Source organism: Callithrix jacchus, chromosome 2, assembly GCF_049354715.1.
Source record: "Callithrix jacchus isolate 240 chromosome 2, calJac240_pri, whole genome shotgun sequence".
NCBI classification, from domain to species: domain Eukaryota; kingdom Metazoa; phylum Chordata; class Mammalia; order Primates; family Cebidae; genus Callithrix; species Callithrix jacchus.
Window position 1 is genome coordinate 15549423 of NC_133503.1, and position 243793 is coordinate 15793215.

General features: G+C 45.4%; 7 protein-coding genes, 1 non-coding gene and 2 pseudogenes across 40 annotated transcripts; 6 read left to right on the forward strand and 4 right to left on the reverse strand.

Annotated features, from left to right (window-relative positions):
* The first annotated feature begins 48525 nt into the window (after positions 1 to 48525).
* OCM2 (oncomodulin 2) lies at positions 48526 to 55962 on the forward strand. The gene is made up of 5 exons (XM_002744060.5): positions 48526 to 48711; positions 49640 to 49707; positions 51527 to 51659; positions 52899 to 53008; positions 55664 to 55962. The coding sequence occupies exons 2-5, from the start codon at positions 49647 to 49649 to the stop codon at positions 55687 to 55689; spliced, it is 330 nt and encodes a 109-aa protein (XP_002744106.1). The 5' UTR covers positions 48526 to 48711; positions 49640 to 49646; the 3' UTR covers positions 55690 to 55962.
* Positions 55963 to 68321: 12359 nt separating this feature from the next.
* Positions 68322 to 96700, forward strand: CCZ1 (CCZ1 vacuolar protein trafficking and biogenesis associated). Its single transcript, XM_002744061.5, has 15 exons — positions 68322 to 68527; positions 70194 to 70291; positions 70385 to 70478; positions 70817 to 70894; positions 71923 to 71970; positions 73186 to 73269; positions 75376 to 75551; positions 80998 to 81079; positions 83056 to 83117; positions 84420 to 84531; positions 89744 to 89777; positions 90704 to 90821; positions 94244 to 94402; positions 94701 to 94828; positions 96362 to 96700. Exons 1-15 carry the CDS (start codon positions 68408 to 68410, stop codon positions 96415 to 96417), a joined length of 1449 nt encoding a protein of 482 aa, XP_002744107.1. The 5' UTR covers positions 68322 to 68407; the 3' UTR covers positions 96418 to 96700.
* On the reverse strand, positions 94839 to 133714 carry RSPH10B (radial spoke head 10 homolog B). Of its 15 annotated transcripts, XM_035282782.2 has the most exons (21): positions 133658 to 133714; positions 131487 to 131822; positions 129776 to 129851; positions 128643 to 128711; positions 124601 to 124774; positions 123678 to 123763; positions 122502 to 122622; positions 120310 to 120486; positions 117015 to 117159; positions 115911 to 116032; positions 114942 to 115131; positions 111810 to 111924; positions 111229 to 111308; positions 110646 to 110794; positions 106129 to 106236; positions 105059 to 105202; positions 102061 to 102189; positions 99916 to 100009; positions 98826 to 99021; positions 97045 to 97263; positions 94839 to 95057 (listed from the first exon to the last, which is right to left on the reverse strand). In XM_035282782.2, exons 2-20 carry the CDS (start codon positions 131738 to 131740, stop codon positions 97083 to 97085), a joined length of 2610 nt encoding a protein of 869 aa, XP_035138673.1. In that variant the 5' UTR covers positions 131741 to 131822; positions 133658 to 133714; the 3' UTR covers positions 94839 to 95057; positions 97045 to 97082. The 15 variants fall into 15 exon arrangements, 14 of the variants coding, with proteins under 14 accessions (XP_035138673.1, XP_078213538.1, XP_078213550.1 ...); XR_013530088.1 differs by lacking the exon at positions 98826 to 99021; XM_078357412.1 differs by lacking the exon at positions 102061 to 102189.
* A 240-nt stretch (positions 133715 to 133954) lies between these two features.
* Positions 133955 to 179646, reverse strand: PMS2 (PMS1 homolog 2, mismatch repair system component). 2 transcript variants are annotated; one of them, XM_078357387.1, is made up of 15 exons: positions 179591 to 179646; positions 176431 to 176565; positions 173671 to 173757; positions 173387 to 173489; positions 171560 to 171743; positions 167718 to 167885; positions 166562 to 166659; positions 164772 to 164871; positions 161845 to 161929; positions 159409 to 159564; positions 149396 to 150257; positions 145378 to 145545; positions 140896 to 140996; positions 140191 to 140360; positions 133955 to 136534 (listed from the first exon to the last, which is right to left on the reverse strand). In XM_078357387.1, the coding sequence occupies exons 6-15, from the start codon at positions 167871 to 167873 to the stop codon at positions 136391 to 136393; spliced, it is 2040 nt and encodes a 679-aa protein (XP_078213513.1). In that variant the 5' UTR covers positions 167874 to 167885; positions 171560 to 171743; positions 173387 to 173489; positions 173671 to 173757; positions 176431 to 176565; positions 179591 to 179646; the 3' UTR covers positions 133955 to 136390. The 2 variants fall into 2 exon arrangements, with proteins under 2 accessions (XP_078213513.1, XP_035138710.1); XM_035282819.3 differs by having other exon boundaries at positions 176431 to 176570.
* Positions 175337 to 176126, reverse strand: LOC118149870 (cofilin-1 pseudogene; annotated as a pseudogene).
* A 202-nt stretch (positions 179647 to 179848) lies between the features above and the next one.
* AIMP2 (aminoacyl tRNA synthetase complex interacting multifunctional protein 2) lies at positions 179849 to 193168 on the forward strand. 3 transcript variants are annotated; one of them, XM_017966788.4, is made up of 5 exons: positions 179849 to 179973; positions 181557 to 181692; positions 184696 to 184902; positions 187304 to 187535; positions 192641 to 193168. In XM_017966788.4, exons 2-5 carry the CDS (start codon positions 181645 to 181647, stop codon positions 193027 to 193029), a joined length of 876 nt encoding a protein of 291 aa, XP_017822277.1. In that variant the 5' UTR covers positions 179849 to 179973; positions 181557 to 181644; the 3' UTR covers positions 193030 to 193168. The 3 variants fall into 3 exon arrangements, with proteins under 3 accessions (XP_017822277.1, XP_008981747.1, XP_008981751.1); XM_008983499.5 differs by lacking the exon at positions 181557 to 181692 and having other exon boundaries at positions 179849 to 180093; XM_008983503.5 differs by lacking the exon at positions 181557 to 181692.
* Positions 186075 to 186210, forward strand: LOC118151944 (small nucleolar RNA SNORA42/SNORA80 family). The gene has a single exon (XR_004740336.1). It is a non-coding gene; the product is annotated as a small nucleolar RNA SNORA42/SNORA80 family (small nucleolar RNA).
* Positions 193169 to 233840, reverse strand: EIF2AK1 (eukaryotic translation initiation factor 2 alpha kinase 1). 16 transcript variants are annotated; one of them, XM_078357506.1, is made up of 16 exons: positions 233554 to 233759; positions 228555 to 228713; positions 226607 to 226686; positions 223611 to 223744; positions 222527 to 222564; positions 220078 to 220177; positions 219148 to 219228; positions 216125 to 216224; positions 215103 to 215160; positions 212976 to 213303; positions 209984 to 210095; positions 208502 to 208602; positions 200340 to 200454; positions 200047 to 200129; positions 197855 to 198088; positions 193169 to 194162 (listed from the first exon to the last, which is right to left on the reverse strand). In XM_078357506.1, the coding sequence occupies exons 4-16, from the start codon at positions 223719 to 223721 to the stop codon at positions 194031 to 194033; spliced, it is 1593 nt and encodes a 530-aa protein (XP_078213632.1). In that variant the 5' UTR covers positions 223722 to 223744; positions 226607 to 226686; positions 228555 to 228713; positions 233554 to 233759; the 3' UTR covers positions 193169 to 194030. The 16 variants fall into 16 exon arrangements, with proteins under 16 accessions (XP_078213632.1, XP_078213620.1, XP_078213584.1 ...); XM_078357494.1 differs by having other exon boundaries at positions 215103 to 215163; XM_078357458.1 differs by lacking the exon at positions 226607 to 226686 and adding an exon at positions 229508 to 229622.
* On the forward strand, positions 201706 to 208015 carry ANKRD61 (ankyrin repeat domain 61). The gene is made up of 3 exons (XM_008983463.5): positions 201706 to 201957; positions 203187 to 203284; positions 206179 to 208015. Exons 1-3 carry the CDS (start codon positions 201742 to 201744, stop codon positions 207122 to 207124), a joined length of 1260 nt encoding a protein of 419 aa, XP_008981711.1. The 5' UTR covers positions 201706 to 201741; the 3' UTR covers positions 207125 to 208015.
* Positions 233841 to 239317: 5477 nt separating the features above from the next.
* LOC118149871 (arrestin domain-containing protein 2 pseudogene) lies at positions 239318 to 241666 on the forward strand (annotated as a pseudogene).
* Positions 241667 to 243793: the final 2127 nt, after the last annotated feature.

The window sequence follows — 243793 nt, forward strand, 5'->3', positions numbered from 1 at the left end:
GCCACCTGTTTCCTGTCCACCCTCAGGGACCCACCTGGCTCCCGAAGCTAAGCCTGGGGCTCCAACTACCTATCTCAAGGGGGAGCCTGGGTCGGGTGTGATGGCTCATCCCTGTAATGCCAGCACTTTGGGAAGCTGAGGTGGAACGATCACTTGAGTGCAAGAGTTCAAGACCGGCCTGGGCAACATACTAAGAGCCCAGCTCTACAAAAAATTTTTGAAAATTAGCCAAGCATGGTGGTCCTAGCTACTCAGGAGGCTGAAGTGGGAGGATCGCTTGAGCCCAGGAGTTTGAGGCTGCAGTGAGCCATGATCACACCACTGGACTCCAGCCTGGGTGACAGAGCAAGACCCTGTCTCTCTCCAAAAAAAAAAAAAAAAAAAAAAATTAGAGGGAAGCCTGAAGTTAAAGTGTTCCAGAAACATGGAGAGGGAACAATGATTCCTTTGAGTGACATGGGTACAAAAATATAGTTCGGTAGAATGAATAAGATCTAGTATTCGGTAACACAACAGGGTAACTACAGTCAACATTAATTAGCATATATTTAAAAATAACTAAAAAAATTAAATTAATATTACCATAAATTTAAAAATAACTGAAAAGAAGCTGGGTGGGATAGGTCATTCCTGTAATCCCAGCACTTTGGGAGGCCAAGGTGGGTGAATCCCCTGAGGTCAGGAGTTCAAGACCAGCCTGGCCAACATGGCGAAACCCTGTCTCTGCTAAAAATACAAAAACTATCCAGGCGTGATGGCCAGCACCTGTAATCCCAGCTCTTAGGCAGGCTGAGTCAGGAGAATCGCTTGAACACGGGAGATGGAGGTTGCAGTGAGCCAACACTATACCACTGCACTCCAGGCTGGGCGACAGAATGAGACTCTGTCAAAAAAAATACAAATAATTAAAAGAGTGTAACTGGAATGTTTGTAACATGAAGAAATGATACATGTGACCAGACACACTGGCTCACACCTATAATCCCAGCACTTTGAGAGGCTGAGAAGAGAGAACCACTTGAGTCCAGGAGTTTAAGGCCAGACTGGGCAACATGGCAAGATCCCATCTCAAAAAAAATAAAATTGATTAAAAAAATTTTAACAGAATGTGAAACATCACAGATGAGGGTTCTCTGAAGCAGTTTTTGAGAGGGACCCCACCCATTCTCCAGTGCTGCCTGAATCCCAGAGAAATGTGCTAGTTCATAGCAGAAAAAAGGAATTGACCCACCCAAATGCAAAGAGATTTGTAAGTTCTCTGACCTGAAGCATTCTTTTTTCGAGACAGAGTCTCACTCTGTCACCCAGACTACAGTGCATGGCATGATCTCAACTCACTGCAACATCTACCTCCTGGGTTCAAACAATCCTCATGCCTTGGCCTCCCAAGAAGCCAGGATTACAGGTGCCCACCACCACACCCAGCTAATTTTCGTATTTTTAGTAGAGATGGGGTTTCACCATGTTACCCAAACTGTTCTCGAACTCGTGGCCTCAAGTGATCTACCTGCCTCGGCCTCACAAAGTGCTGAGATTACAGGCATGAGCCACTGCGCCCGGCCAGATGCATTCTTTCTGATTTCCACAGAAGGATCCCCTGTTGACCCTGAGACCTGCTCTCTGGGGCACCCCTCCTATTTCCAGGCTAGACTCCTTCCCTGCGTGAATATCCCAAGCTTCATTTGAAAAGAGCCGTAATGATGAGGCAAGAAGCCTTTGCCTGACCCTCCCCAACGACTGGCTGTGAACCTCATCACTATTTTCAAAAGCTTTAGCTCAATGAGGTGGCACCGAGTCCAGATATTCACTTTTCTTGATTAAACTGAGAATGCCCTTGCCTTCCGGAAGGTACAATTCCAGGCTTGGTGTTGGACTGGATTCAGGCTGGAGGGCCCCCTGAGCAGGGCAGCAGTGCAAGTCAGCACCTGGTGTGGCGGCCAAGAACGCGTTTCCTGTCCCCAGATCTAATTCGTGGATGCACAGTGAGGATGGAGTGAGCTGAGAATTGGCCCAAACTGTGGGGCTTCCTTCCTTCCTTCCCTGGCCTGTTTCTAAGGATGCCTTCCTCATTCTCAGACCCCAGGATGCCCCTCCAGCTTGCTTTGGGTTTTTGTTGTATGTGTGTGCATGTGTTTTGTTTTGGTTTTTGGTTTTTTGGGGGTTTTTTTTTTTTAGATGAAATCTGCTCTGTTGCCCAGGCTGGAGTGCAGTGGTGCGATCTCAGCTCACTGCAGCCTCTACCTCCCAGGTTCAAACGATTCTTCTGCCTCAGCCTCCTGAGTAGCTGGGATTACAGGTGTGTACCACCACGCCCAGCTAATTTTTGTATTTTTAGTAGAGACGGGGTTTCACTATGTTGGCCAGGCTGGTCTCGAACTCTTGACCTCAGGTGATCTGCCCACCTCGGCCTCCCAAAGTGCTGGGATTACAGGCGTGAGCCACTGCACCCAGCCTGGTTTGAGTTTTAAGTGTCACCAGAGGCACACTGGGGACTCCAGGGCAGAGACTCACTCTTCCTTAGTTACATTTCAGCCCAGCCATGGCGGTGACCCATATGGTCTTCCCAAAGGCCATCAAAGCTATTCTGGTCAGCTGCAAAGTGAGGGGTCAGCTCTTGCTCCAAAATTTGGAGGGTTGGCTGAATGCAGTGGCTCATTCCTATAATCCCAGCACTTTGGGAGGCCGAGGTAGGAGGATCACTTAAGCACAAGAGTTCAAGGCCAGCCTGGACAATATAGCCAGACCCTGTCTCTAAAAATGAAAAAATTGGGGGGTCCCGGGGTATCTCGGCCGATATGCTCTAAGGTCACTCAGACCCACCCTCTTCCTTTCAGATGAGGAGACAGGCTGAGAAGTGAGGTGGACTTATCTGAGGCCACAGCGGGGTTTCCAGACTCCCAGACCCTCTTCCCTGGTGCAGAGACCACAGGATATCAGGGAATGGGTCACCTCAATAGGCAGCTCAGGCACATAGTTAAAAGCACAGGTCCTAGGCTCACACTGCCCAGGCTCAGCCGCTTACCAACCCCAGGACACTGAACAGCCATTTAGCTTCCGTTTAGTAGCTACTGGGCTGCAGAGAGTCCATTCATACAATAGATAAAAACAGAAGCTGTTTCACACACTGGAGGCCCAGTATCTGATACGCAGTGAAGCGCTCAATAAATTCTAGATATTATTGTTATTAATGTTGACATCTTTTATTGGGGTCTCTTTGTGAATTACAGCAAGTTTACAGGTTGGGGAAGAAATTGAGAGCACTTCTTTGCTATTTGTGGCCAGGCTTGTAAATCCAAAGGGTTGCCTTGGCTTGCTATTAGCATTCAATTGTGCCTAGAGATACTGTACAGATTTATTTAAAAACTTGTTTGTGCCAGGTACTGTGGCTCATGCCTGTAATCTCAGCATTTTGGGATGTCGAGGTGGGAAGACAGCTTGAGTCCAGGAGTCTGAGACCAGCCTGGACAACATAGCGAGATCCTGTTTCTTTAAAAAAAAAAAAAAAAAAAAAAAGCCTGTTTGTGATGACTATGCTAGACATAGATACTTTGACTTCAATGGAAGAGGATATTTGATATTATCTCCTCCTGAATATATATAAACCTTCCTATAAAAAAAAAATCCCAGCCAGGTGCTATAGCTCACACCTGTAATCCCAAAACTTTGGGAGGCTGAGGGGAGCAGATCACCTGAGGTCAGGAGTTCAAGACCAGCCTGATCAACATGGTGAAACCCTGTCTCTACTAAAACTACAAAAATTAGCCAGGCATGTTGGTGGGCGCCTGTAATCCTAGCTACCTGGGAGGCTGAGGCAGAAGAATTGCTTGAACCTGGGAGGTGGACGTTGCAGAGAGCTGAGATCACACTACTGTACTTCAGCCTGGGCAACAGAATGAGACTCTGTCTTAAAAAAAAAAATCCCTTGACATTCACTTAGGATGGAGATATATATATAATTTTTTTTTTTTTAGAAAGCGTCTTGCAGAGGCTGGGTGCAGTGGCTCCCACCTATAATCCCAGCACTTTGGGAGGCTGAGGTGGGCAGATCATGAGGTAAAGAGATTGAGACCATCCTGGCCAACATAGTGAAACCCCATCTCTACTAAAATACAAAAATTAGCTGGGCGTGGTGGCGTATGCCTGTAGTCCCAGCTATTCAGGAGGCTGAGGCAGGAGAATTGCTTGAAGCCAGAAGGCGGAGGTTACAGTGAGCCAAGATCGTGCCCCTGCACGCCAGCTGCCTGGCACCTGATAAAAGAGCGAGACTCCGTCTCAAAAAAAAAAGAAGGAGTATTGCAGAAAGGGTCTCGCTCTGTCACCCAGGCTGGAATGCAGTGGTGCAGTCATGGCTCACTGCAGCCTCAATCTCCCAGGCTCAAACAATCCTCCTGCCTCAGCCTCCCAAGTAGCTGGGACCACGGGCACATGCCATGGTGCCCACTCAATTTTTTTAGAATGTAAACTCTTATTCTGTGAAAATCCACCAATTGCAAAATATTATTAGAAGAAAAGTTGGTTATTGAAACTGCTGAAATAAGGAGAACTTTCTAGGGTAATGAAAATGTTTGATATCCTGATATATGTAATCTATTGATGAAAAATTTCATCAAAATGTACATTTTAATATATGTTAATACATATATTAAAACATACATTTCATATATATATATATATATATATATATATATATCCATTCTAAGTGAATGTGAAGGGATTTTTTTTTTAAGACAGAGTCTCGCTCTGTCACCCAGGCTGTAGTGCAATTAAAACCAAGCGAGCAACTGGGGAAATCATGGCAGCAGGATGGGATGTAAATGGAAGAAACTTTATCAAGTAAAAAATCCTGGGGAAGGGAGGGAGGCGAGAAGATGTGAAGGAGTTGGTCTCACCTTTCCTACTTTGGCATCAGTGGTTGGTTCCAAAATTAAAACATGATATTTTATATAGGCCAGGCGTGTTGCCACATGCCTATAATCTTAGCGCTTTGGGAGGATGAGGCTGGAGGATTGCTTGAGCCCAGGAGTTTGAGAGCATCCTGGGCAACATAGGAAGACCCCATCTCTACAAACAAACAAAACTAGCTGGGTGTGGTGGTGTACACCTGTACACCTGTAGTCCCAGCTACTAGGGACTCTAGGCAGGAGGACTGCCTGAGCCCAGGAGTTCAAGGCTGCAGTGAGCCATGGTCACACCACTGCCACTGCACTTCCTCCTGGGTGACAGAGCAAGACTCTGTCTCTAAAACAACTCCCGCCCCCCACCCCCGCACCACAAAAAAAATACATTCTTTTATATAAGCAAAAAGAAGGGTTACAAAATTAAAACACATAATTTTTATTTATGATTATTATTTTTTTAGACAGGGCCTCGTTCTGTCGTCCAGGCTGGAGTGCCGTGCTGTGTTCATGGCTCACTGCAGCCTCAAAATCCCAGGTTCAGTCAATCCTCCTGCCTCGGCCTCCTGTGTGGCTGGGATGACAGACACATGTCACCACTTCCAACTAATTTTTGTATTTTTTAAAAATAGAGATAGCATGGCTGGGCGCAGTGGCTCACGCCTGTAATCCCAGCACTTTGGGAGGCTGAGGCGGGTGGATCACAAGGTCAAGAGATCAAGACAATCCTGGTCAACATAGTGAAACCCCGTCTCTACTAAAAATACAAAAATTAGTTGGGCATGGTGGCACACGCCTGTAATCCCAGCTACTCAGGAGGCTGAGGCAGCAGAATTGCCTGAACCCAGGAGGCGGAGGTTGCAGTGAGCCTAGATTGCGCCATTGAACTCCAGCCTGGGTAACAGGAGCGAAACTCCGTCTCAATTAAAAAAAAAAAAAATAGAGATTGCATTTTGCCATGCTGCTCTCAAACTCCTGGGCTCAAGCCTGTGTGACAGAGGTCTGAAGCCCAAGTGAGCTTTGCATAAAAACACCATAGATCCCAGTGTGATAGATCAAAACATGTTGATCCATCACAGGTATAGAATCATTACAGAACAGAGTTGGGACTTGAGATCTGAAACCTTGGGTTCCCATGCTCAATCTGCCTTTGTGACTGTCGTAACTTTGCACAGGGCATCTACTGTCTGAGGCTGATCGAGTGTACCTGTCTACAAAATGGGATAACAGTAGCACCTCTCCCAAAAGGTTTTGAGGGTACCATGATGCAGTCCACGTCGTTTGGTTTTTGTTTTGCTTTGGAGACAGGGTCTCACTCTGTCACCCAGGCTGGAGCGTAGTGGTGCAATCACAGCTCACTGCAGCCTCAACTTCCTGGGCTCAAGCCATCCTCTTGCCTCAGCCTCCCAAGTAGGTGGGACCACAGGCGTGCAACACCATGCCCAGCTAATTTTTCTATTTTTGGTAGAGACAGGGTCTTACTCTGTTGCCCAAACTCGTCTTGAACTCTCAGGCTTAAGCAATCTTCCCGCCTTGGCCTCCCAAAGGGCTCGAATTACAGGCCTGTGATCCACCATGCCCAGCCCCAAGTTTTTATTAGAAAGTTTTCACATGCAGCTCAGGGTGAGATTCAGGGCTCTCAGCCTCACACTGTGACAGATGAGCCCTGACACTCTAACAGAGAGGTCTGTGACACTTTTCTCTCTCCAGGGACCCAAACATTAACTTTTTTTTTTTTTTTTTTTTTTGAGGCAGCATCTCACTTTTCACTCAAGCTGGAGTGCAGTAGCATGATCTCAGCTCACTGCAACCTCTGCCTCCCGAGTTCAAGCAATTCTCCTGCCTCCTGAGTAGCTGGGATTACAGGTGCCCACCACCACACCAGACTAATGTTTCTTTTTTTAGTAGAGATGGGGTTTTGCCATGTTGTCCAGGCTGGTCTCAAACTCCTGACCCCAAGTGATACACGTGCCTCGGCCTCCCAAAGTACTAGGATTACAGGCGTGAGCCACCATGCCCAACTCCAAAACATTAACTTATTGTACCAGATTGCAACTAGCCACAAACTGGACCTTGGCTGGGAAGAATAATGATCATTTGTTTCTTAGCTTGTGGCCTAGCTCCCTGGAGAAGTGAATACTTAGATTTTCTTCTTTTGAGATGGAGTTTCACTCTTGTTGCCCAGGCTGGTGTGCAATAGCACAATCTCGGCTTCCTGCAGCCTCCACCTCCCAGGTCCAAGCAATTCTCTTGCCTCAGCCTCCCGAGTAGCTGGGATTACAGGATGCGCCACCATGCCCAGTTAATTTTGTATTTTTAGTAGAGATGGGGTTTCTCCATGTTGGTGAGGCTGGTCTCAAACTCCCGACCTTAGGTGATCGGCCTGCCTCGGCCTCTCAAAGTGCTGGGATTACAGACATGACCGAGCCCAGCCAAATACTTAGATTTTTAAAGCCCCTTTTTTTCCCTCTAGAACTTTAACATCATGGCCTCATAAAACAGACTTCGGGGTTTGAGGGGGCAGGTGGAGAAGTGTGGAGACGTGGAGAGGTAGGAGTTCTACAGCTGGTCCACAGTGAACCTTGTTTTATGTTTTTTTCTTTTTTGAAACAGGGTCTCACTCTGTCACCCAGACTCAAGTGCAGCTGTGCAATCATAGCTCAGTGCAGCCTCGATCTCCTGGACTCAAGTGATCCTCCTGCCTCAGCCTCATGAGTAGCTGGGACTACAAGTGCGGCCACCATGCTGGACTGAGTTTTGAATTTTTTGTTAGAGATGGCGGTCTCACTATGTTGTCCAGGCTGGTCTCAAACTCCTGGCCTCAAGAGATCCTCCTGCCTTGGCCTCCCAAAGTGCTGGAATTACAGGTGTGAGCTACCACAGCTGGCTTCAACCCTGTCTTTTGCCTCTCAATCCTTACTTCATCCTGGGATGGGGAAGATTCAGAGCCACATGGAGGTTAGTTGTGGTGTGGTGGGAAAGTTTCCCTGCTCTTCTGGGGGAAGTCCCCATGCATGCCTAGAGGACAGACTGTGAGCCCGGGGCTGGCCCTACCTGGCCAGGCAGGCATTCTAGGGGCTAATGAATACACTTGTCTTAGCAGGAGTTGTTTTTGTTTTGTTTTGTTTTGTTTTGTTTTTTGAGACAGTCTCTCTCTGTCCCAGGCTGGAGTTTAGTGGCACAATCTCAGCTCACTGTAACCTCTGCCTCCTTGGTTCAAGGGATTCTTCTGCCTCAGCCTCCCAAGTAGCTGGGATTACAGTCATACACCACCATGCCCAGCTAATTTTTGTATTTTTAGTAGAGATGGGTTTTCACTAAGTTGGCCAGGTTTTTCTCAAACTCCTAACCTCAAGTGATTCACCTGTCTTGGCCTCCCAAATTGTTGGGATTACAGGTATGAGCCACTGTGGCTGGCCGGTAGGAGTTTTTATGGACAGGGGCAGGTGGCCAGGGGACAGTTGTAAAGCGGCAGCTCTAAGCCTCTAATCCAGGGACACAAATAAGACATCAAATTCTGTAGGATGTCAGTTTCCCCATCCTTCTCCTTCATGCCTCTTGCTGTAGTCACAGGCACAGCAGGAGACCACTGAGGGCCCAAAGGCAAAACACACAAGGTCTTGTGACCACCGCCATGGCCTCAGTTACGCAAGAGAGCCTTCTGGAATTAAACCGTATCTCACTCTATTTTAAGGCTCCATGATGTTTATGCCACGAAAAGACACTCTAGCTGCCTATGTAGAAGTTCTCAACAGAGACAGGACATGGTGGCTCACACCTGTAATCCCAGCACTTTGGAAGGCCGAGGCAGGCAGATCACTTGAGGCCAGGAGTTTGAGGCCAGCCTGGCCAACATGGTGAAACCCCATCTCTGCTAAAAATACAAAAATTAGCCATGCGTGGTGGCAGGAACCTGTAATCCCAGCTACTTGAAAGGCTGAGGCAGGAGAATCGCTTGAACCTGGGAGGCAGAGGTTGCAGTGAGCCGAGATCACGTCACTGCACTCTAGCCTGGGTGACAGAGTGAAACTCCACCTCAAAAAAAAAAAAAATTCCAGCTCTATCCAAAAGACAGGCAGTAACGAATGCTGGCACGGATGTGGAGAAGGGGGAACCCTCAAAACTCTTGGTAGGAATGTAAATTAGTGTATATACTATAGGGAACAGTTTGGAGGTTCCTCAAAAAACTTAAAATAGAGCTATGATACGATCCAGCAATCCCGCTGCTAAATTTATCCCAAAAGAAAGGAAATCAGTCTATCAAAGAGATCTCTGCACTCGCATGCTTACTGCAGCCCTGTTCACAATAGCCAAGATTCAGAAGCAACTTTGGTGTCCATCAGCAGATGAATGGATAAAGAAAATGTGGTGGCTGGGCACGGTGGCTCACGCCTGTAATCCCAGCACTTTGGGAGGCTGAGGTGGGCAGATCATGAGGTCAGGAGATTGAGATCATCCTGGTAACACAGTAAAACCCCATCTCTACTAAAGATACAAAAAAAATAGCCAGGCATGGTGACATGCACCTGTAGTCCCAGCTACTGGGAAGACTGAGGCAGGAGAATTGTTTGAACCCGGGAGGCAGAGGTTGCAGTGAGCCGAGATTGCACCCATTGCACTCCAGCCTGGGTAACTCTGTTGCAGAAAAAAAAAAAAAAAAAGGAAACATGGTACTTATAGAAAATAGAGTACTATTCAGCCACCAAAAATAATGAGATTCTGTCATTTGCAACAACAGGGATGGAACTGAAGGTCATTCTGTTAAGTGAAATTAGCCAGGCACAGGAAGACAACCTTTGCATGTTCTTCCTTATTCCAGGGAGCTAAATATTAAACTAATTGAACTCAGGCCAGGCGTGGTGGCTCAGGCCTGTATTCCCAGCACTTTGGGAGGCTGAGGCAGGTGGATCACTTGAGGTCAGGAGCTCAAGACCAGCCTGGCCAACATGATGAAATCCTGTCTCTCCCGAAAATACAAAAATTAGCAGAGCATGGTAGCTTGCGCCTGTTGTAAGACTGTTTGCCTCGCCGGGCGCTTGGACACGCCCATCCCTCTCCTTGCCTGAAAATTAGGTCACCGGAATATGCCCATCATCTAGCTCCACCTTGGAAATTCCCTCTGCACTCGGCACTCAACCCCGCCCTGGGAAATCCCCTCTGCACTCAGCACTCAACACTGCCCTTGGAAATCCCCTCTGCACTCGGCACCTAGCCCACCCTTGGAAAGCCCCGCCAAAACCTGCCCAACAGCACATTGCCCTGTCTGGAAATCCTGCCTACCTACCTATATAGCAGCTTGCCATGTCCACGTCCTGTTTCTCCACAGCCAATCGGAATGCCTTCCCTCCCTATAAAACCCCACGCCTGAGAAGAGTCAGGCATGACTTCCCTGGCCCCTTTCCCCGGGACCACGGAAACTCGCCTGGAAGCTGAATAAATTGGCATCTAATTGTTCTCATGCAGGCCTCAGTTTCCTCATTTTAAACTCAGCAATAAACCTCACAAGACAATAACCCTTACACCTGTAATCCCAGCTACTTGAGAGGCTGCAGCAGGAGAATCGCTTGTGCCTGAAAGGTAGAGGATGCAGTGAGTTGAGATCGTGCTTCTGCTCTCCAGCCTGGGTGAGAGAGCAAGATTCCATCTAAAAAAATTAAGTAAGTAAAACAAAATAAAATAATTGAACTCATAGAGGTAGAGAATAGAAGGATGATTACCAGAGGCTGGGAAGGGTAGGTGGTGGGGATGGGGAGGCAGGAGAAAGAGGAGACAATTAATGGGTACAAAAAATAGTTAAAAAGAATGAATAAGACCTTGTATTTGATGGCAACAGGGTGACTAGTCAATAGGAATTTAATTGTACATATCAAAATAACTTAAGAGTATAACTGAGCCAGGCACAGTGGCTCATGCCTGTAATCCCAACACTGGGAGGCCGATGTGGGTGGATCACCTGAGGTTGGGAGTTCAAGACCAGCCTGGCCAATGTGGTGAAACCCTGTCTCTACTAAAAATACAGAAATTAGCCGGGTGTGGTCGAGGGCACCTGTAATCCCATCTAATCAGGAGGCTGAGGCAGGAGAATTGCTTGAACCTGGGAGGTGAAGGTTGCAGTAAGCCACGACTGCACCATTGCACTCCAGCCTGGGCAACAGAGTGAGACTCTGTCTCAAAAAAATGAAAGAGTTTGGGGAGCTACAAAGAGGGGACATCAGAGTTATTTTGCTCTGGACTGTAGCCATCCTTGCTGAAATCTGACTTCGTTCATTCCATGAAATTTGGGGAAGAGGGTGTATGTGGTATAAATGTGTCTGGGATAGCTGCATTCAGCATTGCACACCCCCAATTAGGGAAATGGATCACCTTCTCAGGACAGCTTGATCCAGCTGCCGACTTGGGGTTGGAAGCAAAGACAAACCGGGACCTCCACAAGAAGTCCTGTCCCCTGGATACAAACCGGGAGGATGGTGGCAGCATCTGGCTTCCTACTGCATGCAGATATCAGCTGGGCACCTGAAGTCCCGTTTCAACACCTTCAGAGGCCATCTGCCAAGCGCATCTATTTTAGATCCTACAGCCGTGATCACATGCACTGAGTAGGTGTGAAGAGCTGGGCGTCCTGGACTTTCCAACCCAACCCCATAGGGTCTTCTCAGCCCCAGTCTCTGGCTTCTATCAATGTAGCTGTGAGGACAAGCTCGCTCTCCCTGCATTCAGGACTGTCAAGCCATCTGTGTGCAGGGTGAGGTCAGCCTTTCCTGGGATGGTTGAAGAATCAGTGTGCAATTTGCAGTTGACATACATTATTACATTATATTATATTAATTTAAATAGAAACTATGTTGCTCAGGCTGGAGTGCAGTGGCTATTCACAGGTATAATCGCGCTACTGATCAGCACGGGATTTTTTTTTTGTTGTTGTTTTTGAGACAGAGTCTTGCTCTGTTGCCAGGCTGGAGTGCAGTGGCACAATCTCTGCTCACTGCAACCTCCGCCTCCCAGGTTCAAGTGATTCTCCTTCCTCAGCCTCCCAAGTAGCTGAGATTACAGGCGTGCACCACCATGCCTAGCTGATTTTTGTATTTTTAGTAGAGACAGGGTCTCACCATGTTGGCCAGGATGGTCTCGATCTCTTGACCTCCTGATCTGCCCGCCTCAGCCTTCCAAAGTGTTGGGATTACAGGTGTGAGCCACTGCACCTGGCCAACACGGGAGTATTGACCTGCTCCATTTCTGACCTGGGTCGATTCACCTCTCCTTAGGCACCCTGGAGGTCACCAATTGATGCTGAGCTCCTGGGATCAAGCGATCCTCTCACTGCCCCCTCCCAAGGCATGAGCCACCATACCCAGTGCAGTTGATATTTCTTATGTGCACCCAGAAATGCCCCCCGGTGACCAAGGAGAGAATATGATGTCCCCCTGTCTGTAAGAGCCCAGAGTCCATGCTGTAATGGGGTTAAGTGTCTATCAATGCTCAGACAAAAAATCTTCCATAAGAAGGAGTGAAATTCAGCCAGGCATAGTGGCTCACGTCTGTAATCTCAGCACTTTGGGAGGCAGAGATGGGAGGATTGCTTGAGGCCAGGAGTTCAAGACTAGCCTGGGCAACACAGCAAGACCTACACCTCACTCTCTACAAAAAATTTAAAAAATTAGCATAGATGGTTGCAAGTGCCTGTGGTTCCAGCTACTCAGGAGGCTGAGGCAGGAGGATTGCTTGAGCCCAGCAGGTCGAGGCTGCAGTGAGCTATGATAATATCACTGCACCGCAGCCTGGGTGACAGAGCAAGACCCTGCCCCTAAAAAAATAATTAACTGGGGGGAGGACTCAAGATGGCGCTGTGAGAACAACCCAGGATTGGAGCTCTCGTTGAATCCGCAAACGGGACATGGATGAATCTGGAGAACGTCATCCTCAGCAAACTGACACAAGAACAGAAAATGAAACACCGCATATTCTCACTCATAGGTGGGTGATGAAAAATGAGAACACATGGACACAGAAAGGGGAGAACTAAACACTGGGGTCTATTGGGGGGAAAAGGGGAGGGCCAGTGGGAGGGGGAGATGGGGAGGGATAGCCTGGGGAGAAATGCCAAATGTGGGTGAAGGGGAGAAGGAAAGAAAAGCACACTGCCATGTGTGTTCCTACGCAACTGTCTTACATGCTCTGCTCATGTACCCCAAAACCTAAAATCCAATAAAAAATTTAAAAAATAATAATAATTAATTAATTAATTAATTAAGGCCAGGCACAGTGGCTCATGCCTGTAATCCCAGCACTTTGGGAGGCAGAGGCAGGTGGATCATGAGGTCCAGCGATCGAGACCATCCTGGCCAACATAGTGAAACCCCGTATCTACTAAAATACAAAAATTAGCTGGGTGTGGTAGCACATGCCTGTAGTCCCAGCTACTGAGGAGGCTGAGGCAGAATTACTTTAACCCGGGAGGCGAAGGTTGCAGTGAGCCGAGATCACACCACTGTGCTCCAGCCCAGCGCCTGGTGACAGAGCAAGACTCTCTCAATAAATTAATTGATTAATTAAATGAATAAAACATTAATAATAAAAATAAAATAAAGATCACCTGGGCTGCTTCAAACTCAGGTTATCCCTGTGGTCAGTGCTACAAGGCAGTGACCATCAACATTGACCAGTGGTTTTGTTTTTGAGATGAAGTTTCGCTCTTGTTACCCAGGCTGGAGTGCAATGGCACGATCTCGGCTCACCGCAACCTCCACCTCCTGGATTCAGGCAATTCTCTTGCCTCAGCCTCCCGAGTAGCTGGGACTACAGGTGCAAGCCACCATGCCCAGCTAATTTTTGTATTTTTAGTAGAGACGGGGTTTCACCTTGTTGACCAGGATGGTCTCGATCTCTTGACCTCGTGATCCACCCGCCTCGGCCTCCCAAAGTGCTGGGATTATAGACCAGTGTCTTTAAGAAGCTTCCATCAGAGGCTGCAGAATGGTACGCATAGGCCAAGACCAGCTGTAGCTTATCTTGATTGGCCCACGAAGAGTTTGAAAAGAATTTTAACTAACTGCCAATGTTCAAACATTTGGAGATTTCCCATGAAAAAAATCTGTGTTTTCCGTTTCTCTTGCAAAATAAGAACATCTGGTCACCTGGAGCCCACTTTCTGGCTAAGTGCCCAGGAGCTGGCCTACAAATGCAGCTACACCCTTAAAGTTGGCCTCAGTGACCACAGGCCCCTCTGCCAGGGTCCGGGTCTGCTCAGGCCTGTGGACACCCAAATGCGCCAGCCCTACTGGAAAAGTGCAATTCCCAAAGTGTGTTCTGAGCAGGAAGGACTCCTCAGAGCTCCCGAGGAAGGCGTGGGGCCCCGGCCTGAGGCTCGTATCGGCTGTCCCAACGCTGTCACCACCGCCAGCATGTGGTTTAGGTTTGGTTTGGTTTTAGAGACACAGTTTTGCTGTGTGATCCAGGCTGACGTGCAGTGGTGCCAACATAGCTCCCTGCAGCCCTCAACTCCTGGGCTCAGGTGATCCTCCTGCCTCAGCCTCCTGCGTAGGTGGGACCATAGGTGCCCAACACCACATCTGGTTCATTTTTAAATTATTTTTGAAGCAATGTTGCCCGGTCTTATCTTGAACTCCTGGTCTCAAGCAATCCTCCTGCCTCAGTGTCCCAAAGTGCTGGGATTATAGACTTGTGTCATCCCACCTGGCTAATTTTTATTTATCTTTTTATTATTTGTTTATTTTTGAGACAGGTTCTCATTCTGTCACGCAAGCTGGAGTGCAATGGCACAATCATAGCTCACTGCAGCCTCAAACTCCTGGCCTTGAACGACCTTCTCACTTCAGCCTCTTGAGTAGCTGGGATTACAAGTTCTTTTTTTTTTTTTTAATTCTTTCTTTTCTTTCTTTCTTTCTTCTTCTTCTTCTTCTTCTTCTTTTTTTTTTTTTTTTTAGACAGAGTTTCGCTCTTCTTGCCCAGGCTGGAGTGCAATGGCACGACGATGTCGGCTCACTGCATCTTCCACCTCCCGGGTGCAAGCGATTCTCCTGCCTCAGCCTCCCAAGTAGCTGGGATTACAGGAGCCTGCCCCTATGCCTGGCTAATTTTTTTTTGTATTTTCAGCAGACATGGGTTTTCACTATGTTGGCCAGGCTGGTCTTGAACACCTGACCTCAGATGATCCGCCCACCTTTGCCTCCCAAAGTGCTGGGATTACAGGCATGAACCACTGTGCCCGGCCTGGGATTACAAGTTCATGCCTCAACACCTGGCTCATTTTTAAGTTATTTGTAGAGATGGGATCTTGTCATTTTTCCCAGGGTGGTCTTGAACTCCTGGCCTCCAGAGATCCTTCTGCCTTGATCTCCTAAAGTGTTGGGATTACAGGTGTGAGCCATTGCACCAGACCCTGGTATGTGTCTATGAGGGACTTCCCCACACGTGACCTCACCTGACCATCAGAGGGAAAAGGGGCAAAGGTCATTACCTGCAGCAGGACAGCCCTTGGGCCAGGTAAATGGCCCATGGTACGTGCTGGGGCTTCCCTTGGGAAGGAAGGGAGGCAGGTCACAGGACAAGGTGATGTGGCCTTGACACTGTGGGACACTTACTGATCCTGGGTGAAAGTAAGAACATAGGAGGATGTGAGCGTGGGGTAATAGCAGAGTGGGTGAGGGGAAAAAGTGGAGGCCAGGCCTGAAGACAGAGGGGGAAAATGGTGGGAGGTGATGGGAGGTAGAGATGCCAGTCTGGCCCAGCCACGACTCAGAGCTGTGGCAGTGGCACCCCCTGGTGGCCATGCAGGAGCCTGCTCCTCCTTCACCGGGATTTGATGGCAACATCCTGGCAGAAATGATTCAAAGCAGGTGCCAGGCACCATTCAATGCACACAATACATGGTGTTTCCTTTTTAAATTTTTTATTTTAAAGATTATTTAAAACGTTTTTTAACAGGCAATTTTCCTTGGGTCTTGAAGTCCTAATTTCTTTTTCTTTCTTCTTTTTTTTTTTTTTTTGAGACAGTGGCACAATCACAGCTCACTGCAGCCTCCACTTCCCACCTCCCAGACTCAAGCAATCCTCCCACCTCAGCCTCCCGAGTAGCTGGGACTACAGGTACACACCACCATGCCCACCCAATTTATATATTTTTTGTAGTGACAAGATCTCCCGCTGCGCTCAGCCTGTGTGGGTGTTTCTACGAAATCTTGAGTATCTCTCAACAAACCAGTGATTGCCACTATTATCACTATCGCTTTTCACAGCTGAGGAAACCCATGTTCTGAGAACTGAGGATATATATATGATATATAAAGTATATATATATAAAATATATTATATATATATATATATATATATATATATATATATCCTATGGCAGTGCTGTACCGGGATTTGAGCAAGCCAGGACCACCCCAACCCACTTCAAAAACAAAAGTAGGCCTGGTGCAGTGGCTCATGCTTGTAATCCCAGCACTTTGGGAGGCCGAGGCGGAAGGACTCACTTGAGGTGAGGCATTCAAGACTAGCCTGTCCAACGTGGTGAAACCCCGTCTCTACTAAAAAATACAAAAATTTGCTGGGCACAGTAGCTCATGCCTGTAATCCCAGCTACTTGGGAAGCTGAGGTAGGAGAATTGCTTGAACCAGAACCCAGGAGGCAGAGGTTGCAGTGAGCCAAGACCATGCCACTGCACTCCAGCCTGGGCTGCAGAGTGAGACTCCATCTCAAAAAAAAAAAAAAAAAAAAGTCCCCCAAGGGCAGCAGGAAATCAGGCTCTGGCCCCAGATGCATTTGTGATGAAAGGGATTAGACTCTTTGCAGCTCCTGTTAAAATCAGCCAGCACGTCCAGGGGTTGATCCAAGAATTCTCTGCAAAGTCTGTAAAATGATGTCGTCGGTCTTGCTTCCTTTAACAACAGACTTTCACATTTTTGTCTTGACATGTTCCTTCTCAGCATGATTTTTGAACAAACTGGCAACTTTGAAATGTAAAACAGTGAAATGTGGAATTTTCTCCCAGAGAAAACTTTTCCAGAGAGAACTTCTCGCTCGCTCTCTCTCTCTCTCTCTCTCTCTCTCTCTCTCTCTCTCTCTCTCACACACACACACACACATATCAATTGAGAATCATATGCTAAGAGCAACTAGGTTTACTTCACAAAAGAATAATGTCTTGGCTGGGCATGATGGTTCATGCCTGTAATCCCAGCCCTTTGGAAGGCCTAGACGGGCAGATCACTTGAGCTCAGGAGTTCGAGACCAGCCTGGACAATATGGTGAAACCCCATCTCTACAAAAAAATACAAAAATTAGCCAGGCATGGTGGCACGTGCCTGCAGTCTCAGCTACTCGGGAGGCTGAGGTGGGAGGATCGCTTGAGCCCAGTAGGGGGAGGGTGCAATGAGTCACCACGATGGCATTCCAGCCTGGGTGACAGTGAGACCCTGACTCAATAATTACAACAACAACATCTTGAAATATCTATTTCTGTCTTGTCCCTGCCACTGGAGACAAGAGTGAGCCAGGTTGCAATTTTTTTCCCCATTCCTCACTCCTGGAGGCAGCCAGGCCATTGGGTTCTGAGCTCCTTGTCCCCAGGGAGTTAAGATGAACATATTAGAGTCAGATTGCTTCAAGTCTGAGCTCTACCATTTGCTAACTTTGGGTAAATCATTCAAGCCTCAGTTTCCCCATCTGTAAAACAATGAAGATTATAGATGTAACTACATCCTACATGAAGTAGACAGCAGATTACAAGGGCGTGTGTCACACACAGGGAGCCCAGCCCATTAATAGTTATTATTGGCTGAGAACAGTGGCTCAGGCCTATAGTCCAAACTTCCTGGGAGGCTGAGGAGGGAGGATCACTTGATGCCAAGAATTTGAGCCTGCAGGGAACTATGATCACATCACTGTAGTCCAGCCTGGTCAACAGAGCAAGACCCCATCTCTGAAAAAATAGTTGTTATTATTATACTTAAAAACATTTTTTTGAAGTAAGGTCTTTCTCTGTTACCCAAGCTGGAGTGCACTGGCATAATCACAGCTCACTGTAGCCTCAACCTCCCCAGCTCAAGCAGCCCTCCCACCTAAGCTTCCCAAGTAGCTAGAACTTCAGGTGTGCACCACCATGCCTATCTGGCTAATTACAAAAATTTTTTTTGGCAGGTTGGGGGGTGTCTCACTATGTTGCCTAGGCTGGTCTTGAATTCCTGAGCTCAAGTGATCCTTCTGCCTCAGCCATTGCACCTGCATTGCCCAGCACTTCGGAAAGCTGAGGCGGGAGGAGCTCTTGAGTCTAGGAGTCCAAGACCCTCTTGGGTACCATAGTGAGACCTCAATTTTTCCATCATGCTTGACTAGCTGGGCATTCACAACACCACTGTTGATGTCATCTATGATGTCATGAGGGTGGCAGCCATCAGCATTGCAGCCCACAGACTGGGCAGTCCTCAGAATCTCTTTAATGGTTCCACAGAGTTCTCTGGCTAAAGATCGGTGCCACATTTGTCAAGCTAATGCTGACAGTCTCATCAAAAGTGATTATTTTTGGCCAGGCACAGTGGCTCACGACTGTAATCCCAGCACTTTGCAAGGCCAAGGTGGACAGATAGCTTGTAGTCAAGAGCTTCACGCCAGCCTAGTCAACACGGGGAAATCCTGTCTCTACCAAAACATACAAAAATTAGCCAGGTATGATGGTGCACACCTGTAATCCCAGCTACTCCAGAGGCTGAGGCGGGAGAATCACTTGAACTCAGGATGCAGAGGTTGCAGTGAGACGAGATTGCACCACTACACTCCAGCCTGGGTGACAGAGACCCTGTCTCCAAAAAAAAAAATAAAACAGTGATATTTTCACTGTGTTAAATGTTTTCCTGTTTCTTTCTGTCTCTTGGGAGTTCCTTGAGGTTTTTGATGATCAGGGCAGAGGCAGAGGCACCAGCGCAATCTGGGCCTGTCTGTTCTGAATGGTCAATTTCACTGTGATCCTCAGACCCTTCCAGTCACCAGTGGTCTTGGCAATGTCATCACCAGCCTTTTTTGAAGACAGAACCAGGGGTCTGATCTTGGGGGCCAGCACAGACGTGACACCAACTTCACCCCTGCTGCACCTCAGGTATATGACTTTGATCTCACTGGGGTCAAATTTCGGCAGCACGGTGGAGGCGGCTGGTGTCAGATGAACCGAAATTTGGGACAACCAAAGGAAGTTGCACCTTGGCCTCCTCTGAGCTGAAAGCTGAAGGGAAAAAACATTTTTACATTAGCCAAGCATACACTTGTGCTCCCAGCTACTTGGAAGGCTGAGGCCAGAGGATCACTTGAGCCTCAGAGGTCAAGGTTACAGTGAGCTATATTGTACCACTGCCCAGCCTGAGAGACAGGGTGGGACCCTGTCTCTAAAAAATAAATGAATAATTGTTTAAATTAAAGAAATATAAAAAGCTTAAGAGTTGGGCCCCGGGGGAGACTGCTTTGACCCCAATCCCAGCTCAACTGCTGTCTGCTAATATATTTGCCTGAGTTTTCTCATCTGAAAAATAGGAATAAAGCCAGCACCTGTGTAGATGGAGGATCACTCCTTATGAGTGAACGTGAAGTGCTAGGAACAATATCTGATGGCATCAAAAGCCACAGCTTAAAGTGAGCAGTTGTGGCCAGGCACAGTGGCTCATGCCTGTAATCCTCATACTTTGGGAGCCCAAAGCAGGCAATTGCTTGAGGCCAGGAGTTCAAGACCAGCCTGACCAACATGGTGAAACCCTGTCTCTACTAAAGATAGAAAAATTCGCCAGGCATGGCGGTGCACACCTGTAGTCTCAGCTACTTGGGAGGCTGAGGCAGGAGAATCGCTTGAACCCTAGAGGCAGAGGTGCAGTGAGCTGAGATCTCACCACTGCACTCCAGCCTGGGCAACACAGCAAGACTCTGTCTCAAATAATAATAATAATATAGGCCGGGCGCGGTGGCTCATGCCTGTAATCCCAGCACTTTGGGAGGCTGAGGCAGGTGGATCACGAGGTCAGGAGATTGAGACCATCCTGGCCCACATGGTGAAACCTGTCTCTACTAAAATACAAAAACTTAGCTGGGCATGGTGGTGCGCACCTGTAGTTCCAGCTACTTGGGAGGCTGAGGCAGGAGAATCGTTTGAACCCGGGAGGTGGAGGTTGCAGTGAGCTGAGATTGTGCCATTGCACTCCAGCCTGGCAACAGAGCAAGACTCTGTCTCATAATAATAATAGTAATAACAATAAAATAAAAAATAAAGTAAGCAGTTGTTCTTGTCATTTAAGACATTGACCTGCTACTCTAGGCCTTGTTATCATTAGTAAAATGGGAATCGTCAGCGGCCTGGCATAGTGGAGAGAATCAGTATCACAGCCCTAGTGCCAGCTTGACCTCCAAGTCGTTATTATGAACCTGCTTTCTTCTTTTTGGGAGGAGGATGGGGGATGAAGCTTCACTGTGTTGCCCAGGCTAGAGTGCCATGGTGCCATCTCAGCTCACTGCAACCACTGCCTCCTGGGTTCTAGCGATTCTCCTGCCTCAGCTGCCTGAGTAGCTGGGATTACAAGTACATACCACCATACCTGGCTAATTTTTGTATTTTTAGTAGAGATAGGGTTTTACCATGCTGGCCAGACTGGTCTTGAACCCCTGACCTCAGGTGATCTGCCCACCTACACCTCCCAAAGTGCTAGGATTACAGGTGTGAGCCACTGCGCCCAGCCGCTTTTCTTTCTTTTTTTTTTTTTTTACATATTACCTATTTATTTGCATATGGCACAACTGTGCTCTGCAATAAGTTGACACTGTTCTGGAGCTGACAGCAACACAGCATGAACTGGAAGCGGGAACGCAAACAGCATGAGCCAAGGTTAGGATGTAAAATGGGGCTGAGAGTGAGGATAAATGAGGACAGGCTGTAACTGAACCTCTTACCCCCCAGAGTTCAGCTCCAGGAAGAATTTCCCATGGATTTACTGACTTCATCATCCAAATCGCCTGGCTCTACGTATACTCAAGCGTGCTGAGAAATCTCTCAATTAAATTAAATCACCTGTCTCTATGAATGGGTCCTGGAGAGAAGTCATGCTCCCATTCCTCAGCTTTTCCAGACCTTTTCTTTGTCACACTTTCTCAGCCTTTGAGAGTCACCCCCTCAAAAATTAGTTCCCCCCAAAAATTAGTGCCTTTGGCCAGTTGCATTGGCTCAGGCCTGTCATCCTAACACTTTGGGAGGCTGAGGCAGGAGGATCACTTGATGTCAGAAGCTCAAGACCAGCAGAGGCAGCATAGTCTTGCTCTGTCACCCAAGCTGGAGTCTAGTGGTGCTATTAGAGCTCACTGCAGCCTCGAACTTCTGGGCTCCAGCGATCCTCCTGCCTTAGCCTCCCAAGTGTAGACACATGCTACCACGCCCCACTAATTTTTTCAGAGAGATGGGTCTCTCTGACCTATGTTATCCAGGCTAGTCTCAAACTCCTTGCCTCAAGTAGTCCTCCTGCCTCTACCTCCCAAAGCAGTGGGATTACAGGCATGAGCCACTGTGCCTGGCTAATTTTTAAATTTTTGGCAGAGACAGGGGTCGCACTATATTGCCCAGGCTGAATCTGTTGTTTTGTTTTTTTGTTTTTTTGTTTGAGACAGAGTCTTCCTCTGTCGCCCAGGCACACTGCAGTGTGAGCTGATCTCAGCTCACTGCAACCTCCGCCTCCCAGGTTCAGGCAATTCTCCTGCCTCAGCCTCCCAAGTAGTTGGGATAATAGGCACCAGCCACCATGCCTGGCTAACTTTTGTATTTCTAGTAGAGACAGGGTTTTACCATCTTGGCCAGTTTTACCAAACTCCTGACCTCGTGATCCACCCACCTCAGCCTCCCAAAGTGCTGGGATTACAGGCGTGAGCACCACGCCAGGCCCTGAGTCTATATTTTCATATGGTCCTCGTTATTCCCCATGCTGAATTTAGAGGCAGGGTCGTCTTATGGTCGTAGCTGAGAAAACCTGGGCTCAGCAAGATAACACTGAGGTCAGCCAGTTTCTAGCACACCTGAGTTGGGACTGGACCCCTGCAAATCTCCTGTCGGGTACAAGGTGCTGCATATGTAATGCAGAATATCCACAGTAAATTACAGGAGGCGAGGCTGGAGCTGCAGTCTGCATGACAAAGCAGTCTTTAACACAAACACATGCACTGCAGTAATCACCACATATTCCCCTGAGAAGTCAGTTGGCTTTTAGGTTGAAAATAAGCTGATTCACTGAAACAAGAAACATGTCAGATTGCTTTGCCAAAAAAAAAGATTCAGACACTTTTAATTTCTTTTGAGACAAGATCTTCCTCCGTTGCCCAGGCTGAGTACAGTGGTGCAATCTTGGCTCACTGCAGCATCGACCTACTGGGCTCAAGTGATCCTCCTGCCTCAGCCTCCCAAGTAGCTGGGACCACAGACATGCACCACCCACACCTGGCTAATTTTTTTATTTTTTGAAGAGTTAGAGCCTCACTATGTTGCCCAGGCTGGTCTCAAACTCTTGGGCCAAGCAATTCTCCTGTCTCAGCCTCCCAAAGTGCTGGGATTACTGGGATTATAGGCATGAGCAACAGCACCTGGCCTCAGACACAGATGACAAAATCTCCAAACTGCTTCTCTATAGACACAGTGACTCAAGAACTTGAGCTCGGTTGGGTGTGGTGGCTCACACCTGTAATCCCAGCACTTTGGGAGGCCGAGGTGGGCGGATCACCTGAGGTCAGGAGTTCAAGACCAATCCGGCCAACATGGCGAAACCCCGTCTCTACTAAAAATACGAAAATCAGTCAGGCGTGGTGGCAGGTGCCAGTAATCCCAGCTACTCACGGGGCTGAGGCAGGAGAATTGCTTGAACCTGGGAGGCAGAGGTTGCAGTGCGCCGAGATCGCGCCGTTGTACTCCAGCCCGGATGACAGAGCGAAACTCCTATCAGAAAAAAGAAAAAGACAGAAAGAATGTGAGTTCAAGGAACCTGACCCTCCCGCCATCTTGTTTTCACCTCAGGCGTTTATTTCCTTGTTTATTTGTGTTTCTTATCTCCTTCACCAAAAAGCCGACTTCATGAGACGGAGGATCTGGTTTGCTGAACAATGCTGCGTATTCAGCATCTTGGATGATGAGGTTTGTGAGATTAATGAGATCCCACCCACCAGGGCAGACCCACAAAGAGCTCTTTATGAAGAACATGCGCCTTCATAAGGAGCTCCACTGAAGAACCAGCTTTTGAAGAGAAAAATCTGAAAAAGTTTGACCTCAATTAAACTGGTCCAAATCCCTGGGCATAACAAAATCTGTTCTGTCACTCTTCATTTGGACAATGTCTAATTTGGTTGCTGAAGATAATATTTGTTTTAGTAAGGGTGTCATTCTATCCTGGCTGAAGATTTGGGTTCTGTGCACGGGATGTTATTTTATTATTTCATTTTATTTATCTTATTTCATTTTATTTCATTTCATTTATTTTGTTTTTGGTTTTGGCGGGTTTTTTTTGAGACAGAGTCTCACTCTGTCACTCAGGCTGGAGTGCAGTGGTGTGATCTTGGCTCACCGCAACCTCTGCCTCCCAAGTTCAAGCTATTCTCTGCCCCAGCCTCCTGAGTAGCTGGGATTACAGGTGCCCACCAGCACACCTGGCTAATTTTTCTATTTTTAGTAGAGACAGGGTTTCACCATCTTTGCCAGGCTGGTCTTGAACTCCTGACCTCGTAATCCACCCACCTTGGCCTCCCAAAGAGCCGGGATTACAGGCGTGAGCCACCGCGCCCAGCCTATATTTTATGTTTTACTTGAGATAGGGTCTCACTCTGTTACCCAGGCTGGAGTGCAGTGGTGTGATCACAGCTCACTGCAGCCTCAAACTCCTGGGATCCAGCAATCCTCCTGCCTCAGCCTCTGAGTAGCTGGAACCACAGATGCATGGCACGATGCCCAAGGGTCTCGCTATATTGCCCAGGCTGATCTCTAACTCCTGGGCTCAAGCCGTCTTCGCACCTCAGCCTCCCAAAATGCTAGGATTACAGATGTGAGTCATTAGGCCTGGCCACAGTGTCTTGATTTAAAACAAAACTCTTCTATGTTTGACAAGGGGCCTGTCCATTCATGCTCTGGCCCTCTGCCACAGTGCTGTAATTCTCACTCTAGGGTTTTTATTCCCTCTGACACACCTTCCTCTGCTGACATCTATAGGCAGCTGCACAATTCATGCCCAAAAAGAAGGACAAATCTCGTGACCTCCCAGGAGTGAGGGACAACCAGTTTGCCTAAAGAGGGATGAAACAGCCCAGGTCAGAAATGGAGCGGGTCAAAACTCCCGTGCTGATCAGTAGTGGGATCGAGCCTGTGAATAGCCACTGCACTCCAGCCTGGGCAACATATCGAGATCCTGTCTCTAAATACATATATATATATATATAATAAAAGAAGGACAAACCAAGGAGACTGGAGAAGTCAGGGTTCCTTTGGAAATAAATATTCTGTATTCTGTTGCACACACACATATATGCACTTTTCTTTTTTTTTGAGATGGAGTTTTGCTCTTGTTGCCCAGGTAGAGGACAGTGGTGCAGTCTCAACTCACTGCAACCTCTTCCTCCTGGTTTCAAGAGATTCTCCTGCCTCAGCCTCCAAAGTAGCTGGGATTATAGGCACCCGCCAACATGCCTGGCTTTTTTTTTTTTTTTTTTGTATTTTTGGTAGAGATGGGTTTTTACCATGTTGCTCAGGCTGGTCTCAAACTCCTGACCTCAAATGCTCCACCTGCCTCAGCCTCCCAAAGTGCTGGGATTACAGCCACCATGCTCAGCCCGTATTTTCTTATCAAAAGCCCTAATACTTTCTGTAGCCTCTAATACACAATTCCCCTTCCAGGAATTTAAAATGTTTTAAGAAATTGTGAGGCCGGGCGCAGTGGCTCATGCCTGTAATCCCAGTACTTTCGGAGGCTGAGGCAGGTGGAACAAGGTCAGGAGTTTGAGACCAGCCTGGCCAACATGATGAAACCCCATCTCTACTAAAATATACAAAAATTAGCTTGGTGTGGTGGCACACACCTGTAGTCCCAGTTACTCGGGAGGCTAATGCAGGAGAATCATTTGAACCCAGGAGATGGAGATTCAGTGAGCTGAGATCACGCCACTGCACTCTAGCCTGGCAACAGAGCGAGACTCACTCTCTCAAAAAAAAAAAAAAAAGAAAAGAAATTGTGGTGATCTCCCCGTCTTATGATCACGGCCAAAATGGATAACTCTGCTTGCCTTAAAGTCCCGCAACTGTAAAACACATATGAAACAGGAACTTGTTTTCATCTTTGAGACAGGGTCTTGCTCTGTTGTACAGGCTGGAGTACAGCAACACAGTCATGACTCGTTGCAGCCTCAACCTTCCAGGCTCAAGTGATCCTCCCACCTCAGCCTCCTAAGAAGCTGGGATTACAGGTGTGAGCCACCATGACTGGCTAATTTTTACATTTTTTGTAGAGATGGGGTTTTGCCACATTGTCCAGGCTGGTCTTGAACTCCTGAGCTCGAGCTGTCTGCTTACCTCAGCCTCCCAAAGTGCAGGGATTACGGGCATGAGCCACCAAAAGCTATAATTCTTTTTTTTTTTTTTTTTTTTTTCAGATGGAGTCTTATTCTGTCACCCAGTCTGGAGTGCAGTGGTGCCATCTCAGCTCACTGTAACATCTGCCTCCCCAGTTCAGGCAATTCTCTTGCTTCAGCCTCCCAAGTAGCTGGGATTAAAGGCATGCACCACCATGCCTGGCTAATTTTTGGGGTTTTGCCATGTTGGTCAGGCTGGTCTCAAACTCCAGACCTCAAGTGATCTGCCCACCTCAGCCTCCTAAATTGCTAAGATTATAGGCATGAGCTACGACACCTGGCCCACGCTCCGTTTTGATCAATAATTTGGGAATGTGATTTTTAAAAAGCTTTAATTCTTTATATAGCCTTTAACTCACAATTCCCCTTCCAGGAACTTAAAATGTTTTATTTTATTTTATTTTTTTCTTGAGACAAGGTGTCACTCTGTCACCCAGGCTGGAGGGCAGTGGTGTGAACATGACTCACTGCAGCCTTGATTTCCTGGGTTCAAGCAGCCCTCCCACCTCAGCCTCCCAAGTAGCTGAGACTATAGGCACACATTGTCACACCTGGCTAATTTTGGTGTTTTTATTTTCTTGTAGAGACAAGGGTCTTGCTGTGTTGGCCAGGCTGGTTTCAAACTCCTGGTCTCAAGCAATCTTCCCACCTCAGCCTCTCAAAGTGTTTTAAAAATTGTGGAGACTTCCCCAACTTATGGCCAAGATGGATTAACCCTCTTGTCTTAAATACCTATAAAACTGTGCAAAGGCCAGGCGCAGTGGCTCACGCCTGTAATCCCAGCACTTTGGGAGGCTGAGGTGGGCGGATGACCTGAGGTCGGGAGTTCAAGACCAGCCTGACCTACATGGAGAAATCCCATCTCCACCAAAAACACAAAATTAGGCCGGGCGCGGTGGCTCAGCCTGTAATCTCAGCACTTTGGGAGGCTGAGGGGGCGGATCACCTGAGGTCAGGAGTTCAAGACCAGCTTGGCCAACTGGTGAAACCCTGTCTTAAAAATAAAAAATTTTTTAAAACCCACAATATTAGCCAGGCATGGTGGTGCTTGCCTGTAATCTCAGCTACTCAGGAGGCTGAGGCAGGAGAATCACTTGAACCCGGGAGGCAGATGTTGCAGCGAGCCAAGATCGCAACATTGCACTCCAGCCTGGGTAACGAGTGAAACTCTGTCTCAAAAAAAAAAAAAAAAAGTCAAAGCAGCTGGAATTTGCAGGATAGAATCCCACAGAGAAGATGTGCAAAAAAAAAGCAAACTCTGGAACTTTGCTAAGGATGCCTCTTGATGTTGAAGCTGAGATGGATCAGCTCACGCATGAGAGGAAACTACCCAAGCAAGAACAGGGGAAAGAATCACAGAATAGAAACAGGCACAAAAACTCCAAAGTCCACAAGGAGCTGGGAATCGTTTGTGTTCCCAACAGGCAAAGTGAAAAACCTCATCATACACAGGGCATTGAGTCAAGAGTTCAGAGAGGTATTACCTTCATGGTGAGGCAAAATTGGCCCTAGACTAAGGATGGCTCTAGTTCTGTAAGGATCACACATCTGGGCACAGTGGCTCACGCCTGTAATCCCAACACTGCGGGAGGTCGAGGTGAATGGATCACCCGAGTTCACCAGTTCGAGACCAGCCTGGTCAACGTGGCGAAACCCCATCTCTGCTAAAAATACAAAAATTAGCCAGGAGTAGTGGTGCATATTTGTAGTCCCAGCTACTCGAGAGGCTGAGCCAGGAGAATCACTTGAACCCGGGAGGCGGAGGTTGCAGTGAGCTGAGATTGTACCACTGCACTCTAGCCTGGGCTACAGAACTTGAGACTGCATCTGAAAAAAAAAAAAAAGGAACAGGATCACACTATTTCCAAGTCACTTAACCATGTCCCAGCACAAAGCACAAGAATGTATTTTTTAAACAGAAGGATATTCAGTGCCCAACCAGGTAAAATTCACTATATCTGGTGTCTAGTAAAAAATTACTAGGCATGGCAGGAAGTGTTGGCTCACACCTGTAATCCCAGCACTTTGGGAGGCTAAGGCAGGAGGGCCAGGAGTTCAAGACCAGACTGGGCAATATTGAGAGACCCTATCTCTACAAAAGTAAAACTAAAAAATTAGCCAGGTGTGGTGATGCATACCTATAGGCCCAGCCAGTTGAGAGGTTGAGGTGGGAGGATCACTGAAGCCCAGGAGGTAGAGGCTGCAGAGAGCTATGATGGCGCCACTGCACTCCAGCCTGGGCAACAGAGCAAGATCCTGTCTCTAAAAACTAAAAATTACCAGATATGCCAAGAAGCAAGGCTTATACCCCAGAAAGAAGAGAAAAACCAATGACATTAAATGGCAGAATTAATAAAGACATTAACAGCTGAGCATGGTGGCTCACGCCTGTAATCCCAAAACTTTGGGAGGCTGAGGCAGATGGATCACCTGAGGTCAGGAGTTGGAAATCAGTCTGGCCAACATGGTGAAACCCTGTCTCTACTAAAAATACAAAAAAAAAAAAAAAAAAAATTAGCCGGGTGTGGTGGCACATGCCTGTAATCTCAGCTACTCGGGAGATTGAGGCAGGAGAATTGCTTGAACCTGGGAAGCAGAGGTTGCAGTGAGCTGAGATTGTGTCATTACACTCCAGCCTGGACAACAAGAGTGAAACTCCATCTCAAAAAAAAAAAAAAGACATTAAAACATCTACTACAACTATTTGATATGTTCGAGAAGGTAAATGAAATATAAGCATGTTAAGAGTAAGCATGAAACATATATCAAAAAAACTAAATTGGTCCAGGCACTGTGCCTCACGCCTGTAATCCCAACACTTTGGGAGGCCAAGGCAGGAGGATCACTGGAGGCCGGAGTTCGAGATCAGCCTGAGCAACATGATGAGACCCCCTCTCTCTACAAAACAATAAAAAAATTAGCCAAGCATGGTGAGGAGTACCTATAGTCCCAGCTACTTGGGAGGCTGAGGTAGGAGGATCACTTGAACCCAGGAGGTTGAGGCTGCAGTGAGCTATGATCATACCACCAAACTCCAGCCTGGGTGACAGAGCAAGACCCTGTCTCAAAAAAAAACCCTGAAATTGAACTTTTCAGCACCCTCTGAATTCATGGGGCCACACTTTCTTCCTGTTTAACACGGTCCTCTACGCAGTGGAATCCTGGGGCGATGTGAGGCACATTTGTTTCACTTATATGTATTATTTCTTACACCAGTAATATTTGTCTGGTGAATTGGTTAGTCAATTTATTAATAACGTTTATTCCTAGTGCCAGGTACATCATAGGCACTTCATAAAAATGTAATGATAAATGAATAAGAAAACTGGGCCAGGTGCAGTGGCGGGATCTCAGCTTACTGCAACCCCCAGGTTCAAGCAATTCTCCAGCCTTAGCCTCCTGAGTAGCTGGGATTACAGGTGCCCGCCACTACGCCCAGCTAATTTTTTTGTATTTTTAGTAAAGATGGGGTTTCACCATGTTGGCCAGGCTGGTCTTGATCTCCTGACCTTAGGTGATCCACCTGCCTTGGCCTTCCAAAGTGGCTGATGTTTGTTTTTCCTAGGTGTCTGGATCTCATGGGGATGTCTGCCCAATACAAGGAGACCCCCAGAGAACCCCCAACATGGACAAGTGCAGACAGATAAAAAGATGGGACCCTGGAGCAAGAGTTGATGGCTCTCCCCTTATGTGGAGTTTGGTTGCAATTTCTCCTTAATTAACTCACTTCAGTCTTCATTAAATGTTGCCTCCAGCTCATCTGTAAGTTGAGACTGAGCTGCTCACATTTCTTGTTCATGAAAAAATCAGCATCCTGAAGCATTTTGTTTCTTTTCTGCTATAGCATTTCACACGTGCCTAAGCAGTTTTGGGCCCTCTCAATATTTTTTTTGCCTCTACTAAAAAATTGAAACATTGATTTAGTGACCACAGAGCTGGCCAGATAGCAAAAACAGCAAGAACAGGTTTTGGGTGAAAACTGCTGGAGAACTTGGCGAAAAGTCCCCCAATGTGGTAGCTTGGAGGTGGCTCGCTAATGCTGATACCAAGTGTGTGGTGCCACAGGTGGTGGCGGTTATAGTTGTTGCTGGTTTTTTAGCAGGATGGGAGGGAGGTGTGATTTAAGAATCCCAGTTCTGGCCGGGAGCGGTGGCTCACGCCTATAATCCCAGCACTTTGGGAGGCCAACACAGGCGGATTACAAGGTCAGGAATTCAAGACCAGCCTGGCCAACATGGTGAAACCCCATCTCTACTAAAAATACAAAAATTAGCCAGGTGTGGTGGCGTGTGCCTGTAATCCCAGCTACCTGGGAGGCTGAGGCAGAAGAATCACTCGAACCCAGGAGGCGGAGGTTTCAGTGAGCCGAGATCACACCACTGCACTCCAGCTTGGGCAATGGAGTGAGACTGTCTCAAAAAGAAAAAACAAAGAAAAAGAAGAAGAATCCCAGTTCTGGCCAAGCACAGTGGCTCACACCTGTAATCCCAGCACTTTGAGAGGCTGAGGTAAGTTGGATCACCTGAGGTCGGGAGTTGGAGACCAGCCTGGCCAACGTGGAGAAAACTTGTCTCTACTAAAAATACAAAATTAGCTGGGCTTGGTAGTGGATGCCTGTAATCCCAGTTACTTGGGAGGCTGAGACAGGAGAATTGCTTGAATCCAGGAGGCGGAGGTTGCAGAGCTGAGATCACATGTTGCACTCCAGCCTGGGTAACAAGATCAAAACTCCATGTCAAAAAAAAAAAAAAAAAAAATCTCAGTTTTTGGGGAGGAAGTTGGAATAGAACCGGCTGGATCATGTGACAGTTGTATCTGCAACATGTTGAGACACTTCTACTGTGTTTTCCAAAGGAAATTTACGTTCAGGAAGGAAAACATTGAAGAGTGAAGGGAGAACCAAGAGAATTGCTCGTTACTTGGATAACACGTTTCTTATTCAGAGGAAAGTGAGTTTAGCAGGAAAGGAGAGTTCCAGTTCCCACCACGCTCTCACCAACACGGGGCGTGGGTCAGCCTTCCTCATTTTGGACATTTTCATTCATGTGTATTGGCACCTCATCGTGGTTTTATTTAGTTATTTATATTTGTTGTTGTTGTCAGAGACAGGGTCTCACTATGTTGCCCAGGCTGGTCTCAAACTCCTAGGCTCAAGTGATCCTCCCACCTCGGCCTCCTAAAACATTGAAATTCTAAGCAGCAGCCACCACACTCGGCCTATTTTTTAAATTTTTTTTTTTTTTTTTTTTTTGAGACGGAGTTTTGCTCTTGTTACCCAGGCTGGAGCACAATGGCGCGATGTTGGCTCACCGCAACCTCCGCCTCCTGGGTTCAGGCAATTCTGCCTCAGCCTCCTGAGTAGCTGGGATTACAGGCACGTGCCACAATGCCCAGCTAATTTTTTGTATTTTTAGTAGAGACGGGGTTTCACCATGTTGACCAGGATGGTCTTGATCTCTTGACCTCGTGATCCACCTGCCTCAGCCTCCCAAAGTGCTGGGATTACAGGCGTGACCCACCACGCCCGGCATTTTCGGCCTGTCTTTTTAATGAAAAAAAAATTTTCTTGCTATGTTGCCCAGGCCAGAGTACAGTGGCTATTCACAGGCATAAACATTGCACACTACAGCCTCAAACTCCTGAGCTCAAGCGATGCTCCTGCCTCAGCCTCCTGAGTGGGTGGAACTACAGGTGTGCGCCACTGGGCCCTCACAGTGCTTTTAATCTGCATTCTTGGCCAGACGTCGTGGCTCACAGCTGTAATCCCAGCACTTTGGGAGGCCGAGGTGGGTGGATCACAAGGTCAAGAGATTAAGACCATCCCCGCTAACATAGTGAAACCCCGTCTCTACTAAAAATTCAAAAATTAGCTGGGTGTGGTGGCAGGTGCCTGTAGTCCCAGCTAGTTTGGAGGCTGAGGCAGGAGAATTGCTTGAACCTGGGAGGCAGAGGTTGCAGTGAGCCGAGATCCTGCCACTACACTCCAGCCTGGCGACAGCGCAAGACTACATCTCAAAACAAACAAACAAACAAAACCACAACAAAACAAAAAACTGCGTTCTCTAATGATGAATAACGTTAAGCATCTTTTCATGTGCTTGTTTGCCATCCATATTAAAAATTCCTTTCATAGGATCCACATACCAGCATGTTGGTATCATGAAGGAAGATGAAGTCTCAGGACCCCAAACTTACTATGCTAAAGAGAAAGTCAAGCTTGGAAACTGAGTCACGCAATACTGCCTTCCCTTTTGTTCCCAGAGAGCTACACTTTCATAACCCCGTGTTCCAGCCTCTTGCATAAGCCAGGTGCTCACCATGACAGAAGGCTCCATATCTTCCCAGATGGCCTCCCTCACAAAGTGAGCCCCTAAATCTTTCAGGATACATCTCCCCCTAAACTGGCCCTAAAACCAAGTTCTGTTACATCTCACACTGACAATGTTGATTACCAGCTTATTTTCACATGTATAGGTCAAGGACAGGACCACAAACCATGCTTCCACCTACCCTGAGATAAATGCAGCATTGCCCCTTCCCCTGCTCCCTCTTTGCTCACATTTACTTTATCTGATGTAAAATGCAGATTTACTGAGTTCAAGATCAATCCATCATAAACCCTTTACTCCCTCTTCATATGTTTGTCTTATGTAAAATACAGACTGGTCCGGCTCAAGATGAATGCATCATGGACTCTTTCCTTGACTTCTTTTCACATGTTTACCTTACATAAAATGTAGATTCAAAAAAAAAACACAAAAAACTGCCGGGCGCGGTGGCTCAGGCCTGTAATCCCAGCACTTTGGGAGGCCGAGGCGGGTGGATCAGGAGGTCAAGAGATGGAGACCATCCTGGCCAACATGGTGAAACCCCATCTCTACCAAAATTACAAAAATTAGCTGGGCATGGTAGCATGTGCCTGTAGTCCCCGCTACTCGGGAGGCTGAGGCAGGAGAATTGCTTGAACCGGGGAGGCGGAGGTTGCAGTGAGCCAAGATCACGCCACTGCACTTCTGCCTGGCACCTGGCAACAGAGCAAGACTCTGTCTAAAAAAAAATAAAAATAAAAACCATATAATGTAGGCTGGGCACAGTGGCTCACTCCTGTAATCCCAGCACTTTGGGAGGCCAAGGTGGGTGGATCGCCTGAAGTCAGAAGTTTGAGACCAGCCTGACCAACATGGTGAAACCCCCTCTTAAAAAAAAAAAAAAAAAAAAAAAAATATATATATATATATATATATATATATATATATATATATATTTAATGTAGATTCCCTGGGTTTGAGATGAATGCATCACGGACTCTTTTTCACGTTTACTTTGTCTTATGTAAAATGCAGATTCACTGGGCTTCAGATAAATGCATCATGGACTCCTCTACTCCTGTTTTCACACATTTATCCCATGTAAAATGTAGATTTACTGAACACAAGATGAATGCATCATGGACTCTTTCCTATACTCCCTCTTTTCATGTTTACTTTGTCTTATGTAAAATGTGGATTTACTGAGCTTGAGATGAAGGCATCATGGACTCCTCTACTCCCTCTTTTCACATGTTTATCTTATCAGATTTCCTGAGCTGGAGACAAATGCCTCCTTGACATGTAAAAATGTAATTTTCTTTTTTTTTTTTTAATAAAGACAGGGTTTCACCATGTTGGTCAGGCTGGTCTTGAACTCCTGACCTCAGGCGATCCGCCCACCTTGGCCTCGAAAGTGCTTGGATTACAGGCGTGAGCCACTACGCCCGGCCAAAATGTAGATTTCTTGATAGCTAATCAGAGCCTTGAGAGAATGTGACTATTTGCCTCTCTGCCTACCTTCCCTCCCTTTTTCCCTCCTGCTTGCTCTTACCCCTTTAAATAGTGACGTTCCCAAACCCTCTTGGGAAATGCACAGGTCACAGATGCTCCTGTGGCTGATGTTCCTCCCTGGCATGTCTTCAACTGCTGCATCAACCTCAGTCAATGGAGCTTGATCAACCCAGTCCCTTTTTAGGTTAATATTATGTCAATGGGAAAGATCTATTAGGGAGAAAGAAATTGGTGGCCTCGGAGAGGGAGGAGAGAATACTTGGAGTGATGTGCTTGAGAAGGTGGTAGGGATGGAATCTAGTTCAGACGGAGGAGGGGCTGGCTTTAGCTAGGATGTGGATGGTTCATTTTATAGCTAAGGCAGGAAGGCAGAGTGAGTGGATGCAGAGGCTGGGAGAGGGCAGATGGGGACACTCCTCCGGGTGTTACAATTTTCTCAGTTAAGGAGAACAGGTTATCTGCTGAGAATGAAGACGTGTGGGGTTTGAGAAGGAAATAAGGGATGCAAGAATGATCTGGGGCACAAGGGGGAAATGGGGGAGCCAGGTGCTGTGGCTCACGCTTGAAATCCCGGCACTTTGGGAGGCTGAGGCAGGAGGGTCCCTTGAGCCCATGAGTTCAAGACCAGCCGGGGCAACATGATGAGACCTGTCTCTACAAAAAATAAAGCATTAGCGGAGCATGGTGATGTGCATGTGTGGTCCCATCTACTGGTGGGGGATGAGTGCTGGCGGGGGGCATCACTTGAACCCAGGAGGTTGAAGCTGCAGTGAGCCATGATCACACCACTGCACTCCAGCCTGGGTAACAGTGGGAGACCTTGTCTCAAAAAAAAAAAGAAAAAAAGGCAGAATGGAAGAACTAGGGAAATAGAGTCTGATTTCCTGGCAGGAATTTTGACTGGCGTGAGACATCTGACTTAAAAGGCCTGCAAAAGGCGGCAGGTAGCGGCTGTCGTTTGACACCATTGAATGTGACCTGGGATTCCCTTTAGCCAAATTTGGTGTCATCATGACCCAGTCACCCGATCTAGTCACCATGAGCCTCTCCGAAAGCGCTTCAGGTGTTTTCTGGCCAGTGTCGGCACTGGTGAGTAGTGTGATTCTCAAATGCCTGTATTATTCATGTTTTTGATCTATTCTAATGAGAACTTTGCCCAAAAGGCTAAATTATTAAGTGCCCAGGTGTGATCTTTGAGGATGCTGAATTTTCTTGCTGGTTTTACTTCTTAAGAGTCAAGGCCAGGTGCAGTGGCTCACGCCTATAATCCCAGCACTTTGGGAGGCCAAGGTGGGGGGATCACAAGGTCAGGAGTTCGAGACCAGCCTGGTCAATAGAGTGAAATCCCCGTCTCTACTAAAAATACAAAAAAAATTAGCCGGGCGTGGTGGGCGGGCGCCTGTAATCCCAGCTACTCAGGAGGCTCAGGCAGGAGGATTGCTTGAACCAGGGAGGTGGAGGTTGCAGTGAGCCGAGATTGCACCACTGTACTCCAGCCTGGGCTACAGAGTGAGACTCTGTCTCAAAAACAAAAGAGTTGAGCTTTTACTAACAATTCACAATTGGTCCCCAAATGAGAGATGGTGATGCCAAGAAGCATCAAAACCCTAGGATGTGAAGGAGAAAAGAAAACCCCAACTCATTCGACAGAGGGCAGCAAACCCCTCCTAAACTGGAAGTCACTGCTTTTTAGAACACCGTGAAGGTCACTTGTGGTGGCCATACCATTCCCACAGCTTGTCAGCCAATATGGGTTTGTATTAGCTTGGTGCAAAAGCTATTGCGGGTTTCGCCGCAATGACTTTTGCACCAGCGTAATTAATAACCATGAATCACCTCTAGCAATGGAAGAACACTAAATTCAGGAAATAAAACATGCTCTGCTGTGACCTAGGAGTCCAGGAGAACTGTTCTGCACTCAGGCAACACACGCCCTGTGCATTTAGAGAAAGTGAGTTTAACTGTGTATTTAATAGATCACAACAATTCTGAAATCTTCTTTTATTCATTTTCGGAAAACAGAATGCATGTACACATCTAGGTGTATGCCAGATACGCCACACTCGTGGTAATATAGTTGTCTATTTTTTGTTCTCCATTTGGATATAATCACTTCAATCCCATAATTTCAGGGCAGTTTAAAGGCTATTCATGAATAGTGTAGGTATTTGTACAAAATTCCAGTATTTTTCTGCCGGATGCAGTGACTCATGCCTGCAATCCTAGTGCTTTGAGAGGCTGAAGCAGGAGGATCACTTGAGGCTAGGAGTTCGACACCAGCCTGGGCAACATAGCAAGACCCCCATCTCTACAAAAAAACCTTTTTGATTAGTTGGGTGTGGTGCTGTGTGCACCTGTAGTCCCAGCTACTTGAGAGGCTGAGGTGAGAAGAAGCCACTGAGCCCAGAAGTTCAAGATGACCATGAGCTATGATTGTGCCATTGCAATCCAGCCTGGGCAGAAGAGGAACAGAGCAAGATGAAGGACAGAAGGAAGGGAGGGAGCAAGGAAGGAAGAAGGGAGGGAGGAAAAAAGGAATGAAGGAAGGGATGGAGGGAGGGAGGAATGGAGGGAGGAGGGAGGGAGGAAGGAAAGGAAGAAGGCAGGGAGGGAAGGAGGGAGGAAGGAAGGGAAGGAAAGGAGGGAGGGAAGGAGGTGAGGAAGGAAGGAAGGAAAAGAGGAAGGGAGGGAGAGAAGATGGAAGGGGGGAAGGAGGGAGGGAAGGAAGGAGAATTTCCTACCTCCTTGATAGGATGGGAAGGATTGGAGTGAAAATTAGATTGACTTGTTATATTTAAAAAAACAAATGTGTTGTGTGATTTTCTCACATCTGAGCTGTGTACTGAGAATTTAAACCACTAAACTCCCAGTAATAACTGCTAAAACCATTTAGGTGAATTTCTCTATAGCTTTTTGCTGATAGGTGGTGGATTTGTATTATGTCAATTTAGCAAAACTGGGACTACATTTCCTAAAATTCCCCTCCCTGCCTAGGTCCAGTTTATTGTGGGCAAGAAGACATATCTGTGGAGGGTGGAGGTTGGCACTGGTTATCATGTAACCTGCTCCCACGATTTCATAAAGTCCTGTGTCTATAAATATATATTTTCCAATTTACAAAATACATTTTGCACGGTGCCTGTTAAACTTGACAAAATGTGGCAGATATTTTTCCATATCATTAAATAGACTTGTAGCCTGTTTTTAAATTTTTCACGGCCCATCAATTGACAGATCCCTGCACTTTGGACAGTGAGGTGATTTCCATTTTCGGAGAGAAACAAAATCTTTGTGTCCATCTATAATTGTTGGTTTGTTTTTCTTGCAGTTCTTTTAAAAAAAATTCCTCCTCTTCTTTCTGGCCTGTATTGTTTCTGATCAGAAGTCTGATGTCACTGGGCAAAGTGGCATGCACCTGTAATCCCAGCTACTCAGGATTGCTTGAGCCCAGGACAAGCCTAGGCAACAGAGCAAGATCCCATCTCAAAAAAAAGAGAGAGAGAGAGAGAGAAGTCTGATGTCAATTTTATCTTTGTTCCTCTGAACATATTGTGTCTGTTTTTTTCTGGCTGCCTTTATGATACTCATCTTCCCTTTAGTACTGGTTTTAAACAATTTTATAATAATGTGCCCTTTATAAGTGTTGGCTCCTCCTTTTTCTTCCTCATTTTTTTCTGGAGGTTCATTGAGCTTCTTGAGCATACTTTCATCAAATGTGGAACATTTTCTGCCATTATTTCTTCAAATATTTTTTCTGTTCCCTCCTCTCTCTCCTTTCTTCTGAGACTCCAGTTATACATATATTAAGCCACTTGAAGTTGTCCCAGAGCTCACTGATGTCTGGTTTTATTTCTTCTATGATTGTTTCTCTCTGTGTTTCAGCTTGTATCTTTTCTATTGTGATGTGGGGGTGTTTAGGAGGAGCTTGGTTGTTTTTTGTTTTTTTTGTTTGTTTGTTTGTTTTAAGATAGGGCCTTGCTCTGTTGCTCAGGCTGGAGTGCCGTGGCACAATCTTGGCTCACTGCAGCCTTGACCTCCTGGGCTCAGGCGATCCTCCCTGGTAGCTGGGACCACAGGCATGCACCACCACACCTGGCTACTTTTTAAATTTGTTTGTAGAGATGGGGTTTCACCATGTTGTCCAGGCTGGTCTCAAATTCCTGAGCTCAAGTGATCCACCTGCATTAGCCTCTCCTAGTGCTGGGATTACAGGGGTGAGCCACTGCACATGGCCTCTTTTCCACTGCTATGTTTTCCAATTCATTACATGTTTTTTCTTCAGTGTCTAATCTGCTAATCCCATCCAGGTATTTTTCATCTCTAGCTTTTTTTTTTTTTTTTTTTTTTGGAGATAGGGCCTTGCTCTTTCACCCAGCTAGAATGCAGTGGCATGATCACAGCTCACTGCAGCCTCAACTACCTGGGCTCAAGGCATCCTCCTGCCTCAGCCTCCTGAGTCACTGGAGTCACCGGCATGCATCACCACACCCAGGCTAATTTTTAAATTTTTTTAGGTTATTAATTTTAAAATTATTTTTACATTTTAAATCATTAATTTTTAAATAATTTTAGCCTGTGTTGCTCAGACTGGTCTTGAACTCCTGGCTTCAAATAGTCTCCCACCTCAGCCTCCCAAATTGCTGGGATTACAGGTGTGAGCCATGGTGACCGGCCACTCTCATCTTTATTTCAGCCTTTTCTTCCCCCAACACTGCTCTAGTAAGCCCATGAAGACACAGCCAGCAAAAGTTCTGTTCATTAATGAACTAAGGGCTTTTGCCATCAATTCCACTGAGTAATTTAGAGCCAGTGTCTAAGTGTGAGGGGAAAAAAAGACATAATATATCCAATAGTCTCTCCAAAAATTTTAAGGAATTGTCCTCTCCTGCAGCATTTACATAAGAAACGATGTAGCTTCTGTCTTCTTTTGAGGGTCAGTGAGAAGGCACTGGGAATGTAGAGTCTTACCTCTGGACTACCCAGAAAATCAGCTAGACCAATAGTCATACCAAGAGCTACCAAGTCCAGGCCAGGCATGGTGGTTGATGGCTATCATCCCAGCACTTTGGGAGGCCAAGGCGAGAGAATCACCTGAGGTCAGGAGTTCCAGACCAGCCTGGCTAACATGGTGAAACCCTATCTCTACTAAAAATACAAAAATTAGCCAGGCGTAGTGGCATGCTCCTATAATCCCAGCTACTTGGGAGGCTGAGACAGGATAATTGCTTGTACCCAGGAGGTGGAGGTTGCAGTGAGCTGAGATCCCACCACTGCGCTCCAGCCTTGGTGACAGAGGGATAATCTGTCTCCAAAAAATAAAAGCTACTGAGTCCAAAGTTGCAGTACGGACAGAAAGCTGCAGGAAGAACAAAGAGAAGAGAGAAACTCAGGAAGCATTAATGCTCCCCAGGAGGTAGGTGCTAGGCCCTCCTAGAGGCACCTGTGAACCTACCCATTCCAAGGCCACTGGCAGCTGGAGTCTTAAAATATTTCCTACAGCTCTGGCTGGGCACGGTAGCTCATGCCTATAATCCCAACACTTTGGGAGGCTGAGGTGGGAGGATCACTGGAGGTCAGGAGTTCAAGACCAGCCCGGCCAACATGGCGAAATCCTGTCTCTGTTAAAAATAGAAAAAGTATCCGGATGGTGGTGTGTGCCTGTAGTCCCAGTTACTTAGGAGGCTGAGGCAGAAGAATCACTTGAATCCAGGAGGCAGAGGCTGCAGTGAGCTGAGATCCTGCCACTGCTATCCAGCCTGGGAGACAGAGACTCCATCTAAAAAATAATAATACAATTTTAAGAGTATATTTTCTGCAGCACTGTATCCTCTCCTCTGATCTCATTTCCACCTGCACCTTTCTCCTCTCTGCTCCCACCTGCATTACCCCCAAAATGCAGCTTCTTCTGCACTATCCAGCAACAATTCACCCTCCCACCCACCCATCATCTGCATGTGCTCACCCTGGTGGCCTCATTCTAACTTCTCAGAAACACTCAACTTGCCAGGTCCATCCTTCCTTCTTGAAGTACTGGAGCCCTCATTCCTGCCCCTGATGTTGGCTGACCCAGGATGAGAGCACATAGGCCCATGCGCCATATGTGTGAATTGCAAAAGCAGTTAAATACAGTATGTCTGCACCATCCTCCAGCCTTGACCAGGGTATTCTCATGGCAACAAAACCATAGCTATGACATTTTTGCTTTGTTTTCTTTGTTATTATATATTTTGAGCAGAAGAGTGGGCTGACATTTGTAGAATCTTTTATTTATTTTTTTGAGATGGAGTCTCCCTCTGTCACCAGGATGGAGTGCAGTGGTACGATCTTGGCTCACTACAGCCTCTGCCTCCTGGGTTCAAGTAATTCTCCTGCCTCAGCCTCCCCAAGTAGCAGGGATTACAGGCACACACCACCACAGCTAGCTATGTTGTTGTTGTTGTTGTTGTTGTTGTATTTTTAGTAGATGAGGTTTCACCATGTTAGCCAGGCTAGTCTTGAACTCTTGACCTCAGGCGATCTGCCTGCCTCGGCCTCCCAAAGTGCTGGGATTATAGGTGTGAGCCACCACACCTGACCTATTTTTAAATTTATTTTTATTTTTATTTTGAAGACAGGGTCTCACTCTGTCACCCAAGCAGAAGTGCAGTGATGGGATCATGACTCACTGCAGCCTTGATCTCCCAGGCTTAAGCATCCTCAGGTTCCTTAATAGCTGGGACACCAGGTTTATGCCATCCTGCTTGGTTAATTTTTAAATTTTCTGTAGAAACAGTCCCACCATGTTGCCCAAGCTGGTCTCGAACTCCTGGGCTCAAGCGATCCTCCCCGCCTCAGCCTCCCAACGTCCTGGGATTACAGGCATGAGCCACTGCGCTCAGCCTTGGCAGAATTCTTTATGGGTTCTCATAGCAGACTGTCCATTGGCTGGGGCCAGGACAAGCCCTTATAAACAATAATTTCATCTCACTGGGGTTCTGTGCTCTCTGTCTTACAAAATAAGCCATTAGTCCAGGCCAAGTAGGAAAAGCAGAAAACCAGAGATTTCAGCACGTGTCTGAGGGCTGGTACATTTCGCCATCTAATCTCTGGAATTTAGTTTATCTTCTGTAAAATGGGAGCATCAATTCCTGCCTTCATGTTCTGAACAGTGAGGTATTTTATGGAAAATGTTTGCTGCTTTGCTGAATACATAAGTACTTAACATATCAGTACAGAGGCTTAACATGTTAATTTTAAGTATGGAAACTTAACATGTATAACACAAGTATGCAGGCTTAGCCATGTTTAATCTGGGCACCTCATGGCCCACTCATATTGATATATAATATTACCCATCATGGCCGAGCCTGGTGGCTCATGCCTGTAATCCCAGCACTTTGGGAGGCCAAGGCGGGCAGATCACCTGAGGTCAGGAATTTGAGACCAACCTGACCAACATGGAGAAACCCCATCTCTACTAACAATACAAAATTAGCCAGGCATGTTGGCGCATGCCTGTAATCTCAGCTACTCAGGAGGCTGAGGCAGGAGAATTGCTTGAATCTGGGAGGCGGAGGAGGTTGTAATGAGCCAAGATCACACCATTGCACTCCAGCCTGGGCAACAAGAGCAAAACTCTGTCTCAAAAAAAAAAAAAAAATTAACCATCACAACTACCACATTAGATTCTTATAAATATCATGCTAATTGGTGAGTATCTTAAATCCACAAATTAAAATACCCAGAAAGCTGGGTGCAGAGGCTCACATCTGTAATCCCAGCTCTTTGGGAGGCCAAAGCGGGAGAATGGCTTGAGCCCAGGAGTTCGAGACCAGCCTGGGCAACATAGTGAAAGCCTGTCTCTACAAAAAATAAAATAAATTAGCTGGGTGTGGTGGTATGTGCCTATAGTCCCAGCTACTCAGGAGGTTAAAGTGGGAGGATCACTTGAGCCCAGGAAGCAGAGGCTGCGGTGAGCCATGGTCAAACTACAGCAGTCAAGCCTAGGTGACAGAGCAAGACCCTTGTCTTCTTCGGCAACCTGATGGTCCCCTGCCCCCAGGAGGTCACCATATTGATGCCAAACTTAGTGAAGACACCCAATAGGCAGAGTGCACTACAGCCCAGAACTTCTGGGCTGAAGCAATCCTCCTGCCTCAGCCTGCCCAGTAGCTGGAACTACAGACACCAGTCACAATGCCCGGCAGGACTTGCATTTTCAGTGTTAGGAACCCACAGATTATGGGCCAATGATAATTAGGAGACTTGTGCCATTTCCACACTCATAGTAGGTCACGAGGGATGCATTCTGCCCCATGGGTGATAAACACTGTAAACCCAGGCGAGGTCAGCTCTAATAGACAGGGGCTGTGTGCTCCTGGGGATCCCCATCCCTTTTTCTTCATTCATTCCACTGAGAAACACATAAGCTGTCCTTTTCATGAGACCCTAACACATTTTACAGTCTTCATTTGTAAACAGCAGTCACTTCATCTCATGAAGGAGCGTGTCCTAAGCCCCCGTGTGTAAACTTATTTAACAAGTTATATATTTCCTTTCTGAGTGGGAAAGGAAATTGACTCCTAGAGAAGTATCTCATTTATAAATAAACACTCCAGTAACTCTAGATCACACCCCATCCCCCATGTCACCATACAGAGACAGCTGGATGCAGAAATTCAGATTCAGACAGCCAGTTCATTCATTCCACAAATGTTCATTGAATATTTACAAGGTGACAAGGATGGTGCCAATGAAAGGCCAAAGATAAAAATGGACAATGGGGCTGGGCACGGTGACTCACACCTGTAATGCCAGCACTTTGGGAGGCCAAGGTGGGAAGATGGCTTGAGCCCAGGAGGCTGAGGCTGCAGTGAACCACAATTACATCATTGCACTCCAGCCTACATGACAGAGCCAGACCCTTTTTCTACAAAAATTAAAATTAAAAAATTAAGGCCGGGTGCAGTGGCTCACGCCTGTAATCCCAGCACTTTGGGAGGCTGAGGTGGGTGGATCACCTGACCTCCGGAGTTTGAGGCCAGCTTGGCCAACATGGTGAAACCCCATCTCTACTAAAAATACAAAAAATTTGTAGGGCGTGATGGCACACACCTGTAAGCCCAGCTACTTGGGAGGCTAAGGCAGGAGAATCTCTTCAATCTGGAAGGCAGAGGTTGTAGTGAGCTGAGATCTTGTCATTGCACTCCAGACTGGACAACAAGAGCAAAACTCCATCTCAAAAAAAAATAATAATTTAATCTCTCAGGATATTGAAGCAGGAGAACTGCTCAAGCCCAGGAGCCTGGATAATTATTCAGTTATTTTAATTTTTTTTTCAGAGATAGGGTCTTGCTATGTGACCAGGCTGGTCTCAAACTTCTGGGCTTAAGCAATGCCCCTGCCTCGCCTCCCAAAATGTTGGGATTACAGGCAGGAGCCACCATGTACAGCCACACATGGGCTTCTTTAAAATCCACCTGGCTAGGTTGGAGGTGAGCCTGAGTGGATAAAGGTTGGGAGTCCACCATAGTTGTTCCCCAAAGAGATGCTGGTGGCTTGGAATAGGGTAGTGACAGTGGGCTGTGAAGGGAGGAAATTGAGAGATATTTAAGAAGTGAAATCTGTTGAGAGAACATGGAAGTTAATCCACTGTGCTCTCTTTTCTTTTTTTTCCTTTTTGAGACAGAGTCTAGCTCTGTTGCCCAGGCTGGAATGCAGTGGCAAGATCTCAGCTCACTACAAGCTCCGCCTCCCAGATTCAAGCGATTCTCCTGCCTCAGTCTCCCAAGTAGCTGGGATTACAGGTGCCTACCACCATACCCGGCTAATTTTTGTACTTCTAGCAGAGACAGGGTTTCACTGTGTTGGCCAGCCTGGCCTTGAACTCCTGACCTTGTGATCCGCCCACCTCAGCCTCCCAAAGTGCTGGGATTATAAGCATGGGCCGCTGTTCCTGCCTCTCAACTAACCCATCATACACAATGGAAGTGGGGTCTCTGACGCATTCAAGAGTTTCATCCCCAAAATGGCAGCTAGGCTGGGTGCAATGGCTCATACCTGTAATCCCAGCACTTTGGGAGGCTGAGGCAGGAGAATCACTTGAATTGAGGAGATTGAGGTTGCTGTAAGCTGAGATCGTGCCACTGCACTCCAGCCTGGGCAGCAGAATGAGACTCTGTCTCAAAAAAAAAAAACAATCTATTTCCACATCTTCTTTCTGTTCTTTCCTGGCAGCAGCTAGGAATTGGTGGCCAAAATAATGAAGACTACTGATTCAGTGTTTAAAATTTGTTAATATATACATAACATATACATGATATACATATATACTACATAACATAAATATGCAAATATAAGCAACATACCATTATGCATATGCAACATGTGTCATATGCATAACATGATATGCAACATAAAATACACAATATGAAATTTACCATTGTAATCATTTTCTTTTTCTTTTTTTGGAGAGACATGGTCTCTGTTAACCAGGCTAGAGTGTAGTGGTGTGATCACAGCTCACTGTAGCCTCAAACTCCTGGGCTGAAGCCATCCTCCCTCCTCAGCCTCCAGAGTAGCTGGGGCTATAGGAGCATGCAACCATACTTGACTAATATTTTTTTATCTTTTGTAGAGATGGGGTCTTGCTTGTAGCCCAGGCTGATCTCAAACTCTTGGCTTCAAGCAGTTCTCCTACCTTGGCCTTCCAAAGCACTGGGATTGCAGATGTAACTCACCTCAACTGACCCATCTTAACCCTTTTGAAGTTCAGTGGCATTGAGTATATTCACATTGTGCCATCGTCACACCATCCATCTCCAGAACTTTCTCATCTTCCCAATCTGAAACTGTGTCCCCATTAAACACTCACTCCCATTACCCATCCCCCCAGCCCTGCTAACCACCATTCTACTGTCTGTCAATTTGAATATTCTAGATACCTCATATTAGTGGAATTATACAGCATTGTCTCTTTGTATGAATCAATATTTTTTGTTGTTGTTTTTCGAGATGAAGTCTCACTCTGTCACCCAGGCTGGAGTATAGTGGTCCCATCTCAGCTCACTGCACCCTCCTCCTCCTCCTGGGTTCAAGTGATTCTCTTGCCTCAGCCTCCTGAGTAGCTGGGATTACAGATGCAAACCACCATGCCTAGCTAATTTTTTTCTTTTTTCGACTAAACATCTCAAGGTTTCTTTTCTTTTTTTTATTTTTTGTATTTTTAGTAGAAGCAGGATTTCGCCATGTTGGCCAGGCTGGTCTCGAACTCCTGACCTCAGGTGATCCACCTGCCTCAGCCTCCTGGGATTACAGTGTGAGCCACCACACCCAGCCTGAAAATATCTAATGTTCAGATTGCACATAATGGGATTCAAGTCATAATCCCAAGTGCCTCATTGATTCAGAAAACATGTTCACTGAATATTTATCTTTTTAAATTTTACATAAGCATAATATTTTTCTATAGAGATGGGAATCTCCCTACATCGCCCTGACTGGTCTTGAATTCCTGGGCTCAAGCAATCTTCCCATCTTGGCCTCCCGAAGTGTTGGAATTACAGGCATGAGCCAACACTCCTGGCCAGGCCTCTGTTACCTTTATTTTCTTGTTCTTTTTCCAATTCTCCTGCCTCAGCCTCCCAAGCAGCTCGGATTACAGGCATGCACCACCACGCCAGGCTAATTTTTGTATTTTTAGTAGAGACGGAGTTTCACCATTTTGTCCAGGCTAGACTCGAACTCTTGATCTCAGATAATCTGCCTGCCTCAATCTCCCAAAGTACTGGGATTACAGGCGTGAGCCACTGTGACCAGCCTCTGTTATCTTTATTTTCTATCAGAAAAATAGCATGGACATAAAAAGTATCTTGGTTTAACCCATATGCTACTTTGATTTAAATGAGCAGACTTTTTTTTTAAATGTTTTATCTCTATGGACAATTGTAAACACTCCCAAGAAAAGAAAAGGCTCAGCTAGTTTCTATGGCAACTTAATGTCAGAAACCTAATTCAAAACTCTTAAGACTTATTTTCAGAAATTTTCTTTTTCTCTTTTTTGTTTTTTTGAGACAAGTTCTCACTGTGTCACGCAGCCTGGAGTGCAGTGGTGCGATTGTAACTTACAGCAGACTTTACTTCCCAGGTTCAATCAATCTTCCCACTTCACCCTCCTGAGTAGCTGGGACCACAGGCGTGTGCCACCACACCCAGCTGATTTTTTTTTCTCAAGACAGAGTCCTGCTCTGTCACCCAGACTGGAATGCAGTGGCAGGTTCTCAGCTCACTGCAACCTTCGCCCCCCAGGTTCTAAGCGATCCTCCTGCCTCAGCTTCCAGAGTAGCTGGGATTACGTGCAGCACCATGACCGGCTAATTTTTGTGTTTTTAGTAGACATGGGGTTTCACCATGTTGGCCAGGCTGTTCTTGAACTCCTGACCTTAGGCGATCCACCCACCTCAGCCTGCCAAAGTTCTGAGATTACAGGCCTGAGCCACCATACCTGGCCAGGGCTGATTTAGGATTATTATTTTTTTGTAGAGACAGGGTCTTGTCATATTGCCCAGGCTTGTCTTGAACTCCTGGGTTCAAGCCATCTTCCTACCTCGGACTTCCAAAGTGCTGAGATTACAGGCCACCGTGCCCGATCTTTAGAAACTTCTTTAAGGGGCTGGGCAACGTGATGCTGGTTGGGAATTATATTTTCAACTTCTGTTTGCTATTTTTATTTATTCATTCATCAAATAACTGTTAAGTGTCTAAACCTAGGTTAGTCCTGTGCTAGGCACCTGGGGAATAAAATGTGGACAAGAGAGATAGGGTGCTGGCTGAAGGTTTGGTCATTTAAGAGAGGCTGCAGGTATCCCTGAAACTGTTCACCGCCACACCTGGCCTAAGATCTCCTTTTCAAAAGCTAGATTCAAGTTTTTTGGTTGCTTTTTATTTGTGTTTGTTTTTGAGATGGAGTTTTGCTCTTGTTGCCCAGGCTGGAGTGCAGTGGCATGATCTTGGCTCACTGCAGCCTTGACCTCGTAGGCTCAGGCAGTCCTCCCAGCTCAGCCTCCTGGGATGCTGGGACTACAGGCACACACCACCACACCCAGCTAATGGATATTTTGAGTTTTTTTTTAATAGAAATGGGGGCCTCATGATGTTGCCCAGGCTGGTCTCAAACTCCTGGACTCAAGCGATCGCCCCCGTCGGCTTCCCAAAGTGCTAGGATTACAGACTCGAGCCTCCCTGCCTGGGCTCGAGTTTTTAAAAAGTGCAAAAATAAATCCCATGTTGCAATCAGAAATATACAGCGGCTTAGAAGTAGACAATTCAGGATATCTAGACCTCAGACTCTTCCCTGTGTAAAACAGTGGGCATCTTCTTTATTATTTTGAGGCAGAGTCTTGCTCTGTCACCCAGGCTGGAGTGCAGTGGCACCATCTCGGCTCACTGCAACCTCTACCTCCTGGGTTCAAGCAATTCTCCTGCCTCAGCCTCTTAAGTAGCTGCGATTACCCGGCTAATTTTTGTATTTTTAGTAGAGATGAGGTTTCACCACGTTGGTCTGGCTGGTCTCGAACTCCTGACCTCATGATCTGCCCGCCTTGGCCTCCCAAAGTGCTGGGATTATAGGCGTGAGCCACCACACCTGACCACAGTGGGAATCTTTACTTCACCCCAAATACATTCTTCTACCAGGATGGTATGCACCCTAGTGTGCATTCAAGGAGAATCGCTTGAACCTGTGAGGTGGAGGTTGCAGTGAGCCAAGATCAAGCCACCGCACTCCAGCCTGGGTGACAGAGTAAGACTTCATCTCAAGAAAAAAAAAAGAAGGAGATCCTGACACATGCTACAACAGGGCTGAAACTTGAAGACATTATACTCAGTGAAATAAGCCAGTCTGAAAAAGACAAATACTATATGATTCTGCTTATGTGATGCCCCTAGATAAAGTAGTCAAACTCTCTTTTTTGACACTGAGTCTTGCTCTGTCACCCAGGCTGGAGTGCAATGGCACAATCTTGGCATGGCGTAATCTTGGCTTACTGCAACCTCTGCCTCCTGGGTACAAGCAATTCTCTGCTTCAGCCTCCCGAGTAGCTGGGATTACAGGTGCCCACCACCACACCAAGTTAATTTTTAAATTTTTAGTAGAGGTGGGGTTTCACCATCTTGACCAGGCTGGTCTTGAACTCCTAACCCCATGATCAACCCTCCTGGGCCTCCCAAAGGCTGAGGCAGAAGAATCACTTGAACCTGGGAGGCCCAGGTTGCAGTGAGCAGAGATCGTGCCATTGCACTCCAGCCTGGGTGAGAGAGTGAGACTCCATTTCAAAAAAAAAAGGCCAGGAGAGGTGGTTCACACCTGTAATCCCAGCAACTGGGAGACTGAGGTGGGAGAATTCCTTGAGCACAGGAGTTTGAGACCAGCCTCGGCAACTAGACAAAACCCTGTCTCTCAAAAAAAATTGTATATTTAAAAAATTAGCCGGGCATGGTGGTGTATGCCTGTAGAACCAGCTACCTGGGAGACTGAGGTGGGAGCATCACTTGAGCTTGGGAGGTCAAGCCTGCGGTGAGCCAAGATCATGCCACTGTACTCCAGCCTGGGCAACAGAGCAAGACCCTGTCTCAAAAACAAAAACTTGAGGTCTCTACTCCTGGCCTCAGCCTCATATTTTTTTCTGAAAATGTTAGTTTTAGGGGTTGGGAATGGTGGTTTGATTTCCTCCTTTTTGCCTTTTGAGTGTGTGCAATTTATAGTGTAGCTGGGAAATATCAAAGTCAAAACTTTTGTAGGAAAAATCACATAACTTAGCCCTATCTCATGTGCTGGATAGTCCTATGTGTGCACTTAGTGATAATGGCGTTGAGTCTGTCAACTCCGGATTGAGGTCAGCTTTACATATCCACAGTTTCCAAAACTGAAAACAGGCCCGCCTCAAACGGTAGCTGCTAACATCTGGGGGGCCTTTTCAGCTTGCAGAGCACCCCTGTATGTGTTTGTCTTAGTTCAGGCCACCATCTCCACCTTACCAGGCTTCTAGAACCTTCTCCACACTTTACCAACAGGGTTCGTTTGCAGAATTGAAACCTTAGTTAAGGTTTGTGGAGGTTTTTTTTTTTTCTTTTTTTTTTTTACCATTGGCTGTTCCCACCCACATTCCCTTGAGATATAAATAGAAGAAGAAGAAAAAAAAGAGGTTTCATGAGTAAGACAAGACATTTGAGCTACATCCACTTGATCCTTTAAAAGGAAATCTAAGAGGTTTTAACTATCACTTTTTCTAGCCTATATAAGGTAGGTCAGTAAGGTAGCAAAAGCACATCTGTTGTTTTGCTCCTTCAACTCTTTTTCCCGATTCTTCTTGGGGGAAAACCTAAAACGGTGAGTAACTGGTGGGCCCACCAGACCCCAGACTTTTCTTCATTGCATGTATTCCTATTAGGCTCCTGCATGCTTAGGTGCTTAGACTCCTCTTTTCCCATGGCTTTGACACCGGGAAGGATTTTAACCTCTGGGAGATGGCTTTTCATTCATCGGGTTCCCACCTTTCAGGACAGATAGCGTGCCTTCTTCCGAAAATGTCTGCATGCTGTCCAGACTGTATCCTTTGGTGGAATGTGCAACATTGCATCTCTCAGGCTGGTGCAGGAAAATGCCAGTGCATTTGTAACATGGTTTATAGCTGCCTATGTAAATGACTGATTATGTAAATATAATTTTTATAAGAAAACAATTAAATCATTCTTTGGGTCATGTTTTAGGGGTTTTTTTTTTTCATTTTTGGCATATATTTATGGGAAGACTCTGAGACAAAAGGGGCTGGGGTCTTTTAGGTATCTGGTTTTAATTTGGATACTCTGTCTGGTCACATAATACAAAACAATGCTTATCACATTTTAAAAAGCCTATACAGGCCGGGTACAGTGGCTTATGCCTGTAATCCCAGCACTTCGGGAGGCTGAGGTGGGCAGATTACCTGAGGTGAGGAGTTCAAGACCAGCATGACCAACATGGTGAAACCCTGTATGTACTAAAAATACAAAAATTAGCCAGGCGTGGTGGCATGCACCTGTAATCCCAGCTACTTGGAAGACTGAGGCAGGAGATTGAGCCCAGGAGGCAGAGGTTGCAGTGAGCCAAGATCGCGCCACTGCACTCAAACCTGGGCAACAGAGTGAGACTCCATTTCAATTTTTTAAAAAAAATCTAGAGAAGCATACAGTTTCAGTGGGCCTGGGAAGGTGTGTTTCCCCTGGTGTGCACGTTCCTGTTTGTGGCTTATTGTACCTTGTTTATTCTGTGTGACCAGGTGGAAAATGAGCATCACGGACATGCTCAGTGCTGACGACATCGCAGCAGCCCTGCAGGAATGCCAAGGTAGAGGGAAGTGGGCAGGGCTGGGTTTCCTCACACCTTTGCACCTCCAACAAAGCAACAAAAAATCAAAATGTAGGTAGGCAGTGGGGCATGGTGGCTCACACCTGTAATCCCAGCACTTTGAGAGGCCAGTGCAGGTGGATCATGAGGTCAGAAGTTCAAGACCAGCCTAGCCAAGATGGTGAAACCTCATCTCTACTAAAAATATAAAAATTAGATGGGCATGGTGGCGGGCACCTGTAATCCCAGCTACTCGGGAGGCTGATGCAGGAGCATTGCTTGAACCAGGGAGGTGAAGGTTGTAGTGAGCCAAGATTGTGCCACTGCACTCCAGCCTGGGCAACAGAGCAAGACTGTCTCAAAAAAAAAATTTTAGGTTGGTCATGGTGGCTTACATCTGTAATCCCAACACTTTTTGGAGGCCAATGTGAGAGGATTGTTTGAGCCCAGGAGTTTGAGACTAGCCTGGGCAACATAGCAAGACTCCGTCTCTACAAAATAAAAATAAATTAGCAGGGCATGGTGGCATGCACCTGTGGTCCCAGCGACTCAGGAGGCTGAGGGAGGAGGATCATTCAGGCCCAGGAGGTTGAGGCTGTGGGGAGCTATGCTCGCTACACTGCACTCCAGCCTGGATGACAGAGTGAGACTCTATCTCTAAATAAATAAATAAGAGTAAAAATGTGAGCTTGGCTGGAAAATTCATGGAATTAAAGAAGAAAACTGCTATTTATTAGATAAATAAAATTATAGAGATCTGGAATCTGAGCACATGATTACACTTCCGTAAGACAAAACCTTACTAAAAGTGAAAGCAAGAAATCACTGAAGGGCCAGGTGTGGTGGCTCATGCCTATAATCCCAGCACTTTGGAAGCCTGAAGCTGCTGGATCACTTGAGGTCAGGAGTTCAAGACCAACCTGGCCAACACAGCAAAACTTTGTCTCTATTAAAAATACAAAAATGAGCCAGGCATGGTGATGCAGCCTGCCTGTAATCCCAGCTACTTGGGAGGCTGAGGCAGGAGAATCACTTGAACCTGGGAGGTGGAGGTTGCAGTAAACCAAGATCTCGCCACTGCACTCCAGCCTGGGTGACACAGTGAGACTCCGTCTCAAAGAAAAAAAGAAATTGGCCGGGCGTAGTGGCTCACACCTGTAATCCCAGCACTTTGGGAGGCCAAGGCAGGTGGATCACCAAGTCAAAAGATTGAGACCATCCGGGCCAACGTGGTGAAACCCCATCTCTACTAAAAATAGAAAAATTAGCTGGGCATGGTGGCGCCTGCCTGTAGTCCCAGCTACTCTCCGGAAGCTGAGGCAGGAGAATCGCTTGAATGCTGGAGGCGGAGGTTGTAGTGAGCTGAGATTGCGCCACTGCACTCCAGCCTGGCGAAAGAGCCAGACTCCATCTCAAAAAAAAAAAAAAAAAAGAAAGAAAGAAGAAATTGCTGATGGCCATTTAGCCTGTTGGAATCCAGTGATTGCATTTTCTCCTACCAATTAGACCAGGGATGTTGGGGACTCGGATACACAGCCTGTGAAATGGTCTGGGGGAGGGAGAGGTGCAGAGGAGAGGAGGAAGGAAAAGGGAAATGGACAAAACCAAGCAGAGGAGGGGAGGTTGGGGTAGCGGGGACAGGGGATGCTGTCACAGAGCCTTCAAGTCTTGGCTGTCCCAAAATCTTGGAGCAGTTGAGTATCCCTGCAGCTCAGGGATATTGTGGAAGTATTTTTAATCATCCATGTTTTCAGTACTTTGACCCCAATATGGAATGTGATCCATTGAGTGTCAGAATAACCCTTTCTCTGTTCTTCAGACCCAGACACTTTTGAACCCCAAAAATTCTTCCAGACATCAGGCCTCTCCAAGATGTCAGCCAGTCAGGTGAAGGATGTTTTCCGGTTCATAGACAATGACCAGAGCGGGTACCTGGATGAAGAAGAGCTTAAGTAAGCTTTGTCCTGAGTCTGCCTGGTGCCTGGCACTGCTGGGTGGGTCTGGGGTACAGTGGGGGCCAGGTTGTTTGGTATTTCTTCAATGGCCAGCCTTGGTGTTGGTTATTCGGTCAAGCATCATTAAAGCAAAGGACATGAGTCAGTTGACCGCACATCTACCCATGCAAAGCACTCAACATGGGCAGTGAAGACTGCAGGTGCAAAGATTCTTCTTTTACTTATTTATTTATTTATTTTTGAGACAGGGTCTTGCTCTATTGCCCAGACTGGAGTGCAATGGTGCGATCTTGGCTCACTGTAGCCTCCGTCTCCCAAGTTCAAGCAATTCTCACGCCTTAGTCTCCTGAGTACCTGGGATTACAGATGCATCCCATCACGTCCAGCTAATTTTCATATTTTGAGTAGAGACGGGTTCATCATATTGCCCAGGCTGGTCTCAAACTCCTGGCTTCCAGTGATCCACCTGCCTTGGCCTCCCAAAGTGCTGGGATTACAAGTGTGAGGCATGGCACCTAGCCACAAAGATTCTTTAGTGTAAAGGATTTCCTTTGGCAATTGGACTTTAAAAAACTAAAAACGTGGACAAATGTGGTGGCTCACACCTGTAATTCCAGCTACTCGAAGACTGAGACATGAGAATCGCTTGAAATCAGGAGGCAGAGGTTGCAGTGAGTTGAGATTGTGCAGCTGCGCTCCAGCCCGGGTGACAGAAAAAGACTCTATCTCAAATAAATGAATGACACTAAAAATTTAAAAATGGGCCAGGTACAGTGGCTCACACCTACAATCCCAGCCCTTTGGGATGCTGAGGTGGGCGGATTGCTTGAGCCAGTCCAGGAGTTTAAGACCAGTCTGGGCAACATGACAAAACCTCATCTCTACAGAAAATACAATTGTTAGCGGGGCAGGGTGGGGTGCGCCTGTAGTTCCTGCTACTCTGGAGGCTGAGACAGGAAGATTGATTGAGCCCAGGAAGTTGAGGCTGCAGTGAGCCATGATGGCGTCACTGCATTTCAGCCTGGGTGACAGAGCAAGATCCTGTCAAAATAAATAAATAAATAACCTTAAAGATGAAATGCCCACCATTGGTTTCTACAGCTTAAGGAAACCTTTGCTTGCTAAGACATTAGCTAATTATTGCAAGTGCTGGAAACAGATGATTTGATTAAAGGGGAAAAAAATGTAAACACAGGGATGCATCATCTTTCCCCATCGACCTTTATCATCCTGTAGGTTTTTCCTCCAGAAGTTTGAGAGTGGTGCCAGAGAACTGACCGAGTCAGAAACCAAGTCCTTGATGGCAGCTGCGGATAATGACGGAGATGGAAAGATTGGGGCAGAGGGTATGTCCACACCTGTATGTAGCATAACACACTTTAGGCCAGGCAAAGTGGCTCACGCCTGTAATCCCAGCACTTTGGGAGGCCACAGCAGGTGGATCACAAGGTCAAGAGATTGAGACCATCCTGGCCAATAGGGTGAAACCTCTTCTCTATTAAAAATACAAAAATTAGCTGAACGTGGTGGTGCGCACCTGCAGTCCCAGCTACTCAAGAGGCTGAGGCAGGAGAATAGCATGAACCCGGGAGGTGGAGGTTGCAGTGAGCCGAGACCATGCCACTGCACTCCAGCCTGGGTGACAGAGTGAGACTCTGTCTCAGAAAAAATAAAATAAAAAAACACTCTAGCTCAGAGAGCGTCCATGGGGGCTTGGGCTGTGAGATTAAACCGAGGTAGCTTAAAATCTCCCTTTCTTAACCTTATCAAGTCTCAGTGTTCCCATCTGTAAAATGGGACTGAAGTAAGGATGCAAATGATGTGTGCAAAAACCCTGGCATAATGCTCAGTAGGTGCTATAGAAGCTGGTCGCACTGTCATCGTCTACGAGCTCCAAAATACCCTACACCTGACCAGAGGACTAGCTAGCCACCTGGTCAATTATTTCCAAGGTACCGTAATGCACCTTGCACGTAACACAAGGAATTTCCACCAATGGGGTTTGAAACCCTCTAGATAAGGGACAGATTAACATCCTCAGACCAGAGTCCATTGGCTTGCGTAGGGAGGTCTCTTAGTTTTCAAGGGTTTAGACAAACATATTTTACCGGACCTTAGCCTGCCAACTGGATAATATTAAACAGAGAACAAATAAGCCAACCTCATTTATTGAGTCTTCCATAGGCAGAATCCTAGGTTTGAGCTTTAGAAGGCAGTAACACAGCTGCGGGACTATTTTCACTTGATTTTGTCATGTTGCTACCGTGCTTTTTAGCTACTTTGTGCCTGCCAACTCAGGAGAACGTATGGTGATCCTTCTGGTGGTGCTAATTTGAAATTTAAAACTGCTACATTAGATGCTTATTTAAAAAAAAAGCTGTTCAAAATTATACCACTATCACTTACTACATGGGAGTTAATGCAGAGTATATAGATAGCTCATAAAAACAGATTAGGTAAGGGGAAATTGACTTATTTAAACATAACCATGGGCTGGGTGTGGTGGCTCATGCCTGTAATCCCAGCACTTTGGGAGGACGAGGCTGGAGTTCAAGACCAGCCTGACCAACATGGTGAAACCTCATCTCTATTAAAAATACAAAAAATTAGCAAGGGCATGGTGGTGGGAGCCTGTAATCCCAGCTACTCGGGAGGTTGGGGCAGGTGAATCACTTGAACCTGGGAAGTGGAGGTTGCAACGAGCCAAGATTGCACCATTGCACTCCAGCCTGGGTAACAAGAGCAAAACTCTGTCTCAAAAAAAAAAAAAAAGATAAACATACCACAAAAGATTTTCAAATAGACAAAGCTTACCGTAAAATATAAAGCAAATCCCCAGATTTTTATTTAATCTGTAACATCCATATCTTACTATTATTATCCTTTTAGTAACAGAAACTTTTGTAGGTAGGTTCAATCGAGGAAAGTCAGTTTAAAGTCCCACCCTATCAAATGTGTCCTAAAAATGCAATACCCAGCTACAGAATAGAGGGAGAAAATCTCCCTTTTCTGTCTGAAACTGATCAGACAAAAAGTTAAATGTTCACAGATGGTCACAGGTAATTAATTACACTGAATTCATTCATTGTCAGGGAGATATGACAAGCTTGACAAATTCTAATTCAAAGGCTTCTATTGCAAAGCTGAAGACGTTTATTACATAAGATTATGCAGGCCAGCTGTGGTGGCTTACACCTGTAATCCAAGCACTTTGGGAGGTCAAGGCAGGCAGATCACCTGAGGTCGGGAGTTTGAGACCAGTCTAACCAACATGGAGAAACTCCGTCTCCACTAAAAATACAAGATTAGCCAGGTATGATGGTGCATGCCTGTAATCTCAGCTACTCGGGAGGCTGAGGCAGGAGAATCACTTGAACCTGAGAGGTGGAGGTTGCAGTGAGCTGAGATCACTCCTCTGCACTCCAGCTTGGACAACAAGAGCAAAACTCCATCTCAAAAAAAAAAAAAAAAAGATTGTGCAGAGAAATGGAACACTTTGGAATCCCTCAAGATGTAGTCATTGATACCCACATTTTTCTTTCTTTTGTGCCCTCCAAGGGGTGCCATGCCCATCATCTGACAATTTTCTTCCCTTCCCTTCCTCTTTGGAATTCCCCCCTTCCTCTTTTTTTTTGAGACAGAGTCTTGCCCTGGTCGCCCAGGCTGGAGTGAAATGGCCTAATCTCAGCTCACTGCAACCTCTGCCTCCTGAATTCAAGCAATTCTCCTGCCTCAGTCTCCCAAGTAGCTAGGATTACGGGAATGCGCCACCACATCCAGCTAATTTTGTGTTTTTAGTAGAGACGGAGTTTCTCCACATTGGCCAGGCTGGTGGTCTCCAGCTCCCGACTTCAGGTGATCCACCCACCTCGGCCTCCCAAAGTGCTGGGATTACAGGCGTGAGCCACTGCGCCAGGCCTCTGGAATTCTCATTGACCACGGCATGTCTGTAAAAAACCAAGCCACCTCTACTGACCCTATTCTCACCTCTTCTGTTCTAGAATTCCAGGAAATGGTGCATTCTTAAAAGCCCCAGTCTATGGAGAAAAGAGAGAAAGGGATAATCACCTGGAAGGATTCCAATACCCTGGGAATGGGGAACCCCGCATCCTACCCCTAATTTATTAATTTTCCCTGAAAACCTTCTGCGGTTCGCTCATTGTTTTAGCGAGGTAATGAGAGAGTCATTCATGACTTTTTTGGTGGTGAATATGCCCTGATGACTTCTGTAAGCACCCCCACCCCAGTCCCCAAAAGCAATGCCTCTAAAAATCATCCAATAAAGACAGGCTTCTCATCATCTGCTGATGTGTGGGCGTGTTTTCTTCTCAGCAAGACAAGCAAGCCGGGGACCAAGATTTCTGTCCCATCAAGCTCGAAGTGGGCCACACTGGTGTTATGCTTGAGCGAACAAGGAAATCAGGTTTTAGAGAGGGTTTTTTTTGTTGTTTCTTGAAAGTCACAAATAAATGCCATTGTCAGGCTAGGATTTTTCTCAGCAAATCTTCTGACTCTGAAATTAACAGAAAAAAAAATTTTTTTTTGAGTTGGAGTCTCACTTTGTTGCCCAAGCTGGAGTGCTCACCTGAGGTTGGGAGTTCAAGACCAGCCTGACCAACATGGTGAAACTCTGTCTTTAAAAAAAAAAAGAAAAGGAAAAAGCAATTTTAGAGATGGGGTCTTGCTATGTTGCCCAGGCTGGAGTATAGTGATGCAGTCATAGCTTGCTGCAGTCTCCAACTCCTGAACTCAAGTGATTATCCTGCCTTAGCCTCTTAAGTAGCTGGGACTACAAGTGGTCACCACTGCACCCAGCTAATTTTTGTATGTTTTCGTAGAGACAGGGTCTTGCTATGTTGCCAGGGCTGGTCTGGAACTCCTAGCCTCGAGTGATCCTCCCACCTCAGCCTCCCAAAGTGCAGAGATCAAATGCATGAACCACAGTGTCCCGCCTCTTTGTACATTTGAACATATTCATTAATTGGCACTTTTTGATTTAGTTGTTATTTTTCTAAGTTTGCTTTTTGTTTAAAAAAAAAAAAAAAGAAAACCTAGCATTTCCAAATCTTTGATGGGAAGTATAATATGAAAACAAAAAATTATTTTTAATTACCTGAGTTTAGTTATTACAGAAATTTCCTATTTAACATGTATCTCACAATAAAAAGAATGAAAGGAGAAACATTAAAATTTTAATAGTAGTTATCTCCAGCTGGGAGGATTACAGAATAGTGAGATAAGACTGGAGCTTTTATAAAAGTGCAGCATGGGCTGGGCGCAGTGGCTCACGCCTGAAATCCCAGCATATTGGGAGGCCGAGGTGGACGGACCACCTGAGGTCTGGAGTTTGAGACCAATCTGGCCAACAGGGTGAAACCTGTTTCTACTAAAAATACAAAAATTAGCCAGGCATGGTGGCGCATGCCTGTAATCCCAGCTACTCAGTAGGTTAAAGCAGCAGAATCGCTTGAATGCAGGAGGCTGTGGTTACAGAGAACTGAGACCATGCCATTGCACTGTGGCCCGGGTGACAGAGCGAGACTCTGTCTCAAAAAAAAAAAAGTGCAGCATGGTAGCTAGAGAAAATGAAGGAAAAAAGACTAAAATTTTAAAAAGGCCAGCCTGGGCAACATAGGGAGACCCTGTCTCTACAAAAAAAAAAAACTTAAAAATTAGCTGGGTGTGGTGGCACACCACACATCTCCCAGCTACTTGGGAGACTGAGGTGGGAGGATCCCTTGAACCTGAAAGTTGAGGCCACAGTGAGCGATGATCACGCCACTGCTCTGCAACCTGGGTGACAGAACAAGGCCCTGTCTCAAAAATAAATAAATTAATTAAATTAAATAAATAAATAAAAGAAAATGAAAAGAGATGGAGAGTTTACCCTATTATTATCACTAAACCAAAGTAGTAACACATTCTTTTTTTTGAGACAGTCTTGCTCTGTTGTCCCCAGGCTGGTGTGCAGTGGCATGATCTCAGCCCACCGCAACCTCCGCCTCCCAGGTTAAAGTGCTCTTCCAACCTCAGTTTCCCAAGTAGCTGGGATTATAGGCACCCACCACCATGCCCAGTTAATTTTTGTGTTGTTACTTGAGATGGGGTTTGGCTAGGCTGGTCTCGAACTCCCAACCTCAGGTGATCCTCTCACCTCAGCCTCCCAAAGTGCTGGGATTATAGGTGTGAGCCACCACACCCAGCCCAAAGTAGTAATAAATTCTGATTTCAGAAATCTTTCATGCCAAGAGTGTGTCCTACACTCAAATTAATGAAAGCCTGGCCTGGTATTCTAGTCCCCAAATTTTTATTCATTGTTTGACTCATTTCTATGTATTTTTATGTACTGAGGGAAAACGTTAAAAATAGCATACCCAAAATAAAGTCAAAACTCTAGAGAAAATTATAACAATCCAGAAAAGGGACTGACAAATATATAAACAACTTCATCTTCATGCTTGCCTTCTCTATTTTTATCTAATTTGTAGATGACCACAGGCCTACCTCAAAAGAGCTTGTTCTCAGCACCAAAATGATATATAATGACTTTGAAACGAAAGCCTATGGCCAGGTGTGATGGCTCACACCTGTAATCCCAACACTTTGGAAGGCCAATATTTGAGGATTATTTGAGCTCAGGAGTTTGAGAGTAGCTTGGGCAACATAGCAAGACCTTGTCTCTACAAAAAATTTAAAAGCTGGGTGTGGTGGTGCAGCTACAGTCCCAGCTATTTAGGAGGATGCCTTGAGCCACAGAGTTGGAGGCTGCAGTGAGCTGTGATCGCACCACTGCACTCCAGTCTGAACCACAGACCAAGACCCTATCTCAAAAAAAAAAAAAGGCCTAGATTGCAACAAGTCACAAAACTGAAAACACAGTCCTCCTGTTATTTTCCCTAATTGCTTATAAAATAGGGCTGCCACTCTGGTTTTCAGTTTGACTATTTTTAATTATAATTTTGGCTTACAGTTTGGGAGAGTAGTTCATACTTTGGTAGAACGTGATCTTAAAACCAGTTTTGCGCATTTGCTTCGGCAGCACGTGTACTAAAATTGGAACAATGCAATTAGCATAAAAAAATAAAACTTTAAAACCAGTTTTGTCAATATGTTTAGTTGTTGAGCCTAATAAGAATTACTAAAATACTTCAAACATTATCTAGCATTTTGCTTCAGCATCTGTACATTATGAAGTATTTATATGCTTTTGTATTTACAAAATACTATGAAAGGACTTTGTAATACTTTTTTGTAAATACTATTTTGTAAGTACTACTAATTAGCAAATACTTTAGTATTTTGTAAATATAAATACTATTTTGTATTAAGTATTATTTTGTATTTACTAAGCAGTACTTAGTATATACAAAATAGTGCTTAATACAAAATAGTATTTTAATATTTAGTACTACTGCATGATTACACAAAATCTGTAATTAATAGTTTGTCATAGTTATTTGCTAAGTACTGCTACTCAGTAAATACTTCAGCATTTTGTAAGTAATCATTTGCTAAGTACTGATAGTAAATAGTATTTTGTAAGTAGTTATTTACTAAGTAGTAGTACTTAGTAAAGACTTAGTAGCAGTATTTACAAAGTAGTTCTTTCTAGCTCATAAGCAAAGGATAGCAAAACAGTGAAGATAGGAAGTACTTGTCTATCTGTACAGGTTTACAAGCTACATAGTTAATTCTGTGTCATGACTGCAGTTTAATATTATGTAATGAGCACTCAGGAATCCAATTGCAAGCAAAAACCTATCTTATGTCTCTTCTGCTAATGTTAAGGTATGGGATTACTTTGCAAACACTTAAGAAGGCAGATGAAATTGGAATCCCCAGGATAGTTTCCACCTGGCCTGTTAATTTATTCACTGGCAAGACTACTTACATTCATTTTCACGGGTTTCAAAAAGTCAACTTTTTTGTGCTGGGGGGATAGAATTTTGACATTGTTTTCCTAGAGGCTCTACAATGAATGAAAATAGATTCAACGAATGTAAATCTATTCACCTTAAATTATTAGGTTTTTGGAGACAGGGTCTTGCTCTGTTGCCCAGACTGGCATATAAGGGCACGATCATGGCTTACTGCAGCCTTGACCTCCTCCAGCTCAGGTGATCCTCCCATCTCAGCCTCCTGAGTAGCTTGGACTACAGGTGCATGCCGCCATGCCTAGTTAGGTTTTTTCTTTTCTTCTCTTCTCTTTTTTTTTTTTTTTTTTTTGAAGAGATAGGGGTCTCACTTTGTTGGCCAGGCTGGTTTCCAACTCCTGGGCTCAAGTGATTTGCCTGCCTCAGCCTCCCATTTTTTTTTTTTTTTTTTCTTTGAGACGGAGTTTCACTCTTGTTACCCAGGCTGGAGTGCAATGGCGCGATCTCGGCTCACCGCAACCTCCACCTCCTGGGTTCAAGCAATTCTCCTGCCTCAGTCTCCCGAGTAGCTGGGACTACAGGTGTGTGCCACCATGCCCAGCTAATTTTTTGTATTTTTAGTAGAGACGGGGTTTCACCATGTTGACCAGGATGGTCTCAATTTTTTGACCTCGTGATCCACCCACCTCAGCCTCCCAAAGTGCTGGGATTACAGGCTTGAGCCACGGCGCCCGGCCCAAAGTTTTAAGATTACAGGTGTGAGTCACCGTGTCTGGCCCTTAAATTATTTTTAAATCATAAAGCATTTCAAAGTAAGGAGAATACTAAGCAACGTAACAACCCCTGTGTACCTGCCGCCTCACTTTATCAAATTGTGGCATTACTTGTGTGATGGCTTTTTCATATGTCAGCTTGCTTTGGTTTTAGTTAAGTAGCTAGGGTGGGCCATGAGACATTTCGCCTGGGACTTGAAGGGTGGCACAAAGCAGTAGCCATAGTATTTTACTCTTTCGAGTCAGTGCTGGGTGGCCATTCATCTCCTGGTTCACCTCCTTGGTAGGGGATCCTCCTTCAGCTCTCAAACCCCAGGAATAGGTTTTGTTTTTGTTTTTTTCAGATAAGTTCTCACTCCTATTTCCCAGGCGGGAGTGCAATAGCGTGATCATGGATTACTGCAGCCTCGACCTCCCAGGCTCAAGCGATCCACTCACCTCATTTTTTATTTTTATTTTTGTAGAGATGAAGTCTCACTATGTTGCCCAGGCTGGTCTGGAATGTCCAGGCTCAAGCAGTCCTCCCTCCCCGGCCTCCCAAAGCGCTGGGATTATAGGTGTGAACTCCCTTGCCTGTCCACCAGGTATATGTTTTTCTCTGTGACAAAGGACACCAGCTTTTCGTGGAGGACCCCCTTCTTATCAGAATCGGAGGTAGTGGGAGACCAATGTGGGTTCCAGTCTGTCCTCATTGGGCCCAGTCTGTCCTGACTGTACATGCACTGCCCCTTCCTGACTTACTGCTCTGTAGTCACCAACTTCAGGATCAGATATGAAGGCAGCAGTCTCCTGACGCTGCTTCTCCAGCTCTCACAAGTTCATAAGACCTGTAATTCTTTCTCTTTTTTTTTTTTTTCTGAGACAGGGTCTTGTTCTGTCACTTAGGCTGGAGTGCAATGGCACCATCTCGGCTCACTGCAACCTCTGTCTCCCAAGTTCAAGTGATTTTCCTGCCTCAATTTCCCAAGTAGCTGGGATTACAGGTGTGTGCCACCACACCCAGCTAATTTTTGTATTTTTAGTAGAGACAGAGTTTTGCCATGCTGGCTGGCCAGGCTGGTCTCAAACTCTTGACCACAGGTGATCCACCTGCCTCATCCTCCCAAAGTGCAGGATTACAAGCATGAGCCCCCATGCCCGGCCAAGACCTGCAATTCTTGACATGTATTACATAATTATATAATTGCACAATATCTGAAATTAACATCTAGAATTACATTCTTATATGTAATATACATATATAAATACATATTTTCTGGTGGTTCTGCTTCTCCAGTTGAACCATGACTGATAAAAATTGTGCCCATTTGGCCGGGCGTGGTGGCTCACGCCTGTAATCCAAGCACTCTGGAGGCCAAGGTGGGCAGATCACTTGAGGCTGGGAGTTCAAGACCAGCCTGACCAACATGGTGAAACCCCGTCTTAAAAAAAAAAAATTGTGCCCATTTGAAATTTTTGAATAAAAAGGGTCACAACCAGGAGGCCAAGGCGGGCAGATCACAAGGTCAAGAGATTGAGACCGTCCTGGCCAACATGGTGAAACTCCATCTCTACTAAAAATACAAAAATTATCTGGGCATAGTGGCGGACACCTGTAGTCCCAGCTACTAGGGAGGCTGAGGCAGGAGAATCGCTTGAACCCAGGAGGTGGAGGTTGCAGTGAGCTGAGATCATGGTACTGCACTCCAGCATGGCAATAGAGCAAGATTTCGTCTCAAAAAAAATGTCGGCGGTGGGGGAGGTCACAAGGCTGGGCATGGTGGCTCACACCTGTGATCCCAGCATTTTAGGAGGCCAAGGAAGGAGCATCACTTGAGCCCAGGAGTTTGAGACCAGCCTGGGCAACATGGAGATATCCCATCTCTACCAAAAATGCAGAAAATGAGCCAGGTGTGGTGACACACACCTGTGGTCTCATCTACTCAGGAGGCTGAGGCAGAAGGTTCACTTGAGCCTGGGAGGCAGAGGTTGCAGTGAACCGAGATCGTGCCACTGCACTCCAGCCTGGGCGATAGAGCGAGAACCTGTCTCAAAAAAAAAAAAAAAAGAATAGCAGGTTTTTTGAAGCTCCTTCACAATGGATGTCAGGAGGAGATGGAAGTCAAGGGCAATGTTCACTGCAGGAGAAAGACATTCTCACAGGGAAGGTCACCTCTGAATGACACAGTGTCTCTGGGCTCTAAATCAACAGAGAAAAGATTGGTTACTTAACTCACTGGTCTGATATTTCTGCCAACAGAACAGGATGAAGAGACCCTTTGTATAGACGGTCTTAGAGATATACACTGCACCCAAATCTTTACCCTGCCGCTTCTTCTTAGAGCTTAATGCTGAGTGCAGTAGAGAACTCACCTGAATGTCAGATCAGCCTGTGGACTAAGCTCCATTCACAGGATATGCAGTAGCTGAACGCTGAAGGATGAAAGCCCATCTCCAATGTCCATTGCCCCATCCTCCCCATCCCCCCCATCCCCTGCCTCCTTCCTTCATTCATTCATTCAACACACATTTATTGTGTCCTGTGACATAGGCACAACGGGAACCATAAGATGACTCCAACAGAGTCCTGGCCTCAAGAAGGTCACTTTCCTTGATAGGGAGGAGTGACCTTGATATGGCTGCCCGCACCTGTAGTCCCAACTATATAGGAGGCAAAGGCAGGAGGATCGCATAATCGCTTGAGCCCAGGAGTTAGGGGCTGCAGTAAGCTATGATCATACCACTGCGCTATAACCTGGCCAACAAAGCAAGACCCTGTCTCAGTACCCTTAATAGGGAGGAGACAGACGGGTGACAACCTATGTCCAGAACCACCTAGTCTGGAACTGTGAATTCCGGTTTTTTTTCTTTTTTTGTAGACAGTCTCACTTTGTAGCCCAGGCCAGAGTGCAGTGGCATGATCTTGGCTCACTGCAAATTACACCTCCCAGGTTCAAGTGATTCTTGTGCCTACACCTCCAGAGAAGCTGGAATTACAGGCACTAGCCACCACGCTCAGCTAATTTTTGAATTTTTCTTAATAGAGATGGGGTTTCACCATGTTGGCCAGGCTGGTTTCAAACTCCTGACCTCAAGTGATCCACCTGCCTCAGCCTCCTAAAGTGCTGGGATTACAGGCATGAGCCACTGTGCCTGGCCAGAACTGTGACTTTCTACTTGGAACTGAGCTTCCTTTCCAACACCAAAATGTGTCTTTCCCACAGCTCATTCTCTTGGATTCTGAGTTTGCAAATTCTTTGTGCAAAACGTCTAACTTCTATTTCTATAACTGAACTTGATTTGAATTCCCATTGTGCTGGGTGTCAGAATCTTAATTATGTCAGGCAATTAAGCAACCTCTTCTCCTTTCTTACCGTAGGTTGGGGTAGAGAGTTGAGGCCCCAGATGGGACTGGAGTATTCTCAGTCCAAACAGCAAACACAGTCATCCTCAATCCTCTCTAGTCTCGAGGTCTTGAGGGGCCATGGCTACCTTCTCCTGGTCCCGACCTTGAGGCTTCTCAGCACTGACTTTCTCTGAATTCCTTCTGTGCACAAGTAAATCATTCAGCTTCTTCCTGAACCAATAAGGGTTTCTCACCGAGATACTCCTAGTTATTCTACTGTTAAGGCACCGTGCTTGACCCAGAGGGGAACTCTGCAAAGCTCGCCACCTACCCCAGCTTCCCAAGGGAGAAAGACACACCTACCCTCTCCTCTGCGACCTCCAAACCTATGTGGATGTCTGTCATTATTACCACTCCCACCTTATACCCATGCACAGCCAAGGCCTGTGCTAGGAGAGGCGGATGCATTGATGTCAAGTGTTCTTGCATCCTTGACTTTGAAACCATAAAAGCATGCTCTTTTCTCTGATCTCTGGATGTTTCATTTTGTTTTTGTGTCATCTCCCACTTTCGATGCATCCTGCAATGAATTTTATGTGGGAGGAAGGGAGCAGCAAACATGTACAAGGACAAAGAGGTATCCTAGAAGAAACTGTGACTCATACTATAAATTGTTAATCTCACTTATATAGCACCTTGGACTTTATTTTTATTTTTGAGACAGAGTCTCACTCTGTCACCCACACTGGACTGCAGTGGTGTGATCTCAGCTCACTACAACCTCTGCCTCCCGGGTCCCAGCAATTATCCTGCCTCAGCCTCCCGAGTCGCTGGGACAACAGGCACCTGCCACCACACACGGCTAGTTTTTGTATTCCTTTTAGTAGAGACGGGGTTTCACCATGTTGGCCAGGCTGGTCTCAAACTCCTGACCTCCTCAAGTGATTCGCCCACCTTGGCCTCCCAAAGTGCTGGGATTACAGGTGTGAGCCACCACACCCAGCCAAAACATGTATTTCTAATGGAATAATTTCATGCACTAGAGCAAGCTAATTGGGCAAGTCAATAGCAAGGAACAGTAGCAATCATTTATTAAATGATGATTAGGTGCTGGCACTTGATACACATTCATAGTCCCATTTAATTCTTCAAGTGAAAGTCCCACTTGGCAGGAATTTACTATTAGACATTTCCCATATAAGAGGCAGAGACTAGTCTCTCTTTCTTTTTTTGAGATGAATTCTTGCTCTATCGCCAGGCTGGAGTGCAGTGATGTGATCTCAGTTCACTGCAACCTCTGCCTCCTGGGTTCAAGCAATTCTCCTGCCTCAGCCTCCCGAGTAGCTGGGACTACAGGCACGTACCACCACACCCAGCTAATTTTTGTATTTTTTGTAGAGACGGGGTTTCACCATGTTGGTCAGGACTGTCTCAATCTCTTGACCTCCTGATTTGCCTGCTTCAACCTCCCAAAGTGCTGGGATTACTGGCATGAACCACTGCAGCTGACAAGTCTCTATCTCTTATTTGGTGCACGGAGATTGGTGCAGTTGGTGAATGGAAGAAGTGGGTATGTCACCCAGATCTGTTTGAAGTCCAAATTCCAACTCATCGCTTCCCCAAACGTGGTCTATGCTGCCAGGCTGGATCAGGAAGTGGTTCTGCTTCCAAACTGAGTATGTGACAGATGAGGCAACATAAACCAAGGTCTTCTTGAGTTTGGCCAAGCCATATGCTGCAAAGGCTTGACTCCAAATAACTGTAACAAGCAGTCCCAACTATGCCACCACCCACACAACTCAAAGGCAAGGGAATCCAGGAGACAAGGTCCATGAACAGGCACTCTGGGGAGTCTGCCACCTCTGGTCCTGCCTCTGTGGCACACGCAGTGCCCCATCTGCCTCCAGATGTGCCAAAGGAATGGAGGGGAGGGGCAAACTTCATAGGTGTGGGTGATCCATTTGTCACCTAAGGACTCTCAAACAGGGACTCTGTCAGTAATGTTAATGGGCAGAAAGGAATGCAGATCTGCCCCTGTGGGGATTTAGTCAGGCTGGTGGGAAAAATTTTAGTTACAGTAGCCACAAACCCTCCTGGAAGGCCTAGGGGTGTTGCATAAACTCCAGTAATACAGCTGGCTGAAGGCAGCCAGAGTCTCTTGGCTGAAGCCAGAGAGATTAGGGCCCAAATACAAAGGAATGTAGAGTAGTTTATCTAGCTAGCTTGTTTACACATGTGATCCTAAGACTGACCTTTGATTTACCTCTGGTGCTTAATTGCTTTCTACTCAGGGGATGGGGAGAAGTTAATTATCCTCTAATGGTATTTATCCAAAGACCCTTGTCCTTTGATATACTAAATGAAAGCCTGGAGTAGGGGCTGCTCAGCAGGTGGCTGCTATCTCTTAACAGCACTCTTCTCTAGTATCTGCTAGTGCCCCAAACACCCCAGCCCACTCATTCACTATATTCAGTGTGTGAGTGAATTTATTCACCCATCGTTGAGTCAGGTTCTGCAGGACAGACCTCTGTAGGTGGTAACCCCAACATGCCCCTAAATGTATTTCTTTTTATGAGACAGGGTCTTGCTCTGTCACCCAGTCTGGAGTGCAGTGGTGCAATCTTGACTCACTGCAACCTCTGCCTCCTGGGTTCAAGTAATTCTCCTGCTTCGAGCCTCCCCAAGTAGCTGGGACCACAGGCATGCACCACCATGCCTGGCTAATTTTTGTATTTTTAGTAGAGATGGGGTTTCACTAGGTTGACCAGGCTGGTCTCAAATTCCTGGCCTGAAGTGATTTGCCCACCTTTGCCTCCCAAAGCGCTGGGATTACAGGCATGAGCCACCAGTCCCAGCCTTGTTTCTTTCCAAGTAAGGCCTCCTTTGTGTCTTTACATTTCCTTCTACAAAAATACTATGCCACAGTGGGCACAGGGGCTTATGCCTATCATCCTAGCACTTGGAGAGACCAAGACCAGTGGATCACTTGAGCCCAGGAGTTTGAGACCAGTCTGGGTTAACATAGTGAGACCCCAGCTCTTGAGAAAATTTAAAAATTAGCTAGGCATGTTGGCACACACCTGTAGTCCCAGCTACTTGGGAGGCTGAAGTGGGAGGATCACTTGAGCCCAAGAGTTCCAGGCTGTAGTGAGCTATGATCTGGTCCCCACACGCCAGCATGGGCAACAAAGCAAAGTGCTGTCTCAAAATAAAATCATTCTTAAAGAAATTAAAAACAAAACAATCAGCCAGGTGCAGGTGGCTCACGCCTGTAATCCCAGCACTTTGGGAGGCCGAGGCGGGTGGATCACAAGGTCAAGATAGCGAGACCATCCTGGTCAACATGGTGAAACCCCTAAAAATACAAAAAATTAGCTGGGCATGGTGGCGAGTGCCTGTAATCCCAGCTACTCGGGAGGCTGAGGCAGGAGAATCGCCTGAACCCAGGAGGCGGAGGTTGCGGTGAGCCGAGATCGCGCCATTGCACTCCAGCCTGGGTAACAAGAGCGAAACTCCCTCTCAAAAACAAAAACAAACAAACAAAAAAAAACAATCAACCAGGTGCAGGTGGCTCACGCCTGTAATCCCAACACTTTTGAGAGGCCAGGTGAGGCAGGAGAATAGAGAATGAGGGTAATCAAGGATTAAGGCATAAGCAAAAAAACAGCTGGTGCAGTCAGTTATAGGCAAGATTAGGCAGCATGGAGGCCTCGTGTTCATTCCCGCAATAACAAGACAGAAGTTTCCACTTCAGCCTCTGATTGCCCCGGCAAGTCTCCACTTCAGCCTCCAATTGGTCACAGGCCAATCGTTCAGAGGGTATAACCAATCGCAGGCCTCTAAAGGGCACTTGGGTGTTACCAAATTCTTTCAGCTTAACAAAAATTCTAATGGGGACTATTGAGCTGCCCCAGCCAACTTGCTCCCACTCTCTGAATTGTACTTTCGCTTCAATCAATTTTTGTTGCTCCTGTTTTGTTCTTTCCTTGCTTTGTTTTGTTGCTTTTTTTGTGTGTGCATTTTGTTCACGCCAAGAACCTGGACAATAGTGAAGACCTTCCATTCAGTAACAGGAAGCTCCCTTTATGCCGAGAGTCCAAGCCCCTGTCTCTACGAGTTGGAGGCTACAGTAAGCTATGGTGGCACCACAGCTCTCCAACAAGCAAGATCCTGTTTCTAAATTAAAAACAATACAACCAAAACAACAACAGGTTGGGCATGGTGTCTCACGCCTGTAATCACAGCATTTTGGGAGGACGAAGTGGGAGACCATTTGAGGTCAGGAGTTTGAGAGCAGCCTGGGCAACATGAGACCCCCCCACAACCTCTACAAAAAAATACAACTGGCCTTGGTGGCCCCCGCCTGTAATCCCAGCTACTGGGGAGGCTGAGGCAGGAGGATTGCTTGAGCCCCGGAGGTTGAGGCTGCAGTGAGCTGAGATCGCTCCACTGTACTCCAGCCTGATGACAAACTGAGAACCTATGTCAAAATAAAAAGTGCCCCACTCAGTTTTTCCTGAAACTCGCAGCCCTCGCCTGTGGTCAGGACAGAACTCCACGAGCCAGCAAAACAAACTCGGCGGGCCAGGAAACAGAAGACAACAAGCCCACCCCGGGGTGCCAGAAGAGGACGCTGCTCGGCGGGTTATTCTTCCGGGCTGTAGGCAAGCGCTTCCGGGCGGTAGCTAGAGAGGCGGAAGTGCGGTCTCCCGGCCGGTATCTGCTGTCTCTGGGCGGGCCGAGGGAGGCTCCAGAGGTGGGGGCCGGGCCGGGATGGCTGCAGCGGCGGCCGGCGCTGGGAGCGGGGCCTGGGCGGCCCAGGAGAAGCAGTTCCCGCCGGCGCTGCTGAGTTTCTTCATCTACAACCCGCGCTTCGGACCGCGCGAAGGAGAGGTACGCGGAGGGGGCGGTGCGCGGGGTCGACGGGCCCGAGGGGCGGGCGGGCGGGCGGCTGGCCGGCGTCGGTGCCCCCCGGGGAGGCGGCCATGTGGTTCTGCCCACCTGGAGCTGCACTGACCGAGCCTGCGTTGTGCCAGGTGCGAGCCCGGGCCGGGGGCTGCGGCAGGGACGTGACAGCAGGCAGCAACCGCTTTAGGTCCTGGGGCGGAATAAAGCCGGGTCGGGTGGATCCCTCCACACCCCAGGCTGGGGCTCTGCACTTTGTGTCAATTCTGGGAAATTAAAATTGAACTTGGCTTTGTGATGTGGGAAGTCCCGGACTAGAGGCGTGGAACCAGAGTGGCAGATGCGAGCCCCCAAATGATGCAAGGCTGAAGACCCTGTAAAAGTTTTCTGCCGAATGAGGAAATAAATTCCAGGAGGTTTTGTGTGGGTGTGGGTGTTGTTTTTCTGAGGTGGGAACGGTGACTTTCTCAAAGGATGTCCGCAGCTGTGTTTTGCCAGCAAGTCACAGTTCTTTTAAAGACTTTCCAGGCTGGGCGCCGTTGCTCACACCTGTAATCCTAGCTCTTTGGGAGGCCTAGATGGGAGGATTGCTTGAGGCCAGGAGTTCTAGACCAGCCGGGGCAACATAGCAAGACCCCTATAGCTACCAAAAAAAAAAAAAAAATCGAAAAATGAGCCAGGCGTGATGGCATGCACCTGTAGTTCCAGCTACTCAGGAGGCTGAGGCGAGAGGATCACTTGAGCCCAGTGGCCCAATTACAGCTGCAGGTGAGTTGTAATTACACCACTGCACTCTAGCTTGTGCAAGAGACCATGTCTCCAGAAAACAACAACAACAAAAAACTTGTCCGTTCAAATGCCTGTGAAGGACTGGATTTATTTTTCAGGCAGCTGTGTGTCTGCAGATGTGCACACTTTTTTTTTTTTTGAGACAGAGTTTTACTCTTGTTGCTCATGTTGGAGTGCAATGGTGCGATCTGGCTTATGGCAACCTCCACCTTCCAGGTTCAAGCGATTCCCCTGCCTCGGCCTCCCAAGCTACCAAGTAGCTGGGATTGCCAGTGCCCGCCACCACACCTGGCTAATTTTTTGTATTTTTAGTAGAGATGGGGTTTCACCATGTTGGCCAGGCTGGTCTCGAACTCCTGACCTCAGGTGATCCACCCACCTCGGCCTCCCAAAGTTCTGGGATTACAGGAGTGAGCCACTACGCCTGGCCGCACACTTTCATTTCTTACAGGCATTGGTGTATTACAAATTAGTACTAGGAAAGAAATCTAGAGACCGAATTTTCATAAAAATTACCTGGTGCTACCTCAGATGTAATGTGACTTATGGAATATCTAAATTGCCTTTCTGGCTGATGGGCGGTATTTGCACAATGATGTAATTCCTGTTTTTCTTATTATTATTTTAAATAATAGAGACGAGGTCTCACTGTGTTGTCCAGGCTTGTCTTGAACTCCTTAACTCATGTGATCCTCCTGCGTTGGCCTCTCAAAGTGCTAGGATTACAATTCCTGTTTTTCTAAAACCGGTTTTTGTTTTGTCATTAGCATGGGTGACACAAGAGGTCAACCTTGAACATTGCATTTTCAACAGCTAAGATGAAATGTTTATATTAATGTTGTTCTTCTGTTTCTTCACGTTTCAGGAGGAAAATAAGATTTTATTTTATCATCCAAATGAAGTAGAAAAGAATGAAAAGATTAGAAATGTTGGATTGTGTGAAGCTATTGTGCAGTTTACAAGGTAATACCTCTAAGTGTGCCTTTTAGAGTTCGGTGAATTCTTAAAACTTCTGCTTGGAGAATTGTCCCAAACGTATTTTTTTAACCTTTGTAGGACCTTTAGCCCATCGAAACCTGCAAAATCTTTACATACACAGAAGAATAGACAGTTCTTCAATGAACCGGAAGAAAATTTCTGGATGGTCATGGTATTTACATATAGAGTGTATCTTTCTGAAATTGTATGGTGAAGTTATGGGTGATTTTTTTTTTTTTTTTCCACAACGTAATGGAAGCACTGTGGTTTGTATATGGGTGATCTTTACTGTTGAGAATTTAGGAAAGTTCTCTGGCTATTGCATCAAAGTCAAATTACAATAAAATTGGTTGCAATTTTAAAACCAAGTTCCTATTTGCTTTATTCTTGGAGCTGTCTTAAGAAGTTGTGTTTCTGATTCTGTAACGTTAAAATTTGTTAAATTAAGGCAAAATCAAAAACATGGTATAATGAATTCGTTGTATAATTTCAGTTTATCAAACGTTGTAGGTTGTTCGGAATCCTATAATTGAAAAACAGAGTAAAGATGGAAAACCGATTATTGAATATCAAGAGGAGGAGTTGTTGGTAATGTGTCGCTTTTTATTTATTTTTTAAACATATTCCTGAGTATACTGAGTGCCTTACTTGGTCGGATTTAAATCAGGTGGCTTTTGCAGAAGTTTCTCAGGGTATATGGCAAAGATTCCTGTTCGTTGTTTACATTAGCACACTCTTTTTAAAATGTATATGCATCTTATCTCACTAATGCCTTCTACTCTGCATCTGTATTTAAAACCCTCCTAAAGTTAGGCATACTGATTCACCAATTCGAATTTAAACACTTCTGGCGGAAAGGTGGCTCATGCCTACAATCCCAGCATTTTAGGAGGCTAAGACGGGCAGATCATGAGGTCCGGAGATCAAGACCATCCTGGCTAATATGGTGAAACCCGCATCTCTACTAAAAATTCAAAAAACATAGCCGGGCATGGTGGCATTTGCCTATAGTCTCAGCTGTTGAGGAGGCTGAGGCAGGAGGATCACTTAAACCTGGAAGGTGGAGGTTGCAGTGAGCAGAGATTGTACCACTGCACTCCAGCCTGGGTGACAGAGTGAGACTCTGTCTCAAAAAAAAAAAAAAAAAAGAATTTAAAAACTTCTGGCCAGGAACGTGGCTCACACCTATAATCCCAGTATTTTGGGAGGCCCAGGCAGGCAAATCACTTGAGGTCAGGAATTTGAGACCAGCCTGACCAATAATATAGCAGAACCCCGTCTCTATTAAAACTACAAAATTTGGCGAGGCGTGGTAGCACACACCTGTCATCCTGGCTACTCGGGAGGCTGAGGCAGGAGAATCGCTTAAACAGGGAGGTGAAGGTTGCCATGAGCCAAGATTGCACCACTGCACTCCAGCCTGGGCAACAGAGCGAGATTCCATCTCAAAAAAAAAAAAGAATGTAAACACTTCGTTTCAGCACACAAATATTGTGGGACAAAGTTTATAAGTATTAATAGTTTTGCCAAGACTCATTGTGCCTTTGCCATCTGTCTGATAGATATCGCTTTTCCCTTGAATTGAGATCTGTGCTATGTTTTTGTGTTGTTTGCAGGACAAGGTTTATAGTTCAGTGCTGCAGCAGTGCTACAGCATGTACAAGGTAAGCGTGGCATTCTTTTCGAACTGAGAGTCCAACCAATTACCCCTGTTTTTAGGCTCCAGGGTTATTGAAAGATAAATCTTTAAATGACTACAAAGTGGCTATGTATTTGTCTTAGAGAAGAAAATCATGAGGCCTTTGAAACAGGTAATGAGGTTTATGCATACATTTATTCGAAAGTATTGAATTCTCTTTTCTCAGCCTTATGCTAGGAATGTGTCCTCATTGATGAAAAAGTGTGTCTGTGTCCTCAAGGAAGGTACAGAATGCAGTTAATTTTATGATTTAAAAATTTCAGTGAGGGAGGGCACAGTGGATCACATTTGTAATCACAGCATTCTGGAAGGCTGAGGAGGGCGGATTGCTTGAGCCCAGGAGTTTAAGACCAATCTGGGCAATATAGCAAGACCCCATCTCTACAAAAAATTGTTATAAAATTTAGCCAGGCATCATGGTGCATGTCGGTAGTTCCAGCTACTCAAGAGGCTGAGGTGGGAGGATGGCTTGAGTGTGGGATGTTGATGCTGCAGTGAACTGTGATTGCGCCACTGCACTCCATCCTGGACACAGAGTGAGACCCTGTGTCAAATAAAAGGAGGCTGGGCACAGTGGCTCGTACCTGTAATCCCGACACTTCAGGAGGCCAAAGCAAGCAAATCACCTGAGATCAGGAGTTCAAGACCAGCCTGGCCAACATGGCAAAACCGCATCTACACTATAAAAAATCCAAAATTTAGCCCAAAGTGATGGTGCATATCTGTAGTCCCAGCTACTCAGGTGGCTGAGACAGGAGAATCACTTGAACCCGGGAAGCAGAGGTTGCAGTGAGCCAAGATCATGCCACTCACGACAGAGTGAGATTCCACCTCAAAAAAAAAAAAAAGGATAAAAATTTAGGTGATTCCATCATTGAGAGAAAACTAAAAAATAAAATTTGAGAGATATTATTTATGTAAATTGAAACCTAGGTGTGAGTTGAAATTTTTGAAAGAAGTCTAGAGCAATTAGGTGGTTGCATAAATATTACAGCATCACTTAACAGTATTTTTGGTAACATCTTTAACTCCAGTTTTATGATGTAAATATTTTCTCTATTGAAAAGAACTGGGATATTTAACGAGCTAAATTAATAATCTAAAGGAAAAAGAACTTGTTATACCGAAAAAGTGACCATCGGAAATTGATTTTCTTTTCTGCAATCTTTTACCTCATTAGCTTTTTAATGGTACATTTCTGAAAGCCATGGAAGATGGAGGTGTCAAGCTTCTGAAAGAAAGATTAGAGAAATTCTTCCATCGTGTAAGTGTTTTGAATTGTATTTATAAATTTAGTAAGCATTCAGCAGATTTTTAAAGAACTGTGGACAAAATTCATCAGGTAAGTATTTTGAATTGTATTTACAAATTTAGTAAGCGTTCAGCAGATTTTTAGAGAAACAAGGACAGACAAGTTTGTTCCTTATTTACAAAAAAACCCAGAGCTTGAAAGAGACAGAGAGCCTGAGACGGCCGGTAGCAGAACTGGAGCAGTGAGGAAACGAATAAGGCATGCACTCTGGAACCCTCCTTCCAGCTTTGGTCTAAGGCAGAGCTTCCTGCTTTTGCCCAGGGCTCATAAAGAGCCCTGGAAACACCATTTGGCTTCATCTGGGTTTTACCTCTGTCCCTCTGGGCTTACTCAAAAGCCATCTTTTGTATGATTGATGAATTGATTAAGAAAACTTAATTACTGGAGTTGCACATTTTTAGGGATTGGTTCTGTTCACTAAACAGGCATAAACTGTGTTGATGCAGATAAAAGTTATAGGCTTTGTTAGATTAGCGATGATTAGGGTGATTTGTCCCAAGTGAATAGCCACTGTTGTCTTTGATGGTACCTGAATTTTGCATATCTCACCCTATCTTGTCAAGCTCAGTTTATCTTTTTTTTAAAAGAGAGACAGTGTCTTGTCTTGCTGTTTTGCCCAGGCTGGTCTTGAACTCCTAGCCTCAAGCTGTCCTCCCTCCTCAGCCTCCCAAAGTGTTGGGGTTAAAGGCATGAGCCAACTCGCCCAGCCCATTTTATCTTGAAGAAATAATTCTCAATTTATTTTCTTCTTAAAATACCTTCCGTATCTATTTTTGAATTCAACTTTTCTCTCTAAAACACCTTTCGTAGTTATTTTTGAATTTTTTTGTTTCTCTGAATTACATTGTCATTTTAATGACCAGTTATCCACTCACATATTATCTTCTGGTTTCTATCTTGTCCTCATTTCTCTCTTACCCATCAACATACGGATACAACTGTTGTCCTGACTACATACCCTTTAGACATGATTTTAGTATAAGATGGCACTCTCAGCTGGGCACAGTGGCTCACACCTATAATACCAGCACTTTGGGAGGTGGAGGTGGGCAGATCACGAGGTCAGGAGTTTGAGACCAGCCTGGCCAACATGGTGAAACTTCATCTCTACTAAAAATAGAAAAAAATTAGCCGGGCCTGGTGACAAATGCCTGTAATCCCAGCTATTCAAGAGGCTAAGGCAGGAGAATCGCTTGAACCCAGGAGACAGAGTTTGCACTGAGCCGAGATTGCACCACTGCACTCCAGCCTGGGTGACACAGCAAGACTCCGTCTCAGGGTGGGTGGGGGGAGATGGCTCTCTCTGTAGTATTAATGGATATATCCTTTATTAGGTTAATCTAATTTGAAGGGCACTATATAAGGAATTAAATACTTTTTTTTTCTCAGACAGAGTCTCGCTCTAAAACCCAAGCTGGAATGCAGTGCCACGATCTTGGCTCGCTGCAACCTCCGTCTCCCGGGTTCAAGCGAGTCTCCTGTCTTAGCCTCCCAAGTAGCTGGGATTACAGGCCACCATGCCCGGCTAATTTTGTATTTTAAGTAGAGATGAGGTTTCACCAAGTTGGCCAGGCTGGTCTCAAACTCCTGACCTCAAGTGATCTGCTCGCCTTGGCCTCCCAAAGTGCTGGGATTACAGACATGAGCCACCGTGCCTGGCCAAAGTCCTAGCTGGGCATGGTGGCTCACACTTGTATTCCCAGTGCTTTGGGATGCCTAGACACAAGAATCATGGAGGCCGAAAGTTCGAGACCAGCCTGGGCAGAAAGCAAGACTATCTGTACCCCAGAAAAAAAAAAAAATTTTTTTTTTCCACTTTAAAGAGGTAAAACACAATACTGAATAAACATTAACTAGATATGTTTGAACTTTGTATCTTGAATTGGTAGAGTTCACATTCAGTTACCCATGTCTTCACCATGGCCTTATGTTGCGCTATTTACCAGTATGTAATTGTACCATAAATGTGAATCTGACATAAGATTATTTTCAGTTATCAAGGAGCATTTGATTCAGTGTACTATGAGTAAATTTTATGCCCTATTTTTTTTCCTACAGTATTTGCAAACGCTGCATTTGCAGTCATGTGACCTGCTTGACATTTTTGGTGGAATCAGCTTTTTCCCGTTGGATAAAATGACTTATTTGAAAATCCAGTCCTTTATTAATAGAATGGAGGAAAGCCTGAATATAGTCAAATACACTGCATTTCTCTATAATGATCAGCTCATCTGGTAGGTACGCCCTAAGGCGTGGTAATAAAAGAAGAAATTCTTCAGGTAATGAAAACAGCAGTGACTGGATTGATGGCAGGTTGTCAAACAGGAACCCGCAGCAGGGAGGATGGGTAGGAAGCATCTTCATATTGTCAAAATAAAGCAGTGATTATTTAAAGCAGAACTAGGGTGATTTGGGTTAAAATTTCCAAGCAGGGGAGTTTAAAACTGGATATATGAAAGATGGAGAAAAATGTTCCTATGAGATAAGTTTTTATTTTGGAGTTTTTTTCCAAAAACATCTTTAAAGAAATGATAAATGTGAAAAGCATAATTTTTGTACCTTTTTTTTTCTCGCATTATGTTGCCCAGGCTGGTCTCAAACTCCTGGCCTCAAGCGGTTCTCCTGCCTCAGCCTCCCAAGGTGCTGGAATTACAGGCATACGCCATTGCACCTACTTTCTTTAAAAGAGGCTAGATTTCTTTTTTTAAATTCAAGAAGTCCAAAGTGTTATGTAGACCAGGAAATTACCTGCTATCATCAAACTATGTTTGTGTCCTGTAGGAGGAACAAGGCAGGCATGAGACTGCCTAGCATATGTGACTCCCGAGAGCTGGGTGCCACCTGAGGTTGCACTTTGGCCTTGAGTGGGTGGAGAGAAGCCATCGAGGCACAACACAGAGTGGCCTGCCCTCCTGTAGCTGCTCCAGCACCCTCAAGTCTTACATTCCCATTGACAATAGCCCACTTTCTTTCTTTTCTTTTCTTTTTTTTTTTGAGACAGAGTCTTGTTCAGTTGCCCAAGCTGGAGTGCAGTGGCGTCATGTCGGCTCACTGCAACCTCCGCCTCCCAGGTTCAAGAGATTCTCCTGCCTCAACCTCCCACATAGCTGGGATTACAGGCCTCTGCCACCATTCCTGCCTAATTTTTGTATTTTTAGTAGAGGCAGGGTTTCACCATGTTGGCTAGTGTTGGAAACATGCTCAGTGCCACAAAGAAAAATTAGCACTATGACAAAGGATCTTTCAGCAAGGCAATTTTTACTTTATGCAGGAAGGGTACTCTCACCAGCAGTCTTGCCAGGAGAGTACAACAAACAAAGGAAAAGCAGACGTATTTATCCTTTATGCATTTGGGATTGTCCTTATTACTGTATCTGATCTCCATTGGTTGGAGTCACAACTCACAGTCTAAACTGAAACCTGATTGGCTAACAACTTAAAACTTGTCTAAACCGGTAAAAGCAATGAAGAACAAAAATGTCCAAATAAGGAAGGGGCATAGGCTTCAAGCTGGGACATGCCTCTGTGCACATCTAGCCCAGATATCTTGGTTAAAGTACAAGGACATAGGATACTATGTGCCTGTAAAATATCTAACAGCTATATAGGATAGGGCTTAACAAAGAGTTATTAGCAAAAAGCAAGAAGGATTTATTCTTTAACAAGAAAGAAAGAAAACTTTGAAGAGGAACTTTTCTACGTTCCACAGCCAGGCTGGTCTCAAACTCCTGACCTCAAGTCATCTGCCCGCCTCAGCCTCCCAAAGTGCTGGGATTACAGGTGTGAGCCACCGTGCCTGGCCTCCATCTACGTTTTAATTTGACAAATTGTATCAGGTGTCCTTACGCTGCACTAACTGACCCTGCTGTAGTTGTTTTCTGTGATACTCACACGATGTTAGCAAAGTGAAATATTGCCGTGAAATGCAAGAGATGGGAAGATAGTTGTGCTTCTGTAGCAGCAGGTCTGTAGAGGGAGTGGCTCCCCCACAGATGAAAATGACAGGAGGTGCTTGCAGGTTACATGCATCCACAGTAATAGGGAGATGTAGCGTGAGAAGCCAGAATCTAGCAGCAGTGGCCCATGGCCTTGTCTCCACTGGAAAGAGAAGGAAGGGTAGCTGAGATTCTGATCTCTGGGACAGAACACAAGCCCTGTCATGGGTGCAAACTCCTGAGACGAAGAGTGAAGGCTTAGAGCAGAGGCTCCTCCAGGACCTCATTCTGGGAAACCGTGGAGCCAGAGTGACCAGCAGTGTTGGTCCTTGGAAGCCTGGAGTCACAGGACTGTCTGTTGCCCGGGTCCGGGGATCCTGTTGACATCGTCATCCCGGGGGATGGCATCTGCTGGAGTTGAACAGGACACAGCTCTGCTGGCTGCACTGAACTGTTTTGTTGTCCCATCCGGTGTGCTCATGGGGAAAGGTCAGTCCCAGGAAGTAGCAACCAAAGGAAGCTCCAAGAAAAACAGCATGTTACTTCAGGCACGGTAGCTCACACCTGTAATCCCAGCACTTTGGGAGGCTGAGGCAGGAGGATCACCTGAGACCAGGAGTTCAAGACCAGCCTGGGCAACATAGTGAGACTCTATCTCTACAAAAAATGGGAAAAAAAAATTTGGTGGGCATTGTGGTGCACACTGTAGTCCCAACTACAGAGACTACAGAGGTTGCAGTGGCTCATGCCTGTAATCCCAGCACTTTGGGAGGCCAAGGCGAGTAGATCACAGGGTCAAGAGTTCAAGACCAGCCTGACCAACTTGGTGAAACCCCATCTGTACTAAAAATACAAAAATTAGCCGTGCGTGGTAGCGGCCACTTGTAATCCCAGCTACTTGGGAGGCTGAAGCAGAGAATTGCTTAAACCCAGGAGGCGGAGGTGGAGGCAGAGGTTGCATTGAGCTGAGATCACGCCACTGCATTCCAGCCTGGGCAACAGAGTGAAACTCCATCTCAAAAAAAAAAAAAAAGTGGCAGGTTTTGACAGAATTGCTAATTCCAAAGCTTTTACATTTAAGTACCAAGAAAGATTTTTAAGCTAGGCATGGTGGCACATATCTATAGTCCCATCTACTGGGGAGGAGGAGCCAGGAGTTACTTGGAGGCCAGCCTGGATTATATCATGAGGCTCTATCTCTACCAAAAATTGTCACGAGCAGAGTGTATACTACTCTTATGTATTTACTTAGTATATTATTTTTCTTTTTTGGTTTTTTGAGACAGAGTCACTTCCTCTGTTGCCCAAGGCTGGAGTGCAGTGGTGCGATCTCAGCTCACTTCAACCTCCACCTCCCAGGTTCAAGTAATTCTCCTGCATCAGTCTCTCAAGGAGCTGGAATTAGAGGCACACTGTCACACCTGGCAAATTTTTGTATTTTTTTTTTTTTTTTAGTAGAGATGCTGTTTTGCATTATTGGCCAGGCTTATCTTGAACTCCTGACCTCAGGTGATTTACCCACCTTGGTCTCCCAAAGTGCTGGGATTATAGGCGTGAGCCACTGCCCTAGGCCAGTATAATGTTTTGAAATTACCCAATGAGAGTGGAGACATCTACTAGAATGTGACTGGGACCTGGCACTTGGTTGGTAAAAGACTTTTTGTTTGGCAATCATTGATGACTCACATAACATCTTGCATAACTATAATTTAATATTTCAGTATTGCTTCATTGTCTTTTGGAAGGGAGAAGGCCTAGGAATGCTAGGAATGGAGGTGACAGATAAGAGAGAGGTTGCCTATGCAGAGTTAAAATACCTTTTTTTTTTTTTTTTAGATGGAGTCTCACGAGCTCTGTCATTTGGGCTGAAGTGCAGTGGCACGATTTCAGCTCACTGCAACCTCCGCCTGCTGGATTCAAGAAATTCTCCTGCCTTAGCCTCCCAAGTAGCTGGGATTATAAGCACACTACCATGCCCAGCTACATTTTTATATTTTTAGTAGAGACAGGGTTTTCCCATGTTGACCAAGCTGGTCTCAAACTCCTGACCATAAGTGATCTGCCTGCCTCAGCCTCCCAAAGTGCTAGGATTACAGGTGTGAGCCACTGTGCCTGGCCGTATTAATGGTTTTGAATCACTTCTTTGCTGGCTTTACCTTGGGTCCTGGAACTTTCTATTTGGCAAAAAACAACCTGCTGTAGGAGGTTCCGTGTGTGTGTGTGTGTGTGTGTGTGTGTGTAAAACAGAGGAAGTAAGACTGTCTCAAAAAAAAAAAAAAAAATCCTGTATATGGGGCTCCCATACAGGTTTAGTCGTGGATGAGATTCATGGAAGTCACCTGGGCACAGTGGTTCATACCTGTAATCCCAGCACTTTTGGAGGCTGAGGCAGGTCACTTCAAGATAAGCCTGGTAAACATGGTGAAACCCCATCTCTACTAAAAATACAAAAATAAAAAGACTCATGGAAATCAAACCTTCAAAGAAGAGAGGTAGATGTGGAAAAGGAGAAAGTAAGACATAAAGTGGCAGGGCCTAGGGCAGGGGCAGCATTTATAACTTTCCCTAACATGTGACCTTGCTGGGAAAAGAGGGCACCTCTGGGATGTGGTGGAAAGGCCTGGTTCCCGGAAAGAGAGATTTCCTTCAGGATAGTTCAATGATTTTGAATAGAAAACCCCCAGATTCAGCCTCATTGTCTGTCTGTTCTGTTAAAAAAACAATTCCGGAGTCTGTTGTCTGCTAGTTCTTCAGTGCTTTTTCTACATGCTGTTCCTTCCTGCCTCATTTCAGATTAGATGGTTTTCCTGAAAGCTTCTTTCTTTCTCCCCCTTTTTTCTATACCACGATCCAGAGAATTAAAATCCATGTACATTTCTGAGACCCAGGACCATGTTCCATGTCTACAGCAGACGTATTTTTTCCCAGGGAACTAGGGGGAGAATGTGGCATTACCGTATAACCTAGGAAGCTAGGCGACATCTGCTCCTAAAATGAACCAGGATGGCTTTTAAGGTTTCCTAAATAATGCTATACAGAATTCAACCAGAGAGCTAGATCCCTTGTGGCTTTTTATCTCAAATGGCATGTAAAATACAAGACTACATATGAGTAGTCTTCTGTAGGTCAGGGTAAAGTTCTAGTGCCTGGACTGAAGTTTAACTCTTTGCCTTCCTGAGCTTCCCAGTCATGTGGTGAACTTCTTGACATAATGTTAAAGAAAAAAGCACTGGTAGTCGCAGCTACTCAGGAGGCTGAGGCGGGAGGTTTGCTTGAGCCTAGGAATCGGAGGCTGCAGTGAGCTGTGATCACACCACTGTACTCCAGCCTGAGTGAGAGACCAGACTTGTCTCTTAAAAAAAGATGAGGCTGGGCACATGACTCACATATGTAATCCCAGCTTGTTAGGAGGCTGAGGCAGGAGCACTGCTTGAGTCCAGTTCAAAATCAACCTGGCAACATAGTGAGACCCCCAATCTCTAAAGAAAACACAAAAATTAGCTGGGTGTGGTGGTGCATGCCTGTAGTCCTAGCTAGTCCAGAGGCTGAGATGGGAGGACTACTTGAGCCCTGGAGGTTGAGGCTGCAGCGAGCCATGATCATGCCACTGCACTTGGCCTGGGTGATAGAGTAAGACACTGTCTCAAAAAAAATTTTTTTAATAAAAAATGAGCTTGATCACAGAGCAGTGAAAAGACAGAAGACAATTCCAAACGTTTAACACAATGTCTTTCTGATGTTTCAGGAGTGGATTAGAACAAGATGACATGAGAATTTTATACAAATACCTTACCACCTCTCTTTTTCCAAGGCACATCGAACCTGAGGTATGATGGGTACTACAGCCGTACACACTCACATCTAGGGGCACAGAGAGGGTGGGTGGAGTAAGATGATGGTGCATGGGGGCATTTCTTATGTATATTTTGTGTTAGTGTGATATTTATGTCATTGTGTATCAATTAGTAGCACAGAAAACCATATGCAGCTCTCCTCCAGTGTATTACATTCAGATACAACACAGAAAGCATGTTTTTAAGAGGAGTGAGTCATTAAGTAGAGGAAAAATTAGACTTTATTTTATTTATTTTATTGAGACAGTCTCATTCTGTCACCCAGGCTAGAGTGCAGTGGTGTGATCTTGGCTCACTGCAACCTCCACCTCCTGGGTTCAAGCGATTCTCCTGCCTCAGCTTCCCAAGTACCTGGGACTACAGGCATGCATCAGCACATCCAGCTAATTTTTGTATTTTTTAGTAGAGATGGAGTTTCACTATATGTTGGCCAGGATTGTCTCGAACTCCTGACCTCAAGTGATCTGCCCACCTCAGCCTCCCAAAGTGCTGGGATTACAGGCATGAGCCACCGCACCCGACCCTATTTTTTTTTTTTTTCTTGAGACAGAGTTTCCTCCTTGTTGCTCAGGTTGGAGTACAGTGGTGTGATCTCAGCTCACTGTAACCTCCATCTCCAGGATTCAAGCGATTCTCCTGCCTCAGCCTCCCAAGTAGCTGGGATTACAGGTGCCTGACACCACGCCCAGCTAATTTTTGTGTTTTTAGTAGAGAGGGGTTTCACCATGTTGGCCGGGCTGATCTCTAACTCCTGACCTCACATAATCTGCCTGCCTGGGCCTCCCAAAGTGCTGGGATTACAGGTGTGAGCTACCACTCCTGGCCGAAAAATTGGATTTTAGATAGGGTTCTAGTAACTTTTAAAATGCCAGTGGTCTGGCTGGGCCTGGTGGCTCATGGCTGTAATTTCAACACTTTTGGATGCCAAGTGGGGGCGGAGCATGAGGTCAGGATCTCGAGACCAGTCTGACCAACATGGTGAGACCCCATCTCTACTAAAAATACAAAAATTAGCCGGGCCTGGTGGTGTGCTCCTGTAATCCCAGCTACTCGGGAAGCTGAGGCAGGAGAATCATTTGAACCCGGGAGGCGGAGGTTTCAGTGAGCCAGGATCACACCATTGTACTCCAGTCTAGGCGACAGAGTAAAACTCTGTCTTAAAAAGAATGCCAGTGGTCTTTAAAACAATGGACCTGCGTAGTCTTTTCCTCTGTTAACATGAGATGTAATTTTGAATAGATGTTTTATTGCATGCCTGGCTTTCCACTCTAGTACTTAATTTCCCCGTTTCTTGCAGAGAACTGTTAAATGGTATCAGTGTTCTCCCCAAGTGTCTTCGTAGCTTAACACACATACATCATCATTTTGGCCAGTTGAATTCACTCTCTTTGCTTGTGTGTTCCCTCCCTCTTGTCCTTCTTTCCAATTTTTTTTTTTTTTAAGAGACGAGGTCTCACTATGTTCACCTGGCTGGTCTCAAACTCCTGGGCTCATGTGGTCCTCCCATTTCAGCCTCCCAAGTAGCTGACTACAGGTGCACACCGCCATACCTGGGTAATTTTTTGTAGAGATGGGATCTCACCATGTTGCCCAGGCTGGTCTCAAACTTCTGGGCTCAAGCAGTCTGCCTGACTTGGCCTCCCAAAGTACTGGGATTATAGGCATGAGCTGCCTCGCCTGGCCAAAAATGTAAAAAGTAGCCAGGTGTGATCACATGTGCCTGTATTGGGAGGCTGAGGTGGGAGGATCGCTTGAGCCTAGGAGCTTGAGGCTATAGTGAGCCATGATCATGCCACACTGCATTCCAGCCTGGGCAACAGGACAAGATCCTGTCTCTAAAAGAAAAAGACAAATGACATGGAACCAATTAGTAGATAATGAATGCTGTTTTTCAAAGCTTGGAAAATAAAAGTCTAATACATCATTCTCAACATTAAATTTATTTGCAGTTGGCAGGAAGGGATTCTCCAATAAGAGCAGAAATGCCAGGAAATCTTCAACACTATGGAAGGTAGGACTTTAGTTCTTTGATTTAAGATAATGGGTTTTATTATCTTTTTTTTTTCCCCACTCAGTCTGGCTCATTACCCAGGCTGGAGTGCAATGGCATGATCTCGTCTCACTGCAACCTCTGCCTCCCAGGCTGAGGTGATTCTCATGCCTCAGCCTCCCAAGTAGCTGGGATTACAGGCACAAGCCACTATGCCTACCTAATTTTTTTTGTATTTTCAGTAGAGACAGTTTCGTCATATTGGCCAGGCTGCTCTTGAACTCCTGACTTCAAGTGATCCACCTGCCTCGGCCTCAAAGTGCTAGGATTACAGGCTTGAGCCACCCCGCCTAGCCCCTGTTATCTTTTTGGTAAAGATAACATCATGGACATTGAAATATCTTTGTGCCATCTGATTGACAGTAACCAGCAAAGGCAAGTTGGTTGTTCCCAATGAGTTAAAACTTACTTTAGCATACCTTTTATTTTTTTTTGTCCATGAGGCATTTTATTTGTAAATATATGTATTACATCCCTAGAAAAAGAATCCCAGGATTTTCCCTCCTGTGTGTTTTCGTCTTGCTTCTTCATGGTCCATGATGCCAGCTGAGGTTGTCAATACAATGAAACCAAACTGGTGGGACAGAAGCAGATTATTCTGCCATTTTCTAGATCTTTGATGCACATCAAATCTGGGGCTGATCACACCACACTTGTTTAGCCTGCCTGTGAGGTACCGGACGATGACTTTGGAGCAGGCCTAATAAGCACCTCACGTTTCCCTCTCTTTTCAGTATTGTTGATGCTCTTGAGAGCATCAGCCAGGACATTCAGGCGCACCATTGTGGCGGCACGGAAAGATGGCGGAAAGAGGACCTTTTTTTTTTTTTTTTTTTTTTTTTTTTTTTTTTTTTTTTTAGGCAGAGTGTCTCTGTCACCTAGGTTGGAGTGGTCTCAGCTCACTGCAGCCTCCGCCTCCTGGGTTCAAGCAATTCTCCTGCCTCAGACTCCCAAGTAGCTGGGATTACCGACACCTTGCCTAGCGAATTTTTGTATTTTTAGTAGAGAGGGGTTTTCACCATGTTTGCCAGGCTGGTCTTGAACTCCAGACCTCTGATGATCTGCCCACCTTGGCCTCCCAAAGTGCTGGGATTACAGGTGTGAGCCACTGTGCCCGGCCAGCATATTCTGATACAATGTTTTCCAAATATCACCTGGTGTCGAAAACAACTGGTGTATATTAAGGAGGAGTGTGTTCTGCTTCTAGATTCCTGTTTCTAATTCACCTCATTGAATCAAGTCATGTCTGTTCTTGCTTTTAAGATTTCTTACCGGACCCTTGAACCTTAATGATCCAGATGCAAAATGCAGATTCCCCAAAATTTTTGTAAATACAGATGACACTTACGAAGAGCTCCATTTAATTGTTTACAAGGTAACAACTGTTTTCCCTCCCACATTACTCACTAATACTGAAGTTGATCTTTCTTGCATGTGTACGTGAGTACATATACAAGTCTCTTAAATGTTTCTTGGAAAAGGTGTTGGAAGTTCTGTTGATGGTAAAACTCAAAATGGGTGCTCTTCTGGAGTAATAAGTTCATTAAACAGTTTTGTCATTAGTGAAAGAGGGACTGTTTAAGATTGTGATTCGTAAACGTGTGAAGTCCCATGTGCTCTCAATCCAGAGGCTGTCAGAGGTCGGTGCTGCCTGTCTCAAAATGCCTTGGGATGGGGCCGTGGCCATGCATCTGTGCATGGTGCTTTTGCTGATTTTAAGGCTGTGGGCTTGCTAATTCTATAAGGAGCATATTTCATGTCAGGACATTGTCTTGTTAGGATATGTACTCAGGTTGTGTTTCTAATTAAAGGCAGTTTTCAATTCAAGAAAGAAGAGGGAGTATGCACATGTGTTTCTCTTCTTTCCTGCCTGAGGCTGCAGAGAAGTTTTCATTCATAAAGGCTCAGATAAGACACTGGGAGAACAGGAAGGAGTGGGACATCTCAGGATGAGGGAGTCCTGTCCCTCTCTAGAAGGTAGAAGGGACTTGTAAGCATAGATACAGGGCGATGCCGGAGCGGGCCTGGAAAAGAGCGGCAACCGATTGCTAAGGCAAGAACCCACCTTTAATTGTATATTGAAATGGGCCAGATGCAGTCCCGGTACTTAGGAGGCCCAGGTGGGAGGATCACTTGAGGCCAGGAGTTGGAGGCCAGCCTAGACAACATAGTAAGACCCAGTGTCTACAAAAAAATGTTTAAAAATTAGCCAGGCTTGGTGGTACTTGCCTGTAGTCCCAGCTACAGGAGGCCGAGGCTGGAGAACCACTTGAGTCCAAGAGTTGGAGGCTACAGTGAGCTATGATCACACCATTGCATTCTAGCCTGGGTGACAGCATGAAACCCTGTCTCAAAAATAATGAAACTAGCATCAACAGTTTTATATCCCGTACCAGACACTAAGTGACCATGAAAGAGAGACTTTCACAGTTCAAGAGAAAATGAATTTGAGCATAGAGTTCTTTGTCACACCAAGCTGTCAACCACAGATGAGACAAAAGAAAGACATATTAGGCCAGGCACTGTGCCTCACGCCTGTAATCCCAATACTTTGGGAGGCTGAGGTGGGCAGATCACCTGAGGAGTTCAAGACCAGCCTGGCCAAATTGGGGAAACCCTGTCTCTACTAAAAATACAAAAACTTAGCTGGGCATAGTGACACATGCCTGTAATTCCAGCTACTCCGGAGGCTGAGGCAGGAGAATCATTTGTACCTGGGAGGCAGAGGCTGCGGTGAAAGACACATTAAACATGAAAAGCCTCAAAAAGTTTACCCTCATGCACCCCTTCTCAGGGTGTTACATGGGGTCATCTGTCAGCAGAATAAGTGAGCAAACCAAGAAAGAGAACACTTGGGAATCCAGAACAGTGGTTCTCATGCATGAGACAGTATAAGGAAGTCTCAGGGTGATCAGGCTCTTAAAGTCTGCTGACAGCACCCCATTTCCAGTACGTCCATGACAGAGCAGGAGAAGGGAGGGCTCTAGGGTTTAAGCCGCCAGGATAAAAAGAAGTTTTGTTTATCACATGGCGTGCTTGAGAGAGTCTGTTAGAGTTGGCCTGTGATAGACTGGCCGGAAAGGGGAGATTCCAGGGAGAGCATACAGAAAGACATGGTCTGAAAATGAGCAAGCCAAAATTTGGAGGCGTAATTCAGAGCAGGAATTAGAGTAGAAAGAATGTCCATTTGTGTATCAAGCTAAAATTCGAGACCCCATCTCAAGAAAAAAATCATTCTCCTTTGAATGACCTAGGTAATGACTTTGAAATCTCCATGAGCCTGTGTAATATTTTTATTGCATTTCTAGAGTCAGCCTATTGACATAATTTGGGGTGTGATAATGGGATTGTGGTTATGTTAAAGGGTACTTTTTCTTGATGACTTCATTGAGATACAATGCACAGACCGTAAACTCGCCCTTGTACACTTAAAATGTACAATTCAATGATTTCTAGTTGCAGAGTTCATGAGTCTCCAAGACCATCCCCACTTTTGACAGCATCTGAGAGTTTGGGAGTCCCCATGACCACCTTTAGGGTAATAGCTCACTAGAAGCACTGCAGGACTCAGAAAAGGCTTTATACAGCAGTATCCCCAAGCCAAAACCCCCAGTGGGCGCCTGAAACCAGGGAAGGTAGCAAACCCTTCACATACTGTGTCTTTCCTGTACATTCATGCCTATGATAATGTGTAATTTATAAATTCAGTACAGTAAGAGATTAATAACAATAAGGCCAGGCATGGTGGCTCAAACCTGTAATCCCAGCACTTCGGGAGGCCAAGGCAGGCAGATCACTTGAGACCAGGAACTTGAGACCAGCCTGGCTAATATGGTGAAACCCCGCCTCTACTAAAATTACAAAAATTAGCCAGGCATGGTGGCACACACGTGTGATCCAAGTTACTCAGGAGGCTGAAGCAGGAGAATCACTTGAACCTGGGAGGTGGAGGTTGCAGTGAGCCAGGATCGTGCCATTGTACTCTAGCCTGGGCAACCGAGTAAGACCCCATCTTTTAAAAAAGTAATAGTAATAATGATAGGACAGTAAGAATATACTGCAATAAAGTAATACGAATGTGGTTTGCTTCCCCCCACCTCAATATTGTATTATTCTTTCCCTCACATGACTGAACCATGGAAGCAAAACCAGGGATAAGGAAGAATGACTGTACTCACAGTTGTGGTTTATTACAGTGAAAGAAGGCAGGTTAAAATCTGCCCAGGGAAGAGGCACATGGGGCAGGGTCCAGGAGCCACCAGGTGTGAGCTGCCAGCTGTCCTTTCCCATTGGGGTCATGTAGACAGCACAGTGCCTGTTTCTCTAGTGAGGATGTGTGTGTGGCAGTCTGGGGTGGTGCCATCCAGGGAAGCTCACCTGAGCCTCGAGATCCAGAGATTGTATTGGGGACTGATCACAGAGACACAGCTGGCCCTACGTGGCCAGCCTTAGTCTCCAGCCCTCCAGAGGTGGAGCAGGTGCTGTAATGGGCTTGGGGCTGTGAGGGATATTGGCCTATAGTTTTGTTTTCTTGTGATTTGTCTGGGCAGTGCTAGCTTGATAGAATGTGTTGGGAAGTGTGCCCTCCTATAATTTTGGAAGACTGTGAAGAATTGGTGTTAATTCCTCTTTACATGTTTGGTAGAATTCACAGGCAAGCTGTCTGCACCTAGGCTTTTCTTTGTGGGAAGTTTTTAAGTTAACCGTTTTATGCCTAGTGTTCCATTATTGGAATGCTGAGCTTGTGGAAGTTACTTATATCCTGCTAAAGGTCATCACCAAGGTCTGATTTTTCACAAAAAAGATTTGCAGCCTCCAGCTTAAGTGGGTTAATCTCTTCACTTGATACAGGTTTATTTTGATTTTCTGTTTCTTCTTGAGTCAGCTGTGGTAGTTTGTGTCTTCCTAGGAATTTGTCAGCTTCAAGTAAGTTATTGAATGTGTTAGCATGCAGCTTTTCATGGTGGTATTACAGGTAAAGCCGATACTTTTTCATTTCTCCTGTAAAGTCAGTAGTTTGTTAGATGCAGTTTTTCATGGTGTTATTATAGGTAAAGCTGGATACTCCTTCGTTTTTACTGTAGAGTATCTTTCATTCCTGGTTTTAGTAATTTGAGTCTTCTCTCTTTGTTTCTTGGTCTATAGTCTAGCTAAAGGTTCTTCATGCTTCTGAAATCTTCACATTAAAAAAAGGGAAGTTTTTCAGTGTTGGTCTTTTGGTTTCATTTATTTTCTCTATCATTTTTCTGTTTAGTTCGTTTCCGCTCTCATCTTATGTGCTTCCAGTTGCTTTAGGTTTGTTTTTTGTTTTGTTTTGTTTTTGAGATGGAGTCTCGCTCTGTTGCCCAGGCTGGAGTGCAGTGGCGCGATCTCAGCTCACTGCAACCTCTGCCTCCCAGGTTCATGCAGTTCTCTTGCCTCAGCCTCCTGAGTAGCTGGGATTACATCACAAACCACCATGCCTGGCTGATTTTTTTTTTTTTTTTTTTTTTTAATAGAGACGGGATTTCCCCATGTTAGCCAGGCTGGTCTCAAACTTCTGACCTCAGGTGATCCGCTGCACCTGGCCCCATTTGCTTTAGGTTTAGTTTACTCCTTCTTTTTTCCAGGATATTAAGATGAAAGGTCAGGTCACTGATTTGAGATCTTTCTTCTCTTATTTTGAGAAGAATCTCGCTCTTGGAAGTGGGAAGAGGTACAGGGGCAGGTGGGAATGTGAATTCAGGGGCGGAGAGGCCTGTGACTGGTGTGAGGCGGTCAGTGGAGGAAGAATATGGCTATAAACAATAGGGGAGGGATGGGAAAGGCAGCTAAGGGATCACACCCATCATGACATGAGCAGGAAGTCAATTTGATGTCCAAAGAGGATACGTTAAAGAGTTAGGATAACCCTGCGGTCTAATAACAGTTTAAAGTGGTTGCCAGGGAGCAGGGTTCAGAGAAGGAAGTCTGTGGCTTTCATCCTCCACCTTGATGTTCTGTTCAACCTTTTTTAACCATACGTTGCTTTGATCAATTTTAATATTAAACATTTTTGGTTATCTGTGGTCTTGGTTGTTGTAAGCTGCTATTTCTGTCATAACTGCAATTATTTGCTATAATAAAGTAAGACAAGATACCCATTTGCTGTCTTTTTAAACTTGTGTCAGTGGGAACTGTCACAGAATTGACAGTTTCTGCTAATCCTCTATTCTCTCTGGCATAGACACACCAGAACAGTGAACCCCCAACTCCCCATCACACAGGTTAATGAATAAGATTCTGATCTTTGATGTGTCACCTCTCCATGTTGTGTTTTTGGTTTGCAAGAGCATTTTAAGTCATCATGCCAGTTCACTCACAAACACTTCCCTGTGCCTGATGAGGATGTCTGTGGTAACGTCTCCACAGGCGCCATCACACCTGACAAGGTGAACAGCACTCCCTAAACATCATGGAATCTGCCATCTGTATCCAGATGGCTCTAGTTGACTAAAAAGCATCCTTTTACAGTTGACTTGTTCCCATCAACTTTGAACAGATGGCTATTCTATGAAAGTCTCCCTTTTTCTACATTTCATAACCTCTGGTTTGTTCTCTCTTCCCAGGCCATGAGTGCAGCTGTGTGCTTTATGATCGATGGTGGGTACATGCCTGTGTCTGATTCTAACCTAACTAGCTAAGCTTTTTGCACTTTGCTATGTTCTATTCTTAAATGATAAATATTTTGGGGGGTTTTAGTTGTATTGGAGTTTTGGGGGGTTTCACTCTTGGAGTGCAGTGGCATGATCATAGCTCACTGCAGCCTCAACCTCCTGGGTTCAAGTGATCTTCCCACCTTGGCCTTCCAAGTAGCTGGGACTCCCGGCACACACCGCCAACTAATTCTTTGTTGTTTGTTTGTTTAGACAGGATCTCACTATGATGCCCAGGCTGGTGTCAAACTCCTGGGCTCAAGCAATCCTCCTACCTTAGCCTCCCAAAGTGCTGAGATTTCAGGCATGAGCCCCCACACCCAGCCCATTAAATGATAAATGTGTTGTCATAAGCAACATAGAGGTACAGAGAGGAGCCTTGTTCCCCATCTGGGACCCCTGTGTCCCCTTCACTAGCCGTTGCTCATATTTTTTTAGTCCTAGTCTTCTCATTTGCCAACAGTAGAATGTGGGCATCTTTCTGTGCCTCCCTGACTGCAAGCTGGGGACAGCAGTGGTACCTGTCTCAGAGGGGGCTCTAAGCATGGAATGAGGTCATGTGTATGCAGCACCAAACCGCATCTGGCCCGTGAGTGCTTTGTAATGTGTGTTAAATAGTCATCTGACCTTCTGAGGTCTTCCTGGGGTAGGCAACAAGTTTACCCCCCAACAGGGTATACCTCAGTCAACTTTCCACAGTGACTTAAGTCTCTGCCTGTTTTATATCTTCTCTTTCTCTATTTGAGGAGCAGAAGGGGCCTAAGTATGTAACTGTTTGCTTTCCCAGATGAGTGAAGTTTTCATTTGAATACTGTTGTTAAGCATGGGACATGAAAATGAATCTTACTGGTGTTTTTTGTAATGCCTCGCCAGCCTCCATCCAGCCAACATTGGATTTTTGCCGAAGACTGGACAGCATCGTTGGGCCCCAGCTCACAGTGCTGGCCTCTGACATCTGTGAGCAGTTTAACATCAACAAGAGAATGTCTGGGTTTGTACTTTGCTTTCTGTTCACTGTCAGGCCAGGAACTGCTTTTAGAATACGCATAGTTTTTACTTAGAAATATGGGTGGTATTCACGGCCCTATGTTCCCATGGAATCTAGAGAAAAGTGAAATGTGCCATTCTGGTCTGTCTGAAGCGGTCCTAGGGAAGCTGACCTGAGTTTTTCTGCCTCACAATGGCAGCTGGGGCTGGGTATTCTGTTAAATACCTTCCCTCAGCTCACCCCGATTGGAACGTCTAATTTCATCAGCCCAGACTGTTACGTTCACATGCGCACCAGCATGGTTTTGGTGTGCACAGACTGAAAGCATTTTGACTCTGGTTGTGTGAAGAAAGGGAGAGGAAACTTGCTGGGATGTGGGGCATTGGGTGTGGGTACTCATTCTGGCAGTCTGAAGGGTCTAAACTGAGTGGGAAATGCAGGATTCGCTCCTCTCATTCTCTAAACACTGAAACGTCATTGAACTCTTTCTCCCTCTTTTTTTTTTTTTGAGACAAAGTCCCTTTGTTGCCCAGGCTGGAGTGTGCAGTGGCACAATCTCAGCTCACTGCAGCCTCCACTTCCTGGGTTCCAGCGATACTCATGCCTCACCCTCCTGAGTAGCTGGGATTATAGGCTTGCACCACCACGCCCGGCTAATTTTTGTATTTTTAGTAGAGACAGGGTTTCACCATGTTGATCAGGCTGGTCTCCAACTCCTAACCTTAAGTGATCCACCACCTCAGCCACCCGAAGTGCTGGGATTATAGGCGTGAACCACCGCGCCTGGCCCTCCCTGTCTTTTCTCAATATAAAATAGAGTTAAAGTGAGGAGATGGAAAGCACTTTGCGAAGTTAAATTCCTGCTTTTAAATGTACTCTGGATACATTTGAGAAATGGTTAAAATGCTGTGGATTTCTGCATAAGCTCATGTTTTCAGTGTTCATGTTATTTCTATATGGTCTTACATAAGTGTGGGCCTTTAAGAGTGCAGAAGCAAGCGAAGGTGAAAGCACTTCTAGATTTTGTACAATGGTTTGTGATTGCTACTGTCAACAGCTTACATCTTTGTTGAGTTTTTTGTTGTTTTTGGTTTTTGAGACGGAGTTTCGCTTTTTCACCCAGGCAGGCTGGCGCAATCTCAGCTCACTGCAACGTCCATCCCCAGGGTTAAAGCAGTTCTGCCTCAGCCTCCGGAGTGGCTAGGATTACAGGCATGTGCCACCACCCCCAGCTCATTTTTATATTTTTAGTAGAGACGGGGTTTTGCCAGGTCTGCCAGGCTGGTCTTGAACTCCTGACCTCAGGTGATCCACTCAGCTTGGCCTCCCAAAGGGCTGGGATTATAGGGGTGCGCCACCATGCCCAGCTAACAGCTTACATCTTGACAGTGCTGCTGAATCATTGAATCCTTTGGCCATGAAAATGCCAGGTTTTCCTCTGTGAAGAGGAATAAGTGAGTTAAGTCGGTTTGGATCACGCAGGTTATGAACTAACAGATGGAAAGTGATAAAGTGTAGTGACTGTAAAGAACGTGTTACCTGTTCTTTTTGTTTTTTGGGTTTTTTTTTTTTTTGAGACAGGGTCTTACACTGTCATCCAGGCTGGAGTGCAGTGGTGCAATCATGGCTCCCTGCAGCCTTGACCTCCCTGGCTCAAGTGATCCGCCCACCTCAGCCTCCTGGGGAGCTAGGACTACAGGCATGCTAATGCTAATTTTTGGTAGAGACAGGATTTTGCCATGTTACCCAGGCTGATCTTGAACTACTCAGCTCAGGCGATCTTCCCTCCTTGGCCTCCCAAAGTGCTGGGATGATAGGTGTGAGCCACCACTCCTGGCCCCACATAGTGTTTTGAAGGTAGAACCTTATCCCTGATTTAAGAAGTTCCTTGTCTACCCAAACTACTAAATTTGCAATTCTTTCCAAACCTTTTAAAATCTTCCTCTTGCCAGTTTTTGTTGTCATTATGCTTTCCTTAGCTTTAGGGACCTACTAAAAACAAATTCTGGTTTTAGAAGAAGTTTCTTCTTATGTTCCTGGAAACTAAATCCTCCACGTTCTCTCTCTGCCTAGATGTAGAGTATTTCAGTAGTGCCCCACTTGTCCAGAGGTCAGATTTCCGGCACCCCCAGCCCTCCAGAACGTGGCTGCTAACCCCAAAGTAAGCAGAGGAGGCTTCTGAGCCCAGGGGTGGGGCTGCACTCAGGCTCCAGCCCAGGCCCCAGGGTGTGCATTGAGGGCACAGCTAGGGGAGGTGAGGGAGGTGCCCTGGGAGCGGCAAGGCCCCGCTTTTCCCGCTAGGTCCCAGAGGAGATCGCAGACTCTGACCTGGGCGGCAGTGTCGTGGCATTGCCCAGTCAGTTCAAGAAATGAAAAGGTATATTCCACTTAAAATGTCCATTAGACTGCGGTGGAAAAGGTGACTTCAGTAACAGTGCTTTCCGCTGGGGATGATGAAAAGCTTTGTGACGTATTGTCGTAGGCTTCGGTTACAAGGCAGGTTAATTTCCATGGGACTCCCCGTTCATTCCCCAGCACTGGGGGAGGAACGACACATTACTCTCCTAAATCAGGGTCAGCAGACTTGATAAGTATTTCAGACGTCGTGGGCTGTATGTAGATATATATGTTACAGCTACTCCACTTTCATTTTGGCGGGAAAGCAGACAACACATGAACATGTGGATATGGCAATGTTCCAGTGAAACTTTGTTTAGAAAAAGAGGGCCAGATGTGTCCCCAGGGTCATAGTTTGCTGACCCCTCCACTTGGGAACAAAGGCCTATATTGATTTCACTTACATTTTTTAAAAAGTGAACCAATAACCAAGTGACTACTATTTATAAAACAGCAGTTTTATAAATATTTTTGGTGTTTAAAAACATAAGCTCTCTGGAAAATTCTGTCATATGGAATACCTCCCCGCTCCATGCTGCTATCAAATAAGTTACTGTGGGATGAAGAGCCTGTTCCATGTTCACTTACTGAGATTCTTGAAGATCCAGCCATTGAAAATACAAGGCCTGAGCTGTACGTGTTTTAAGAATCTAGTTGTAGGCTGAGCACCGTGGCTCACGCCTGTAATCCCAGCACTTTGGAAAGCCAAGGCAGGTGGATCATGCCTGAGGTCAGGAGTTCAAGACCAGCCTGGCCAGCATGGGGAAACCCTGTCTCTACTAAAAATTTTTTAAAAATTAGTTGGGTGTGGTGGTGGGTGCTTGTAATCCCAGCTACTCAGGAAGCTGAGGCAGGAGAAATCGCTTGAACCAGGGAGGCAGAGGTTATAGTGAGCTGAGGTCACACCACCACACTCCAGCCCTGGTGACAGAGTGATACTCCATCTAAAAAAAAAGAATGTAGTTGTAGTCATATCATTTGGATCCAGCCTTCCGTTGTGTTACTGTTTTCATGACATGTTTTTACAGGTCTGAGAAAGAACCCCAGTTTAAGTTTATCTACTTCAACCACATGAATCTCGCCGAGAAGAGCACAGTTCACATGAGGAAAACGCCCAGTGTGTCACTCACTTCCGTGCACCCGGATTTAATGAAGATTCTTGGTGACATCAACAGTGACTTTACCAGGTGATTCCAGCAACTTCTCCAATCAGGTGTCCCCTTTCTAAGAAAAGACGTGGACGTTCCTTCAAAGCCAGATGATCCAGAGCCCTTTCCATCGGGCTCAGCTTGAACCACCTTCATGAGCGCCACTTCTAGACAGACCTGGGGGCCCTGAAGTCACTGGTTCCCTCACATGGGACCCCCTGAGCTTTTTAAATGTCAGGCACCCATTCCGTTCCCTGTTCTTGTTTTGGAATGCTTACTTTCACAGTCTAGCCATATGAGTAATAAACAATTGCATTTTGAAACTCTCCTCTTGCAGAGTGGATGAAGATGAGGAGATCATTGTGAAAGCCATGAGTGATTACTGGGTGGTTGGAAAGAAGTCTGATCGGCGGGAGCTCTATGTTATTTTGAATCAAAAAAATGCAAACCTGATTGAAGTAAACGGTAAGTAGGATTTGGTATTTTGGAAGAATTTTAATGCTGCAATTTAAAAGCTGTCTTTTCACCGCATTAAGAAACGTCATTCAAAAAACATAAGTAGAACAAATCCTGACTGTTGAGATTCTAAGCAAGTGCCTCTACTTCATTCATCCATTTTCTGTTCCTTGGGAAACTGACAAGACTTTCCCGTAGCACAGGAAACTGGACAGTGGCCAAAAGATTTTCTACAATGCTAAAAGAAAAAAAAAAAGTGACTTTACTGTGTATTTTTAAAATGTCCCTTTTTTTGGAGACAGGGTTTCTGTCATGCAGGCCAGCCTTGAACTCCTAGGCTCAAGCAGTCCTCCCACCTCAGCCTCCTGAGTAGCTGAGAGCACAGGTGTGTATCACCAAGGCATCCATCACCACACTCAGCTAATTTTTAAATTTTTATGTAGAGATGGGGTCTTACTATATGTTGCCCAGGCTGGGCTCAAACTCCAGGCCTCAAGCAATCCTCCAGCCTCCCAAGGAACTGGGATTTATTATAGGTGTGAGCTACCTTGCCCAGCCAAAAATGTCCTTTTTTAATATCCTGTGGTAAAAACATATCTTTTGTAGGGAGAAGCAGCCAGGTTCACCTAGCCGGTTATAACTATCCCTCTGTACACTGGCAGAATAAGGCAGACGTTTTCTCCCACCTTACTGCCACCAAGGTGGCCAGCCTTGTCCTTGGCATGAGGTGACCCAGCAGCTGCTCTGACAGCTCCGCTGCCCTGGAGAGAGGGGGCCTCACCTCAGCAGAGCTGCCCCGCCCTAGAGGTGGGTGTGGTGGTCAGGGGAGATGCCCACAGGTACACTATATGGAAATTTGATGTAAGTGTCTTCCCCCTGCCCCCTCAGGCATACTGAATTTTTCTCTTTATATTAATATTGTTGTTAGTAAGATCAAAATCATGACCCCTCTGTGGAGCCCTTGGCCTGCAGTTCAAGGTTGCTGTCAGTTTTTATGTTCTTCCATCAGCTCTCCCAAGATGACATCATCATTAGCCTTGTGCTTCTAACCCCCTCACCTGAGTATACTGGGCACCTCTTTTCCCTTCTTTTCTCTACTTCTTGTCACAGTGGCCCACACCTATAATCCTAGCACTTTGGAGGCTGAGGTGGGCAGATCACCTGAGGTTAGGAGTTTGAGACCAGCCTAGCCAACATGGTGAAACCCTGTCTCTTAAAAAAAAAAAAAAATACAAAACTTAGCCAGGCACGATGGCATGCACCTGCAGCTACTTGGAAGGCTGAGGCAGAAGAATCGCTTGAACCCAGGAGGCTGGAGGTTTCAGTGAGCTGAGATCATGCCATTGCACTCCAGCCTGGGTGACAGAGCTAGACTCTGTCTCAAAGAAAAAAAAAAAAAATCTTGCCTGGTGTTCTGGTATTTAAGGTCAAAATCAATGCAAACATCCCCAGTTTTACTTGAAAACAACTTAATTATATATCATGTAACCTTTTCAGTAAAAGCCTCTCTTCCTTCCTCACTGCTGTCTGTCCTTTTTGCAGAAGAGGTCAAGAAACTGTGTGCAACGCAGTTCAACAACATCTTCTTCTTGGATTGACTGATAATGGCTCATCGAAAGCATATTTTAAACTCAGCAAACATTCTGTTTACCATTGCAAGTTACTTGTCATGACTGACTGCGTTGATCACAAGGGTAAAGCAATACGTGCTTTGAAGAATCCAATTTCTACTCGGTCTGCTAATCTGAGGTTTTTAGATTTTAAATATTTATGTGGAATTCATTAAAGGTAGTTGACTATATCTCTATCATTCCATTCTTTTGACATTATGTGAATATTTTACTGGAAAATAAGACTAATAAATTGTTAAGATTTTTAAAATCCTGGTTTCCTGTTGAGTCTCTCTCCTGTTGCCTATTTGGAGATTATACCGGCCAGCAGGTCCTTGACCCAGACTGGAACGCAATGGCTCGCTGCAGCCTCAACCTCCTGGGCTCAAGCAATCCTCCCACCTCAGCCTCGCAAGAAGCTAGGACCACAGGCAGACACCACCACTCTCAGCTTATTTTTTAATTTTGTAGAGACAGGGTCTCACTATAGGCTGGTCTCAAACTCCCATGACTTCAGCCATGTAGGAAAGCTGAGATGCAGTGGACCAAGGCGGTATTCTAAAACACCACGAGTACAATGCTCAGAACTGTAATGCTCAGGAAATCTCACAGCACCTGCCGTCCAAAGCCTCTGTGCATGTCCTTGTGGCTCACTACTTTTTCTTCTTCTTGCTGGCGGTGGTCTTGGCTGACAGGGGCACAGTCACATCCTCCTTGGGAGGGCCCAGGATGAGGTGAGAGGACGACACGTCTGCTGGCTCCTTGATCACAGTGATGTCAACCTCATAGTCTTGTCTCTTGGCCTCTTCCTCTCTCAAGATAAAGCTATTCAGCCTAAAAGCAAACATGAGAAGGTAGTTCTTTCCCCCGACCTCTGCCCACCTCGAAATTGCAAAACCAGTTTTATGCTATTTACAGTATACAGCCCTTCATACCTGCATTTCACAATGTATATAAACAAAACTACAAAACATTTTTTGAGGTGAGTTTCATTCTTGTTGCCCAGGCTGGAGTGCAGTGGTGCCATCTCGGCTCACTGCAACCTCTGCCTCCTCAGTTCAAGTGATTCTCCTCCCTCAGCCTCCCGAATATCTGGGATTATAGGCTTCTGCCACCATGTCTGGCTAATTTTTCCATCCCGTCCCCTGGCTGCCAGTCATCTCTTCATACAAAAAGTCATAGGCCAGGTGTGGTAGCTCAAGCCTGTAATCCCAGCACTTCGGGAGGCCTTGAGTGGAGGGGGATAGATCACTTGAGTCAGGAGTTCGAGACCAGCCTGGCCAATATGATGAAACCCCATCTCTACCAAAAATACAAAAATTAGCCTGGCACAGTGCAAGCACCTGTAGTCCCAGCTAATTGGGAGGCTGAGGCCGGGTAATCACTTGAACCCGGGAAGCAGAGGCTGCAGTGAGCCGAAACACCACCACTGCACTCCAGCCTGGGCCACAGAGCAAGATTACATCTCAAAAAAAAAAAAAAGACAGTCATTACATCAGAGTCCACACGTCTTAGAAGCTCTTGGGTCAAGAACTAGAAAATGGCTGGGTATGGTGCTCCCCCTGTAATCCCAGCACGCTGGGAGGCCAAGGCAGGTAGATCAATTGAGTCAGGAGTTCGAGAGCAGCCTGGCCAACATGGTGAAACCCTATCTCTACTAAAAATTCAAAAATTAGCTGGGCATGGTGGCGCATGCCTGTAATCCCAGCTACTCAGGAGGCTGAGGCAGGAAAATCGCTTCAACCTGGGAGGCAGAGGTTTTAGTGAGCTGAGATCATGCCACTGCCCTCCAGCCTGGGCGACAGTGAGACCCTGTCTAAAAATATATATATATATATGAGAAACCAAGACCAAATATTAGAACAAAAAATGCTCCCATTACCCCATTACTTAGGAAGTTACAAAGGCATCAGAAGCTCTGCCAGAAACCAGGAACAAAGATGAAATACTCATTCATTTTTTCTTTTTGAGATGCAGTTTCGCTCTTGTTATCCAGGCTGGAGTGCAATGGCACCATCTCGGCTCACCGCAACCTCCGCCTCCTGGGTTCAGGCAATTCTCCTGCCTCAGCCTCCTGAGTAGCTGGGATTACAGGCATGCGCCACCATGCCCAGCTAATTTTTTGTATTTTTAGTAGAGACAGGGTTTCACCATGTTGACCAGGATGGTCTCGATCTCTTGCCCTCGTGATCCATACACCCTGGCCTCCCAAAGTGCTGGGATTACAGGCATGAGCCACCGCGCCCGGCTACTGATTCCTTTTTATCACAAAGATGCCCTTAGGAAGTTATAGGCTTGTCCTGAAAGCACTTGGTCCTGATGCATTCTGGCAGCTGTGGAAGATGGGAAAGAGAGACAGCAGCTCTTGAAGGAGAGGAGGGACCTCATCAAGTTACCTTGCTTTCAGTTTGTCATCCTCCTTCCGTTGCTGGGCCTGTGCTGTGCTCTGTAACCTGTTCTCCCTTATTTTCTGCTTGATCACTTCTTCACGTTTATATGCATGAAAGAGCGTGTTCACGAAAAAGACGTACATGTTATTGACCCACATGTTGAACTCTTCCTTTTGATCATCCTTGGGTCTTTCATAATTCTCTGGAATAGAGTTTTATGAAGCTGAACACGAATACAATCCTGCTGTAAATTGGGACTCTGCATGTTTTTTCGCGTTCTGCCCCTTCCTCTGGTGGGCCCCCTTCTCCTCGGCAAGGCGAGGGGAGAGGAATGAGAATGCTGTTTCCATGACTACCTGAAACAAGCAGGGGCTCAGTAGACCTGGCTGGGATTGTCAACCTTCCCTTTGAGTTTCCTGCTACCTCTGAGGCAGTCTCTCTCTGTCACCCAGGCTGGAATGTAGTGGCGTGATCTCGGTTCACTGCAACCTCCACCTTCTGGGTTCAAGCGATTCTCATGCCTCAGCCTCCCGAGTAGCTGGCACTACAGGTGTGCACCACCACACTATGCTAATTTTTGTATTTTTAGTAGAGACGGGGTTTCACTATGTTGGCCAGGCTGGTGTCGGACTCCTAAACTCAGGTAATCCACCCGCCTTGGCCTCCCAAAATGCTGGGATTACAGGCATGAGCCACAGCATGTGGCCACCTTTTTTTTTCTCCTAAATATCTTAAGAATTTGGGCTTTCTGAAGTGTTAATTTACCATGTTTCAAGGAGGAAAAAAAATACCTGGTTCTTGCTTACCTGTTTTTTTTTTTTTTTTCTTTTGAGACAGGGTCTTGCTCTATCACCCAGGCCGGAGTGCAGTGACGTGATCATGGCTCACTGAAGCCTCAAGGAACTCCTGGGCTCAAGTGATCCTCCCGTCAGGATCTCTGGAGCCCCAGAGTTCAAGTCCAGCCTGGACAACATAGCAAGACTCTCCCTCTAAGAAAAGCAAAGTGAAAAAAAGAAGGTTGTAAAATTGTATAGACATTATACAATTCATAAGCAACAGTTTGTAAATATTAAAGTTCTGTAATTAAAACACTCACCGCTCTGAGATGAAAAAAAGGTGATCCCTTTTCCAGGAGATTTAAAATTCATTTTGGAAGTTCTTTCATCACTTAGAGACTTCTTCATCTTGGGCTTTTACCGTTTAAAAAAAATCATAAAGCAAAATATTACTTTTATATCATCGTGGGCTAAAACTACAATAAATTAGAACATTTTCTAATTTAGAAAGGCTGTTCTTGAGCTTATTTGACTTCTTTTTTGCCTTATTTTTTTGACACGGAGTCTCGCTCTGCCTCCCAGGTCCAAGCAATTCTCTGCCTCAGCCTTCCAAGTAGCTGAGATTACAGGCTATACTACTTTGTGTATTTTTAGTAGAGATGCGTTTCACCATCTTGACCAGGTTGGTCTTGAACTCCTGACCTCATAATCCACCCACCTTGGCCTCACAGGTGGGAGGATTAATGCTGGGATTACAGGCGTGAGCCACCTTTTTTTTTCTTCTTTTTCTTTTTCTTTTTCTTTTTTTTTTTTTTTTTTTTTTGAGACGGAGAATCACTCTGTCGCCAGGCTGGAGTGCAGTAACATAATCTCTGCTCACTGCAGCCTCCGCTCCCAGGTTCCAGCAATTCTCCTGCCTCAGCTTCCCAGGTAGCTGGGATTACAGACAATTGCCACCATGCCCAGCTAATTTTATATTTTTAGTAGAGACAGTTTCACCATGTTGGGCAGGCTGGTCTCAAACCTGACTTCAGGTGATCCACCCACCTTGGCCTCCCAAAGCGCTGGGATTACAGGCGTGAGCCAGTGCCTGGCCAATTTGATTCTGAATAACATATTGATATTTAGGCTATTAAAGAAATGAAAAACAGAATTACTGTATTTACTGAAAGGCTCTCAAAAAAAATGTGAAGACTTGAAAATATCCCCGCAGTCTATTGGGAAAGTATTTATTATATACAGTTAGCCATACTTAGATTCATATATTAATAGCTCTAATTATTATTATTATTTGAGACAGAGTCTCACTCTATTGCCCAGGCTGGAGTGCACTAGCATGATCTCAGATCTTGGCTCACTGCAACCTCTGCCTCCCATGTTCAAACGATTCTCCTGCCTCCGCCTCCCAGGTAGCTGAGATTATAGGCACCTGCCAACACACGTGGCTAATTTTTGTATTTTCTAGTACAGACTGGGTTTTGCCATGTTGGCCAGGCTGGTCCCAAACTCCTGACCTCAAGTGATCTGCCTGCCTCAGGCTCCCAAGGTGCTGGGATTACAGGCATGAGCTCCTGGCCTAATGGGTTTAATTACCATGTATATGCCCCAACTCCCACATTTCCACCTCCAACTGGAGTTTGCCCTTGAACTCAAGTCTTATCTCCAGCCGTGCCACTTGGGTCTCAATTCAGGCACCTTAAGCTTAACATGCCCAAAACCAAGCATTTAATTTTGCTCCCAAAACTCACCCCCCTGCCTCCGTCCGCCACCTCATAATAAATGGCAACTGTGTTCTGCCAATGCTCAGCCCAAAAATCTTAGACTCAGCTTTGCCTTCTCTTGCCCTCTCAAACCCTGCACCCTTCAAAACACCTCAGACCTCAGGTCCCAGTCACCCGCCTTGGTCCCAGTCACCACTGCCTCCCACCAGGACAGTTCCAAGAGTCCCTCACTGGTTTGTCCAATGAAGCCACAAAGCTTCCTGATGCCTCTGCTCAGACGGTATCCTGTGCCATCCCATCTCACCCAGAATAAACTCTAGGGCCTCTCCCTGGCCAGATGTGCTTCCTGTCACTCAGACCTTGTAAGTGGGAATAAGTGTAGCTTGTGGTAACAGGTGCAAATTCTGCCTGGGTACAAACCCCCAGCTCCACTACTTACTGGTTATGTGACTGTGGGCAAGTTACTGAGCTTTTCTGGGCCTGGGTTCCCTCCTAGAGAGAAATGCTGTACCTGAAGGTCATCGGGGTGCTAAGCTAGTCCCTGGGGACTGCTTGGTGCCTGGGAAACACCTACAAATGCTATGGCTGCTGCTCACTTGCTGCTGTCTCCCCTCCTCCCTGGAACGTAAAGTCCACGAGAGCATGGGCTTTGTATTCACCACTAGGTCCCCAGCATATGGAAGACAGCTCTTTACATAGAAGGCACTTGGCAGCAGATGTCTACAGTTAGTTGTCAAGACAAACCTCTGATTTCCTTATCTTGTTAATATCAGGCCAGGGTCCTAACTTGCTGGAAGACGACTTGGCACTGTCAGAGTGAGCAGCATCCAATTCGTGGCTCATGACCTCCTTGGGACTCTTGTTCTGGGCATCCTAAGAATGCACACATGCATCAGAGGGCTTCTGGTTTCCATAGAGATCCATACATGCAAACACACAAGCACACGCACACACTATTTTAATGGCGTGTAACTGATTTACAATGAACTACACATAAAGTGTACTCTTTAATGTGTTTTCACATATCTGAACCTGTGAAACCATCACCTCAGTCAAGACAGTGAACAGAGGCAGGCACAGCGGCTCATGCTGTAATCCCAGCACTTTGGGAGGCTGAGGTGGCCAGATCACTTGAGCCCAGGAGTTCAAGACCAGCCTGGGCAACCGAGCGAGACCCCCAGCTCTAAAAAAATAAATAATGAGCCAGGCACCTTGGCTCATGCCTTTAATCCCAGCACTTTCGGAGAACAAGGTGGGCAGACCACCTGAGGTCAGGAGTTCAAGACCACCCTGGCCAACATAGTGAAATCCTGTCTCTACTAAAAATACAAAAAAGTAGCTGGGTGTGGTGGTGCATGCCTGTAATCCCAGCTACTCCAGAGACCGAGGTAGGAGAATCACTTGAACCCGGGAGGCAGAGGCTGTAGTGAGCCAAGATTGTGCCACTGCACCTGAGCCCGGGCAACAGATCAAGATTTTGTTTCAAACACACACACACGTTCACACACACACAGTGAACTTTTAAGTACGCAGCCCGATGTTCCTTATTCATGTGAAGGCTTCTCTACTCTGGTGATTGGGAATGCAAAGTACCCCCATCCCTGTGTGAGTCCTTGAGGTTCCTCCCCTTCTTCCTGGCGGCTCCTGCCCTGGCCTCCAGCTGCTCCCTCACAGGTGTGCACACCCAGCTGGTAGCTCACAGGGGGCCTTCTGTACATCTCTGGCACTGGCTGTCCCTATCCATAGAACCCTTCCTCTGTGGAAGAAAATTCTACCTTTACCTCCCAAAATCACTAGAGTGTGTGAAACTCCAGTGAGCAGAGCAAGAAGGATGGGCATTAATAAATTTAAAGCGGAGCCTTGCTATGAACTCTAAATCACAGTCCCAAATTGTTGGTCAAAAGGGAGCTGCTGCTGACATGAACATTCAGTTTCCTTTTTTTTTTTTTTTTTTTGGACAAAGTCTTGCTCTGTCACCAGACTGGAGTGCAGTGGCAGGATCTCGGCTCGCTGCAACCTACACCTCCCGGTTCAAGTGATTCTTCTGCCTCAGCCTCCCAAGTAGCTGGGACTCCAGGTGCACACCACCATGTCCAGCTAATTTTTGTATTTTTAGTAGAGACAGGGTTTTACCATGTTGGCCAGATGGTCTGGAACTCCCAACCCTGTGATTCCCCCCACCCACCTTGGCCTCCCAGAGTGCTGGGATTACAGGCATGAGCCACCATTCCTGGCCTTTTTTTTTTTTTTTTTGAGACAGTCTCACTCTGTCACCCAGGCTGCGGTGCAGTGGCACAATCTTGGCTCACTGCAACCTCCACCTCCCGGGTTCAAGCAATTCATTCCCTGCCTCAGCCTCCTGAGTAGCGGGGATTACAGGCAGACACCTGTCACCACATCCGGCTAATTTTTGTATTTTTATTAGAGACGGGGTTTCACCATATTGGCCAGGCTGGTCTTCAACTCCTGACCTCGTGATCCACTCGCCTTGGCCTCCCAAAGTGCTGAGATTATAGGCATGAGCTACCACACCTGGCCTCCAGTGTATTTTTAGTAGATAAGGGGTTTCCTGACCTCAAGTGATCTGCCCACCTTGGCCCTTCCAAAGTGCTGAGATTACAGGTGTGAGCCCCTGTGCCCAGCCTGAGTGTCCATCTTTGTGAGCAAGCCCTGGGGACCTGTTTAGCATCCTGAGCAGACTCAGGAACTGTGCCTCAACAGATCTGCTCTTGGGTAGGCTTTCGACTCTCAGAAACACTAGATCCATATAACAAAACATCTCTTAGTAAAATACCTCTGATTTGTTAATGTGTGTTCTAGTGGTCCACCCGGCACATCGGTATGTACTCTGACCATTATGAAATGTCTGCTGTGGCTAGGAGTCCACTTTCTGGATCACGGCCAGGAAACACATTTTCCCTACCTTAAGAAAAAAAAATATATACACTTTCAAAATGTGAAAAAGACATCTTGGCCGGGCATGGTGGCTCATACCTGTAATCCCAGCACTTTGGGAGGCCGAGGCAGGATGATCACTTGATCTCAGGAGTTTGAGACCAGCCTGGGCAACGTGGCAAAACCCCATCTCTACAAAAAAAAAAAAAAATACAAAAAGGCCAGTCACAGTGACTGAGACCTGTTATCCTAGCAGTTTGGGAGGCCAAGGCAGGTGGGTCATCTGAGGTAAGGAATTCAAGACTAGCCTGGTCAACATGGTAAAACCCAATCTTTACTAAAAATGCAAAAAATTATCTGGGCATGGTGGCACATGTCTATAATCCCAGCTATTCAGGAGGCTGAGGCAGGAGAATTCCTTGAACCCAGGAGGCAGAGGTTGCAGTGAGCCAAGATTGTGCCACTGCACTCCAACTTGGGCAACAGAGCGAGACTCTGTTTCAAAAAAATAAACAAATAAATAAATTAGCTGGGTGTGGTAGCACGTGCCTGTAGTCCCAGCTACTCAGGAGGCTAAGGTGGGAAGAGCGCTTGAGCTCAGGAGGTCAAGGCTGCAGTGAGCCGTGATGGCCCCACTGCACTCAAACCTGGGTGACAGAGTAAATCCCTGTCTCAAAATACAGGAAATACAATTTTAAAAAATAAAAAGGAAAGACTTCTTAAATTACTTTCTGGAAGGGTTACTAAAACCCAAGATGGTTTTAAGGATGGTTTAACCATTCCAGAATAAAGCTGCTCCTTACTCTGAAATTCTAAGATTATCTAATTCTAAGATATTATGTGTTACCTGATTTAATATTGTATAAATATTTTCATATTTATTTCCAGACACATCATCACCTGGAACATTTGCATAGGATTTAGTCATTTGGTCAGTAACACAGATAAATGCAAAGCTTAAGAGCGCTTCAAAGAATTCCAGGAAAACCAGCTGAAATAAAAGAAAACAGAGGGATTCCATCATTCTGACACATTTGGAGGTTGAGCATTGATAGGTGTTCATCTCCTGACATCTGAATACGCACACATGTGCACACACAGAGACATGCACAGACACACACACACACAGACATGCACGCCGACACACATGCACACTGTTTTATGTACTTGTGTTCAGACTGCTTTCAGTCAAATCTTGGTTCTTAGGCTGGTCACAGTGGCTCACATCTGGTAATCTCAGCACTTCAGGAGGCTGAGGCAGGAGGATGATTTGAGACCAGCCTGGGCAACATAGTGAGACCCTTTCTCTACAAAAAATTGCTTTTAAAAAATCAGCTGAAGGCCAGGCGTGGTGGCTTATGCTTGTAATTCCAGTACTTTGGGAGGCCGAGGCAGGTGGATCATTTGAGGTAAAGAGTTTGAGACCAGCCTGGGCAACACAGTGAAACCCCATCTCTACAAAAAATACAAAAAAAAAAAAAAATCAGCAGGGTGTGGTGGTGGGTGCCTATAATCCCAGCTACTCAGGAGGCTGAGGCAGGAGAATCGCTTAAACCCATGAGGCAGAGGATGAAATGAGCCAAGATCACGCCACCGCATTCCATCCTGGGCAGCAGAGTGAGACTTGGTCTCAAAAAAAAAAAAAGTTAGCTAAGCATGGTGGCACACACTTCTGGTCCTAGCTCTTCAAGAGGGCGAGAGGCAGAAGGATCACTTGAGCCCAGGAGTTGGAGGCTGCAGTGGGCTACGATTGAGCCACTATAAGCTAGCCTGGGCAACAGAGCAAGACCCTGTCTGTAAATTTTAAAAAGGCTAATGAAAAAAAAAGAAAAAAATCTTTGTTCTTAGTTCTTGGTATCCACAGCAAAACCAACAGCCTGAATTGGAACTGTACATTTGTGACGGCTCTTTACAAACCTCAGGTTCCAAGTTGCTGTCAATTCCATCATAGATGAAAGGATTATCCTCTGCTATGACCTCCAAAAATTTAGTTGCTGTTAATTCCTTATTTATCATTTTAAAGTCCTGTAAACAAAAAATGAAACCATAACTACCTATAATTGCAAACAGCTATGTATTTTAATGTCAATTTATATCAATACAATAATTTAAGACAATTTACCAGAAATTAATAACTTTTTTCTGTTTGAGAGACAGAATCTCACTCTGTCACCCAGGCTGGAGTGTAGTGGTGTGATCTTGGCCCATTGCAACCTCCACCTTCTGGGTTCAAGCAATTCTCCTACCTCAGCTTCCCAAGTAGCTGGGACTACAGGCGTGTGCTACCACGTCCAGCTAATTTTTGTATTTTTTAGTAGAGATAGAGTTTCACAATGTTGGCCAGGCTGGTCTCGAACTCCTGATCTCAACTGATCTGCCTGCCTCGGCCTTCCAAAGTGCTAAGATTACAGTCGTGAGCCACTGTGCACAGCCAGAAAATAATATCTTAAAGACTGATAATTTTGAAAAGCATTCTGGATTAAGGGTATTTATGGCCAGGCATGGTGACTCACACCTGTAATCTCAATCTTCTGAGGCTAAGGTGGGAAGATCACTTGAACCCAAGAGATGGGGACCCGCCTGGGTAACATAGCAAGACCCTGTCTCTACAAAAAAATTAAGATGTGGGCTGAGCATGGTGGTGTATGCCTGCAGTCCTGGCTAATCAGGAGGCTGAAGTGGGAGGATCACTTAAATCCAGAAGTTTGAGGCTACGGTGAGCTGTGATCACAACACTGCACTCTAGCCCAAGTGACAGAGCAAGACCCCATCTTAAAAAACAAACCAAACCCCAGCACCCCTATACACACATCGGTATTTACTTCTCTACCCCTTCCCTAGTACCTCCAAAGTAAAAATAAAGTATTTTTTGGCATCAGAATAGGACACAGAATATGGTCCAGGTGTGAATTTTTTTTTTTTTTTTTTTTTTTTTGAGACGGAGTCTCACCCTGTCACCCAGGCTGAAGTGCAATGGCCTGATCTCAGCTTACTGCAACCTCCGCCTCCTGGGTTCAAATGATTGTCCCGCCTCAGCTTCCTGAGTAGCTCAGATTACAGGGCCAACCCACCATGCCCAGTTATTTTTGTATTTTTAGCATAGACAGGGTTTTACCATGTTGTCCAGGCTGGTCTTGAACTCCTGACCTCGTGATCCGCCTGCCTCAACCTCCCAAAGTGCTGGGATTACAGGAGTGAACCACCACGTTGGCCTCAGGTATGAAATAATAACACAATGCTGGAGGCTGAAAAGCACGTACAGAAACAACGTACTACATAACAAAACGAACTTTCCCATAGAATAACTGACATAAAGAAGAGTTAAGCTCCTACAGCACTGGTTAAAGTCACAGTTTCCAAGAACCTATCAATAATATTAAGCAAGGACTTACTGTACTCAAATGTTCAGGTTTCACTATTTTTTTAAAAAATCACTCTACTGACCAGCCTGGGCAACATAGGGAAACCCCGTCTCCCTAAAACTACAAAAATTAGACCGGCGTGGTGGCGCATGCCTATAATCCCAGCTACTTGGGAGGTTGAGGCAGGAGAATTGCTTGAACCAGGGGGCAGAGGTTGCAGTGAGCCGAGATCATGCCACTGCACTTGTCTGGGAGACAGAACAAGACTCCATCACAAAAAATAAATACATAAAATCACTCACACCAAGAACCAGGAAGATCTCAAACTGAATGAAAAAAAGAGAATACACAGATGCCGTCACCAAGATGGCAGCAGTGCTACAATTGACTAACAAAGATTGTAAGACAGTCATTACAAAAATGCTTCAGTGAGGCCGGGTGTGGTGGCTCATGCCTCTGATCCTAGCGCTTTGGGAGGCTGAGTTGTGTGAATCACCTGAGCTCAGGAGTTTGAGACCAGCCTGGGCAACATGATGAAACCCCATCTCTACTAAAATACAAAGAAATAGCTGGGCGTGATGACACGCACCTGTAATCCCAGCTACTCGGGAGGCTGAGGAAGGAGACTCGCTTGACCCAGGAGGCGGAGGTTGCAGTGAGCTGAAACCGTGCCACGGCACTCTAGCCTGGGTGATAGAGCAAGACTCCACCTCAAAAAAAAAAAAAAAAAAAAAAAGCTTCAATGGACAATTGCAAACATGCTTGAAACAAATGAAAAAATAGAAAGGGCCAGGTGCAGTGATTCACACCTGTAATTCCACCACTACAGGAGGCTGAGGCAAAAGGATTGCTTGAGTCCAGGAGTTTAAGACCAGCCGGGAAACATGGCAAGAACCTGTCTCTACAAAAACTAGAAAAATTAGCTGGGCATGGTGGTGCACACATGTAGTCCCAGCTACTAAGGAGGCTGAAGTGGGAGGATCACGAGCCAAGACTGCGCCACTGCACTGCAGTCTGGGTGACAGGGGGAGACCCTTGTTCATAAAAACAAAACTATTTTCCTACAGTTAGACACAAGGTTATTATCCGTTTTCCATATGTATACAACATAATGAAATTTGTAAAAACACTCTATTATTAGTATTTGATTCTGTTTCTTGTATTCTCACAAATACAAATTAAAAGTATCATGGAACAGGCAGGGCACAGTGGCTCACGCCTGTAATCCCAACACTTTGGGAGACCGAGGCAGATCACAAGGTCAAGAGATTGAGACCATCCTGGCCAACAGAGTGAAACCCCGTCTCTACCATAAATATAAAAATTAGCTGGGTGTGGTGGCACACACCTGTAGTACCAGCTACTCGGGAGGCTGAGGCAGGAGAACTGCTTGAGCCCGGGAGGCAGAGGTTGCAGTGAGTTGAGATCACGCCACTGCACTCCAGCCTGGTGAAAGAGCGAGACTCCATTTAAAAAAAAAAAAAAAAAAAATGTATCATGATATCATGGAACAAAAACAACCAACACTATGAGAACATCGTATCAATAAGATGTTGTCACTATTTTCCCAAGTAATAACCATTAAAAATACCTATATCGGGGCCGGATGCGGTGGGTCACGCCTGTAATCCAATCACTTTGGGAGGCTGAGGTGGGTGGATGATGAGGTTAACAGATCGAGAACACCCTGGCCAACATGGTGAAACCATCTTTCCAAAAAAACAAAAAGTCTTTTTTGATAAACTGTATTTTTAAAGCTCATTCATCCTCCTCACGTCCTTCCTTTTAGATAGAGTTTTGCTCTTGTTACCCAGGCTGGAGTGCAGTTGTGGGACCTCAGCTCATTGCAACCTCTGCCTCCCGGGTTCAAGCAATTCTCCTGCCTCAGCCTCCCAAGTAGATGGGATTTCAGGCTCCTGCCACCAGGCCTGGCTAATTCTTTTGTATTTTTAGTAGAGACAGGTTTCACAGTGTTTACCAGGCTGGTCTCGAACTCCTGACCTCAGGTGATCCACCTGCCTTGGCATTCTGAAGTCCTTCCTTCCTTTTTTTAAAGATTTCAGTTGGCTTTATTGCTCTTCTAGGAGCAGACAACACTTCAGTTCATCAAACAAAGTGTTTCTTCGTTTTCCTGTTTTGTTTTTCTTATTTTTTCTTCTTATTATTATTTTTTAATTCACCAGGCACAACCGCGTTACCACCTTTTTGGTTTTTCTTGGGACTTTTTTGAGACAGGGCCTCACTCTGTCAGCCAGGCTAGAATGCAGTGGCACGATCACAGGCTTACTGCAGCCTCCCAAGTAGCTGGGACTATAGGTGTGCACCACCACGCCCAGCTAAGTTTTTTTTTTTTTTTAATTTTCTGTAGGCAGGGGAGTCTCACTATGTTGCCCAGGCTGGTCTTAAACTCCTAAGCCCAAGTGATCCTCCTGCCTTGGCCTCCCAAAGTGCTGAAATTACAGGTGTGTGCCACGGCACTCGGCCCCAACTTCCTTCAAATGGCTGGATCTGCATGAGTAAAGATATTGTAGGCCAGGTGGGTGAGGTGGCTCACGCCTGTAATCCCAGCACTTTGGGAGGCTGAGGCGGGTGGATCACCTGAGGTCAGGAGTTCGAGACCAGCCTGGCCAACATGGTGAAAACCCATGTCTACTAAAAATACAAAAATTAGCTAGGCATGGTGGTAGGCACCTATAATCTCAGCTACTCGGGAGGCTGAGGTAGGAGAATCACTTGAACCCAGCAGGTGGAGGTTGCAGTGAGCTGAGATCATGCCACTGCACTCCAGCCTGGATGACAAGAGCAAAACTCAATCTCAAAAAAAGATATTGTAAGCCACAAGCCATTATCTTGCCCTAATCTTCAAGCACATCCAGCAGATGACGGCTCTGTTCCTTCCACAACCATAGACCACTCTTCTGCCAAGAGAATCAGTAAACATTCAATGGTCATGAAAATGCACCCAGATCTTCAGCTGATTGTTTGCATATCATAGCTAGAATATCGTGCCTTTCTTTCATTAAAATCAAAGTGCTTGTAAGTAGAAAGTCAATATCAAACTTAGGTGGTTACTTTCAGCATCCAGAGGAAGTGTCTCGTCTTCATGGTAAGCTCATGGGGAGGTGCCGCGCTGGGTCTGCAGTAAGCTAGATAAATCTCCCAGCACTTACTGATGTAACTCATAGAGTAGAGTGTCCGCTGCTGCTCACAGAATAGATTGCCTAAAAATATGACATTCAAAAAATGGTTACAGATTTATCTTTGGAGAAAAGAAAAGGCGGTAAATATAATTCTTTTGTCTTTGATTTTTTCCAAGACAGAGTTTTGCTGTTGCCCAGGCTACAGTGCAATGGCACGATCTCGGCTCACTGCAACCTCCACCTGCTGGGTTCAAGCGAATCTCCTGCCTCAGCCTTGCCAAGTACCTGGGATTACAGGCATGTGCCACCACACCTGGCTAATATTTTGTATTTTTGGTAGAGATAGGGCTTCGCCATGCTGGCCAGGCTGGTTTTGAACTCCTGACCTCAGGTGATCCACCCGCCTCAGCCTCCCACAATGCTGGGATTGCAGGTATGAGCCACCGCACCCACCCCCTACTTATATTTTGAGAAAATAATGGCAGTAAATATAATTCTATTGGTTTTGTATTCACCTTTTACCTGGCAGGCATTTGGACGAATGTTCTGGGTCATCAGTTTTGTAAAACACAAGAAGAGCGATGGGCTTCTCTTTCTGTGATAATGATCAAAAGATATCATAGTTACTTCTCTTCCAAAAGAGGGAATTCCCTTCTCCTTGAGCATGGGCGAGACTTAATAATTTCATTCTAAGGTATAGAGTATATAAAGGGAAGGCTGGGCACTGTGGCTCCCGCCTGTAACCCCAGCACTTTGGGAGACCAAGGCAGGCAGATCACTTCAGGTCAGGAGTTCAAGACTAGCCTGGCCAGCATGATGAAATTCCATCTCTACTGAAAATACAAAAAATCAGCTGGGTGTGGTGGTGCGTGCCTATAATCCCAGCTTCTCGGGAGGCTGGGGCAGGAGAATCACTGGAACCTGGGAGGCGGAGATTGCAGTGAGCCAAGGTCACGCCACTGCATTCCAGCCTAGGCGACACAGCAAGACTACACCTCAAAAAATAAATGGCTGCCGAAGAAAAGAGGGCACTATGACAATAATACCGCTTGGCTGTGTCCTGTCCCCCAACGAGGAGCCAATAAGTAGTACTTACTGGAATTCTTCATGATAAATGTGGTACGCCAAATGCAGGAGATAATTCAAAAATGTTCTCAAAAGTATTGTTGTAAATGGAGAATGGATTTCTTCAACTGGTATGTCATTATTGGCTAAAATAAGAAAATTGGAGAGGATGCCTGGGATATGCTGGAACCTTCTATTTTATTTGCTCCTGGTATACAATTCAAAGAACAGGACGGGACAGAGTACTTATTGCAGAATGCTCTGAACATATATAAGCGTCCAGCTAAAAATTTAAAACCCTGTGAAAGCCAGGCATGGTGGCTCATGCCTGTAATCCCAGGACTTTGGGAGGTTGAGGCAGACAAACTGCCTGATGTCAGGAGATCAAGACCAACCTGGGCAACGTGGCAAATCCCTGTCTCTATTAAAAATACAAAAACTTAGCCGAGCATGGTGGCGTGTGCCTGTAATCCTAGCTTCTGGGGAGGCTGAGGCTGGAGAATCGCTGGAACCCCAGAGGCGGAGGTTGCAGTGAGCCAAGATCGAGCCACTGCACTCCAACCTGGGTGACAGAGTGAGACGCCAACTCACACAAAAAAATAGTCACTCTGGCTGGCTCCTTTACAAGACATCTTGTCCCAGTGTTTTCCAGAGTAGTCTGAGACGCAATATGATGAGTGCTGCTAATTCTAAATGAATTTTAAGTATGGTTCAAACACTAAACTTTGAAGTAAATGGGAACTTTTTCCAATACTTTATTTTTCAAGTGGATAATTTGAAGCTTTTAACTCTGTTTCCCAGAATTCAGCTGAAAGAAGTCAAACCTCCAAAGCTGTTAAATTTAATCACATCAACCTCCCAGTTTGAAATCAAGACCAATCCTGAGACTACTTAAGGCCTTTTCTAGACTCTTCCAAGACATTGCTGATTATCTTCACCTTTTTTTTTTTTTTTTTTTTTTTTTTGAGACAGCGTTTCGCTCTGTCGCCCAGGCTGGAGTGCAGTGACGCGATCTCAGCTCACTGCAACCTCTGCCTGCCAAATTAAAGCAATTCTCCTGCCTCAGCCTCCCGAGTAGCTGGGACTACAGGGGTGCACCAACACGCCTGGCTAATTGTTGTATTTTTAGTAGAGATGGGATTTCACCATATTGGCCACGTTGATCTTGAACTCCTGACCTCATGATCCACCCACCTCAACCTCTGAAACTGCTGGAATTACAGGCAGGAGCCACTGCACCCAGCCTTTTGAGACAGAGTCTCACTCTGTCACCTAGGCTGGAAATCTTGACTTACTGCAACCTCCATCTCCTAGGCTCAAGCAATTCTACTGCCTCAGCCTCCCACTGAGTAACTGAGGCTGCAGGCGCATGCCACCACACCTGGCTAATTTTTGTATTTTTAGTAGAGATAGGATTTTACCATGTTGGCCAGGCTGGTCTCACACTCCTGACCTCAAGTGATCCAGCCACCTTGGGTCCCAAAGTGCTGGGATTATAGGTGGAAGCCACCACTCCTGGCCATCTCCCCATTTCTGACCTGACAATTGAGGGCTTTTTTACTATAGATCGGTGGTCTGGGGAGAGAGGGAGGCAAACTTTCCGTAAAGGGCCAGAGAGTAAATATTTCAGGCTTGTTGGTCCAGACAATCTCCATCACAACCCCTCAGCTGTGGTGCTTTAGGGAAAGGTAGTCACAGACACATCAGCAAACGGGCATGTCTGTGTTCCAGTAAAGCATGATTTAGGGGAACAGGGGGTGGGCTGGCTGGATTTCACCCCGGGGCCATGCGTTGCTGGCCCTGCTGTAGCTGACCTCCTACCACTGCTGTTTCGTCATAAAACTGTCTCTTCAAGTACATCATCATCACCAGGGGAACAAGACCTCGTGATGATTTCTGGAACACTTCTCCCAACCTAGGCCCTCCCCACTCCCTCCACATTTCCTAACTGGTTTCCAGGTGACATTGTGATACTGCCCTTTAAACCAGCGGTCCCCACCCCTTTTAGCACGGGGGACCGATTTTGTGGAAGACAATTTTTCCATGAATGGTGGGAAGGGGTAGGAGGTTGTTGGTTTCAGGATGATTCAAGTGCATCACAATTACTGTGCACTTTATTTCTATTATTATTATTATTTTGAGACGAAATCTCACTCTGTCGCCCAGGCTGGAGTGCATTGGCACGATCTCCGCTCACTTCAACCTCTGCCTCCCAGGTTCAAGCGATTCTTCTGTCTCCGCCTCCCGAGTAGCTGAGACTACAGGCACATGCCACCACACCCAGCTAATTTTGTGTTTTGTATTTTTAGTAGAGACAGGATTTTACCATATTGGCCAGGGTGGTCTTGAACTTCTGACCTAGTGATCTGCCTGCCTTGGCCTCCCAAAGTGCTGGGATTACAGGTGTGGCCACTTTATTTCTATTATTACTACACTGTAATACAAAATGAAACAATTGTACAAATCACCATCATGCAGAATCAGTGGGAGCCATGATCTTGTTTGCCTGCAGCTAGATGGTTCCATCTGGCGGTACCGGGAGACAATGACAGAACGCCTGGTATTGGATTCTCATAAGGAACGCGCAACCTAGATCCCACTCACGTGCAGTTCACAGGATTCATGCTCTTACAGAATCTAATACTGCTGCTGATCTGCAGGAGGCAGAGCTCAGGCGGTAATGCCAGTGATGGGGAGCAGCTATAAAAACAGATCAAGGGGCCAGACGCAATGGCTCACACCTGTAATCCCAGCACTTTGGGAGGCCAAGGCGGGGGTGGATCACAAGGTCAGGAGTTCGAGACCAGCCTGGCCAACATGGTGAAACCCCATGTCTACTAAAAATACAAACGTTAGCTGGGCATAGTGATGCACGCCTGTAATCCCAGCTACCTGGGAGGCTGAGGCAGGAGACTCGCTTGAATCTGGGAGGCGGAGGTGGCAATGAGCCAAGATAGTGCCAGTGCACTCCAGCCTGGGTTACAGAGCAAGACTCCATCTCAAAAAAAAAAACACACAGATGAAGATTCACTTGCTTGCCCACTGCTCACATTCCACTGTGCAGCCTGGTTCCTAACAGGCCACAGACCAGTACTGGTCCAAGGCTCAGGGGTTGGAGACCCCTGCTTTAAACCAAAAGATGTGAAGGACCTGGAATACTCACCACTTAATATCCTGTCCATATCAGCAACAGTTAGTTTGTGGTGATGAAATTTGCAATCCTTTAGAAATCTCCAGAAGTGAAGCTTTGTCATCAGAAAGGTATTATCCAGAGAGTGGTCGCATCCCAGGCTGCTATAAAAGCTATAGATTCTTCTTAATTCTGTAATGTTTCTTAAGACAGCGTATTCTACCTGAAAGGAAGCAAGCCATGCGTGTCTTAATCCTGCGGAGTAAGAACAAAAGGTGGCCAGGCACAGTGGCTCAATCCTGTAATCCTACCACTTTGGGAGGCCAAGGCAGGAGGATCACCTGAGGTCAGGAGTTCAAGACCAGCCTGGCCAAGATCGTAAAACCCTATCTCTACTAAAAATACAAAATTAGCTGGGCATGGTGGCAGGCGTCTGTAATCCCAGCTACTCAGGAGCCTGAAGCAGGAGAATCACTTGAACTCGGGAGGTGGAGGTTACAGTGAGCCAAGATCGCACCACTGCACTTCAGCCTGGGTGACATAGCAAGACTCTGTCTCAAAAAAATAACAAAAGAAAAATCTCAATTCAACTGAATAAACATGTATAGTCTACCCGATCTAAAGCATTGTTCCATGCCTGGCACAGTGGCTCATGCCTGTAATCCCAACACTTTGGGAGGCCAAGCCAGGCAGATCACCTGAGGTCAGGAGTTCGAGACAACCTTGGCCAACATGTTGAAACCCATCTCTACAAAAATATAAAAATTAGCCAGGCATAATGGCGGTTGCCTGTAATCCAAGCTACTCAGGAGGCTGAGGCAGGAGAATTGCTTGAACCCAGGAGGCAGAGGTTGCAGTGAGCCGAGATCATGTCACTGCACTCCAGCCTGGGCGACAGAGCAACACTCTGCCTCAAAAAAAAAAAAAAACATTCAACACGGGACAGCAGCTGCCAGCTATATTTCCCCAGGATGAAATTGATAGCAATAAAAAGGATTTTACCTGCTTCTTTTCTTCAGGTTGGACTGTCTCAGGGTACATGTTCAGGAGCAAATTTAAATCCAGCTCAAAGCTTGATCCCAACACAGAATGACTTTCACTGCCATCAAGCTTTCTGATCAGTTCTAACGAATAAAGGCAAAAGCAGGGGATGATTATGGTTTGGTGGTTGTTTTTGTTTTGTTTTTCTGAGACAGGACCTCACTCCGTTGCACAGGCTGGAGTGCAGTGGCACAACCTCAGCTTACCACAAACTCTGCCTCCCAGGCTCAAACAATCCTTAGCCTCCCGAGTAGCTGGACTGCAGACATGTGCCATCATGGCCAGCTAATTTTTCTGTTTTTTTTATTGACACGGGGTTTTACCATGTTGCCCAAGTCTTGAACTCCTGAGCTCAAGCGATCTACCTGCCTTGGCCTCCCAAAGTACTGAGATTACAGGCATGAGCCACCATGCCCATCCTTGGAGGTAATTATGAAAAGCAATGTTAAAATTTCTCAATGTTATGTCACAGTGATTTCTCACCAAACTGAGATATGAAAGTATTCCAAAAAGCTACTAAGAAAGCAGGTGGGCACAGTGGCTCATGCCTGTAATCCCAGCACTTGGGGAAGCCAAAATGGGAGGTTAAGGCTGCAATGAGCTATGATCACACCCCATCACTCCAATCTGGGCAACAGAGAGATCCCATCTCTAAAAAAACATTTTTTAAAGCAGTTGCTAGCCAGGCACGATGGCCTGCACCTGTAATCTCAACATTTTGGGAGGCCGAGGCAAGATGACTGCTTGAGGACAGGAGTTTGAACCAGCCTCGACAACATAGCGAGACCCTGTCTCTACAAAAAGTTTAAAAATTATCCAGGCATGGTGGTGCATACCTGTATTCCCAGCTAATGGGGAGGCTGAGCCCAGAAGTTTGAGGCCGTAGTGAACAGTGAGCGTATCACTGCATTCCAGCCTGGGTGACAGCGTAAGACTCTGTCTCAAATTTAAAAAAAAGTTCCTCACAGAGGACTCCTGTTTTCTGAAGTGTTTGGTGTAATTTCACGAGTGGACACCATGGATAGAAACAGATGAATATTATTTCAACAGGTGAACGCTTCCTACCGGCACTCTCAGACAATCTTTGGGCAACTCCTGAAGACAGGTCCTGGCAGCTGATGAATTCAACTTTGAGATCTGGAAACCCAGCTATGTGGTCATTGGAGAATTCGCCTTTGAACACACGCCCATTCTTGAAAGTTAATTGGCCCTGCAGACAGAAAAACAACTTTGTGCAGTTTAGAAAGAGTTTTTGCCAGGCGAGGTGGCTCACGCCTGTAATCCCAGCACTTTGGGAGGCCGAGGCGGGTGGATCACCTGAGGCTGGGAGTTTGAGACCAGCCTGACCAACATGGAGAAACCCCATCTCTGCTAAAAATACAAAATTAGCGGGGCGTGATGGCACATGCCTGTAATCCTACCTACTCGGGAGGCCAAGGCAGGAGAATCGCTTGAACCCAGGAGTTGGAGGTTGCAGTGAGTCAAGATTGAACTACCCTACTCCAGCCTGGGCAACGAGAGCAAAACTTCATCTCAAAAAAAAAAAAAAAAGAAAGAAAGAAAGAAAGAAAAAGTTTTCTTAGAAAAACACTGGTAAATGTACATCAATAGCTTTTTCAAGAGTTTGGAGCTTTTTGTTTGAAGACATGCTCCACATATCATCAGGCTCCTGGGGTCTCATACACTGTATAAGTCCTCTCTCTCTACCTCCCCTTTCTATGGCTCCTCCTCTCTCTCTGTATCTGCCCCACAACTTTTCTGCAATTTTAAGCACCTCTAGGCCACAGAATGTGTCTTATTAAACTAGGCTACTGACCAGCAGAATGCCCATCACACAAGAGACTCTTCGATTTTTTTTTTTTTTAAGACAGAATCTTGCTCTGTCCTCCAGGCTGGAGTGCAGTGTCATAATCTTGGCTCACTGCAACCTTCGCCTCCTGGGGTTCAAGGGATTCTCCTTCCTCAGCCTCCCGAGTAGCTGGGATTACAGGTGCCCACCTCCATGTCTGGCTAATTTTTGTATTTTTAGTAGAGATGGGGTGTTTGCCTAGGCTGGTCTCAAACTCCTCACCTCAAGTGATCCGTCTGCCTCAGACTCTCAAAGTGCTGGGATTACAGGCATGAGTCACCACGCCCGGCCAAGACTCCTGCAGATTTGTCAAACCCAGGTCAATAGACAGTTACTGATTCAAAATGGGCAAATGACCCAATTTGGCTCTGTAAAATCAAAGACATTTGTAAAGAGCTCTTATAAAGAGTTCCTCCTTTTTGGACCAGGCACAGTGGCTCATGCCTGTAATCTCAGCACTTGGAAGGCCAAGGTGGGCGTTATCAGAAGGTCAAGAGATCGAGACCATCCTGGCTAACATGGTGAAACCGCATGTCTACTAAAAGTATAAAAATCAGCCTGGCATGGTGGCACACACCTGTAGTCCACACTCAGGAGGCTGAGGCAGGAGAACAGCTTGAACACAGAGGCAGAGATTGCAGTAAGCTGAGACTGCACCACTGCACTCCAGCCTGGGCAACAGACCAAGACTCTATCTCAAGAAAAAAAAAAAAAAAGTTCCTCCTTTTCTTCTAGATAGTATGGTACACGGATGTGAAGGCTGGAACCATAGCAGCCATCCTGCAGTCATGAGGGAGGAAAACCGCAAGGGTGAAAGTGACATAGTGGGAGATATTATGGACAGACGGAAGAGAAATCCTGACAGCACTGAGTTGCTGAGTCAAACCAACCCTGAAGCCTGCATTATTCAGTATTATACCTGGTAGATGACACTAGATTGTCTGTTACTTGCAAACCAAAGCCACCCTTACACACACACACACGCACAGAAAAAACTAATTAAATAACCACTAAATATACAGGAAATCAAAGACCATTGAAAATATTTTGCCGGGCACAGTGGCTCATGCCTGTAATCCCAGCACTTTGGGAGGCTGAGGTAGGAGGATCACTTGAGGCCAGGAGTTCAAGACCAGCTTGGCCAACATTGTGAAACCTCCGTCAGTACTGAAAAAAAAAAAAGAAAAGAGCCTGGGGTAGTGGCGGGTGCCTGTAATCCCAGCTACTGGAGAGGCTGAGGCACAAGAATAGCTTGAACTCAGGAGGTGGAGGTTGCAGTGAACCAAGATAGTACCACTGCACTCCATCCTGGGGGACAGAGCGAAACTCTGTCTCAAAAACAAAACAAAACAAAACAAAAAAAGTCATGTAATCACCTTAGCAAAACAGTTAAGTTATCCTATGCAAAATGGACAATGCAATTTGATGGAGAATGACATGATGCCTTTTGTGAAAAGGAGTTCTGGAGGTGGACGGTGGTGCTGGTTGCTCAACAGTGTGAACACACTTAATGCCAATGAGTTGTGCGTTTACAAATAGTTAAGATGGTAAATCGTCTTTTTTTTGAGATGGAGTTTCACTTTGTTGCCCAGGCTGGAGTGCAGTGGCGTGATCTCAGCTCACTGCAACCTCAGCCTCCCAGGTTCAAGTGATTCTCCTGCCTCAGCCTCCCCAAATTGCTGCTACTACAGGCAACCACCAGGTCCAGCCAAAATTTTTTGTATTTTTCGTAGAGACAGGATTTCACCATGTTGGCCAGGCTGATATGGAACTCCTGACCTTAGGGGATCTGCCCACCTCGGCCACCCAAAGTACTGGGATTACAGGCACGAGCGACCGTACCCAGCCAAGATGGTAACTCTTAAGTGTACTTTACCACAATTAAAATTAGAAATCTAAAGTGCCTATATTTACATCAGACAAAATAGACCTCAGAGAAATGAAAATTACCAGAGTTGGCCAGGCATGGTGGCTCATGCCTGTAATCCCAGCACTTTGGGAGGCCGAGGAGGGGTGGATCACTTGATTTCAGGAGTTTGAGACCAGCCTGGCCAACACGATGAAACCCCATCTCTACTAAAAATACAAAAATTAGCCAGGTGTGGTGGCAGGCACCTGTAATCCCAGCTACTTGGGAGGCTGAGGCAGGAGAATCACTTGAACCCAGAAGGCAGAGGTTGCAGTGAGCTGAGGTTGGATGGATGTACGCCAGCCCGGGCAACAGAGCAAGAATCCATCTCAAAAAAAAAAAAAGAAAGAAAGAAAAGAAAATTAGCAGCGTTAATGAGGAACATTATGTGATGATCAAAAGAGCCCATGTACTAATACATAATATTCCAAAGTGTGTATGTACCTAACAGTAAAGTTTCAAATATATGAAGCAAAAACGGATACATCTGGAAATAGAAATAGACAAATCTGCAATTATACTTGGATGTTTCAATTGCTTTACATAATTTCAATGGCTTTACATAATTATTTAAAATGTGATCTTCCCAGGTCTATACTCACCATGCCGTGTTTCTTATTGAAAACCCATTCTCCATCATACATGGCTCCACTGGCATAATAAAATTTGCCATGTCCGTGACGATATCCATTCACAAACTCTCCTATGTATTCGTTTCTCAAAGGATACTGGGAATTGGGGATTCTCTTTAGAAACCACGTGTGTGTTCCAAAGCCATTCTGAAAAGAAAGCAAACTCACATCAGAAATGAACAAAGCAGGCTGGGCACGGTGGCTCACTCCTGTAATCCCAGCATTTTGAGAAGCTAAGGTGGCTGGATCACCTGAAGTCTTCGAGACCAGCCTAACCAACATGGTGAAACCCCATCTCGACTAAACATACAAAAATTAACTGGGTGTAGTGGCGCGTGCCTGTGATCCCAGCTAATTTTTGTATTTAAAAAATACAAAAGGCTAAGGCAGAAGAATCACTTGAACCCAGGAGGCAGAGGTTGCGGTGAGCCGAGACTGTCCCATCGCACTCCAGCCCGGGCAACAAGAGCAAAACTCCTTCTCAAAAAAAAAAAAAAAAAAGCACAAAGCAGTTTCTCTCTTTACCCAAATCCACTTAAAATTAGGACAAATACAATGAAAACTGGAAGGGGCAAAGAACTTGGACTCTGGAGTCACACAAGGCAGATCATTTAAGCCCTCTAAGCTCCTCATGGGTAAAACAGAAACAACACCTACCCCTCAGGTTAGATAGATATGAAGGAGTTCAAAACCAGCCTGGCCATCATGTTGAAACCACGTCCTACTATAAAGTGGAGTGAAGTGTATACAAAGTGCCTGGCTTAATCATTATGATTTTCACTGTTATTTTAAATATTTGTTTATTTACTTTTATGTGTTTTTATTTTTTGAGAAAGGGTGTCACTCTATCGCCCAGGCTGGAGTACAGTGGCACAATCTTGGCTCCCTGCAGCCTTGACCTCCAAGACTCAGGTGATTCTCCCACCTCAGTCTCCTAAGTAGCCAGGAGTACAGGCACCCACCACCACTTCTGGCTATTTTTTATATTTTTAGTAGAGATGAGGTTTCACCATATTGCTGAGGCTGGTCTCAAACTCCTGGCCTCAGTCCTCAAGTGGCCTCCCAAAGTGCTGGGATTACAGGTGTGAGTCACTGCACCCAACCTAAAATAAAAATTTAAAAATTTTTATTTTTTAAAGATACAAATTGGGCTGGGGGCTGTGGCTCATGCCTGTAATCCTAGTGCTTTAAGAGGCAGAGGTGGGAGGATCTCATGAACATAGGAGTTCAAGACCAGTCTGAGTAGTAAAGTGAGACTTTGTCACTACAAAAAAAAAATAATAATAATAAATTTAAAAAATTAAAAAAAAATTTTTTTTAATTAGGCACGGTGGTAGTGGGCATATGTAGTCTCAGTTACACAGGAGGCTGAGGTGGGAGGATTGCTTGAGCCAGGGAGAGCCATGATTGCACCACTGCAGTCTGGCCTGGGCAACAGAGCAAGACTCTGTCTCTAAAAACAAACAGGCTGAGTATGGTGGCTCATGCCTGTAATCCCAGCACTTTGGGAGACAGAGGCAGGAAGATCATGAGATCATGAGTTTGAGACCAGCCTGATCAACATGGTGAAACCTCATCTCTACTAAAAATACAAAAATTAGCTGGGAGTGGTGGCAGTTACCTGTAATCCCAGCTACTCAGGAGGCTGAGGCAAGAGAATCATTTGAACCTGGGGAGGTGGAGGTTGCAGTGAGCCGAGATCATGCCATTGTATTCTAGCCTGGGTGACAGAGCGAGGTGAGACTCCATCTCAAAACAAACAAACAGGCCAGGAATGGTGGCTCACGCCTGTAATCCTAGCACTTTGGGAGGCCAAGGCAGATGGATCACTTGAGGTCAGGAGTTTGAAACCAGCGAGGCTAATTAGCATGGTGAAACCCCATCTCTACTAAAAATACAAAAAAAATAATAATAATTAGCCAGGCATGGTGGTAGGCACCTATAATTTCAGCTACTCTGGAGGCTGAAGCAGGAGAATTGCTTCAACCCAGGAAGTGGAGGCTGCAGTGAGCCGAGATCATGCCACTGCACTCCAGCCTCTGTGACAGAGAGAGAGACTCCATCTCAAACAAAACTAAACAAAACAAAAATAGTAACACGTGAGTTGAGAATCATCGGCATGCCCGCCTCTGGGTATAAGCCGCTAGCTCACCTGGTCATACCTGGATGCCCCTCTCCCACTGCCCGGTGTATTCTTGGTTGGCAGTCAGCCACCTCATCCTACCCTCCCCGTGGCGCACGTTGTCTTCCCACTGGCCTTCGTATATATTTCCAGATTTATAACTAGGATGAATGAAACCAAAGAAAAGCAATCAGTCGCCTCCTACATGACATTCACCTTTAAGAATTTCTTTTAAACATTCCCCTTGAACTCCTTTGAAGAAATCCAACCCTTGCACCTATACAATCTTCTCAGTATTTAAATCCAGGCCAGGCATGGTGGCTCACGCCTGTAATCCCAACACTTTGGGAGGCTGAAAAGGGTGGATCACCTGAGGTCAGGAGTTTGAGACTAGCCTGACCAACATGGAGAAACCCTGTCTCTACTAAAAATACAAAATTAGCTGGGTGTCGTGGCACGTGCCTGTAATCCAAGCCACTCAGGAGGCTGAGGCAGGACAATCACTTGAACCCAGGAGGTGGAAATTGTGGTGAGCTGAGATCGCACCACTGCACTCCAGCCTGGGCAACAAGAGCAAAACTCCATCTCAAAAAAAAAAAAAAATACAAATACAAATATTATCCAGGCATGGTGGCAGGCAACCCACCCTGCCACCCAGCTCCTCGGGAGGATGAGGCAGGAGAATCGCTTGAACCCAGTAGGTGGAGATTGCAGTGAGCGGAGATTGTACCACTGCACTCTAGCTCAGCAACAGAGTAAGATTCTGTCTCACACACACAAAAAAATTCAATGAATAGGTACGTGGTCCTAAGGGAGCAGCAGAATGGATCACCTTATTAAACCTTCTGATTATTTAATAAGGTGACAAGGTGGGTAAGAACTGGGTTTTTAAAATCTTTTTTATCGTATCATGATTAGTTAATATTTGGCCAGTTTTGGAGATGGGATCTTACTCTGTCACCCAGGCTGGAGTGCAGTGATACGACCACGGCAGGAGAATCGCTTGAACCCAGAAGGCGGAGGTTACGGTGAGCCAAGATCCGCCACTGCACTCCAGCCTGGGTGACAGAGCATGACTCCGTCCCAGCTCCCTCAAAAAAAATTCCACTCTGCTTAGAGAGAAAATGTTCTCTACAACGTTTGCACCCTACTTTTAAATATCTGAAGTGAACATGATTTGGGCCCACACCCTGAGGGCGGCTGCGGTCATACCTACCATCTTATGCCCCAGCCCTTTTTGACGTTTTGCACCCAATCTCCCTCGTACCAACACGTGCCCTCTTGATTGTAATAAATGGTGCCCTAAAACAAATAATATCATCTTTAAAACTATCAAGGATAGTTGAAAGGATGTCAACGTAAAAAGTAGAAACTACACAGAGGTCAACGGCACAGGTAGGCAAGACATATAACCCATTATTTTTCTGTTTACTATCAAGAAAATGGTGAAACTGCCGCACAGGGGAATGAGATAATGTCACAAAGCAATTGCTCCTTAATAAAGTGCTATATTAAGTCACAGAATTACTGTATTCATCATATTCAAGCATATTCATTATATTGAGTAACTATTAATTAAGTACCTAGAGAAACCCTGGCCGGGCGCAGTGGCTCACACCTGTAATCCCAGAACTTTGGGGGGCCGAGATGGGCAGATCACGAGGTCAAGAGATCGAGACCATCCTGGCCAACATGATGAAACTTCATCTCTACTAAAAATACAAAAATTAGCCGGGCATGGTGTAGTCCCAGCTACTCTGAGGCTGAGGCAGGAGAATCGCTTGAACCCGGGAGGCGAGATCTAGCCACTGCACTGCAGCCTGGGCGACAGAGCAAGATTTCATGCCAAAAAAATAAATAAATAAATAAATAAAATGGTTAATTTGTGTGATGTGAATTTCACCTCAATAAACAAAAAGTTGATATGCCCTGGACAACGTCACTAGCCCCTACTCCCTATTTCCCTCCGTGTGGCCGCCCAGCCCCCTCCCCTGCCCTCTCCCCTGCCCTCCACAAGGCCACCCAACCCCATGGCTGCCCCGCCCCTTCCGGCCAACCCCTTGGCTGCCCCGCCCCCTTCCCACCCACCCCTTGGCTGCCCCACCCCCTCCCCCACCACCCCTTGGCTGCCCCGCCCACCTTCCCTTGCCGCTTGCCATTGCACCAGTGGCCTATGTAGGACACAGGCTGGGTGCTGCACTTGAACATCCCAAATCCGTTCCTCATGCCGTTGACCACTTCGCCTTCATATGTGCTGCCGTCCGGCCACGTGTACACACCGTGGTTCATTGGGACGTTCTTCACAAAGTCGCCCTGAAGCAGAATGGCCATGGGGTGACAAAAGGAAGCGAGGGGCGGGGTGGAAACCCCTAGTTCTGTGGGCGGTTCCAGGTGCCGCTTGGCCTCTGATTCTGTTCCTGCCTCTCCTCCTGTGGACACACACTGAACATCCCCCTAGCATTCTCTCTCTTCCTTCCCTTTCTGCATTTCCATCCTCTCTCATCTGACCCGACCACTGGGTAGAAGTTCAGGTAGGAGGTAACTGGGAGGTTGCAGGTCGACGGAGCTCCAAGAAGCAAGCAGGTAACATTGGAAAGTGCTGGCTTCCAATCCTGACCTGGGGAACTTCAGATTCTTGGAACCTACCTTGGCAGGGCACAGTGGCTCACATCTGTAATCCAGAGTCTTGCTCTGTTCCTCAGGCCGGAGTGCAATGGAGAAATCTCTGCTCACTGCAACCTCCACCTCCCAGGTTCAAGCAATTCTCCTGCCTCAGCCTCCCAGATAGCTGGGATTACAGGCACTTTAACCCAGGAGGCCATCAGGCCCAGCTAATTTTTTTGTATTTTTAGTAGAGACAGGGTTTTACCATGCTGGCCAGGCTGGTCTCAAAGTCCTGACCTCAGGTGATCCACCCACCTCGGCCTTGAAAAATGCTGGGATTACAGGTGTGAGACATTGTGCCTGGCATTTTTTTTTTTTTTTTGGACATAGGGTCTCACTCTGTCACCTAGGTTGGAGTACAGTAGCGCAATCATAGCTCACTGCAGCTTCGACGTCCTAGGCCCAAGTGATCCTCGAACCTCAGGCTTCCAAGTAGCTGAGACTACAGGTGTGTGTGCCACCAAGCCCTGCTAATTTTTAAATTTTCTTGAGATGGGCTTTCTCTATGTTGCCCAGGCTGGTCTCAAACTCCCAGCCTCAAGTGATCCTCCCACCCTGGCCTCCCGAGTAGCTGGGACTACAGGTGCATGCCACCAAGGTGCAGTGGTGCATGCCTGGAATCCCAGCACTTTGTGGGTGCTGAGGGGAGAGGATCACTTGAGCCCAGGAGGTTGAGGCTGCAGCAAACCAAGACCACAGCATTTCAGCCAGGGTGACAGAGCAAGACCCTGTCTCTAATGGAAAAAAAAACAAAAACAGAACCTGCTCAAAGGAGGTGAATTCACTGTTCCCTCCAGGCTTCGTGATGACTGGGGAAATCCCTTCCCCCCGCACCCCCCAAGATGAGTTTTGCTCTTGTTGCCCAGGGTGGAGTGCAGTGGTACAGTCTCAGCTCACTGCAATCTCTGCCTCCCAGGTTTAAGCGATTCTCCTGCCTCCCAAATGGCTAGCATTACAGGTGCACGCCATCACGCCCAACCAATTTTTATATTTTTAGTAGAGATGGGGTTTTACTATGTTGGCCAGGCTCCCAAAGTGTTGGGATGAGAGATGTGAGCCACCGTTCCTGGCCAAGAAATCCCTCTTTCTGCCATGGGTCATCAAAATATTCTGTAAACATGTCAGTCAACAGCCTGAGCTAGGGGCACCCGCGAGGGAACACAATCTGCCAGGGACGTCAGAGTGGGCAGCACACAGCAGAGTGCATAGTACCCCACGGCATCAGATTCTCTTCCAGAAACCTGAACTCCCTGGAAGCAGCTGAGTCAGCAGAGAAAAGGGGACAGCGAAGCCTGGCCTGATCACTAGCCAGGACCCATGAAGCCATTCAGCCTCTCTCTGAAGATGCTTCTAGGAGACCCCTGAGTCCTGCCCAGAAGCCCCCCTTACTGAGCTTCAGTGGAGGGTCTGTGGCTGCAAAAGTGACATCCCCACCTTCCGAGAGTTTCCAGAGACAACGAAGCACAGGGGGTTTCTTGGTACATCGCGATTTAAGGGCCAGAAACTGGCCAGGCACAGTGGCTTAAGCCTGTAATCCCTGCACTTTGGGAGGCTGAGGTGGGCAGATCACCCAAGTCAGGAGTTCGAGACCATCCTGGCCAACATGGCAAAAACCCCCCTCCCCCATCTCTATTAAAAACACAAAAATCAGTGGAGCGTGGTAGTGCACGTCTGTAATCGCAGCTACTATGGAGGCTGAGACACGTCCATAATCTCAACTACTATGGAGGATTTTACTATGGAGAATCGCTTGAACCCAGGAGGTGGAGGTTGCAGTGAGGTGAGATTCCGCCACTGTACCCCAGCCTGGGCAACAGAGTGAGACTCCGTCTGAAAAATAAATAAATAAAATAAGAACCAGAAACCTTGCACGTCAGTCGCAGGCTAGAAGGCGGGATGTCGCATGGGAAGGGAGCTGACCTGATTCTGAGGTGGGGGCCCAATCTTCAAGCTCCCTGGAACTTGGAGAGCCTCCTCGCCCCGACAGTGAGGGTCAGCCCAGCCCTCTCTCTCCCTGCTCCTCTGCAGCCTGCCACTCACTGATCAGCTGCAGCTAGTTTCGCGGCCCAAGCTTGACTCCATTTCCATCAGAGCCCGGGTGTTATCTGAATAAGCGCATTACGTGCATGTGTTTTAAATGTCATCATCACCATTTATAAACACCATCTGTGAGCAGCTCTGCACTGGGGATTTTTAGATTAGCATTTCAGACTCTCACTCACTTTGTGGGTGGGAATTGAAGCTGATACAATCCTTTGGAGAACAATTTGGTCCTTGCAATGGGTTTAAAAATACACAGTCCCCTCAACCCTGCAAGGCAGGTTAAATAAAAGCCACATAATGGAATACATGCAGCCAGTAAAAACAGTTAGATCTGCATGAATGGATATGGGTTGAACTCTAAAAAAAATAAAGGTACAGGCCAGGTGCAGTGGCTCACGCCTGTAATCCCCAGCACTTTGGGAGGTTAAGGTGGGAGGGTCGCTTGGGCCCAGGAGATCGAGACCAGCCTGGGCAACACAGCAAGACCCTATCTCTATAAAAAAGTAAAAATAAATTAGCTGGGTGCTGTGGCGCACACCTGTAGTCACAGTTACCCAGGAGGCTCAGGCGAGAGGATCACTTGAGCCTAGGAGTTCGAGGCTGCAGTGAGTCATGATCTCACCACTACACTTCATCCTGGGCAACAAAGCAAGACCCCACCTCAGACTACATAAATAAATACATAAAGGTGCCAAAGAGAGTGTATAGTAAACTATGCACATCTGCAAAAAACAAGACAGGCTACAGAAGTTCAAGGCTGCAGTGAATCGTAATTGCAACACTGAACTCCAGCTGGGCACAACAGCAAGCCCTGTCTCCAAAAAAAAAAAAACAAAGTAAAGTATGCTTTATATTTGCTGGCAGCTGATTAGTTAAAAAAAAAAAAAAAAAAAAAAGGACAGGCCACACACACGTTTGTGTGCTCTGTGCTTTTAGAACACATGGAATACTTCTAGAATTTCACACAAATGAAACCAATAACAACAATTACTGCTGGGTCCCATGCAGTCAGGAGTTACTATATCCTTCCTTTGCTCCTGTGAATTTTTCTTTTTTCTTTTTTGACAGAGTCTCAATCTGTAGCCCAGGCTGGAGTGCAGTGATCCAATATCGGCTCACGGCAACCTCCACCTCCTGGGTCCCAGTTCAAGCAATTCTCCTGCCTCAGCCTTCTGAGTAGCTGGGATTACAGGCACATGCCACCATGCACAGCCAATTTTTGTATTTTTAGTAGAGATGGGGTTTCACTATGTTGGCCAGGCTGGTCTTGAACTCCTGACCTCGTGATCTACCTGCCTTGGCCTCCCAGAGTGCTGTGATTATAGGCATGAGCCACTGCACCCGACCGGTTCTGTGAATTTTTCTTAATCCTTGTTCTGAATGACTTCTATGAAGACAGTCTGTTCAATTGTGGGAAACTGATCGTTCCATCCCACAATCACAGTTTAGAACTATAACTGGTTATATGCCTTACCTCATATTTTAATCCATCGGCCCAAATATAAGTCCCTTGTCCATGCATGAGTCCTTCTGAAAACATACCCTTCAAAACGAAGCAAAGCAACAACAAACCCTTAGAATGCAGCTGACCATATATTTATATCTGAGCTAGGATCTGGTTCTGTCACCCAGGCTCAAGCGCAGTGGTGTGATTACAGCTCACTGCAGCCTCAACCTCCCAGGCTCAAGCAATCCTCCCATTTTAGCCTCCTGACTAGCTAGGACTACAGGCATCGGCCACCATGCTCAGCTAATTTTTGTATTTTTTTTGTAGAGACAGGATTTCACCATGTTGGCCGAGCTGGTTTCAAAATCCTGAGCTCAAGCGATGCGCCCACCTCGGACTCCCAAAGTACTGGGATACAGGATGAACCACCATGCCTGGGCCACAGCTGATGATTTTATCCCACAGTTGCCTTAGCCCAGTTTCACGTGCATGAAGATGCTTGTCTGAATGCTCAGCAGCAGCTGAGTCCTATGGAGTCCTACTTCAGCTGGCTCCACGCTTCTCCAAAAAGCATCTAGGGGGAAGTCCTCATCTTCATCAGCTAAGGATGACCTCAGCTACAGAAATGTGTTCTCAACCAATTGTGGGGGCTCACACCTGCACTCTCAGCACTTTAAGAGTCTGGGGCAGGAGGATCACTTGTGCCCAGGAGTTCAAGACCAGCCCTGACAACATAGCAAGTCCTTAGCTCTACCAAAAAAAAATAATAATAATAATGAATTAATTAGCCAGGTATGGTAGCACACGCCTGTAGTCCCAGCTATTCAAGAGGCTGAAGAGGGAGGATCGCTTGACTCCAGGAGATCGAGGCTGCAATGAGTTATGATTGTGCTGTTGCACTCCAGCCTGGGTGACAAAGTGAGATGATGTCTCAAAAAAAAAAAAAAAAGAGAAAGAATCAAGAAAAGATCTAAAATCACTTCTGTTATGCTGAGCATTACTTTGACCTTAAATAGGTCATTGGGGTTCAGAATAAAATCAGCATGAAGTGCTTCCAGTTTCTTTTGAAGCATCAGTGGACGTGATGAAGATTTGCAAATCTACGACCATCACCCCACACCTTCCTCCCCTTCCTGCAGGTTCTCAAGCCGGCAACTTACCCGATAGGTACAACCACCTTGAAAGGCTGCAAAGCCCTCTCCCTCGTACAGCCCACGAACTTTCTCCCCTTCATAGCTACAAAGAAATAAAGGGCATTCAAGGTAATGAACATATATATATACATGTACATAGCTATAAAGTAGAATAGGTTACCAGGGGTTTGAAGGAGGGGGTGAGGAATGAAGGATTTTGTTGCTGTTGGTGTTGTTTTTGAGATGGCGTCTCACTCTGTCACCCAGGCTGGAGTGCAGTGGCGCCATCTTGGCCCACTGCAACCTCTGCCTCCCAGGTTCAAGTGATTCTCTGCCTCAACCTCCTGAGTAGCTGGGGCTACAGGTGCGCTTCACCACACCTGGCTAATTTTTGTGTTTTTAGTAGAGATGGGGTTTCGGCATGTTCATCAGGCTGGTCTTGAACTCCTGGCCTGAAGTGATCCTCTGCCTCAGCCTCCCAAAGTGCTGGGATTACAGGCTTGAACCACCGAACCTGGCCAGGAGTTACTATTTAATAGATAGTTGTACAACACTGTGAATGTACTTAATGCCATTGATTAAGATAGTACATTTTGTTATATATGTTTTACCACAGTAAACTAAGTATATGCCATGGGGTTCTGTGTTTGCTACTTGGGTAATGAGCTTATTAGAAGCCCAAATCTCAGCATCACACAACATGCCCGTGTAAGAAACCTGCATATGTAACCCCCTAAATCTAAAATAAAATAATTTTTTACAATAAATAAAATTACCTTCAGGCAAGGTGCAGTGACTCATGCCTGTAATCCTAGCACTTTGGGAGGCCAAGACAGGTGAATCACCTGAGGTCAGGAATTCGAGACCATCCTGCCCAACATGGTAAAACCCCATCTCTACTAAAAATACCAAAAAACTGGCCTTGCACGGCAGCTCACACCTGTAATCCCAGCACCTTGGGAGGCTGTGGCGGGTGGACCACGAGGTCAGGAGTTGAAGACCAGCCTGACCAAGATGGTGAAACCCTGTCTCTACTAAAAATACAAAAATTAGCCGGACATGGTGGCCCACGCCTGTAATCCCAGCCACTCAGGAGGCTGAGGCAGGAGAATCACTTGAAACTGGGTGGCAGAGGTTGCAGTGAGCTGATATTGAGCCACTGCACTCCAGGCTGGGAGACAGAGTGAGACTCCATCTCCAAAAAACAACAACAACAACAAAATTAGCCAGCCGTGGTGGTGTGTGCCTGTAATCCCGACTACCCCGGAGGCTGAGGCAGGAGAATCGCTTGAACCTGGGAGGTGGAGGTTGCAGCGAGCTGAGATTATGCCACTGCACTCCAGCCTGGGTGATAAGAGTGAAACTCTGTCTCAAAATAAAATAAAATAGGTCCGGCTGGGTGGCTCACGCCTGTCATCCCAACACTGTGGGAGGCCGAGGTGGGCAGATCGCAAGGTCAGAAGTTCGAGACCACCCTGGCCAACATAGTAAAACCCCATCTCTACTAAAAATACAAAAAATTAGCTGGCCGTGGTGGCACATGCCTGTAATCCCAGCTACTTGGAAGGCTGAGGCAGGAGAGCTGCGTGAACCTGGCAGGTGGAGGTTGCTGTGAGCTGAGATCACGCCATTGCACTCCAGCCCAGGCAACAAGAGTGAAACTCCATCTCAAAATAAAATAAAATAAAAACTGCCTGACTGGCAGGGTTACACCCTATTGCACCCCCATGAAAATCACCTTTCCACTATGAGTTTGGTCAGAATGGATTCTTCATATTGGGTGGCATCTTCATTCTGCTGAACGTTTGGGGGGTCTTTTTTGGGTTTCATTTCGTTGAGTTGCATTCCCAGCAGTGGGACACCCACTGGGGACATGTCTTGCCTAGTGGCATTGCCATCTTGTTTGGAAAAGTCTGGGTTATCAGAGAGGGATGAGGGAGAGCAGGCAGACTTCTCCCCTTTTTTGTCTGCTTTTTTCTTTTCTTTCACCATTGCCCTGAGAAGATCCGGTGTTTTTTATCAAATGGTTCCTTTGGTTCAGAGCCGCTGGTTTCAAAGCACTGATGAGTTTTATCTGAAAAATAAAAATTATGTCTCCAAACACTTGGGGTTTTCATTTGTAGTTAACATTTTAGCTTTACAACACAATGTCCTTATCATTATCCTCTCAAAGTCTGAAAAATTAGTTACCAGGGCCAGGTGTGGTGGCTCACACCTGCAATCCCAGCACTTCGAGGGGCTGAGGTGGGAGGATCAGGGCGAGATCACTCTAGGCAACACAGTAAGATGCTCCCTCTCTAAAAAAGTAAGTTGGACAGGCGTGGTGGCACGTGCCTGTAGTCCCAGCTAGTAAGGAGGCTCAGGTGGGAGGGTTGCTTGAGCCTGGGAGGTTGAGATGGCAGTGAGTGGTGATCACACCACTGCACTCGTCTGGGTAACAGGGCAAGACTCTCTCTCAAAAATAATAATTACAAGTTTCAAGTATTGTCAGTTTATAAAAATACAACCTCAACATTGCATTGGTTGTTCCCCTTTTTTTAATTTTAATTTATTTATTTCGAAATGGTGTCTCACTCTGTCTCCCAGGCTGGAGGGCAATGGCGAGATCTTGGCTCACTGCAACCTCCACCTCCTGGGTTCAAGTGATTCTCCTGCCTCAGCCTCTGAGTAGCTGGGATTACAGGCATGTTACCTGGGATTACCACCATGCCCAGCTAATTTTTTGTATTTTTAGTAGAAATGGTGTTTTGCCATATTGGCCAGGCTGGTCTTGAACTCCTGACCTTGTGATCTGCCTGCCTTGGCCTCCCAAAGTCCTGGGATCTGTTTTCAAACTTGAAATCATTGGTTTCCTACTCCCTCTAGTATTGCCTTTGATTGATTGCCTCTCGTATGCCAGACAAGCACGGGATGTTGTCCTTGAGTTGTGTTTCTAGCACCTGTCTCTGCTTGTCTGGCATATGCGCTGCAGTGCAGTGTTTTCATGGCTTTCCAAAGCTGGCCCCGTGAAAGCGCCCTGGTCCATCAGGCAGGATGCATAGGTGAATCCTGGGTTGAAGGCAAGGTCTGGTCCCTTTTCATGGGACTCGGTGCAGTGGGCACTTCTGCCCTCTTCTGCTTGGATGGCATCCTCTGGACACCCTGCCCTCCAGCTCCTCCCACCTCCAGCCTTTTCTCTTCCTCCATTATTTATTTATTCATTGAGACACGTCTCACTCTGTCACCCAGGCTGGAGTGCAATGGCATAATCTCGGCTCACTGCAACCCCTGCCTCCGGGTTCAAGCGATTCTCATGTCTCAGCCTCCTGAGTAGCTGGAATTACAGGCGTGCACCACCACACCTAGCTATGTTTTGCATTTTTAGTATAGATGGGGTTTCGCCGTGTTGGCCAGGCTGGTCTCGAATTCCTGACCTAGGTGATCTGCCCGCATCGGCCTCCCAAAGCTGGGATTACTTACAGGAGTGGGCCACCATACCCGGCCAAGCCTTCTCTTTCTTTAAACACTAACCTTACTCCTTCCCACTCACCACTGTCTCAGCGAAGCGCCCCTGGGTCACCTAGCCCAAGCTGCTTTCACCTCTACATTCAGAGGGGCCTTTACTATGGGCTTTTTGGTCCTCTGTCAGAGAACTACAAATAAGTGAACTATAAATCAAGCCAATTTCCTTTCTCAGTGCGTGTTTCCTAATGTTTCCTCTGTTCTCCTGGGCTTAAGGAGAGGCCGTGTTATGACGCGCGGCTGTGTCTACGATCAGCCCGGAATAATGGGCTCTCTGCACTTGTCTGCCCGACCTAGGCCCTCCTAGCCCATGACGCACGTGCTCGGGTCCTGGGAGGCCGGGAAGGAGCAGGACTCGGTCGCCTCCACTGTTCCCGCGTATGCGTGACCGCGGCCTGGGGCGCTCACCTCACTCCAGGAGCCCAGGGGCCTAGCCAGTGGCGGGGATCTCCGCGTCCCAGACTCAGCTCGGGTCTCCAGGCAACCGTGGACGCCGCCTAGCCCACTACGTGCTCTTAAAGGGGCCGCGCGCCAGCGCCAAGCAGGTGTCCTGCCCTTGCTGGTCCTGAAGACCAGGGGGAAAGGCTGGGTGCTGGCGGCACCAGGCCAGGGTTGTCCTAGCTCTGCTAACCGCTTGACCATAAAACAGGAATAACGCAGGCATTAGTTTTCCACTGCTGCCGTAAACAAATTACCATAAATTAGTCGCTTGAAGCAACACAAATTTATTATCATACAGTCCGTAAATTTGTCCCCAATGCTGGTTCCTTCCAGAGGCTCCGGGGGAGAATCCGTATCCTTGCCTTTTCCATCTTTTCCAGAAGAGGTCCCCAACCTTTCTGGCACCAGAGACCCGTTTCATGGAAGACAATTTTTCCACGGATGGGGGTAGGTGAGGGATGGTTTCGGGATGATTCAAGCACATTGCATTTATTGTGCACTTTATTTCTATTATTATTACACTGTAACATACAATTAAATAATTATACAACTCACCATGTGGACTCAGTGGGAGCCCTGAGCTTGTTTTCCTGCAACTAGACAGTCTCATCTGGGGGTGATGGGAGACAGTGACGGATCATCAGCCTTCAGATTCTCATAAGGAGCGCCCAACCTAGATCCCTTGCATGTGCAGTTCACAATAGGATTTGTGCTCCTATGAGAATCTAATGCCCACCACTTATCTGACAGAGCTCAGGTGGTAATGCTAGCCACGGGAGTGGCTGTAAATACAGATGAAGCTTTGCTGGCTTGCCCACCACTCACATGCTGTGCAGGCTGGTTCCTAACAGGCCACGGACCAGTACTGGTCTGTGGCCGGGGTGCTGGGACCCCTGTTCTAGAGGCTGCTTGCAATGTTGACTGGTGATACCTCCCTCTATCTCCAAAACCAGCAAAGCAGCTTCTCTCTGTCCAGCAGGGAAAGGTCTCCACCATTTTTTTTTTTTTTTTTGAGACAGAGTTTTACTCTTGTTACCCAGGCTGGAGTGAAATGGCGCGATCTTGGCTCACCGCAACCTCCACCTCCTGGGTTCAGGCAATTCTCCTGCCTCAGCCTCCTGTGTAGCTGGGGTTACAGGCACGCACCACCATGCCCAGCTAATTTTTTGTTTTAGTAGAAACGGGGTTTCACCATGTTGACCAGGATGATCTTGATCTCTTGACCTCGTGATCCACCCGCCTCGGCCTCCCAAAGTGCCGGGATTACAAGCTTGAACCACTGCGTCCAGCCAGATCTCCACCTTTGAAGGACTCACCCAATGGACTGGACTCAACCAGACAATCCAGGATAATCTCTGCATTGCAAGATCCTAACTCAGCCAGGCACAATGGCTCACGCCTGTAATCCCAACACTTTCGCAGGCTGAGATGGGCGGATCACCTGAGGTCAGGAGTTCAAGACCAGCCTGGCCAACATAGTGAAACCCTGTCTCTACTAAAAATACAAAAATTAGCCAGGTGTGATAGTGGGCAGCTGTAATCCCAGCTACTCGGGAGGCTGAAGTGGGAGAATCACTTGAACCTGGGGAGGCAGAGGCTGCAGTAAGCCGAGATCACACTATTGCACTCCAGCCTGGGCAACAAAAGCAAAACTTCGTCTCAAAAAAAAAAAAAAATACTTCACTCAGTCACACCTGCAGAATCCCTTGTGCCATGTGAGGCAGCGTGGTCACAAGTTCTGGAGATTCGGACACAGCTATCTTGGGGGCTGTCATCCTGCCACAGCTCCCAATCTGCAGAGTTCTTAAATGGGATCCTGCAGACCACGCCGGCATGGTGCTGGCCACGATGACACAGTTACTACTGTACTGCCTCCTCCATCTAAGGAATTCTAAACCAGGAATGGGTGCCCCATCTTCCGTGAAGACCACAGTCCAGGGAAGGGATGGGGGCAGCAGGGGGAGCCACATTTGTCACCTCTCAGCCCCCAAGAGGGCATCTTCACTTCCATTTTTAGACCAGTTCAAACAGGACAAGGTTCCATGAAAACTATCTGAAAGACATACAGGGATTCTTACATTTCCAGAAGCATTCAAAGCCAGTAACTAGAATGTTCTACAGTTTACACCCTGAGGAAACCAAATCACAGAATCAAATGGTGGGAAAATCAAACTCTTTTTGTTCCTCTGCAGGGACATACTTTGCTACCTTGGCCACACAGACGCATGTTTAAAAATAGTAACTCCTGTCCCATCCAGTTATTTTCTTCCAGCTGAGTAGAGAATCCCCTTGTTTAAAACTGTAATGTGAATCAGGGCTGAGAATCACGAACCCAAAAGGACCCTAATTTTAAATGTATGAAATTAAACGAAGATAAATTTAATTATCGTTAAGGGTTGAAAGTTATAGACTAAACTATGTCCAGCCAGAGTAGAGGCCTGAGTAACTTCCAAAGTGCTCTTGTTTTTGTGTTTTTGCCTGGACACACACACATACGAGCACATGAAAACACAGAAAACAATTTTTGCAAGCAATGCTCCATCTGGTTTGAAAAGGTTCTCAAGATCACTTTTAAATGGGCCTGATGTGTATTTTTTTAAGTAGCAGGTTCATTTTAAAACATAAAAGGTTAGTTAAGACCCTGTCTTTCAAAACATAAAAATCTGCAATAAAACTGATAATTCCATCCAGTGACTAAGGTCAGTTCTGAGAAATGACACCCAGGTTGGCTATGTGTCTCATGGTTGGCCTTCCATGGGGACAGTTCCAGGGGTGGTCCATCTCCCCCATGTGGGTGATCAGTTTCTTCATCTCGCTCGGGTTAAGAGCAGTCCCAATCATCACCTGAGTACGAGACACAATGGTTCAATGTTTTAACAGTTTCTTGATGTCAGAATGGCAGCTATTCAGAAGCAGTCTTCTCTAAAATAAGACCGGACAAGATTATAGCTCAAAAATCACCTTCTTGAAAAACCCTCCCCCAGAGAAGCCTCTCCATTCCAGACCTCAGCCCTCCACCTTTCTGTGAAATCCAGGCCCTGTGCGGCTCCTTCACGGTGGCACAGACTCCACTCCAGATGGTGACCATATCTGTTCAGAATGCAGCCACTCTCAGAGGCCACCGTGACCTCTCACCCTGGCAAGTGCAGCAGCCTCTGGCAGGCCTCCCTGCCCCACTGCGACCCCTCTGGCTGCTCTCTACTCAGCAGCCAGTGGTTATTTTTAAAGGGCTATCAGGTCACGGCATTCCACATCACGGCTCTCTCCCCTCACCTGAATAAAGGCCCTGTCCGTCCTGACTTGGTCCTCACTAGGCTGTGCCTGCACCCCACCTCTAAGCACGAATGCCTCCCTTCCTGAACCTAGCTGCACCAACACTCCCTTCCTCTTGCACAGGTCCATCAAGCAAACACCTGCCTCTGGACTGTGGCACCCCTGGGACCCTCTCCCCCAGTGGGTGCAGACGTTACTCCCCCTCTGTTGGGCTCGGACCCACTGCCCATAGCACCAGCCCTGGCCATGCTGGCTCTGTGCCATGGATCCTGACAGGGAGGAGAGGAGACGAGTCTGAAGCCTTCTGTCACCTTCCTTCTTCCTTCAGTACCAAGGGCCCGACACCTGCCAGGCACAGTTGGAGGGCTGGGGTGACGGCAGGGCTCCACAAGGTGGGAAAAGGACAGACAAGTCAACAGTGAACCAAGACAGGCAGCACCCAGGAGAGGCAACCTGCTCAGGTGTGGGGAGCGGGTGAAGGGTGAAAGTGGCGAACCCAGGTAGAGAGGAGAGCAGGGAGAAAGGGTGTAATGCGGGGAGGAGACTGGGGTGGGGGAGGAACTAGAAGGCAGTTGCATGGCTGGAAGCGTGGCAGTGATGGGGCTGGAAGGGTGGGCAAGACTCGGAGCAGAGGCCTCGTGGGCAGGGAGTGACAGCACTGGAGATGCAGGAGCTGGCCAGGGTGGGAAGGAAGGTGCAGCCTGTGGCTCCCCAGGCCCGAGTCACACTAAAGACCCAGAACATCCAAAGTGCCCGACTATGAGCTCAGCTCCACACTCTCACAGACTTTAGGACTGGAAGGTCCATATTAGGTCTTTTTTTGTGGTGGGGAGACAGAGTCTGACTCTGTCTTCCAGGCCGGAGTGCAATGGTGTAATCTCGGCACACTGCAACCTCTGCCTCCCAGATTCAAGCAATTCTCCCGCCTCAGCCTCCTGGGTAGGCTGCCCCCATGGGATTACAGGTGCCTGCCACCATGCTCAGCTAATTTTTGTGCTTTTAGTAGGGATAGGGTTTTACCACGTTGGCCAGGCTGGTTTCAAACTCCTGACCTCAGGTGATCAACCCACCTCTGCCTTCCAAAGTGCTGGGATTATAGGTGTGAGCCACCACGCCCAGCCCATATTAGGTCTTTATCAAAGAAACACTGTGGCTAGAAGTCAGATTCTGGGCCCTCTTCTAATTAAACTCTGCCCTTGAGTAATTTCACCCAATCTCATGGCTGTAAATTACATCTAAAGCTCACACAGCAGGCTCCATCCCACCCACTCCCCACGTGGAACCCAGATGCTGCTCTCCCCAGTGGCTGCACTCATGGCACCCCTTCCAGTCTATTCTCTCCCATGGTTCCTGCCACACACAGCACAGACCCCCACGGTCTAGGCATGACTGGCAACACTCTACGTGGCTGTCTGCTGGATGCCGCTCTGCTCACTCCTATCTCCTCTCCGGGCACACAATTGGCCTCTGGCTTCACTCTTTGCGACTTCCTCCACTTGGAAAATTCTTACCCAAGAGGGTTCCAGTCTATTTTTTTTTTTTTTTAAGAAAAGTTCTTATTCTGTCACCCAGGCTGGAGTACAGTTGTGTGATCTTGGCTCATTGCAACCCTGACCTCCCCGGCTCAAGTGATCCTCCCACCTCAGCCTCCTGAGTAGCTGGGACTACAGGCACATGCCACTACGCCTGGCTAATTTTTTAACTTTTTGTAGACATGGGGGTCTGCCTGTGTTGCCCAGGCTGGTCTCCAACTCCTGGCCTCAAGCAGTCCTCCCACCTTGACCTCCTGAAATGCTAGGATTACACGTGGAGCCACCATGCCCGGCTTCCATCCCACCTGCCCAGATGCTGTTCCCTGACCACCATCTCACCTAGCCATATTTTTCTGTAGTCATTTCCTGTCCCAAAACACTGTCTGAATCTCTTGACTGTGCTTGCTGGCATCTAATGGGTGTCATTTATTTGTGGGAATGTCTATTTCTCCCTACTGTCAGCTCCACAGGGCAAGGGCTGCAGCTGCCTTGTCACCTCTGTGTCCCCGGCACCTGGAGCAGGGCAGGCCACACAGCAGGGACTCAAGGAGCATCCACTGAATAAATAAAGGAATGGTCTCCTGGCCTTTCCCAATGACCAGCTGATACAGTCATTTGTTTTGGCTAATCCCCACTGCAGGCGTAACCACTGCTACCACCTTCCAACACCAACCCGAGCAGCGGCAGTGATGCCACATGCAATGACAACCACAGCACCCCTGTTGCCTTGATGACTCTGCAGTATCTTGTCTAATGTCACCGAATCCTGGAAGCAGCAAATCTCTATCTACCAATGTTGTTATTACCCATAAGGTCCACAGACGAACAGGGTGCCTCAACCACTCACTTAACTGGGGTCAGCAAAGGCTCTAAGACAGAATACCGGCTGGGCACGGTGGCTCACACCTATAATTAGCACTTTGGGAGGCTGAGACAAGGAGTAAAAGAAGACCACATTTCTACAAAAAATTTAAAAATTAGCTGGGCATGGTAGTGCATCCCTGTAGTCACAATTACTCAGAAGGCAAGGGCAGGAGGGTCGCTTGAGTCTGGGAGGTCAAGGCTGCAGTGAGCTGTGATTGTGCCACTACACTCTGGTCTGGGCAACAGACAGAGACCCTGTCTCAAAAAAAAAAAAAAAAATACTGCTTAACAGAAGTAACAGAGCAATAATTGAGTTCAAGGTCACAGAGAATGCAGACAACATAGATGCTCAGCTCTGATGTTCTACGTAGCTCTCTGTGTAAAATGACCCCGGCAATCATAAAGGCATTTTTTTTTTTTTTTTTTTTTGAGACGAAGTCTTGCTCTGTCACCAGGCTGGAGTGCAGTGGCGTGATCTTGGCTCACTGCAACCTTCACCTCCTGGGTTCAAGAAGTTCTCCTGCCTCAGCCTCCCAAGTACTCAGCCTCCCGAGTAGCTGGGACTACAGGCACACACCACCACGCCCAGCTAATTTTTGTATTTTTAGTAGAGATGGGTTTGACCATGTTGGCCAGGATGGTCTTGATCTCTTGACCTCATGATCCACCCACGTAGGCCTCCCAAAGTGCTGGGATTACAGGCGTGAGCCACTGCGCCTGGCGATTCATAAAGGCATTTAATAACCTTGACCAAATCAGGAGCTGAACTGAGACCTTCCTTAGACTTCCAGCTTGAGCAGCTGAGCTGACAGCCAGGCTTTGTTTACTTACAGATTTTCGACAGGCTCTGGAGGCAAACATCTGCTTGACTCGGGAAGGTCGGCACATGACCCCAGGGCTGTCACTTAGCATAAAGATCAGCTCATCTATGTCCTGAGGTCCAAATGTCCAGTTTTTACTAGTTGGCAAGGAAATCAGTTTAGCCTTTTGAGTGACTGGAGCTAAAAGAATACAATTTGGGGGAAAAAAATATGATTTTGAAAAAAATCCATTACTTGAGGAACACATATCACTTGAAAGCTACTGATAATGATGAGTATCTGAAAGAGAGGACAGTCAAAAAATGCTTTTTCATCTTTTATAAAATAAAAACACTGGTCTATATGACCTGAAAGATTATTCCCAGCTCTAAAACGACAAGAATCTATAGTTCTTATTTGTTTGTTTATTTGAGATAGAGTTTCACACTTGTCACCCAGGCTAGAGTGCAGTGACATGATCTCAGCTCACTGCAACTGCTGCCTCCCAGGTTCAAGCAATTCTCCCACCTCAGTCTCCCAAGTAGCTGGGATTACAGGCGCCTGCCACCATGCCCAGCTAATTTTTATATTTTCAGTAAAGATAGGGCTTCACCATGTTGGCCAGGCTGGTCTCAAACTCGTGACCTCAGGTGATCTGCCTGCCTTGGCCTCCCAAAGTGCTGAGATTACAGGCATGAGCCACTATACCCAGTCGCTATAGTTTTAATTAACTTACCGCTTTCATCGATAACAAAATCAAAGCCATTCTTTCTAAATATTTCCAGATTTTCTATCAGAATGATTTCATTAACAGCAGTTAAGTTGAGAGTCTGAGGTCTGAAAAACACAAAAATGATTCCAACCATATCCTGAAGTCAAACATTCAGCTATAAAGCAGAAATAAAATTAAAACAATACTTTACTATATTTTGAATTCATTTCAAAATAACAACACTATTCAGCTAAGTGTCATAAAACTTCCTGAGAAGTTCCTTTTAATTTTCTTTTTTTTTAAAGTTCTTTTTAGAAGTTAAAGTAGCAACAGGCTGGGCGTGGTGGTTCACGCCTGTAATTCCAGCACTTTAGGAAGCCGAGGCAGGCAGATCTCTTGAGGCCAGGAATTTGAGACCAGCCTGGTCAACACAGCAAAACCCTGTCTATATTAAAAATACAAAAATTAGGCCAGGTGAGGTGGCAGTGCACGCCTGTAGTCCCAGGTTCTTGGGAGGCTTAAGCAGGAGATTCGCTTGAATCCAGGAGGCAGAAGTTGCAGTGAACCAAGATGATGCCATTATACTCCAGCCTGAGCAACACAGCAAGACTCTGTCTCAAAAAAAAAAAAAAGTAGCTGGATGTGGTGGCTCATGGCTGTAGCCCCAGCTACTCAGGAGGCTGAGGCACTAGAATTGCTTGAACCCAGGAGGTGGAGGTTGCAGTGAGCTGAGATTGCACCACTGCACTCCAGCCTGGGCAACAGAACAAGACTATGTTTAAAAAAAAAAAGTTAAAGTAGCTACAAAAGTAGTTTGCTTTTTCCTCAGCCGCCACCCCAATGACTCCATCTTTTCTGAATCATTTCCTTAAGGATAACAATATCACAAAAATGCTATTTTCCCTCCTTCTAATGGAGGATTTGAAACACTGGGGGGTCATTCCAGCATTTATAAACAGAATGAACAGACAGCATTTATTTTGCTATCCTTCTCCTTCCTCTGCCTGTATTATATCTCCATCTTTCTCTTCTCTTGGATTTACAAGGGTGCTTTTTTTTTTTTTAAACTTTTTGCTATTTTTTCAAAAATAGCGTCAGGGTCTCACTGTGTTGCCCAGGCTGGGCAACTCCTGGGCTCAAGCGATCCTCCCACCTCGGCCCCCCAAAGTGCTGGGATTACAGGTATGAGCCACTGTACCTGGTCCTAAGTGCTGGATAAGATAAACACTGCTAAAAGCAGGAGACAGCCTGTGAGCAAACATAGGCTTGGCCCTGGAGCTAACAGATTACTGGGGAAGAAAGACATTGAGCAAATACTCAGGCAAGTCGATCATGATGACAAATGACAGGAAGATCAGGAAGAAAAAGCAGCCAGTGTCTTAAGTGAGACTTCACCCTGGGGTCAGGAAGTGACTTTTGAGCCGAGTCTGGGGATGAGTAGGAGTTACTCAGGTAATGGGGGAGAAATGGGTGCAGGATGCAGGATAAATGATCTAGGCAGAGATGACAATCTGTGTCAGGCCCTAGGGTGGACCGCTGATGTGTGCAGAGCCACACATAAAGCTATCATTCCTTCTGCTCTGTGGCCACATAGGGATTGATTCCTCAGGCCACCAAGGGAAAAAGAAAGACAGCCCCAGAGGCTTGAGTACAGGAAACAAGGAGAGAAGAGGGATGGGAAAAGCTAAAGAGGTCAACAGGGGCCCCTGCGGAGGGGCTGGCAGGACAGGGTGGAATTGGGTTTTATCCTTTCAGCTTGAAGTGTGGTCCATCTGGAATCCAAAGTGGTCTCTGATTACCTGGGCCAACTTGAAATGTCACAGACGAGAGGTAATCTTTGCCACATGGCTAAAAAATACAAGGCCTCAACCGGGCACAGTAGCTCATGCCTGTAATCCCAGCACTTTGGGAGGCTGAGGCAGGTGGTTCACCTGAGGTCAGGAGTTTGAGACCAGCCTGGCTAACATGGCAAAACCCCTTCTCTACTAAAAATACAAAAAAAAAACACACACAAAAATGATTCAAACCATATCCTGAAGTCAAACATTTAACTATAAAGCAGAAATAAAATTAAAACAATACTATGTTTTGAATTCATTTCAAAATAACAACATTAGTAACAACACTATTCAGCTAAGTGTCACAAAACTTCCTGAGAAGTTCCTTTTAATTTGCTTTTCCTAAAGTTCTTTTTAGCAGTTAAAGTAGCTACAGGCCGGGCGCAGTGGCTCATGCCTGCAATCCCAGAAGTTTAGGAGGCCGAGGCAGGCAGATCTCAAGGAAAAGCACCCAGTGTCGTAAGTGAGACTTCACCCCGGGGTAAGGAAGTGACCTTTGAGCTGAGTCTGGGGATGAGTGGGAGTTAATCAGGTAATGGTGACAGGTGCCTGTGATCCCAGCTACTCCAGTGGCTGAGGCACAACCATCACTTGAACCCAGGAGGCGGAGGTAGCAATGAGCCAAGATCACACCACTTAATCACTCCAGCCCGGGCAAGAGTGAAACTCTGCCTCAAAGGAAAGAAAAAAAAAAAAAACAACAACCAAGACCACTATTAAGAGGAACAGGGAAGGGATATCTCAGGATTATAAAGTATCTTACTGTCTTCATTATTACCATTGACTCTTACTGAGAATGGAAACAATTCGTGCATTCCACAGGAAACAGAGTACTCAGTAAACTAGGTAGGTTTTTCCAGCTGTTCAGTAGCACATTTCTACATGTGGGATATACTTGTTGAGATCTGAGTTTACTTCTCTATGTGGTTTAATTTCCCAGATAAAACTCCTCTTCTTATAACGTTGCTTAAGACAAGACTTTCGTTTTACATAATATACTATCACACCTGACCTTTGTAAAGTAGTCAGGGCAAAATATTCAGTTTGGCAGAGGAGAGAGAAATACAAAATTCTGCAGTGACTATCTTAAAATAATTTTTATATTTTATTTATTTATTTGCGAGACAGAATCTCACTGTTTCACTCTATCACCCAGGCTGGAGTGCTGTGCAGTGGCACAATCATGGCAGCCTCAACCTCCTGGGCTCAAAAGATCCTCCCACCTCAGCCTTCCAAATAGCTGGGACCACAGGCATACACCATCAAGTCTGGCTAAAGATTATACACACACACACACACACACACACACAAACACACACACGTATATGTGTGTGTGTATATATATATATGGCTCACCGCAACCTCCACCTCCCAGGTTCAAGTGATTCTCCTGCCTCAGCCTCCTGAAGAGCTGGGATTATAGGTACATACCACCACAACTGGCTAATTTTTGTATTTTTAGTAGAGACGGGTCACGCTGGTCTCAAACTCCTGACCTCGTGATTCATCTGCCTCGGCCTCCCAAAGTGCTGGGATTACAGGTGTGAGCCACCATGCCCTGCAAATTTTTTTATTTTTTTGTAGAGACAAAGTTTCACCATGATGTCCAGGCTGGTCTCAAACTCATAAGCTCAGTTGATATGCCTTGCTCAGCCTCCCAAAGCTCTGGGATTACAGGCATGTGCCCCTGCACCCAATCTGCAGTGACTATCTGACTGCTGATTGATTACTTCACTGTAAATAAAGACTGGCGCACAGGCTGTGCTGTCTTTCTGAACACACATATTCCATATACTATCTGTACTAATACTCTGTACTATAAACTGCCCTCATGAAAAGGATCATCTGGTTAACTGGTGATCCACATTTTCAATAGCTAAAAAGGTTTGATACCTAGAGAACATGTTAACTGTGTGAACTTGAGGAAGTTACTCAGCCTGTGTGTGCCTCAGTTTTACCACCTGTGGAATGGCGAAGGTAACAGTAATAACCTCATAGGTTTTGGAGGATTAAATTAACTAATACACATGCATTATTTCCACAGTGTCTGGCAGATACTAGGCATTCAATAAATCATATCACTATTATTATGTAAAAAGTATAAAAATCTGCTATATGAATACTTACAGAAAAATACATATATACATATACATATATATAGACACATATAAACTACTAGATTTTTTTTTTTTTTTTTTTTGAGGAGTCTCACTCTGTCACCCAGGCTGGAGTACAGTGGTGCGATCTTGGCTCACTGCAACCTCCGTCTCCCAGGTTCAAGCAATTCTCCTACCTCGGCCTCCTGAGTAGCTGGAATTACAGGCATGTGCCACCACACCCAGCTAATTTTTCTGTATTTTTAGTAGAGATGGGGTTTTACCATGTTGGCCAGGCTGGTATCAAACTCCTGACCTCAGGTGATCTACCCACCTTGGCCTCCCAAAGTGCTGGGATTACAGGTGTGAGCCACCAGACCCAGCCAACTATTAGATCTTTTTATTTTTTACATCCCTCCTTCCTAGATCTCTTCTTTTTTTAAGTAGATACAAGGTCTCGCTATGTTGCCCAGACTGCTCTCAAACTCCAGGCCTCTCGCGACCCTCCAGCCTCAGCCTGTTAGATCTGAAATTTGAGGGGAATTTGGGAATCAACACTGAAAGGAACTCACACTATAAGCCTCTGCCCCTGGAGCACGGTGTGCTGCTGCAGCATCTCAAAGTTATATTTCTCATCGGTAGCATGCTGGTCCACTATGAAGATATCCTCATTCAGTTTGGTTATAATAAATCCCAGGTTAAACTGGCCAATGATTTCCATTTCTGCAAACATCGATTTACTGCAGGTAGAAAAATGTTAATTATGAGACATTTTACAAAATTATTTTTCTGATTTTGTTATGGAACACTGTAATAAAAAAAATACAAAACCATAAAATAAAGTCCCTAACCACCCCGCCTTCTAAAGATAGCATTAATTATTCACTCATCCAGGCTAGGCGTGGTGGCTCACGCCTGCAATCCCAGCACTTTGGGAGGCTGAGGTGGATGGATCATGAGGTCAGGAGATTGAAACCATCCTGGCTAACACGGTGAAACCCGTCTCTACTAAAAATACAAAAAAAATTAGCCAGGCATTGTGGTGCGCTCCTGAAGTCCCAGATACTCGGGAGGCTGAGGCAGGAGAATCACTTGAACTGGGAGGCAAAGGTTGTGGTGAGTTGAGATCTCACCACTGCACTCCAGTCTGGGCAACAGAGCCAGACTCCATCTCAAAAAAAAAATTATTCACTCATCCAACTGTCCAGAGAAGACATCAGTTGCTATTGTTAGAAATTAAATGAAATATACTCTTCCAGACCCCGGTCTCTATATATAAATTTTTTAATTTTAAAAAACAAAAATGAAATCTTAATTCTCCATATTGTACTACTATCATCACTTAACACATCTGAGAGATGTTTTCAAATCTGTACACATAGATCTACTTCATTTTTTGTTTGTTTGTTTTTTAAGACGGAGTCTCGCTCTGTTGCTCAGGCTGGACTGCAGTGGTACAGTCTCAGCTCACTGCAACCTCCATCTCCCCGGCTCAAGCGATTCTCCTGCTTCAGACTCCCGAATAGCTGGGACTATAGGCACATGCTGCCAGCCCAGCTAATGTTTTTATTTTTAGGAGAGATGAGGTTTCACCATGTTGTCCAGGCTGTTCTCCAACTCCTGACCTCAAGTGATCTACCTGTCCCAGCCTCCCAAAGTGCTGAGATTATAGGCGTGAGCCACGGCATCCGTCCTACTTCATTCTTTGTAGTGGCCATATAGGAACTCACTGCATGAATGTACCATAATTTGTCTGACAAATTCTCTAATAAAGGGCATTTCAGTTGTCTCCAATTTCAATAGTACACACAAAGCTGCAACAAATACTTCTGTACATAAACCTACTCACCTGTGGGTATATTTCTGTGAGACAGACACTAGAGGCAGGATTACATATGTACTTTCTGATGGGAAATCTGTGAAAATTCACACTCCCACCAACAGTGTCCAAGAGTACCTTTTTGCCAGTGCTGGATATCAATCCTTCTACTCTCTGCCAGGCCCACCACTGGGTCCTTTGCTGGGTAGCTTCAACACCTAATGCCATTAAACACTATCTTAATCAATCTGGACAAAAGATGGACACCTCCCCTAACCTTCACATGAGAAACTAACACTGTAGTTGTCCCACACAATTAAACCTGGTGAAAATAGATTTTCCTCATTACCAGCGCTGTGACTACAAGAAATGACTGTGAAAGCAGCCAGGGACGTTCTCTGGGTCTCACCAGGTGGCCTGAGCTTAGGATGAAAGAAGCTGAGATTAGGCCGGGCACAGGGGCTCATGCCTGTAATTGCAGCACTTTGGGGAGGCCGAGGTGGGTGGATCATTTGAGGTTGGGATTTCAAGACCAACATGGTGAAACTCCATCTCTACATAAAATACAAAAATTAGCCAGGCGTCGTGGTGGGCACCTGTACTCCCAGCTACTTGGGAGGCTAAGGCAGAAGAATCGCTGAACTCAGATGGCAGAAGTTGGTGTGAGCTGAGATCATGCCACTGCACTCCAGTCTAGGTGAAAGAGCAAAACTCTTGTCTCAAAAATAAAAAGAAAAAAAAAAAAGAAAGGAGCTGAGATTGTTGTTTCTTTCTATAAATGCTCCAGGAAGACCCAGTCCCATGCCACTACGTGGCCAAGCGCTGTGGCTCACACCTGTAATCCTAGCACTTTGGTAGGCAAGGGTGGGCAGATCACAAGGTCAGGAGTTTGAGATCATCACAATCAACCACAGGAGACAGTTTGGTGAACGGTGAGGCCTCCACACGCCATGGATTACTGAGCCCACATTTCCTGTTGGCAAGAGCTCAGTACAGACAAGTCCAAGTCATAACCAAACCAATCCCCAAATCCTATCTTTGAGGGTCTGTCTCCTGATACCAACTCCATTACCAATTTTAACAGCTACAGCAACCTGAGAGGCTGACACATTCTGACATGTCAGAGTACAATCAAGAGACAAAAACCACACCAGTGATTTTAACAGAGATTTTTTTTTTAAGACAGTGTCTTGCTCTGTCACCCAGGCTGGAGTGCAATGGCATGATCATAGCTCACTGCAGCCTCAAACTCCTGGACTCAATCGAGCCTCCTGCCTCAGCCTCCTGAGTACCTGGGACTATAGGCATGCAGCAGTGTACTTGACTAACCTTTTTTTTTTTTTTTTTTTCTTTAGAGATGGGGTCTCATTATATTGCCCAGGCTGGTCTCAAATTCCTAGCCTCAAGTGATTCTCCTACCTCAGCTTCCCAAAGTGCTGGGATTATAAGGCATGAGCCACCATGGCAGGCCTGAAGAGGAAAAAAGTATAATAAAGCATTACAAACTAGTAAAAGGTGGTTAACTACTATGCTAGGAAACACAGGAATGGAAAATGCTACTACCTCTAGGGAAGAGGGAGAGTGCTCACAAAAGAAACTCTTGTAAAAGGCCCCTACCCGCTCAGGTTGAGCTTCAGACCTCCTTGGAGCAGGAGTAGCTGCAGCCTGCTGGATGGAGAGAAGCTGCCAGAGTGAGTGATGATGCAGGGACTCCCGCATCACAAGAGGGAAGGAAAAGGACATCTCAGAAGCATGCCAGAAACCAGCACAAATCTCACCTCCCCTGGGGCTGATTCTAGGCTCTCCCAGGAACTGTCTGAATATGCCTTGGTTCCCAGAACATAGATCATCTTCTCAAAAGCTGGTGCTGGCCTAAAAGACCCAAGTCTTCCATGTTTTTGAAGTCTATGTCCTGCCACAGAGAACAGCATTTGGCTGTGCGCAGATTCTGGAATTTCAATAGGCACTACTGTGCCCAGCCAATTTTTTTGTAGGGATGGGGTCTCCCTATGTTGTCCAGGCTGATCTTGAACTCCTGGGCTCAATTGATCCTCCCTCCTTGGCTCGGCCTCCCAAAGTTCTGTGATTACAGGTGTGAGCCACTTGCACCCAGCTTCAAAATACTCTTAAGAAAAAACTACGTGGCCAAGCCCTGTGGCTCACACCTGTAATCCTAGCACTTTGGTAGGCAAGGGTGGGCAGATCACAAGGTCAGGAGTTTACGATCAGCCTGGCCAACATGGTGAAACTCCTTTCTATCAAAAATACAAAAATTACAGGCGTGGTGGTGCACACCTGTAATTCCAGCCACTCAGGAGGCAGAAGCAGGAGAACTGCTTGAACCTGGGAGGTAGAGGTTGCAGTGAGCCAAGATCATACCAGTGTACTCCAGCCTGGGCAACAGAGCGAGACTCCATACCAAAAAAATAAAAATAGGCCTGGCGAGGTGGCTCATGCCTATAAGCGCAGCACTTTGGGAGGCCAAGGAGGGTGGATCCACGAGGTCAGGAGTTCAAGACCAGCCTGACCAATATGCTGAAACCTCACCTCTACTAAAAAAAAAAAAATACAAAAATTAACTAGGCGTGGTGGTACGAGCCTGTAGTCCCAGTTACTCGGGAGGCTGAGGCAGGAGAATTGCTTGAGCTTGGGAGGCAGAGGTTGCAGTGAGCTGAGATCACGCCACTGCACTCCAGCCTGAGTGACAGAGCAAGACTCAATCTCAAAAAATAAATAAATAAAAATTAAAAATTAAAAAATTAAAACTTTACCTTATCTCTTTTCTTAGTTCATCTTCAGCGGCTTGATTTTCTCCAGGGCAAATCTTTGCCCTAAACTTCCTATAATTCTGTTCACCTTCACTTTGCTTTGCTTTATGATGAAACTGCTTCATTCGTTTGGTTAAAGAACTCATAGAAAAGTCCAGGGGCACAACTTTCTTATCAATTTTAACAGCTACATCAACCTGAGAGGCTGACACATTCTGAGTATTTACTAACTTTTGACGAATGTCAGAATTTGAAAGAATTTCTTCTTTTTTAAAGCGCTTTGTGTTTGGTGATGCAAGATTACGTGGCTGAGGCAAAACTCTAAATTTACATCCAGTATCTTCCTGGTTTAAACGGCAGTCCACATCTGAAAAAGGGTTGTCAGTTTCAGGCACTTTCTCACGAGAGTCCACAGATTCCTGTGAGCCCCTGTCCTCGGGGGAGCTGGCCACACACTTGCTGCTATAGTAACCGCCTGTGTCTGGGATGCTGAACCCCTCTGAATCCATAGAAGTGCTGCCATGCCCAGAGTCCTTCTCCACCTCTGCTCTGTCTGCAGGGTCACTGGGTCCCTCACTGGAACTCGCTACCTCTTTCTGAGGTTCCAGGAAGCCTCTGTCAGAGATGGCATCTGAAGTGCTAAAAGATGGCATACCCCTTTTCTGCCCTGGAGAGCTCCTTCTTGGTTCTGGAGTCTTCAGGCTGTGAGACTTGCTCTCTGCTGTGTGATGAAGAGAAAAGGCCTCTCGCAATCTGGAAATGGACACGTCCCTTTTTTCTTCTCGAGTCCTTGATGAAGGGGAATTATCCTGCTGTTCTGGCAGGGGCTTTTCCAAATCCGCAGCATGCACTTTCATTAAGTTACCTAAGTAAACATGAACGGAGAAGAGGGTCAGGGATTATCCTGAAATGGTTAGAGGATGTACTTATGTGAACAGACACTTCACAAAAGAGGAGAGCCACATGCTAATTAAACAGATGAACACAGTTCGTTGTTCAAAATAAAACTATAATATCGGCTAGATGTGATGGCTCACACCTGTTATCACAGCACTTTGGGAGGCCAAGGCAGGGGGATGGCATGAGGCCAGGAGTCTGAGATGAGTCTGGACAACATGGCAAAACCCCATTTCTACTAAAAATACAAAAAAAGATTAGCCAGGTGTGGTGGGGCACATCTGTAATCCCAGCTACTTGGGAGGCTGAGGCACAAGAATCCCTTTAGCCTGGGAAGTAGAGGTTGCAGTGAGCCAATATGGCGCCATTGCACTCCAGCCTGGGTAACAGAGCAAGACTCTGTCTCAAAAACACACACACACACACACACACAAAATACAATCTGGCCATATACTCACCAGAATGGGTAAAATTAAAAAAACAACAAATGCTAACAAAGTTCAGGATCAAGTGGAATGCTTAAATACCACTGGTAGTAATGAACCTGGTACAGCTGCTTTGAAAGTTCTCTGGGAGTACCTCCTAAATCTGAATGTATGCACACCTGCAACCCAGCATAGCTACTCCTATCAGAAGTGCCTATCGGCCAGGCACAGTGTCTCAAACTCACTGTAATCCCAGTGCTTTGGGAGGCTGAGGAGGGCAGATCACCTGAGGTCAGGAGTTCAAGACCAGCCTGACCAACAAAGTGAAAACTCATCTCTACTAAAAATACAAAAAATTAGCCAGGCGTAGTGGAAGGCACTTATAATCCCAGCTACTAGGGAGGCTAAGGTGGGAGAACTGCTCGAGCCTGGAAGGGAGGCTACAGTAAGCCAAGGGCACGTCACTGAACTCCAGCTGGGTGACAGTATCAAAAAAAAAAAAAGTGCCTATCTATGCTCATCAAAAGACGTGGATGAGGATGTTCATGACAGGGTTCTTCATTATAGCCCCAAACTGAAAACAGCTCAAATATTCACAAATAAATTATATCTGACTATAATGGAACACTGTATAGTGAATGAATGGAAGAATTGTGCTGCATGACTTGGGTGAATCTCACAAATAAAATAATGAGAGAAAGAAACAAATCAGAGAAAAGTACAGACTGAATGACTTCAGATTAAAAATAGATTAAACTATACTGTTAGAAGTCAGGAAATCCCAGTATTTTCAGAGGCTAAGGCTGAAGGATAGCTTGAGCTCAGGAGTTTGAGACCAGCCTGGGCAACCTGGAAAAATCCCATCTCTACTGAAAATACAAACAATAGCCGGGTGTGGTGGTAGGCACCTACAATCCCAGCTACTCGGGAGGCTAAGCCAGGAAAATCTCTTAAACAGGGGAGGAGGAGGTTGCAGTGAGCTGAGATCGCACCATTGCACTCCAGCCTGAGCAAACAAGAGCAAAACTCTATCAAGCAATAGATTAGTCCAATGTGATGTTAGGAGTTCAGCAGAATAAATCGAATTTGAGATAGTCAGATGTTCAGCTTGAAGGGTTTCTTTCTTTTTTTTTTTTTTTTTTGAAACAGAGTCTTGTTTTGTCGCCAGGCTGGAGTGCAGTCACGATCTCAGCTCACTGCAACCTCGACCTCCTAGGTTCAAGCAATTCTCCTGCCTCTGCCTCCCAAGTAGCTGGGACTACAGGCATGTGCCACCACGCCCAGCTAATTTTTATATTTTTTTAGTAGAGACGGGGTTTGACCATGTTAACCAGTATGGTCTCGATCTCTTGACCTCATGATCTGCCCACCTCGACCTCCCAAAGTGCTGGGATTACAGGTGTGAGCCACCACGCCCGGCCGCTTGAAGGGTTTCTTAATTGGTGGCTGCTTTTAGGCCAACTACATGATAATACTTTTTACTCTCTGTAGAATGGTTGTTTCCTAGGGTCTAAAGAACTGTCCCTCTTTAGACTTAACAGTTAACTTACAGGGATATTAACTAATTCTGTGTGGATAAGTTTAAAGTTGAACTAAGATTCTGTCTGGACAACCAGCTATCATCAGGCTTGGTAGGTTTGTCCCTACTACTCATAAATGTTCCCACTATTTTGCCACATAGATGGGTATGCTCTTTTAGCTAACCTCGAGTAGCTCGTCTGGTTTCATGGGACTTGGGTTCTCTAGTTAATACATTATGCAGAAGGTAAAAGGGTTTGTCTTTGCTTTTTCATGCTTGATTTAGTTCTTTCATCTTTCCCTTATAGTACGATCTCTATTGCACCAGGGTGAGACTTTCTGTTGCCTATATTTGTGTTTAAGGTAAATGGTTTGGTTAAGATAATTTGATATTTTTAGTGAGATTTAGGGTTAGAGTTGGCTCAATGTGATCAGGTCGTGATGAAAACTTCCAGGTGTAAGCTGGGTGCCTTAGGTTGAGCTACACTTTGGTTAGTCCAAGCACACTTTCCAGTATACTTATCATGTTACAACTTATCTCCTCTATATGTGCGTATAGAATTTTTTACTAGCAATAATTTCTAAAAGAACATTTGAGGAAGGTGACAGGCAGTGTGTGCATACTTCATGGCCTTATTGGACCAAGCACTCTGTTCTTGGTTTACTGCTAAATTCTCCTTGGGTCTTTAAATTTCACAAAGGTTATCATGATATTTTTTAAGGGGTAGAAAATGTAGCCCACTTCTTGCCACCTCATGAGCTACACATCTTGACCTAACGTTTTTATGTATATACTTATGCTTACTTTATGACCCTTTTAGGGTTTGCTGAAGATGGCAGTATATAGGATGAGGGCAAGAGGTGGAGAGATATATTGGGGTTTATTGATTATAGAACAGGCTCCTCCAGAGGGATATAAAGCACTGCCAAGTCCTTTGAGTTTTAAGCTGTTGCTTGACTACAAGTATTGTAGTATTCTGGCAAACAGTTTTATTGATATAACTATTAGAGTTTAGGGCTAAGCACAGTGGGGTATCTAATCCCAGTTTGGGTCTTAGGTATTGTGTCTTCAGGGCACTAAAGCCACTGTCGTGATAGATTTTATTTCGGCTGGAGTTTTTTACAACTTAGATGGAGGTTAGCTTTATTGAGGGCAGACCTTAAACACTCTTTATGCTGAGTTCTATTAGCTTGGGTTAATCGTATGGCTGCGGTGGCTGGCATGAAATCGACCAACTCTATAGATTAGTATAGTTTAGTTACACCTTTGTTTATTGCTAAATGTTTATCACTGCTGTTTCCCGTGGGCATATGGCTGAGCAAAGTGTTTTGAGCTGCACTTAAGGGTGCTTGATACTTGCTCCTCTTGATCTGGGTGATCTAGAGGGCATTTTCACTAGGACGGGGATGCTTGCATGTGTAATCTCACTAAAAGTTAACAAAAGGCCAATTCCAAACCTATTTGTTTATGGAGTTGTATGTACCCATCTGGACATTTTCAGTGTCTTGCTGTGAACAGTTAAGCTACATTAACTGTGTAACATATAAATGTAAAGCTAAAAAATAGGAAGAAGGAAAATATAAGTGAATAACTATATATGGTTCTGGGGGCTTAGGATATTAAAAATTGAATTGACAGAGGTTTGGTTAACAGTGCTATTTTTTGGGGGTGGGACAGAGTTTTGCTCTTGTTGTCCAGGCTGGAGTGCAATGGCACAATCTTGTCTCACCACAACCTCCACCTCCTGGGTTCAAGCGATTCTCCTTCCTCAGCCTCCCAAGTAGCTGGGATTACAGGCATGCACCAACAAGTCTGGCTAATTTTTTGTATTTTTAATAGAGACGGGGTTTCTCCATGTTGGTCAGGCTGGTCTCGAACTCCCGACCTCAGGTGATCCACCCACCTCAGCCTCCCAAAGTGATGAGATTGCAGGCATGAGCCACCACACCTGGCCAAGAATGCTGTTTAAAGTTAGAGTGTGGTTGATTTAGAATATGAGACATGGGGTAGCACTTTAAGAAGGGTATATTCAAGGTGTTATTATAGTATTGGGATAGAAATTAGTTGTTGCATTTATTATACAAGATGGAGTTTTAATTTAGTAGAAGGGATTTAGGATTTTTAGGAAAATAACATCAATTGAGGGGTAGCGGTTGAGACAGTTACAGCTAAAATATAATCTCTGGGTTTTGATTAGGTTGCATTTGGTCTCTTGTTTTCAGGGTTTACGAGAGTACATTAATTTAGATTGAAGAAAAAAGTCAGAGATGGGAGGGGGGTTTGTGGATTTTTATCTGAAAGAAATTGTTAAAAGTAGGCATACATGTGCTGGCGTATGCACCTATTGGTTAATTACTATGTCCCACAAGGACGTATTAATTAACACCTTATGGTTGTAATGCTAGCTTGGAATATGCAATATAGGTGTGATTATTAACTGGTTTGGTAGGAATCACATCCAATTTCATCTACAGCTGATTTAGAGGGGACCAGGCCTTCCACAATGTTGAGTAAGAGCATCCCCAAAAGATAAAAATACCAAATGCATGGCAGTGCTCCTGTGATTGATAGGGTGATAGTCTCTGAACCACTGAGATGTCTTATTTAAGAGGAATGTATGGGCGATCTTAGTGTTATGGCTGTGAGGTAAGAACCAGATGCCAGTTATAGTTTCACATTAGTCACCCTAAGCATTATGGGCCTGAAGTGAGGAGTATAACATGCCCAAGCAGAATGATAAGTTTCTGGAGGTCGGTAAATTAAGAGACCAAAATTTGGTAGGGGATAGTCATGTTGGTGAGAAATTCCTTGACTAGGATATGCTATGCCCAGTGAATGACAATATGTACTATGTAATGTTAAGGAGGTCTAGTATGGGTCAGTATCCATTATCACCCATGATAATGTGGGTGATAACAGCTGATGTGAAGATGTGTTAATTCATGCTTACATGCATGTTGGGAAAGTTTTATATACTTTCATAGGTAAATGTACTATGTACAAATAAGCATATTTAGTACTATGTATTATTCATGGGGACTAGCAGTAATGCACTTAGTACATAAAGGCACTAATGTATTAATGGTAACTCGTTAATACAAACATAATAGTTAAAATGCATCTAGAGAAAAGTTCAGGGAATTGTTTAATTAGAATTTCAGCTTTAGGTGTTGGCAGTGAAATGAGAACGCTTTTTTCCTGAGTTGTCCTGGGGAAAGGATCTCTATTTCTAGTTTACAAGACCAGAGCACTGAATTATACTACAAGGATATTTTCACTTAAGTAATTTCTTTTTGATTAGGGTAGTAAGTGGTATGAGGGTAAGGATGGTAGAGAAATATATAATAGATGTGATCTGTCTGATGACAATAAAAGGTACTCGACTGGATAACCTCCAATTCATGTAAGTGTAAGTAGGTCGGCTACTAGGATTCAGAATAAGCATTGACTTCATGGCAGGAATATTGTACTTTGTTGTTTAGATATGTTAAGTGTGGGAATAATTGCTAGAATAAGAATGCAGAATATGAGGGCTAGGACGCCTCTGAGTTTGTTGGGGATGGATCATAAGATTGCATATGCATACAAAAAATATCACTCTAGTTTCATGTGGGGTGGAGTATCGAGACGGTTAGCTAAAGTGTAATTATCTGGGCCGCTCAGGAGGTCAGGTGAAAACAGTACAAGGATTAGAAGGAAGAGGAGAAAAATTAAACATAGAATGTCTTCAGTTGTGTAGTAAGGGTGAAAAGTGATTTTGTCAAGGTCTAACAAAAATCCCTGAAGGTTGTTAGATACTGTTTCAAGTAGGAATAGAAGGTGAACAGTTGCTAGAGCTGCAATGATAAAAAGTAAGATGAGGCCAAGTGCAGTGGCTTACACCGTAATCTCAGCACTTTGGGAGGCCGAGGCAGGCGGATCATGAGGTAAAGAGATCGAGACCATCCTAACCGATAAGGTGAAACTCCATCTCTACTAAAAATACAAAAATTAGCTGGGCGTGGTGATGTGCACTTGTAGTCCCAGCTACTCAAGAAACTGAGGCGGAAGAATCACTTGAACCAGAAGGCGGAGGGTGCAGTGAGCTGCGATTGCGCCACTGCACTTCACCCTGGTGTGAGAGCGAGATTCCATCTCAAAAAAAAAAAAAGGTAAGATGAAATGGAAGGCAAAAAGTCATGTAAGGGTGGCTTTGTCAACTGAGAATCCACCTTAGATTCACTGCACAAGGTCAGATCCAATGTATGGGATGGCTGTAATAGGTCTGTAATTACTGTAGTGCCTCAGAATAATATTTGGCCTCGTGGGAGTACACAGCCTATAAATGTTGTTGCTATGATTGTAAGTAGAAGAATAATATCAATATTTCTGGTTTCTAGAAGTATGAATGATTCATAATATAAGCCTCATCCAACATGTAGGAAGAGGCAAATAAAAAATATTGAGGCGCCGTTAGCATGGAAATAGTGGACCATTCAGCTGTAGTACACATCTCGGTTGGTATGAGCGATTGAAGAGACGGTGGTTGAGGTGTCTGGTGTATAGTGCACGGCAAAAAATAGTCCTGTGATGATCTGAGGAATTAGGCAAGCACTGACAAGTGAGCCGAAGTTTCGTCATGTAGAAATGTTAGATGGTGGGCTGGGCACGGTGGCTCACGCCTATAATCCCAGCACTTTGGGAGGCCGAGGCGGGTGGATCAGGAGGTAAAGAGACCGAGACCATCCTGGTCAACATGGTGAAACCCTGTCTCTACTAAAAATACAAAAAAAAATTAGCTGTGCATGGTGGCGCATGCCTGTAATCCCAGCTACTTGGGAGGCTGAAGCAGGAGAATTGCCTGAACCCAGGAGGCGGAGGTTGCTGTGAGCCGAGATTGCGCCATTGCACTCCAGCCTGGGTAACAAGAGCGAAACTCCGTCTCAAAAAAAAAAAAAAGAAATGTTAGATGGCGTGGCAAGATCAGTAAAAAAGTGGTTCATATTTTTTGCTAATGGGTATGTTTTGTGGGTATTGGTCATCAGTATCCTAACAGTTGAAATACAACAATGGTTTTTTATATCATTAGTCATGGTTATAGTCCATGTGGGAATAATGACATATGCTATGGTTTTATTGTGTATTCTCTTGGTTATAGGATTTGCAGGTTTTTCTTCAAAGCCTTCTCCTATTTATGGAGGTCTAGGGTTAATTATTAGTGGTGCTGTGCGTTGTGGTATTGTGTTGAATTTTGGTGGGGCTTTTGTGGGGTTAATGGTCTGTTTGATTATCTGCGTGGTATGATGATTGGTTTTGATTATATTGCAGCAATGGCTATTGAAGAATATCCTGAAACATGAGGGTCAAGTATTGACATTTGAGGGGCTTTATTATTAGGATTATTAATGGAACTAGTGTTGGCTTGGTGGATAGTTGAATACAACAGGGTAGTAATCATGATTAATAGCGTGGGGAGCTGAATAATTTTTGAGGGGGAGGAGAGGGATTATTACATGAGGATTCTGTAGGTGTGGCTGCTTTATATAGTTATGGATGTTGATGAGTGGTGGTTACTGGTTGACCATTATTTGTAAGTATTTATGTTGCAATTGAAATTACTCAGGGTAACAGGTTAGATAATCAATAGTAAAGTTAAAATAGGTGGAATAAAAAAAGAGAGGAAATAAAGTCTAAGCCTTTTTGAGTAGATGCGGTGATGGAGGCTGAAATTTGGGTTTGTGAAATCATTTTTGGTATAGACTTTTCTAATCGAATTAGGTCTAGTAGAAGTGAAGCCATATTTTGATTTGTGGATAAGCTTGAGTCAGGGGGGTGGAACGGTGGGTTATGGCTGGATAAAAACTAGTATGTTAGAGAAGTTGAATATGTATAATGGGTGTTTAAGTTTGAGGTTATTAGTTATAAGATTAAGCTCTATCGCTAGCAAGAGGCCCAAGACGGTTACACCTAGGGCTGTGAGTTTAGGATGGAGTGGCATAGTTGTTTGAGGGGGTGAAGCAGGAATAATACTGTTGGTAATGAGAAATTCAGCAAAGATGCTACCGATCGCTAGGTGGTTAACTGAGTTAACTAGGAATGGATTATTTTCGTTAATAATAATAAGGGTTATGAATCGGGGTCATCCTATCTGAGAGAAGAAGATAACGCGGCTACACAGACAGCTGTCAAGTAGGTGGCAATGAGAGTGACGGCACAGGTATTGGCATATGACATTTGTCTCAAAAAAAAAAGAAAGAAAAACATGACAAGGGAGTTAAAATGCAGTCACTGTAGACTCTTCTAATCATACATCTTATATTACATCATCTGTTTACAATTGACAAAAACTGAAGCTACCATTATGGCCAAAAAAAAGATATTACTACATATTCCTCTGTGTGTTCATGCCTCTTTATAAACTGATGACCTTAAATCTGCAGCTACATACCTTCTAGTATGACACAACCTCTACCTAAAACAGGAGACTTGCTAGTCATAGTGGCTCACATCTGTATTTCCAGCACTTTACAAGGCTGAGGCAGGAGGACTACTTGAGCCCAGGACTTTGAGACCAGCCTGGGCAACAAAGTGAGACCCTGTCTCTATAAACAATTTTAAAAATTAGCCAGGTATGGTGACACGTGCCTGTAGTCCCAGCTTGGGAGGCTGAGGCAGGAAGGTGGCTTGAGCCCAGGAATTTGATGCTACAGTGAACTATGATGGCGTCACTGCAGTCCAGCCTGGGCGACAGAGCAAGTCTCTGTCTCAATAAAAACATTAAAAAATGGCAATATAAGAGACTTTGTTTCACATCAAAAAAAGTTTATGGGTTGGGTGTGGTGGCTCATGCCTGTAATCCCAGCACTGTGGGAGGCCGAGGTGGGCAGATCACCTGAGGTTGAGAGTTCGAGACCAGCCTGACTAACATGGAGAAACCACATCTCTACTAAAAATACAAAATGAGCCAGCTGTGGTGGCGCATGCCTGTAATCCCAGCTACTTGGGAGGCTGAGGCAGGAGAATCGCTTCAACCTGGGAGGCGGAGGTTGCAGTGAGCCAAGATTGTGCCATTGCACTCCAGCCTGGGCAACAAGAGCGAAATTCCATCTCAAAAAAAAAAGTTTACCTTGGAAAAAAATAAGGAAACACATTAGCTAAAAGCTTTAGAAGCTGGCTATACACAGTACTTTTCTTACCTCCAATATCCAACAGTGGCTGCTGACTGACATTCAGCTTGTTGACATCACTATCAAACATTCCTATCAAAGAGGTCTTTAAAACTGCCAACAAAAGCTTTTCCTCTTGTAGTAAAATTTGCCTTTTATCTGGAGTAACATTGATATCAACACATTCTAAGGAAAAAAAGAAAATGCATTTATTATGTTTATATTCACTTTCATTTTTTTCAGACAGAGTCTCACTCTGTTGCCCAGGATGGAGTGCAGTGGCATGATCTCAGCTCACTGCAATCTCTGCCTCCTGGGTTCAAGTGATTCTCCTGCCTCAGCCTCCAAAGTAGCTAGGATTACAGGCACGTGCCACCATGCTGGCTAATTTCTGTATTTTTTAATAGAGACCGGGGTTTCATCATGCCAGGCCGGTCTCAAACTCCTGACCTCAAGTGATCCCCCTGCCTTGGCCTCCCAAAGTGCTAGGATTACAGGCATGAGCCACTGCGCCCAGCCAAATTCACTTTTAACAATAGATATTTCCCCATCTATTATTTCATTCACTTGTATATATCAAAAGTACTATTAAAAATATTACAGTGTCCAGATTAAGAATCCTAAGTTATAAAATCAGCTTTTTCAAATAAATGAGGAAAAGATAATTTTTCAACAGACAAAATATAGAAGGGCTTGAATAGGTAAATTGGAGAAAGAAAAGCAAACAAACACATAAAAATAATTTTAAATATGCAAACTAAAGTAAGATATTCTATCCCCTATTGAATTTAGCTTAACAACTATATTCCTAGTACATTGTTGGTAGGCGTGTAAATTGGTAAGTCTAGAATACAATACAGAAAAGTCTTGGGCGGGTCGCCGTGGTTCATGACTGTAATCCCAGCACTTTTGGAGGCTGAGGCAGGCGGATTACCTGAGGTCAGGAGATTGAGACCATCCTGGCTAACAAGGCAAAACCCTAACTCTACTAAAAATTCAAAAAATTAACTGGGCTTGGTGGCATTCACCTGAAGTCCCAGCTACTTGGGAGGCTGAGGCAGGAATATCGCTTAAACCCAGGAGGCAGAGGTTGCAGTGAGCCGAGATCGTGCCACTGCACTCCAGCCTGGGCAACAGACCGAGACTCCACCTCAAAAAAAAAAAAAAGCCTTAAAATTGTCATATTCACTGACCTAGTTATTCTACTTCTAGCAATTTATCTTAAGAATAATTGAAGATGTGGGCTGAGCAAGCTGGCTCACGCCTATAATCCAGCACTCTGGGAGGCTGAGGCAAACAGATCAGTTAAGGTCAGCAGTTTGAGACAAGCCTGGCCGTAATGGCAAACTCCATCTCTACTAAAAATACAAAAAATTAGCTGGGCATGGAGGCAGGCACCTGTAATCCCTACTACTCAGGAGGCTGAGATGGGAAAGTCACTTGAACCCAGGAGGCAGAGGTTGCAGTGAGCTGAGATTATACCACTGCACTCCAGCCTGGGAAACAGAGAAAGACTCTGTCTAAAAATTTTGAAAATTAAAAAATTAAAGAAATAAAGATGTAAATAATGATTTAATTATATGAACAGTATTTGTAATTTCCAAAAACTAAAAACAACTTATATTTTTAAAAATTAAAATACCAAAGTATAACCATGCATTAGAATATAATTCACCTATTAAAATCACATTTCTGATTAATTTTTAAAAACATGGAAAAGAAAACATTCACATCTAAGGACAAAGAGCAGAATACAAAATTATTTCCTCATCTCGAAGAATATGAGAGTGGTGGGGAGAGAGAGAGGAGAGAAGGTATTTCTTAGGGTATGTGCAGATGTATTTCTAAGTACCTAGAAAAAATACTGAATGTCAGTAAACCAGAATTTCAACAATCAGAAAATTCTATATGAAATGAATTATTTCTGAAATTGGGAAGGACATTTAGTCTACTTTCTCCCTTGGTTGACATAAAAAAAGTTACATTGTCCCAATATTACAATTAACATAGTTTTAAGTAGAAAGTAGGAACTCTGTTTAAAAAAATAAAATTGCAGCTGGGCACAGTGGCTCATGCCTGTAATCCTAGCACTTTGGGAGGCTGAGGCGGACGAATCACCAGGTCAGGAGTTTCAGACCAGCATGGCCAACATGGTGAAACCCTATCTCTACTCAAAATACAAGAAATTAGCTGGGCATGGTGGCGAGTGCCTGAAATCCCAGCTACTCAGGAGGATGAGGCAGAGGAATCACTTGAACCCGGGAGGCAGAGGTTGCAGTGAGCTGAGATTCATGCCACTGCACTCCAGCCTAGGGGGCCGTGCAAGACTCCATCTCAAAAAAAAAAAAAAAAAAATTACATGGCCATAAATTGTTATTTCATTCCAATCATAGCAGAGCTTTATAATTTCATTTTCTTCTTTGAGGCATTAGTCACCAGTTGTACTGAAATGCCAGTGGAACTTACCTGCATCAACAGAAATGTTAAGAACAACAAATGGATACTGATTTCGATTATACATGTGGTAGACCTCATTCACAAGTCTGGAGACCTGCACAAAATACAAAGAATAGAAAAGAATAAACGAGAAATGTTCCCAGCCCCCAACATCCTAACAACATGCTATTCTAACCAACCAGCATGTTCTTAGGGATACTTTTCCTTTCTTTGGAGACAAGGTCTCGCCTTATCACAGGCTGGAGTACAGTGGAGCAATCACGGCTCACTGCAGCCTCACTTCCTAGGCTCAAGTGATCCTCCTGCCTCAGCCTCCAGAGTAGCTGGAATTACAGGCACACACCACCATGACCGGCTAATTTTTGTATTTTTAGTAGAGACAGAGACAGGGTTTCACTACATTGGTCAGGCTGGTCTTGAATTCCTGACCTCAGTTGATCCACCCACCTCAGCCTCGCAACGTGTTAGGATCACAGGGATGAGCCACCGTGTCTGGCCTAAGGATACTTTTCTTTTTTTTTTTTTTTTTTTGAGATGGAGTTTCACTCTTGTTGCCCAGGCTGGATGGAGTGCAATGGCGCGATCTGAGCTCATTGCAACCTCTACCTCCCAGGTTCAAGCAATTCTCTTGCCTCAGCCTCCGGAGTAGCTGGGATTACAGGCAAGCGCCACCACATCTGGCTAATTTTGTATTTTTGGTAAAGAAAGGGTTTCTCCATACTGGTCAGGCTAGTCTCAAACTCCCAATCTCAGGTGATCTACCTGCCTCAGCCTCTCAAAGCGCTGGTATTTGATTGTAGGCATGAGCCACTATGTGTGGCTAGGATACATTTTTTAACAGCTTTTACTGAGCTATGACTGACATGGAATAAACTATACATATTTAAAGTGTGCAATTTAATAAGTTTTGACATATATACACAAACATCTGTGAAACTATCCACACAATCAAGATAATGAATATATCCATCACCAAAAGTTTCCTCACACCCCTCAAAGTGATATTTCTAATCATGGATTCCTAAAACTAAATCTTTTTCCAACCTAAAGTCGCTCTACAAGAAATTTTAGTGAAATGCACGCACAGCTTAAATGTTCATAAAACACATTCAATGTACATAGAAACATATTTATGACATATGTCATTAAAAATAAACCAAAATATCACATTGTTATAATTAACAATTATTAATAAATCATAATATAGGTTACAAAATTTAGAAATTGAACCACATCTGGCAGATTACAAGTGAACTCTAAACTCTCATTGAAAAACAGAAAATAGGCCAGGCATGGTGGCTCACATCTGTAATCCCAGCACTTTGGTAGGCTAAGGCGAGTGGATCACGAGGTCAGAAGTTCAAGATCAGCCTGGCCAACACAGTGAAACCCCGTCTCTACTAAAAATACAAAAAATTAGCTGGGCATGGTGGCGTGTGCCTGTAATCCCAGCTACTCAGGAGGCTGAGGCAGGAGAATTGCCTGAACCCAGGAGGCGGAGGTTGCAGTGAGCCGAGATCGTGCCATTGCACTTCCAGCCTGGGTAACAAGAGCGAAACTCCGTCTCAAAAAAAAAAAAAAAAAAAAATACAAAAATTAGCAGGGCATGGTGGTTCATGCCTGTAGTCCCAGCTACTCAGGAGGCTGAGACAGGAGAATCACTTGAACCTGGGAGGCAGAGGTTGCAGACAGCCAAGATCACGCCACTACACTCCAGCCTGGGTGACAGAGTAAGACTCCATCTCAGAAAAAAAAAAAGAAAACCAGGAAATATTACTGATGTACAATGTTGTGTTGCTAAGCTGCAAACTCGAAAAAACCCATGTAAGAAATCAAAATGATCAGTTTAAATTTGAGGCAGAACTAATCTAAGTCCTTATTTTCCTAGGAAAGTAGAAAGAAGAAAGAGAAAATACAGAAACCCATAGAAAATATAGAAACCATGTAATCAGTCTATACTAAAAGATGACATGGAATGTTATAAAATATTTAATTTCTTCAAATAACTATAGTTTTTAGAATAATAAATACACTGGTAATTAATATGTGCCTATGTATATATAAAAACAACACAATATAATGTATATATACACATAAGAACATACATATATGAAATTTTTAAAAGTGTACACAGATAAATGCTCCTTGACTTATGATAGGGTTATGTGCTGATAAACCCATAAACTGAAAATATTCTATGTCAAAAATGCATTTGTGATAACCTAACCTACCGAATGTCCTATCTTAGCCTTGCCTCAGAATACTTATATTAGTCTATAGGTAGGCAAAATAAAACACCTATTTCATAATAAAATGTTGAATATCTTCTGTAATTTATTGAATACTATACTGAAAAACAGTGGTTACACAGTACTTATAGTATGGTATCTATTGCACGAATAACTTGCACAGTATGGTAAAGTGGTAGAAAAATCTTTTTTTTTTTTTTTTTTTTTTGAGACAAGAGTCTCGCTCTGTAACCCAGGCTGGAGTGCAATGTCGACTCACAGTAACCTCCACCTGCCAGGTACAAGCGATCCTCCTGCCTCAACCTCCCAAGTAGCTGGGATTACAGGCGTAAGCTACCACACCGGCTATTTTTTTTTTTTTTGTATTTTAGTAGAAACAGGATTTCATCATGTTGGCCAGGCTAGTCTTGAGCTTCCAGCCTCAAGCAATCCACTCGCCTAAACCTCCCAAAGTGCTGGGATTACAGGCATGAGCCACTGTGCCCGGTCAGAAAAATCTTCTGTTGAAACTACTTAAGTTGGGGACCATCTGTAGTAGACTTCTGTAAATGCCCAAAATAAGGTAATGTTACAGCCACATTTCTCAAAGTCCCAAATTCCATGTAAACTGCCTATATCAGAAAAAAAAGTTGTCAATGAAAAGTCAAAGGCATAAAGAATCACAGAATACAAAAAACTTTTAAATACCTTTGCTGGGTCACAAGGCCGCCGATTGATAAAGAAAAACTGTCGGTCTGTTGAACTCCTTCCAACTCCATGTGCGCATTGTGAAATGAAACCTGAGATGCTATTCAATAGTAATACAGTAAGGGCAGGATTCCAGAGTGAAAAGAATTAGAAATACAATCACATGGCACATTCTTAAAGTGAAACGAAAACAAAACACCAGGTGACATGCTGATAAGTATCACTATTGCAGTTCATGGGTACCTACACTCCAAATCTTTATGCATCATCAAAGAACCAGACCTTCTGTAACGCTCTAGAACCTACAGTCAACCAATGCACCACAGGTGATGCAGTGGGTCCAAATGATGTGTTGCAGCTCTCTTATCACCTTCCTGATAAATCGTTGGCCCCATAAGAGTGGGTCTCATTCAGATGCATTCTCAGAACCCCGATACTGCCAACCCGGTTTATCAGTGAAGTCTAACCACCTGTGCTCAGGATTTTGCCCATACTCCCTCCCCTTTCGAAATCTCCTGGATAAAAAACTTGTATCTCCTGTCTTGGTAAAGTGCTTGTTTCACATGAGATCCACCCCAGGGATACTGGCATTTCCAGAAGAACACTACCTTCGCATAAAGACATAAAGCTCCATGTTTACAATTTCAGCCATAAGCCAAAAGCAAGTGGTGGAAGAATAAGAAACATAGATCTAAAAACAAAACAAAAAAAAAAACAAAGAGATCTTAGGCTGGGCACAGTGGTTCATCCCTGTAATTCCAGCACTTTGGGAAGCTGAGGCAGGCAGATCACCTGAGGTAAGGAGTTTGAGACCAGCCTGGGCAACATGGTAAAACCTCATCTCCACTAAAAATACAAAAAAAAAATTAGCCAGGTATGGTGTGCACACCTGTAATCCCAGCTACTCTGGAGGCTGAGGCAGGAGAATCGCTTAAACCCAGGAGGTGGAGGTTGCAGTGAACCAACATCACATGCCACTGCACTCTAGCCTGGGCAATAGAGCGAGACACTGTCTCAAAATAAAGAAAAGAAAGAAGAAATACAGATCTTTACAGGACCAATCCTATTTATGGAAGTGTCTATTTTCTTATACTAAAAGTAATGATGCTGAACTGCCTCACTAGATGCCAGAAAAGTCAAAATCATTTAAAATTATAAAACAATTTAAAAGCTAGTCTAACTAAACAGAGCCTTAAAGAAGACTAACTCAACAGGAAACCACCTGAAATGTACCAGTTACCCAAAACATGGTGAATTAAGTAACTGAGTCCTTTGTATAAATCATCTTTCTTAGCAATAGCACTGCTCACAGTTTTATAAAAGACATAAACAATTACTAGCCCTGGCCAGACATGATGGCTCATGTCTATAATCCCAGCACTTTGGGACACCAAGGTGAGCAGATCATCTGAGGTCAGGAGTTCAAGACCAGCCTGGCCAACATGGTAAAACCCCATCTCTACTAAAAATACAAAATTAGCCAGGCGTGGTGGTGCATGCTTTTAATCCCAGCTACTCAGGGACTGAGGCAGGAGAAATGCTTGAACTGGGGAGGCAGAGGTTGCAGCGAGCCAAGATTGTGCCATTGCACTCCAGCCTGGGCAGCAGAGCAAGGCTTCATCTCTTAAAAAAAAAAAAAAAAAAAAAAAAGAACCCCAGAACATAAAGTACAATTATTAAAAAAAAAAGAAAAAGAAACAATTACTCCTAAAATCACTATCTTAAAAAAAAAACCAACTCAAGATAAAACGTTCAATTGTAGTTCTCTTGCCAGCAATCAATCTACTTACTAAAACAGATTATGCAGAGCATCGGAACAGCTCAAACCGTACTCTTCACACACGGAGTCACTAGGGGGCAGCTGAACAAAAGGAATGAGGCTTTGCAACTAAAAAGAAAAAAAATTCACAGTTACTTCCTATAAAGACAGACTGAACTTACTTGTTTTCCTTCCTTATCAAGCTACCCACCTTACAAGCGCAAAAAAAATTCAAGGAATCTTTTTTTTTGTTTTGATTTGAGACAGGGTCTCTCTCTCTTGCCCAGGTTGGAGTGCAGTGGCTCAATCACAGCTCACTGCAGTGTCAAACTCCTGGGTTCGAGCAATCCTCCTGCCTCAGCCTATCGAGTGAGTAGCTGGGACTACAGGTGCACACCACCATACCTAGCTAATGTTTTTAATTTTTATTTTTGTAGAGATGGGGTCTTGCCTTGTTATACAGGCTGGTCTTAAATTCCTGGGCTCAAGCAATTCTCCACCTCAAAATTGTTGGCCCAGTGGTTCAAACACATAATCCCAGCAGTGTCTTCTCCCAAGTACTGGGATTACATGTGTGAGCCATCAGGACACCACTTTTGATTTTACGACATGAGAAAGATGAAACAAGTACCTCCTTATGCATAACCCACACATTGCCCACAATAATTTATATTTTTTCAGAGAGAGTGAAAAGATGCAGTATGTGAGTGTCTCTGGAAGAATGAAAACTTTCAGCTTTCGAACATTAATTTTTGTGATAGGTACTTTAAAAACGGATTCTTAGTTTAGGTGCAATGGGTCATGCCTATAATCCCAGCATTTTGGGAGGCCAAGGCAGGTGATCATTTGAGGTGAGGAGTTTGAGACCAGCCTGGCCAACATGGTAAAACCCCATCTCTACAAAAAAATACAAAAAATTAGGTGGGCCTGGTGGCACGTGCCTGTAATCCCAGCTACTCAGGAGGCTGAGGCAGGAGAATCACTTCAAACTGGGAGGCAGAGTTTGCAGTGAGCCAAGATGGAGCCACTACACTCCGGTCTAGTCAACAGAGCAAGAATCCATCACAAAAAAAAAAAAAAAAAAATCAATTCTTAGATTTTATTCTCCATTCTACTGGAAAGGATAATGGAAACCCACCCTAATCACTAGAGCAGTAAGAAATGTTTAAGTAAACGGCCATCACTACCTGCTTCTGCCCAAACACAGAGCCGATATTTTCCTTTATGCTGGGGCTTCCACCTGTGCATACCACAGGCTGTCGTTTTCCTTGTCCAAGCTGATTGGTGCAACTGACACGGATGCCTGATGAAATTATACAGTATGCATGCAAGACCTGGACCATTTTGGCATACTCCTGTTTAAAAAACACAAACACAATATTCTACATTACTTTCATATTACAGGAATTACACAGTTCAAGTTATAACATCCAAAGCAAGGTTCTCACAACATCTCACAAATGAAGGGAAGTACCATTCACCGAATGATCTGCAAAGAGGTATCTTCCTACATTCTATGGAAAGCAATGCAGAGCTTTTGCCTCCTGGTCTCAATCCTCTAACTTGCCAATGTGCTATACGTCCTGGTAAAACTACTGAAAAATACAGCTTGTAATCTCAGCCGCTCAGGCTGAGGGCAGGAGAACTGCTTGAGACCAGGGTTCAAGATCAGCCTGGGCAACACAGCAAGACCCTGTCTCTACAAAAAATTAAAAAAAAAACTAGCCAGGCATGGCGGTGCCTGCCTGTAGTCACAGCTACTCAGGAGGCTGAGGTAGGAGGATCACTTGAGCCCAGGAGTTTTGAGGCTGCAGTGAGCCATGATCACATCACTGTGCTCCAGCTTGGGTGACAGAACAAGTCCCTAACTCTAAAAATGAAAATTAAAAAACTGAAACATACATTCTGTTTGATTTTATAATCTCTCCTTTTGAATTCTGTCTTTGTATAATAGAAAGACTAGCACAAGCATTTTGGTGTAGAGATACAAAAATGTTCACTGAATCAATCTCTATGAAAAATCAGAAACAACCAAAACAAGCATCATCAAGGAGTTAATTAACTATGGTATACCCATATCGCAGCAGAATGACAAAAAATAAGGCAGTGTGCACTGACTGAAAAAGACAATCACAATATGCTAAGTAGAAGTCAGTTACAGGACCAGGCATGATGGTTCACGGCTATAATCCCAGCACTTTGGGAGGCTGAAGTGGGAGGGTGGCTTGAGCCCGGGAGTTTGAGACCAGCCTAGGAAACACAGAAGGACCCATTTCTACAAAAAAATACAAAAATTGGCCAGGCATGGTAGCACGGGCTTGGAGTCTCAGCTACTTGGCAGGCTGAGGTGGGAGGATCCACTGAGCCTGGGAGATCAAGGCTGCAGTAAGCTGAGATTGTGCCAGTACATTCCAGCCTGGGTGAAAAAGCAAGACCCTATCTCAATTAAAACAAACAAAACAAAACAAAAACAAAAAACAGCTGGGCGCAGTAGCTCATGCCTGTAATCCCAGCACTTTGGGAGGCCGAGGTGAGCAGATCACCTGAGGTTGGGAGTTCGGGACCAGCCTGACCATCATGCAGAAACCCTGTCTCTACTAAAAATACAAAATTAGCCGGGCATGGTAGCACATGCCTGTAATCCCAGCTACTGGGGAGGCTGACACAGAAGAATCACTTGAACTTGGGAAGTAGAGGTGGCAGCCTGGGCAACAAGTACAAAACTCTGACTCAAAAAAAAAATAAAAATTTAAATAAAAAAAATTTTCGACCACATACAATTCTGTATTACTTGCATGCTGTACATTCTACATTACTTGCTTTCATTACATTAATTTATGAATTTATCTTGAAAATTATTCCAACAGTTATAAACACATGAATTTAAAAGGAGTCTGAACAGATATACAAACTGTAAATGATGGTTATCTCTGACAAAAAGTTCTACATTTCTATATTTTGCTAAGGCACTAATTTTTTTTACCATAAGATACAAAAAAAGGTAAGTTCTATTTTGAAAATTAAAAATTTTGAAAAAATGTAATAAAGTTAAAATTAACAGCCAGGCGCAGTGGCTCATGCCTGTAATCCCACCACTTTGGGAGGCTGAGGCAGGCGGATCACTTAAGGTCAGGGGTTCAAGACCAGCCTGGCCAACATCTGGAAACCCCCGTCTCTACTAAAAATACAAAAATTAGCTGGGTGTGGTGGCAGGCACCTGTAATCCCAGCTACTTGGAGGGCTGAAGCAGGAGAATCACTTGAACCTGGGAGGCATAGATTGCAGTGAGCCAAGATTGCACCACTGCACTCCAGCCTGAAGGACAGAGTGAGAAGGCTCCGTCTAAAAAAAAAAAGTTAAAATTAGCACCAACTGCTTTACAAGTAAAAAAAATTTTAAGAGGCATATGTTTCGGTAACCTTTTAGATTATAAAAAAATACAAGCACAAAATGAAAAAGCAAAAAGAAGACAGCAAAAAGTACATGAGATCTCACATGCAAGGATAACCACTGAGAACATGAAAGTGTTGACTCTTCCAGCCTTCATACTATACACATTTGGGCCTGTTGTTTTGTTTTTATAAAACTGTAATCATATAATACAGTTTTTAAATCTGCTTTTTAAAGATAACAATTATACATTTAGCTGTTTCATTTGCATTCAAATTCATAAGGGTTACAATAACTCACTTCTCAGAAAATCAAGAAAAATATTCTTATTAAAATAAAAGTATGTAAGGCCAGGCGCAGTGACTCACACCTGTAATCCTAGCACTTTGGGAGGCTGAGGTGGGCGGATCACCTGAGGTCAGCAGTTCAAGACCAGCCTGGCCAGCCTGGACAACATGGGGAAACCTCATCTCTACTAAAAATACAAAAATTAGCCAGGCGTGGTGGCACATGCCTGTAATCCCAGCTACTCGGGAGGCTGAGGCAGGAGGATCGCCTGAACCTGGGAGGCAGAGGTTGCAGTGAAAAGAGATCCCGCCACTGCACTCCATCCTGGGGAACAAAGAGAGATTCTGTCTCTAATATAAAATAAATAAATATATATGTATATATATATACTTTTTCCAGACAGGGTACCACTCTGTCTCCCAGTCTGGAGTGCAGAGGTGACATCATAGTTCACTGCAGCCTTGAGTTTCTGGGCTCAAGTGATCCTCCCACTTCAGCTTCCCAAGTAGCTGGAACTACAGATAGATGCCACCACGCCCAGTAAAATTTTTATTTTTATTTTTTGTTTTTTTGAGACAGAGCCTTGCTCTGTCACCAGGCTGGAGTACGGTGGCATGATCTCTGCTCACTGCAACCTCTCCCTCCTAGGTTCAAGCAATTCCCTGCCTCAGCCTCCCGAGTAGCTGGGACTACAGGCACAGGGCACCACGCCTGGCTAATTTTTTTATATATTTGTAGAGGCAGGGTTTTACAACATTGGCCAGGATGATCTCAAACTCCTGACCTCATGATCCACCTGCCTCAGCCTTCCAAAGTGCTGGGATTACAGGTGTGAGACACCGCACCAGGTCTTTAAAAAATTTTTCAATCTCTTGACCTCGTGATCCACCCGCCTCGGCCTCCTTAACGTGCTGGGATTACAGAGACCCCGTCTCTACTAAAAATACAAAAAATTAGCTGGGCATGGTGGCGCGTGCCTGTAATCCCAGCTACTCAGGAGGCTGAGGCAGGAGAATTGCCTGAACCCAGGAGGCAGAGGTTGCGGTGAGCCGAGATCACACCATTGCACTCCAGCCTGGGTAACAAGAGTGAAACTCCATCTCAAAAGAAAAAAAAATTTTTTTTCATAGAGACAGGGACTCACTGTGTTGCCCAGGCTTAATCAACACTATGTGATGAAAAGGAAAAATGTAAATCATCCTAAAGTTAAGGCTTTAATGGAAAGATGAAAATAAAGCATTTTTCAACAAATTATGAGAAGAGAATCAACTGAAGAATAAACATCTTTAGTAAGTCTTTTGCTCATGTATAGTAACCAATACTCTTGAAAACCAGGATTAATTTACTGTACCTTCTTAATATTCCTTTGAAATTCCTTATGGCGCACAGGTAGTGTATAAAATAACTGCTGCACGCTGACTGTTGTCCCTTTGGGGCGGGGATAGGGAGTTTTCTGGATGATTTTCCCACTGTGATCAAACACCAGTCGAGTCCCAACCTTCACCGATGCATGGCAGGTAGAAATGGTGACATCGCTGTGAGAGGAATACCAGGGACGTTGGGTTCAGTTAGAGACCCATGATGCTGGACAGTGACTACTCTTTTCTTCACTTGCTTTTCTTTCAAAACTTTCTTAAAAAGCTGATGATCCTCGAGGTGGGTGGATCACCTGAGGTCAGGAGTTCGAGACCAGCCTGGCCAACATGGTAAAATCTACTAAAAATACAAAAATTAGCCAGGCATGGTGGCACAAATCTGTAATGCCAGCTACTCAGGAGGCAGAGGCAGGAGAATTGCTTGAACTTGGAACTCGGGGGGTGGGTGGGAGTTGCAGTGAACTGAGATTGCGCCATTGCACTCCAGCCTAGGCAACAGACCAAGACTCCATCTCACAAAAATAAAGAAAGAAAAATAAAAAAGCTGATGATCCCCCTGAGATAATCAAGATCTAAACAGTTGAGGAGTCATCATAAAACCTAAGATTTGGCATCTAAAAGAGTGAGACAGAGAGGGCTAAACATGCTTTGTTTTGATAAAAGTTTTGATTTCGTTTTTCAGCTTGAACTGCAAAACAATAAATGATCTCAAGATTTATTTATTCACAAATAGAGATTTCTATTTTGTTACTACTCTTGGAACAAAAATTTTTAAAAAGAATCCAAAAGATATTATTATTATTATTATTTTTTTTTTTTTGAGACAGAGTTTTGCTCTTGTTGGCCAGGCTGGAGTGCAATGGCGCAATCTCGGCTCACCACAACCTCCGCCTCCTGGGTTCAGGCAATTCTCCTGCCTCAGCCTCCTGTGTAGCTGGGATTACAGGCATGTGCCACCGTGCCCAGCTAATTTTTTGTATTTTTAGTAGAGATGGGGTTTCACCATATTGACCAGAATGGTCTTGATCTCTCGACCTTGTGATCCACCCACCTTGGCCTCCCAAAGTGCTGGGATTACAGGCTTGAGCCACCGTGCCCGGCCCTCCAAAAGATATTATAATTAAAATGTATATGTAGGGCAGTGTGTGGTGGCTCATGCCTGTAATCCCATCCCTTTGGGAGGCCGAGGTGGGCAGATCACTTGAGGCCAGGATTTCAAGACCAGCCTAGCCAACATGGTGAAACCCCATCTCTACTAAAAATACAAAAATTAGCCAGGCGTGATGGTGCACATCTATAGTCTCAGCTCCTCAGGAGGCTGAGGCACAAGAACCACTTGAACCTGGGAAGCAGAGACTGCAGTGAGCTGAGACTACCACTGCACTCCAGCCTGGGCGAGAGTGAGACTCTGTCAAAAAAAGAAATATATATATATATGTAATTATTTACAAAAATTTAGAATCTATGATATAATTATACAGTGCTTTGGTGAAATGTTTCCCCAAAAGTTGATAATGAAAACCAATGTAACTATCATTTATTATCTGTATGTTATGTTAAAATTGAGAAGTTACTGCTTTAATAAAGGAAAACTTTTTTTACAATACTATTTGCTTCATTTCATTCATTTATTGCTGAATTTCAGAAGTATTATGACTTAGATCAGCAGTGAGACAAAACAGAATTCAGAAGTTAGAAGCTGAGACACTGAGACATAGAACTGTAAACAGTAATGATTCTAATTACTTTTCAGAGAGGTTTTTTTTAAAGGGTCAAGTGAATGGATAAAAATATTGCATCACCTCAGTGCACAAAGTGAGCTCAGAGCTTCCCCCCGAAAGCCAAAAGTTTCAACCTGAGTTAGGTCAGCAAAGTCCTGAATCTTCGATGTGTAATGTTTCAGAGCTGAAAGAGAGTATAAAGTAAGGACCACGATATCTCAAGTGCTATAGCAACAAATAGACATACTATCTACCACAGTAACTGACTTTAAAAAACTGTTTTTGCATTTTCCAAGATAGTGCTACTAAAAACTGAGACATCTGGCCCAATTATTTTATAATAGGATTAGAAAATGTCAACTTACTTAAGCCTTCAAAGTTTTCTTCTTCTACCCCACATCCATTGTCTGAAACTTCAATGAGATCCACTCCATAGTCCTTAAGCTTTAGATCTAAAAAGTTTAAAATATTTACATATTTCTTCAAGATTGACTCATGCTAAAAGTTTTTATATTGATATAATCACATACAGAGCATTTTTTTTTTTTTTTTGAGATGGAATCTTGCTCTGTCACCAGGCTGGAGTACAGTGGCACAATCTCAGCTTACTGCAACCTCCACCTCCCAGGTTCAAGCAATTCCCATGCCCCAGCTTCCCGAGTAGCTGGGACTACAGGCATGTACCTCCACACCCCACTAATTTTTTTTTTTTTTTTAGTAGAGACGGGATTTCAGCATGTTGGCCAAGATGTTCTCAATCTCCCGACCTCATGATCCACCCACCTCAGCCTCCCAAAGTGTTGGGATTACAGGCATGAGCCACTGCGCCTGGCCCATGTAATGCAAATTTAAGAGTTAGTAACGATAGCTGTAGTTAAACGCACTAGTGTCATTTTGTGTATTTCATTTTTTTTTTAAAGTTCTTTCTGGTTATTTCCCAGCCCAGACTAAATAGTTCAGCTTTTTCTTTCTTTCCTCTTTTTTCTCCCCCCTGGGGCTAGTCAAGTGAAGCAGCTGCAGTGGAGAAGGAATAAAAAAAATCTGTAACTGGTTGTGATCAATTAGTTGTAAACACCGTCACATTTGGACCAGAATTTTCTTTTGAAAGAAATAATGTTAATAAAGCCATTAAAGAGAACAGGTACTAGAATCAGATTTCCTGGATCCTATCTGATTAGCTTTATCATCTCAAAAAAAAAAAAAGAAAAAAAAAAAGAAAATTTCCTGTCCCTTAATTTCCTCATTTGTAAAACAGAGATAATGATCATTTCTAGCTCACAGTTATTCCGCAGATTAATGATTTTTTTGTTGTATTATTTTCTTTTTATTTATTTATTTTTGAAATGTAGTCTCGCTCTGTCACCCAGACTGGAGTGCAGTGGCATGATCTTGGCTCACTGCAATCTCCAACTTCCAGGTTCAAGTGATTCTCCTGCCTCAGCCTCCTTAATAGTTGAGATTACAGGCATGCACCACCACGCCTGGCTAATTTTTGTTATTTTTCGTAGAGACATGGTTTCACTATGTTGGTTAGGCCAGTCTCGAACTCCTGACCTCAAATAGCCCACCTCGGCCTCCCAACTTGCTGGGATTCCAGACATAAGCCACCACTCCAGGCCTATTTTATTTTATTTTTTTAAATTTTCTTTTTATTGTCTTTTTTTTTTTTTTAATCAAAGATCCCTTAGTGGTCCTGCTTCCATGAGTGGCAGTGACCAGGGGAAAAGGGAGAGAAACCAGCTGGCACAGGGAGGGGTCATCTCCACAACATTCCATTTATACACAGGACTAAACAGACAAGCACACAGTCACTATTGTGGTTAGAAGTTGGCAGCATGGGAAGGAGGAGGAACAGGTGGGGATTGGGGATGTTGTTAAAAAAAAAAAATGCAGGCTCCCCCTACAACTGGGGGACCTGAGGGGAACTTGGCCTGCTTCAACCCAAGAAGAATCAGAAGATCAAAAGCAGTTTGGGAAGGCCAGAACCATCAGGGATGGAGGGAGGAGAAAAATCCAGGGGGTGGAGGGTCTGTTTAGCAACTGGGGTGAAGGGATTGCCCTCCCCCTGCTGGGATCCCCCCAGCCCCTCTGGTCTGACAGGAAGGAGGCAGCCTGCAACCCCCAAGGGCAGGTATGGGGCTGCCAGATGCTCCAGGAAGAGAGCCAGAAGGGGCTCACAAAGACTTGCCTTCCAGGAAGATGACAGCACTGCCCCCCAGCTTCTCTGCCAGGGTGCAGCAGTCCTGGACCTCCTCGTAGCAGTTTGCAATTCATGCTTGATCCCTCTCAGCTTCTTCTTTATGGTGTCCTTGGAGCTAGCATAGATCATTTTGCTCTTAAGGGGTGCAGACTCAGGAGCCCAGAAGATAAAACACCAGGTCCTCCTTCTTGCTCTCCTTGGTCTCATAGGTTGCATCATAAAGGGCGCAGCGGCAGTACTTATCTGGCAGCATCTTGACAAAGGTGGCGTAGGGGTCGTTGACAGTTTGGCCCACATTGCCCACCAGGATCTCCTTGCCTTCCTTCAGGGTGATGTTCTTCTTGTCCTCACTCAGGCAGAAGAGCAGAGCCTTCTTATGCTTCTTCATCTCCTCCGGCGTTGAAGACTTACGCACCGTCATGTCATTGAACAACTTGATGACACCATCAGAGATAGCCACACCAGAGGCCATGTTTCCAGAAGCGAAAAGGAGAGGGCATGGAAAGCCGCAGAAGAAGAGAGCGCTGCAGCCGCTGCTGGGACCTGACTCTATTTATTTTTTAGTATCGACGAGGTCTCACTATGTTGGCCAGGTTGATCTTGAACTCTTGGCTTCAAGCAATCCTTCCACCTCGGCCTCTCAAAGAGCAAGGATTACAGGTGTGAGACACCACGCCGAGCTATTCCGCAGCTTAAATGAGATATTTTTGGTAATTCTTAGCAAAACACCTGCCTGGCACACCATAAGAACACAATAAAAGCTGCTATTATTACTACCTAGCTAAGTACTAGGCACATAATGGGTGCTAACTTTAACTTAATAATTTATTACTACATCAATACTTGTCTTCTTTCAATAACAAATGTTTCTTGAATACAACATATGCTGATTATTTCTTGTGGCTGAAAATGCTCCCAAACTTACCAATATTAGTGGCACCAGCATCCAGACTGTTTTCTACTAACTCCTTCACTGCAGTGCTTAGACTCAGTACCACCTGCCCAGAGCAAATCTGGTGGACTGACTTCCGATCGATAGGTCTGATGGCCTTAGCAGGTTCTGTACTAAAGAAATCAGTTACAAGAAACAAAGCAAGTATTCAGCTATATATTTTCATCCTGATTTTAACTGTGGGAACTGATTCAACTCTGTAAATAGTTTATGGATCAAATCTATTCATTTATTATATTAACAAATGCATTTATTTATTAATTATTTGTTTATTTATTTTGAGATGGAGTTTCACTCTGTCACCCAGGCTGCAGTGCAGTGGTGCAATCTTGGCTCACCACAACCTCCCTCATCTGGGTTCAAGCAATTCTCCTGCCTCAGCCTCCTGAGTATCTGGGATTACAGGCACCTGCCACCTCACCCAGCTAATTTTTGTAGTTTTTAGTAGAAATGAGGTTTCACCATCTTGGCCAGGCTGGTCTTGAACTCCTGACCTTGTGACCCACCCACTTCAGCCTCCCAAAGTGCTCATATTACAGGCATGAGCCATCAGGCCTGACCAACAAATACATTTATTATATCCAGAAATAGAAACATTGTTTTACATTCCTTAAACATGTACCCAAAATAATTCTGGAGAGACACTTCAAATTTAACAGATACTTACTATCTAATTATACTAGGATCCACATGGAGAAAATACACATTGTATCCCTCAAATTACCAAAACCTTTGGCAACAATGGTGTCTTCTTTCTTGAAAAGTGAAAGCATGACCAGGTGTGGTGTCACAAGCCTGTAATCCCAGCACTTTGGGAGGCTGAGGCGGGTGGATCATTTGAGGTCAGGAGTTTGAGACCAGCCTTGCCAACATGGGTAAACACCATCTCTACTAAAACTACAAAAAATTAGCCAGGCGTGGTGGTAGATGCCTGTAATCCCAGCTACTCCGGAGGCTGAGGCAGGAGAATCACTTGAACCTGGGAGGCCGAGATTACAGTGAGCCAAGATTGCATGTTGCACTCCAGCCTGGGCAACGAGTGAAACTCCACCAAAAAAAAAAAGTGAAAGCAACATTTCCACATAATTCGAAAAACAAAGAGTATGCTGAGAGGGTGCTGGGAAATACATAATGTCTGAGTCAAAATCATCTCAGAAATTGCATACCAGTTATGTAACTATTCCTGTACACATTCCTGTGTAGTTGTCTTTGATACCCCACTCCAAATTCAAGCTGCCAGCTGCTGTTTTAGCAAAGACCCTCAAAGATCTTGCTGTACCAGCTTTAAGAGTTTTACAACGGTTTTATCTCCCCTTACTCCCTGCTCCAATCCATCCTCTACCACCAGAGCTATTTTTGAAATCACAAATCTGGTCAAATAAATTTTCTGCTTAAAAATTTACTAGTGCCCCACTTCCTACTATATGAAATTTAAAATCTATTCATCACGAGGCTTAAAACTAATCTCTCTAATCCTTTCCCTTCATCAAGTCCCCTACATTTTTTTTTTTTTTTACTTTTTTTTTTTTTTTTTTGAGACAGCGTCTAGCTCTGTTGCCCAGGCCAGAGTGCAGTGGCATGATCTCTGCTCACTGCAACCTCCACCTCCCAGGTTCAAGCGATTCTCTTGCCTCAGCTTCCCAAGTAGCTGGGATTATAGGCAGCCACCATGACACACAGCTAATTATTGTATTTTTAGTAGAGATGGGGTTTCACCATGTTGAACAGACTGGTCTCGAACTCCTGGCCTCAGCCTCCCAAAGTGTTGGGATTATAGGCATGTGCCACCACACCTGGTCATGCTTTCATTTTTCAAGGAAGAAAACACCATTGTTGCCAAATATTTTGGTAATTTGTAATTTGAGGGATACAATAAAAAATGTAGGGGCCATCCCCTACATTTTTAGCACAGTGACTGTTTCCTGAACATAAGTGCTTTTAGACACCACGGTGTATAAACAGGTCTCTCTAAACTGCTCTCCTCTTCCTCCTCTGCCCAACCAATGCCTGCTCATCCAAAGAATGTATCCCGTGTGTTCATTAATTTAGCAATTTCCAGTAAACAGTTTAATTGATAACTTGATAAGAGAAGGCAGGAAACCTCCGTGAAAGGAAAATCACTGGGTATGTCCTCCAGGATCTAACACATCGTAGACCTTCAATAAACCCTTGTGAAATAAACAAACTTCTTTACTCTTGATTCTACCTTTCTAAGAATCTCACCTAAGTCTGTCTACCATGTGAAACTGCAGATGACCTCACAGAAAATGGAAAGCATCTCTAAAAATAAGTTTATTTGGCAACACACCACAGGCTACAGGTCTGCTTCTGATACTCATTCTGAGGAGGAGTACATTTAGATACAGACCAAACATTTATTTAAATGTCTCAAAACATTTAAATGTAGTTACATAAATATATCTAATATATTTAAATACAGAGAGCAAATTCGTGTTTACAAATCTGACATGAAATCCAACGGTGCTAGCCAAGATTCGGTGCAGCTCACCAGCCAGAAATCACATACCCTAACAGGCACTGAATTTTTTAAAACTGCGCGGCTATGCAAATTAGGATGAGTCTGGACGCTGCACCTCCCCCAAAATAACCTCAATTTAAAAAAAAAAAAAAAAAAAAAAGACCAGGCATGGTGCATCACGCCTGTAATTCCAGAACTTTGATAGGCCGAGGTGGGTGGATCGCTTGAGCTCAGGAGTTCCAGCCTGGGCAACACTGCGACATATCCCCGTCTCTAAAAATAATAATAATAATAAAATAAAATAAAATAAAAATACAAGGGGAGAGAAAACAGGGAGAAAGAAAATGCAGTCTATGGGGATTTCACTATCCAGCTCCAAGTCCACGGTCCTCTGATGAGAAGTCGGCAGGGCCTGCCTGGGACAAACCGAACCCAACTCCTCACGGGGCAGAATCTTGCCCGCAGCCCAGAACCGGGAGGAGTTCGCCGAGCCTCAAGGCGCACCCAAAGGGCACCGGGTGGCGGGGGCCCTAAGGACGTAGCTCCGGGGCCTCCACACGGCGGCCTCGCCACGTTCCCCCATTTCTAGGGAGGCTGGAACGCCGTAGGTCTCAAGGAGGGCGCGCGCGAGGGGAGACCGCGAGCCCCGCTCACCTCGAGCCCTCAGCTCGCTCCATGGATGCAACAAGAACCGATCCGCCTCGGGGACTGGGAAAGTTCCCTTCACGGCTCCCACAAGCGCCCCGCCTCCTGGCCTTCCATTGGCTGCTTTCGACGTTGTGCTCCACCCTTTCCGGGCGGGGCAGGAAACTACTTCCCGTCTCTCCTTCTCGTCTATTGGCTCTGTCAAAGGTCGAGTACGTGGCGTCAAAGAGCCTGGGCCAATCAGAGCATCCCGGACTGCGTTTTCCCGAACTCCCACAGCAGGGTCAGAAAGGAGGTGGTCACCCTTAGTCGTGGCCTCAGACGGTTTCTGAACGTTGGTGTCTGGCAACGCCACCCCCTCTTGCTTTGGTTCCGCAATGCCTATGTACCAGGTAAAGCCCTATCACGGGGGCGGCGCGCCTCTCCGTGTGGAGCTTCCCACCTGCATGTACCGGCTCCCCAACTTGCACAGCAGGACCGGCGGCTCTGCGCCCGGCGCAGGCCACGTGCAGGTAGGAGCGCGGGGTGGGGCTGCCCAGTGCGCACGCGCTGCGGTGGGCTGCTGGCCGGAGTTTCCCCAGTCCTGAGTAAGTGCGTCCCATCCGGTTCGCGGCCCCACCTGGCTTTTGTGCCGGACGGCCTGGGACTCTCTCAAACTTTTGTCCTTTAAAGATCTATCCAGCCCGGGCTTCGTGGCTCACGCCTGTAAGCCCAACACTTTGGGAGGCAGAGGCGGGCGGATCACTGGAGGTCAAGAGTTCTAGACCAGCCTGACCAACACGGTGAAACCTCATCTCTACTAAAAACACAAAAATTAGCCCGGCGTGGTGGCGGGCGCCTGTAATCCCAGCTACTCCGGAGGCTGAGGCAGGAGAATCCCTTGAACCTGGGAAGGCGGGGTTTGCAGTGAGCCACGATTGCGCCGCTGCACTCCATCCTGGGCAATGACAACGAAACTCCATTTCAAAAATAAATAAATAAAAGATCTCTCCAGGCCGGGCGCGTTGATTCATGCCTGTAATCCCAGCACTTTCGGAGACCGAGGTGGGAGGATCGCTTGACCCCCGTGAGTTTGAGATCTGCCTTAGCAACATAGGAAGACCTCTGTCTCTATTATTTAAATGTTTTAATTAAAATAAAAATCTATCTATTTTTTTCTTTTTTTCACATATGGCTACTTAAACTTTTTAGTTCAGAGATTCTACCCTCTGAAAAGTGAATAGCAGCACATAAATGCTCATTTTGAGGAATTATAAAGCGAACCCCAGGGTCACCACGGCCCAGGTTGACACACATGTCACTGCTCCATTCTTTCCACGTAAACCTTTGCCTTGGAGGTCTTGATTTTTATGGTAATTATGTCCTGCTTGTCTCTATTATTTTGTCAACTAAGTATGTGTCCCTAAACAATATAGTCTGTTTTTGTTTTGTTTTGTTTTGTTTTTTTTATATGGAGTCTCACTCTGTCACCCAGGCTGGAGTACAGTGGCATGATCTCCATTCACTGCAACCTCCACTTCCCAAGTCCAAGCAGTTCTCCTGCTTCAGCCTCCTGAGTAGCTGAGACTACAGGTGGCATCCATTGCACCCAGCTAATTTTTGTATTTTTAGTAGAGATGGGTTTCAGGCTGACCTTAAGTGATCCACCCACCTTGACCTCCCAAGGTGTGAGCCACTGCGCCCAGCCCCTAAACAATATAGTCTTAATATAGGTAAGCATGCAGTATATATTCTGATGTGTCTGGCTTTTTTTTTTTTTTAATGTAGAGATGGGGGTCTCACTACATCTCTAAATAAAAGGTGAGATCCAAGGTGATCTCAATCTCCTGGCCTCAAACAATCCTCTAACCCCAGCTTCCCAAAGTCCTGGGGTTACAAACAGAAGCCACGGGTGCCCAGCCCTGGCTTCTATTTTGTAGACATGATTTTAAGAGTCATTTTATTGTAACAATGGAAGTATTCATCTTCTCTATAGTATACTGTTCTGTCGCATGACTCTGCACCATATACTTATCCATTCTACTTGCTCGGGGACGCTGGATTGTTTGCCATTTTAACCTGCTATGAATGATTCTGCAGTTTCTACTCTTACACAGAGGAGCAGGCATGGGGTATGTACTAATGAATGAGACCTCTGGCTCAGTGGCCAGTCTGGCTTCCACTTTGCTAAACTGTTTTCCAAAGTAGTTACACTGGTTTGTGCTCTCACCGGCAGGGTAGAAGACCGTCATATCGGCACCCTTCCCAAAGCTGGTGGGCGTGGTGTGGTGTTCTAAGGTAGTTTTAGTTTGGGTTTCTCCAGACTTCTCTAAGTTGAGGACCTTTTTTCATGTTCACTGGCCGCTGTGACTTCTCTTTTGTAATGTACCTGCTCAAATATTTCACTCTTTTCTGATGGCAAACATACATCCCATGTTTCCAGCAGGAGAAATGGGTCTGTCTATTCTGACACAAAAGGGGTCAATCGGTAACTTTTCTGGTCTGTTTTCCCACTGCTTTTTTTTTTTTTTGGAGACGGAGTCTCACTCTTGCCCAGGCTGTAGTACAATGGCATAGTCTTGGCTCTCGGCCTCCTGGGTTCAAGTGATTCTCCTGCCTCAGCTTCTCGAGTAGCTGGGATTACAGGCATATACCACCACGCCCTGCTAATTTTGCATATTTTATATTGTTAATAGGGACAGGGTTTCTCCGTGTTGGCCACGCTGGGCTTGAACTCCCGACCTCAGGTGATCCGCCTGCCCCAGCCTCCCAAAGTGCTGGGATTACAGGTGTGAGCCGCCTTGCCTGGCCTCCCACTGCTTGTTTTCCTTCTGTTTTCTTTAATGGCTTTCTGCCTAGATCAGGAGGAAGGGACTTTTTTTGAAACCCAGTAACACAACCGTTATTTCAGTACAGAGCTTAGACAGAAATAGCGGACATGGTTCAATGGTCCCTGTCTTGGAAACAAGCCCAGTACTCCTTCAACTACACAGTCCATGAGACCAGAAAGACAACCCAGGTTGGAGAATGTCTCCTCTCATTGAAGACCAAGTTTTGCAGGGTTTTTTGGTTGGTTGGTTTTGTCGTCTGCTGCCTAACTTCCTTTGGGCTCTTATTTGTGAACTTAGAAGACATGTTCTCACTTTTCTAGCAATTTCTCTAGGAGATGATAACAATGTGGACAGACAAATAATTAGCAGTAAAACATCTTTGCCAGGTGTGGTGGCTCACGCCTGTAATCCCGACACTTTGGGAGACCAAGGCAGGAGGATCACTTGAACCTAGGATTTAAAAGCCAAACTGGGCAACACGGTGAAACCCCATCTTTACAAGAAGTACAAAAATTAGCCAGGTGTGGCGGCAAGAGCTGATAGTCCCAGCTACTCGGGAGGCTGAGGTGGGAGGATCACTTGAGCCCAGGAGGTCAGGGCTGCATTGAGCTATGATCGTGTCACTGCACCCAGCATGGGCAACAGAGTGAAACCCTGTCTCGAAAAAAAAAGCCCGGGTGCAGTGGCTCACAGCTGTAATCCTAGCACTTTGGGAGGCCAAGGCAGGCAGATCATCTGAGGTCAGGAGTTCAAGACCAGCCTGACCCATATGGAGAAATCCCGTCTCTGCTAAAAATATAAAAATTTAGCTGGGCGCGGTGGTGCATGCCTGTAATCCCAGATACTTGGGAGGCTGAGGCAGGAGAATCACTTGCACTTGGGAGGCAGAGGTTTCAGTGAGCCGAGGCCACGTCATTGCACTCCAGCCTGGGCAACAAGAGCGAAACTCCCTCTCAAAAAAAAAGGAAGCAAGCAATCAAGCATTTCCAGGGTAAATGAGAGCAACATGTAGAATAAGCTGCTTATAAATACATATAAATTAAAACAAATTGGTAAAAACAGTATACCACATCACAATCCAGTCCCAGCAAGGAAAACAACAGGCCAACATTAGAAGGCACCAATGACATGAAACAGATCTTGAACATTTTATTACTCAGATCACAAAGGACTAGATCAAGCTGCACTCAGAGCTTCTACATCACAAGCCACGTTACTCAAACAGTGCTTCAGGCATTCTTCATTCCTGACCTAGAGTTTTTTGTTTTTGTTTTTGAGGTGGAGTCTCTCTCTGTCGCTCAGTCTGTAGTGCAGTGGCGCGATCTCGACTCACTGCAACTTCCACCTCCTGGGTTCCAGCGATTCTCCTGTCTTAGCCTCTCCAGTAGCTGGGATTACAGGTGCTCACTGCCACGCCCAGCTAATTTTTGTATTTTTAGTAGAGATGGGGTTTCACCATGTTGGCTAGGCTGGTCTCTATCCCTTGACCTCGAGTGATCTGCCCCTCTCGGCCTCCCAAAAGGCTGGGATTATAGGCGTGAGCCACTGCCCTGGGCCCTGACTGAGCTTGAATCCAGCTGATGCATTTTTGGCCCTATTGGAGCAGACATCCTACTGTCATTTGTAGAAATTAGCAAGCTTATATACAAACAAGAAATTGGAAATATGACTCAAGACTTACCATTAAGTAACAGAATATTACACAGGTAGTAGCCCTCCCTGTCACACAACTTGCTTTCAAACTTATTTTCAGTCAGCACCTGATAATTTTTTTTTTTGAAACAGAGTCTTGCTCTGTCACCTGGCTGGAGTGCAGTAGTGCAATCTTGGCCCACTATAACTTCTGCCTTCTGGGCTCAAACGATTCCTCTGCCTCAGCCTCCCAAGTAGCTGGGACTACAAGCGCGTGACACCTAGCCCAGCTAATTTTTATTGTATTTTAGTAGAAACGGGGTTTCACCACGTTGGCCAGATGGTCTCCATTCCTGAACTCGTGATCCGCCTGCCTCAGCCTCCCAAGTAGCTGGGACTACAAGAGCGTGACACCTAGCCCAGCTAATTTTTATTGTATTTTAGTAGAAACGGGGTTTCACCACGTTGGCCAGATGGTCTCCATTCCTGAACTCGTGATCCGCCTGCCTCAGCCTCCCAAAGTGCTGGGATTACAGGCTTGTACGACCGTACCCAGCCCATAATGTCTTCTTTTAAAGGGTGGGAGGCTTGGTGAGTGCGTGGCAAATGATCAAATTTAAACAACACTGGTCTGATGGGAGAGGAAATGAACATTTGGCTGTTGGTTTTTAGGAAGAGCCTAACCCGTCTCTGCAAGCTCTTGAGTCCCGCCAAGATGATATTTTAAAACGTTTGTATGAGTTGAAAGCTGCAGTTGATGGTCTCTCCAAGATGATTCAGACACCAGATGCAGACTTGGATGTAACCAACATAATCCAAGCTGATGAGCCCACAACTTTAACCACCAATGCATTGGACTTGAATTCAGTGCTTGGGAAGGTAAGTTCGTTTTGAAAGCTGAAATGTCAGTTTGTGCTGGGTGTTAGTGTAGGGAAATTGTGGTACTGTGATTAATGCCTTGGCTTTCTAGTTTCCAAAGGCAGAGCAAAAAGCATGTTCAAGTTTTTTCTTCTCTAATTGAGTGTTCCTTTGCACAGAACAGATTCCCAAGGCAGGAGTGAAGTCAGAACAAGCTCTAAAGCCTCTTGACTTCTTAGGTGGACTAGAGGACAGGGAGGATCTGTAGGCAGAGGAGGAGTCAAAAGAGTTACAGCCTCTGCCAGTCCAGGCATGGGTCCAGCAGCCTCCGAGCCCTGGAAGAACAGATCTCAGCTTGTTTGCTCAGTGTTCCCCAGAGGTTGAGCAGGGCAACCCAGATTCTCTTTGATAGTAGGCGGACTTTAAGAACCGTGGCTGCCCAAGCACAAAAATCCTAGCAATCGTTTTGAAATGCATGGCTTAGGCCAGTCACAGTCTCATATTTCAAATGCATTTTGCTTGAATTCAGTTTGCTGTATTACAAGTAAGTTGCATCAGCCAGCTGGCATGATTGACGTTTACAGGCTCCAGCTAATTTAGGGGAGAATCTGACATACAAAGTGGTATTTATTTTAGGGTGCAAAAGGGTTTGTCCCAAGCATCCCTACCAATAGCCTCCTCTAGAATTGGTGATAGAATAGCACTTAAAGACCTAAAAAGTGCAAGCATTGTTGTGGGGTCTTTCCCAGGGCTAGGGTGTTTTGGTAACCTCAGTACCTTCGGCATTCACGTATTCCTTCCCCTGCTCCTTCATTCAGCCAGTACTTGGCATGCACTGACGACTCAGATGAGACAAACCAGGCCCTCAGGGAGCCCAAGCCTAGCAGATGAGTTGTCGAGTACGAGCGGCCGTGACCACGGATTCTTGGGGTACTGGGAGGCTTCTCAGAGTGTGTGGTGCTCCGGATAAATTCTGATACCTCAGATGGCCCAGCATCAAGTAATACAATATGTTCAGGGACCTGCAAGGCATTCCGTGTAGCCTGATGTGTGTAAGCCTGACCAGTGGGTCAGGAATGGCAGGCAGCGGACAGAAAGCCAAGGAGTTTGGCCATGAGTGTTCACATCAGTGCATTCATAATCAAGAGTGAAAGCATAGAAGAAATAAAGTCTTTATCTAAAAAGGCTGTTATGCATGGGTCTGAATTTATGACAAACCCAACCCCCTGGACCTCTCGTAGTGCCCCATGCCAGAGCAAACTGTGGCCTTGAACCATTGCCTGGCCTCTGTACCCATGGGCCACTGGCACTGAAGTGGGTTGCACAGAGGGAGAAAACAAGGCTAATCTGTCCTGGCACTTCAGTTAATCCCTAGTATTTTAGAATCTTCCCACCCCTCACCACCAATGAGATCTTGAGCCAAGACCCTTCTTTTTTTTTGAGACAGAGTCTCCTTTCATTCAGGCTGGAGTGCAGTGGCGTAATCTTGGCTCACCGCAACCTCCGCCTCCTAGTTCAAGCAATTCCCCTGCCTCAGCCTCCCGAGTAGCTGGGATTATAGGCGCCTGCCACCACACCTGGCTAATTTTTGTATTTTGTAGAGAGGGTTTCACCATGTTGGCCAGGATGGTCTCGATCTCCTGACCTTGTGATCTGCCTGCCTCCGCCTCCCAAAGTGCTGGAATTATAGGTGTGAGTCACCTCACCCAGCCAGCCAAGACCCCTTCTCTTAAGGGGTTCTTCATGGAAACATCTTAATGAACACAAATTGTCTGTGGTCAGGTGTTGGAAAGATTCAGTAGCTGGAATCATTGCATATAAAAGGGACAAACAGTACTAGCATTCCTAGGCCAGGTGCCATGGCTCCCATCTGTAATCCCAGCACTTTTGGAGGCCAAAATGGATGAATCACTTGAGGCCAGGAGTTCGATAACAGCCTGCGCAACATAGTAAAACCCCATCCCTACTAAAAATTTAAAAAATAAAAATTATCCAGGCATGGTGGCAGGTAACCTGAACCCAGCCACTCAGGAAGCTGAGACAGGAGAATTGCTTGAACCTGGGAGGCAGAGGTGGCAGTGAGCAGAGATCATGCCACGTGCCCCTGGGCAACAGAGCGAGACTCCATCTCAAAAAGAAAAAAAAAGTTTCATTCCTGATAACGTTGTTTTATTTGACAGTGAAGTCAACTTTTTATTTGTTGGGGGTAAGGGGGTGGAGTCAGCTCATATCCCAGCTTCACTCCGTCCTGAGCGAGTGACCTTGGATAAGTTACTGGCTATAACATGGAGATGATGCTAGTGCCTTCTTCATGGAAGTGGAGGAGTCAGAGAACCCTCATTAGGCTCTTAGACTCACACCCGGCACAGTGACGCATGCTCTGATTACTGTTACTGGCTACACTGTCTCGGTCTTTCCCCAGGATTATGGGGCACTGAAAGACATTGTGATCAACGCGAACCCAGCCTCTCCTCCCCTCTCCCTGCTGGTGCTGCACAGGCTGCTCTGTGAGCACTTCAGGGTCCTGGCCACAGTGCACATGCACTCATCCGTCAAGAGTGTGCCTGAAAACCTGCTCAAGTGCTTTGGAGAACAGAATCTAAAACAGCCCCGCCAAGACTATCAGCTGGGATTCACTTTAATTTGGAAGAATGGTAAGTAGATGGGACTGAGTTAAACTTATACACAGCTGACCCTTGAACACCACGAGTTTGACCTCCATGGGTCCACTAAAATCTGGATTCTTTTTTTAAATGAGACGAAGTATCACTCTGTGGCCCACGCTGGAGTATAATGGCGTGATCTCAGCTCACTAGAGCCTCCCCCTCCCAGGTTCAAGCGATTCTCCTACCTCAGCTTCCCAAGTAGCTGAGATTACAGGCATGCACCACCATGCCCAGCTAACTTTTTTTGTATTTTTTTTGGTCAGGCTGGTCGCTAAGTCCATCTGACCTCATGAGCCACCACCCCCAGCCTTGTGGATTCTTTTCAGTAAATACTTTGGGAAATTTTTTGGAGATCTGCAACAATTTGACAAAACTGGCAGATAAACCACGTAGCCTAGAAATATCAAAACAAGTAAGAAGAAGCGATGATGTATAAAATATTTACATACTGGTCTATTTTATCATTTGCTACCACAAAATGTACCCAAATCTATTACAAAAGTAAAAATGCATCAAAACTTACACACTTACTATACGTGGCACCACTTGCAGTTGAGAGAAATGTAAACCAGCGTGAAGATGAGCACGGAATCCCAAGTGCATAAAATTCACTGCAGAACATACTGTACTGCTGTATAATTTCACAGCCACCTCAAGCGTGGGGTGTATCCGCTTCAAACACCATGTGACGCTAATCATCTCTGTGTAAGCAGTTCATTCATCTCTCCAGGAAATTGCATGTTGCAGTAAAAATTGATCTCTTCAGGTTCTTGGGTATTTTTCATCATGTTTTGGGTATTTTTCATCGTGCATTGCCATTAACCTTGACTAACACTGTGGGACATTTACAAAGTGTCTCTTGTGATACGGAGAGTGCTTCCAAGAAGCAGAGAAAAGTCATGATATTACATGAAAAAGTTGAATTGCTTGGTATGTACCAGAGATCTGCAGCTCCCACTTCAAGATAAATGAATTCAGTATAAGAACCATTAGGCCAGGCACAGTGGCTCAAGCCTGTAATCCCAGCACTTTGGGAGGCCGAGGCGGGTGGATCACGAGGTCAAGAGATCGAGACCATCCTGGTCAACATGGTGAAACCCCATCTCTACTAAAAATACAAAAAATTAGCTGGGCACGGTGGCGCATGCCTGTAATCCCAGCTACTTAGGAGGCTGAGGCAGGAGAATTGCCTGAACCCAGGAGGCGGAGGTTGTGGTGAGCCGAGATCGCGCCATTGCACTCCAGCCTGGGTAACAAGCGTGAAACTCCGTCTCAAAAAAAAGAAAAAAAAAATTAGCTGGGCATGGTGGTGTGTGCCTATAATCCCAGCTACTCAGGAGGCTGAGGCAGGAGAATTGCCTGAACCCAGGAGGCAGAGGTTGCGGTGAGCCGAGATCGCGCCATTGCACTCCAGCCTGGGTAACAAGAGGGAAACTCCATCTCAAAAAAAAACAAACAAACAAAAAAACAACAACCATTGTTTAAAACATGGGAAATTCAGCTGGGTGCGGTGGCTCACACCTGTTATCCCAGCACTTTGGGAGGCCGAGGCAGGTGGATCACGAGGTCAAGAGATTGAGACCATCTTGGCCAAGGTGGTGAAACCCCATCTCTACTAAAATAGAAAAATTAGCTGGGCATGGTGTCACATGCCTGTAGTCCCAGCTACTTAGAAGGCTGAGGCGGGAGAATCTTTTGAACCTGGGAGGCAGAGGTTGCAGTGAGCTGAGATTGTGACACTGCACTCTAGCATGGCAACAGAGCAAGACTCTGTCTCAAAAAAAAAGTGGGGGAGGGAATTCATGAAGGCATCACTATAGCTACACCAACAGGTACAAAAACCTTGCACTTTTTGCAAAATACCTATTCACCTCATATTGAAAACGCAGCTTTTGGCTGGGCGCAGTGGCTCACCCCTGTATTCCCAGCACTTTGGGAGGCTGGGCAGGTGGATCACCTGAGGTCAGGAGTTCAAGACCAGCCAGACCAATATGGCGAAACCCCGTCTCTACTAAAAACACAAAAATTAGCCAGGTGTGGTGGCCTTCTCCTGCAGTAGCAGCTACTTGGGAGGCTGAGACAGGAGAATTGCTTGAACCCAGGACGCAAAGGTTGCAGTGAACCGAGATTGCGCCACTGCACTCCAGCCTGGGCTACAGAGTGAGACTCCATCTCAAAAAAAAAAAAAAGGACAAGAAAATGCAGCTTTTCTGTAGGGTGCAGGATTACTGTTAGGAAGGCATACCTATAGACTCTCATATGATTTGAGAAAAAGTGAAGTCATCACATGACAACTTGAAGCCAAAGGAAGGTGAAAGATCTAAAGCTGGAGAGTTTCATGCCAGCAAAAGATGGTTTGATAATTTTAGGAAGAGGTTTGGCTTTTAAAAATGTCAGGATAACAGGAGAAGCAGCTTCCATCAACCAAGAGGTAGCAGACAAGTTCCCAGATGCCATTAAGAAAATCATGGAGGGAAAGGATCTGCGTTGACAGGTTTTTAATGCAGACAAACTGCCCTCATCTGGGATAGGGGGAAAAAACACAAAGGGCATTTATTAGTAAAGAAGAGTGAGCCCCAGGATTGAAGGCAGGGAAGGCTAGGCTAATCCTCCTGTTTTGTGCAGGGAGTACTCTTACCTATAAAGCTGCTAACACCTGAGACTTAACGGGAAAAGATAAACACAGCTGCTAATCTTTTGATTGTACAACGTCTGGACAAGAACCCTTTCTGTGGATTAATTCCATTGATGCCAGTAAGGGACACCTTTTAACATTCTTCAGTGCTCAGCCACTCAGAACTCTGAGTTAACACCAATGGTGTCACAACGTCACTATTTCAGCCTCTAGATCTAGAAGTCTTAAGAACCTTTGACACTCATTACACACAGTACTCTATGAAATAACTGTCAGTGCTATGAAAGAGAACCCTGGCCGGGCATGTTGGCACACGCCTGTAACTCCAGTGACTCGGGAGTCTGAGGCAGAATTGCTTGAACCCAGGAGGCAGAGGTTGCAGTGAGCCTAGATCAGGCCACTGAACTCCAGCCTGGGTGACAGTGAGACTACGTCTCAAAAAAAAAAAAAAAAGAGAACCCTGATAGAACATCATGAAGAGTCTGGAAGGATTACATCATTTAAGAGGCCATCATTGTGTAAAAAGCTGTGAAAGCCATCACAGTGAAACGGTAAATTTGTGCCAGAGAAACCTGTGTCCAGATGTGCATGACTTCATAGGATTTACAACAGTCAGTCAAGGAAATTAGGCCGGGTGTAATCCCAGCACTTTGGGTGGATACCTGAGGTCAGGAGTCCAAATCTACCCTGAACAGCAAGGTGAAACCCCATCTGTATTATTTTAAAAATAAATAAGGAAACCATGAAACAGATCATAGGGCAAAAGTGGGTGGTGAAGAGTTTCAGGATCCAGATCTTGCAGAAATTCAAGGGCTAACAGACCCTGCACAGAGGAACTGACAGAAGACAACTTAATGGAGAGAAGTGCTTCCAAACCAGTGCCAGACAGTGAGGAAGAAGACATAGAAGCAGCAGCGCTAGAAAACAGATTTCCATTAGACCATCCGAGAGAGGGGTTCTGATCACTCAGGGCTGCTTCTGACTTCTTTTATGACCTGGAGTTTTCTGTGATATAAGCACCGAAACTAAAGCAAACGGTGGAAGGATTCATACTGCACTGATGTATTTTGAGAGATATTAAAAGGCAAAAGGTCAAATTATGATGTGTTTCCCTAAAGTTACATCCTTTATGCTTGCCTCTCTTCCTTTCCTGCCTCCCCTTCCACCTCTTCCACCTCTGCCACCCAAGACAGCAAGACCAACCCCTTTCTCAGCGGCATGAGGACCATGGGATGAAGACCTTTGTGATGATCCACTTCAACATAATGAATAGTAAAGTCATTATCTTTTTCCTTTTAAGAGGCAGGATATTGCTCTGTCACCCAGGCTGGAGTGCAGTGGTGTGATCATAGCTCACCACAGCCTCAACCTTCTGGGCTCAGGTGATCCTCCCACCTCAGCCTCCCAAGCAGCAGGGACTACAGGTGTGAGCCACCATGCCCAGCATCCTTATTGTTTTCTTAACATTTTCTCAAGTTTATCGTAAGACTATAGCTTATAATATATAGACCATACAAAACGTGTGTGAATCAACTGTCATGGGCAAGGCTTCCCATCAGTAGTAAGCTATTAGTAGTTAAGTTTTGAAGGAGTCAAAAGTTTTAGGTGGATTTTCACCTGCATGGCAGTGGGGCGCAGTGGCCTAACCCCCACATTGTTCAAGGGTCAACTGTACTATATGATGAGATATGCAACATGGTTTTGATAAGAGGCAGCAAGGGGTTAGGACATTCTGTGGCATACAGGCCATATAGCAATTGGCATCAGGTCAAATCTTCTAAGTCTAGAAAGCCTGTGGGGTTGTTGGAGAGGAAGAGCAGAGATGAAGCAACACAAAGATGCCCTTGTTCCTCTGCAAAATGTAGGGTTTCTGAGTGAGACACAGCTCAAGGGGGAATTCTGAGCTGTCAGAGGAAGGGGGTTGTCCAACCAGGCAAAGCAGGGAAGTCATGGCTGTCCACCCTCTTGCCCTCACATTCTAGAACTTACTATCATAGGGACGCCAAAGTTATCTCCTCATATGGCCATATAAAGATGGATGTCATATATTCACTATCCCATGGATGTATGCCTCTTCTGGTTAGGTTTTTATGGAGGGAAGTGAGTTCATGTCATTCATCCAGTGGTACCTTAACTGCCCTCAGCTTCACATAAGGGGAGCAATTACGAGGACTGAGAGCCTGGGAGATGCAACTTGGGTTTCCAGTCCTCAGCCCCCAGATCCTTAGGCAACAGGGATTGGAGGAATGCTCTTTGATTATTTTTTAACAACATAGTTTGCACTTAAACCCTTTTCAGTATTAAGCATCTTGGAGACAGACTGAAAATGTGATGTTCTTAGAAACACCCTTTCCCATGTCATCAGTTGTGGTTTTGGTGACTGTCCCCTTCCACACTGCAGGTACTTCCCTCAGGGCTACTCCTGTAATGCCACCTGGTGTGTGTTTTTTCTTTTCAGTGCCGAAGACTCAGATGAAATTCAGCGTCCAGACGATGTGCCCCATCGAAGGAGAAGGGAACATTGCACGTTTCTTGTTCTCTCTGTTTGGCCAGAAGCATAATGCTGTCAATGCAACTCTTATAGATAGCTGGGTAGATATTGCCATTTTTCAGTTAAAAGAGGGAAGCAGTAAAGAAAAAGCTGCTGTTTTCCGCTCCATGAACTCTGCTCTTGGGAAGAGCCCTTGGCTCGCTGGGAATGAACTCACCGTAGCAGATGTGGTGCTGTGGTCTGTACTCCAGCAGACCGGAGGCTGCAGTGTGACAGTGCCAGCCAACGTGCAGAGGTGGATGAGATCTTGTGAAAACCTGGCTCCTTTTAACACAGCCCTCAAGCTCCTTAAGTGAATTTCCATAACTGATTTTAAAGGGTTTAGATCTTAAGAATGGTGCTGTTTCATGCCTATTACCAGTTAAGGGACTTGTATTAAAATTCAAGATCTTTTTATTTAGGCCAGTTGTAAGTGTCAATAAAAGCATCATGTAATTTGTGGTTCTCATTTTATTTAAAATTCAGCAAAATCATGTGCCATCTACCATCATGACTGCGACCACCGTGACAGACCCTTTCTGGGATTCAAAAACCAATTCAGCTTGCTGCCCTTGAGAGATGTAATTGTCTGGAGAGTTGAGTGTTGTAATAAAGGAGGAAATACTGGGGACAGGGCAGGGCAAAGGTGGGAAAGACATCTGAGCTGCCTTGAGATCATCTGGGGTGAGGAGTACAAAGTTTTGCAAGGGTGTGGTTTTGGGATGACAGTAAGTTGAAGGTGGAGAGAACAGATAAAAAGTTTGGAAGTTGCACACTATACTGTTAAGAAGTTGAGTTTTATCTTAGAGGCAGCAGAAGATTTGGAGCCAAGGAATGAAATGGTCAGGCATCCTTCTGCTAATTAACATAGGCGGCAGTGTGAAGTGGGTAGGAAGACTGGCAGCTATAAAAACGAACAGTCCAGTGAGTATGTGCAGGCCTGGGCTTGGGCAGTGACAGTGGCAGGGAGCACAGGTCAATTTCTGCAGTAGAACCTTCTAAAGGAAGACCAGAGAGAGGGTCAACAGAGTTGAAAAGAGAAGGTAATTGAGGATGAGGTCAAGGTTTCTGGTTTCAGAGACTAGGCATATAGTAATATTTAGGTAGGAAATTGGGGGAAAAGGAGCTTGTGGGGCAGAAAGGGAAGGAGCAGGAGCTTGGGGTACTCTTGCATCTTTAATAAATCTTGTAAAGGCCAACTAAATACAACTAAGAATTATATCAACTATACCCTAACAAAGATTAAAAATTTACATTCCAGTTAACTACCTTAAAGGTTTAAGTCCACTTTCATCCTATAGATACAGGCTGAGGAAGGTTAGACAGGTACGCCCCCATCCTTTCCATCATCCCTCACCCCTTTGTCTTGAGAAAGGAGGTTTAGCTGCTGCTTTAGTTCTGCAATTTCTTTTTCTTGCTCTATTATCTTCATCTGTAGGGTGAGGTTAACCTGTAAGGAGAAAATTTTAAACTCTATTAAAATAACTTAATTTTTTTTTTTGAGCACTCTTGCTGTTGCCCAGGCTGGAGTGTAGTGGCATGATCTGGACTCATTGCAACCTCTGCCTTTCAGGTTCAAGCTATTCTCATGCCTCAGCCACCCAAGTAGCTGGGACTACAGATGCTCTTCACCAAGCCCAGCTAATTTTTTATTTTTAGTAGAGATGGGGTTTTGCCATGTTGGCCAGGCTAGTCTCGAATTCATAACCTCAACTGATGTACCCACTTCGACCTCCCAAAGTGCTAGGATTACAGGTGTGAGCCCCGACCAAGATTTCATTTTATAGAAAAAACTTTTACAGGATAGTAGAAATCCTTACCACAAATAGGTCTCTAACAGCTATCTTAACTGGGCATTAGAAAATCCCCTTCATATGTGAAGATAAATGTTTGTTTGTTTTTGTTTTTTTAGAGATGAGGTTTCACTGTGTTGGCCAGGCTGGTCTTGAACTCCTGACTTTGATCCTCCTGCCTTGGCCTCCCAAAGTGCTGGGATTACAAGCGTGCGCCACCATGCCCAGCCATGAAGATAAATGTTTACACTTGATTTTAAGAACCACATCTGTGGCCAGGCCTGGTGGCTCACTGCTGTATTTCCAGCACTTTGGGAGGCTGAGGTGGGCAGATCACCTGAGGTCAGGAGCTCGGGAACAGCCTGGCCAACATGGCAAAACCCCATCTCTACTAAAAGTACCAAAAGTAGCCAGGCACGGTGGCTCATACCTGTAATCCCAGCACTTTTGGAGGACGAGGCGGGCAGATCATGAGGTCAAGAGATCGACACTATCCTGGCCAACATGGTGAAACCCTGTCACTACTAAAAAAATACAAAAATTAGCTGGGCGTAGTGGCGCGGGCCTGTAGTCCCAGCTACTCAGGAGGCTGAGGCACGAGAATTGCTTGAACCTGGGAGGTGGAGCTCAGTGAGCTGAGATCGCACCACTGCATTCCAGCCTGGTGTCTGGAGACAGCAAGAGTCTGTCTCAAAAAAAAAAAAAAAAAAAAAAAAAAAGTAGCTAGGTGTTGTGGCGAGCACCTGTAATCCCAGCTACTAGAGATGCTGAGGCAGGAGAATCACCTGAACACAGGAGGTGGAGGTTGCAATGAGCCAAGATTATGCCACTGTACTCCAGCCTGGGTGACAGAGTGAGTCTCTGTCTCAAAAAAAAAAAAAGCTTCATCTGTTATTTTCAAACACTTTCAAAAAGAGAAAAGTACCACACCTACCTGTTTTTACCATTTAAGAAAATTCAGTCTTGCTTGACAATAAGCCTTAAATAGAAGATAAATCAACTATCTGATTATTTTGAACAATCACTACAAGTGGTTCCCCAACTAGTATACATCAGAATCACTTTAAAGTTTCATCACAGTACAGGATGCAGCGCCATCTCCTCCCTAAATTTCTTTTTTTTAATAGGTCAGGGGACTGAAGGGTCTGAGAATTCTATGACGTTCCCAGGTGATTTTATGCTGCTGTTCTGGAAACTACACTTTGAGAACTGCTGCATTCATGCAATGCTGCTCAAACACTGTGAATGTCAGCCACTTGGGAAATCTTGTGGAAATACAGATTCTGCCCACTATGTTGGGGGCAGAGCTCCCAGGTCATGCCAATGTAGCATGTCTGAGGACAGTATTTTGAGTGGCAAAGCACTAAAGAATCGGAGTGTATCTTGAATTAGGCTTTTATTAAATCTTAGAAAGTTTCTAGAGGAACAGAATGGTTTCTAGAGGAAACCTGTGGTTTCCAGCATGTGCTGAGAGACGACATAGCACTCTAAGGACAGGTGAGGAAGGAGAAAGGGAAGGGGGCGGCTCTGGGGCAATAACACATTGCAGGACTGAAAGCCAGAACCACGTTGTTGAAAGCTGAAAGCCCTTACACTGGCTAAGGGCTATATGGTTACATCTCCAACTCACCATTAGAATTACTGCTGCCTTTTACCCTTCAATATGCAGCTCTTTTTACTATTAGGTACTTTCCTTTTGAGAAAGTCTCTCGCTGTGTCACCTAGGCTGGAGTGCAATGGCGCAATTTCAGCTCACTGCAACCTCTACCTCCCAGGTTCAAGCAATTCTCCTGCCTCAGCCTCCCGAGTAGCTAGGATTACAGACACGTGCCACTGCGCCCAGCTAATTTTTTGTATTTTTAGTAGAGACGGGGTTTCACCGTGTTGGCCAGGATCGTCTCGATCTCCTGCCTCATGTCCGCCCACCTCGGCCTCCCAAAGTGTTGGGATTACAGGTGTGAGCCACTGCACCCGGACACTTATAGGTACATTCACAATAAAAGGTTATATATCATAGTTGGAAGAAAGAGCAAAAAAAAAAAAAAACCCTTTCACTGACTTAGCAAGATGAGGCTAGAAACTGAAGCTGATAACTCTTAAGAGTAGACGGGTAGTAGGGAGTCAACCTGCTTACGTGGACAATGAGTATGAGCATGCTACTGATACTCAACCTAGTGCTTCATACAGTCAGGGAACTCTGAGAATGGATTTAAATATTTTTTTTTGTACCAATAGGAGTCTAAGCTCAACTGTTCACTGAAACAGGATTCACTATTTATTTGAGTCGGAGTCTCACTGTCACCAGTGGTGTGCAGTGATGTGATCTCAGCTCACTGCAACCTCCACCTCCTGGGTTCAACCAATTCTCCTGCCTCAGCCGCCCCAGGAGCTGGGATTACAGGTATGCACCACTACACCCGGCTAATTTTTGTACTTTTAGTAGACATGGGGTTTCACCATGTTAGCCAGACTGGCCTCGAACTCCTGACCTCAAGTGATCCTCCCACCTCAGCCTCCCAAAGTGCTGAAATTACAGGCCCGAGCCACCTCGCCTGGCCAGGATTCACAATTTAAACAAGTTCTATTTTAAGCTTCATATTTTCCTCAGCATTAAAAACAACAAAAAAAATCATGGATAGAAACCATGTCCAGGGCAGCAGCTGCAGCCAGACCCCCAAGCCAGGCCAGCCCCACCTCTCCCAGGTGGTCTGCAGTGGCTGTGTACTCTGCTGGGACTGTGGCAGCCTCCCTGGGGCATGCTCTTGAGCACTATCCAGGGAGGTGCCAGGATCATCTACAATCTGACATTCCCAAAGAGAGTGCTAAACTCACCAGTGACCAAAACACCCTTGAGAGACCAGCCCACCAGTTCCGGGGTCACCAGCCCTGCCAGTGATGAGCCCCCGACAGACACCCAAACAGCCCAGAACAGCACACAAGTGGTTAAGAGTCAGTTTGACAAGGACATTTAAAGGCCCAGACATCAGAAGGAGCATTCCCTGTGGGCCCCTCAGGCCTTTCTGGGAAGCAGTCACACCCACCCGGCCTCAGGAAGCTTTCCTACCCTGCGGTTGGCCCCCAGCCCTCTGCTCCTCTTAGTGAACACAAGAAGATCCCTCCTGTGCCTGCTGAGGTCAGAGCTGCTACCCCAAGGGGAGTGAGTCTTGCGAGCATCCTCTGCAACTGAGTGCCAGGAAGTGGAAGAGAATAAACAGGCACCCCCCAACTCCAGAACCATCATCTGGCTCTTCCAGCCCCATCCTCTGGGGGCACTACCCACCCCTTCTTTTCCTAAGAGTTGAAATAAAAACCACCTTCACTCCAGGACCAAGAAAAAAACAGCACATACATTTCCAGAATTTTGGAAAAGTTCGCTCTGCAGCAGCTGAATAGCAGATGGTCTCTGTGATGAGTTTCTTCTTGTTAAGTGCTGGATATACTTGGCTTGCACTGGACATCTTTTACTGAGGGATTCCGGCAACTGACCAGTTCTTAAACCTGTTAGAACTTCTGCTCGCTCCATTTCTGTTCCAAATGGCTGAAAGAGCTCTAGCAGGATCACACCCAAGCTGTACATATCTGACTAGAAAAAGAAAAAAAGGGGCAACTCAGTAGTGAAATCAAGTTAAAAGAACATTTCCATTTCTGTGTTCCACCCTTCCTAACAGGAGAGGGTTTCTCAGAATGAGGATATATAGTCACCCACAAGGAGGAGCAGAGCAGGATGGCTCATCAGTGACAGGGACTTTCACAACCCCAAAAAGGGGCATCCGTGGGCAGGCAGAACGAATGGTCAGGTAGAGGCCAGGAATAATCCCCCCACCCACAATAGTCACAACCATACAACTCTCTTCAGCACCCCTTAACAATCCAGGCCTTACCCAAGCAGAGTGACGTGAGCTCACGCCTGCTAGTGCCAGCTGTGGGGGAGCCAAAGAGGGTCACAGGTTCTCCTCTGGTCTCACCTCTGTACTCCAGAACAAGTGTTCTCAGTGACACTTAACTGTATAAAATCTGTGCTACTACTCCTAAAAACAGATTTTTTAGGAAGGTCTTCACTAAACAAGATTTTAGGGGCAGTCATCATTTTCTCTGACAGCTCTTTCTCAATCAATAAAAAGCTCGATGAGCCATCAAAGGGAAGACAATCCATTTGAAAAATGGATTTTAGTCTAGGCGCGGTGGCTCATACCTGTAATCCTAGCACTTTGGGAGCCTGAGGTGGGTGGATCACTTGAGGTCAGGAGTTCGAGACCAGCCTGGCCAACATGGTGAAACCCTGTCTCTACTAAAAATACAAAAATTAGCTGGGTGTGGTGGTGCATGGCTGTAATCCCGGCTGCTGGGGAGGCTGAGGCAGGAGAATTGCATGAACCGAGGAGGTGGAGGCTGCAGTGAGCTGAGATCACGCCACTGCACTCCAGCCTGGGTGACAAAGCAAAACTCCATTTCAAATAAGAAAGAAAAGAAAAGAAAAATGGATTTTAGCATTTCTTCAAGGAACAATGGTGATTCAAACTTTACAGCATTTTCATTCTATTTCAAGGGGAGTCAAGGGGCAGGCTTCCCTGTGGAATTTATTTGTCAGAGCTTGAAAAAAAAATAATTAGAAGGAAAGGCTGAAAATAGGCTTCCATGAATTCTAGCTTCCTGAGGTAAACAGTGGTGTTTTAAAGCGAAAGCTCATTTCAAAAACAATTTAGGCCAAGCACAGTGGTTCATGCCTGTAATCCTAGCACTTTGGGAGGTCAAGGGAGGAGAATCACTTGAGGCCAGATGTTTGAGACCAATCTGGACAAAGCAAGACCCCATCTCTACAAATAAACAATTTTTTTTTAATTAGCTGGGTGTGGTGGCACAACTCTTGTAGTCCCAGCTACATGGGAGGCTGAGGTGGGAGGATCACTTGAGCCCAGGAGTTGGAGGCTACCATGAGCTATGATGACACCACTGCGATCCAGCGTGGGCAACAGAGCAAGAACTTGTCTCAAAAACAACAAATAAACAAACAAAATAATTTGTGACACCCGTGGATTTTGCAATGGTAAAGTAGGCAACACAGATTCCACTGAAAAGTGAGGCTGCTTCTTAGGGCAGTTTGATCCAGTTAATAATCCATAGTACTCAGTTATCTCCAAAAACATCTCTATGATAGAACCTCTACATTTCATTGTACTGGGTTTTTTTTTCCTTTCTTTGAGATGGAGTTTTGCTCTTGTCATTCAAGTGGAATGGTACGATCTCGGCTCACTGCAACCTCTGCCTCCTAGATTCAAACGATTCTCGTGCCTCAGTCTCCAAAGTAGCTGGGACTACAGGTGTACACCACCATGCCCAGCTAATTTTTGTATTTTAGGAGAGACAGGCTTTACTGTGTTGGCCAGGCTGGTCTTGAACACCTGACCTCAGGTGATCCACCCACCTCAGCCTCCCAAACTACTGGGATTACAGGCATGAGCCACCGTGCCTAGTCTTGTACTGTTTGTTATTTACGACTGAAGAATCAAGTTGAATGAAAGGGCAGAAAGCAACAAATACTACCTTGGCATCATACTCAGATCCTTCCAACTGTTCAGGTGAAGCGTACAGACACGTACCCACTCTGGACGTATGTGCTGGTGTTCCTAGCATTTCAAAAGCCACATATTAAACATTGTAGTGTTAGCACTGTCAACATTAAAGACGAGCAAGCAGTGCAGCACCTCAGGGAACAAGGTTGCTTTTTATCTTTATCTTACCTTTGCTATTAAATCTTTATGATTCTCTTTAAATACTAACACATGCAACCATGTATTTTGCTTATGCAAACAAAACAAAACAAAACAAAATCTTACTCTTCCCGTTCCTACTGGTCCAGTCTGTGTTCTTCTGTAGGATGTCTGTGCAGGCCAGACCAAAGTCTCCTATTTTTACTTGCTGATCAGGGCCATGAAGAAAAATATTTCTTGGCTATCAACAAAAAAAACAAGTCAACTCTTTGGCTTTCTTAAAACAAATAGTAAAAACCTGTAAATGTTAAGTGTTTTGAACTCAGGAGCAAGCAGCCCCCTCAAAAATATTTGAGGAATAGTTCCCAAATTCACCTACACATTAGAATCATCGAGGAGTTTTAAAAATCTCAACATCCAGCCGGCTGCAGTGGCTTACGCCTGTAATCCCAGCACTTTGGGAGGCTGAGGCGGGCAGATCACCTGAGGTCAGGAGTTTGAGACAAGCATGGGCAACATGGTGAAACCCCATCTCTACTAAAAGTACAAAATTAGGCAGGTATGGTGGCACATGCCTGTAACCCCAGCTACTAGGGAGGTTGAGGCAGGAGAATCACTTGAATCCGGGAGGCGGAGGTTGCAGTGGGCCGAAATCGCACCACTGCACTCCAGCCTGGTGACAGAACAAGACTCCATCTTAAAAAGAAAAAAAAACCTTAGGCAGATTTTAGGGAAGATTTTAACCCCATAGTAGTGACCAGTGAGGAACTAGAGAAGGGACTTGCATGCTGGAAGATAAATTACCTGTTGTAACTGCCCTTTTTGTCCCTGCCTACCAGACACCTGGTCTTGCTAGACTGCTATTAAAGTCTCACTTTCACTGTTCTTTTTGCCTCTAAGTCCATTCTTTGGGTTTGGATGGATGAGTATGTTTCTCACACTATGAAAAAAACTTTTTTATATTTTTTAGAAGCTCCCAGATAACTCACATATCCTAGCCAGGGTTGGGAACTAATAGATCACACTAAATGGCTGTATTTAAGCAATGAGTGCAGACCCAAAATATCTCCCAAACTATTCCTATGCCAGTGAAAAACTGAACCTGCAATGGGAAAGAGAAGATTCTATTATAGTAAAAAAACAAAAAATAACTTAGGTTAAAAGTTTTCTTCAAACATAATAATTTTAGCTTTTTATTTTAATGTAGAAATTCCCCTGTTTTGGCTTTGATCACTGTTTGAACTATGCTTGAATTGGAGAGAAATCAGAAATAAAAGTCTAAGATGATAGCTTGGATACGCTTTTACGATTGAGTAGAAAACCCTAAAAACTGCTAAAGTTAACATTATATATGATCAAGGAACAAAGTCTGGACGTTTGGTTACAAAATTTGACAGACTATGTTCACAGATACAATTCTCAATAAATTCTAGAACAGTTCTAGAACTGAACTGAAAGAATCATCATAAAGAGACTGAAACTGACCAATTTCATAACAACATTTTCCCCTAAGTCTTAAGTTTTTCCCATGGGGAATATAACCAGGAAAAGATGCAGAGACCTGGTGGTTGACAGTCCCAAGTCCCTGGAAGATGGCCCATCCATAGCACTTCACTTGAAATTCTTTGAAGCCATCATGGACGAAGATTGTGCTACCACTGAGGCACTGTTGAGAAATCACCCCATCAACCAGCCCATCATCATTCTGCCCAACTCCACCAGCAACAGATTACTTCTGAGCCAGGTACCCTCTTTTCTGCTCAGTCACTTCTGGGAAAAAGTCAGGCTGCTTAGAAAGGAGCATGATCTAATGCTGATGAATCCACTAAGCTCATAGTCCTTACGAGGCATGACTCCAGCTCACTCCACACACACATCAATGCTCCCCAAAGTCTGCTAAGCCTCCCCTATACATGTCACACACAAACCAACAGGAGAACATACCAGATCTTGTGTGGCTAGAAGACCATTCATGTCATCTCTCAAACATATCCACGGTGATAACCTCCATGTGGTCAAATTAGTTTTTCCCTTTTGTGTCCGGGCATGGTGGCTCACGTCTGTAATCCCAGCATTTTGGGAGGCCGAGGTGGGTGGATCACCTGAGGTCAGGAGTTCGAAACCAGCCTGGCCAACATGGCAAAACCCCGCTCTACTAAAAATACATAAGTTAGCTGGGCATGGTGACAGGAGCCTATAATCCCAGCTATTTGGGAGGCTGAGGCAGGAGAATCGCTTGAACCCAGGAGGCGGAGGTTGCAGTGAGCCGAGATCACAACACTGTACTCCAGCTGGATGATAGAGCGAGACTCCGTCTCCAAACAAACAAAAATTAGTTTTTCTCTTTTTAATATATACATTTTTATTTTCTAAATTTTTATACAATGATTATTACCTTTACAATTAAAATTCTTTTTAAAAAAGGAAATCACCCTCTCTTGCACCTTACTGTCTTATCTTGCAGCAACGGTGTAAAACCACTACTTATATGTGTGTATTTTAAGTGCTGGCACAAACAGCTCTACTAATCATAGACAGAACATATGCTGAGTTATATTTGAAAATCCTGAAGATTCAGGTTTTACAGCTGACAATACAACGCTACACCTACTTGTCCATCCCCCTGTGGGTTACTTTAAGGACTAAATGACTTCATAGCAAGTGCCATTAATATCACACCACAGGCTCTTCAGAAGAATCAACTTTCAAAAACTTCCAAAGCTTTTGAGTATTATTTCTGGTGCCTCAGTAAATGTGCATTTCTGTAAAATACAGATTTTATAACATGGAATTAACTGAGTTTTGACCATTTAAAACAGGCAGTAGAAAAGAAAATTTTCAATGCACATACCATAAAAATAGTGAGCCAGTAAGACACTAAATAAATGTATTGCCTTTGAAATGGCAAGCTGACACAAGTATTATTTTTAACTAAAAGGGCCACTTGTAATGTGTTCTGTTTTCTCTCTGAAGCATGCAGAATCTATCATCCCCATCCATCTGGCTGCCAAGAGCCACAAGGCCCAGAGTTTGCGCTGCCTCTTATGGCATGGTGCTGACCCAGAAGTCAGGTAAGTTAACTCCACCGGCACCAGCAATCATTTCTTTCTTTCTTTCTTTCCTTCTTTCCTTTCCATCCTTTCCTTCCTTCTTTCTCTCTCTCTCTTTTTTTTTGAGGCAGGGTCTCACTCTGTCACTGGAGTGCAGTGGTACAATCTCAGCTCACTGTAATCTCCACTTCCCAGGTTCAAGAGATTCTCCCACCTCAGCCTCCGAAGTAGCTAGGATTACAGGTATGCACCACCACACCCGGCTAACTTTCTTATTTCTGCTAAAGACAGGATTTTGCCATGTTGGCCAGGCTGGTCTCTAACTCCTGGCCTCAAGTGATCCAGTCGCCTCAGCCTCCCGAAGTGCTGGGATTACAGGCTTGAGCCACCGCACCCAGCCTCACCAGCAATCATTTCTAAGTGAGGATATACGTGATATAGATTTTTTTCAGTTCATACATTTTTTCCATTTATGTCTGGACTTGTTTGTTCTTCAAGGTGATAGACTATACATGATCATGTTATGAATGAACCAATCAATGTCTTTACTGAGTAGATGAGATACTCTGAAAAACTGGGAATAGGCTGGGCGCGGTGCCACGCCTGTAATCCCAGCACTTTGGGAGGCCGAGGCGGGCAGATCACAAGGTCAGGAGTTTGGGACCAACCTGACCAACATGGTGAAACCCCAGCTCTACTACAAATACAAAAAATTAGCCAGGTGTGATGGTGTGTGCCTATAATCCCAGCTACTCAGGAGGCTGAGGGAGGAGAATCGCTTGAACCTGGGAGTCAGAGGTTGCAGTGAGTCGAGACTGTACCATTGCACCCCAGCCTGGGCAACAGAGTGAGACTCCATCTCAAAAAAAATAAAAACCAACAAAAAATACTGGGAACAATGCAACATCACAAACAGTTTGCCAAATTAATGCACATTCTGAGAATTAAGTGCTCAATGGTGGCAATGTGGGGAATGCATTAAGTCCTTGTCATGGCCCTGAGTAAGTTTAACCAGCAAAGTTAGGTGTGAAAAATAAAATATAAATAGACAATGGATTTTCTTGTTTATTACACTCCACTAGAAGGTAAGCAGCATGAAAGAGAAGTTCATCTTGTGCACCACTATATCTCCACCACCTCAACCACATAAATGCCTGACACTTAGTAAGTTAGTAAGTGCCCAGTAATGCTATCTGAATGAATGAAAGAATTAAGCAGTATTAAAATAGAACTTTGGCCAGGAGTGGTGGCTCACACCTGTAATCCCAGTACTTTGGGAGGCCGAGGCGGCCAGATCATGAGGTCAAGAGAATGAGACCATCCTGGTCAATATGGTGAAACCCTGTCTCTACTAAAAATACAAAAATTAGCTGGGTGTGGTGGCGTGTGCCTGTAGTCCCAGCTACTCAGGAGGCTGAGGCAGGAGAATTGCCTGAACCCAGGAGGCAGAGGTTGCCGTGAGCCGAGATCACGCCACTGCACTCCAGCCTGGGCAACAAGAGCGAAACTCCGTCTCAAAATAATAATAATAATAGAACTTCTTGCCCCAAATCCTTACCTTGCTCCAGAAGAACTCACCTGACCTGTCTTGCTCTCAGCTTATCCCTGAGCACCCCACCTAGCTCTGCAAGTCCTCTTGAAGTCCCTTCCACATCTGGACCATCACAGACTCACCCTGTTCTCTTCAGGAGACCCTTTTCTACCCTGCATAACATGTGCCGTGTGAAGCTTCAACACCTCTCTAGAACTCAGCCTGCTTCCAGTATTTACTGAGCTGTTCTATTGTTTCTTGTCTATCTTCCCTACCAGAGTAGACTGTAGGGGCCACATGTTGTTTCACCACATTCCCAGCCTAGGGCCTCACGCTAAACAAACATACGTGCACTAAAATCACTTTCTAATTTCAGTGGAGCAGTTAGATTTACATAACAAACCTTCCCTTTTCTCTGCCAAAACAAAGGAATTCTTGGGGCCAGGCTCAGTTGCTCACGCCTGAATCCCAGCACTTTGGGAGGCTGAGGTGGGCGGATCATCTGAGGTCAGCAGTCAAGACCAGCCTGACCAATATGGTGAAAACCTGTCTCTACTAAAAATACAAAAATTAGCCAGGCATGGTGGCAGGCGCCTGTAGTCCCAGCTACTCGGGAGGCTGAGACAGAATTGCTTGAACCTGGTAGGTGGAGGTTGCAGTGAGCAGAGACTGCGCCACTGTACTCCAGCCTGGATGACAGAGCAAGACTCTGTCTCAAAAAAAAAAGGAATTCTTGGAAGCATTTCTGAGATGACAGCCAAGGTGTAAAATGCTCATTCCACCTGGCTTGGAGCAAGGAATTAACTTCAGAATCCACAGGTCTTCAGATTCAACCCTCATCACCTCTTCTGCTCCCTATACACTCATGCATAAAAACAATGGGTAGGAGAGCAGAAACAGAACCACTAAGAATGGAGTCAATAGGAGTTCGGGCCTTTACGGCTCACTTCTATGGCAATAACAGATCCCACACAAGTCCACACAATGTCACAGGAAGACCAACCCAGACCAGCACTGTGCCAGGTGCCAGGATACAGAAATCACTTAGATATAGCTTTGAAGGGACTGCAGCACAGTTAAAATAGGCTGCTCCAAGAAGCTGGGCCTCCTTCATGTCACTGTCAAAAAGTGAAAAGAATTTTTCAAAAAGAAAAATTATATATATAAAAAAACAGAAGCTAGGCCCCATCATGTAGTGATGCATCCCACCACATCCCCCTAAAAACCCTGGGATAGCCTGAGAAACTAACCAGCAATACAGATTTTGAAACGCATCCTTAAGGTAATTAAAGGGTATAAATACTGGCTTCTTAAGCATTAAATGTTCACGTAGAGCCATTCCCACCATGAATTCAGTGTAACGTATAATCAATACCCATTCTAGGGACGACAGGGGCCTCACCACACTCAACTTACTGCTACTGCACTGGCCGGTAACTTCCATCTGGTGGGCAAAACCAGGCAACAGACTCCAAAGGATCCTGACAGACATTCAGAATAACGCCATCACGTGTCTCCGCACCTTGTGTGAGCATGGAGCTCAAGTTAATGCTCGGGTGGAAATCAGCAACAATCAATTACCACTCCACCTGGCCATCAAATATGGTTGCAATCCAGTTCTCTCCATTTTGGCCCAAAATGGTGCCGATGTCAATGCTATTAATGAAGTCAGCATGACACCCCTTCACATGGCCGCAGACATGCTGAATAAGGAGATGATGGAAACACTCATTGCCTATGGAGCAAACGTCAACTGTGCTGTCTCTTCCACGGGGAACACGGCTCTGAAGCTGGCAGTGCGCGCTGCGTCAAGCAAAGCAGGCCGACTACTCAGGGCAGGGGTCAGCTGCATCTGTCTGCTGCTCACTCACGGAGCCAAAGTCAATGCCCAGGACTACAAAGGCCAAACAGCCATCCACGAGGCATGCTTTGGAGGCAGAGAGCCAATAATTGATCTTTTGCTTGAATTTGAAGCAAATATTAATATTTTAACAAAAAACGGGGAATCTCCAATTTACATGTACCTTCAGCGCAGTTTCAATATAAGACACACAGCACTTCTGTCCAGGCTTCTTAATCGCACTTATCCTCTGAGAATTACCAATAACCAAGGAATTTTACCTACAGGAATCATGCTACCAGAATTCCGCTTCTTAAGGGACACCCTAATAAAGCAATCGAAAAAACCTTTATCCCTACAGGATATCTGCAAAAGAAACATCCGGAATATTTATGGTGAGAAATACAAACAATACTTGAAGCAACTTCTCCCAGTGAAGATATGGAATTCTGTCTACTGTTGGTATGACTCTGTGTACCTCTTGAAATAGGACCTCCAATTTCACAGCAGCAGGGAATGTCAGTCACTCAAACTGCATTTTCTGGCTAGACATGTACCAGAAAATGCTTAACCTATCACCCTTTACATCCCAAATGTACACACTACTGGTTCCTAAACATTTTCAAAAAAAGTGATCTGCCTTTTAACATTTTTGTTCCTAGGTGGTTTCTTTTTCCCCTCTAACCTGTGTCAAAGGAGTTCCTAGGTTTTTTTTCAGGCCCATGACTTAATTTGCTTAGTTAATTTAAATCTCTTCAGCCAAAGAAACAAATATACGTTCTCTCTTTCTTGATAAGTCTTTTGTGGATAAAAATCAAACAGTCATTATATACTTTTTTTAAACAGCAAAAACAAAAATCCCATTTTGTTCAACTTTAACATGAACAATTACAGAAATAGAGTTTATCTCTAAGACTGAAAAAACAAATGAGCATTTCTGCTAAAACTAAGTACCTTTAGCACCACTGATTATATGAGTACTCAGAGCACACTTAGTACCTGAAAAAAAGTACTCAACAGAGGATTTTCAAATGTCCAAAAATTACTGCTTTAAATTCAACTTACAGCCAAGTGCAGTGGCTCATACCTGTAACCCCAGCACTTTGGGAGGTTGGGATGGGAGGATCACTTGAGACCAGGAACTCAAGACCAGCCTGGGCAACATAGTCAAACTCCATCTTTACAAAAAAAATTAAAAATTAGCTGGGAATGGTAGCACATGCCTGTAGACTCAGCTACTAGGGAGGCTGAGGTAGGAGGATCACTTGAGCCTGGGAGTTCGAGGCTGTAGTGAGCTGTGATCATGCCACTGCACTCTGGCATGGGTGACAGAGTGAGACCCTATCTCAAACAAACAAAAAATTCAACCTAATATTTTTATACTCTGAATCTACAGAACAATGATTTATCTAACAGGAATTATAATCTCCTAAGTAAATGAGGTAGGACATGTCATCTTATTTAATTCAGTGAACCAACATCAAGTCTTCCCTGTTACAAAGCTTCCACTGCTTATTTATTTTATTTTTTATTTTTTTACTTTTTGAGATGGAGTCTCACTTTTGTTGCCCAGGCTGGAGTGCAGTCGTGCGATCTCGGCTCACCACAGCCTCCACCACCTGGGTTCAAGCGATTCTCCTGCGTCAGCCTCCTGAGTAGCAGGGATTACAGGCATGCACTACCATGCCTGGCTGTTTTTGTATTTTTAGTAGAGACAGGGTTTCTCCATGTTGGTCAGGCTACTCTTGATCTCCCCACCTCAGGTGATCCACCCACCTCGGCCTCCCAAAGTCCTGGGATTACAGGCCTGAACCACCTCGAATGGTCAGCTACCACTGCTTTCCATTATTTCATCATCCCCACTTACCTTCAGATCTCTGTGCACAATTCCCATGTTATGTATGTAAAACACACCTTCTACCAATTCTTGAAAAATTTTTGTTGCAACATTGGCCATAACGTAAGGACCTTGAAGTAGAAAAAAAAAAAAATTTTATTTGTCTTATTTTTTTACTCATTACATTAGCATCTAAATATTAATGTCGTTCTAAATACATTAACATCTGACACTTAAGAACATTCAGATTTTCAACAAAGTCAATGCTGCAGAATGGTCTAAAACCTAGAAACAAGCAAGAAGGCCTCCTCAGCTAGCAAAGAAACCATCACAAACCAGCACTCAATAGCTGATGGACTTTGTCAACCAGAAAGAAAGTGCCTCTAACTTCACTCAGAGCCCTCCTTTGTATATAGTAACTTTTTAAATAATTCTCAGGTATCAGGCAACTAGTTTCAATAGTTTAAGTCCCCTTCAACCCCTGACATTTTGGGATTTAATACTAATAAATCTGGTATCCTACCCCACAGCAGATTAAATACATTATTACAAATACTGGATTAAGAAAAAAGATAAAATATGTTAGCTTCCAGGAGCAAGATTCAATCATCTGGAAAGCTTCACTTTCCAAAAATGACAGCATATTGCCCCCAAAAATGTAAATAAATTCATCTCTTAATATGATAACATAAAAATATATATATATATTTGATGACATAAGTGAATTTGGAGGATGCAGAGGTTTTACAGGACTAACACAAAATTCAATAAAAAGGTCTGGAGGCCGGGCACAGTGGCTGAAGCCTGTAATCTCAGCACTTTGGGAGGCAAAGGCAGGCGGATCACCTGAGGTGAGGAGTTCGAGAGCAGCCTACCCAACATGGAGAAACCCTGTCTCTACTAAAAATACAAAAAATTAGCTGAGTGTGGTGGTGCATGCCTGTAATCCCAGCTACCCAGGAGGCTGAGGCAGGAGAATCGCTTGAATCCTGGAGGCAGAGGTTGTGGTGAGCCGAGTTCACGCCATTGCACTGCAGCCTGGGCAACAAGAGTGACACTCCGTCTCAAAAAAAAAAAGAAAGAAAAAGGAAAAAGTCTGGCCAGACACAGAGGCTCATGCCTATTATCTCAGGACTTTGGGAGGCAAGGACAGGAGGATTGCTTGAGACCAGAAGTTGGAGACCAGCCTGGGCAGGATAATGAAACCTCATCTCTACAATTTTTTTTATATCAGCCAGACATGGTGGCATGCACCTGTAGTCCAGCTACTCAGGAGACTGAGGCTGGAGGATCACTTGAGCCGGAGAGGCCAGGGTTACACTAAGCAGTGAACATACCACTGCACTCCTGCCTGAGTGACAAACAGAGTGAGGCTGTCTCAAAAAAATAAAATAAAGTGAATAAAAAATACAAATGAAAATAAAGCACTGGCGGCAATTCCTATATGAGATGGGGAGGAGGTGACTTGGTCTATTTCCCGGCCCAGCACATGCAGACCCAGATGGTACTCACAGGCAGACTCGTCCACACACTTCCGGCCCCGCTTGTTTCTCTCGGTTATCCAATCCCACAGCGAGAGCTCGCACAGCTGCATCTGGATGTGCAGCATCAGGTGGTACTGCACCTAGGAGAGGACGTAGTGCTGGATCCCATCTTTGGACAATTCACTCACATTATTCATTTAACCAACAAATTCTATTCTGGGCCAAGAGAATAAGCCTCTAGGGAAGTCATTTAACCTGTGTGAACTTCCCTTTGCAAGATGGAACTGCTGAGGACACAGGTCCACCCAAGAAGCCCAGAGTCTAATGAAAGCAACAGATAAGCAGAGCAATAATTAAAACAGGGTTGTAAGCAGGGCGAGGTGGCTCACACCTGTAATCCCAGCACTTTGGGAGGCTGAGGCACGAGGATCACAAGGTCAAGATTCAAGACCAGCCTGACTAACATGATGAAACCCCGTCTCTAATAAAAATACAAAAATTAGCCAGGTGTGGGGGCATGTGCCTGTAATCCCAGCTACTTAGGAGGCTGAGGCAGGAGAATCACTTGAACCCGGGAGCCGAAGGTTGCAGTGGGCCGAGACTGCACCACTGCACTCCAGCCTGGGTGTCAGAGCAACGCTCCATCTCAAAAAAATAAAAAAGAAGAAATAAGCGGTTGTTGCAATACCAGCAGAAGCGGGGGCCAGGCTGAAGTCAAGCAGGGCTCCCTCCAGTGGCAGAAACTCCCAACTTTGACCCTGAGGAACTGGTCCTGAAACTGGTCTGCTCACTATATAAATAGTTTTTTTTTTAATTTTTGAGACTGAGTCTCACTCTGTCACCAGCGTGGATGGAGCGCAGCGGCGAGATCTCGTGGAACACAGTGGCGAGATCTCAGCTCATTATAACCTCCAACTCCCTGGTTCAAGCAATTCTCCTGCCTCAGCCTCCCGAGTAGCTGGGATTATAGGCACATGCCACCACACCAGGTACTTTTTGTATTTTTAGTAAAGCCTGCGTTTTACCATGTTGGTCAGGATGGTCTCAATCTCCTGACCTGTGATCCGCCCACCTTGGCCTTCCAAAGTGCTGGGATTACAGGTGTGAGCCACGCCCAGCCCTACATAAACAGTTTTTAAAGCTAAGAGAAAGCATCAAAGAATGGCTGTATGATATTCTACTACTCTGTATACTTTACTACAAAGTATATATACTTTGTCTGGCTTCACATAATTAACTAATAACTTATTCAATAAAAAGTTAAGCAAGCATTAAGCTTACTGTAGCAGACTGTATATACCATCTGATTTAGGCATTTAAGAAAATTTTCTAAATAAAATGCAGAGAAATGAAACTATTCTGATTAAAAGTCCCCTAAACTGAAGTCCTCCAGATTCAAGTGAAAGTGTTCAAAGTTTTATGTTTCATAAAAAAACATAGGCTTGGTCGGGTGCAGTGGCTCATGCCTGTAATCCCAGCACTTTGGGAGGCCAAGAAGGGTGCATCACCCGAGGTTGGGAGTTCAAGACCAGCCTGGCCAACATGGTAAAACCTCGTGTCTACTAAAAATACAAAAAAATTAGCCAGGTGTAGCGGTGGGCGCCTGTAGTCCCAGCTACTTGGGAGGCTGAGGCAGGAGAATCACTTGAACCGAGGAGGCAGAGGTTGCAGTGAGCCAAGATCATGCCACTGCACTCCAGCCCAGGTGACAAGGGTGAGACTTTGTCTCCAAAAAAAAAAAAGCACAGGCTCAGAAACACATATTCCTGGACAAAAATTAATCTGCACTGTGTCTGTGTAGATGGTATACAGTTTTATAATCCTAGCAAGACAGATTACGTGTAGACCCTGTTAATTTTCATGGTTTTTTTTTTTTTTTTTTGAGACGGAGTCTCACTCTTGTTGCCCAGGCTAAAGTGCAGTAGCGTGATCTTGGCTCACTACAACTTCCACCTGCTGGGTTCAAGTAATTCTCCTGCCTAAGCCTCCTGAGTAGCTGTGTGGAGGCGCATACCACCACTCCCAGCTAAGTTTTGTATTTTTAGTAGATGGGGTTTCACCATATTGCCCAGGCTGGTCTTGAATTCCTGATGTCAGGTGACCCACCCTCCTCAACCTCCCAAAGTGCTGAGATTACAGGCGTGAGCCACTACACCTGGCCTAATGTTCATGATTTTTTGTTGCTGTTGTTGTTTTGAGACGGAGTCTCACTCTGTTGCCAGGCTGGAGCATAGTGGCACAATCTCAGCTCACTGCAACCTCCGCCTCCTGGGTTCAAGCGATTCTCCTGCCTCAGCCTCCTGAGCAGCTGGGACTACAGGTGTGTGCCACCATGCCCGGCTAATTTTTGTATTTTTTTTTTTAGTAGAAACAGGGTTTCACCATGTTGCCCAGGATAGTCTCGATCTTTTGACCTTGTGACCCCCGCCTCAGCCTCCCAAAGTTCTGGGATTACAGGCATGAGCCACCGCACCCAGCATATGTTTTTAATATTACTACTTAAAATACTAGTGAAAGCATGGTGGTGGTATGACCAGGGAAGGAGGGTTCTATGAGTCTAACCCTCAAGAAGAGCATCCTGAATACTAAACTAAAAAAAATTTAAAATAAAAAAGAATATCCGGAATACTGACCTGGTAATCCTACTGGGACTCACCTTAAGTCATGCTGCAAAATCTTTTTGCATAAATGTATCTTTATAGCACGATGCTATCATACAACAGAAAAAGAGTGTGAGTGAGGCCTCCAACTCCAGGGTACACACCCGAGATAATCTAGAGCTGCAAATGGCCAGGTGGGGGAGGCCAGAAAAGGATGAGTAAGAGTTACCTAAGTGGAGGAGGCAGAACCGAATACAAAGGCCACATGGCAAGGAGAACATGGCCAGTACAAGAGACTGGATGCAGGGCAGAAGAGCAGGAGCCAAAAGAGGGAAGGGGGAAGGCCACACACCTGCACAGTCCCCAATACAATTACTGCTGGCTAACATCAAATGAGAAGGGTCTGGAAAAGTAATCTACCTCTGTCTGACCCAAAACGTTGACATTTTCTTCGGAAGATTCCTCAGTGGATGTGAAACTCTCCTCTAGGTGGGAATTCCGCCTGAGCGGCAGCTGCTGTTCCACAATCAAACTGGTAGACAAAGCAGCCAAGCCATTTTCCTGGAGCTCCAGGGTCGACTCAAATTCACCATTGTCTCTTATGACTAAATTGTTGGTATAGTTCACCGGTTTGTTATTCTGGTTTTCAGTGTCAGATTCTCCAAAGGATTTTTCTTTTTCTGGGGTGGGCTCAGCAAAGATAATGGATGAGCTGCTACTTTCATCATTTTTAACTCCATCTTGGTCTCTGAAAAAAAAAATAGTAAAGACAAAAGTCAATGAGCCAAGGGCAGTGACTCATGCCTGTAATCCCAGCACTTTGGGAGGCCAAGGCAGGTAGATCACTTAAGGTCAGGAGTTTGAGACCAGTCTAGCCAACATGGTGAAACCCAATCTCAACTAAAAATACAAAAATCAGCCAGGCATGGTGGCACACACCTATATTCCCAGCTACTGGGAAAGTTGAGGCAGGAGAATGATTTGAACCCAGGAGGTGGAGATTGCAGTGACCCGAGATCGTGCCACTGTACTCCAGCCTAGGCAAGAGTAAGTGAAACTCCATCTCCAAAAAAAAAAAAAAAAAAAAAAAAAAAAGTCAAAGTACAGGTCTGGCACAGTGGCTCATGCCTGTAATCCCAACAACTTGATAGGCCAAGGCAGGAGGATCTCTTGAGCCCAGGAGTTCAAGACCAGCCTGGGCAACATGGCAAAACTCCATCTCTACAAAAAGTATAAAAACGAGCCAGACATGGTGGCACAAGGCTGTAGTCCCAGCTACTCAGGAGGCTGAGGTGGAAGGACTGCTTGAATATAGGAGTCGAAGGCTATAGTGAGCTGAGATCACACCACTGCATTCCAGCCTGGGCGAAAGAGAGAGACCCTATCTCAATTAAAAAAATAAAAAATAGGCCAGGTGCGGTGGTGGCTCACGCCTGTAATCCCAGAACTTTGGGAGGCCAGGTCAGGCAGATCACTAGAGTTCAGGAGTTCCAGACCAGCCTGGCCAACACGGCAAAACCCCCATCTCTACTAAAAATACAAAAAATTAGCCAGGCATGGTAGTACAGGCCTGTAATCCCAGCTACTTGGGAGGCTGAGGCAGGAGAATCACTTGAACCCAGGAGGCAGAGGTTGCAGTGAGCTGAGATCGTGCCACTGCATTCCAACCTGGGCAACAGAGCAAGACTCCATCTCAAAAAATAAAATGAAGTGATTAAAAATAAAATTAAAATTTAGAAAATTAAAAAGTCAATGTAAAAAAAGATCCAGAGTAACTCAACTGTTCCTTCAAGCGTATATTAATCTTATTGATGAACTTTTGATAAATATGGCATCAAATTTGTCTAATAGCAACATTTATTTAAAATACTGACAGGACAGGAGCTCAAGACAAGACTGGGCAACAGAGTGAGACCCCCATCACTACTAAAAATTTTTAAAATTGTCAGGCACGGTGGTACAGACTGAGATCTCAGCTATTTGGGAGGCTGAAGCGGGAGGATCCCTTGAGAAAGGTATTTGAAGCTGCAGTGAACTACAATCGTGCTACTACACTCCAGCCTGGGAGAAAATACTGACAGGAAATATCTGAGAGGAAGAAGTAACATTTTGTAATGAAAATAAATAAAGTCTAAAATATTCCTCCTGAGATCCTTGTAGCAAAAGGCAAAGACCAGCCCAATGCAGGCCGGGCACAGTGGCTCAGGCCTATAATCCCAGCACTTTGGGAGGCTGAGGCGGGCGGATCACAGGGTCAGGAGATTGAGACCATCCTGGCTAACACGGTGAAACCCCATCTCTACTAAAAATATAAAAATTAGCCGGGCATGGTGACAGGTCCCTATAGTCACAGCTACTTGAGAGGCTGAGGCAGAAGAATTCCTTGAACCCAGGAGGCGGAGGTTGCAGTAAGCCAAGATCACGCCACTATACTCCAGCCTGGGCAACAGAGCAAGACTACATCTCAAAAAAAAAAAAAAAGACAGCCCAACGCAGGTGACAAGAGGTAATATCCTAACATGTAAAGGGACACACCAGTTCACATACCTGTCCTCTTCCTGGTCGGAGAGCACTTCCAGAGATGGCAACTCAATGGCAGCTCTGTCTGCTGAACAAAAACAAACAACAAAAATCTTCAAACAGCCCAGTTTTTCAATTTGTAGTCAAAAGCAGAGTTAAAATATACAAATAGTATCAAATGAGACTATAAGTCTAAAAATGTCATGACCTTCCTGCAAAATACAAAAAGTTTATTTAAATGGCACATGTTAGGAAAGCTAAAAACAAAGCCACACAACTATACTAGGGGTTGGCAAACATTACAGAGGACTTGATAGTAAATATTTCCGGTTTTAGGGCCCTCTGGGACCCTGCTGTAACTGATCAATTCTGTTATAATATAAAAGCAGCCATGGGCCCAGTGGCTCACACCTGTAATCCCAACTCTTTGGGAGGCCAAGGCTCAAGGATCACATGAGCTCAGGTATTTGAGAATAGCCTAGACAATACAGTAAGACTCCTCATCTCCATTTTTGAAAGAAAATTAAATTTAAATTTAAAAAGCAGCCATAGACAATAAATAAATGAATGTGCCTGTGTTCTAATAAAGTTAATTTATTGACATTAAAATTTTGGGCCAGGCACAGAGGTTCATGCCTGTAGTTCCAGCACTTTGAGAGACCAAGGCAGGTGGATCACTTGAGGTCAGCAGTTTGAGACCAGCCTGGACAACATGGTGAAACCCCGTCTCTACTAAAAATATAAAAATTAGCCAGGTGTGGTGGCAGGCACCTGTAATCCCAGCTACTTGGGAGGCTGAGGCAGGAGAATCACTTAAGCCCTGGAGGCAGAGGTTGCAGTGAGCCAAGATTGTACCACTATACTCCAGCCTGGGAAACAGAGCAAGACTCTGTCTCAAAAAAATTTAAAAAAAAAATTAATTTCACATAATTTTCATAAAATCTTTTTATTTTAACTATATAAAAAATGTAAAAACCATTCTTAGCTTGTGGTAGGTACAAAAACAAGGGCAGGCCAGATTTGGTCCACATCATCAAAAAACAGCTTACCTAGTGTCTGAATCACATGAACGTGTTCTATCCATGCAGTGTGATAGCCAACAATATTAGGGTGCTGAAGACCTGCCAGCACCTTCACTTCCCGTAGGACCTAAAAAAGACATGGAATTAGATCTGCCTTTTGCTGATAACTTGTTAACTGTTTATGCAGTCAAATATTTCTTGTTCCAGAGCAAAATACAGATGGCCCCTGACTCACAATGGTGTGAAGACATCACAATTTTGACATACTTTGAATTTTGATCTTTTCCCCAGCTTGCAAAACGTAGTACATGAGATATGTGGTATCTTATTTAAAAATAGGCTTGTGCTAGATGATTCTGTCCAAATATTGAGTAATGTGAGTGTTCAGAGCACATTTAAGGTAGGAAGGGTAAGCTACAATGTTTGGTCAGCTATATATATTAAAATGCATTTCCAACTCATAATATTTTCAATTTAGGAGGGTTTATCAGGACATAATCCCAACATAAGACGAGGAATATCTGAAATTAAAAAACTCCTCTGGACTGGGCAGTGTCTCACACCTATAATCCCAGCACTTTTGGAGGCCGAAGCAGGTGGATTGCCTGAGGTCAGGAATTTGAGATCACCCAAGGCAACATGGTGAAAGCCTGCGTCTACTAAAAATCCAAAAAGTAATTGGGTGTGGTGGCATGCGCCTCTAGTGCCAGCTACTTGGGAGGCTGAGGCAGGAGAATGGCTTGAGACCCAGACGTGACGGTTGCAGCGAGCCAAGATTGGGCCACTGCACTCTAGCTTGGGCTACAGAGTGAGACTCCATCTGAAAAAAAACAAAAACAAAAACAAAAAAAACTCCTCTGTACAAGAGGTATTTTTAAACATAGTTTAAACATTTAAACTGTGTTAAAATAATGGAAAAAAAATTTTTTTTGAGACAGAGTATTGGCTCCATTGCCCAGGCTGGAGTACAGTGGTACAGTCTTGGCTCACTGCAACCTCTGCCTGCTGGGTTCAAGTGATTCTCGTGCCTCAGCCTCTCAAGTAGCTGGGATTACAAGTATGCACCACCACACCTGGCTAATTTTTGTGTTTTCAGTAGAGACAGGGTTTCACCATGTTGGCCAGGCTGGTCTTGCACTCTTGGTCTCAAGTGATCTGCCTGCCTCAGCCTCCCAAAGTGCTGGGATTACAGGTGTGAGCCACTGTGCCTGGTCAAAATAATGAAAATATTTTTGAGAAACAAATGGTGATTGTTAGAGCAACTAAATAACATATGTATATAGCACTGTATACTTTTTATAGCCCCCTTATCACCATTCTCTTTTCTGATTCCTACCCCAGTCCTGCATGGTAAGTAAAATCACTACTGTCACTACTATTTCAGGGCAGGTGACAGAAGTGGCTCAGAGGACTGGGCAACTTGTCCAGAACCATGCAGCATGTCAGGGAGAAGACGGAATTGGAATTGGGCTTATGATTTTTCATAACTAGCTAAATTATATATCAATTACTTATTTTAAAAAATCAATTTTCCAAAAAATCACCCTGAAATGTGGTCTGAAGTGCCTATAAAAAATTACATCAAATAAAAATTTAGGCCAGGCACAGAGGCTCATGCTAGTAATTCTAGCAATTTGGGAGGCCAAGACTAGAGGGTTGGTTGGGCCCAGAAATTCAAGACAAGCCTGGGCAACACAGTGAGACCCTGTCTATAAAAAATTTAAAAACTGGCTGGGCACAGTGGTTCAGGCCTATAATCCCAGCACTTTGGGAGGCCAAGGCAGGGGGATCACCTGAGGTCAAGAGTTAGACACCAGGCTGACCAACATGGAGAAACCCCGTCTTTACTAAAAATACAAAATTAGCCAGGCACAGTGGCATACGTCTGTAATCCCAGCTACTCGGGAGGCTAAGGCAGGAGAATCCTTGAACCTGGGAAGCGGAGGTTGTGGTGAGCCAAGATTGCATCATTGCACTCCAGCCTGGGTAACAAGAGTAAAACTCCATCTCAAAAAAAGAGTTTAAAAATTAGCGGGATGTGATGGCATACACCTGTAGTCCCAGCTCCTTGAGAGGCTGAGGTGGGAGGACTGCTTGAGCCCAGGAGGTCAAGGTAGCAGTGAGCCATGATCACACCAGCCTGGGCAACAGGGTAAAACTCTGTCTCAAAAAAAAAAAATGGCTTCCCAAAGTGCCTGCAATCCCAGCACTTTGGGAAGCCAAGGCTGGAAGATCACTTGAGACCATGAGTTCCAGCCTGGGTAAGAGAGCGAGACATTTAAAAATTATAATAATAGTTTAGCAGTCACAGTGGCTCATTCCTGTAATCCTACCACTTTGGGAGGCCAAGGCAGGTAGATCACCTGAGGTTAGGAGTTTGAGACCAGCCTGGCCAACTTGGCAAAACCCCATCTCTACTAAAAATATAAAAACTAGCCAGGCATGGTAGCACGTGCCTGCAGTCCCAGCTACTCGGGAGGCAAAGGTGGGAGGATTACTTGAGCCCAAGAGTTCTGGGCTGTAGTGTGCTATGCTGATCGGGTGTCCGCACTAAGTTTGGCATCAATATGGTGACCTCCTGGGAGCAGAGGACCACCAGGTAGCCTAAGGAGGAGTGAACCAGCCCAGGTCAGAAACGGAGCAGGTCAAAACTCCCATTCTGATCAGCATTGGGATCGCCTGCACCCCAGCCTGAGCAACATAGCAATACACTGACTCTTAAAAAAAAAAAATTAGCCAGGCGTGGTGGCAGGCACCTATAAGCCCAGCTACTTGGGAGACAAGAGAATTGCTTGAATCTGGGGAGTGGTGGTTGCAGTGAGCTAAGATCACGTGACTTCACTCCAGCCTGGGTGAAAGAGTGAAACTCCAACTCAACAATGATAATAATAATAACTTAGTTTTGGTACTTTACTATAACCCTATCCCTAGTAATCTGGAAATCCACACCGCCTACTTTTGTCAAATATACACACATACACGTATTGCTCTTACAAAAATTAAAACTAAATACACAATTATTCAAAATAAGTAATTTCTTAAAAGCATACCTTCATGCAATCTGTTTTAGTTGCACCCTTAATCAGGATTTTCTTAATTGCATAATACTGACCATCTAATTTATTCCTGACCTGCAAAGTAGAAGAAAAGACAAACTATGTTGTGTCATTAAATTTTAACTGAAAAAAGAAGTTATTTTAATATGAGCTTAGACAATCCAAACTAGCCAAAGAGTTAAAATATAGTTAGAGACATGTCTCCTTACTATGTTCAGGAAAGTCAGCCAGACTAAGAGCTTTTCAGATAGCGTTAGGAGTCTAGCTCCTATGAAGCTCCAGGCTGGGAATGTTAGCAAAGGGTCTATGTAAGCTCAAAACACAGTAGTACAACTTTTTTTACTAACACACTTTTAATTAAAATTAACTATAGATCAAAAATCCAAAGTTTCCAAAATCCATGTAAACAACTAACATGGTTAGGAAAAAAGTACAACCTGCCCACTTCTCTGCAAATGACAAAATGAAAAGTAAATATACATGATTTTTTTTGGAATTTTCCTTTGAGTACTTCATATAATAATAATGAAAACAGGTCGGGCACGATGGCTCATGACTGTAATCCCAGCACTTCAGGAGGCCAAGGCGGGCAGATCATGAGGTCAGGAGATCGAGACCATCCTGGTCAACATGATGAAACCCCGTCTCTACTAAAAATACAAAAATTAGCTGGGTGTAGTAACGCGAGCCTGTAATCCCAGCTACTCAGGAGGCTGAAGACGGAGAATCACTTGAACCAGGGAGTCAGACGTTGCAATTAGCTGAGATTGCGCTACTGCACTCCAGCCTGGCGACAGAGCAAGACTGTCTCAGAATGAATAAATGAATGAATGAATGAATAGATAAATAAATAAATAATGAAAACAATGTCTGAAAATACAATTATTTAGGGTAATAGGTCAAAACAAGTATGTGGAAGACAACCTTGTATACTCTTCCGTATCCACCTTTTCCTAAGATGGCAAGTTCTTCAAATTCATTTAAGTAACGTGAAGTTTGTGCTTCAAAGGCTACTTCCCTTGATCTAAAAGTTAAATACAAATAATCAGTATTAAAACATAAGAAAATCAAAATGTTCTAGGATACTTCACACTCTCTGGATTACTAACCTCACAAACCTCATTTATAACAAGTCATGCTGATTTGGAACGGATGGGATTAAATGAAATTTTTCATCCCTATGAAGAAAACACTGGCTCAGCAGATCAAAAGTGTAATAAAAACAGCAAGGGGGTTATGACACTTCTTTCAAGTGTTTACCACTCACTGGTACTCCAAGTAGAAATTATTATCAATGTCGTACAGCAGAAATCCTAAGAATCACTAACAGCCAGCAGTTGGTTAGCTAACTAAGCTCAGTAATAAATTTACTGAAATTTCTTTTTTATTTCTTTTTCTTCTAAGAAAGGGTCTTGCTATGTTGTCCAGCCTAGATAGCAGTGGCTCTTCACAGGTGTGATCCTGCTACTGAGCAGCACGAGATACTGGCCGGCTCTGTTTCCAAGCTGGCTAGTTCACTCCTCAGGCAACCCAGTGGTCCCTTGCTCCTAAGAGGTCAAAGTCAGGCCAGACGCAGTGGCTCACACCTATAATCCCAGCACTTTGGGAGGCCGAGGTCAAGAGATCGAGACCATCGTGGTCAAGAAGGTCAAATCCCATCTCTTCTAAAAATACAAAAAAATTAGCTGGGCATGGTGGTACACTCCTGTAGTCCCAGCTACTCGGGAGGCTGAGGCGGGATAATTGCTTGAACCCAGGAGGCGGAGGTTGCGGTGAGCCGAGATTGTGCCACTGCACTCCAGTCTGGGTAACAAGAGCAAAACTCCATCTCAAAAAAAAAAAAAAAAAAAGACGTCAAGGTCACCATGCTTGATGCCAAACTTACTGTAGATACCAGACCAGCATAGTGCACTACAGCCCAAGACTTCTGAGCTTAACCACTTCTCTTGCCTCAGCCTCCCAAGTAGCTGAGACTACAGGCATGCACCACCACATGCAGCCACTTGAATTTCTTAATGATACAGACCAGTTAGATTTTTTTTTAATGTAGAGTGCTTTATTTTTGTAAAGATATAATTCACATACTATCAAATTCACCTCTCTCAAGTATACAATTCAGTGGTTTTTAGTACACAGACATGTGCAACCATCACCACTATCTAATTTCAGAATATTTTCATCACCCCCAAAATAAACCTTGTATCCATTAGCTTTCACCCCTCATCATTCCCTTACCCCACTCCCTGAAATCCACTATCTGCTTTACATCTTTATGGATTCACCTACTCTGAACATTTCATATAGATGGAACCACACGATATGTGGCCTTTTGTGACTGGTTGCTTTTACTTAGGATGTTTTCAAGGTTCATCCATACTGCGGCATGAATCAGTACTTCATTCCTTTATTTTTTTTTGAGACAGAGTATCGCTCTGTTGCCCAGGTTGGAGGGCAATGGCATGATCTTGGCTCGCTGCAACCTCTGTCTCCCAGGTTCAAGTGATTCTCCGGCCTCAGCTCCTGAGTAGCTGGGACTACAGGTATGTGCCACTATGCCCAGCTAATTTTTTGTATTTTTAGTAGAAACAGGGTTTCACCATGTTAGCCAGGATGTTCTCAATTTCCTGACCTCGTGATCCACCTGCCTCAACCTCCCAAAGTGCTGGCATTACAGGCATGAGCCACTGCGCCCGGCCTCATTCCATTCAATAGCTGAATAACACTTTCTTGCAGGGATAGACCACATGTTTTCATATTCATTACCTGATGAATACTTAGGTCATACCAGCTAGATTTTAAACTAGTATTTAAACTAGCAAAAACCCAATGGTCTCCTAACAGACTGGGTATCAGGAATCTGAATTAAGAGTGTGCCCACCGGGCACAGTGGCTCACGCCTGTAATCCCAGCACTGTGGGAGGCTGAGATGGGTGGATCACAAGGGCAGGAGTTCAAGACCAGCCTGGCCAAGACTAAAAATATTAAAAAATTAGCTGGGCATGGTGATGGGCACCTGTAATCCCAGCTACTCTGCAGGCTGAGGCAGAGAATTGCTTGAACCCAGGAGGCGGAGGTTGCAGTGAGCTGAGACTGCACCACTGCACTCCAGCTTGGGCAACAGAGTGAGACTCCTGTCTCAAAAAAAAAAAAAAAAAAAAGTGTGCCCATGGAATCCACGATTAATGGAAGGGAGGCAGGATCAAAGAGGAGGGAATAAGAAGCAAAGCAAATTTTGGAGCTACTGCTTAATTGCTGAGAATAAAGCTTTTAATGTTCATAAACAACACTAACAATATGTTTTGACCTCAAAACCAGTATTTTCTTCATTTTGATCTCTTTTCAATAATCTGCATAATCAAGTTTTAACACATACCTGATTTTCTGGATATGAGAAATATCCTCACAAGGATCCTACAATTAAAAAAATGTTTTTAAAAAGCATTTTGAAAACTTGCATGGAATAAAGAATCTATCCAAATTCAACATCACATTAACAGCCCCAGTACATAAACAACATTTTTAAAACCACTAGCTTTTTCACTATTACTTAAGAGTTTACAACTGACAATATTTCAAAGCTAAGAATTTACCAGAAAGCAGACAAGGCTGACATCACCTTCAAAATCCATGCAGGAGCTGCCCACCCCTCCTGTCTGCCCCACCTCTCTTGTGTGTATGGTGGCACCTGGCCCCTGCTTCTGCCTGTGCCCCCTCAGTCCATTCTCAACACTGCAGCCAGTAGGACCCCGCTAAAATCTAAGTCAGATTGTGTCACTCCTCTGATCAAAATCCTGCACCACCTCCCATCTTACTAAGTAAAAAACAGAAATTAGGCTGAGAGCAGTGGCTCATGCCTGTAATCCCAGCACTTTGGGAGGCCGAGGTGGGCACATCACGAGGTCAGGAGTTTGAGACAAGCCTGGCCAACATGGTGAAACACCTTTTCTACTAAAAATACAAAAATTAGCTGGGCGTGGTGGCACATGCCTGTAATCCTAGCTACTTGGAAGGCTGAGGCAGGAGAATCACTTGAACCTGGGAGGCGAAGGTTACAGTGAGCCAAGATTTCACCACCGCACTATAGCCTGAGAAACAGAGAGGGAGACTCTGTCTCAAAAAACAAAACAAAACAAAACAAAAACCCACAAATTAAAATGGTCTCAAGATCCCAGTCCATCTGTCCCCTCTACCTTGCCTCTCCTCTCTATTTTTTTTTTAAGGCAAGTTCTCACTCTGACTCTGTTGCTCAGGCTGGAGTACAGTGGCACAATCATGGCTCACTGCAGCCTTGAACTCCTGGCCTCAAATGATCCCCCCACCTCAGCCTCCTAAAGGGCTGGATTATAGGCATGAGCCACTACGCCTGGCCCTCAGAACTTCATAGTGCTTGAAAATACCATTCTCATGAAATTAAAGTATATTTCTATCATACCCAAAGTATGTTTCTTAGGGCTTACCTGACGAACTCTCTCTTTAGCGGACCTCATTAAGTGAGTAATAGCTCTGTTGTGATGTAGTCTCAATGAGCTAAACTCATCACTACAAGTGAAAGAAGACAGCAGCCCCATTTTGATAAAGGTCTGGCAAAGTACTACAAAAAGAATACGAAAAACTATTATTAGAAACATCTTTAATAAAATGGCAATTTTAAAGCATACACAGAGAATAAAGTGTAATAACAGCAATATACACACAAACCTCAATAGAAAAATACTATATTTATAAACACAATAAACGAAGAGAATGTTCTATAAAATACCTTAAAGAATTTTTTTTTTTTTTGAGACAGAGTCTCAGCTCACTGTAACCTCCACCTCCCAGGTTCAAGCGATTCTCTGGCCTCAACCTCCCAAGTGGCTAGGATTACAGGCTTGTGCCACCATGTCCAGCTAATTTTTGTATCTGTAGTAGAGACAGGGTTTCACCATGTTGGCAGGCTGGTCTCAAATTCCTGACCTCAAGTGATCTGCCCACCTCCACCTCCCAAAGTCCTTTGATTACAGGCATGAGCCACCACACCCAGCCCTTAGAGAAATTTTTGTTTAATGAAGAAACTTGGGGAATGATTCTCTAAAAGAGAAGGAGCAACTAGTACACTCACTGACAGAAAAGCACAACTGTAATTACTTCTCTTATTCTGCATAGTCATTTGTTTACCAAGCCTAGTCAGTAAAGTACTAATAAGCTGTTTCTGAAAAAAGGGCAAAAAAAAAAAAGTAAAGTCTTCTAACATTCCACACATTACCCTTTGCTGATAGGCAGTAAGAGAAGAATAAGGGCAGGAGTGCAATCATATGATGACAACTTACAACAATGGGACCAATTTATCATCACGAAATATCTTTAAGCAACATTCAAAGAGCGCATGTTACATACATATATGTGTAAACCAAATACCAGGCTCCTTAGAAAAAGAAGTTTCCACAAAGGTGACTTGGCTTCTACTCATTCAGCAAATACAGATACCATAGAGGATATGCTTTTTTTTTTAAGACAGAGTCTCACTTTGTTGCCCAGGCTGGAGGGCAATGACATGATCTCAGCTCACTGCAACCTCCGCCTCCTGAGTTCAAGCAATTTTCCTGCCTCAGCCTCCTGAGTAGCTGGGATTACAGGCACCCACCACCATGCCCAGCTAATGTTTTCTTATCTTTTTTTTTGAGGCACAGTCTCATCCTATCTGCCAGGCTGAGTGCAGTGTTGCCATCTCAGCTCACTGCAACCTCCACCTCCTGGGTTCAAGTCATTCTTATGCCTCAGCCTCCCAAGTAGCTGGGATTACAGGTGCCTGCCACCACGCCTGGCTAATTTTTCTGTTTTTCAGAGATGGGGTTTCACCATGTTGGCCAGGCTGGTCTCAAACTCCTGACCTCAAGTGATCCACCCACCTCAGCCCTGCAAAGTGCTGGGATTACAGGCGTGAGCCACCGTTCCTGGCTGAGAATATTCTTTCTGCATCAAAAAGTCTACATTTATGAAAGCAAAATTTGTTGCTTAGAAAAAAAAAAAAGAAAGAAAACTCTCCAAATGGAGATTATCAACTCACTGATCACATTAAAAACATTTATTTAAATAACTTTGTTTTAAAATTCAGTCATCTAAAGAGGCTATATATGAGGAATTCAGAATTATCTTAAAATCAGTAAAAGTCACAGGATTGCTTTAATGATGAGCAAGATGACGGTATTAAAGTTACTCTAATCTGCTTCTCTATTTGATGGGACTAATACAATAATCCCTAGGCACCAATACTTCTGAACCTAAGGAACACACTTCCTGCTGTTCACCCACCTCCCACCACATATGCCACTGCTTGGAATGCAGAGCATAATATTTGCTTTATTCAAGAAACAGTAAATGTACAATGTACAGATATTTGTACCATTTTTCATGTCCCATCAAGTTTATCAAAATGATAATGTATCTTTAACTAAAACCGAATTCAGTTTTAAGACCACATAAAAGTACCTATAAATTTGAGACTGATTTAGTAAAAAAGAACCTCAGAGGGCTGAGCACAGTGACTCACATCTGTAATCCCAGTACTTTGGAGGCCGAGGCTGGTGTTATCACAAGGTCAGGAGACAGAGACCAGCCTGACCAACATGATGAAATCCCTTCTCCACTAAGGAAACAAAAATTAGCCAGATGCACGGCTGTAATCCCAGCTACTCAGGAGCCTGAGGCAGAAGAATTGCTTGAACCCAGGAGGCGGAGGCTGCAGTGAGCCGAGATCACGCCACTGCACTCTAGCCTAGGCGACAGAGCGAGATTGTCTCCAAAAAAAAAAAAGAACCTCAGAATCTCTGGCTGGAACTATTCGTTTTTTTTCTTTAGAGGCAGGGTGTGTTACTATGTCACCCAGGCTGGAGTGTAGTGGCTACTCACAGGCGTGATCACAGCACACTGCAGCCTTGAACTCCTAGGTTCAAGTAATCCTCTCACTTCAGCCTCCTGAGTAGCTGGGATTAAGGGCACATGCCACCATGCCCAACTTGTGGCCAGAACTAGCAAAGAGGCCACAATGGTCTGTCAATAAGCTAAACTATAAACATCATAACCTGTATTTCTACTCACTTTTGTGCTCAAGTTTCTCATATAAGTACCCTACAACAGGTATAAAAATAAACATTTTCAACAACACAATGTGTGGCTGGCTCTAGTTCTCTGGTCAAGAACTGGTTCAGAATGAGTTCACATGATTTTCTTTTACCTGCTCACCAGCTACCCAACAAATCTTCAAATATTCTATGAATTTGCCAGGTGCGGTAGCCCACACCTGTAATCCCAGAACTTTGGGAGGCCATGACATGTAGATCACCAGGTCGGCAGTTCAAGACAGCCTGACCAACATGGTGAAGCCCCAGCTCTACTAAAAATACAAAAATTAGCCAGGCGTGGTGACATGTGCCTATAATCCCAGCTACTCAGGAGGCTGAGGCAGGAGACTCACTTGAATCCAGGAGGCAGAGGTTGCAGTGAGCAGAGATGGCACTACTGCACTCCAGTCTGGGCAATAGAGCAAGGCTCCATCTTAAAGAAAAAAAAAATTGTATGCATAATCATATTATAGATGCAAAAGAACTATCTTTCATTTATTCAATTTTATGCAATTATGGGATCCACAGTGATCATATTCATAAGGAATTACTCAAACGAAAATACAAGCTGAATTGAAGTGGGGACATCATTCATATTTATTTCACTCCAATTTTTGTATACCGGCTGCTTTTCAGACTCATAGCATTGAACATACTTTTATTAATTTTGTATTCTGTGAGTACATAGTAGCTGTATATATTTATGGGGGTACATGAGATATTTTGATACATGCATGTGATGTGTAATAATCACATCGGGATAAATGGGATATCCATCATCTAAAGCATTTATTCTTTCTTTGTATTACAAACAATCCAGTTATACTCTTTTTTTCTTTTTCTTTTCTTTCGTTTAAGACGGAATTTCACTCTTGTTGCCGAGGCTGGAGTGCAGTGGCGTGATCTCAGCTTACCGCAACCTTCACCTCCTGGGTGCAAGCCATTCTCCTGCCTCAGCCTCCCAAGTAGCTGAGATTACAGGTGTGCGCCATCATGCCCGGCTAAATCTGTATTCTTTTAGTACAGACGGGGTTTCACCACGTTGGTCAGGTTGGTCTCAAACTCCTGACCTCAAGTGATCCACCCATCTCAGCCTCCCAAAGAGCTGGGATTACAGGTGTGAGCCACTGTGCCCGGCCGTCTTTTTGTTATTTTTAAATGTACAGTAAATTATTGTTGACTGTGGTCACCCTGCTGTGCTGTCAGATAATAGACCCAATTCATTCTAACTGTATTTTTGTACCCATTAACCATCCTCCCCTACCCCCCACCTCTACTATCTTTCCCAGCTTCTGGTGACCATCATTCTACTCTATCTCCATTAGTTTAATTGTTTTAATTTTTAGCTCCCACAATTAAGTGAGGACAGCAGCATAGCCTTTTTTTCTTTTTTACGAGCTTACTTTATTTATTTATTTATTTTTGAGACAGAGTCTCGTTCAGTCACCCAGGCTGGAGTGCAGTGGCATGATCTCAGCTCACTGCAACCTCTACCTCCCGGTTCAAGAGATTTTCCTGCCCCAGCCTCCCAAGTAGATGGGATTACGGGCACCTGCCACAATACCCGGCTAATTTCTGTATTTTAAGTAGAGATGGGATTTCACTACATTGGCCAGGCTGATCTCCAACTCCTGACCTCAGGTGATCCACCCATCTTGGCCTCCCAAAGTGCTGGGGCTACAGGTGTGAGCCACTGTGCCCGGCTGTCTTTTTATTATTTTAAATGTACGGTAAATTATTGTTGACTGTGGTCACCCTGCTGTGCTATCAAATAATAGATCTGATTCATTCTAACTGTATTTTTGTACCCATTACCATCCTCCCCAACCCCCCCACTATCTTTCCCAGCCTCTGGTGACCATCATTCTACTCTATCTCCATTAGTTTAATTGTTTTAATTTTCAGCTCCCACAAATAAGTGAGGACAGCAGCATGGTCTTTTTTTTCTTTTTTACGAGTTTACTTTATTTATTTATTTATTTTTGAGACAGAGTCTCACTCAGTCACCCAGGCTGGAGTGCAGTGGCATGATCTCAGCTCACTGCAACCTCCACCTCCCGGTTCAAGAGATTATTCTGCCCCAGCCTCCTAAGGGATTACAGGCACCTGCCACAACACCCAGCTAATTTTTGTATTTTAAGTAGAGACAGGGTTTCACCACATTGGCCAGGCTGATCTCAAACTCCTGACCTCAGGTGATCCACCCACCTCGGCCTCCCAAAGTGCTGGGATTACAGGCCTGAGTCACAGAGCCCAGCCTTCATGAGCTTTATTTAGCATGATTAATACATTCTTACTTACACTTAAACACCTGTCTTGAACGAAGCGGGTTTGGTTCATGCACATGGCTCAAGTGCTCTAGCAAAGAAACAAGCAAGAGTTGGTTGGCAACTGCAAAAGGAAAGGTTGGCTGTTGTAGAGGTTCTTTTAACACCTGGAGTTCTGCTGGAACATCAGATTCTAAAAATTAAAAAAGAAAATACATTTAAATTAATGGTAAACCTGTCTCATAATGACAAAACAGGGTTTCACCATGTTGGTCAGGCTGGTCTTAAACTCCTGACCTCAAGTGATCCACCCATCTCCGGCTCCCAAAGTGCTGGGATTACAGGTATAAGCCACTGTGCCCAGCCATCTTTTTATTTTTAAATGTACAGTAAATGATTGTTGACTATAGTCACCCTGCTGTGCCATCAAGTAATAGATCCGACTCATTCTAACTGTATTTTTGTACCCATTAATCATCCTCCCCTACCCCCGCCCCACTATCTTTCCCAGCCTCTGGTGACCATCATTCTACTCTATCAGTTAAATTGTTTTAATTTTTAGCATATACTCTAATTAATGAAACACAAACTGTTTAAATGTAAGCACACAAAAACCAAAAGAACAGTTATGCTGAGTTGGGTTAGTCAAGAAAGGCTTTCTGGAAGTGACTCTGGAGTTGAATCCTGGAAGCTGGAGGATCAGCAGAAAGATGCCATGAGACAGAGGAGAAACAGTTTTCTGATGTGTCCAACAGTAGAAATAAATAAATATGCAAGGAAGTGGGACTAGAATGGCTTCCCTCCTTTGAGAAGACCCAGGCACAAAGAAAGAAGTTAGCTGGGGCCAGGCACAGTGGCTCACGCCTGTAATTCCAGCATTTTGGGAAGCCGAGGAGGGTGGATCACCTGACGTCGGGAGTTCAAGACCAGCCTGACCAACCTGTCTCTACTAAAAATACAAAATTAGCTGGGCATGGTGGCACATGCCTGTAATCCCAGCTACTCGGGAGGCTGCGGCAGGAGAATCCCTTGAACCTGGGAGGCGGAGGTTGCATTGAGCCAAGATCACACCATTGTTAGCCTGGGCAACAAGAGCAAAACTCTGTAAAAAAGAAAGAAAAGGAAGGAAAGCAGGAAGGGAGAGAGGGAGGGAGAGAGGGAGTTGGGCAGAGTAGAGAGGGAAAGATAGGAAAAATGGAAATTTTTCTTGATGAGCATGTGCTACTATGTACTATGTACATACACAATCTCCTTCCATCCTCACAAATTAATATAAGGTAAGTGTTCATCCCCATTTTACAGATGAAAACACTGATTTCAGAAGACTGAGGAACCAGTGAAACAGGCAGATCAGACTGACACCCAAGCCCATCCTCTGCACTGTCTGACACTAGGCAGACAGACGAGTTGGCACCAAGGCTGAAGGTCCTAAATTCTCAGTTACTGTTTATTTAAGACATTATTAAACAGGTAAAAAAAACAAAAACAAAAAAAACCTGGGTGCAGTGGCTCACACTTGTAATTCTAGCACAATCATCTCAGGTCAGGAGTTCAAGACAAGCCTGGACAACATGGTGAAACCCCATCTCTACTAAAAGTACAAAAATTAGCTGGGCATGGTGGCATGCAGCTGTGACCCCAGCTACTCAGGAGGCTGAGGCAGGAGACTTCCTTGAACCCATGAGATGGAGGTTTCATTATGCAGAGATTGCACCACTGCAGCCCAGCCTGGACGACAAAGCCAAACTCCATTTAATAAACAAACAAACTGCCAAAAATGTTAAAGTTACATTTAGGTTTTGAATGTTCTGACTCTGCCATTAACCAGCAGAATGACTTATTCAAATCATACAGACCACCTATTTTTTAGCTATTCCATTTTTACATCTAATGAAAAATGATCAGGTGGAATTCTAGTGTTCTAAATTTTTAAAAAAAGAAAAAAGAAAATGGGCTGGGGTGGTGACTCATGCCTGTAATTCTAGCACTTTGAAAAGGCAAGACATGAGAATTGCTTGAGCCCAGGAGTCCAAAACCAGCCTGGGTAACATACTGAGACCGTGTCTCTACAAAGAAAAAATACAAAAAATTCGCTGGGCATGGTTGCGCCCAACTGTAGACCCAGCTACTTGGGAGGCTGAGAAGGGAAGATAGCTTGAGCCTGAGAAAACAAGGCTGTATTGAGCTCTGATCACACCACTGCACCGGGTGACAGAGCAAGATTCTGTCTCTAAAAAAATTTTTTAAACACAAACTGTGTCTGGACATTCTGGGGGAAAAGGCCATGTATCAGCACAACAGTATTATCGGTAACCCAGGAAAGGAAAAATTTTAAAAGCTTATCTAAGATCACTCCCTTCAAGAATAATCTTTAGTTTGCAGAAACCCTTATCACAATGTTACAGAAAAGGCACACTTTCATGTTTACAGTTGGGACTCTTCCTATGACATAACACTTTCCATATTATTAAGCTATCATATACCACCTTACATGTGGGGGAAAAGTTGTTTGTCCATTAAAAAATCATTGTTAAAATTTTTTTGTTTTTCTTTTTATGAGATGGACTTTCGTTCTTGGTCGCCCAGGCTGGAGTGCAATGGTGTAATCTTGGCTCACCACAACCTCCACCTCCCAGGTTCAAGCGATTCTCCTGCCTCAGCCTCATGAGTAGCAGGGATTACAGGCATGTACCACCATGCTGGGCTAATTTTGTATTTTTAGTAGAGATGGGGTTTCTCCATGTTTGTCAGGCTGGTCTCAAACTCCCAACCTCAGGTGATCTGCCCACCTCAGCCTCCCAAAGTGCTGGGATTATAGGCATGAGCCACCCACCGCACCCAGTAACTTTTTTTCTTTTAATAGCCTACTTGAATTACCACCACACTCTGCTCTTGCTCCTCTTTATGGTCAAAAATTATAGGACTGAGCACAGTGGCTCACACCTATAATCCTAGCACTTTGGGAGGCTGAGGCAGGAGGATCTGCTGAGCCCAGGAGTTTAAGATCAGACTGGGCAACAAAACAATATCCCATCTCTTTAAATAAATAAATAAATAAATTGGCCAGGCACGGTGGCTCACACCTGTAATCCCAGCACTTTGGGGGGCCAAGGCGGGTGGATCACGAAGTCAGGAGTTCAAGACCAGCCTGACCAACGTGGTGAAATCCCATCTCTACTAAAAATACAAAAAAAAAAAATAATTAGCCAGGCATGATGGCACATGCCTGTAATCCCAGCTACTACAGAGGCTGAAGCAGAACAGGTGGAACCCAGGAAGTGGAGGCTGTAGTGAGCTGAGATCATGCCACCTTACCCCAGCCTGGACAACACAGCAAGACTCTGTCTCAAAAAAAAAAAAAAATTATAGGTTGTGTTAAGGCTATAAAGTGCAATAACATTTCCACATGTTTATTCCATTTGAATCAATCAAAACCATTTCAACTTAGTTTGCACCTTTATTTTTTCTCATATGCTTTATCTTACAGGAACAATTTGCACCTTTAAATAAACCGCAACATATTTGTTTTGTTTCATGCTTCAAATCAATGTGTATTCTCATTCTATAGGAACTACCATATAGTTAAAACCTCCCTGAGTCATGCTCAATGCAGCAGCACATATACTAAAAACTGGAATAATACAGAGATTGGAGTGGCTCCCGCACAAGGATGAACCACAAATTCCTGAAGCATTCCATTAAAAAAAAAAAAAAAATCCCTGAATCAATGTATTCTTTTTTTTTTGGAGATTTAGTCTTCCTCTGTTTCCCAGACTGGAGTGTAGTGATGTGATCTCGGCTCACTGCAACCTCCGTCTCCTGGGTTCAAGTGGTTCTCCTGCCTCAGCCTTGCAAGTAGCTGGGATTACAGGCGCCCGCCACCACACCCAGCTAATTTTTGTATTTTTAGTAGAGACGGGGTTTCATCACATTGACCAGGCTGGTATTGAACTCCTGATCTCAGGTGATCCACCCGCCTTAGCCTCCCAAAATCCTGGGATTACAGGCATGAACCACCCCATCAGCCAATGTATTCATTCTTGATAGCACGATTTTTAATATTGCCAAAACACCTGGCAGCAACTAAGGACTCTATTTCACTTTCATCAAAATTGTGGACACTTTTACCTAGTTAGAGTCAATGTTTTAAGCATCTCCTACTCTAGACTAAGTAACTTAGCTACCCTACTTCTAGTAACCAAATGCCTCAAGAAAACTTGGGCGCTGGGAGTGGTGGCTCACATCTGTAATCCCAGCACTTTGGGAGGCCAAGGCGGGAGAATAAATTGAGACCAGGCCTTCCAGACCAGCCTGGGGAACACAGCAAGACCTCATCTCTACAAAAAAAAAAATCAAAACATTAGCCCGGCATGGTGGTGTGCACCTGTGGTCCCAGTACTCGGGACGCTGAAGTTGGAGGATTACTTGAGCCCAGGAGTTGGAGGCTGCAGTGAGCTATGACTGTGCCACTGCGCTCCAGCCTGGGTGACAGAGCACGATGTCTCAAAAAAAAAACAAAACAAAAAACCTTGGGCCTTTTTATTCTTTAAACCAAAGAAGCTGACTTATTTCCATGCTGCCTCACTATGAGAAATCTTTAGTTCTCCCATCAATGAAGCAAAAGACAAAAGCTACAAATTACAACTCTCAACCCAAACTATTCAGCGCAGTTTGCGAAGTCTCACTGCATTAATGAAGGGAGATCGTTCTCAATGAATGACAAAAACACAAGGTTTGGGGGCGGGACGGTGGCCTCAGGGATGACCCCAGCCATCCGAAGGCCTGAGTCCCCAGAGAGAAAACCAAGGAACAGAAGTGTAATCAAAGGAGCTAGAAGCGGACGTTCTTTTCAATAAATATTTACCTTACCCCGATGGCCTGCCCGCCATCCCAACCCCGGTTGGCTCGCGGGTTCAAGCCCGGAGGTAGCCAAATTTGCCCGGGTCTTGAGGCAAACCTCGGGGCCCCCTGGACCGCCCAGACGCAGGTGGACGGAGACAGCAGAGCGGCGACGCCGCATTCCGGTCCCTCACCGTCATATTTGGGGTCCGGGCCCTCGGCGGGAAAGTCAATAGCCGGCGGCGCAGCCACAGCCCCTGCCCCGTCGCCCTCCTCTTCGCGCTCGCGGGTCCCGGAGCTGCCCCCCTGCATCGCCGGCGGCGCGAGGGCCGCAGCCCACCCCGCTGGCCCGCCCAGCACTGCTCTACACTCCGCTCCCGCAGCTAGCGGGGTCCGACCCGGAAGTAACCCTTCGCCAAGCGGAAAACCAGCCCGGGCCAAGCGCTCACCTCAATAGGAGGCGGGGCCTGGAGCAGACTCCGCCCCTTTCCTTTTCAGACTGGACTTGCTGGGCGTGTCCGGCGCGGACGCGCTCCCAGCGCATGCGCCCTGGTGGGCTCGTCGTCAGTTGGCGGGGTTTCAGCGACGCCCAAGTGAACCCCGGCGTCTCTCTCAGCTGCCCAAGAAGGCTCTTGGCGCTCACGTATCACGCCAAGACTCTGGTGTCAGTAAGAATTAGGTGTCTGCAGAGACTAATCGAAATATATTTACCTTTTGCGGGTACAGTAATGACTTTGGTCATTTGTTTTCCGGGAAAAAAAAGCATTTTCAAGACCTGCATCAATGAGAACTGAACCTATTGGTCAACCGTTAAGCCACAAAAAAACGGGAGATGCCAGCGAGATTCCAAAGTGCAAAGTGAATTCAACCTAACAGAAATTCCTCTTAGAATTTACAACTGAAGTGTTTCCTTTTTTCTCTTTTTTTTTTTTTTTTAATAAAAATTGAGTGTCACCATGATGGCCAGGCTGGTCTTGAACTCCTGATCTCAGGTGATCCACCCACCTCGGCCTCCCAAAGTGCTAGGATTACAGGCATGAGCCTCAGCGCCTGGCCTGAAATGTTTTCTTAAAACACACACACACACACACACACACACACACACTTTTAGGTTCAGGAGTACATGGTGCAGGTTAGTTTTCCAACCTAAAGCCCCCCAGCCCTGGCCACACTGCATCCACTAGGCTATTCTCCTGCCTCAGCCTCCCAAGTAGCTGGGATGACAGGTGTGCACCACCACGCCCAGCTAATTTTTTGTATTTGCAGTAGAGCCAGGGGTTTCACCATGTTGGCCAGGCTGGTTTCAAACCACTATGATTTGAAGCCCTCAGATTCAAAAATCCATCCTAGGTGGGCTGTGGTGAATCACACCTGTAATCCCAGCACTTGGGAGGTCAAGGCACAGATCACCTGAGGTCAGGAGTTCGAGACCAGCCAGGTTAATATAGTGAAACACTGTCTCTACTAAAAATACAAAACTGAACTGGGCATGGTGGTGCCTGCCTGTAGTCCCAGCTACTCTGCAGGCTGAAGCAGGAGAATCGCTTGAACCTGGAAGGTGCAGGTTGCAGTGAGCTGAGATTACACCACTGCGCTCTACCCTGGACGATAGAAGGAGACTCCATCAAAAGCAAGGAAGGAGGGAGGGAGGGAAGGAAGGAAGGAGGAAAGGAAGGAAGGAGGAAGGGAGGGAGGGAGGGAGAATTGATCCACCCTATTTGACCTCTGGAGGTGCTCCTGATCCAGTGGAGGTTGCAGTGAGCTGAAACTGCACCACTGCACTCCAACCTGGGCAACAGAAGGAGACTCCATCAGAAGGAAGGAAGGAAGGGAGGGAGGGAGGGAGGAAGGTTGTTTCCACCTTATTTGACCTCTGGAGGTGTCCCTGATCCATCCTGGGTGACAGAAGGAGACTCCAGAGAGAGAACAGGAGAGGAGGGGAGGGGAGAAGAGAGGAAGGAAGGTGATGACTTGATCACCAAGATAATGCTGTTGAAAATTATTCTTATTTGTCATGGAACAGCTACAGCTAGAATCAAAATCTTTCAGATTTTGGACCTTAACCACAGCACGATGTATAAAAATGGCATCATTTAAGAATTTTATTTGAACTTGTTTTTCATAGACAATCATGCTTAGATGCATTCAGTTTGGTTGAGGCAATTAAAGGTGTAGTTCTCTTAAACAGCAACTCAAAGTACTATAAAAATAAATTTAAAAAAAAAAGAAAAAGAAAAAAATAAATAAAGGTGTAGTTCTCCAGTTAGGTTAGATTACATTGCACGATGGTTCACCTCTGTAATCCCAGCACTTTGGGAAGCCGAGGCAGGCGGATCATCTGAGGTCAGGACTCTGAAACCAGCCTGGTCAACATGGTGAAACCGTGCCTCTACTAAAAATACAAAAATTTAGCCGGGTGTGGTGGCCCACACCTGTAGTCCCAGCAACTTGGGAGGCTGAGGGAGGAGAATCACTGGAACCCGGGAGGCTGAGGGTGGAGAATCACTGGAACCCAGGAGGCTGAGCTTGTAGTAAGCTGAGATCGCGCCACTGCACTCCAGCCTTGGCAACAGAAACAAAAACAAACAAACGAACAAACAAACAAAAAAACAGAGATGTTCCTTCCCGTGCCTTGCTGATATTCTGCAAGAACACAGCTCTTCTGAAGAGCGTTTTGTCTCTATGTATTCACAGCTTTAAAAATACTAATACTGGCCAGGCACGGTGGATTACACTTGTAATCCTGGCACTTTGGGAGGCTGAGGTGGGGCAGATCATGAGGTCAAGAGATGCAGATCATCCTGACCAACGAGGTGAAGCCCTGTCTCTACTAAAATTAATAAATAAATACAAAAATTAGTTGGGCATGGTGATGTACACCTGTAGTCCCAGCTACTCAGGAGGCTCAGGCAGGAGAATCGCTTGAACCCAGGAGGCAGAGGTTGCAGTGAGCTGAGATTGTACCACTGTACTCTAGCCTGGGCGACAGAGCAAGACTCCGTCTCAAAACAACAACGAAAAAAAAACTAATACTTTTTTTCTTCAACAATTCCACGGCCAGAAATTTATCGTAAATTCAAAGTTAAGAATGAGAAAACCGACATCGTTTAAAAGCTATTGATTGAAACGACGGTTATAACACCAAAACAAGAAGACAAGATAATTGGCTAAACTTTTTTTTCCTTTTTAAGATGAGGTTTCACCATGTTGGTCAGGCTGGTCTTGAACCCCCGACCTCAGGTGATCCGCCCACCTTGGCCTCCAAAGTGCTTGGATTACAGGCATGAGCCACCACGCCTGACCAATAATTAGCTAAATTAATGACAAATATTCACCGGGCCCGGTGGCTCACACCTGTAATCCCAGCACTTTAGGAGGCTGAGGCGGGCAGATTGCCTGAGATCAGGAGTTCGAGACCAGCCTGGTCAAAAACCCCGTCTCTACTAAAAATAGAAAAAAAATTAGCTGGGCCTGGTGGCAGGCGCCTGTAATCCCAGCTACTCTGGAGGCTGAGGCTGGATAATTGCTTGAACCTGGGAGGCAGAGGTTGCAGTGAGCCGAGATCGCACTGCTACACTCCAGCCTGGGCAACAAGACTGAAACTCTGTCTCAAAAAAAAAATAATAATAATGATAAACATTCATACAATGGCATACTTTGCTGGCATTAAATATGTTATCATGGGCCAGGCAAGGTGGCTCACACCTGTAATCCCAGCATTTTGGGAGGTTGAAGCAGGAGTATTGCTTGAGGCCAGGAGTTCAAGACCAGCCTTGGCAATGTAGCGAGACCTCCTCTCTATAGTTTAATAATAATACTAATAGGGTGGTAGCAGTGGTAAAATAATAATAATAATATTGGTATGCAATATCTGGTTCTCACCATTTTCCACCGTCACTGGAAATGCCCAGTGTTACTGAAGGCATAGAGAAAAAAGCAACCTACTCTATAATGGAAGCAAATTTTCTAGAAGACAATGTGCAATTCATAGTAAAGCTTTTTTTATTTTTATTTTATTTTTTAAAGATGGGGTTTCACCATATTGGTCAGGCTGGTCTCGAACTCCTTACCTTAGGTGATTCGCCCACCTCAGCCTCCCAAAGTGCTGGGATTACAGGCGCGAGCCACCTCGCTTGGCTTCATAGTAAAGCTTTTAAACAGCTGGGTGTGGTGGCTCACACCTGTAATTCCAGCACTTTGGGAGGCCAAGGCAGGTAGATCACAAGGTCAGGATTTCAAGACCAGCCTGGCCAAGATGGTGAAACCCTATCTCTACTAAAAAATACAAAAATTAGCTGGGCATGGTGGCACACGCCTGTAATCCTAGCTACTCGGGAGGCTGACGCAGAAGAAACACTTGAACCCAGGAGGTGGAGGTTGCAGTGAGCCGAGATTGTGCCAGTGTATTCTAGCCTGGGCAACAGAGTGAGACTCTGTCTCAAAAAAAAAAAAAAAAAAAAAAGCTTTTAAATAGTCGTTTGATTTGAGCTACATATAGAAATATGTCCAAAGGAAATAATCAGAATGACAAAAAAAGAGATGAATCTATGAGAATGTTCCGGCCGGGCACAATGGCTCACGTCTGTAATCCCAGCACTTTGGGAAGCCAAGGCTGGTGGATCATGAGATCAAGAGATTGAGACTATCCTGGCCAACATGGTGAAACTCCGTCTCTACTACTAATACAAAAATTAGCTGGGCACGGTGGCACATGCCTGTAGTCTCAGCTACTCAGGTGGCTGAGGCAGGAGAATCACTTGAACCCTGGAGATGGAGGTTGCAGTGAGTTGAGATCACACCACTGCACTCCAGCCTGGCTACCGAGTGAGACTCCATCTCAAAAAAAAAAAAAAAAAAAAAGAATGAATCAATGTTCATTAAACTATAGTTTATAATAGAAGAACAATACAATAGATCCAAAATCAAAATAGAAGACCAGTTAGACTACATCCATAAAGTGAGAAATGGTATGCAGCTATTACAAAACTTGAAAAAGAAAGCCGGTGCAGTAGCTCATGCCTGTAATCCCAACACTTTAGGAGTCCAAGGTGGGCAGATCATGATGACAGGAGATTGAGACCACCCTGGCTAACACGGTGAAACCCCATCTCTACTAAAAATACAAAAAATTAGCTGGGCATGGTGCGCGCCTATAGTCCCAGCTACTCAGGAGGCTGAGAAGTTCTTTAGTAGTTCTTTTTCTTTTCTTTCTGAAGACATAGTCTCCCTCTGTTACCCAGGCTGGAGTGCAGTGACACGATCTCAATCATTGCAACTTCTGCCTCCCAGGTTCAAGTGATTCTTCTGCCTCGGCCTCCCGAGTAGCTGGGACTACAGGTGTGCACCACCATGCCCAGCTAATTTTTGTATTTTTAAAGTAGAGACGGGGTTTCACCATTTTGGCCAGGCTGGTCTCGATTTCTTGACCTTGTGATCCACCTGCCTTGGCCTCCCAAAGTGCTGGGATTACAGGCGTGAGCCACCACTTCCGGGCTAATTTTTGTATTTTTTAGTAGAGATGGGGTTTCACCATACTGGCCAGGATGGTCTCAATCTCCTGACTTATGATCTACCCACCTCGGCCTCCCAAATGGCTGGGATTACAGGCATGAGCCACTGCACCTGGCCAGCCCTACCATATTTAACAAGTGTTATGAATAATTTTTTTTTTGATGGAGTCTTACTGTTGTCACCAAGGCTGGAGTGCAATGACGAAATTTCGGCTCACTGCAACCTCCACCTCCCGAGGTGAGAGAGCAAGACTCTATCTCAAGAAAAAAAATAAAAAGTATAAAAACGTTAGACTGAGGCCCAAGTTCGCCGGGGGCCCGGGAGGAAGCTCCGGGGGCTCTCGGGGCCGCGAAGGGGGGCCGCGGAGACTCAGGGGACCTGCAGGCGCACTCCGGCAGTGCCCCTCCCCGCCGCGTGTCCAGGCTATGGCCCCCGCCGCCGCGCGCCATGCGCCCTGGGGGCGTGCGCAGCTTCGCGCTGGAGCTGGCGCGGGGCCCGGGCGGCGCCTACCGCAGCTGGGAGCGGCTGTGCGGCCGGGTGCTGCTGGAGGTGGCGGCGCCGCTGCGGGTGCGAGCGCTCGAAGTGAAGGCGCGGCGGAGCGGTCACCCACTGGCTGGAGGGTCGCAACGTGGGCGTCAACGCCGTGTCCAGCTACTACGCGGCAGCCGAGACCTACTTGCGGCGGCGGCAGCTGCTGCTTCGAGACACGGGGGAGACCACGACGCTGCCTCCTGGGTGCCATGAGTTCCTGTTCAACTTCCAGCTGCCCCCGACCCTGGTGACATCCTTCGAGGGCAAACACGGTAGTGTCCGTTACTGTATCAAGGCTACCCTGCACCGGCCCTGGATCCCAGCACGCAGGGCAAGGAAGGTGTTCACTGTCATCGAGCCTGTCGACATCAACACGCCCGTCCTGCTGGCACCTCAAGCGGGGGCTCAGGAAAAGGTCGACCGATCCTGGTACCATAACCGTGGCCTCGTCTCCCTTTCGGCCAAGATCGACCGCAAGAGCTACACACCAGGAGAGGTCATCCCCGTCTTTGCCAAGATGGACAACAGCTCCACGAGTCCTGTGCTGCCTCGGGCGACCGTGGTGCAGACGCAGATGTTCATGGCCCGAGGCGCCTGAAAGCAGAAACAGGCAGTGGTGGCCACACTCGCGGGCGAGCCGGTGGGCCCGGGACAGCGGGCGGTGTGGCAGGGCCGGGCGCTGCGGATACCCCCGGTGGGTCCTTCTATCCTGCACTGCCGCGTTCTCCACGTGGACTACGCACTCAAGGTCTGCGTGGACATCCTGGGCACATCCAAGCTACTGCTGGAGCTGCCACTGGTGATCGGCACTATCCCCTTGCACACCTTCGGCAGCCGTTCCTCCAGTGTGGGCAGCCACGCCAGCTTCCTGCTGGACTTGGGGCTGGGGGCCTTGCCGGAGCGGCCCGAGGCTCCTCCTGACGACTCAGAGGTGGTAGCGGACACCGACGCGGCAGCCTTGGGGCAGAGCCCCTTCCCACTCCCGCAGGACCCTGACATGAGCCTGGAAGGCCCATTCTTCGCCTACTTCCAAGAGTTCAGCTACTGCCTGCCACCCCTGTACTCCGAGGAGGATCCAAATCCACCCTCGGAGGCCATGAGGCCTCGCTGCACGTCTTGCTGAACGGCACAGGGACACCTTGAGGAACGAGGTTGCACACCTGCTTTCAGCCACCGTGACTGTGGGGAGCGGCTGGACCAAGGACTGATCTCCCCAGCTACATCGAAGTTGGGGAAACCAAGTCTCAACGGATGGTCCCGACATCACAGGGACAGAGGAAGAGCCAGGCTGGAATCTGACTTACCTGGACCGCTGCCCTTGCAAGGCATTGAATACCCAGGGCGGCATCCCAGACACTGTTTAATAACCTGCATTCCCATCCTGTAGGCAGCTCTGGAGTCCTCCAGGAATCTTCAGTCTGGAAGAAGCAGAGCCATAGACAGTTCCAGCATCATGGAATCAGAAGAAAAGACCTGCAGCTGGGAGAGTCCAGACAGGAAGCAGGGAAGTCTTCCTTCTGGAAGGGGGATTTTTAGCTGAGGCTTTGGAGTGTGAATAGGAGCTCAATAGGCAGACGACTGAGGAAGAAAAGTCAGAGAAGGTCAGAGCTGAGTGATGTTTGGAATCTACCCCATTTATTGTAAAATTGGGGGTTCAGAGGGCAAGTGCCTCCGAGTTGAGGCGACACAGTGAGGTCCAGTGGGTGAAAGGACCCAGGAACGAGGTGTTCAGGAAAGAAAGCAGGTTGTCAGAGCTCTGTGGAGTTTGTGGGTGGCCACTCCAGCCTTTGAAGACTTTGAAAGCCAGAGATCCCTGGCGCAGGCTTGGATTTCCTGGGAGTTCTTCCAAGTACCCAGGGCCATCAGAGCTGCCTGAGTCTTACATGGCCCCGGGGAACCCGGGTTCAGGGTAAGACAGGCAAGACCAAGACACCTAACATGCAAAATGAAAACACTGGGCTTGCGGTTGAACAATGAAGGATTCGAGACAGGGGCAGCATCACACCATGCCTGGGGACAGAGGTCAGCTTACGGGGACACACGGGGACTGCTGTGCTTCTGGAAGCTCCGTGTCCTGGAGAAAACCACTAAAAGGGGCAGCTGGACAAGCCCCCAGCTGCAGAATCACCTCTCTGCAGGGGCAGGGCCCGGCCTGGGACTCAGCATTTCTGATATGCCATAAGAAATAATTGCTTTGTACAATTATTTTTTTTAAAGTAAATGTGTGGAGAAAAACAAACAAATAAAAAAGTTAGACTGAATCAACTAGTTCATATATATCATCAAGAACATTGAAATCAACACAACAAAAACACCAACATAAGAAAACAAAAATAGTCATAATTGCTAATATTTATTGATCACTGTGTCAGCCTAATTCCCCCAGCCTGTTCTAAGTGTTTCTAAAAGGATTTCTAAAAAGTGTTAACTCCGCCGGGACACACACACACAAAAAGTGTTAACTCACTCAATTCTCACAACAAAATTAATATTTAGAGTCTGTAATTATCTCATTTTATAGATAAGAATGGAGAGGCAAAGAAAGTTGTTTTTTTTTTAGATCCAATCTTGCTCTGTCACCCAGGCTGGAGTACATGACATCATCTCGGCTCAGTGCAACCTCTACCTCCTGTGTTCAAACAATTCTCCTGTCTCAGCCTCCCGAGTAGCTGGGACTACAGGTTTGCACCACCACGCCCAGTTAATTTTTGTTTTTTTAGTAGAGACAGGGTTTCACATTGTTGACCAAGAAAGTCTCCATCTCTTGGGCTCATGATCCGCCTGCCTCGAACTCTGGTGCTGGGATTACAGGGATGAGCCCCGTGCCCAGCCCAAGAAAGCTTTTTAAATATCTTGTCCAAGGCCGTGCTACTCATAGTGCATCCAGGATTTTTTTCACATCTCAGCTTTCATTGTTACCTATATTTTTATAATATCTTTATTGAGATATAATTTACATAGCATAAGTCACTTTTTTTTTTGAGACAGAGTCTCACTCTGTCACCCATGCTGAAGTGCAATGGTGCAATCTCGCCCCACTGCAAGCTCCGCCTCCTAGATTCCAGCAATTCTCTGCTTCAGTCTCCCAAGTAGCTGAGATTACAGATTCATGCCACCAAGCCTGGCTAATTTTTGTATTTTTAGTAACGACTGGGTCTCACCATGTTGGCCAGGCTGATCTTGAACTCCTGACCTCGTGATCCACTTGCCTTGGCCTCCCAAAGTGCTGGGATTACAGGCATGTGCCACCACGCCTGGCCAGAAGTCACTCTTTTAAAGTGTAGAATTCAGCAGCTTCCCGCATCCTCAGATAATTGGACAACGATCACCACTTATCTAATTTTAGCCACTCTCACTGGCCCAAAAAGAGATCTCTGGCAGGCAGAATTTGAACCCCGGCACTTTGGCTCTAAATTCAGCCTCAAAAAGTGCAGAATGATGTCATGTATGTAAAAAATTTTGTGTATACAAAACAATCTACATTGGCCGGGTGCAGTGGCTCACCAGGTGTAGCCTGTAATCCTAGCATTTTGGGAGGCTGAGGCGGACAGATTGCCTGAGCTCAGGAGTTTGAGACCAGCCACAGTGAATCCCCATCTCCACAAAAATACAAAAAATTAGCCGAGTGTGGCAAGCATGTGCCTGTAGTTTCGGCTACTTGGGAGGCTGAGGCAGGAGAATTGCTTGAACCCGGGAAGTGGAGGTTGCCATGAGCCGAGATCACAGCACTGCACTTAAGCCTGGGCAACAGAGAGAGACTCAGTCTCCAGGAAAAAAAAAAAAGTACATTATTTACAGATACATACATTTCTAATAAAAATAAGAATATAATGACACCTATTTAAGAATGTAATTACATTTTGAGAGAGGAGAGTGGGATCAGAAAGGATCATTGGAATGTAGCTATATTTGTAAACTTTATTTATTTATTATTTTTGAGATGGAGTTTAGATCTTGTCATGGCTGGAGTGCAGTGGCATGATCTTGGCTCATTGCAACCTCTGCCTCCCGCATTCAAGTGATTCTCCTGCCTTAGCCTCCCAAGTAGCTGGGGATTACAGGCACCTGCCATTGTGCCCTGGGCTTCACCATGTTGGCCATGTTGCTCTTGAACTCCTGTCCTCAGGTGATCCTGAAGACCGCATCCGGCCCATTATTTCTTTAAGAAAAGCAATTCTTAGGCTGGTTCCAGTGGCTCACGCCTGCAATCCCAGCACTTTCATAGGCCAAGGGGGCAGATCATGAGGTCAGGAGTTCGAGACCAGCCTGACCAACATGGTGAAAAAATGTCTCTACTAAAAATACAAAAATTAAAGGCCAGGCGTGGTGGCTTATGCCTGTAATACCAGCACTTTGAGAGGCCGAGTCGGGAGGATCACGAGGTCAAGAGAT

Excerpts from the sequence above, each read along its gene's own strand:
- OCM2 (XM_002744060.5), top strand. The coding sequence starts at position 49,647 with ATGAGCATCACGGACATGCTCAGTGCTGACGACATCGCAGCAGCCCTG. Across the intron at positions 51,660-52,898 it reads CTGGATGAAGAAGAGCTTAA|GTTTTTCCTCCAGAAGTTTG; the intron begins GTAAGCTTTGTC and ends ATCATCCTGTAG. Across the intron at positions 53,009-55,663 it reads TGGAAAGATTGGGGCAGAGG|AATTCCAGGAAATGGTGCAT; the intron begins GTATGTCCACAC and ends CTTCTGTTCTAG.
- CCZ1 (XM_002744061.5), top strand. The coding sequence starts at position 68,408 with ATGGCTGCAGCGGCGGCCGGCGCTGGGAGCGGGGCCTGGGCGGCCCAG. Across the intron at positions 84,532-89,743 it reads TCCATTTAATTGTTTACAAG|GCCATGAGTGCAGCTGTGTG; the intron begins GTAACAACTGTT and ends CTCTCTTCCCAG. Across the intron at positions 89,778-90,703 it reads TGTGTGCTTTATGATCGATG|CCTCCATCCAGCCAACATTG; the intron begins GTGGGTACATGC and ends ATGCCTCGCCAG.
- RSPH10B (XM_035282782.2), bottom strand. The coding sequence starts at position 131,740 with ATGGTGAAAGAAAAGAAAAAAGCAGACAAAAAAGGGGAGAAGTCTGCC. Across the intron at positions 111,309-111,809 it reads ATTTATCATGAAGAATTCCA|AAAGAGAAGCCCATCGCTCT; the intron begins GTAAGTACTACT and ends TCATTATCACAG. Across the intron at positions 99,022-99,915 it reads CTTTTTTTCATCTCAGAGCG|AGAATTATGAAAGACCCAAG; the intron begins GTGAGTGTTTTA and ends ACTCTATTCCAG.
- PMS2 (XM_035282819.3), bottom strand. The coding sequence starts at position 179,613 with ATGGAGCGAGCTGAGGGCTCGAG. Across the intron at positions 176,571-179,590 it reads GAGCGAGCTGAGGGCTCGAG|TACAGAACCTGCTAAGGCCA; the intron begins GTGAGCGGGGCT and ends TGATTTCTTTAG. Across the intron at positions 164,872-166,561 it reads GCTCTGCATAATCTGTTTTA|CATCTCAGGTTTCATTTCAC; the intron begins GTAAGTAGATTG and ends ACTATTGAATAG.
- AIMP2 (XM_008983499.5), top strand. The coding sequence starts at position 179,959 with ATGCCTATGTACCAGGTAAAGCCCTATCACGGGGGCGGCGCGCCTCTC. Across the intron at positions 184,903-187,303 it reads TGAATTCAGTGCTTGGGAAG|GATTATGGGGCACTGAAAGA; the intron begins GTAAGTTCGTTT and ends GTCTTTCCCCAG. Across the intron at positions 187,536-192,640 it reads CACTTTAATTTGGAAGAATG|TGCCGAAGACTCAGATGAAA; the intron begins GTAAGTAGATGG and ends TTTTCTTTTCAG.
- ANKRD61 (XM_008983463.5), top strand. The coding sequence starts at position 201,742 with ATGGGGAATATAACCAGGAAAAGATGCAGAGACCTGGTGGTTGACAGT. Across the intron at positions 201,958-203,186 it reads ACAGATTACTTCTGAGCCAG|CATGCAGAATCTATCATCCC; the intron begins GTACCCTCTTTT and ends TTCTCTCTGAAG. Across the intron at positions 203,285-206,178 it reads GGTGCTGACCCAGAAGTCAG|GGACGACAGGGGCCTCACCA; the intron begins GTAAGTTAACTC and ends TACCCATTCTAG.
- EIF2AK1 (XM_054248533.2), bottom strand. Across the intron at positions 210,096-212,975 it reads ACGTTTTGGGTCAGACAGAG|GTGCAGTACCACCTGATGCT; the intron begins GTAGATTACTTT and ends GTCCTCTCCTAG. Across the intron at positions 198,089-200,046 it reads GATCTGAGTATGATGCCAAG|TCAGATATGTACAGCTTGGG; the intron begins GTAGTATTTGTT and ends TTCTTTTTCTAG.